This window comes from Caretta caretta, chromosome 1, assembly GCF_965140235.1.
Source record: "Caretta caretta isolate rCarCar2 chromosome 1, rCarCar1.hap1, whole genome shotgun sequence".
In the NCBI taxonomy this organism is placed as follows: Eukaryota; Metazoa; Chordata; order Testudines; family Cheloniidae; genus Caretta; species Caretta caretta.
In genome coordinates, this window is record NC_134206.1 from 132082704 (window position 1) to 132371061 (window position 288358).

The window sequence follows — 288358 nt, forward strand, 5'->3', positions numbered from 1 at the left end:
ATAATGATGCTGCCTCATGTGTTGTTCACTCTGGAAACAATCAGTCACACACGTGCCAGGAACAACAGTCAATCTCAAGGTGCACATTCTCAGTAGAAACTTATTAGAGTTTGGCAAATAAATTCTCTGAAGAATCCATCTGCTCAAAACATGCTCCAGCCCCTCAGAGCTCTTACATGTGTCCAGATTCCGCATGTGCCATCTCCATTGAGCATACTCCAGTCCAGAGCTTCAGGGACTGAGGAAGACTTTCCCTGCAATTGCTCCTTGCATTTGCCAAAGGCCACTGTGACGGCTCTGGGCACTGGAACTGAGAGCAGGGAGACTTTCTCTTGTGATCATGTAATAAAAGACTGTATCATTATGCATACACACAGGGGGCTGAATTAAGTGTACACGGAAAACCTTAATTCTGAGTTCAATGACTTCTGAGAGCTTGACTTTTAAATTTGATGTTGTTTGAATATAATATTTGGGATGTCATTTCAGATACATATATAGATATACAAAATATTAGGAGACAAATGCCTTCTTCAGTGATAGATAACTCATTTATCTTAAGTGATACGATCTTGTACTGCTCAATTAATATTTCAGCTTTTGTATTCACCTAACAGAACCAGATACATCAATCAATCAATAAGAAGAGGTGTGCTGTCATAATGGACCCACATGTATATTTGGAGGGAGTGTCATAATGGACCCACATGTATATTTGGAGGGAGTGTCATACTGGACCCACATGTATACAGTTGGAGGGAGTGCATATCAGTATGTACTATCAATGATACTCTTCAGTGGTTGTAAGACATATATGTTTGTCCAAATTTGCTCCTCGGTCACATACTAACAACTGCATATGATACAATAATTTGCACTAATGTAACTCTGGAGAATTAGTCCTTGGATTGTTATTGCATAGCATACAAAATAACAAAGCATTTGAATTGTTTTTATTCTTTAATCGACATAATGTCTACATTATTCTGTAAGTGAAAAGTAAAAGAACGTTTATAAAAATATCTGGTATGAACATGGGATTTTGTTTTCATTTTATGTACATAACTGGTGGAATTTGATTAAACCTAATGGGTAGGTTTAAATTCACTGATGAGCAGAAGAGACCTGGGAGAATTTCTGACCTAGGTCAAACTGACTCTGCAAAATTGATAGGACAGAAAGGTCAAACCCTCTGTTAATTAACCCCAAACCATGTGACCATTATTAGATAATTACAGTAATAGCTCTCTCCAAGTTGATTTATTATGTATGTTACTATTCAGACATTAAAGAAAGTAGTTATCCATACAATTTATAGTAGATTGCTATGGTCCATTTACCAGTTAGATGCTAAATTATGATACTTTAAAAAAATGCTTTTGACCATATAGGTTTTAGTTGATAAGACACAAGTCATATTTAGGGCCAGAAATACTGTCATTAATCAGACAAAACTACCACTGAGGTCTTAGAATAAGCAGAGATGGAGACTGTTATCTTATTATTGACAGGAAACCGCAATAGGACCTGCTCTAGAGCCTAATAAAGTCAATGGGAGATAAGCAGTCTGCATGATGAGAAAAACAGAAGCTTGTGTGAAAATATGAAATGTCTTGAATTTTGTTGACTGATAATTAAACATTCCAAGAAATGTATTTATATGTATTATTGCTACAGGAATGATAAAATCTGGAGTCTGATCTGGTTTTATATTGTTAATCCTCATATCCTTCTGTCATTTATCAAAACTTTATTTATGGCTATGAAAACATGAATGTATTGTGTTTATTCATCATTTTAAATGAGTAAGGTTCTGAATAATATTTTATTTAGTATGATAGGGTGTTTCATAAAAACAGACACTATTGTAGGAAGAGGGAAATATTTTGAAGAACTTGGCTCCTTTACAACTCATCCTTCAATATGGAGGTCATCTGGCCTTGTTAAATCAAGGTCTGTGGCCTTGGGGTATGTTTAGATTCATCTGCAGCCTCATGCTATTGTATGCTCAAAGCACCGTGAAAAATAAAACATCCAGTTCCACCTGGGACTGGGCAGAAGATTGGTGGACACAACTGTTATTAGTGGACACAATTTGGCCACCACAGTACACACTATATCATATTGTCTTAGGACGGAAGAATCCCATGCACTGCTACAGACTAGGGACCGAATGGCTAGGCAGCAGTTTGGCAGAAAAGGACCTAGGGGTGACAGTGGACGAGAAGCTGGATATGAGTCAACAGTGTGCCATTGTTGCCAAGAAGGCCAATGGCATTTTGGGATGTACATGTAGGGGCATTGCCAGCAGATTGAGGGACGTGATCGTTCCCCTCTATTCGACATTGGTGAGGCCTCATCTGGAGTACTGTGTCCAGTTTTGGGCCCCACACTACAAGAAGGATGTGGAAAAATTGGAAAGAGTCCAGCGGAGGGCAACAAAAATGATTAGGGGACTGGAACACATGACTTATGAGGAGAGGCTGAGGGAACTGGGATTGTTTAGTCTGTGGAAGAGAAGAATGAGGGGGGATTTGATAGCTACTTTCAACTACCTGAAAGGGGGTTACAAAGAGGATGGATCTAGACTGTTCTCAGTGGTAGCTGATGACAGAACAAGTAGTAATGGTCTCAAGTTGCAGTGGGGGAGGTTTAGGTTGGATATTAGGAAAAACTTTTTCACTAGGAGGGTGGTGAAACACTGGAATGCGTTCCCTAGGGAGGTGGTGGAATCTCCTTCCTTAGATATTTTTAAGGTCAGGCTTGAGAAAGCCCTGACTGGGATGATTTAGTTGGGGATCGGTCCTGCTTTGAGCAGGGGGTTGGACTAGATGACCTCCAGAGGTCCCTTCCAACCCTGATATTCTATGATTCTATGATCTCCAATGTTGTTCTACATGAAGTCACATACACTGAAAAAGTTCCAACAAGGACAAAATTCAGCAGCCCATCTGCTTAGCAACACTAGTTGCCATGAACACATCACCTTGGTGCTCTACTCTGGGTCCCTGTAACAAAGCGTATGCTAGCCCTTTCAGAACAAACCCCAGAGTCAGCAGTCCTGTTTCTGTTCTAGCTCATGACCAAGGCAGTATGCATATTGTAGTATCTAGTCAGTTGCTGAAAGCAAGTTCTGCTGGGAAGGTGGAAACAGCACATAAATAAGTTCCCTTCCTTCACAAGGAGAAGATATATGGAGGAGAGCACTGGTTGTTTGTACATCTCTCCACTGAGGGGGCCTGGAAGGACCTGCAGTGGTGGCAGAAGTGGCAGCAGCAGCAACAGCATATTGGAGTAACTGTGAGAAGAGTCACATGGCTGAAAAAGTGAAACTCAGGAAGGGAACTGAGTAAACCTGTTTGTTTGGGAATCTTTGGGATGGGGAAGAACACTAGAGCCAGAAAAAGTAGTTCCCCTCCATCAAGGAAAAAAAAAAACAACTGAAGAGAGCATGGCCACTTGGAAGATAGTTGGCACCACTGTGAAGTTTTGGAGAAGCTTTATCCTACCATGAAGAGATAAGGCAAAACAATGGCTGCACCTGATGCTGGAGGGCAGACTCCAGTTTAAGGTCACTGTTCTGATACTCAAAGTCCTCCATGCATTTGGTCCTAACTACTTAAGAGATTGCCACTTCTTCCACAATGGTAACCTCTTGTCATCTTTATACAACACATCTTTATACAACAACGCCTGCTCCCTTCGTTCCAGGACCCCACCTTCCAATCTAGATGATGACCCCTTTGACCTCTGCAACCACACACCACATCTTTATACAACAACGCCTGCTCCACAAAAGACTTTTTCAATCATAATTTCTTTGCCTGGCCATTGTTGTCTCTGGAGGATCAGCTCAGGTGTAGGTGGAAATGATGGAATTATAACTGTAGCTTTATATATTGCCAAGGATGCCTAGTGCTATGGGGAGGTAATTTTGCACTCAGTGTAAACTGAAATAGGTAATCAAATAAATTAAAATATTTCTCCTACAGGCGGGCAAGGAAGAAAGAGATTGTTCTTCAATGTTTAAATCATTGGGAGGTGCTCTGATACTCTGAGAGTGGGGGGCCATAGAACTGTCCAGACAGACTACTCTTGTTTCTCATTGTTAATTTAAAATGGAAGTGGTGCACATGCAGTTATTAGTGGTGAATCTTCAAAGACACAGTCCCTCCCTTTATCGTCTATCACTCCTTCTTGTTTTCAATATTAGCTGTGTTGACAACATAATCTTCATGCTTGAAATGGCACATTAAAATCTAGGAGCACATTCTTATTAATTACTACCTTAAGGAAGTTTGTTATTTCCCTTCTGTAGAACCTGATCCTGCATCACTGAAATTAACAAGAGCGTGCTATTGACTTCAGTGGCATCAGATTTCAGCACCTTACATCTCTAACTTCTTTACTTTTGGAAAATACAACAAATTCCAACAAGGTACTGAAAATCCCTTTTTATTTAAAAGGGCATCATAGGGAAATGCTTTTATAAAATCTCATCTTTAGGGTAAAGCATCAGTCAGTGAGAGACTGATGCTTTACACTAAAGGTGAGATTTTATACACATGTTCAATGAGTAAGGTTTATGGTTGGTTCCAGTCCAAAGACAGAGATGGTACACCCAGAGATTGTACGATGCTGCCTGTTGATTTTGCAGGTAGCTAGACTCCCGATGAGACAGGGTGGCAATAACAGTTAAAAATGTGATGTTCTAAAAAGTATCAGTTCTGTTGTACCACCGCTTCATGGATATTTGCTTCTTTTGGGCGTTACAGAGAATAAATTTCAGTTTGTAAAGCTAGACAACCTTATAGGCTGAATCTCACTATGCACAGGACTATGCTTCCCCTTTCTCATCCTACTGATCTACCCAAATCCTGACCTTTTCAAATATTAAATGAGAAGTTTGCCCATTTCCTGTAGGAATTACAGGAGTGAGCACTGTGTAGTCCTGATTCCAAGGTTTCAGTCAGATGCCAGAAGAGAATCAATTAAACATAATTTTCCCTTCTAAAATTCAGAGAATGCTCATATCAGGCCAAATATGAAGTAAACAATAGTTTACAAAAGAATTACAGAAGTCAATAAATACATTCAGCCAATGCTCAGCAAAGTCAGACAGACACCAGTGTTAGAACTAGGGGCAAATGGCTTCATTTGACTTCCTAGATTTTTACATCTGAATTAATAAATTCAAATGAATTATAGTCTTTTACTTGGAAGCTAGATGAAAATGGATTTTTCCAAACCAGCTTCACTGTCCTAATTATACTGGATACTAGCAGATAGATATCAGGTTGAGATGTGCTACGTAAAAGCCTAAAATAAATTGATAAATTTGGTAGATACAATAATCTCAGCCAGTCAGGAACACAGGTGATATAGAACAAATCACATGGTATTTCTCCTATCTCTGTGAACCAGAGACAAACTGGAAATAGAGAGCAAAGATATTATCAATTTACAGCCACAAAAAGACTTTTAATGACCCATTGCTTGTTTGCGGTTCTATTTCTGATATAAACAAAGGCTCAATTTGGATACTCTTATGCTTCTAGTAGAAGATGTTGTACAACATTTATATGTGTGAATTTATATGTCCATTTCAAATTAAAGATATGAGGTGAAATCCTGGCAAAACTCCCATTGACTTCATTGGGGCCATGATTTCTTGACTTTTTTCTATTAGCTCTCAGTATGGCTCTATTTGAGCTATATGAATAAATGCAGAAAGTATTCCTCAAATATGAATTTATTTTTTAAAAATAACTGACAATGTTTACCTTCCTGTTATACATGCTTTCTATGGCTATTTCAATAATCCAATTTCCTGGGATAAATGGTCACAGAAAGCAGAAATTTTATGTTCACATCAGAAATGCTTTCATGCTCATTCAGTCAGAAACAATGTCATGTGATTTACCTGACCAATCACAACTAAACAACATAGCTTGATATATAAATATTTGCAATCAATCCATGGAATAAACAATTCAAACTGATGCAGTGTCTAAATTCAAATAGGTATGAGGAAATTGTAATTTCATTGTGGATATTCCACCAGCAGAAAAAAAGAGGCTAAATTAAACAAATTAACTATTTTCTGCAAATTATTCATTCCACTTTGGTTCCTGCTAACTACATTAGCTCCTCTGGATCCACTATTTAGTACCCACTTAATCAGTGATATTTTGTACCTGCACAAAGATATTCAGTTGGATATTGAACAAAGCATTAACAATAAGTCTGTTTCTGCCATGTTTATTCATATAGAGTACCTTACTACATACATGTGGGGTATGGTACTACTCAGGGTTAGATTCTGCTATGGATTCTTCATTGTGAATGAAGCTGCATAGACATTTGGTAATTCCAGTGACATCACACACCACACATACTCTGCTGTCATGGTTACCATGATGTCATCAGAACAACCTGGTGTTTGAACAGGAATATAGCTCATAGTTACACCTCTAATATATCCTTTTTATTAGTGGTAAATGACATATGACACACCAATCAACTTTAATATTTTCCAAACATATGCAAAATACAAATATTCAGCAAATGCTTTCTAATGTGAGACACAAAAATGTACTAAAACATTTTGTAGCTCAAAGTCTAGTGTGCTTTCACAGCAGCCCTGGGAACTACAAGTTGTGGACTACAAACTGGTATGTTAGGAGAACTTCCCAGTACCTGCCGGGATGTACCCTACCCCTTCAAGCAGGAGGTCTCCGCACTGACTGAGCTGGGAGCGTGTAGCTGGCAAGCAAAGAGGAGGCTGCTGGACTGTAATCCTGTTCTATGTTCTTTACAGGTAGGACCACAAAGGGCTTGAACACCCTGAGAGGAGTTTAAATGACACAAAACGAGAGCATGGGCTTATTTGTTTGGTGGTTTAGTTATTGTGGGAGTTAGAACATGTTTGTAAGGGGGGTTGTGTTCTACAATGTACCCTCTACTCTCCAGCAGGAGGTCTCAGCACTGATTGATCTGGGAGCACAAGGCAGGCAAACAGAGAGGAGGCGACTGGACTGTAATCCTGTTCTATGTTCTTTACAGAATAAGGCCTTATTCCTGGTGGTTTGTTTGAGTAGCTGTGATCTAAAGTGAACACACCCTGACACACACCACAGAGCACATAAAGGAGTCTCAGGCCCAGTTTCCCAAAGTTGTGTAAAAAGTCACAAGACAGGCTTCCCCTATCTTGAACAACTTCATACTGGCCAGTGAACAGGAAGGGGGCTACAATTTTATGAAATGTTCTGTCAATTACTTCAAACCTAGATGATAAGTAAACAGAGATAATTACTCCTAACTGGAAGTTACAAACTAATCTGTTTAATTTATGTGGGGAAACTTTACTCCCACTGCAACTTGCATGACCTCCCGTCAGAAAGCATGAAGAGCATGACAGAAAATATTGTATACTATTGTACAATGAGAACAAATGGGCCAAGATTTTAAAAAAGCAACTAGTAATTTTGTGTTTACATTTTGAATTTTCATTTCTTGGGCACACAACTTCAAGCGTGCTCAGCGCTTTCTGTAGATTAGGCCCCTTTTAGGAATATCAGATTAATGCAGCCAAAAATCACAAGTTAGCTTCTAGATCTTGGCTTCCATTTGTAAATGGGGATTAAGTCACTTTTTATTTCCGTTTCAATTTAGCACAATCTGCAGGTATGAATGGATTGCCCATTATTATTATTAATATTATCTTGCATTTATATAACATCATTCAGAAATATCCTGAAGCACAGTATGGGGTTTGAGTGAAATCCTGGCCTTGGGTGGAGACAAAAGGGCACAAAAAGAGAGGGTGGGGGGAAGGGAAAGGTGCACACCTGATAAATTGAACAGACTGGCTTAACACATATTAAAGTCTACATGCCATGTCTGTATTAAATGTATAGAAAGTATTAGCTAACACCTTCTAGCTGTACACATTAAAGTGCTAGTCAATACAAACGCATTGTCACCAGACACACAGAGGGGAATTAACAGGTATTTTGGGGTCTCTTTTGCCTTGTTAAGACAGCCTGAAGTGACACGATGTCTCCTGCATCTGACATAGCTGGCCACTACCACCTCTGATCAGGCTTTTGAGTGAAAAGCAAGAGCTCGCTCATCTGCCACTGAAACACAAACAACTGTGGGGTGGAACATAGCAGCAGCATTGTGCCAAGAATGTTACTGATATCTAATAAGTAAAAATTCTATACATGGAAATGGATTTTCTAACATGAGCTTCCAACAGTTCCATACTCATATTATAAAGCATTTGCATGCTAATGTATTTTGAATCCAGGTGTTGCCTATAGTGTAGCTTAGGTCTCTATGGATTTTTATTTTATTACCATCTAAATTGGCGATTAATCTTTTTGTGATAGTAATTGGCTCCTCTCAAGTGGACAAATTAGGAAAGATTAAAAACAAAAATAAATGAATATCTAATATTCAATAATGAAGTTTAAAAATTGCATTTAGGTAATTTCAGCCTAAAGAATCCCAGAGTTCTCTATGGAGACTGAGGAAAATATAGAAGTTTTTGCTCAGGGTCCCATCAACCCTTCATGGGGAACAACATATGGGAACAGGAAACTCTATGTGTGGATTCCTTTGTACTATGTCCCAGGCCTCTTTGCCTCAGGAACTGAAGACTTCCCTCTTCCACCACAGAACAAGCAGAAGAGTCACCCTACCCGTTCCTTCCCCACTCTGAACTCTAGGGTACAGATACGGGGACCTGCATGAAAACCCCCTAAGCTTATTTTTACCAGCTTAGGTTACAACTTCCCCAAGGTACAAACTATTTTACCTTTTGCCCTTGGACTTTATTACTGCCACCACCAAAACAAATATATAACAGGGAAAGAGCCCACTTGGAAACGTCTTTCCCCCCAAAAATCCTCCCCAAACCCTACATCCCCTTTCCTGGGGAAGGCTTGATAAAAATCCTCACCAATTTGCATAGGTGAACACAGACCCAAACCCTTGGATCTTAAGAACAATGAAAAAGCAATCAGGTTCTTAAAAGAAGAATTTTAATTGAAGAAAAAGTAAAAGAATCACCTCTGTAAAATCAGGATGGTAAATACCTTACAGGGCAATCAGATTCAAAACATAGAGAATCCCTCCAGGCAAAACCTTAAGTTACAAAAAGACACAAAAACAGGAATATACATGCCATTCAGCACAGCTTATTTTCTCAGCCATTTAAACAAAACAGAATCTAACGCATATCTAGCTCGATTACTTACTAAGTTCTAAGACTCCATTCCTGTTCTGTTCCTGGCAAAAGCATCACCCAGACAGAGAGAACCTTTGTTTCTCCCCCCCTCCAGCTTTGAAAGTATCTTGTCTCCTCATTGGTCATTTTAGTCAGGTGCCAGCGAAGTTATCCTAGCTTCTTAACCCTTTACAGGTGAAAGGGTTTTTCCTCTGGCCAGGAGGGCTTTTAAAGGTGTTTATCCTTCCCTTTATATTTATGACATGCCCCCCAGATCACAGATAGGGTGAAACGCTGGCTGTGATTTCTTCCTGTATATCTCAGAAGATTGGCTGGACAGCAGCGTAATCTATGTAGAGGCCCATTGTTTCAGCCTTAACTCAAAGTCCATGGAAGCCTTCTCGCAGCTCTACAACATCTTTTCTCTTGTAGTCTTTCTCAAAGGGGGTTTCCCCAGATCCCCCTGCTCTAAAAGGGGGTTGCACATCACAAAGGGACAGTTTGTAAATTATGGACAGATCCGTCCTCCTCCTCAGACGTGTATTTGGATCCCAGTAAGGAGTTTTCTGCTGGAAGGGTGGGAGTGCATGTGAAATGCTGCAGAAGTGGCACACCGCCACCCTGGTTTCCATGGAATGTGTTCTCATACTCTCCACAATTTGCTCATCAGTTTTCATTCTGTCCTTACTCTGTCAAAACTCCTATTTGGCCCTATGTATTTTTTTAAAGGTATGCATACAGATAATTTTGGACTTAAGCCCCTTATCTAGGAGCTTAATTTTAGGCTTAAAATCAACAACAAAAATCTTGACGTTAGGTCAGTTCCCCCAAAACTGAAATGCAACCACCTTTGTGTTAGAGCTGTTCTGCACCTGCGAATTAGACAGTGAGTCAGATCCTAACCTCTGCGTTAGCCCATTTGATTCATTTTGATGTGCAAAAGAGCCAGAAGGTGGCCTTAATAAATCAGCTGAGGATTCTCCCAGCAGGCATAGAGTTCACATAGCCTGTTCTGTGCTGCCCTTCCCAGTGTAGAGGGCATGTCACGGAGGTACTGTGGGGGTGCAACTGGTTATGGTTGGAGTACGGTTTGCTCTAAAAAACCCCACTCACATAACAGCCCATTGGTGCCAATATAAGCTGGTATCATTTAACAGTGTTGAGGCTGCTCTAAGTTATCCATAGTGACTAACTGGTCCCGGGAGAGGAGCATAAAGATTAATTAATCCACTTTTTTGCCCCTTCCTCAGCTGCACTGAGCAGAATTTTTGTGCATCAGAGGATCTTAATCAATAGATTTTAAAAACAGAAGCAAAGAATTACAGGATGAAAGATATTAACCTGTGTTGGAATTTAGCCAAGACCCCAGGTTTAATAGCATCTTTTAATGACCATAGATGGTATGTCCTCAGTTATGTATTTTACCCCAAATAGTAGTGTTAATATATATAAATGCTTAATTATATGATTAATAGATTAATCGATTGAGGATCAGATGTTACTGTACATCCTTTAGTAGGATCCCGTAAAGCAGGTTATAAAGTATAGTAATAACATGTAGACATGCTTAACTAATGATGCCATAACATTTCACCACACATTATACAATAGAATGAATATTGTGATTTGCTCTAAATGCATCCCCTTGAAAATTTACTGTAGAGAATACAGTAGTATGAAGGGTGACTACACAGTGCCCAAGGATGATATCCACAGTCTTCTGGGTTTATCAACCTGTCTTTGTGGACCCAATTTTGAAAATTTTGTCCCTCATTTCCAATATTCCCCACACTATTGTGCATACTAAACTCCCAAAATTAAGGCAGTCATCCACCTGCATCTCTTTTATATATTCCTTGAATATGCTGCAAGAATTTAATCGTGTTTACTTGGTTCTGCTCTGACTACACAATGCTAACTCACCACACCTACAGTTAATTTTTTCCCATGGAGCCAAGCATCTCACTGTTCATGAAGAACATGGCAATTTTTTTATTCAGTTTCACATATTTTTAAGATAACCAACTGGCAAGTTTAGAAGACAAGTTATATTTTTCATATGCTAAAGAAATTGAGTATGCAGGCATAGAGAGCTTTGTCTGGGAGCTTAATTTAAACAGGAGCAGTTCAAAGCACTTACATCAAAGACCTCATTATTTCCCATTAAGGACTGTAGAGGTGGATTGGCCAGGCTTTGAGTTGTACATTCAAAGCCTGAAGCAAATTTGTATATCTCCAGGCTTGTTCAGCTCATGTTTTCACTAACTGCAAAGGACGCATCATTTTAGGCTTACTGTACATTGTAGATACCACTAATATTTCAGCTGTCCGATAGTTAAGATCTCTTTAATTCAATCACAAAGTGATCCCGGACCACAAAAGTAAAGAACTGAGTTATGATTGCTCTCTACAAATATTTCAGAGGGATAAATACCAGGGAGGGAGAGGAATTATTTAAGCTCAGTACCAATGTGGACACAAGAACAAATGGATATAAACTGGCCACCAGGAAGTTTAGACTTGAAATTAGATGAAGGTTGCTAACCATCAGAGGAGTGAAGTTCTGGAACAGCCTTCTAAGGGGAGTAGTCGGGGCAAAAGACATATCTGGTTTCAAGACTAAGCTTGATAAGTTTATGGAGGAGATGGTATGACCCAATTTTGGCAATTAATTGATCTTTGACTATTAGCGGTAAATATGCCCAATGGCCTGTGATGAGATGTTAGATGGGGTGGAATCTGAGTTACTACAGAGAATTCTTTCCTGGGTGTCTGGCTGGTGAGTCTTGCCCACATGCTCAGCGTTTAGCTGATCACCATATTTGGGGTCGGGAAGGAATTTTCCTCCAGAGAAGATTGGCAGAGGCCCTGGGTTTTTTTTGCCTTCCTCTGCAGTGTGGGGCACTGGTCACTTGCTGGAGGATTCGCTGCACCCTGAAGTCTTTAAAACACAATTTGAAGACTTCAGTAGCTCAGACATAGGTTAGGGGTTTGTTACAGGAGTGGGTGGGTGAGATTCTGTGGCCTGCATTGTGCAGGAGGTCATACTAGATGCTCATAATGGTCCCTTCTAACCTTAAAGTCTATGATTCTATGAATTCTTTGGCCCCATTCTTGCTGCTTGCTCGTTACAAAATAGTTCAGACTTCCAGGCAATTTATGCAAGAGAACCCATGCCTCCAGCAGCACTGGGTGATGGTGCATCAGGAATGCTGATGATATCAGCAATTCTAGACTCTCTGGGCTCTTTTGAGTGGTTGTGGGATTAACTCTTGGATAGGAGAGTTATGGGGAAGGGGGAATTGATGGGAGTTATTTCTGGGCAGGCCCTACTGGCACATTCAGAATCCTGGATTGTAGTGACAATGGAGAACATGGAGACAATGGAGAACACGTTTAATAAGTTGTCCTTTTGTGCCCTATACACCCGCAGTGACCCATTTCTGCCTCCTTAACAGCAACAGAGACACCCAGAGCCTCTGTTGCCCTCCCAGGCGTATGAAAATCACATTAGATAGAGGGAGGCTATGATTCGGGGGGCGGGGGAGAATTCTCTATTTTTTTTTAATAAAAGGAACTAGTGATGGGAGATAGAGGGATGGTGGGAAATAATTTATAGATAAGCCTATAGTCAGAAACTTCAGAATGGAAGAAGCTCTCTGCTCCTGTTGTTGGTGGAAATGGAAAAGAATGTCTAAAGAGAGTCTCATTTACATATGTTACATGCCCACAGATCCACCAAGCACACTTGGAAATCACCTGAACTATGCCACACTTGGCATGGGCTTGAGCCAATTTTGTTATTCTTTAAGAGGGACTCTAGACTTACTGAATGTGACCCTTATTGTTAACTGGCTAGCAGATGGGAGAAAAACAAATCAGTACAATTATATAAACATATGTTGTGACTCTGGAATCATTTTTAAAAGAAAAGGAAGAAGCAAATCTTAAGGGACTCCACTGAAAGTCTCACAATAGTTGAGCCCTCCCCCCAGTTTCTCATGATTGCATCAAACTTGTGAATTTCCCATATTCAAAATGGCCACCAGTGTCCATTATAGAATTGAAGCCAAGCTGCCCTATGTCACATTGGCAGTAATTCCCTGTAGTCTTGGCATGTGGCAGTGAGGAAGCCTGTAGCAGAGCTGGCCCCCGCCTCCCATGGTTTTGCAATGAACCTGAACCCAGGCTGCTTTCAGGGAAGATAGCAGCTGCTCTAACGTGAGGGACTAGACAGGAAACTGTAAGAAGCCTTGTAGGCCTAGCAGAAGAGATCAGGGAATAGGGGGTGTGGACAATGATTCCAGCAGTAAAATCATGCACTTTGTTTAAGCATGTGCACATATCTGGTTACTTTTTGAAGGACACTGATAATTGGTTAATTTGTTTTCCTAGTCACCTTTCTAAGAGAAGAGTTTATCTGAAGTGGGGATTAAATTCTCCATCTTTCAGTTCTTTCCCATTCCCTTCTCCTTACTAACCCACCATCTCCCCAACCCATATCCTCTTTACTCATAACTTCTGGCAGGCTCCTCCCATCACTGTGTCTGGTGCTTATCTGCTCCTATCTTTCACCATTTTTTGTTGATTCTAAAAAGCATGGGGCAGTAACAACATACCTGGTGTTCTTTTCATAATAGCATCAAGAACACCAAGAACATTATTTTCCCACCAAAGGGATAATGGCATCAGACAAGGTTTTTGTGGTATTTTTTTTAAACTTTGTGTCAAGTGGAAGGCAAACATTTTCTTTCATATTATTGACATATTGAACAAGTAGATATTCAGTTTCTTGATGATCAAAGTAAAAGAAACCTATTCACCAGGCAAGCCTTTGTTATTTTGCTGTGCAAGATAAAAGTTGACTTTTTCCAGCGTTGAGTCATTTTTCCTCAAGGTCCTAGCAAAGAGGAAAGAGGTTCTGTTTTATTTGCTCCCTGACATCTATTTCCAAATCTGATTACTTTTGTATTATGGGGGAAGAATTAAACAAAGATACTGAACCTACCTCATCTTTTTGTCTCCCTTCCAGATCATCCAAAATGGACTTCCTTGTCTAGGCAGACAATACCACTTCCCTCTGTGAATTACTTAAGAAGCTTCCTCTAGCTCGTGGCATGAAGTTTACCCCTTTTGTCTTAAATGTTGGGCCCTGGAATCACTCTGCTGTATAACTTGGAGCTTTTCACCCCTTTGCTGAGTCAGTAATGGCAGCCTCCACATGTCTGTTTCTTTCCTTCTCCTACTCTCATTTTTCCAGCTCATACACAGCCCACTGTGTCTGAAGGAACCTCCCAAACTACCTGCTCCTCATGTAAATCTCCCCTAAAGAACTATGTCTTTCCATAAGGCCCACAAATGTGTGGTTGGTGGTTTTAAAATAACAGATTAAGAAAAAAAAAGTTAAATGATCTGAAACGATTCTTTCCTCTGGGTCTTCTAGATTGCAAATTCCTTGGAGCAGGGGCTGTACTGACATCTGCATCTTGTACAGCACCTTGCATACTATTGCTGCTAGACATATAAAAACATTTATTAATAATTCACAAAGCAGCACCAGGGCCATAAAAAAGCCCTCAAATCTCTCCTCCTCCATCTTCCCCCCAAAAATGTAGGGAAGGCCTGCTTTAGAGGAAGTATACAGGCAAGACTCCACAACATAGAATTGGGCTTGTAAAGCCCAGCATAAAAATTTACGTTTGAGCTGGAGTACGGGCAATGTTATGGCCCTGCTGATAGTGCCTTGACAGCTATGAAGCCCTACATCAAGGCCATGCTGGCATCTAGTGAATATTCTAGTCCAAGGGATGGAACAATGTGACTGTGGATAGACTTTGGAGCTGCTGCACACCCTGGCCATGGTTAGGAGGTAGGTTTTGAATCTCTGCTTGTTTCTAATACTCAAAGCCTCTTTACTGGGGCTTAGTTCAAGGAGCAGGGCTTTAATTTCAGTCAGGGGTGATGAGGATTGACTGGAAACAGAACACAGAATTAAAATAAGTTAGGTCTTTATTTTATTCATTATTTCCTCTATGTGTAAAGAGGAATGTTTGCATTCAGGTTTTTTTTTTAAACCACCCCATCTATCCTATGTTCTAGAGCACTCACTGGTCAATCTCCTCTTACATCCCTTCTGGTCATGTACAAATAGATCGAGCTACTGGGCTGGTACTTAAAGTTGTTAGACTTTAATAGGTCTTTATAGTAAAGATAGTGTATTTCAGGAGACACAATGATAGATCATGACATTACAAATGCATTTAGTGCTGCCAGCAGTGCCTTCAGAAAACTTCAGTCATCTCTGGAATGAACATGGTATCAGACTGCAAGCAAAAATTGATGATTTCTGTGCTGTCATCACCACACTCCTCCATGGCTGTGGTATGTGGACTAGTTAGCAATGCCACAGAAACACTTGGACAATTCCACCTTACAAAGTTTCCAGCAGATAACAGGAATGAAATGGCAAAATCTGTTTCCAAACACCACGGTCCTGCAGTGTTGCAATATCCCAAGCACTGAATATTTTATAGTGAGAGTGCCTCTGAGATCATGTGGTCATTTGGTCTGAATGTAGACTAGCAAAGTCTGTTGTCTACAGAGAATTGCAGACTGGAACTCATTTTAGGGACAGACCAAGGAAGTGTTACAAAGACACTCTCCAGTCTCGGCCGCAATATCTTGGAGCTCTTGGCGCAGGACTAGATCCAATGGTGGCAACTTTGTCACCTTGGACTGAAAGGCTTTGAGAGTTTGTGAGTTGCAGCAATCAAGGAGAGACATTGAGGCATACAGCTAAAAGCAGCACACATTCATCTACAGTTGTCCTCACTTGTGGCACTTGTGGACGGGGCTGCAGGTCCAAAAGTGGTCTTTGGTCCCATCTAAGGACTCATAATAAGTGACTGTAGTTCATCTGTTGAACTCAATGGGAGGCCCCATCATCAACATCAATTGTTCTTAACACAGAATCGGACTCATGAGCTGCAACAGATGAAGCTCTTATTCACATGAAAGTTCAAAAGTACAGTCCAAGTGTCCTGTTACTTCCCTATAGTGCCCCCTGATGGCTGAGTGTAGCACTGCAGTCACTCTCTGCCTCAGTTTCCTCCTCTCCAGAGTTATTGACTATCCAAAGATTCATGTGTCCAAGTCCTCTGGCTGGTCACTCTGAGTTCAATCCCTTGGGTAACAAGTCTGAATAAAAGTTTCTCTGGCCTTCAGGGCTTCTCCAAACCCTGCCCTCTAGGTTACCTTTCAGTCTCCACCTTTCCTTAAAGAGGATCCCCAGCCCTCCTGCTGTAGCTGGGTAAGTCAAGGAGTTATTAATCTTTCTTTAGGTCAGAGTCCCCAGCTCTCCCGGGTGTAATTTAGCCAGCTATAAAATGTTAGTCTGCTTCTCCTTCAGCTGGCCTGTTTTTCCTCAATTAGCCCTCAAACTTCCACTGTTGGTGTCCATCCTGCTGGGAGGGAGGAGACAGCACATATGGTGGTCCCTTCTCCCAGTTGGTTGGAAGAGAAGGGAGACTTGCCTGTCCACTCTGCAAGGCTCCTGTCCACAGACCTTTAGAGACACAGTGACATTTCCTCCCAAGCACCACTTATTCTCAAGCTTCTTCCTCTCCATCAGTATCTCCTAGGTCCCTGTATGTATATTGGACTTTTCAAAACCTTAAAGAGCCCATGCCACATGAGAGGGTTGGACTGACCACTAGGAACCACTACCCTTAAGGAAGCAGAACAACCTGTCACATCATGATTGCATGGACTGGTTTGATTCCATTTCAATAAATGGAATCGCTAATGAATTAATCCTCATCAAGCTGGTCATCTGCATGACAGATTTCAGAGCTTCTTCACCCCATTCCTTCTATGGATATAGTACAGCCAGATTGCTACAAATGCCACTATTCTATGGCATAAATATTATGAGGAGGTAAAATAGGCAGATGTAAATAGAAATGATTAAGTACTTGCTTTCTATAAATGACAGAGATGGAAGCCAAATACAGGCAGGACACTAGAGTTTGAAAAAAGTGAAAAAATGAGGCCAAACTGTTTATTAAAACTCTTAATACAGATGGGACCACGCCACTAAGTTTGGATCTGAACTGAGGTTTGAACTTTCAAGCCTGAATATGTTACCTAATATTTGCATTTGTGTCACTTTCTCATGTAGACTGGCCTCTCAAGCTCACTTGGGACATAGACATGTTTGTACAATCATTCTCCCACTCCTTCCAATACTTAAGAAACACAAACTCAATTTTACATTGGGCAATATCCCTTCTGTTAATCACACCCTATATTCAAGCTTTATCATTCAGAAACTATTAAAATATTATCTTGGATCATTTCAGTGATGTGTACCAACATGAGGGCTGTGTTTGTACAACAGAAGAGCAGTGAAAATTTACCTATTAATACAAAACTGCAGAAGGGGGGCACGTTTCCCTACTGAGTTCTAATGTTGAAAGAGTTCATATTCTTGTTCAAGATAGGAAAGGCAAGAAAAAGAGAAATCCTAAGCTATTTAAGGACAGTGTCTTTCATGACACTTAACTCTCTTTCATTCCATAGGGCAAAAGCTCTGAAGGTGAAATTCTGAAAGCTGAGGTCACAGTGTGAAAAAGTATAATGCAACTTTCTTTGGGTCAGTGGCATCAAAGATGAAATTAGTAAACTCATTCCTTATGATAATATCCCTATCTTGAGAGATTGTCTTGGGGGACAATTTAAAATTTCTCTGAAGTGAGACTTATTTTTGAAAATAATAGGACAGATCCTCAGCTGATGTAAATCACAGATCCATTAAGAACTATACTGATTGACAGCTGAAGATCTTCCCCAGTGTTTACAATTATACTTAAAGTACGCTCAGTAGTGTGACTTGGTATGGTATTGAACATCTAAAATGATTGTTTACATTACAGAAGCACCTCCAGGCTGAAAACAAAATGAATTATTTGTATAACCCTGGTGCCTAGGAGCCCTAATCATGGACCAGGACCCTGTTATGCTAGGTGCTTTACAAACAGAATCAAAAGATGGTCCTAACTTCAAAGGGGTTGTAAGACAAGAGACAGCAGATGGATACCAACTGATGGGGGAACACAAGCAAACGATATTGGTCAGTATGATAGGCAGTGGTCTTTGCACTCTAGTAGCCTCATTGTGCTAGGCATTGTGTATATAGACAAAGAATGAGCCAGTCACTGGCCTAAAGACTTTACAATCTAAACACACAAAAGAAGGATTCTGATCAACATTTCACCAATGGGGAACTGAGGGACAGAGTATAGCGATTTGCCCAAGGTAACTGAGCAAGTCTGTGGAAGTCTGGAATCCAGTCCAGATCTTCTGAATCTGAGTCCAGTACCTTAACCTGATGATTACTCTTCCTCACCGAGAGAAGGTCTAAGATACAATGCAGTGCACAAAAAGGAACGTGTTGATTTTCTGGCATAGGGATGAAAAAAGACCCATGTGCTAATGCATTATTTGCTCATGGCAGTGCCTATGAAGCTCCACTACATTCCTTTTTCACTATTCTCTACATCTGGTGCATCTGCACCCTTCTGGGAAATAGGGAAGGGAAATACATTCATTCCTTAGAACGGAGCAAATAAATGTCAATGACCAAAAATGGAATGACCAAAATAGAAAGTTACTGTTAGTGTAAAATGAAAATGTTGTCATAATATTTCACATAATTTTGCTCAAGATATCAACACTTTACAGGATATTTGTCAATTCGGTGTGTGTATAAATATCAATCATGCAAGGAGAAATATTGAGTGATGACAGAAAACCCAAGCTGAAATTGGCCTTACTCACACAAGTGATAATATTTCATTTCGACTAGATGAACAATGTTACAGTGTTCCCCAGAAACATACATGGATATCCTTCAGTATTTGACATCCATGTCTCTCTTTAGCTCTTTGTCTATTTAGCAAATATTTACTCTTCCCATATCACATTTCTCTATTAGGAAAGTGCATCACTGCCTTGGTATAACATATTTTTCTAACCCTGTGCTTGTGTTACTAGGACACCATTTAAGACATGCCTTTTAAGAGAAAATGGTAATGTATGACCTTCTGCACAGGTGTTTTGAAGACAGAAATAGATATTTGCATTGTACCAGTTGCACACATCATCCACGAGTGTGCTGAAACAGCAGAGAATATTCCATCAACAGCTGTGATGGGACTAGTTATAGAGTAAGGTACAACTAAATGTCAGTAAGGGCAGTAGACTAGGGTTCTTATTGGGTGACTGTCCTATTTCACATTAATATAAATGACATTTTTTTTCCATAGCTAACCAGTGAATCATAAGATGTTCTTGCACTGATCACAAAGTTCTCAGTGTGGCAATCCATGTCTCAGGAATCCATATCCTTCCTATGCTACTCTTGAATTAATGAAGCAGTCTTCCTTAGCAGTAAGTCTCCTATTGTGCAATGAACATGAAATTTCATTTTTACAGAATCCAAGTATATTGTTCCTAGAGAAATAATAAAGTACATTAATTCCACTTTTGACCAGGGGAAAAATATTTCCAAAAAGACATCTTGAGACTGGAAAAGAGGGCAGCAATGCGTGCAGATTTAATACAGTAATACAGAGATAAAAAGTCATAACTGAGTTTTCCACTCCTGTGCAACAGAAATAGCATTAGAAGCAATATTTTAGGCAGGGGATAGATGTCCTCTATTACAATGGGTCCTCTAAACTTAAAAACATAAGGGGCAGATTTTCTTCTATCTTCACAAGTGGAGAAGAGCAAGAACTGAGAATGTAGCCAGGGGAACTAGTCATGCAGTAAGGAAATAATCAGTGTGTGTAAGGGGAGCAGTATCTGGCCTAAAGGATCCAATCCTTTACTCGTATAAATAATCATTTCAGTGATACTAGTGCAGAGTAGTTCATGGGAATACTCATGTATGTAAGGCCCATGCCTGTGAATAAGGGCTTGCAGGACTTTTGGGCCCCTGACAAATTGCCAAATAGACCCCTTCCATCACAAAGTGGGGAATTTGTGACATGTAGTTACTTGTAATGCAGAAGAAAGTTAAAAAAAAAGATTTGACAGATTTAAGATTTTCATTTTAGACACTGGACTCAATCCTGCCACTCTTTTTTATGCAAACAATCCATCTCACAAGTATAATCCCATTAAAGACAACAGGACTACTTCCCCAAATAATACAACATCTGAGCCCTTTTTGAGTGAAATAATGGCCCTGTCGCTAAAAATTGCTCATTCTCAAAGCAATTAGAAGTGTTCCTGTAATGACAGTGTAGCACTCTAGTACTAAAATACAGTACTTTATATAAAGCAATATCATTTTTCACGATTGTTACTTGAAGTTCTGTGTCAGATTTATATTTTTCCTGGTTGTGTGGAAAGACAGATGTATTTACCAAATGATATCAGCTATTATGTCTTAAATTTGACACTATTAAAAGTAACTCATAATAGTGCTGAAATGTTTAAGATAAGACCATATTTGTTCTTTTCTTTCTTTAAAGTAGGGCAATTTTCTGTATAATCTTGTGTCAGTTTCTAAATATACTTAGGCTACATTTTGTTTTAGTGTCAATAGCTATGCTACTATGTTAATGGTACTCTGTTTGTAGATGTGTCTGTGCCATTATGGTCTGATACTGGCCACATTAAAGTCAATGTAAAACTCACACTGATTTAGATTTGTATACATGTAGGGCTGGAAGGGACCTTGAGAAGTCATCTTGTCCATCCCTCCATGAGGGAGCAGGATTAAGTACTTACACCAGCCCAAAGAGGAACAGTTTAGACAAACACCTAAAAGCCTCCAATGACAGGAATTCCACAGCCTCCGTAGATAGCCTGTTTCAGATCTTAACTATCCTTATAGTTAGAAAGCTTTTTCTAGTATCTAACCTAAATCTCCCTTGCTGACAATTACTTCTTGTCCTGTCCTTGGTAGGGCTTCAATAGAAGCAGGATGATAGTATGATGGGGTCCCCAGGGTGTAACCTGGACTATGGGACTGCTGAGACCTCCAAACCCACCAACCTGGGTGACCTCTCACACTGTGATGCTGATCTCAAGCTACAAACCTCTGACAGGCACTGCACTTACACAGACATCCACATGCAGGGACACATCCAACTGAGTTAAATGAATGATCTCCCAGCCACCCATGAACCATCAATAGGGAGGCCTCAGCCAATTCCCCCTAGTTCCCCAGCCTTCCACCCAAGAACTGTACTGTCTTGTACTGGTCAGAAGCCATGCCTGTGTAAACTCATTACTCACCACTTTTTCATAGGAAATTGGACAGGCACCAGCCTTTGTAACCTGAACTGAGATTCCTTTAGCTCTTTAACAAAAAAATTTAGGTAAAATATAAAACAGATTGACTACAAAAAGATAGGTTTTAAAGGATTATAAATAGCAGGCATAGCTAAGGATCAAAAAGAAAAATATAGCCTATTCTAATTTAAACAGACTAAGCAAGATTTGAATCAAGTAATGTCTCACCTGACCAGATGGTACAAGCAGGTTATAGTTCCTCAATACACAGACTGGACCACTTTCCAGCCTGGGACCAAAATTCCCCAATTCAAAGTCTTTTTCTTGCAGACATTCTTCCAGGTGTTGAGATGGGTGGGAGAGGGGAGAGTCCAAGTGATGATGTTCCTGTCTCTCATTTATACTTTCTTTCAGCTTGCTGGAAAGATCTTTGCTGTGATATGGGTTAGTCCACCCCATCGCTCATGTGCCTTTTCCAAGAAATATCTGGGATAGTAGATGGGGTATTGATGAGCCATTAATGCCCATCTGGCTGGTGATAGCTATTCCTTTGTTGTAACTGAAAGGCTGGTTGTGGGTGTTCCCAACCTCACAACATATTTCAGCAATACTTAACCTCACATGTAGGGATAGCATATACAGTCCAACAGGATATTACTCTTCAACAGATTAAGACTTTTAAAACAATAACCTCACAAGGCATACTTTGTGCAAATCATATCATAATTATCTGACAGAGGTGAATATGGGTTTCCAGGGTGCTACTTTGAGATACAGAGTGTCACTGATGCCCTTTACCTGTCTGTGTTTCTAGCAAAAATGCTAGAGTTTCCTTCCTTCCCTCCTACTTCTTCTTCCGAGAATCATCGTAATCTGTATGAGCAGCGAGGTGACAGAGGGTGATTTGGTACTAAAATATCTATAGTAATACTCAGGGGAGAGCTTGTGGTGCCTCACTAAGTCTCCTACTATATGGCCTTTTGGGTGGGTAAAAGTAAATTTGGGAATTTGGCAGGGTCCAAAAAAATTATCCCAGGCAGGCCACCAATAGGCCAAATTTTCCTCTTGGTTACACCTATATAATGCCATTCTTGAAGCTCTCAGATAATGCAAACTCATTTAAGGCAAGAAAAGCAAGCCATGCTGTTTAATCATTTCAGCAAAATTTTAAAGCTGCTTAAAGAAAACACAAAAGGAACTGTTAAAATTTAATGTGCAGTGCTTTAGCTTAAAGGGTAGGAGAGGGAGAGAATGAGATGCTTATTCTACAAAAATTGAAGAACTTATCTCTTGTGCCAGAAGAGAACCTTCTAGAAACTCCTGCCAACATTTTATATAAAAAAAATCATCAAATATAGCTATCATTTTCTTCATTTCATTTTCCCCCTATATTTTTCATGTTTCTGAACACTTTTTCCAGAAGAACCTAATGGAGTTTGGAGCAGGTCCCAAATGACTTGAAAATCCCACTCTAAGTTCTGAGAGAAAGAAAGGCAAAAATATTGATTTTTTAAATCATACAGTGTCTCAGACAAAGTCTTAAAATTAGTGGGAATTGGGTATCCAAGTCTCTTAGGCATCTGAAAATCTCAGTTTTATTATTTCCTTGGGTGCTAGGAACAGATTTGTGTAATCAGGGATTCTAGTGTTCCGTGATAAAAAAACATAATTATCCTATAGAAAACCATAAAAATCCTTTGTTTTCCCGCAATTAAAATTAAATCCAGATCTTTAGTTTCCCTAGCTGCAATATATATAGGCACCAATTGAACACAATGTCTTACTGATGTACAATAGAACCCACTTTAAGTGAGTCTCCATTATTCAGCTCTCTGTATTAACTGAACTGGGGCTGACAGTCTCAGCCCTGGGTGGTGGGGCTCAGGCTGTCTGTCCTGGCAGCAGATCTCCCACCGTCAGCCCCAGGTGTTGAGGTTCAGGCTTCAGCTGAAGCCCCACTGCCCAGGGGTGACAGCCTGAGCCCCGGTTTGGTTTGTATAGAGCTCTGGATAATGGATAAATCTGGAGACTCAGATAAATAGGGTCCTACTGTATATATTTTTATTTTTTCACAAAATGTAAAAACTAAAAATACTATGTAAAAATGCAAATTCCATGTTTTCCCACATTTTTCCATGGCAAAGGGATTTCTAGGATCCCTCGTAGTCCTAGAATTGTATGGCTTTCCCTGGGCCCTGTTATTTGGCTGGGAGAATGGCCATCCTCCTGGTATCTTCACATACATTCTGGCAACAGCAGCAGCAACAGCAACTAGCTGGGAGAAGATATTGCCCTTTTTGGACAAACAATAAGGAGCACTACAAAGTACATTGCTTCCCTGAGCTGACGTGCCTGGCAGCATTGCTCAGTGACATTGCACTATCCCTCTTCCCACCCACCCAGCACACCTAACTCATAAGTTACATAGTAGGGATCAAGTGTTGCCAACTGTCTCAATTTTGTCACAAGTATTGTGATATTTAGCAGTTTTTTCTGCAGTCCCAGCTCTTGAAATCAGTTGACTGCCTGAGAATCGCAGCTTGCTTTCTTTTTCTAAAGTAACTTTCTAGTGCTCATGGTTGTAGAGAAACTTCAAAATGTGAATCTTACAAAGGCTCATAAACCAGAAAGCAAATATAAAGCACCCAGCATGTATATATGTTTTTTTAATCTCTTGATATGTTTTAGCCAGTCCTAGGATTTTCAGAGTTGGGGCAGTCTGAACCATGATTGTGAATGCTTGTGGTTAGGAATACCAGGGATCACTTGGCTAACCACAGCTAAAACACTGATGGAACATAAAAAAACCCAACAATTTTGGCCACCCTTGGGTAAAGTGGTTATTAAAAAAGAATACATATCTTTGGTAATAAGGTTTTGCTTAACTAAAGCTCTACATACATTCTTGAAACATTTCCTGAAACTATATTTTTGTAAACAGTGCATTTGCACATTGGGTTGAGTCAATATACACTAAATGCAGAAAGTGATCCAAAGGACAGAGTCCTGTTACAACACATTTCAAACAATACGTCTTATATTATTGATTCAATCTTTTGTCTGATTTACTGTACAAAGATTGCAAGAATATATACACGGTTTCTTTGGATCTGTCGCTGGCAGGCAGGCAGTAGGGGATGGGAAGATTCTAAGGAGAAGCTCTACAATGAGACAGAAAGTCTCAGAAAGTGTAGTTGAAGGGCTAATATTGTCTTCCATTATCTAAAAGTGTGTGCTCAGTGTTCGAAGATAAAGACTCTTTGTGATTCTTTACCATTTTTCACATGACATGGTGTCAGAAATTGAATAATTTTCAACTGGCATAAATAAGAGGTGAAAAATAAGCTGATGTTCAACCTTCCATGAGACATGAATTTATTAAATTCCCAGAATCATCGGAGGGGAAGGAGCATTTCATCAGGAACTGAAGAAACAAAAAATGATGAAGAACACAGAATGATGAAGAACAAATCACCTCATTAAGTTATTCAATGGGGAGTGAAGATAATATTTATAGATCAAGCACCTTTGCTGAGGAAGAAAATAAGAGGAACTATGGTATCAGTCTTTAAAAACCTTATTAGTGTTCCATTCTAAACAGGTATGTAATACACAAACAAGTATGCTTTGACCAGAGAATACAAAAAGCCAGAGAAAGAGTAGAAGCATTTATAAGAGCCATAATCAAAGAAGTGCAATGTGGCTTTGGTATCAGTAAGTAAGGAACATTAAACATTGTTTAGTAGTTGGGATCTTATACAAGGAATCTTTATATATATATATATAATTAATGGCTGAGCTAACTCTGAAACTATTGGTATAGATGCGTGACTGTCTGACCTACTAAAAATGCAGATCATCCAGAAAGAGAGTAGGAGGGAAGTGGCTCAAAAATGAGCAAAGAAAGAATTCCTATGGGCCACAAAGAATCACCTTAAAGATCCTTCTTAGGGGATATTACTTCCCAGGGTAGAAATACGGTTGGCATAAGCAAAGGAGAACACAGGAAACTTGGTCGGTTGAGCTAGTGGAAGCATTTACAGGAATGTAAAGTAAAAATAAAAGGACACTGAGATTCTGTCAAAGCAGAGAAATTGGTGAGATAACCCACCCAAGAATGAGTGATGGCTGTTTACTGGGATCTGTTTCCAAAAAACAGCATCCATGGACAAGTTGGGGTGCTAATCTCAAGATTGCAAAACTGCTTTTAAGTTTAAAATTGATTCAAGGCTAGCGGTGATGGATTTGTAAGGAGACTTTACTAAAGATGATCCATCGTCCCAAAGTAGATCAGTTTGTAGACCGGAGGAAAGATCAGTTGCCTGGTTCAGTTCAAAGCCTGTACTAGTTACAAAGGGAAGGTGAGTGTATCTGACACAGTATTTGTGAGTATCTGACTGGCAGTTTCCTCCCAATTTCATGTAATCTTTGAATCTTATCACTGTTCTGTTTAATCCCTCCTCTAGATCATTAATGTTAATGCTAAACAATGCTGGGCCTAACACAGATACTTGCAGTACAAACCTAACTACTTTCTGCTAATTCATTACTCTGCCATTTGTCACAACTCTATGGTGTATACACCATTTTCCAGTCCAAATATCTATGCCCATATCTAACCCAATTTGGCCTAATTTTGAGTGTAATATTTTATGAGATACTGTGTCAAATGATGGGTAAAATCCTGCTATTTGCCACCTATTACTTTCCTTTATCAATTTTTTATTTCTAATTCTGTCAAAAAAAAAACAAACACTTACACCTGGCAAGGCCTGTTCTTTGGAGATTGTAGCTGCATATTGTTCAGTTACATTACCAACCTGACATTTAGAACTTTTTCCCCCGTCAATATTTGTTTCATTAGTTCACTGGGGATAGTGGCTACGCTAAGTAGATTGTTTATTTTTATTTTCATTACTTTTAAATTTTCCATGTTTTTTCAAAAATAATTATCAGTGGTAAAGTATTGGCTAATTCCTTAGGCTGCATCTGATCTGGACTAGCCAACTTGTAAGAGTATTTTTGTGACTGCTTGTCATCAATAGCTAAACCTCCTTTTAATTTCCTTTGCTCGTTGGTCACTCATGCAGCATTTTTTTGCTGCCCTAATATTTTTCCAGAAAGTCCTAAGTGACTCAATGCAGTCTTGGTTGGACGATCATCAGCTGGTGCCTAGAAAAATAAATCCCTACTTATAGTACTGCACAGTTAAGTCCAATGTGTTTGGGATTGTATGGGAGAGGGTAGTTCACTTTCCTTTCCTGGCATTGATTAGATAACCATTGGCCATACCAGTACCTATGTGGATGTGCTCACCACAATTATTGAACAATTTTATAGCCCTTTAGTGAGTGGTGATCAGTGGGGAGAGATTTTAAAGTATCCTTCAGAAATGTTAATAATATTTATTGTAAGCAAAATGGAACAGCAAACCTGCTTCCGACTGATGCCCCATCTCACAAGCCTACCGTACGAGGTTGGGTTCCTTTAGAAACTTGGCTGCATAGCTCGCCATGCTGTTTTAGTCTAGGCTTACTGTGCATTGCAAGCCCAGAGAAAAATATGGGTAAAGTCTGCAAGTTTTATTTTCTGTGAGATCAGTACAGCCTGAATTTCACTCTTGAAGACATTGGAACCATAATTTCAGCCCAGTCTCTGGTAAATTTATTGAAGTTCTAGTTAACACTAGGAATAAAAGAGTCCATAATACTTTTGCTTCAAAGGCAGTTGCTTTGTTGTCTGGTTTGTCCCTAATGACAACACAATTATTCATGGTGTGCTATACTATTTTCCTTATGCAATTCTGTTGGTAGTGTGAGCATGGATGTTTGGTTACATTGAAACCCATACTTGCACTTCTAAATTAACCATTTGACTTTTCAGTTACTTTTGTTCAATTGTTTCACAATTAACTGGTTCAAGGTTTTGAGCAAAAAATTATGTTACTGCTTTAGAATTGAGCTAAGATATGAAAACAAACTTCCTTAATGAATATTGACAGTTATTACTACAAATATACAGACTTAATCTAATAAAGGCTTCAAAAGAAAAAGGCTGGAAAAAAATGCTAGTGGTTTTTAGAACTGAAATTTGCTATTTTTCTGCAGTCAGAGCTTGAATTGCAGGACGTAAAAATGTCCCAAGGTGAAGTTAATAAAGTGTCTACACTTTTAGAATTACACTGCTACAATTGCTGTTGTCTGATTCCCAAGGTGAGTTTGGATAACTTATCAGAAATCCATCAAACAAAAGTCTCCTTTCTTGTTATGGATTCAATGTATGGAACAAACATGCAAATGATCAGCGTGACACCTCCGGAATAGGCACGAAAGGACTGAGTATGCATTAGTAGTTAGTGGGAAACCAAACATATAAAGATGATTTAAGAAATGTCAGCCTTGTGCTTTTTGATATTGTCCAGGCATGAGAGCTTATATTGCTCCTTCTGCATATCTGTCCATCTAGCTGCCTCTGTTATTCATCCCTGTCTCCTGTTCTGCAGATGAACAGGAAACAGTTTGCTCTGCAGTCGAGGTCATGTATTAAACTAACCTGAGCATAATTTATGGTACTTGCCATGTTTGCCAATCTACAGGCATTGTTGACACCTCCCAGTTCAATATGCTTCAATGTATTTTCAACTATTTACTGTAGCTTGCATGCCTACCATTAAAATGGATAGCAAATACATTAGCCAGGATAACAAAATAAGACTATATTCTGTAAGTGCTAGTACGCTATATGAAATTTACAAGTAAAAATAAAATGGCTGTGCTAAGAGGACAGTTTCTTTAAATCACTTATTAAATACATTCGATGAATGAGGATTTATTATTTCAATGGTTTTATTTTCTTTATTGGAAATATACTGCAAGTCTAAAGCTGAAGTAACATACAGTGCAGAGAGGAGAAATATAAAAGAATTAAATTGGAGCACATTACAGCTGTCCTATCAATTTATCTTAGGCAAGTCCTTACATTTCAAACCCAGCAACAACAGAATGGTCATGCTGATCCACAACAGAAAACACTAATGGGAAGTTCAGCTAAAACAATTGTGGCATGTTAGCACAAACTTCACAAAATGAGAATCCAAAAAGACAGTGGAGTTTAAAGGATTATGGGGCTGGTTCACCACTGTAAAACTGCAGGTTTCAGAGTAGCAGCCGTGTTAGTCTGTATCCGTAAAAAGAAAAGGAGTACTTGTGGTCCCTTAGAGACTAACAAATTTATTTGAGCATAAGCTTTTGTGAGCTACAGCTCACTTCATCAGATGCATTCAGTGGAAAATACAGTGGGGAGATTTATATACATAGAGAACATGAAACAATGGGTGTTACCATACACACTGTAACGAGAGTGATCACTTAAGGTGAGCTATTACCAGCAGGAGAGTGGGGGGAGGAAAAAACTTTTTGTAGTGATAATCAAGGTGGGCCAATTCCAGGAGTTGGCTTTGTAGACTCCCTCTTCAGGCCCTACGCTACCAGCACTCCCAGCTATCTTCGAGACACCACTGACTTCCTGAGGAAACTACAATCCATCGATGATCTTCCTGAAAACACCATCCTGGCCACTATGGATGTAGAAGCCCTCTACACCAACATTCTACACAAAGATGGACTACAAGCCGTCAGGAACAGTATCCCCAATAATGTCATGGCAAACGTGGTGGCTGAGCTTTGTGACTTTGTCCTCACCCATAACTATTTCACATTTGGGGACAATGTATACCTTCAAATCAGCGGCACTGCCATGGGTACCCGCATGGCCCCACAGTATGCCAACATTTTTATGGCTGACTTAGAACAACTCTTCCTCAGCTCTCGTCCCCTAATGCCCCTATTCTACTTGCGCTACATTGATGACATCTTCATCATCTGGACCCATGCAAAAGAAGCCCTTGAGGAATTCCACCATGATTTCAACAATTTCCGTCCCACCATCAACCTCAGCCTGGACCAGTCCACACAAGAGAGCCACTTCCTGGACACTACGGTGCTGATAAGCGATGGTCACATAAACACCACCCTATACTGGAAACCTACTGACCGCTATGCCTACCTACATGCCTCCAGCTTTCATCCTGACCACACCACACGATCCATCATCTACAGCCAAGCTCTACGATACAACCGCATTTGCTCCAACCCCTCAGACAGAGACAAACACCTACAGGATCTCTATCAAGCATTCTTACAACTACAATACCCACCTGCTGAAGTGAAGAAACAGATTGACAGAGCCAGAAGAGTACCCAGAAGTCACCTACTGCAGGACAGGCCCAAGAAAGAAAATAACAGAACGCCACTAGCCGTCACCTTCAGCCCCCAACTAAAACCTCTCCAACGCATCATCAAGGATCTACAACCTATCCTGAAGGACAACCCATCACTCTCACAGATCTTGGGAGACAGGCGAGTCCTTGCTTACAGACAGCCCCCCAACTTGAAGCAAATACTCACCAGCAACCACACACCACACAACAGAACCACTAACCCAGGAACCTAGACTTGCAACAAAGCCCATTGCCAACTGTGTCCACATATCTATTCAGGAGACACTATCATAGGGCCTAATCACATCAGCCACACTATCAGAGGCTCGTTCACCTGCACATCTACCAATGTGATATTTGCCACCACTGTGCCAGTAGTGCCCCTCTGCCATGTACATCAGTCAAACTGGACAGTCTCTATGTAAAAGAATAAATGGACACAAATCAGATGTCAAGAACTATAACATTCAAAAACCAGTGGGAGAACATTTCAATCTCTTTGGTCACTCGATTACAGACCTAAAAGTTGCAATTCTTCAACAAAAGAACTTCAAAAACAGACTCCAAGGAGAGACTGCTGAATTGGAATTAATTTGCAAACTGGATACAATTAACTTAGGCTTGAATAAAGACTGGGAGTGGATGGGTCATTACACAAAGTAAAACTATTTCCCCATATTTATTCCCCCCACGCCCCACTGTTACTCAGACGTTCTTGTCAACTGCTGGAAATGCCCCACCTTGATCATCACTACAAAAAGTCCTGCTGGTAATAGCTCACCTTAAGTGATTACTCTGGTTACAGTGTGTATGGTAACACCCGTTGTTTCATGTTCTCTATGTATATAAATCTCCCCACTGTATTTTTCACTGAATGCATCCGATGAACTGAGCTGTAGCTCACAAAAGCTTATGCTCAAATAAATCGGTTAGTCTCTAAGGTGCCACAAGTACTCCTTTTCTTTTTTTGTAAAACTGCAGTAACTCAGTGGTGGATTAGGCCCTTCAATAAAGTAGGTTATGTCAGTTAGCCAAATACTATGCAGTAAGCCAAATACAAGAAACCTACACAAGAATTCTGCTCCAGGAAGGAAAACTGCACATGGTTCTCTAAGGTTCAGTGAACATTGTGCTGTAAGGACACTATAAAAGGGGCTTCACAAGAATTAACATTAGCTTCCCACAGCAAGCTTCCAATGCAAACTCTAAAAGAAAGAAAGCCGATGCACAACGTAGACTAGAAGTGTGGGCCATAGTGCTAAGTGAATACTGCAGTTTCCCAGAAATGTTATTGCAAATAGAGGAATTCTGCTGCTATTGTTTTTGCTCACTTTCCCTGTCTTTCTGTGCTCATCTTCTGAGTTTTCTAGCTAAGAAGTTATGTAATACTTGCAGACATATTCACAGAGATTCTGTGATGTTTAAATTGAAAGCAAATGTTACAGAATATGTTTGAAAAGAGATTTTAAACCTGACTTTGAATGTTTGTGGGCAGAGACTTATCAGTGAGTATTCACATTGGAAACCTGACCCTCTATCACAAGCTTCAGTACTCACTGTTGGGGTATCTCCTTGTGGCTCATCGGGGATTAGCTAAGAACCAGTCCGATACCCCTCCTTTGGTTTCTCATCCCATGGCCTTGCTCTCTCGCTCTCTCTGGAGTCAGGTAGCTCCCTCTTCATCACTCAGCCCTGGTCTATACTAGGACTTTAGGTCGAATTTAGCAGCGTTAAATTGATGTAAACCTGCACCCGTCCACACGATGAAGCCCTTTTTTTCGACGTAAAGGGCTCTTAAAATCGATTTCCTTACTCCACCCCTGACAAGTGGATTAGCGCTTAAATCGGCCTTGCCGGGTCGAATTTGGGGTACTGTGGACACAATTTGACGGTATTGGCCTCCGGGAGCTATCCCAGAGTGCTCCATTGTGACCGCTCTGGACAGCACTCTCAGCTCAGATGTACTGGCCAGGTAGACAGGAAAAGAACCGCAAACTTTTGAATCTCATTTCCGGAGACTGTGGGAACTGTGGGATAGCTACCCACAGTGCAACACTCCGGAAGTTGACGCTTGCCTCGGTACTGTGGAAGCACTCCGCCGAGTTAATGCACTTAATGCACTTAGAGCATTTTCTGTGGGGACACACACACTCCAATATATAAATCCGATTTCTAATAAACCGACTTCTATAAATTCGACCTAATTTCGTAGTGTAGACATACCCTCAGGGTGCTCCCTCTTCAGGGTTTGGCCCTCCAGCCCGCTCACCAGAGGTCTCCCATTCCAGGGTATCACAGCTGGATGACTGTGTTAGGCAGTCTTCCTATCCACTGCCTACTCCTGTGCCACAGCCCCAGGGGCTGGCAGGGGATACCTGGGCGCACCCACGACTCCAGCTTCCAGCCCGGGGATCCTACATCCAGCAGCCAAGGTCTGCATACTGTCCCAAACCATGCTGCTGTCCCCCCAGACTACTTCTTACTTCACCTCTATCAGGTGCCTTCTCTACCCACATCTGGGTACACCCTTCCCTGGATCCCAGGGCTTCTATTTCCCCCTGGTTTCCTCCTTTCCCTCCCTCAGCCCAGAGTGTGGCTTCAGGCCTTCTGTACTGCAGCCCCCTTCTTACACATGACTTTCTGATTTTACAGCAGCTCAGACTGCCCCTGCCCAGCTGGGCTTCATTATCACTTAAAGCTTATCAACCCTGACTCTTTTCCAGGTGTAGCCTGTCACAGGGTTAACTGGTCCTTTTTACCCACTCAGGCCTTGTGTGGGGTAGGCACCCATCACATACCCCACCCCCATAAGGAAACAAACATACTGTGTGATCTCTAAACCATGTTTTCTACTCTTGTAAAGGGGCACAGCTCTATTGACTTCAGTGCGGTTTGACCATGTATATTAGCCAACAACTTGACCCTATATGTCTAAACAAAATTTCTCAATGATTCAGTTAGAATATTGGCTACTTGCAATGAACTATTTTGTCATGGCCATCAACAAAACAAGAATCGTTTGTAGAAATTATCTGACAAATAATTTTGAATCAATAAATTTTGAGAAAAATCAGACTCTTTTCCTAGACAACTTGCGAATAGAAAAATAGAGTTTAATCCACCAAATATATGATTCATTACAAATTATTCCCTTAGGTGGAGTTGGAATATCTCAATATTGTTCCCAAAAGTTGACCTGAATTTGAGGTGGAGAAAATGTCTTGGGAGAAAGCATAGGATTTGAAGAACTGAGAAGAGAATGATTCAACAGGAATATACCATTGAGGCATCCGTTAATCAAAAACTTGGCTGCTGAAAAAGCTAGAATTGTCCATGTAATGGTCTCCGTTCGTGAAGGAGTCATCATAGGTGAAAAATTCTTAAAGCATGTAATCAGAAATTGTTCAGAGCTGGAAGCATGTTGCACTCTCAATCAAATAGTTGCATCAAGTTTCAGTCTGCACCTCCAAATCTTTTATTATTTATTTTATTGTAGGCTGTTAGCATGGCCAATATTCAAATCTTCAAACAAGGGAGGCCATTGCAAATAGTGCAAATAGGGGTCATCCTATTATGAGACACTGAACCACACTTCCATCAAGTCAACTGGCATTTTACGCTTTGACTGCACTTCATAGTGTATTTCTTTTACTGGTATTGCATTGTTGGTGAGTGGATAAAGGCCAGTATTTTGGCTTAAGGCCTTCCTCAGGGAGGCTGGCATTTATCTAGGTGATGATAATACAACACTTGTGAAAAGAAGAAAAGAGAAGTAAAAATTTCTTTTCTTCATGAGGTAGTGCAATGCAATGAAAATACTTTGAAGATCAGCTGCAATTAAGCTTTTATCTTTACTGAGAGAGGAGCTTTCTGGGATTTGAATGGATTCTAATTTGTTATCCTTTATGTAGTCTGTGTATAATAGCTGCAGAAAAACCTGATAAATGATGACAGCTCATTGCTTTCTCCTCTATGTAAGTATTTATTTCCCTCCCCAACCCCCATTACCATACTATCCAAGCACCTTTACTGACAAGTATCATTGATATACCCTTAGTTGGAAACAATAGCATCATCTCTCCTAAGTGAATGTGGAGCAGAACATGTATTAGTGCAGGGATCGGCAACCTTTGGCACGCAGCTCATCAGGGAGATCCGCTGGTGAGCCGGGACGGTTTGTTTACCTGCAGCGTCCGCAGGTTTGGCCAATTGCAGATCCCACTGGCCGCAGTTCACCATTCTAAGCCAATGGGGACTGAGGGAAGTGATGGCCAGCACATCCCTTGGCCCACACTGCTTCCCGCAGCCCCACTGGCCTGGAATGGCGAACCACAGCCAGTAGGAGCTGCGATTGGCTGGACCTGCGGACGCTGCAGGTAAACAAACTGTCCCGGCCCATCAGCGGATTTCTCTGATGGGCCACGTGCCAAAGGTTGTAGATCCCTGATCGATAGTATTGCAGATGAAGGAGAGACTCCTTCACTTTTAATGGTCTAACCCTGATATTGAAGCAAGCTAGATGTTTGCTTTAATTAAAATAATATAATTTTAACAATGGGAAAATGGGATCAAATTCAGAAGCCCATCATTCATGGAGTTCCAATTGATTTCACTGGAAGTTTCATATATGGAAAGTTCGCAGGGTCAAGCCATTGGTTTATAATGGGTAACATTTTCATTTCTTCCCCCTCTATCCACTTGTAAAAAGCAAAGGTGAATGAATTGTGTCACTGTGTTCTCTTATATTAAACAGCAACACTGTTGAATTTTTCTACTGAAGGATTGTAGCCAGAAAGTAACTGTTTCAGAATATAAAGCCCTCATGTGAAATCCCAATGTAGTGTGAGATTTTTGAGACCACTTCCAAAAGTAAAAAACCACGATACTGCAGAAGTTGGTGTTAACGGTTTCTGCTTTGACACTATAAAAAATGATTCCAAATGTGATGAAAGCCTTGTGAGGTGATGACTGTCAAGCTCTGAAATACTTAATTAAAATAGGATGCTCTCTCATGAACATTCTCCAGAACCTGATATGAGACACATGGACACAGAAAAGATATGCAGTTTGAAGCCGACTTATGGAAGAAGAGGATAAGACTAGGAATTAATAGAAGCAAAAGCATAAGCTCTGTCTGCAGGAGATAATAAAGCTACATTTCCACATAGCAGGATAGTTTATTACTTAAACAGTATGTACAAATTCTAAACATGAAAATACCGAGTAACAGAATATCATACTCTATTTACAATTACATTTGTTTTTTACAAAATGTTTTTACAAGAAGCATTTTTGCTCTAAATAACATGACAGACACACACATACACAAAAATCAACCTTTCTGTATTACATACATAAATAAATATTGACTTTAAATGACAGTTATAGGAACATAATTTCTACAGCCAATTTGGGCAACAGATAAGTAGTTCTGTCATCTCTGCATTACAATATCATTAAGTAAAAAGGAAAAATTATTTCACATATAGACCTCTGTTAATTACTTTGTAAATTGTACCTTACTAATATATTCAGTAGAGCTAAGACAGTCATTACACTTCATGCCTATAACTGAACAATGAGTTTGGGCATGCAAAACCATATATAACCACCATCCACATCTGCAGGTATTCATTTACATTTTTAAATAAAGTTTTTAGTTATTTATTTAAACTACATGCAACAGCTTATTAGCATCAGATTCCAGGTTACAATGCACAAGTTTGCATAACAGTATTTATACTAATTGATGTTCACAGGTACTGATAAAAATGTCAGAATATACTTGGCATACAGGGAAAGAAAAGGAATTAATAAATATGTCACTATCACAGCTACCTTTACAGATACATAGGGCAAAAATAAATTTTCTAAGAGTGTTGTACAAGGGATTTAAAACAGTCTGGACCTTATCCTTTGTTCTTTAAGGCGCTGATTTAGGACAGCACTTAAGGGAGTGCTTAAATCCATTCCTATTCAAGACAGAAATTAAGCACATGTTTAATTTAAACATGTGCTTATGTTCTATTAACATCAATGCAGTTAAACATGTGCTTAAGTTCTGTCCTAAATAGCAATGCTTTCCTGAAGCAGGACCTCTATATCCAGAACTCTGATTTATTTCAGTGAGAGTCTTGGGTAGGAAAGGAATTCAGATTAGGCCCATGGAGTATGTCAGCCTCAATCCTGCTTCCACTGAAGGCAATAGTAAAATTTCCATTTGCATTAATGGCGCAAGACCAGACCAGTTGCTTCTTTGATTTTGTGCGTGATCTTGCAAGGTACTAGTGCCACCCATGAGTTGCTGCATTGTGCCCTCAACTCCAGATGAATGCTATGAAAGTTGAGGGTGTTTAGTATCTTGCAATGCAGCCCTTTTATTTGTAAGAAGTTCTTGTCTCCTTCCGCCATATTCCCAGTGAACACCACCTGGCACCCTATTAGTATGGTTCTACCTTTCTCCTTTTAAGTTTTAAGACAGAAATATTTTCTAGTTCTTGATCTGCTCTATCAAAAATTAACTGCCATAAGAAAAAAAATTCTCATTCTTAAACAGTATTCAATGTAAAAACTAGTTTCAAATGCATAAAAAAATGTTAGAGCAAAAATGGAATAATCCTATAATTTTCCATTAGCAAACAAAATATATGACATCCAGGATTTAACTGATAAATCAATCAGAATAGTATGCTAAGTAAGTTAGTAATATATGGGTGTAAAAGTGCAGCGTACCTAGAAATATCCCACTATCCATATTTGATCTTTATTACTGAGAAACTGAGAAAAACTGAGAAAAAAATCTTTAACTAAAAATCTCAAGTAGTGATTTCAAACTCCATTGCTGAATGCAATGTTAGCATGATTTAGGCTAGTCAAATAGGTGAACTGTAATATACCCTGTGCAATTCAGTAAATGAGGATTTATGAATTAGACACTAAGACCCACATCCTCAAGGTACTGAGGTGCCTAACTCCAACTGGATCTAGGCATAAAAGTCTTCAAATATATGATGTTAAATTCAAATAATTATATGAAAATGGCTGATATTTAAGAACAAAGAAGATATAATCTAATGTCCCATTTGTTGATGGTTTGGTTGACTCTTATAATTTCAGGATCATTTATTCCCATGAAATTTCTATAGCTGAATGTTGAGTTGAGGAACTGATTATTAAAGAGCAAGATTAAAGTCTTAATCTGTTTAAATAATCTGTTCATTCCACTCCCATGCCCTTCACCTTTATCTCCAAGATATAAAGAGTCAAATCCTACTGGCCTTACTCAGGCAAAATTCAATAGCAGTTCTTCAATGACAGTTTTGCCTGAGTTCGGCTGATTGATCCTATAATAAATAATTTATCTTTATATAAATATATAAAAACCTCCAGACTATTTTATAAATATTTGAATGAACTTTAGTCTCCTCCTGAAACATCCAATTAAGAAAAAATAACAAATCTAGCAAGCAGCTCAAACCATTTTGAGAAATATGGCATTCCACTCAATAATCAAGACCTTTCATATAATAATCAAGAGCTGTTAATTTGCCAATTTCTATCTTCTTGAATCCAAGGTTTGTCATAGACGTTGGCTTAAAAAAGACAGAGACACAAATTCTGCACTCAGTTGCATCAATGTGAATTCAGCATAACTTCGTTAACATCAGTCAATTTATTCTAGATTTATTCCAGCATTACTGAGAAGAGAGTCTGGCCAAAAAGTTTAGGCTGAATGTTTCAGAGAAACCTAGGGGAATTAGGTGCCACAATCTAACTCCCATAGCACTTTCCTAGCCTTACTTATGTCCTATGTAATTTAAATATATAAGTGGTGCCAGGCATTGGTCCTATTCAAATTGCATAGACTTAGTAATTTATGTCTGAAGACCTGTGTACCTAGATGCATGTCAGATTTCAGCTGGGTGAAAATAGTTGACCTTCTGTCTACTGTCAGTTCCAGTTCCCTTCAAAGCTTGCTCACATTATGTGATAGGGAAGAGAAGTTGTGGTATGTGGGGTGGGTTTCTTTTTTTCGTTTTTTTGTAGTTCCAAAGTATGAACAGCTCTTAATACCTCGTAAAGTAACTATCCAAGGCCCAAGACTTGTACCCTAAAGACAGCTTTGTGAAGTTATTTGCTCCATGGGTGCATAAATCAAAAAGGTACCAGGAAAAATAGAAAGAAAATGGTAGAATTAATGCAGTAATCTGAGTTGTCTTTTTTTTTAAAAAAAATATTCGAATGCTGGAAAAACTGAAGGAAAAAAATAGTCAGAAATTGCAATGGGGCTCTTGACTCTTGGTATCGTCAGCCTGGTTAAACCTTTTCTATATAGATGATCTGTATTTGAATTTCTTCTGTGCTATGCTATACTGAGCATAACCATGCTCTTTCAGTTTCAAGCACAGATATGTTTATCTTTTTATTTGGTGTTCTTCAGAATATTTATTGTTGTTGTGACAAAGAGTATTTCCCCTTCTTGGGGTATCTCAGGAAGAAGTCAAGTACAGAAACTTTATCTTTAGTCAGATTTGGGTTCATTTTTGTGGTGCTTGTAGTTGGGGGATTCCATGAAGGTATTTGTGAATTTCAAGTTACAGAAAGCTTGAGATGTATTATCCTCATTTAAAGATGGGTAATAGAATTTGCACATGAGAATGCACAGACAGCAATTTTTTGGACAAGAGGTTGCGTCATCAGGATTATTTGTAGAGAGAAATTTCCCATCATTCTGATTATAAATCCAAGCAGTTTCTCTTTACTATTAAAGACTGTCTCTCTGTGTGGCAAATTACTCTGTTTACATTGCACAATAAGGTCATCTGCATTCCCTTATGGTTAAAAAACAGGGTAACCTTCATGCTTGAATTTGAAAAATGCATTCAAATAAATTACAAGCCAATGACTTCCAGACATCAATGTATTGTCACTTAATTCTATGAGCGGAGTACCATGTAGCCGGCACATCCATTCTGCTGTTCAAAAGATCCTCGGGGAAAATAGATATGCAGATCAAAAAGCCAAAGAAACCCCAAAGTAACATAACATGTGCCTTGAAATGTTCATGTCTAAAATGTGAACATTCACTATTTAGTTCTCTAACAGGGAAAATACAGGGTTCCCTTCAAAATATTAAAAATAAAAATGGGGGAGATTTTCAAAGGCATGTGTCCAGCTACTGCAGAACATCAATGGAAGTCAGGCACCAACTGCCATTTGTGCCTTTGAAAATCTCCCTTGTTAACACATTTTGTTAAGGAGAGAACTTCATGGTACCATTTCCACACAAAATATAGATATATTACTAAAGAAATACATCAGCTAGTATGATCTACTTTTTTTGTTGCTAAGTTAATAGTAGTTTCCATTGCAGACTGAACTGTGTGCATCTATTATTGCTACTTATTTGGTTGTGCACTTATTTTAGGTAAATGGAGATCTCCTTTAATGGCAAACTGCATTTACTGTATAGGTTTAGCTGACATAAATTGGCTCAGCTCCACTGAGTTCAAGTGACAGATGCTAATTTACCCCAGCTGAAGATCTGGCCTCTGGCTTTCAAAGCTATGTATATATAAAAGAACAATGTCTCAGATATTGTTATAAAGATTAGCAAAACAAAACCCTCTGCTATTCACTGCACCCTTTCAATCTACTTTAAACCTAGGAAATAAAATGTTATTACAACAAACATACATTTGATTTTTCTCAGATGTGTTGAATTGGATGCAATCTTCACTTAGCAGAATAGGGGTGGTACTGTCAGGATAGTTGCTGTACATTTCATCCTGGCATTGGTACAAATACTATTCTTCATGCTTAAACTATGTAGAAGTAGTTACAAATCATACAGGATGATAACTTCCACTGGAAAAAAACGATTTATTGTTCCTACAGATGTGAATTTTTCTGGTCTTCTTGTGAGAGCTCAGTTTTTCTCTCAGTGATTTGTTTAATTATGTGAAGCAGTCTAGTATTTTTCTGGGGGTGGCTTGTAGTGATGTGGATGGTGCTGTTTCAGATGAGGCCCTAAGTAAAGAAGAAAGGGAATTCACCTTTGCTGTATAGACGATAAAATAATTAGGCCTTCATCACCGTACTATTTGAGAACCTCCCAATCTTTGACGCTTTTATCCCCACAACCCCTCTATAAGGCAGGGCCGTGCTGTTAGCCCCCTTTTACAGGCAGAGAACTGAAAGACCAGGTGACTTACACAGAATGTCTGCAGCAGAGCAAGACTAGAAGCGGAGTTTCTTACAGCCCAGTTTGCCACTGGACCATCCATCCTTTCAGTGGAGTAATTGCATACAAGGCCCTGAACCTGCAAAACACTCTGCCTGTGCTGACACACGCCCACGCACTGTTCATATGACTTCAGTGGAATTCTGCAAGGGTGGAAGGATCCAAGCAGGTCAATTATTTTGTCGGATCAGGACGAATTTCTTTGATATTTCTTGGGTTCCCATAAAATTAAACTGCCTTATTCTAAATGCTCAGAAAATAGTATTTTGTTGTAAGCAGCTTCTTAAAATCTAACTGCATTAAAATGTGGGCAAAAATAAATGTAGGTAGCATTTATTGTCTAATGAGTAATATAATTTGCCTTTTTTGTTTATATTGTGCAATCAATTTACAATATTAACTGAAATAATGTGCAATGGCTTGGGGGCATAGTCTTTGTGGGGGAGAAGAAAATAACCACAGTTCATATATTACTATGTAAACTTCAGTTGAAATCAGTGGCAAATACTCTACAACTCAGGGCGTTGACTGGAAACATTGATAAGAACTAATTGTGCACCTCTTAAGTGTTGCATATAGGTCATCAGAAAGTCAGGACACGGTACAGGCTTTGGATCACTTCTAATCTAGTCTGGATTTCAAGATAACCAAGAAGTCAGATACTCTGTATTCTAAACCTTTGATTGCTGTAGAACCCTTCATTCCTAAATTCAGCCAGTGATTTACTACTTGCATTTCTCTCTACAGCACCTCTGTATCCCAGATTTCTTATCCACAGATTTCTCACAAAGCAATGCACTGGCTGTGCACACGTGTAGTTTCTTCGCTACAATACTTTGCAATGGCCTCGACATGACCCTGAGGTAATATCACCAGATCACTTAAACTACCTTTTTGCAGTTTCCCTCCTCCCCCCGAAAGAAAGAAAGAAAGAAAGAAAGAAAGAAAGAAAGAAAGAAAGAACCTGGATTTAACAGGTTTTGGAGACTGATAATCTGAGCTACCATTTTAGCCTATAATACCAAATAGGCAGATTGTTTGTTTTTAACCTGAACCAATATTTGTGTAACTGAGCATTAGATATCATAACAGAGTATTTACCAATGTCCCTCGGTTAGCAGTTTGTGGCTCTGAATTTTTTTTAAGCCATTGTTTGTAGTAAACCTTGTGCAAATTTGCAGTGTTACATTAGAGGGAAGAAAGTGATTATGAGAAACACTAGCATTATTTACGCGCTAAATATTCTAAAATTATTGGGTTCACTTTCCTTTTATACGTATTTATATATGGGGGAAATACAACAAAAACTGTGCAGTAAATATACAGTGGATGCAATTAAGAAGTTCATTCTGGTTTCAGAGCCATTAAATGTTCCAGCAGGATTCTCCATTTTAGTTATAGGGAATATCCCTGGAATCCATAATATCTCTAAAAACAGAACAGTTTAAGACTACTCACTGTATAAAGGGTTAGAGCAGTAGAACCCCAGGACTTTGTTTTAATTGTTGCGGTAGACAATGTTTTAAGTGCCTTTCTCTGCATATACACTAGTCCAAATACTTTTATGTCAGGTCACAACACTTACTGTGGGATGAAGATGGCAGCAGATCAGGTGTTCGGAAAGATTTTATTGTAGCTGGCCCCTCCCCGCCTGTTGTCAGCACTTGCACTTCTAATCGGTAAAGCGTTGATGGCCTCAGGTTGGGGACAGTCAGCACATAATGATCCTAAAAATGTATGAATGGAATAAATTCTTATGTCTACCAGAAATAATAGACAATTGCTCCATCCGGAAATTGTACATTAAGTGGATACTTTTTTTCTCCTCACATACATACTTTTTTAAAAACCGTGTTGCAATTCCCACAGCTTGTTTTCTTAAGGTTTTATATTAAAGATTTTGTACATTTATTATTTAGTTCACTACTCTTTTGGTTTGGTTATCATATACCTAAAGAGTTGGTATCAAAAAATACTTGGCAGAGCAAGAATTGGAAATAAAGCCAGTTCTCTGGTCTGGTCTACACTTAGATCTTAGGTCAACCTAGCTACATTCATACCAATGAGAGAGGTAGTTAAGCCAACCGTGACCCTAGTGTAGACTCAGCTAGGTCAACGGAAGAACCCTTTGTCACTGTAGTAAGAGTCAGTGCTACCGTGGCACAGCTGCAGCCCTGAAGCTGTAATGTTTCTAGTGTAAACATATCTGTTGAGTTCACCTATAGGATATTCCCCCCCTTTCCCTTAAAATACAGCTTTCCCTACAGTTAAGATTTCACTTGTACATTTTGTGATTCCACTTCCAGATACTTCCAACTTCAATTTTCTAGTCGGTTTCCTGAAATTAAAGTGTCAGTGCCATGAATGGAGTTTATTTCTAGGTTTTATGGGTTTTTTTTCAGTGAACAAGTACATTGTACATCTCATAAAATATTTTATAGAAGCCAATGTCTGACTTTGGTTGCCATTGATTTGTAAACTCATGCCCTTTTTGAGTCAAGGGCAAGAGCCTCAGCTGGTGAAAATTAGTATAGATCCACTCAGCTACCCAGACTAATGATCTGGCCCCTAATTTTTAATCCCATTTTTGAAGTGGTGAGAGATGGAATATTAATTAACCCTGGGCCAGACTTTTTATTGCTTTGCAGCTTGTACGATCATTTACAGCCAGACAAATAAGTGCAGATTAGGTGTAAAATGAGAATGCACACTTGTAAATGACTCAAGGAAATACAATGGAGAATCAGACCTTCAATTCAACTTCTTCCCAAGTTAGTTTGGCTGCTGAATCACCAGACAGCCATCCATCGGACTAGTCCTAGGATTGGACTAGTGGCATTAAACTAAGATCTGTGGAACCAAACACTGCACAAACACAAAGTAAGCTCCACCTGATAGCTACACCTAGCATTCCAGGAACTGGCACAGAAATTTCTTCTGGCAGGCAACAGACAGAGCATTTAAAGTGTACTCAGATACTTGTCCTGATCTAGCTCACTGAAGTCAATGTAAAGACCACTGTCTTTCTTGGGCTTTGGATGAGGCCCTAGTTGCTTAGAAGCAATCTCTGCCTCTGGTGGAGTTGGCAACGCCTCTTGAATATCCTCCCTCCTGCTGCTGCTGCCATGGGAGGAACTGAAGCCAGCAAAGGAGCCCTTGCAAAGAAAAGGGGGAATAGTGCAAGTTAAGTCTTCTCCCACTTTATATGAGGAGAGATCTAGTTCTATTTTGAATTGCCATTATTTAACTGTTCCTATAAGGGGGGCAGGAATCCCCTCAAGTCCCCGCCAGACCCTGCTTCAGGTCCTTGCAATGCCTTTCTCTCACCTCCTGAGAGATGTCCAAGGGGCTTCTTGGAGCAAACAAACTAAAGAAAAGTTCCCTCCCTTCTTTCTTCCCTTCTGGGAGAGGGGAGTCTGTGGGAAATTAAAGAGAAGGGAGGGTGACCTTGATCTCAGTCAGTCTTCCAGAGTCAGCCCTTTCAGCTTAGTCTAAACAGGGTCTACCTCCAGCCCCTCCATGGGACATGCTGCTCTGAGGCTGGGTTGCATAGCTTCAGGAGCAATGAGGCTTGTTGATATCTCCCTCTCAGCTGGGCAGCCTTTTCCTCTTCCCCCAGCCCTTCCTGAGGCAGCTTTTCCCTTTTAAGCTCCTCCCTCCCTTTCCCCGCCCACTCCAGCAGAACAAGTCTCACAGCTGCATCTTGTTAGTGTTGAACAGGCCCTGAGAAACTTGTTAGTCCCCTCTCTGTTAGTGTGAGGATGTGTCCCTTTATACCTTGGTACACATTTGCAGAAAAGGGAGATGAGCTTTATTTTCCATGAAGCATATATCCAGATGGAGCAGAGAGAAGGTTAATACAAAGGAGAGAGAAATTATCTTGCATTCAGGGTAACTCCACTAATTTTCTCATCCTGGAGAACAAAGAATTAACAAATCCTTACTATCCTGTGAACAGAGCAGCCTGATCATCAAAAGAAAAATATCTTCTGCTGCCTAGACGATCTTTGCCTTCATTAAGGCATATCTCAAATTTGGTTGCTAATTTGACAATCACACACATTACAATGTTTGATGTGTCATCAAGATGAGCAGTTGTACTGGACATGTATCCCAAACAAGGGGGAAAAGTGAACCCATTTCCTGCTCAGACACATATGCGGAACCAGAGAAAGCAATGGTGCCTGGCAGCTAAATCATGACTAAAAATACAAAATTAGCCATGCACACAAACATGCAATGCCCCCAGCAATGAAAAGAAAACAAACTTACTGCTGGCAGTATCTGTGATTGGGAAATGATGCTGTTGGGTAAGCTGTTTTGTCTGCTCTCTGTAGTAACCTCTGCCCAGGTGACTTGAAACCCTGTCATGGGCTGATGAAGATTTGCCTTTAATATCTTCCATGAAAAGTGACCAGTAATATTTACTTCCTGAACAATGAAAGAGGCAGATAGATTCTCGGGTTTGGCCAGCACTTTAGGGAGAACTGATGCTGCAAAAATTTGAGGCAAGAGGATGAGTTAAATTTTGAGGAACAGCTGAAATATTTCAGAGTAACAGCCGTGTTAGTTTGTATTCGCAAAAAGAAAAGGAGTACTTGTGGCACCTTAGAGACTAACCAATTTATTTGAGCATGAGCTTTCGTGAGCTACAGCTCACTTCATCGGATGCATACCATGGAAACTGCAGCAGACTTTATATACACACAGAGATCATAAAACAATACCTCCTCCCACCCTACTGTCCTGCTGGTAATATTGTTAATATAGCTTGAGATCCCAGGGTCACAATCTGCTTCTTGATGTGTCTATTGCATTTCTTTATCTAGTTTACTCAGGACTCTGCCAACTTGTTGCAACCTCTTTTCTTAAAGGTAAAGATACTTCTGAAGAGGGAACAGCATAAACTCTAATTTAGGAGAGTTTTAAGGTAACTTCTCATTATTGCATCTGGTAAAAAGTATAGTATAGTCCCATGGCTTGATTATTAACTGACTTGTATTTTGTCTGGTCACTTACCTGTGCAAAGTGAATGCAAAGTAGTATACAATATGCCAATTCAAAATGGGAGCATTTTACACTCACTTTGGAAAGGTGTAAATAACTACATAAGGTGCAAAGCACTGGCAATTAAAACATACAGCCTTAGGCCTTGTCAGCACAGGAAAATAGTTTTGGATACAACCTAGGGTTTGAATTTAAACTGATACAGTTATTCCAGTATAACTCTCTGTGTGGACATTTATACCAGTATAAAAGTGCTTTGTTAATTTTAATTTTATTTTATTTTTATATAGCTTATTTGGGAAAGGGGTTAAGTTAAACCAAAAACAGCCACTCTTACACTGGAATAAGAGTATTCACAAGGTGGATTATAAAGGTATAACTAACATTTGTATAATTCTATCTGTATAACTGATAAAACTTTCCAGCACAAACAAGTCCTTAAAAAAAGAATAGCAATGTAAATCATAATACTGCTACAATATATACTTGAATAATCCCCTGAAATTCTTATCTAAGTGATCAACCAATACTATGATAACCTTGTCATGTTGGTAAAACTACACCCCTGTGTATTTAATTTGATTGCATTTGTAACAAGGAAAATTTTTGAAAGTGTTTGTTAGACAAATTTCCTACTAAAAGAATTCAATGACTCTTTAATGTTGAAAAACATTACTTACCAGGATATCCTGGTAATTACCTGGACATCCAGAGACACAAAAATAAGTCTCCCCTACTTATTCTGAGTCTTTCAAAACACATTTGAGAATTGCTTTACAAAACTTGTTTTTGAGTGCCTAGAAGTGCACTTGAAATCTACTCTGCAAGTGCTTCAGACCGTGACTTACCTCCTTCAGCAGGACAACTAATGTGCTTGTGGTTTTTTCCTTTAAGAGCAGAGCAAGGTGGGGTGGTAAAGAAAATACTTTCAGCCTTCAAACGACCTTTAGATCTTGCTGGCTGAATGGTCACTTTATATTTACATGAAAATGACAGGTCCTGAAGAATTATGTAGTTTTCCTAGACCAAGAAAAACAGTATATGCTGCGAATAAACCTTTTCTTAAAACCATAATGTTGGCATAAGATTAAATGTTTTTTTTCCTAGTCAAGTGTATGTTTCTCTACATGATTAGCACATGCAAATGTGGTTTTTATTCAGAGAACAAAGCAAATATTGCCTATATTATTATTAAATTATAATCAGAAAACATTATTATGGTGGTTGGATACTTTCTTCAATCCTATACAATACCTTAGTCATGCTGCATCAAAGTAGCTAACTTCTAACACAAGGAACACTCCCTTGACACGATGGCAGTGGGGAATGGCAGTGTGAGGATGAAAAATGCTAATCCAATTAAATAAATGTAAGGAAGATTATTTAAGCTGAGATGAAAGACAGGTTTAGTCTACATTTAAGAACTCCTTTTAATGTGCATACAAATCCCAAGAAGGCCTTATACGTCTTTCCTTGAGGACATCCTATTTCCACCCTTTGATATAGCACGTTATTCCTCTAAGCAGAGAAGGATCCACAACTGAGCAATAAAACACCGTTATATGTAGAATGATATCTTTAAGGTAACAACTAAACAAGAGCCCTGATACTTTTGAAAATCCCCGCCTACATGTTTTGTTCAAAGCAAGTTTAATAAGAGAAATTCTAGCCTCTGGTAAAATTTCCAAAAGTCACCTAAGTGACTTAGGATCTCCAAGTCTCATTGATTTTCAGTTCTTTACAGTACTTATTTCAGAGTAACAGCCGTGTTAGTCTGTATTCGCAAAAAGAAAAGGAGTACTTGTGGCACCTTAGAGACTAACCAATTTATTTGAGCATGAGCTTTTGTGAGCTACAGCTCACTTCATCGGATGCATACCGTGGAAACTGCAGCAGACTTTATATATACACAGAGAATATGAAACAATACCTCCTCCCACCCCACTGTCCTGCTGGTAATAGCTTATCTAAAGTGATCATCAGGTGGGCCATTTCCAGCACAAATCCAGGTTTTCTCACCCTCCACCCCCCCACACAAATTCACTCTCCTGCTGGTGCTAGCCCATCCAAAGTGACAACTCTTTACATAATCAAGTCGGGCTATTTCCTGCACAAATCCAGGTTTTCTCACATCCCCCCCACCCCCATACACACACAAACTCACTCTCCTGCTGGTAATAGCTCATCCAAACTGACCACTCTCCAAGTTTAAATCCAAGTTAAACCAGAACATCTGGGGGGGGGGGTAGGAAAAAACAAGAGGAAACAGGCTACCTTGCATAATGACTTAGCCACTCCCAGTCTCTATTTAAGCCTAAATTAATAGTATCCAATTTGCAAATGAATTCCAATTCAGCAGTTTCTCCCTGGAGTCTGGATTTGAAGTCATCCCCCCCCCAGATGTTCTGGTTTAACTTGGATTTAAACTTGGAGAGTGGTCAGTTTGGATGAGCTATTACCAGCAGGAGAGTGAGTTTGTGTGTGTATGGGGGTGGGGGGGATGTGAGAAAACCTGGATTTGTGCAGGAAATAGCCCGACTTGATTATGTAAAGAGTTGTCACTTTGGATGGGCTAGCACCAGCAGGAGAGTGAATTTGTGTGGGGGGGTGGAGGGTGAGAAAACCTGGATTTGTGCTGGAAATGGCCCACCTGATGATCACTTTAGATAAGCTATTACCAGCAGGACAGTGGGGTGGGAGGAGGTATTGTTTCATATTCTCTGTGTATATATAAAGTCTGCTGCAGTTTCCACGGTATGCATCCGATGAAGTGAGCTGTAGCTCACGAAAGCTCATGCTCAAATAAATTGGTTAGTCTCTAAGGTGCCACAAGTACTCCTTTTCTTTTTACAGTACTTAGGTGTTTCTAAAATTTTTGTACTCTGTGTTTGAAAACAGCTGAAGAGTGTTAGAGCTAAGCTAAGTAAATTTTCTCATAACTGACATGGAAAGTGCATTAGAGAGACAAGGTGGTGAGGTAATATCATTTATTGGACCAACTTCTGTTGGTGAGAGAGACAAGCTTATGCGCTTACACAAAGCTCTTCTTCAGGTCTGGGAAACTATCTCAAAGTGTCATAGCTAAATACAAGCTTTGAACAGATTGTTTAGCATAAGTAGTTAACACATATTTCAACATATTTTAACAGGCCACTTCACCTTGAATGATCCCTTAAAATATGCGTTAGCTACTTATGCTAAACAATCTGTTCAAACCTTGTATTTAGCTGTGACACTGTGAGTTCCTTTCCCAGACCTGAAGAAGAGCTCTGTGTAAGCTCGAACACTTGTCTCTCTCATCAACAGAAGTTGGGCCAATAAAAGATATTTCCTCACCCACCTTGTCTCTCTAATATCCTGGGACCAGCACGGCTACAGGAGCACTGCATACATGAAAAGTGCATGAATAATGGATTACTCAAACATTCCAGTGCAGTCCTTTTAGAACAGCACTTGTAAACAAATCTCCACTTTGATGCTGAGGTAACTATTGGCATGAGTAAGTACTGTAGGACTAGGCCCCTTATTTATCACATCAGATTGCTCAGGATATATCGGAAGTAGAATATTACAGTATTAGAAGCTGATCCTGCAAACCTGACTCCTGTATTTCCTACTTAAGATTATTCAAGAGCCAGATTGTACATCTAGTAAAGTCTATGGGAGTTTTGCCATTGACATCACCGGAAGCAGGATCAGACCCAAAGGAAGTATGGTTTTCAGCATCAGGCCCTTTGCAACCATGTGTTTATTGAAGGTAGTTTCTTAACTATTTTAGAATAATATTCAATATCTCAATGTATTGATTGGAACTTACAAATAAACACAGGGTTTGCCAAATCAGACTAGACTAATCACTGTAAAATAATTTACAGGAAAACCAAAAAACCATAATGCACCTGGCCAGTTGTACAATGCTATTCATGGAGAAAAAAAAATCTTTCCTGACCTCTAGTGGCAATAAACTTATTTAATTATATTAGCTTTCCCTTACCTTAGCATGCATAGCTCCAAATGTTGTTACTGATTACAAAATTATCTATCCTCTTTTTAAATCCATGTACAGTATTTGACTCTCTGACAGCAGTAAATTACAACTATTCCCTTTGATTTAGTCTCACTTTACTTGCCATTAACTTCAGTGAGTTGACTTCTTATTATAGCACAGGGTAAAAAAGAAAGGCTGATCACGTTTTCTTATATTGAGTTTCCTTCATTATTCACTGACTTGACATTTCAGTAATGTAATATTTGTATAACATATTACTTGAGTAGAGTGGTACCAGATTGGATAATACATTCAGTAGGAAGAAATGCCATTGCTAAAATATAATTGGGATATAATATTTAATTATACAGAACTATAGTAATTTAGAATCTTTCTCTCTTCTATTCAGGTTCTTATACTGCACCACTCATCGACTGTAAGGCCAGACGGGACCACTGTGATCATCTAGTGTGACTTACTGCATAATACAGGCCATAAGACTTCCCCTAATTTAATTCCTGTTTGAACTAAAGCATATATTTTAAAAAAAATCCAATCTTCATTTTAAAATTGCTAATGATGGAGAATCACTGTGATATCTTTACATCTTCCAGCGTTAATGTCTAGCATCTATAATGTGAGGCTCTTTTCTTCATCTCTTACTCTTCTCAGGGGGAGCCTTGCATATGGATCCTCTCTATGTCTGAAAACAAGCCTAGCTGCTTATTTAGATTAATATTCAGTAATTGTATAGTAGTGGTTCCCGGGGTGCTAATCATGGATCAGGTCCCTGTTGACCTAGATACTGTATAAGCATATATGCATTGTACAAACAGGTTTGCCTTGTAGTGTAATATGAACACTTCAGATACCCACGTAAAGCATTTGAATGCAGTACATTCATTTAGATTACCTTTCATGTTGGTTAAATCAACAAAGCCAAATATATCACTACTCTGCAGTGAAGTAAAAAAACCCCACTCCTACTGTACCAATGACAGGTATAAAACATTCTGCATGCTATTACATATCACTTCCCTCTTCCTTTCCCACCATACCCAATGACTGAAAACCACTTCAAGTTAAGCAAGGGACTGAATTTCAACTTACATAGGTCAGGCCAGTTGCTTTTTCAGGCCCTTTAGTTTCATTGTGCACACAGGATTCTGGGAACCACTGGACGTGATATCGACTCATACTAGTGTCTAAATGAACAAAACAGCAATACAAAAAGGAAAATATACATTACAGTTATGCTTTAGCCATCTGCAGCTTTCCTGGCTTTTCTGGATATAAAACGAAGGGATTTTAAGAACTTTGGAAGTGTCAGTTCCTTGCTGCTCAAAAGCACTTAAAGTGCCCATGAACAAAAAGAAGAGAATATTAAACATGTCAATAACTTAATCCATGTGTGAGCACAGTAAGGATGAACTAAAAAAAAAAGGGGGGGGGGGATTTAGCAGAAATTTAAGTGTTGATGAGAGGGAGAAAAAATCCCCATGGTATATGCTGCCAAATATCTTGGGAATGATGGGAATGACTCAGTGCCAACCATCTGTAACTGTTTACATTGTCATAACATTGCAACGCTGCTGCATGGCACCATTCGGTAAAGCTGAGTTTGGACATGTGTGAAAATTTCCCTGAACCTTATACTTTCAGAATGTATCATGAAACCACCTCCACATGTAGCCAACTGAAAATCTAATCACAGCTCTTAGGAACAATACTAAAGGCTTGATCTTGCTCTCACTGAAACCAGTGGCAAAACTTCCGTGACTTCAATGGTGCAGACTTTACAACAGAAATTCCCTAATTATCAGAGTGATTTCTAGTAAAAATTCTTTGAGAGCTCCATACAGAATTGTAGTGGCAGGCATAAAATTTATAACCAATCCTCTCAATGCAGACTGTATGATAAAGCAGACTGGGGCAAAACAAAGAAAAATGAAGAACTGAGAAAGAAAACGCAACATGGTGGTACAAATGCATCTTGTTGTTTTCCTGGAGTATTCATATTTCTATGTATAGTGGATATAAACATTAAATGTCTATTATAGTAATTAACTTGTTATGCCAGAGTTACTCATGTCAAGTGCATGATTATGGTTTTCTGGAAGGGAAAAGAAATACCTTTGATGGTGTTAGGGTTGATCTGGCAATAGACTGCTATGAGCAATTTGGAAGCAGAAGAGAGGAATTACAAATTAAAGACAAAATAAGTGATCTCTGAAGCTAGCACAAATGGAGTTTGGTAAGAAAGACTGATTGGAAGTTTGCTCAAAATGGATTTTTGTAGCTGTTGTCTTCATAACAACATATATGCTAATTATTTTCATGACTGCTCTCGAAGCCCAAAAAGTTTTCAATAAGAAATGAATGAAGAAATAATCAACTGTGTTCTAATTATTTTCTTGCATATTTTTTTAAAAGGTAGGTGTTCTCACTTGAATCTGACCATTGTGGCTTTGCCATTAGACGTACCTGTCAGAGGGAGATACACACTCACAATGCATCGGCAAGTAGGTCTCATCTGATTTCATCTGTTCTGAGTTATTCAATTATTTCCTATTCTCTGTTTGCTCCCTCTCCTGAGACAAACACATAGGACATGCAGTCCATCATCTGGCATCTAGAGACCTGAAAACTCAGTGCTATTCTATTAACCATCTGAAGTCTCTGCTGAATGACTGTATAGTGAATCTTCTTATTGATCTACTTTCTGATCATCAAAAATTTACTCTTTTAAAGTATACTTACACAAGGCAGACCACTTATAGAGCCATTCAAACTTTAAATTCAATACACTCTCTAGTCATTAGATAAAAGTATTGCTGTAGGCTTTGTCACAGATTGAGGGAGGACTGGTCACCTGTCCACCAAGAACCAGAGAAGACCACTAATATTTCAAATAGACCATTGAACACCTCCATATGAACAACCAGTGAAAGATGGAGCTGGACTTGGTGACCTCTCAAAGTCCCTGTCAGTCCTACATTTCTCTGATTCTATGAACCTTGAGGTTTCAAAAGTTTGCTTTGGTTAAGTATCCTAACTGACCAGTCTCGAGTTTAGCTAATCCTCAGACTGGAAATCTCATGAAATTAGGCTTTCAACACAATATTTAAATATCTTTCCAGGTTTTGGCCAGATAGGAAATTCTATGGGAACTGTGGGACTCTGTCCAGCTCCCCACCTGTTATCTGATCTTTCCACCTGGGCATACATGTACCCTGCTCACACCTCATTCCTTCCTTCCTTCCTGCCTATCCATTCAGGCAGTGGCAACCTCTTTGTCTCTCTACATGGGTGGGGAAGCTAAGAAGTGAACTCAAAACACAACTTTCCAAGAGGCTTCCTGCTGCTGGATTCAAATGAGATTGTTGCTGGGCTGGTGTGAAGAAAGTCTGTAATATCTCTAATTACTACTCATGTTTTCTGTTGTTTTTTTATCATTCACATTTCATATTCCAGTAACAACCTGATCACCTAGACATAACTGCCACACCAAAACCATATTCCTTTATTTTTTTTTTAGTTTTATAAACAGTTATAATTACTTCAAAAACTTATCTCAACATATATATAACCAGTCATGGCTGGAATGCATGAATAGTAATAGATACAGTTAAGGTTACTCACTGTATTTCCATTCTAAAGGGCCTTTTTCATTGAGCTGATTTTCCTAAACTTGTTCGTTTGGGGATAAAACTTTCCAGGTCTTGTTTCTGGACATTTTTAGAGAGTTTGAGCAAAAAAAGAGTTCAGGCATTTTGGCTAGCAAGAAGATTGAAAGGAAATAGAAAATAATAACCCCCAAACCCACCAACACAAACCACAACTCTATAGCACATCCATGATTTCGGATAGAAAACTGAAATGTGGGAGGGAAAAACAGTCTCTAGGTTAGCAATGCACTTTTTCAATGGTTGGAGGGATGTTTTTGCTTTGGCAGAGTAATAGATATAAAAAAAAATCATGCTTTGTTTATGCAGGATACACGTTTTGTAACAACATCACCTTTAAAAATAACTACATCCTAATATATTTGAAAACAAATAGATCTAGCATAGCTGAGATATGAAAGCCAAAGTTTCTAGTGAGAAACTTTTCTAAACCTCTGAAAATACATTTCCTTTTTCTTTATTAGGGTGCTAACTGTGAGTGTAAATTGTATGACTCTAGGGTTTTTATCTATGGGTAGTATAAATCTGTGAGATTTAAACAATGCAAAAGAAAAACCTACTGTAGCTTTTCCCATCAGCAATGTGGATTGGTCCCTACTGAGATCACTACTGTACTTTTCTTTGGATTTTTTTGTTCATCTATCAGCTATAAACATGGAAGTAGTAATTCTAGCTGATAATGCAATGGGCAACCAATTCAAGCTGCTTTTTAGTCTAATGGCAGAGTCACCAAGGCTCATGATTATAGACAGTTGAAGTTAATTCACTATAATCTATAGGCATGCCTGGAAGTCACATATGAAAAGTTGTTTGTGAAGTTAAAATTAGTAAGAATATCCAATATGCAGTAGGATTATTTCATTATCATAGCTAGTTTTAGCAGAAAGCCTTGCTATTCCTTGTAACTATAACTTCTGAAATTAAAGAGACTAACAAAAAGACTGCTGCCTTGCTACCTTGAATTGGGATGGATTTAAGCATGTGCTTAAAAGCTTTCCTAAATAGGTGCCCTATATCCATACCTAGATGCCTGAATAGAAGTGAGTTGATTTTCAGAGGTGCCACTGAAAAGTTTTAGATGAAAAGTCATTTAGATTTTTGCAAAAAGGCAAAAAACAAACCAACCAACCAAAGACATAACTTTCTGGGGGTTTTTTACATAAAACAAACAGAAAACAATTTTTTAACATTTTTAAATCCAAAAATGTCAGGGGTTTTTTCATTAAAAAAACTGAGTAATCAATGGGAAATTGTGACAAAAATGAAAAGAAGATTTTTTTATTTAAATTCCCAATGCCAAATAATTGGCATTTTTCAAACATCTTTACCAAGTACCCTTAACTCCTACTGAAGTCCTGGAGAGCTCCAGGAGCTCAGCAACTTTCAGACTCAGGTCATTTTTATTCAGGAGCATAAATATGGATTTAGAATCCCAACTTTAGGCACCCAGGTTGGAATGCTTTGCCTAAACCATTAAAACCTTATTTAAATAAGGCTAGATATGGGTAACTCCAGACCTGTAGGCATATATCCTATATCTGCTAAATCTTGTAATCTCAAAACAGTGTTTGAAGCTCTTAGTTTTACTTTGAATACCAAAAGCAATTTTAGTTGATATTGTTACTACTCCTCAGCTGGGATTTTTGGTTAAAATGATTCTAAAGTTTATTGTAAAATAAACAAAATAATAGTAAAAAAAAAAAACATACTAAAATAGTAAAACCTTAGTAAAATAGTAAAAAACCTTAACAAAATAAGTAACCTCTACTCATTTTCTCTGCCAACATATTCCATGTTTCTGTTCTGATGTGTTTTCCTCCTGACACTGGCTATGTGAATAATTTATCAAATGTGGTTTATTTTTTCTATCATGTTACTACAGACAACTTCTTTCTTTGCCTCAAATGCTTTTTTCCCTATGGTACAGTGTATGTTTTGCTGCTGAAGGGTGTCAGGTCAACAATCTAGGAAACTGAAGTCTTTTGCATAGCTAGAATAGGTATTGGGGTATAGCTTGGGCAGTAGCAGTATGACAGTCCCACCCCACCAAGTGGCCTCACTATTGTGCTGAGAGATGGCCTATAGAGTTAAAAGGGTATTTATCTCCTTGTATTTGAGCTCATGTGACCTCGTGGATACAGCACTGGACTGGGACTTGGAAATGCTGTGTTCTACTACCAGTGGTGACACTGGACTGCTGGGAGATCTTGGGCATGTCAGTTCATCTATGTGCCCTCTAGTTTACCCATCTGTAAAATGGGGTTAATGATAATGACCTCCTAGGTAAGGAACTTGGAGCTGTGTGGCTGAAAAGCATTATATATGAGGTGGGGCTTAGTATTATTATTATTTAGTTCTGTGCATGTTTGTTGACACATGTTGGTGCAAGAGTACTAATGAGTGCCAACCAGGATACTGTTGCTCTCCATGTGAGGATATTTGTTTATGAGCAAATGGACTGTGAAAACTTATTTGAAAGAGTCCATCAGACAAGGCTTGCTTGAACACAATGAACTTAGTGACAGGCTACGGCTTGTATGGCTAGCACCTCCAAAACTTTCACCTTAAGTTTTCAGAGTTTCACCAAAGCCAGTTGTAGTTTTCTGCAGACTTTCCTTTGAATTCCAATTGTCCCTGCATACCAAACTTAAATTGCCAAGTTTGCACACATTTAATGTAAATCTGTACAAAAGATTTACATAAAATTTGTTCAAATTTGGCAATTGAAGTTTGGTGCACAGGGAGAATTTGGCCCATTATATAGTTCAAAGCAGATTTCAACAAGAATAGCATAGTCTAGGATTTAAATCCAATGAAAACTCAAGCTTCAGCTACAGATCCCCCTTGTACACTAACACTGAACTGATCTTTGTGTTTGCCAGAGAATTTGGAACAATGTGGTTTGGGTGATAATTCACAGTGGAAAGAAATGTGCCTACATGTAGTTTAAAAAAAAGAAAGATCAAATGAAGACTATGAAACTAGAAATAAAGCAGTTTTTATTGGGGTAGCATGAAAAAATCTAATTTGGAATGTTTCAAGTACAAGTAACAAATTTAAGCCAAATTAGTGTTTTAGTATATGATAATACTGTGTATTTATATGTTGTGTCTTTCATCACAAAGGACCCCAACAAATTAGACAAATGTAACTAGCTAAATATACAGACTGTGTTGCTAAAGGGATATTTATCAGAGCTGAGCAAATTATTTACATTGAATAATGTAAAAATAAATTCAGTCTACTTTTGGAAAGAGGCAGACTGTAATTTCCTTTAATTTATTCCGTATTCAAAATTACTCAAGTCATTTGTTGTGTGTGTACCTTACTCTATAGATAGATGACAAATAGTTTGCTTCAAGTATTCCATATTATTTGAAAGGTGTTGATTGGTTGTGATTAGCCACATAAGTGATGTGGTTTGGTTTTTGTTCCCTTATTAGGGGTTTTATCCTACAAGATTCTGAGCACTTTGGCCCTGATTCAATAAAGCACTTAAGTATGTGAGCAGTCCTGTTGACTTCAATAGTTAAGCATGTGCTTAAGTGGATCATGGCCAAAATGCTTGGCCTCTGGCAGGATCACGTCATGGAGGAGTATGCATCTTATTAACAGGAGAAGGGCTTGAACATGTCTCTAGGGCTTTGAATCTCTTAGAAAGAGGTAGAAGATAAACAGGATGAGGGAAGTTAAACAATTTCCTTTCTGGATCATGCAGACCTATGCCAAGGCATTATTTCTACACAAATTAGATGACTGCAAGATTTATTGACTGGCTAAAGTTTTTAAATTTAACTGCACATCACAAAATTACATTCACACCAAGCTGGTGAAGTCTTAGTTGAAAGGGGCTTGTCTAAAGACTTCTCTGGCTTATTTAACTGTCTCTGTGGCAAGTGCTATAGCAAGAGATTTGGGGAGCTGCATACATATGCTGTGATGAGCAGTATTCCACCATCCTATATAGAATGTACTATTTTCACAGGGCTGATGGTAACATGATGATCTGCCCAGCATCAAGAGCAACACAGTGTTATGCTGCCCTTGGAGCAGCCTAGGAGGGTGATTCTGAATCTCCAAGTCATAGACTCTCTTCTTGACTTTCTGCCACTTGAGGGAGGGAGAAAACTGTGCCAGGTCCATTCCCTCGCAGTATACAACCCTTGGTAAGCCAAGGCAGCTACATTGCTGAGTGGGCTGGAGGGAATAGAGCCAAGGTTCTTCTCACTGCCCAACCCCTCCTGCACAGGGAGGAGGCATAGTGGCACCGTGGAACCTGCTTCCACACCCACATCACTACCCATGATATCAGTAGCTGGTGCATAGGCGAAAGGAGACATCTTTTACCTTTGTGACACCATGGTAGCTGGGCCATGCTTCAGCCCTGGGTGAATACTGAAACATGCAAGCTTAAAATTTACTTTTCATGAGCATTTGTATAAGTAAAACTCAACTGCTGTAATGCGCCTGGAAAGCAAATGTAAAGAAGAGGCATGAACATGGATAAAGTTCAAGTAAATACATGTGATTTTATGTATTTATTTATTCATTTATGTTGTTCCTCTTATCTACTTTTCTCTCCACTGCTAATAGCAGCTAAATCTATGGTGACCCACACAGTCGCAACTACTTGACAGAACATAGAAATGCTATAAAATGGCTTAAGAAAGAGAGTGAAGAAACTGAAGACAGGCAGAATGTGATTACTGGTATCTAATCTGGAATTTGACTACTGTCCTACTAAAGTTTACAACACTCTTCTTGCCAAAAGTGCTGTGGGTTTTTTAGAGACTGCAAGCAAACAGGCCTTTTTATGTCTCCTGTGAAATGGTGTATTTTGCAAACATTATAAACTCTATTCCACAGCTAGGGAACTGAAACTCAGAGGGAAAAATGAATCTATTCACTGGCTGAATTCTCAATGGCATTTCTGGTAATATTCAGGACATCCCCCTGTGGAACATATCTCAGGATGAGATCCTAATCTTAATATTCAAGTAACAAAAACTCTTTTCCTTTAGGTGTGTCCTATACTGTCCTAATGGTTTAGAGTGTGTGTGGGGGGGGAGGGGGGGAGATCCCCATAAAAGTCCTTTACATTCCTGCAAAAATTTTGCTGCTCCTCTCCTCTTTTTTCACCTCCTATGTAGTCCTAGGTATGTTTTCTCCTGCAATTGCATTTACATGACAGTTTATCTGTTTGTTCCTTTACCCATCCAATGGCATAAGAAGAAAAGATTCCAAAATGCCAAGCAGTGGATTTTATTGTTACGTAGTTATGGTTCTCATGACAGCTCTGAAAAAAACACTCCACCTTTAATGATCACTTATTCATACAGCACAATTAAAATAAACACCAAAAGAACCCTTGGCTGGCATTTAAACTTCATTCAAATAAACAGTTCTTTCAAAAGGTAATCTATAGTTTCCTGCTCTAATATGGAATATTAGTGTTTGTGTTTAAATTGTTAAGAATTTGGTTCTGAACTCTCTGCCATTTAAAACACTCTCTCTCACACACATATCATTTGGATAATAAAATGGTAATTCCCTTCAAAGAATGACATTAATGGAAAGTGTGTAATTTAAAGATGGGCCCAAGCTACAATGTGTGTATCCACATCTGGACACATACTGCACTGATGATTAACAGTATTTGTATTCAGGAATTTGGTGTGAGCCCGGTAGAGTACACAAAACAATATATTTTACTGAGAGTTCTGTTTGCCAGCAATGTCCACAGGCACCCCACATTTTTAAAGGGAAATTTTGCCGATTGTAGAAACTATAATGCCACACTTTTCCATGTCTGGTACCATATGAAGCTAAGATTCAGGCTAACTACTCAGGGCCAAATTTTCAAAGGTATTTAGGTGCCTAAAGATACAGATGGATACTTTTGAAAATCTCACTAGGCACATAACTCTCATTGCTTAGGTGCTTTTGAAAATCCCACTAGGGAACTATCTGTATTTTTAAGTGCCTAAACACCTTTGAAAATCTGCCCTTTAGTCAAGGTGGTTAGTTAACTGCTACTGATAGGCCAAGTCTCCAAATGAGTGAAATGTTAATATCTTCATATGTGGCTTAACAGTGATTAGAAGAATTCACTTTATAGAGAGACCTGATCATGGTTAACTAGACAAGAACGAATCTGAAAAAGTGAAAAATGTAAACTGTATAAACAGATGTTACTGCGGCAAAAGAAAGATGATGTTTTTGGAAACATACCCATCTTTCTTGAACAGTAGAAAAAACTAACTAATTTGGGCAAACAGTTTGTTCAATGGTTAGCCAATACATAGGTTTTTTTTTTTTTTAATTCCTTGTTAAAATGAGTCTTCTCTGGAAATTTCCCAGCTAATGTTACATTGCATGTCTTGTCAGCAATCTTATAAAATTCCACAGTATGGTAAGCACACCCTGGACTACACTCATGGCATGTTTTGTTTTGTTTTTAATTTGCCCTCTGTTTTCTATTTGATCTTTTAATGTAAACTTGAAAGAAATTGTGCTGTTCAAACTTCTACTCAAAACAAATTATATTCTTGAAGTTGGTAGCAATAGAGATCCTTGGAAATATGTAAAAGAAATCAACAGGACTACTACACTCGGGAGCATAGGTGCCAACTCCATGGGTTTTCCAAGGCTGGAGCACCCATGGAAAAGAAATAGTGGGTGCTCAGCACCCACCAGCCACTGCTGTTTGCCACCCCTGCTTATCAGCTGATAGGAGGCAGTGCTGTTGCCAAACAGCTGTTTGGCAGCTTAGGGAGGGGCTTGAGGGAGGGTGGAGGAAGGCCTCCGGGAGGGGGCAGAGTGGGGTCGTGAAGAGGCGGAGTGAGGGTGGGGTCTTGGAGAAATGGGCAGAACAGGGGCAGGAAGAGGCAGCATGAAGGCGGGGCTTTAGGGAATGGGTAGAATGGGGACGGGGCCTCGGGGTGGAAGGGGGGTGGAGCACCCCCAGGGAAAAGGAAAAGTTGGTGCTCAGGAGTGAAGTTAAATATGGGCAAAGGGTTGAAGGATTGACGCCTATGGTCTTTCACAACTACTTATAGTTTGGGGTGAGGTTCAGTCTCATGGAGGACTGGAGAAGAGTCATTATACAAGGAAGCCACAGTTGAAACAGACATGCACAGAGCATCTATATCCATGCTGGATATGCAGGCAGGGATGAGAGGTGTGCTATGTAGGTATGGACGGGAGGTTTGGGATTGAATCATGGGCAAGGGGCACTGTTTCCATGTAGGGGGTATCGAAATCTGAAGACACTATTCCAGCCCACTGTGGCCATGAAGAGATTTTGCTGCAGTCCTGGGGACTGTCTGTTTGGTGGGTGTATTGCATTCAGTGTTTCCCACCTGGGAAGCATGAATTTCACCATTATTGTTCATCTCATCCATCAATTACACATCCAACTTATATACTATATGTTTTACTATTAATTCTCTTATATGTTATTGTTTCATGGCTTTCACCAGGTGGATCTTAAGTTTTGCCAGCACTTAAAGTTTAGGGATAGGCACCCAGAATTTAAGCATATAGGAAATAAATACTTTAAGTGTTGTTTAGCTTATAAAAGTATAACCAATATAACCAGAGTTGGCTGAATGCTCCCCTTTCCTTCCTCCGAATGGAGGGCAGCAAAAGGCCAGCGAGGAGAGGGTCGCTGTGCGAGTGCCGCATATGCCTCATATACCCACACTCAAAGAAGTCCCTCAACACCAGTAACATACAGGAGGGGCTCTGCACTTGTTCTGGAACTATGCAACACCAATGCACCCAGAGCTAGGCAGAAGCTGCTCAATGCCGAATACCCCTCTGGCCCAGGTTGTTTAAATGCCCTAGCAATTTCCCACTGAGATTAATGCTGGTAAATGAGCATTGATTTCCCCATCATCACATTAGCTCCTTCTGGAAAAGGTAGGATTGCTCAGCAGTGATGAGGAAGCCAAAAGCACCATGTAAGCCAACTGGGAAACAAATTATTCAATGTGGACGGGAAATTTCTACACAGCTGGTCTCAGTGATCCCTGTAGTTGGGGCAACCTCCCCTTCCCCCCCATTTAGTGGTGCTGGAGGTTCCTCACACAGACACACACACACTTATTCCATAGGATCACTGTCCCCATGCTCTCATGGGGATGATGTGAGGGAAATGTGCTGCCCTAAACTTTGCTGTTATTTCACAGGGATATTTTCCTGTTGGAGGGAAGTATCTGGACCAATGTGATACTTTAAAGTGAAACTGTGTAATTGTTTGAGGAAGTATAATAAAGTATCATGATAAATTAGTAAATAGCCATGTACTCAAACACTGATCTCCCTCCTGTATTAATTATTACTAACTGAAATAATTCCTCGATGCATGGGCAACACTGCTGATTTCTCCACACTAACAAATGTATTGTCCAGTGGGTCAGATCCGGCAATCCTTACTCACTTTGCATAGTCCCATTAATTTAATGGAACTGCTTGCATATAGAAGGGTTGCAGGACTGGACCCAATGCCTGGTAGAGATCATTCTGGGAAGCATTCACATTATTTTTAACCCTACAGGATGAAAATGACCTGTTACAAACAAACCGTCTAAGCAAACAGACACTTCATTTATCTTCCTGCACTAAGAAAGAGCTAGTTTTGTTTTCCAGTGATCTAGTTATAAAATCTTTTGTGGCAGCTTTCTATCTGCTTTTCCTTGCCCTGTGTTTTATTCTTCCCTGTAATTTAATTGATTATTCCTGTTCAGTTGATTTATCAGACAGTGCAGGAGAGATTTTTTGCCCCTCCCTGCTTCAATCCCTCTTAAGACATGCTTTGCTTTGCATTTCTGGTAAGTATTAAAGCAAAGAATCAAATCTGAAGCCAAGTACAAATATTTTTTAAACATCTATACTTTCAAGCAAAAGTAAGAGGTAAAAAATTAAACACTAAGTGGAAACACTGATGAACTCAATAAAATGATGTTTAATATGGGGCAAATGCTATAGTCATGACTCAGGCAGAATACTGATAGAATGGGAGTTTGCCTAAGTAAAAATAGCTGTATTATCCCTAAATAAGAGTCACTAAAACATCAATTGTGTTGCAGCAATGGGTTTAGGACACAGTACTGCGACATTTTGCATTGGAAGGAAATCATTGCACTAAATTACAGTATGTTATTCTCACTGATGAGAATTACTGCAGTAAGCGATGAGACTTATGAAGTACATCTATAGCAGGGGTTCTCCAACTGGGGCTCATGACCCTTCAGGGGGTCACAAGGTGGTTACATGGGGGTTGGGAGCTGTCAACTCCCTGCCCCCATTAAATTAAATTACCCCCCCCGACACACACCATTTTTAATGTATAAGGGTAGGGTCCCACTCAGAGGCTTGCTGTGTGAAAGGGGTCACAAATACAAAAAGTTTGAAAACCACTGATCTATAGAGAATAAAGTTCCTCTTTTTTGATTCCATGGGAGTTATTCCCATTAACACACATCCTGAAGTGCGTGTATAATTGCCATCATAAAACGGCATTCAGCCTGAATATTATTGCAAAAAGTGATCTATTTTAACACAGAAGGACAGATCCTACATTGCTTGCATGCCCCAAGTTCAGTGATATTAATGGAACATTCAGAATGAGGCCCATAAAGAGGAGAAGATCGAGTCCAGAGAAGTCAATCTGGCCTTCCAATCTCTGGCATTCACTGGCATGCATATATATATATATATATATATATATATATATATATATATATATACACACACACACATATATATATATATATATAATTAGATGCTCTGAAATCATAAATAGAAATATGTACTGGAGGGTGTAGTAAAGCCATCAATAAATGTGTTGTAAAATAATATATTATCCCCTACACTTCCTGGAATGGACAGAACAGAAGTCAAGTTATGGAAGGAGGCTGTCTAGTCTTCATTGCATCTTTCCTCTCTTCCCTTGGCCCACAAAGACTCTTTTGAAAGTGCCACAGAGGGATATAGGTTTTCTGTGTGGGGTTATGGTGGGCTAGTTTGGGGCTGCAGGGACAGCTGCAACAACATCACCAGAAAGTTAGAGGGTCTCTGCGTCGACAGCCTGTGCCTCCAGAAAACCACAGGACTAGTGTTGAAAACCCCTGCCATTCATAAAAACAATTTTCTCAACACCGGCACTCCCATCTAGCACTTCCCCCCGTGGGAACAACAACAACAACAACAAATCCAAAATTCAAAAACAAAACAAAAAGACCTGAAACAAACAAATCAACAAAAAAAAAACAATCCTAAGAAAGGAGAAGAGCCAGAGACACTATAAAAACCACTAGGGACTCTACTGTTGCTAAGCTATTTCACATAGAAAATATTCAGATACTACAGTCATGGGCAGCAGTAGCAATTCTTAGATAGATCGATCCATGGTTGAAGAATAAACCTGGTTTCCAGACAGAAATCCAAGGAAACTTCACAAGTCCAAAGCTGTGGTTGCCCCGCATCTACACATCAGTAACCTGCCCCGCAGAATGGTCTAGCTCATTGTAACCACGTATACAAAAACAATTTCTTAACGATTATTAATATACTGCATGAACAACATTTCATTGTTTTAAGTTTTATTGAGAGACGATTTAATGTAATTATTTATTTAAAATAAAAGGGTTTCTTACAGATAAAAATAGTCTTTATACCAATATTTTACTTCAGTTTAACTGTCTTTCAATTCAAAGGATCCACAAAGCACCCTATATAGTAGGCACTTCATCCATCATTAAAACACAATCATCACAAACATAAAACACATTAAACACAATCATCTCTGATTTGGAGCATGAGAGCTGTTTAATATAGGTCACTGCAACACTTCACAACTTCATGATAATAAGTGAAGAATACCACAGCCACTTGCACCTGCAGCGGTAAATTTCTTCTCTTATTTGTTATCTGGCCAAGACATCAGTACTAAGATCAAAATTCTTGTTAAAGTCATGAGACCTCTATTTTTACTGAATTTGTTATGCTCCTTGAATACATTAAAATGTTAGATTTAGAATATTTAAAAAAAAACCATGCACCCAAAAACAATACAGAGTTTTGAGGGGGAGTAGAAAACTTCTGATCTATACTTACTTTAACGTTTCATTCCACCGTGTGTTCCATTTCATGTCTTTTAGGGATAGACATGAGCATGATTTCTACAACTCTTTTCATTGTTATTTGTATTAAAGTAGCAGAGGCCATTCAGGAGTAAGGCACTATCATAGTGGGACCTGTGCAACTGCAAAACAAGATCGAATCCCTGCCCCCAAAGAACTTTCAGTTTAATTTTAAAAACAATGAGTGATTATAATCATCAGAGCGAGGACAACAGTAACAGTGATAAGCATATACAGTTACATAATCTTGCTGTGGGTGAAATAGGTCATTTAAAGCCATTATTTATTTATTTTAAAAACTAAGATATAAATTCATAGGCATCCCTGACAGACAAGATGCTAGAATCTGCTGTGGTGAACAAGAGGGAGCCATGATCACACTCACAGGTCAGGAAGATGATTTTAACCATCGCATTTTGAATTAATCTGAATGGGGGGCAAGGTGGATATTGTACAGCCAAAGAAGAGTAGGTTGACATGATCAAGTCAGGAGATGATGAACAGTTTAATTGTGGGCATAGAGTGGAACAGCCAGATCTTTTAAATGTCGTGCAGAAATAAGCACCAAGATTTGAAAGCGCCTGGATGTGAGGAGCTAAGATAAGGGTAATTTCAATGATGAATTGAAGAATCTTCAGGGTTCCTAAAAATCACTTGCAAAAGTCAAGAGGAAAAGGGATCATTCCTTTGGTAGGATGTGACTTCAGACCTGGTATTTATTTTTATGTGGACATTAATTTGAGATGCACATTTATAGATAGCTACAAGGCAAAACCACTATCATTGTTAGCATATATTCAAGTAACTGAACGTGGGGATATTGATCATCGTACTAAACCAGAGGTGGGCAAACTACGGCCCTCGAGCTCCTGCTGGGGAGCAGGGTTAAGGGCTTGCCCCACTCTGGTGCTCCAGCCGGGGAGCAGGGTCGGGGGCTGCCCCCCCCGGTGCATACTGTGACTCCGAACAGCTCCTGGAAGCAGCGTCATATCCCACCTCTGGCTCCTACATGTAGGGGCAGCCAGGGGGCTCCACACGTTGCCCCCGCCCCAAGTTCTGCCTCCAGACTCCTGTGGACTGGGCAGCACGCAGAGCCACCTGGCCGCACCTCCATGTAGGAGCCGGAGGGGGGACATGCTGCTGCTTCTGGGAACTGCTTGAGGTAAGTGCCATCCGGAGCCTGCGCCCCAACCCCCTGCCCAAGTCCAGAGCCCCCTCCTGTGCTCCAACCCGCTGCCCCAGCCCAGAGCCCCCTCCCGCCCTGAACTCCTCATTTCTGGGCCCACCCCAGAGCCCTCACCATCAGCCGGAGCACTCACCCCCTCCCACACCCCAACCTCCAATTTTGTGAGCATTCATGGCTCGCCATACAATTTCTGTACCCAGAGGTGACCCTCGGACCAAAAGGTTTGCCTACCCCTGTACTAAACTGATACACTGTGTAACAATCCCTACTTGATTCTGGAAGGCAGTGAAAGCTAAGCCCTTTTTGGCTTCCAAACCTAATTAGACACTTACATTTTATGGCATTTGTCTTTTAGGAAAGATGAAAACATAAAAGAAGTTGTTAGGCGCTATATTTACTGAGAAGCAGGGGATCATAAAACACATGAAGCCAGTAAAGATTTTTCCTGCTATCAGAATGTATTGCTCACCCACATTTACTCCCGTGCATATGCTGGCAGATATTATGTTGAATCCTGGTGCATGACCTCTGTTGACAATCAGCACAGTCCCAAACTTAGGTGGAGGCAGGCCAGCAAATGGGCATATGCAGGACAGCCAGGAAGCCCTATTCTCTCTCCATTTACATTCATTTTCTGGTTTTACTTTCTTATAATCCTGATATTAGGCCCAGTCCTACAGAGAGGTCCCACTGGCTTCAATGGGAATGCCACATGCAGACTGAGGCCTTTTGGCCTCACTCAACCAAACCACTATCTACTTCAATGGGAGTTTTGCATAAGGCCAAATTCTACCCCCCGGCAGAAAATCTTACAAAGGGCACTTTAAGGGGGTGTGGAATCCTCTCCGCACCCTCAGGATGTGGAGTACAAGCAGGAGTGCCAGAACCTCGGTAGAATTGGAGGGAGGGAGGGCACAAGGCCCCACCCATCTTGGTGGCCCTTCCCCCTGCTCCTCTTCTCCCCCCCAAGACCCTGCCCCCTGGCCAGGCCGGAAGTCAGAGCCGGGCAGTGGTAAGAGCCACCTGGGGAGTCCTGGACCCTCCACCTGCCCTGGGTGGGGGGCTGGGGTGTCCCTGGCTTGTGTTCCCACCCTCTGGGGCATGCCACACAGAGCAGGTGGAGGGTCCAGTGCTTCCCACAGCAGCCTGAGTTCTCTGGGCAGCTCTTACCACTGCCCAGATCCAGCTTCCGGCTTGGCCATGGGGCAAGAGGAGGAACAGGGATGGGGCCATGGAGAGGGGCCAGGACTCATGTCGAGGGGGGACTAAGGCCCACCTCCCTCCTCCTCCTCATCACTTTTCTTCTCACAATACATTGCATCCCTGAAACCTGTGCCCTAAAGCCCTTCCTTATATACCACCACATAGCACTGCTCTGGAGATGTGCATTCTCTCTGTGTATCCTTTCACCATCCAGGAAGAATGATCAGCAGTGGTTTCTCTGTATTTGGGCTTGCCAAGCAAATAGGATATTTTGAGGGCAGAACTGCTTGATGGGGTTCACTGTAAATATATCAGTGTTAGAGCTTCTCCACCTTTGACATAGATGGGTTCATTGTAGTCCCTGCTTAAAGACAGAACTTTCAACAAACCTTCTGTCTTCTTCCAGTAGACTTTGATCTGAAGGTGATTGTCTTGATAGAAAGGAGCTCCAATTTCAAGACGACGAGCCGGTCTTCTTCTTTGAAAGGGTGGAAGAGGATCAGCTAGTCCTTTCCGGGTTTTCCCAATTGGAGAGGTCTGTTCTTCTGCAACATACAACACCATCAGGAAATATCTTGGTTTAATACAGTGCAACCTAAACATTGAAGCATTGTGCTAATAGTGTTTGAGAGTCAGAAAATGAAACTGACAGAAACTAACCATTCTTGTTTCATTGCCCAAACTGAGTGAAATAAATGCAAAAAATAAACAAAACATCAAGGATAAAGAAGCAAATTAGTTCTTTAATATTCTTTCAGTTTTAAGAGTATTTTAAATCTATTTTAATGTAAGAATGTTCCATAGTTCTATATTCCCTTCCTTCAAAGTTCTACTGTATTTATACTTAGATTTAATTTAATTTAATAAAAGTATTTACTACTTAGTCCTGCCACGAGTGCAGAGGATTGGCCTAGATGACCACTAAAGGTCCTTTCCAGTCCTACAATTCTATAATCCTAGGAGCAAGAAATGTTGATATTTGATACTTTGAGATTCTAATGGGCATTATATGTAGTTGTAGTTTTGTATAACATTTTGGGTGCTATATTTTCAAACAGTAGTTAAATACACACAAACACAGTATACAATACACAAGTACAGTATAGAATATAACCTACAGGGTGTAGGTGCTACGTTAAAATAAATATGCCTTTTTATATTGAAACATCTTACTAACATACGTCAGTATTTAGGAACAGAATTTAAAAATACCCCAGGCATCTGCAGTTTAAAAACAGTAGTATTGTATCCAAGCTTTGAATCAACACTTTCACTACCTGAAAGTTGCAAATTCGAATTTAGGGGACAATATTTACATCTGATTATGAAACATGATGTATTTAATTAATTACAGGTTTCAGAGGAACAGCCGTGTTAGTCTGTATTCGCAAAAAGAAAAGGAGTACTTGTGGCACCTTAGAGACTAACCAATTTATTTGAGCATGAGCTTTCGTGAGCTACAGCTCACTTCATCGGATGCAGTACTTAAATGGAAAGTAAAGATGCAAACAACCAAAAAGCTGCTGAGGAATCAACAATATATTGCAAAGAAAGGAGAGGAGACTCAGGTTTGATTTATGAACGAAAATAATTGGATAAAATGTAAATTTGAAGGTTCTGCCTTATTTACAACTAGTTCTTCCTTTTCGTCTATCCATTCTTGGGAACAATCAGGGGCTTGAATAAGACTATCCCTACATATCTATCACTTCAGAAAGAGGTGTTCATGTTGTATGTTTCACAAGAATGAAGCAGACAAGCAGAGTGGAATGATAAAATAATATGTTCCTGAGCACGGAAAAACCCCTTAGGGTCTGATCCAAAGCCCACTGAAGTCAATGATAATCTTTCCATTAACTTCAATTACCTTACTGGGCTTTGGATCAAGTCCTTTGTTTTCTGTAGTTGGTGGAACCAAAAAGATTTTCAAGATTATGAGGCTGTGGTGGGGTATCTGCCCCATACTGCCAGAAGAGGGGTTATAGCAGGCCTGGGAGGCTATACAGGAGGCAGCCAATTAGGCAAAGGCTTGTAGAGACAGCCAATCGGGAGAAGGTTTAGAGAGACAGCCAATCAGGGCCAGGCTGGGCCATATAAGAAGGGCTGCTGAACAGACCAGCTTGAGTCACTCCCTGGAGTTTGAAGAGGGAGGACAGCACCATGGTCAGAGCAGTGCTGGACAGGTCAGGGGAGCATAAGTGAGCTCCTGGCCAACCCCTGCCAGACTGAGGCCCTGATACAAGGGTGGAGAAGGTGCTAGAGCAGTGGGGAAAATGGCCCAGGGAAAAAGATGGTGGGGGTTGGAGGTGTTGCAGAGCGTGACTGCCGCCCGCCCCCCACCTTTGGCCCCAGTTGCCACTGACACAGGTGGATAGACCCTGGACTGCAGCCTGCCACTGAGGCAAGTGGCTGGTCAGAGAACTGCCGGCCCTCCTGGAAGATGGGGGGGGGGGAACTGAGTGGGGCACAGCTGGACGGCTGTGTCCAGAAGAGGACACCGCAGTCCTGAGGGTGACATAGGTCCTGACAACAGAAACGACAGCAGCAAGATGCCACTAGATGAAAGCGCACTGGCAAACCAGAGCTAATTGCCAGGATGGCCAACAGGAGGTGCTGTGGTGTTGAGTGATGCGCTCCATTACAGAGGCATGCTCTAATGTGTCATAAATAGGTAAAATTTGGCTTGTCATCCTTGAAAAGTTATTTGCAGCGTTGGTCCCGTGATGTTAGAAAGCCAAGGTGAGTGAGGTAATATCTACTGGACCAACTTCTGTCAGTGAAAGAGACAAGTTTTAGAGCTACAGTGCTGTGTAGCTCAAAAGCTTGTCTCTTTCACCAACAAAAGTTGGACCAGTAAAAGATATTATCTCAGCCACCCTATCTCTCTAAATATCCTTGAAAAGTGTCTCTCTGGCAATGAGCAATTATAATATTTATTTAGCAAAAATACTCTGTAAATTAATGATATCTCCTTTAGAATCAGGCACTAGTGATATACCCTATAATGGGCACAGGCTGAATTTAAGGGAATGAAGCGCCAAATTCCCGCTGAAATTCAGCTCTGCTTTCTTAGTTTCATCGATTCCAAGGCTAGAAAGGACCATTGTGATCATCTAGTCTTACCTGCTGTATAACACAGACCATAGAACTTCTCCAAAATAATTCCTAGAGAATATATTTTAGAAAAAAGCATCCAATCTTGACATTTCATCCAATCTTCATTTACCTCTTCTCAGTGAATTTAGAGTAGAATACTAACAAACAACAGGCTCAGTGCAACACAAACTCTAGAAGCATTTTTGGGCACTGGTGATGTGGCAACAGTGCCCAAAACAGTGAGCCAGATTCTGACGTTAGTGAAATCAGTCTGAATCCAGAAGAGGATCCACTAAACAAAAAGGAGATACTCCAGATTTACACCAATGGAAGAGAGATCACAATCTGCCCAGTGACTGTGCTGAAAACTATCTAACAACATTAAATACTAATTCATAGCATTGATATACCAACTTTCATCAAAGAACCTCAAAGTTCTTATGAAACATAACTGACTAACAAGATGCCTCTGAAGTAGACAAGTAGATGTTATTATCCCCATTTTATAGATGGGGAAAGAAGTTTCTTGTGCAAAGTCACTCGGTGAGCAAGTATCCGAGGACAGGACTTTAAGTCCCTGATCTCAGTTCAATATTCTAACTACTTGATCATGTATCATTGTGTCTATAGTTTACATGGTTAACACTGTTCTATGAAGTTTTTACTTTAATTCAAGCTCACTTGATTAGTTTTATTATCAAAATCTACTTATTATCTGCAACAGATCTGCTAAGTTTTACATAGTTGGGGTTAATTTTAAAAGCATTTTTAACCAGAATTTCACTATGATGATAATGAATTGTGAAATGTGTTTCAATTACACATTGCCAGTCCCATATTTTCTTAGAATCTTGCTCATATCAAATATTGCCACTATGAGCCTTGCTTCAGGGGACAGATAGCACAATAACTCAGAGCATTTGGCTTTTGCAGTTCTGCATTCATGCCTTTGCTATAAGACAAGCAATATTCTGCTTACATTTGAACTACCCAGTTTTGTGATCTGTTACTACAATCTGAATAACAGGTAAAGAGATTTTGCTAACAAATTCTGGGCTGATTCTGTTCCCATGAAAATAAATAGTAAAAGTTCTACTGAATTCAATGGGAGAAAGACTAAGCCCTTAATTTGCTGTGCTTTGCTAACTTCATCCAGAGTTAGCCTAAGCATTTTCATATGTTTCAGTGTTGCCTGTTCTCATGATTTTATGGCAAGTCTCACAATATTTGTTGATTTTCTTTAAAAAGCCTTAGAATCATAATATTGTGTGAGAATCTCTGCTTTCATTTTTTAAAAAAGTAAGGCCCAGATCCTCAAAGGCCGTGATTTCAATGGGAGTTAGGCACCCAAATGCCTTTGAGGATCTGGGTGTAAGTTTCTAACCCTCATGGTTGCGGAGAAAAGCTTAAAAACATGAACTCTAACAGCTCAAAAACCGGAATGGAAAAAAAACAATCCCCCCACCCCCAAATAATTACTATTAATCTCATGATTTTTTAAGATAATCTTTAGAGTCTGGCATATACTTTTTGAAAGCTTGGGGCTGGCAGTTCTGGGGCCTGCTGAACAATTTTTCAACCCTTCCCCGTACCCACCCACATACACACACCAAGCACAACTTACTGGTACTCACAGCAATGACACTTGTATAACCAGATTTAGCCTGAGGGCTTGAAGAAAGATAGCAAAACAATCTTTTGGGGTATATCCAAATGTAACTGACTCATTTCATATAAAAATAATGTGTGTGTGTTGCAGGCAGAAGGGGAAGGAAACTCAGTTCTGTCTCTCCCTCCTGTTTCAGGAAAAGGAAAGCACCATTGCTTATAATGGGAGTTCTTGCGTAGTTGTCAACCTTTATATCTCAGTATACATAGAATATATCTTATTTGCATCCAAAATGGACTGAACATGCTTGCAGAGCGGTCCACCTACATTAGCAATCAGAATATTCAGTACTGGAATACAGAATGATATAAGAGTTAGAAAAACTGTTGCAATTAATTTTCATTTTGCTTATAACATAAAAGGGAAACTAATGCAAAAGGAATGAAAAGATGGGGAAAGCAAAGATGGGTAAAATGGCAAACTTTGGAAACTGTTTGTGGTCTAATCCTGAAAACTATTACTGTCATAAGCATCAGTGGTTGTATTTGGTTAATCAGATGACACATCGGCAGTTGGAAGGGCAGATCAATCTTGACCTTGACCTTAGACAAATTATTATTCAAAGAGTATTTAACTAAGATTGAGTGTCACAGTATAGGCCCCTTGGGATTTGAAGAATTTTTCCACTGTATTGTTTAGCACGTGAGTTTAGTTTTAGAAAGAACTTAATACCTCAAGACTTCATCTTGAAGGTAAGTGCTGTGCATGTGATACAAGTTTGGGATTAACTTCTTGCCAACCAGGACACTGTTTTATATTTTAAGATCCTAGTAGGAGAATCAATTCTTTGTCCGAATCCACAGGATATATAAATTTGCGCTAAGATCTGAATTTATGGGCTACTTGAAGTTGCCAACATTTTAAAAACTTTTGCAAGGGAAAATTGTACAGTTAAGCCAGTGGTCTGGGATTTGCTTCTGCTCTGTTTATTGGGAAGTTTAATGTGTATTTCGGGGAATTTTAGCACGAATATAACACTATGACCCTGATCTTGCAAATATGCACATGCTTAACACGTTTATTTTTTTAAGTAATTTTCAAAACAGGCAAGGTAGATAAAACTTATTATCCCCAATTTACAGATGAGGAAACGAAGACAGAAAACTTAAGTGACTTGACCAAGACCACAGAGGCATGCTATAATACAGCCACCTATAATGGGTGATTTATTTATTTTTTGAAATCTGAGAAATCATCAGTTAAAACAGAGCGTAAGAGGACTTTGGATGCAGTTACTTACTATTAATAGTTGTTTGAGTTGAGCTGAAATAGAGAGACACCTTGGCGCTTTTTAGTCGTACTTGTCCCCAGTATGTTACTGCCTGCAGTTCCACCATGTAGTTGCTGTTGGGTTGCAGTCCCTCCAGGACCACATAATTTTGGGACTATAGTGAAAGAGAATATACACGCAGAATAGTTATGGGATTGCTGGCTCTTATTAAATTAAAAGCAGGTCTGTTGTCTTAGGCACACAAAATTCTTCTTGGAATGAGAATTTATAAATTTCACCAGAACTCAACTTGCTTTCTTCTTTGATTTTTATTTCATACTCTCTTTCATTTGGACTCTGTTCTGTGTGTAGTTTTTAAAATGCTAAACTTAGTGATGTCTACAGAACTTGCCTGTCTTTAGTAAATATAGGCATCTGCTGTTTTAAGCCAAGACTAAATTTCTTTTTATATGTATAACCAGTTTTTCTGATGCCAAAAAGATTTTGGCCAGTGAAATCTAAACTTTGTGTTTCCCAGCTCCTGGACAGACTCAATTAGCTAAGCAACAGGAAGCTTTGTCTAGAGACAGCTAGTCTGAGGACAGATAGAACATACTGTGCAGTATATTGAACAATATTTTTCTATTTGCTTCTGTTGTTGCTAAAATACCAACAAGAGTGCTTTTCATCTTTGTTAGAGAAAGAAAAGAAACAAACAAACAACCCACAACAACTCAGTTCTCCAATGTCACCGCATGGAGAGGCTCATGAACTGGATTTTCATTCTCTAGTTAACAATCCACAAAGTAAAACAAATCCCATAAGACTGCAAACAAGAGACATAGCCTTTCTGAATTCTTTGCATTTATTTATAGATTTATTCCTAAAAATGCACCATTGTATATTTCGTCAAGCACAAATTTGACTCTGCTTTTTTACTCTGAATTCCTTTCAGAGTAACAGGTTTCAGAGTGGTAGCCGTGTTAATCTGTATCAGCAAAAATAATGAGGAGTCCTTGTGGCACCTTAGAGACTAACAAATTTATTTGGGCATAAGCTTTCGTGGGCTAAAACCCACTTCATCAGATGCATGAAGTGGAAAATACAGTAGAGAGGTATAAATACACAGCATATGAAAAGATGGGAGTTGCCTTAGCAAGTGGGTGGTCAGTGTTAACGAGCCAATTCTCAACAGTTGACAAGAAGGGAGGAAAAATAACTTTTGTAGTGCTAATGAGTTCAATGTAATCAAGGTGGCCCATTTCAAACAGATGACAAGAAGGTGTGAGTATCAGCAGGGGAAAATTAGTTTTTGTAGTGACCCACCCACAAGGTGCCACAAGGACTCCTCTGAATTCCTTGTTACTTGTCTAGCTTTCTTGTGTCAACTAGGAGTGGCGTGTCAACCATGCAGTGTCATATTTAACACCAAATAGTATGTTAGTACATCTAAAAATATTGCAAATTAACAATCATTACTTGGTTTGTTCTGAGAGCGATTTATAAAATTGATTAAGCCTCTTGATTTCCCCAGTTCATGTAGTGGCATTGTTCATTGTAAAATATTGTAGGCCAAATTCTCTGCTGGCAATTCCACTGACTTCATATAGATTTAGTCATAAAAGCATGGACTGGGTTACTTCTAAAAGCAAAATTGGTTAAAAAGTTTGAGTGATCTTATCAAATCAGGGGAATACATCTCTCCATGTCTAGAAATGTGCAATTTTGGTTTTTGGAAAAGTTGTTCTAATATTTAATGGATCATTGATTGGAACTGACTTCAGTGGAGTTCCATCAGGGAATTTCCCCCTTTACTACTATCATTTTATAGCTTTCACAGTATGCTGTAAAAGAACAAAGCACAATGAGATACTTCTCCTCAGAGTAAAAGTAAAAAGAAAAGGAGTACTTGTAGCACCTTAGAGACTAACCAATTTATTTGAGCATGAGCTTTCGTGAGCTACAGCTCACTTCATCAGATGCATACCGTGGAAACTGCAGCAGACTTTATATATACACAGAGAATATGAAACAATACCTCCTCCCACCCCACTGTCCTGCTGGTAATAGCTTATCTAAAGTGATCATCAGGTGGGCCATTTCTTGTGCTGGAAATGGCCCACCTGATGATCACTTTAGATAAGCTATTACCAGCAGGACAGTGGGGTGGGAGGAGGTATTGTTTCATATTCTCTGTGTATATATAAAGTCTGCTGCAGTTTCCACGGTATGCATCTGATGAAGTGAGCTGTAGCTCACGAAAGCTCATGCTCAAATAAATTGGTTAGTCTCTAAGGTGCCACAAGTACTCCTTTTCTTTTTGCGAATACAGACTAACACGGCTGTTCCTCTGAAACCAGTAAAAGTAAAGTTATTCTAGGGGCTAATCTCTGCTTTTGGATGTATGTGCTTGGTTGTCATAAGACATGTTCACAGCTCTCATTGAAGCCTAAGGCCAGAACTTGGACCTACTAACATAAAAACGTGTCATCTTGTATGATGGAAAACTGAGATAATGATACTTAATCCTTTGTAAAGTTCTTTTGGATATAAGAGCAAGGTTTTATTTATTATCTGTTTTTAAAACATCTTGATGTAATACACTTTCTACTCATACATCTAAAGTGGTTTTAATTCAAACTAAGGATCCATTTCTATTTCGAATTTCCTTCCTTTTGTGATTTAAAGGACAGCCTTACTACATACCTGGGTAGGGATCCCTGGGATTGGGGCCTCTTTGGTTGAAGATCTCTGACCTATAGTACTTTACCTGGGAACTTCAGACTTCACTACCTGCCTTTTATATGCCAGCTCTACTCCTGTGTCACCCAGTGGAATACACAGTGGTTATAAGAAAGCAGAGATACCCTGGAATGCTACCCTCATTTTCAATGTGTTTTTAACATGGGGCTTTGAAAGTGAATTTTTAATTGAAGAACACCACATAAAACCAGAGTCTCTGGTCCACTAAGTCCACTTTATGTCATGTAAAACATGGCTGGAAATAGCTAGTGAACTGCCCTTGCATAGGGGAACTCTCTGCTGGTGGAACTCTGGTGCCCCCCAATCTGCAGTGTGAGGGGAATGGGGCATGTGTCAATGGTGTTCCAGGGAGTGATTCCAGGGAAAAGAGCTCCATTATGCGTGATCCTCTGTCATAGCGGAAATTAGAGTAGGCCCCCTGCTGCTTTCACTTCCACTAGGGCCAGGTGGCTGAGGATCAGAGAGCTGAAATCACCTCCTTGTGGCCCAACACCCTGCACTACGTTCTCAGATGTAGTGAAGAATCAGGAATGTAATATATTGCTAGTATGTTGCTCTTAATGTAACTAAGACAAGAGTCTGTCCCATGGCCTTTAGTGGTTTCTATTTCTATTACCTATAAAGCTATTTATAAAAAGAAAATGCAATGTGCCTAAGGGGATTACGGCAGCTAGTTTTTCGTTAAACCAATGCGTTACATATCAATTCAGAAGCTGACATTAATCTTTTCCTATGGAAATATTTCAGCATATTGGTACAGTAGAATTATTTAAGAAGGATTTTGTTATTATCTTAGACCTACATGGTAACTAACCCATCATAAATTTCTCTGATATGAGCAAACATCACTTCCAGAGTTCCCTTGATATAATGAAAACTATGCTATAGATGACATTTTATTGAATGAGCATTCCATCATTCAGAGGCTTCCAGTAAAATAAGCCTTATGTTAGAGAAATAATTAGTGTTATATATTAATTGTACATCTACAATAGATTCCAGTTTATCTGGATTTAGACACTTAAAATATTTCCATCTGTATATATGGTTCAATTCTGCTGTCAATCAACACTTGCTCCTCCCTTTGACTTCTACAGAACAATAGCAATGCTTATTTCTAAAGAAAACTGGCTATAAAACTATCAGAGTGATCTTCTTGTAAATTAAAAAGGAATACACCTTTCCATCCTATTTATTTATGTGACTTCACATTTATTTGGTACAGCACAATTTTGTTTTTTAAACCAGAAATATGTTTTCATATGCCATGACTGAGTAGGAGCATTTGTGCCTCATTTTCCAGTTTGCTCCTTACCCCATCAGTAGTCTTTCTTCTTTTCTTCTTAGCTGGGATGACAGACTTGCTGCTGACTGTCCAGCTCCAGAAGACTTTGTAGTGATGCACTGGGATATCAGGTTCTTCCGGGAGATCCCAAACAATCCTCACAGTTACACTTCCATCACTATTTGTAGTGGAGTTGGCAATTCTGAGATTAGCTGGGGCTGGTGGAGCAGATGGGTCTGGAGTAAACAAAAACAAAAACACCCCCCCCAAGAATATGAAGTAATATGGATTAAGTAAAGATGACCTTTCTCAGTAACTATTCTACAGATTTAACTGCTGAACTCATAACACCAGCTATCATCACAGTTTGCTTCATTCTTAAAAAACAACTGAATATGTTTCATCAACTTTTGTAAATTATACCACTTGGAATCCAAACTCTTTTCAAATGTACATTCTGGGATTAGGTTTAGTTGTGCCATTATTCTGCAAGTCTTGTTGAACATTTATTATGATGTTCAATAAAAAAAATATATTACAGATTTTACTTCTGGCTGAGATGAAAAACACATGTAAGGAACTGTATAAGACAAAAATGTTTTATAGATGGTCCAAGAGAAAAATTAACTTCCTTCCAGGAATGAAGAGTAGAATACTGAATTTTTCTCTTCAGTATCCTAAGGGAATTCTCAGGAGATAAGATCTATGTATGCCCCTATCTGTCCATCCTTCCAGGTTCTCATATCAGTGCCCAGCACCATAGTATTTGAGCATTTCCTTAGAGTAAAAACAACAAAGATACATCTCTCTTCCTTTCCTGCCAGCCAGAGGGAGTCCAAACCCAGAAAGCTAATAATACTCTATATGCTCATCATTATAATCTATGCATTCTATTTCAAATAAATAAGACCAATGAACAAATCCTTGCATCTTACAAGGCCTACTATTTTAATTTCTGGTAAGTAATGTGGATCCTGCAACTGCCTCTGTATTTGTGGAACCAAGAACCATCTCAATGATTTATATAGCCAACACGATTCTAATGTGCCTATCACCTTAAAATCTAGGCAGCAATAGCATCTTCATTCAAGGATCTCAAAGAGCTTTATGAATATAAATTAAGTCTCACAATACTTTGAGGTAGGGAAGTGCTATTCTAGCCATTTTATAGATTTGGATTTGTAATACAAATAATTTAAATAATTTAAAACAAAAAGACAATTTTAAAAATACAGCCAAAAAACAGCCTCCCCAAAACCCGAAAATAACCACAGAAATAACTATAACAATCCTTCCAATATTGTCACATTCCTTTCTCTCCAAAAACATCCTGAGTAAAGAGGGCATGCCTCAAGATTTACCTCAAGGTCAATATATGGACTATTCCTCACCACGCAGGAGAGTGAATTCAAAAGCTGAATTCAAAAGCTCAAAGCATGTCCTACCAAAACCACCCACAATTTCATGCAGAGGAGGCGTCCAGCATTGGCAGTTCTGCTGTCTGCAACTAGGATAGTATGGCACGGAGAGAGTGGCAAACTATGGCCTAGGCCAGGAAGTCAGTGACAGATCCTGGAAGAGAATTAGGAGGAGGTCCTGATTAGGAGGACCCTATACTACAGGTTGGGCTGATAGCACAGCTTATTATTAAGCTTGCCTGACACTTCCCATTATAAGCAATTAAAAAGTAGGATCTTATAACTTTCCCAAACTAAGTGTTTGGGCTGAAATTTTCCATGTGAAGTGTCTGCCTCAGCCTGAATAGTTTTGCGAAATTTCAGCCCAAATGGTCCAGATGTTTCCAAGATTGAGACTAGGGGAAAATACATTGTTTAACCCTGGTTAAACAATTCTGGTAATCTTTTCTTTGAAATTATTTCTTTGAACTCCCAAAGAGCAAGTGATCATGTTTGTGCTTAGGGTGGCAGTGGCTCAGAAGTACATTCCCTATAAGGTGTGCCCTAGCTGCTCAGGGGCAGTGTAAGGCCTAGCACTGAAAATGATAGGAGGGAACCGGTCTCTCCTGTACATCCAGTGACACTCCTATTGGCACCCAGGCAACAAGAATAGTGAAGTCATATGATTTGAATTCAAAAGATAACCTTAATTCTGACATTTCCTATCTGTGCAACCTTAATTTGGCTCCCTTGTGTGTATGCATTACAAGATAGCTTTTTAATTACATGATCATATACTGTTGTTTCCACAGGACTCCTGCCTCAGTCAGTGTACAGGATGGTTCTAGACTCATAAAACCCTTGGTATTATCTCCCTTTATTCTCTGAGGCACAGAGAGATTAAAGTCAAAAGTATCCATTAATTTTGGACGCCCTATTTGAGATACCTATGAACTATTTTTCACAGTACTTAGCATCACATAGTACCTTATAACTTCAAAGCACAACTCCCATTGACTTCAGTTGCAGCTGTGAATGCTCAGCACTTCTGTAAACCAGACCCCAGAGTCTCAAGTCAGGCAGCCAGAAAATGAGGAACACACAATTAGTGACCACCTGTGAAAAGTTTGGTTGAAGTGATTTGTCCAGCATCACATAGGAACTCTGAGCCACAAGGTGGGATAAAATCCAATTCACCAGGGCAGCAATCAGCTCCCTTAACCAGAAGGCCCTCCTTTTTCTTCCTGCAATCCCATCTCATTCACTACACACTTCCCAACTTCTGCAAGGGTTAGGGCAACCATATTTCCCTATACTGAATACAGGACACGAGGTAACTTACTCGTATTCAAACAACTTCAACGGCAATCAGAACTATGCAGTACAAGCATTCAAATTAACATCGAGTTGACAGAGCACCTGTTAAAAAGAAACACTGCATAGTTGGATTCTTTTTATTTACCTTCCTTAAGGCTTTAGGGTTCACACAGGGAGGGGTCATACACACACACTCTCCCAAAACCCTCTCTCACACAGGGGGGTGACTGACCGATGCAACTCTTCCTGACCAGTGCTCTCTTCCCTACATGCCTGGCTGGGCCCCTGGGACGGACCTGGCTCTCTGGGTACCTGGCACCGCATCTTCCTAAGACAACACGTGTGTGTGTGGCGGGGAGGCACGCAGGGTTCTATGATAAGAATGTGGCCAGCAGCAGCCTTTCGGCACCGTGCGGGAGGGAAGGGATAGAAGCGGTTTCCAGCTGCAAGAGGGGGGAGGGGGAGAACGAATGACCTGGCCCATGTCTTTCCAGAGTTCATCTCTTCTCTCCACATCCCCTTGGCTGGAAGCAGCTTGTCCCTTCCTGCCCGCAGTGTCAAAAGGCAGCTAACACCTCCAGGCTGCTGCTGGCCACTGACATAATCCAGCCGCCTCCTGTCCCCCGGCTACAGTGTGGGCAGAAAGGGGTTAATGCCCTAAGGATGCATTGTGCACCAGGGCCCAGGGAACTTGACTGCAGGGGCTTCAGTAAACCCAGTCAGAAGTGGCTCAGCAGATGAAGGTACCTAGGGGATGGAGCAGCCCCGTGCTCCCTGAGGTCAGGACCCAGTGTGTGTGTGGTGGGGGGAAAAATGGGTGAAGAGGGTGCTAAGTCCCTGCCCCAGGGGTTGTTGTGGAGCCTGCAGGTTCAGGGCGGGAACAGGCTGGAAATCGCTTCCCCCCACCACTCCAGAGCTTAGCTGAGGGTGGAGAGGCTCACCCGTGCCAGCGCTGTGCGTGGCTTTGGCACATGCAGGGCTCAGCTCCTCCTGGCCAGCGCCCCGGGCAGAGGGTCTTGGGCTTTCCCGGGGCACTGGGCCAGCTGGAAATGGGACGGGGGCAGGGCCCTGCAGGCCAAGAGCCGGCACACAGTGGGGGCTGCACTGACGGACCAGCCGGGGGAGTGGCCGGCCCTGCGTACTACGTCTTCGCCACACCACAAGCCTTGCATATCCACCCCCTTGTCAGCCACTGCACCCCCACACACACCGCTGGTGGGCGGGCGGCTGGTGAGCAGGGATCAGGCTAGCAACAGGACCCGCCAGTACTGATGGGGGGAGGAGGGAACTGAAAATATGGGACAATTTGCCCATTTTTAAGAAAAAGTAGGCTACCTGCAGGAGGGCTTAAATATGGGACTGTCCCATTAAAAACGGGACATCTGATCACCCTAGCTGGGGTCCTACACAAAACAACTTCCTTTACTACACACCCCAATTCATCTCCAGAGCAGGTCCATCCTGTGCACTGAATGAGGCAGAGATCCTGTGGAAAAAAAAGTGTGTGACCATGGAATTAAAGACTGTATCATAATGCATGGGCACAAGGGGACTGAATTAAGGGAAACGACATCATAATGAAGATAATCGACTTATACAAGGAGTGAATTTGGCCAATATTTTAAATGGCAAACTCTAGTAAAACAAGACAATTTTTCCTTCGTTTTTTATGCTTGTTCTAGCCCAACATCATCAGCATCAAAACACTATGGAACTGTAAAAAGAGAAGTTCTTGATCCAGAGTAAAGCAGTGAAACAAGAAAGATTTACACAAATTTAAAAGCATATCAGCTAGAATAACACAGTTTGCCAAACGTCAAGGTATATTATTAGCTTATAACAAACAAAGTAATATGTTTGAAAAGACTCATTTTGCACGTGAACTGTAGGTCTAATGAACCATCCCTTATTAGCAGAAATAAAGCTGGAGGTGTGTAAAAGGGACACCAGACATTCATTTACTGCATGATTCACCTGAGTGTTTTTATAATGGTAAATGAGCTGTTAAATGAACTTTCCAGGCACAGAAAGTTCATCAGATAATCCCCAGGATAAATGGTTTTACTGAAAAATTCCATCACTTAGGGGATGCAAACTGACATGATCACAATTAATAAGGACAGCATTTCCTATTTAAAGACTAGCAGATGTGAAATAATGAATGGCTTATTAATGTCACTAAAAAGGAATTTCAAATAATAATGGCTGCTCCTGTTCCTCACATATTTCACTCAACCACATTTTTGGTTATAAAAATTACCAAGCATACTTGAGTTATTGGACTTGGGCAATTCAAGCTGACTTTCCCCAGTAATGAGGATTCCTCATTTCTTCAGCTTGCTCAAAATCTTTCAGCTCTCTTGGAAACCAGTTTCCTTTTTTCCCTCAGGTGAAGTGTTGCCCTTATAGTCACTTCCTTAACTGTGAAGAATCCACTGCCTCAGTCTTAAGTACATAATTAATCTAGCTATGTATATTGGAAGAACAACTATGAGTGATGTATTTCAGTAGTTAATCTTAAACTAATGTCGGGGACTGTGCTCTAATATAGTTTATTGTCTACTTTCTACATATGTTAAAACAATCTGTACATGACAACTGTCATATCACAAGGAAATTTATTGAAATCAATTAAAATATATGGTTCACAAATATACGTTTCATGATTTGAGTGCTATGGGCCAAATTCTGAATTTGTTACTAAGGACAAATATTTGATTGACTTAAAGTTTTCGCTATTTATTTGTAACTACATATTTTGTAGATTGTATGGTGGTGTGAGAAACAAATGTTTTATCAGCATGAATGCTGGATGCCCTCCAAGGCACTATGATAATACCAATAAATCAACATCATCATCATCATATTGCCCATGATGGCAAAGCCATAGGTGAATTATACAGGTCATCTCATGTGAGTGTCAAGTAAACCACATGACACCATTATGTATATGTTACAGAAGAATTATTTTAAGAGTATTTTAAACAGTATATCTTTGCAGGTGGAAGGATACAAAAAAGTTATTGAGGCTATTTTTTCATCCCTTTACCTATAAAGACTGGTGGCTTCGTTTTTATAGTGCAATTGTAGAGGGCTCAGGGAGCTCATAAAAAAATTCTAAAAATGAACTGAAATAGCTTCTCTAGATGTATAACTCTGACAACTTTAAAATCTGTCATCTCGGGCTTATTAAGGGCTAGAAACAAGTGCTGTGTGTCCCTTTGGGAAGCTGGGACTCTCCCCTTCCCAATTGGATAAAGCTTCTGCTTTTAGCCTGGCAGGACTGCTGGTAATGGATATTTTTATGTATAGAAAAATGCCCGGTACCCCAAACTGAATCTGGTCAATCCTGTAAAGTGACTATGTTGTTTTTTCATATACCACCTCCTGGGAACTTTCAGGAAACCTGAAATGTCCCTATTTTTTTTCATTTCATCAGTGAAAACATATGGGGTGAAATCCAGGCCCACTGAAGCCAAAGGCAAAACTCCCATTGAATCACAGGGTCGGGATTTCACCCAGAGTATTTTTTATAACTACAAAACCCTGGTGGAAGACATTGCTATACCAAGTAACATTTGCTCTGGCTTTACCGAAACCAACACTCCAGCTGGACAAACATGCACTGTGATGAAAAGCATTTGGTAAGAAGTGAAGAGTTGAATGGGAATTGATGCTACCAGAGCTGTTCTTTTGCTGAAATGGAATGTTAACACCATTCTTCAGAGTTCCATGAAAAACTCATTCAGAACGCTAAGTCCTAGATCCTAACTCCATTTAGGTGCCTAAATTCCTTTGAGGATCTGATCCTACGTTCCTTGAAAAAATTCTTCTTTTCTAAGGGATTTATATGTCACCCTTCTGAGTCACATGCCAGCAGTAGTGACAACACCACATATTTTCAGAGTATTCTCTTTTGTGTACCTATTTGTGGTCCTAAAAAAAAATAAACGGAGGTGACATTTTTAATTTTTATCATCCTGGACCTTGGACTTTTGGTTGGAGAAATTTCACATTTGAGGGAGAAAGAGGTAAAAATTCTCTAGACTGGTGATTTTTTAAAAAATCTAGCACTGTTTGAAGTTACTTAAAAATTTGGACTATTAGAATAAATCCTGTGAAGACAGATTAGCAGGCGGAAGGCAATATGAATACTGTTTGTTTGGACAGTAGCAATAAAATATTGCCTGGAGGTGGGGAATATTTCCTGAGATTGTGATGTAGGTACAGAACTCCAGCTGGTATAAATTGTCATACCTCCATTTAAGTCAATGGAGTCCACTGAAATTAATGGAACTATGACAATTTACACCAGCAGAGGATCTGTTCCATTTTATCTAAAGCTAACGTATCATTACTTTCTCTAATGTCTTTACATGCAAATACTGGTACCTAATTTTATTTATAGACATTTCTATGACACTCATCGCCACGACAACTGACAAAACTACCTCCATAAAAGTCTAAATATTTTGGAATCTCCCGTTTTTCTGTGATTTAAAAGATTTTTATTTCAGACAAAAGTCACAAGTGAGAACCAATAGAGGATAAGCCAGACATAGTGTACTGTGGACACAAAGAAAGTGTCATGTGAAATTTCTTAAATATCAAATACAGAACATTGTAATTAACCAACCAGAGTGTTCTTCCCTAATAATGTGTTCCCCAATTATCTGATAACACTTTTTTTCATATTCTTGCTTTTACTATTGCATTATTGAATGAAAAAGTTGTTTCTACCGGACACTGACAAGTCATATCATGGTTTGTACATCAAGGCAAATGCTAGTGGCAAAGAAATTTTGTATCAAAATAATGCAAAAAGCTTATAGAGTTCTACAGAAACAAAATACTGATTAATGTGACTACGGTGATAACCTGTTATCATATTTTACCCAAAGGGTAAAAAAGCCCCTCTCTCCTCCCCACGTGCTGGACTGACCCGACCCCCCTCCCACCCCGCCCCGTTATCTGCCTGTGCGGGGCTGGCCTGGCCCAGCCCAGCCGCTCTCCCGAGCCCTCCCTCTCACACAGGGCTGGCATTGCTGCTTGCCCCCTCTCTCTCCTGAAGGTTCCTCTGCGCCCTGCTAGGGGTCACACCCCACTTTTTTGCCAAAACTGTGGGTTTGTCCAGTTTGCTCTTGCCAACTGATCATCAGTTGGCAAGAGCAAGTGGGACAAACGCCCAGTTTTGCCAAAAAAGTTGGGATGGCCAGGACAGGGCTTAAAAAAGGGAATGTCCCGGCCAAAATGGGACATATGGTCACCCTACATGTTACCTTATAGTTACAGTTCATTAACCCCTTTTACTGATCACCTTAAAATATAAATTAGTTAGGTGCACTTTGTCTTGATACCTTTTTCGAAGATGACACTATTTTATAATTCCAGTTCTGGAGTTTCTCAAATGCTTATTTTTGTTACTGTTGTTGTTGCAGAGCCATGTGCTTACCTGAGGGTACAATCATATCTTTTGGTTGCAGAAAAATTGATATCAGTGTTTGCAACGCTTTCCTTTGTGGTTAGTACTGTAGTTCAAGTAAAAAAAAATCATCATATATACTTCAATTTGGCACACAGACCTGTCCTCGATCTGGAAATAATTCTGGGCTAAGCAACATGACAAGTAAATCACTTCTCACCTCAAGAAATGATAGCTTCATTAGGTCAAGGTTGAGGTCACCGTCACAGCACATTGGGCAAATACTGCATTTGTCTGCACCATATCTGGCCTGTGTATCCCCAAAGAAGTTAAATTCCTGTGTTGCTGGTTACTCTGCCATCACATGCAAAACTTTGTCCCCATATCCCCCAAAAGAGGAATTCTTGCTGTTTAACTACCTCCTCCCCCATATCCTCGACAATTTAAAAAAAAATTAATATATTGCTATATTAATTATCTTTACTATATTGAAAACCACCTTACATCCAAAAGCACTTTGCAACCTTAACAAACCAATACATACAAACCATGCAGCGGGATCATTTAATCCATTACCAAAATGCAACCATTTCTTGGTCAAAACTTGGAAACTGCTTAATGTGTAATGAGCATAACGAATAAATGAATTCTACTGTCTGCCATAATGTAAAAAGGACACTAGAACTTGGAATTCTCCTTCTGACTTGTAATAATCAGAGCAAGTTTGGTTCTAATTTAGGATCTTTTTTCACTTCACATATTATATAAAATGGATCACCAAACACTGTCTTTTAAACATTTTACCTTATAAGTCTTTACAAAACTGTTGAAGCTGCATCACAGACAAGTTTCTAGCTATTAAACAGTTCCAAGGCATATGCCGAGGGATCCGTTTTGCCCATTGGAAATGGCACACATAAACCAGCTGTGCAACAGTATAAAAAAATCATTGGTCTCATAGGAGCAACAGAAGGAGTTTTATTGCTGGGAGTGGGTGTCTGTTCTGGTTTTACTAACACTCAGTAATGTATGCATGAAATCACATCCAGTATGGTACTAATGTGCTGTGAAAACAATGTTGTCTGCTTCCTTTTTTTTGGTAATTTATACTGTGTATGCTAGTAACTGCCTTCATGCTGAAGACAAAAGCCTCTAGCAGAGGGAGAGTGTTTTGGCTGTTTGTGTGTGTTTGATGACTTATATAGCCTCTTTTTGCTTAGGAAAATGGCACATTAATCTAGGAATAGGCTTGAAAAATAAATGCATTACATGACAATGTTTAATGTTGATCCCTCCAGTTAACTGCAGACCCTGTTCTTGAGAGACCTAATCCAGCTTTGTATATAATGGAGGTTTAGTCTCTCAAGAACAGGGTCTGCAGTTAACTGGAGGGATCAACATTAAACATTGTCATGTAACCCAAATGCACTTTTGTTACTTCTGAATAAGTGAATTTCATACTGTGTCATACTAACAAGTCATATCATTGGCATCAAGCACCTTTCAGGCAGGTAACTGAACATCCACACGAGTTGGGGTTGGGCACAAGTAGCTTTCTGCAATCTTCTGCACCCAGACAGACACAGTAATGGAGCACAGGGATTGCTGCCTCCCAAGGAGCCCTCCTCCTTCCCATTCCAGAGCCCATTGGCACAGATTGGGGAATAGAACCAGTCAACGTGTGAGGGGAAAAAAATATTGTTTTTTTGTTTATGATTTTGTTTATTTGTGAAAATCTTTTGTTTTGGAAAATATTAGCCGCTCAAATGAGCAAAAGATTGCAAAAAAAGTAAGTCAAAAATTCAAGATCTCTAAATCAGCTCTCTTGGGGAGCATCATTCTGATTGTTATTATTTGTATTGCAGCACCCCAGTCATGGACCGGGACCCCACAGTGCTAAGTGCTGTACAAAATGACAGTCCTTGTCCCAAAGAGCTGGGCATTCTCTCACGCGGACAAGTACCTCAGGGAGGGATTTTTTTTTCTTTCTGTGGCACAGTCCCTTAAGGAGTTCCCCCTGGGGCAGTGCAGCTTGACTCCACTCCCAATGCAACGCCATGCATATTGGCCACACTTGAACCCTTTATCTGAAAAAAAAAAAAACAAGCACACAAAAAACAGCTGCTCCTTTGTAACATTCTGAATATTTTATGATTGTTGTTCTCTCCAATGAGGTCACTGATTATCTGAGTGTAATAAGAAGTATTTATTTATATAGTGTTATAAACAAATAAGTGAGCTCGTGCCAAACTACCAAGTTTCTGTCCTCAAATCCTTACAATATAAAGGCAGCAGGGACTACACTGTGTTAAAAAAAATCAAACCAAATAGACTCAGAATGGTCTAGAGCAGGGGTTCCCAAACTTGGTTCGCAACTTGATTAGGGTAAGCCCCTGGCGGGCTGTGAGACACTTTGCTTACCTGAGCATGAGCAGGTATGACCGCTCACAGCTCCCATTGGCCGGGAACGGTGAACCGCGGCCACTGGAAGCGGCCTACCTGCAGACACTCAGGTAAACAAAGTGTCTCGCAGCCCACCGGAGCTTACCCTGAACAATCTGCAAGCCAAGTTTGGGAACTCCTGGTCTAGGGTCATTATCATTGGAATGCTTCATGAAATAAGCAGTTTGTTGTTGTTTGGTTTGGTTTTTTAAGAACAAGAAGATGGAGAACACCAGGGTGGATGCGACTCAGGTGGATGCAGTTTGCTTGAACTCTGAAGTGTCCCCCGGGGAATCCCCAAACATGGTCCCCTAAAGCCCCTAAGAAATATTGCACCCAACTATTGTGACCCCCAAGGTGCCCTCTAGCACCACATTATCTTCTCCAAATCCAAAAGCACCAAAGAAAGAAAGAAAGAAAGAAAGAAAGAAAGAAAGAAAGAAAGAAAGAAAGAAAGAAAGAAAAGATCCGCCTGCCTTCCTTCTACAAACAAGATGGTGCCTGAGCCCGATGGAACACAGGTGATAACTATACTGCAACAGGTGACCATGGATACTGTTGAAATTAAATCTAAATTTTCCACCCTACAGGCCACCATGACTGAAATTGAGAGTGCACTACAGCTGTAACCAGAAGGATGAGTGAAGCAGAACACAGAATTTCTGAAGGGAAAGATGATTTCAGAGAGAACAAATTACAGATTATGAAGAACTGTTATGGTATCAGGACCATTAAGACCAAGCTATTGGATCTAGAAAGCCACTCACAATGATGTAACATCAGGATTGTAGGTGTCCCTGGGGGAATAGACAAGTAAACCCTCCATATTTGTCCCTAAACTACTAAATTGTTGTATCTGCCAGTAGAGTTTTGGTTTGATATACAAGGGGCACACCAGACCCTTGCCCCCAAGCCAGCTCCAGGAAGTCAGTCTGGAGCATTGATTGTGAAGTTCATGAAGTTTACCACTAAGGGACTTATCTTGCAGAAATCCAGAGAAAAAAGAAGCTGTTATAGGGAGAACCAGCAATTAAAATACTGCTCTTTCATGATTATGCCTGTGATGTGGTTGCAATGATGTCAGCTTTTAACCAAAAAAAACCATTGGCCAGGAAGATGGACTTGAAGTATTTTGTTAATTACATGAAAACACTCCATATTAACAGTGGTGAGAAGACAGTATCATTCAGTTCCCCTCAGGAGGCAGAAAAATGCAAGCTCTTTTCTTGCAAGAGGAGACATCTACGGAATGATCTGATTATACAGAATTTATGTTTTGCTCTCTGAGATCTTATATGGCTGCTCTAAAAATGTTGATGGACAGTGGTTGATATTGATGTTAGTTCTTGTTTTTTCTTTCTCTCTGGAGTTGAAGAGTTAAAGGGTTATTATCAATTTACTACCTATTGCCTTAACTCATGGGAAAGGAACTTCAATGTAAAATTTATCATTTCATTAGTTTATATATATAAAATCATTGTTTTATTAGATGGTGCTTCTTTATGGACTAATGTATCAAGATTCTATTGGTAATAAGGGATTACTATATTAATGTTTGGGGCCCCAGGGGCTGTGAAGATCTCCAAGTTTCACCTGATCCAGCAGCCCCCTCTGGGTGTTAAGTGTGTGTTTTTGGGCTGTTTACACAGATTCTTCTTTTTTGATTGTATAGTACTAATGTGTATTTCTCTCTCCACTATCTTTTCCATGTTATTTTACTTATTTAATTTCTCTGCCACCACCCTGTTACTGTCCCATGCTAGGAATTTCATTCCTACTCTTGTAGAATAGGTACTGGGAAGTGACAACCTACCCCTAGATTATATAACTTTTGCTGCCCAGCTATGCAAGAACTATATGGCACTCAGGAAATGTTGCTATTTCATTTATTCACAAAGTGACCTTATATTTTACCCAGTATATTTTAAACAATGATGGCTCTGATAATTAAATGTGTCTCCTGGAATTTAAAGGATTTTAATAACCCCGTTCAAAGAGGGGAAAAAAATACTCAATGCTTAAAAAAAGAGAATGTTGCCTTTGTTATGCTCCAGGAGACACATCTGACAGAACATGAAGCTTGTAAACTGAATAAAGCTTGGTTTCAGAGGAACAGCCGTGTTAGTCTGTATTCGCAAAAAGAAAAGGAGTACTTGTGGCACCTTAGAGACTAACCAATTTATTTGAGCATGAGCTTTAGTGAGCTACAGCTCACTTCATCAGATGTTTACCGTGGAAACTGCAGCAGACTTTATATACACACAGAGAATATGAAACAATACCTCCTCCCACCCCACTGTCCTGCTGGTAATAGCTTATCTAAAGTGATCAACAGGTGGGCCATTTCCAGCACAAATCCAGGTTTTCTCACCCTCCACCCCCCCACACAAATTCACTCTCCTGCTGGTGCTAGCCCATCCAAAGTGACAACTCTTTACATAGTCAAGTCGGGCTATTTCCTGCATAGATCCAGGTTTTCTCACATCCCCCCCACCCCCATACACACACACATATACAGTTTAGACATGTTTCATCTTACTGGACTTGTGAATGTGGCACAGATGTTGTCACAGCCACAAAAAGTGCCAGCAGCCCTGAAAAATTATATAAATTCCTGAAGAGAGGTAAATTTGACTATGGAGTTGATCAGCTAACTATTCTCTACTGCTTGCATGACAATTCACATTTCTTTGTTGAGGGCTGCAGTTTAGCCTTGAAAACAGTTACTTGTGAGGGTTACAGTAACCTTTTGAACAAGGTTGATTATACTTTTTGCTGCTATAAAGATGCAAATTATTTTAGTTTCTTCTGCAACAGAATGTAAAAAGTAGTCCAGGCTTTCGCTGTCCTTGTCATAGAATTCTTAGGGCTTTTTCTGCCAACAAACCAACCAGGATGGTTGGTTATACATGCAAGCGCCGGGGAGGGGCAGAAGGGTAGGCTGCAGAAAATAGGAGGCTCCAAATATCTAAAATGTGGTCATTTTCCATGTGGGTATTTAGAGCCATATGTTCCTGGGGGTAGCACACTATGGAGTGAAGAAACATGATAGAACTTACTACAAGTCCTGCCTGAAAATGCCATGCAAAAGCCAAAACTTCATGGTTAATATGTTACATCTCTACACAATTACAGTTTCAAATTGCATCCAGACAGAATATTTGTCTCAGACTAACAAAATCCAAACAAATAATTGAGGTGTGGTGTAAAGCAGCATGAATGTAGCCAGAGAAAAGTCAACATGTTACATTTGCTACCCCAGGGGGAAAAAAAAAACATTTACTTCAGAACACAGAACAAGTTACTGCTGTTCTGGCCACTAGTAGTTTGCTCCTGACAGACATCTGCACCTTGATGAGATGGCATGACTTTTAGACGTAGTCTACACTGAAAAAGATTTGTTGGTACAACTATAGCCACACAGAAAAATCCTAATGTAGATGCAGTTATACCAGCAAAAAAGTGCCCATGCCAGTATAATTTATACCAGTTCAGCAAGTAAATTAAGCTAGACCAGCACTTTCATGCCCGTATAACTACATCTGCATGAAGAAAATTTGCTGGTATAGAAATGTTGCAAAAAAACCAAAAGCAAACACACACACACACACACACACACACACCCCAAACAACACTGTAATACTGGCAAAAGTTTCTAGTGTATACCTTGGCCTTAGTCTCATGTTAGTGGATGTTCAATCACACAAGGGACACCTCCAAAGCATCAAGACCTTCGGATAGTTATAATGAACAACATCACTTCTCCAGTAGTTAAATTAATTGAGAACTTTTGACTATTGTCTGTTTATCCATCTGTCTAGGTATACATAGCCCTCATTACAATAGACTCTGTGCACATCTATAAATCCAAGGTATCCAACACAACAGCATATCTCCTCTTATAGTACACATAGCAGTTTGTGCTAAAAGAAAAACAGAAAAAGTCGTCTTCTCGTTATTTTTTTAATTTAAACTTTCTTATGGGTGAACTCAAAAGGTGTCAGAACTAGAAAATGAACACTTATTTATTCACAGAATGGTGAGGATGGGCAGTGGCTTTGAAAACTATCAATATGCCTCAACCCTGACAGGCAGTAATAACGTATTCATTCAGTCCTCATACCCTTTCACTCTGATTTATTTACCAAAATTGCCAGCAATAGTACATGCCCTTGTTAACTGTGACCATGTTGGTCGCTGCTGGGCTTTATTAAGCTATACTTATTCCAGACCAGAGTCCAAAAATTAAAAGCTCCATTAGCAATGGCCCATATCAGCTATTTCTTTTATACAACTACCTTTACGTTATATAGAACACTCCAGAGTCCATTGGTAAAACACTGCATAAGTTACACATGCAAAAGCCCCATTTACTCTAAAGGGAGTCAGAAAAGAACATTAATTAACATGCCCCTTTTCATAGCATTTTATTAAACTTCCTAATGTGTTTTGTAAAATTACAATTAAAGTTAAGGAGGACTTGTGGCACCTTAGAGACAAACAAATTTATTTGAGCATAAGTTTTCGTGAGCTACAGCTCTCTTCATCGGATGCATGCATAATTAAACTTAATTCATCTTCAGAAAATAGTATAACAATTGAGAGTTTGTAGTAGGTTGTGTTGGGATAAGCTGATACTTATTGACTTTGGACCAGGGGCCAAATTCCAGCTTGGGGGACATCGCCAAGAGCCACACTAGTCAATGGGGGTAAATGGAAGCATGACATCCTCTCTCTCGTTTTCTCAATTGACCCTCATTCTTCCATCTATCTTTCATTCCAATTTTTAAATTCCATTTCTCCTCCTCCTGGAGGCTTTTTCTCCTATTCCTCAGAGCATGTCTGTATTTCCATTATTCCTACCAAAGTTACCATCACAGATGAGACATCTTCCTTTTCCCTGTCCCCATTCCTCAATGTTCTCACACCTCTTCCCTTCATTTCTCTAATCAGGTTTAGCCCACCATATGCAGAAGAGAGGTGAACCCTGAAACTAAACCTGTTCAGGAACTCTTCATGCATTTAACATGTTAGCTCTACATTTACTCTTTTAGCTCACGGGGGAAAGGGATGCCATTTCTGTTGTCTGCTGAAAGCTGCTGAGCTGTGGCTAGGAAGGATCTGGACTGAGCAGTTTACCTGTGTGGTATACAATGAGTGTCAAAGTGGCAAGTAATAAAAAAGTACACACTGAGACATTGAGTAATAGCCAATTACTGTGACCATAATTGCTTGATTATGTCTCCATGTAACATGCTGAATATTTGCCCCACCTTCTTCATTGGAGTTCTGATGCCTTCAGAATGTTGACGCTCAGAGGACATACAGAAATAGAAAAGTATATGGTTCTTGAAGTGTGCTGCATCAAACATCACTAAAGATTTGTGTCACCTATTTCCAAAATGAACAAAAAGTCTGTCTATCTTAGGGATTTATACTGCCATGCATCACCACGTGAGTGCCTTCTATATAAAAGCAAATAGAAACCACAAAGTCTCTAGTTGAGTTCATGAAATTTCTAGCACTTCTTCCTCTTCAGAGTAAAAAGTTTGCTTGATTTATGTTTTTGATGGTGCCAGAGACCTTGTGATCCCTGCTAGCAGGTGGAAAGGCATGCACAGAGAAGCAGAACTAAGTCAAATTACTGGTGCTATAATTGCTTGAACACAACCAACAAAATTATGTGATACCGTCTGTCCAGCAAATGGCAGGAATATATTCCCTATGAAAATAACAAATATTGAGACTACTTGCAACAGCATATGTTAGATCTCAGTTCTTTCATATTTGACTTTCAGTATCATGTGGTCAGGAGAACTTCAGTTCTCTTACTAGCAGTGTTGAAAGAACCCAAAAGGATGTTCATTAATTCTGAGACCCCCTTGCAGATAAAAGAATAATGGCATCATTAACCTTTAATCTATGTAATAACTTCAGTCAAACCTGGGCCATTCCTTCAGCTAATGACTAAATGCAGACAACCCACCCATTGAAAATCTACAACAAAAACATTAAGAAGATTGGGTTGCATTCCATGTGTAGCCAAGATGAGGGTGAGATGGAGGAAATGAATACTAACCTTTAGAGGAGCGGAAGTGCTTACTGGGTGCTGTGAAGCCTCTTGTCCCATGCACATTCACGGCAGCCACTCGGAACTGGTACCACCTGCTGGGTCTTATGTCAGACAGTTGTACTCTTTCCTCTGTAGTCTGGTGGGAAAAATGTCATAAGACACTGACTCCTTTTATTCTGAAATGTTAATCTTACTGTCTCACATCTTCTGACATACACTAGCTTATTCAGTAGGGTTTTTGAGGTTGGGGACACTGGAGAAATTGTTTTAAGTACACATAAAATTGTGAAATCATAAGTGCCGGCAGATTCCAACTACTGGACATTACTCTGGCAGCCCACCTTAGTCGTGAACTGCAACACATCTACAATTCTTAGCAAAGGCTTCTGACCATGCTAAACTGTACAAAACAGTGTGGATTTTTATTATTATTTTTTTAAAATATCCCTCAAAAAATCAGCTTAAGTGACAAAGCTTACTTTCACTTGTGACTTAAGTGGGCAAGATTCTGGTCTCCCCTACACCTGTATACATTCAGGAGAACTGGATGGAAACGTTTTCCAATTATAATTACTGTGAAAATCAATTCAGGGGGAGGAAATCTCTATAAGGATCTCCTTGCAGAGACAGAGCAAGGATTTGTTTCCAGCAGAATACACTTTAAGGCCTATCCAAAAACACTACAGATCCTTAGGAATGCATAGGAGGCAGAGCCTTCTCTCTGTGTGGAAATGTGGCCATCCACCTGGTTCCTGAAAGTGAGGCTCCACTGTAACCATCCTGGATATGGCTGCATCCTGGACCCATTTTTAAAGAGGATCTTCACAGAATCACATAAAGTCAGAAGGGACCACTGCAATTATCTAGTCTGACCTCCTGCATAACACAAACCATAGAAATTCCTTGGATTAATTCTTGTTTAAATAGACCATATCCTTTAGAAAAACATCCAATCTTGATTTAAAAATTTCCAGTGATGGAGTACTCACCACAACCCTTGATAAGTTGTTCAAATGATTAATTACCCTTAAAATATACCTTTACTCTTAAAAAGCTTGCACCTTATTTCAAGTCTAGCTTCAACGTCCAGTCATTGGATCTTGTTATATCTTTGTCTGTTAGAGTGAAGAGACCAGAAGTGGACACAGTATTCCAGCAGCGGTCACACCAGTGCCAAATACATGGGTAAAATAACCTCTCTATTCCTACTAAAGATTCCCCTATTTATTCATCCAAGGATTGCATTAGTCCTTTTGGCCACAGTATAGCATGGGAAGCTCATGTTCAGCTGATCACAAACCATGACTCCCAAGTCTCTTTCAGAGTCACCCTTTCCCTGGATTGAGTACCCCACCATGTAAGTATGGCCTGCATTCTCTATGCCTAGATCTATAAGTTTCCATTGGACCGTACTGAAACACATATTGTTTGCTTGTACCCAACTTACCAAACAGTATGTATTGCTCTGTGTCAGTGACCTCTCCTCTTCATTATTTACCACTCGGCTCCCCCAGTCTTTGTGTTATCTGCAAACTCTGTTATGGGTTTTTTTTCCAGGTCATTGATAAAAATGTTAAAGAGTGTAGGGCCAAGAAGTGATCCCTATGAGATTCACCTAGAAACACACCCATTCAATGATGATTCCTTGTTTACATTCACATTTTGAGACCTATCATTTGGCCAGTTTTTAATCCACTTAATGCATGCTGTTTTGAATTTGTATCATTCTAGTTTCTTAATCAAAACGTGCGGTGTCAAATAAAATACCTTGTAGAAATCTTACATCAACACTGTTGCCTTTGTCAATCAAACTCGTAATCTAATTTAAAAAAAGGGGTATAAAATTAGTTTGACAAGATCTATTTCCCATTAATCTATCTTCCCAGTATCAGATCCATTGCTGAGTTGCTGTGAAACCTGGGATACCAAGTGCCCCAGAGGAGGTAAAGTCTGTGTGTGTTTGCTCCATGTCTCCTCAAGCTTCATAGAGTCCGAGGCCAGAGGGGAACATTGTGATCATCTGGTCTGGGCTCCTGTGTAACACAGGCCAAATAACTTCCTCCAAAATAACTACTAGAGTAGCGGTTTTCAAACTTTTTGAGGCGAGCTCCCCCTCCCCACTTTGAGTTAAAATTTTTAGTTGCATCCCTCTCCGCCGCCGCTCCCCCCCCCCCCCAACCCAGACAAAAATAGACACAATACCTTCCCTTCCCAACTCGGGTTTTCAGAGTGTAAGAAGGTGCGTGTGACGGTCTCTGGGGATGGAGCCAGAGCTGCGTGTGGACGCTGCCAGAGCAGAAATAGGTGCGGCCACAGCAGATGTTGACACCCACAGGCTGGGTGGCCCGCTGAGTAAGTCAGGGGGTGCAGATGGTGCTCCCGTCCCACCGTGCAGGGCTTGTCCCAGTCCTGCCTGGGATTGCCACATGCCCCACAGTTTGAAAACCTGTGTCCTAGAGCAGATCTTTTAGAAAAACTTTCAGTCTTGATTTAAAAATTGTCAGTGATAGAGAATCCACCACGACTCTTGGTAAATTGTCCTAGTGGTTAACTACACTCACTGTTTAAAATGAATGCTTTATTTCCAGTCTGAATTTGTCTAGCTTCAAATTGCAGCCATTAGATGGTATTATACCTTTTTCTGTTCAAATGAAGGGACCATTATTACATATTTATTCCTCATGTCAATACTATATAAGGAATAAATGAACGAGTTGTGCTGCACACTGCCTCATATAGATACTCCTGATACCTGTGAATGTCCCAGGCCTAGTGAGCCAGTCTGAACTTTTGAGAGATGCTCTGTCTATCCAGCAAAATTATTTTTAGATCACTGATCACTTAAGTTTTCAGGTGGTGCCTGCACTTAAGGTGTCCACCTGTAACCAGACCTGGTAAGAGGCTACGGTCAGAGAAATTGAGATATTTGATGTTGTGGATGTGGAGCGGGCTGTCTTCTCTCCTCTCTTGCCTTATTGTTTGCCTCTCCAGTCTCTGTTTTAAGCTATTGTGGCTGTGGTACACTCCAGGCCCAGCCAGCTGCTGCTGCTGCCAGCTTTTTCCTCCATCTGCACAAATCTAGGACTCCCTTATTAACTACTGCAGCCTATGAGGGGGCTACAGACCTTTCCCTTCATAGTCTTCCTCTGCATCTTCGTCCCTCCATGATCTGCTTCTTTATTATGTAGAGAGGGACTGAATTATTCAATCAAATGAGCACCTTGAGGGCTTGAACATAGTTGAACCAGCCTTTAATGTTATCTTAATTTTATAGAGCTCAAAGGTGTGCCATTATTTCACAGGAGACAGAAAGACAGTTACTGACCCAAAAAGCTTAGAATCTAAATAGTGGCACAGGGAATGGCAGCAACAGTAGGAAAGAAATGAGGATTACAATCAATGGAAATCAGTGGGTTATTCAAGATTTACACTGGTGTAACTGGGATCAGAGATTGGACCAGTGTCTCTAGAGGTAATACATTAGTGGCAATACTGTTGAGTATTAATACCGTAATAAATACCGTTTATTTTTTAAACGTTCTGGTGAATTGAGTGGTCATAATAAGACAGTCATAGTACAGGCAGACATAACACAAAATTTCTCAGTTTCTCAGCCAAGACTTCCTGGCTCTTATCAGTAACAGTCCTGCTATTCCAACCTAGGAATGTTGGAAACAAAGACTACACAGTGATGGCACAATTAGTATTAATTATGAGAAAGAGAGAAACTGTGTCTAGGCTGAGACTGCCAACCTCATTTTAATTTGTGACTTGATCGCAGACCTACTCCTCTTCCCATTGGTTTCAGTGGCAAAACTCCTATTAGGTGCATATACAGTGCATGTAACTGGAGCTTGAGAGGTGTGATGTTGGAGCACTAAACCACTGAACCACTCAGCAACCATTCACCATTTCAACAAACTTTAACAAAATGTTAAATGCTTATGGGATATTTTATAGTAAGTTGCATTTAAAAAAAAAAAAAATCATGTTAACTGTGTTTGGAGCCCAGATCATAATATTCAGCATCATTTTACCAGATGTCCTATATATTAGGTAAATAAAATAGTGTGCTGTACAATATTAAATACTGTTTGGCTGAACTTCATTACACACCTGCAACACTGCCAGTGTATATGAGAGACCAACAAACAACAATGATCCTAACGCTATTATATTATATTGGACCTGTCACCCCTTAACATTCTCTTTGTGAAACTAACTAGACTGATCTCCTTGAGTCTATCCTATAAAGCATGTTTGCTACTCAGATGGTATTATTCTGCAATACCTAAGTGCAGGTGGTTAAGTTGTGAAAATGAGTAGTATAAGGTACTTTAACACATTTATGTATAATTATTTTATATGGTAATTGATCCCTGAGCATCACTTTGGTGCATTGTGTCAATCTTCTACACATCTGAAATATATTTTTCCAAAAAATATGTCCTATTATACTGTGGCAGTTTTAGAATGGTACTAGGGAAAAGATATTAAAAATATTAAAGAAAATAAAGCTCCTACATTAGTGCAATGACCAATTTGCATATGTTAAATAATGTAATTCAGCTTTGGTTTTTTGTTTGTTTGTTACGCACATTGTATGCTAATGGTTTGCAAAATGTCTTTTTTTTTTTTGAAGAGCAGTTTTAAAAAAATTAGTATCACACAAAACCATATGCAAAAGCAGACAACCTACATTTACAAAATTATCTTTTGCACAATTAAACTAAGAATACACACAAGGGAACAAGATACAATATATACAAATTGACTGTCATGCTGAGTCTTTCTACAACAGGCTAGAGCAAATGTTGGGGAACCCAAAACCTAGAGAAACATAGCTCAAAACTGATAGACCCTCCATTACCCTTGCTCCGCTAGTAATAAACATGAAAAGAGATTTTTAATTAGCCAGAAGAAATATTGTAAAACTGTTTGTAATAATGTGGAAGCAGTTATCCAATACATTTTACTGCCACAAGCACACACAGGTCCAGATCCTTGGCTATGGCCTCAGTGACCTTCCATGTGCATTGAGCATATCTTCCTCACCCCATCAAGCCTGAGCTCCAAAAAGGATACCTCAACAAGCAGCAGCACCCACAACTTTCGACTAGAGGAAGACGTGCTGGGCTGGGAGCCAGGAAAAACCATGAATTCTGAGCTTTTCCACTGACTCGTGTAAATAACTCTGTTCAGGTTTCAGAGTAGCAGCCATGTTAGTCTGTATTTGCAAAAAGAAAAGGAGGACTTGTGGCACCTTAGAGACTAACCAATTTATTTGAGCACGAGCTTTCGTGAGCTACATCCGATGAAGTGAACTGTAGCTCACGAAAGCTCATGCTCAAATAAATTGGTTAGTCTCTAAAGTGCCACAAGTACTCCTTTTCTTTTAACTCTGTTCACTTCGTCACCCAAATTATTGATCAAGGCCTCACACCCCAAATTTAGGAGGCAGACAAATATAATTCCTTCATTTTATAGCTAGAGTGAGACTAGGGCTGCATATAATCACTTCAGGTAGGATTAGGAATCCAACCCTATCTCTAATATGACAAACCAAACTCTCATCTACTCAGCCACATTGCCTTTCAGAACAAACGGGTCAAATTTGCGTACTTGGCTATGCTCTCTATAACTACTAGCCCATGTTCACCTCCAGAGCCAGGCATTCTGACTCTCAATATTCCACTGTGACCTGGCAAACAGTTGCACAAGCTACGTACAGTGTGGTCCACATAGTGATGATAGGCTGTGATCCTCTATCAGTTACTCTTCTAGTTCAAGTAGTAAAATTCTACTTTGTGTGTATGTGGAAGCGCTAGGATCTATACGTTTCCACATCATGGAATTTCTGTCTTTTGAGACTGTTAAGAGAAGCCACATACACACACATACCTAGGACATTACATATCACAAACTACATTAAAAGAGCATTAATGGTATAAAGTCAAGCACTCAAAAATTAGGAAATGCCAGAATTAATGTTGCCCAGTCAACCTTAATTCCATCCCCTCGTTCATACGCAATATGATACAGTCTTTAGTGACAAGTTCACACACTGTTTGTTCTACCGGACCCCTCTGTCATTCATTTTACAAGATAACAGTAAATGAAGCTGAGAGCTGTAAGAAGAGAAAGGAAGTTGCTTTGTTAAGGTACTATACTGGGATTGAGACAATCTGGGTTCTGTTCTCTGCCCTAGACGTCTCCTGGGATACGGGGCAAGGCTCTGTGATCGTGGCATGTGCACAGGCAGTGTTCATTCTGGCACTTACTAATTTTTTGGTGCTTGACTTTACAGGCCCAATGTTCTTTTAACGTCGCTTATTTGTATGTAACCTCAATGGAGAATGAACTCAGGTCATTACAGAACTTAAACTCCTGGCTCTACTTTGTGGACTTTATTTTTTCTCCCCTCCTTGCTACCTGCTGCAAGGACATTTCACAGCTCTTTTTAACATCCACGTTTGGCTTTCCTTGTCAGCAAGGATGTGGCTGCAGCGGTTAAGATAAACTGCTGGAGTTCTGCCATACAGGAGGGCTGTCACCATGTTAAGAAACTGACTGAAACTGGGAAGGAACTAAGTGAAAATTTCTTCTCTGTTGGCTGCTTCTCATTAAAAAGCACTTGTATATGAATTTTACATATACAGTATGGATTGCTATAAGAAATAAGAGCATGACAGCATAGAGTTTGCTGAACTGGTAGGGTAAATGCCAGAGAAACTACAATTTAAAATAAGCAGACCAACAAATGTATTTTATTCTTTCTTCCACTTTGTTTTTTATTTTATTTTTAAAGACAATTGGCTTTTATACCAACTAATTTTCTACTGTTTTGATTAGACCCAAACTCTATCATTGTATGTTATGTATGGGCCCTGCTGATTTCAGAACAGGCTGGGTCTGTCATATGCATTCAGTGGCAAAATTTGGTACCTAAGCCTGAATTTTCAAAAGTGACTCATGAGATTGGATACCTTTGTTTTTAAATGCCAAACTTGACACATCTTAAAAGAATTGGATTTCTAGACAATGCTGACCATAGACCCCCTGAAAATTAGGAGCCTGTTGGGCATCTCAAGATGAACACTTAAATATTGAGCAACCCAAAATTACTCATCATTTTTGAAAATATAGATTGAAAAGTGTTTTTTAGGAGAAGTTTTTACATCTTTGCTGGTATACTCATACTAACAGCTTTTTCACTATCTTGTCACCTTTCACTAGTATAAAGTGCTAAAACTGTAGCATTTGGTATTATTATATTAATACTACAAGTAATATGGCTGAGGAAAATGAAGTTACTCTCCCATGAAAAAAATTGACAGAAAACCATGACTTACGGTGCATAGAGAATTACAATGGGACTCAGGAAACCTGGCTTCTATTCCCAGTTTCCCTCAAGTATGCTAGGTGACCGTGGGCAAGTCACTTAAACTCTCTGTGCCGCCATCTCCCCACCAGTAAAATGGGACTAATGGTATTGATCTCTTTTGTAAAAGCACTTTGAGGTCTACTCATAAAATTGCTATACAAGAGCTAGGGATTATTATACAAATGACTGACCTGTGCCACCATTTGCCAGCTGGTGGCATCATCCTCACTGGGATGGATTCCATAATTCCATCTCCTCTGCACCACATAAATCACAGGCTCAATTGAAATATTGAATTTTGAAGACCACTTAACCTCCAGTTGTCCAGACTGAAGTTCTGTGAATTTTAATTCTTTCCTGGGTTTCAATGGAACACCTGAAATAGGAGCGTACAGACAGAATGTTAAGACGTTTACAAAATAGGGTGTGTATGTGGAAGCAAATGTAGGGGGTGTTGTGGGACAATTAAGAGGGAAATGGCTGGACAGACTGAAAAAAAGTTAAGGGATTTAACATGCATGAAGAGTGGAATTTTCCAAAGTGTTCAGAGTTAGCTTAACTCCGTTCCCACTAAACTCAATGGTAAAACTGATATTGAAGTTAGTAAAGTTAATGCCGAGTGCATTTGAAAAATCTCACCCTACTTCATTATTTCCTTTATCAACCACTACACTACAATCTACTGAAATTGCCTTTTAAAAGTTTACAGCAATCACTCATTATTATGGAGTATTATGTTCTCTCTGCAGTTTTGTCATCATGACTACAACACCTCTTTGCAACATTTATAACAGACTGGGGGAAGGAATTACTTTCTAGAGCTGGTCTCTTTTGATTCAATCAGCAAATCAAGTTGTTAGTTGCATTTCTATGGATACTCTTTTGGAACTCATCTATTTCAGTACCTAGCACACTTACCTCAGATCATGACAAATAAAACTGCTGCGTTGACATTTAAACCCTCCTATCAATTTTGTCCTATGTATTTTAATTATGTTGTGACTTTAATAAGGCTCTGCACAGGTGCCAGGGTTCAGTGTGTGGATTGGTGCCATACATTGTAATTTAAATATGCTTCTACCCTAACTATCCATACACAGATGACTCCAAGAAATTACAAATAGTTTTAATATTAAGAGTTCAATACTTTTACATTAGAAATGTATCAAATGAGGGGTGTAAAAACAGCCAAACATTAGTCCCATTGTAGTCAGAGTTTTGCCACTGCCATCAATGGGGGAAGAATTTGGTTCAAAGAGCATATATAAATCAGGTCTCGGATGTTTTTTTCTCTTCATATCCATAACTGATATTACTGTATAATGGGAGCATCTGTGTTTTCTTAGCAAATCCAAAACTGCCAGTGTGTAAACATAAATTATCAGAATTTTGATCCACTTGTCTCTATTTACCAAAGATTTAAATGAGGAATATCTGAGGTTTAATTGTTCCAACTCCTTCACTTCCTTAGATCAACAAACTGCCTTTTGCAGAGCTTTATAAACAGACCTTTCCCAATTACATAATCTGCTACAGTAAATAAAGACAAATATTGTAGTGTTGAAGAAACCTAAAAGCATCATGAGGAAAATTCAGCATTCAAATCCTGTTACCACATAGGTTTAAATCCTGGATATCATTCAACAGCCAGAAGTCATAATCTAATGTAATGAGCATCATGAACTATGTCAGTTCATATGTCTACATTTTCAAATCCCTCTTTAATTATGATGTACAATAATCCTACTATTTGCATGTTAAAAAATCTTCCACCTGCTTTGCATTAGGATCAGTTGGATTCACTTGATTGGAAGTAACTCAACCTCTCTGGTGTATGTAATTGTGTGCAGATGGATCTTAGCAGCACAAACAACTAACGCATAGCACAAGTGCATTTTAAAATCCTTTTGTGGAATCAGCATCATCAGTTTCATATCCAGATGTGTGAATGCAATCACTACTCAATGTGCTTTTTATTATGTAAATGCTCAGTCCCTTTAACCATTCTTGAACAAATTAGTCTTCCGAAATACAGTGTTCCAGTGAGGAATTCAGCCCATGTCTTGTTTTATATGTGGAATACCAGAGTCCAGAAAATGTGTTACCAAAGGTGTTTTTCAACTAATACGTATGTATCCGTGCCATAAAAAGTAAATATATAAACATCAGACATAAGAAAGCATACTTTTAACTCAAATGTAAGAGTAACCCAATACCTGGGGGCTGGGGAGGAGGGGTTCAAAATATATGGATATTAAGTTTATGTATCATTGTAGGCCAGGGATTGTATGTAATTTCATGTGGGAGAATGACCACAGCCCTGCAGGAACTAAGAATAATGGGGGGGTGATTAAGCAAATTAACTCACCTCCAACACCTGGAGATGCTTCCATATACCAGTTCAGACTGGATTCTCCAGAGACCAACAGACAAAAAAATGGACCTTTGGATAAACAGTCTGAGTTTAAACTAACTCAGTGCCTTCTTTCTAATCCAGCAAATGGACAAGACCTTCTGTCCAAAGTGGGGGAGGGTCAATCTTCAGGGAAGTGTTGGAAGGACTGGCACCTACCAGAGCCAAAGTTGGGGTGATCCCTTTTAAGTTTTTTAGCATGAGTGAGGGTTCTTCTATTGTTTTTAATGTTCTCTCTAATGCTTTCATCTTAAGAACAAATGTTCTTGCTTAGAGAGGGCAGTGTGGTAACTTACAACTGCTGGCCATTATGCTGCTCAGAAGCCTTAGAAGACTAAGCAAAGTACAGATGCTGGCCCATGCAGGCAGTCTTGCTTGCTTGGAATAACATAGTGTGGGCAGTAAAATATACGGCTTGGAAATACCCTGGTCAGGAGGGAGAGAGACGTGAGTCTCTGCCTAAGACAGGTAACAGCTGGGATCTAGAAGCCTAAAAGTGGGTGCCCTTGCTGGACCATGGAGGGGAAATACAGCTGCAGTTGCCCTGAACTGTCAGCATATTACATTAATTAAAAGTTGTCATTAGATTTTTCTATGTATTTCTGTGTATTACCAATCTCCAAAACTTGATCAACGGTGAAATTATAGAAACTTGCAGAGAGCTAGTCTACACTAGAAGTGCTACAGCAGCACAGTTGCACGGATGCAGCTATGCCGTTGTGGCACGACTGGAGAAAGCTCTCCCATTGGCATAGAGTGTCCTCTCCCATTGGCATAATAAATCCACCTCCATGAGAGGTGGTAGCTATGTCAGCAGAAGCTCTCCTGCCGACACAGCACCATCCACTCTGGTGCTTAGGTCGATGTAACTTACGTTGCTCAGGGAGGGTGGTTTATTCACACCCCTGAGCAACATAAGTTATACTGACATAACCTATAATGAAGACAAGCCCATCGACTATTTTAGTTTCAATCTGAGTTCATTTTCTGGCTATGAGTGCTGTCAAAAAGATTAGCATGAGTATTGGATTTGTTCACTAGATCTTAGTCATGCTTGCCAATTTTGCTCTTCCTAGTGGCAGGGAGGTCATTTGCCCTTGGAGAAAATGAAAAGCAAGACTGCCCAGCTCCATCTTGTTCTTTGTTGTAGGAAGACAATTTCAAGGGCTAATGATCTGAATTCGTCAGCTGAGAAAGCAGAAGAGCATTGGTTCTGCCCTTCCTGTGTAACACATCTGTGTGCTTCCAAGCAAATACCTACTGAAGATAACTGATAAGATGTTGGAGCAGAATGTTAGTGCTACAAGTATATAATTAGACCAGACTTCTCCTTTTGCATTCATTCACCATATCATATCCTATGTATGCTTCCCTACATACAGCTCTTTAATTTCACCCCCCCCGCGCTCCACACACGCACCAATTATGAAATACATTTGAATGTCCTCAATGAAACTTACTATATAACGTCACATTTGAGGTTTGATCCTGTAAACTTCTGCTCCCATGCAATACAGATACTGTATTACTTTAGCACCAATTTTGGGTCATTTGCATCAAAAAGAATACGAATGAGTTAATGAAATCATTCATTTTTAATAATCTTTTGCACATTAATATGTGATGTTATAATAATGTATTAAAGTCTTATAATTATATAAGACCTGATTCACAGACCATTGAAACCAGTGGAAGTCTTTCCATTGACTTCAATGAGCTTTGGATTAAGCTCTTATTGGAGGTCATCCCAAAACACTTTACATACAGTGCCTTTGTGGGTTCCAGGTTTACTGTGCTTCGGTAACTTTCAGATCAAATTTGTTTTATTTATGTTAAGTAAATCAAAAGATTTTCTAACTGCTAACGCTGTCTGGGTTTAGAAAGTCAAGCTAGAGAGACTTGGGTAGTGTGGACTTGATTTGGTCCAGTTCTGTTGATAAAGTCCTTGACAGGAGGCGGTAGAAGTATACACTGCTAGAATCTTATTTTCTCACTAAAGTAAGGAGAATTTACTTTTAATATACACACAAACCAAGTCTGTGGAGTGAGAAAGTGCCTTTTATACAGTCACTTTTCAGTGTTAGATTCACACTTTAAGAATATTTAAGTGAACAAAAGTTATTGTTAACAAATCAAACTCTGGAATCACTCTTAGAGCCAATCATTCCATAAGTTATAATACCTTATTGTTGCATGATGAGGAAAACTTTCTTCTCCGAATTTCAATACTCCAATCAAAGCAAGTAAAAACATTTTAATAGAACTTCTTTCCTCAGCCTCTTCAAGCATTGAAATACTGCCTATATGTATTTTTTAGTATTTTCTAACTGCTTTATCTGCAAGATATCAATGCCATTGATTCAGAATATAGCACTCATTTGCTCTCCAATTGGATTATCTCTCACTATGTACTTGGTAGTGCTACCCACTTGATTCTTATTAACAAAGATTATCTCTGATTTAAGTGATTTAAACTGTTTATCTTTAAATACTTTCATTGTTGAAATTGTTCTTCTCATCTGTGTAAAATTAAGTGACACTCTACACAGACGGGCCAATTTGTTCTGCTTATGATTCAGATTCACTGTGGCCTCCTCTCTGTGATTCACTGACACCTTGTTAGGGATTCCACGAGGGAATTATTGAAGCGTAGGAGCGGAAGGGACCTCAGTAGATCATCTAGTCCAGTCCCCTCCACTCAAGGCAGGACTACCTAATAACTAGCCCAGTGACTCTCAATCTTTCCAGGCTACTGAACCCCTTTCAGGAGTCTGATTTGTCTTGCGTACCCCAAGTTTCACCTCACTTAAAAACTACTTGCTTATAAAATCAGACATAAAAATACAAAAAAAAATGTCACAGCACACTATTACTGAAAAATGGCTCTCTTTCTCATTGTTACCATAGAATTATAAAATAAATCAACTGGAATATAAATACTGTACTTACATTTCAGTGTCTAGCATATAGAGCAATTATAAACAAGTCATTGTCTGTATGAAATTTTAGTTTGTCCTGACTTCGCCAGTGCTTTTTATGTAGCCTGTTGTAAAACAACGCAAATATCTAGACGACTTGTACACCTGGTTGAGAACTAGACCATTCCTGACAGGTGTTTGTCTAACCTGTTCTTAAAAACCTCCAGTGATAGAACAATTTACAGTTACAATTATATCCTCACCATCACCTCTCACACACACACTTACTTCCCTATAAACTTAAAGGTCTTGTTTTTCAGGCAGCTTTATTACAGGCTAAAACACTTAGCACACTAACAGTGCCTCCTAATGATCTCTACCTTTGTACAGATTTTTTGGTACTTGACATGTATGTCCACATCCATTGGAGCAGCACTTCTTCACCCCAGAACATTCACTGTCAGCCTCACAGCTTTCAACACAGGCAGCCGCAAAACCGCTGGCCTTCTCAGGTGCTGGGCAGTCTCCTTGCTTCACTGACAGGATGTATTTGAGGAATTCACAGCTAGTTAGGCATTCATAGTTCTTCTTGGGGAAAAGAGGCTAAAGGGAACATGAAACAATTGTACACGTCTTCAGTGGAAAAAAAATAATGCTGAAAGATTTCCAGAGATTTCTTTGGAAAGAAAAGTCAAATGCTCAGCTATTGCAAGACTATCCCTGAGGGTTTACATATCCATGTAGCTTTTAAACAAAGCTTGCAGAGTACAGAATGGTGAAATCCCTCAAACAAGACCACTGTCTTTTATGGAATTAAATTGTTTTTATATGCCAGCTTTTCCCATTTTCTTCATATTAGCTGACTATGAAGTTGCTTCATGACAGATTGAAACCATTCACAAACCAGTCCTTTTTGGAACCATTCTGTATTTTTCCCTTTGTATTTCATGGCACTTTACCCATAGTATACTGCATAGCAGTGGTGCAGGAACAAGGGATGCTGGGAATGCTACCACACCTCTCCGCCTTGAAGTAGTAATAACAAATACCAAATACATGGTTCCCATCATCAGCACCCCTACTATAAAAATAATTCCAGCACCCCCGCTGCATAGTGCCACCCCAAATTACACAGACAAAATTTAGTAGTAATATTTTCATTTGGTTGTTGAATCACATTGACGTGAGGGGACTTACCAACATCTTTATGTTAATGTCATTTTTTTTTAAAGGAGAGATATTTTTCAATGATCTGTTAATTCTACTTATGTGAAAAATTAGGTTCCAGTTCTACGGAAAGCTACAAAATTTTAAAAGGCATGTGCCATCTTTGTTCCAATAATGGGCTTACAGAGTTCATTTAAAGTTGCTTCTAAAAGTATTATGAATTTTCTCAGAGAATGATTTTGGAGCCCTATTCTACAAACCCCAACTCTTGTGAGTAACTCTTCCTCACACAGCTAGTCCCACTGTCTCAGTGGATTCCTCACATAAGTAAGAAATGTTGAATCAGGCCCTTATTTCCCAGTAGAGACTTTGCAAACTTTGAAACTAAATTTTTGCTTCCAAATGTTATCCTGAATAAAGAGAAATTGACAGATTTCCACCGCAAATGAGAATGGCCTGGGTTAATTCAATCAAAATGGCATCTTCTGCAGTGAGGTTGCGGGTGACAGTGAGTGTGTGTGTGAGAGAGAAGGAGGGAGAGGCTAATTTTAATCCTAAAACATCACAAATTTGCAGCTAGTTAATTAAAAAACTTTATAGCCCCTGGGAGGCATAATATGTCTTCAAGGCTTCTCTTCCGCACTCTGTTTCACAGCTCATTTTTCTGCTAGCTGCTAAATGTGCTGCTCTTCATTACTGGCCTTTGAGGTTCTAAATTTAGCTTCAATCATAAAATCACTAATCAAAAAGAGATGCTAGCACATTTTAAATACAATAGAGCAGTGTTCTACTAATGTTTTTCTTTTAAACGAAAATGTGTGAATTCAGATTTGGAGATATAAAGCCACAGTGAAGAGGGATGTATGAGATGTAAGTTATACCCACTTTATACTACTTTAGGTTTTGTCTACATGAGAAAGCTGCATGAGTTTAAACCATTTAAAGCTATGTCTACATTACAGACCTTATAATGGCACAGATGTACCGTTGCAGCTGCCCCACTCTAAGGTCTCCCGTGTAGCTGCTCTATGTAGCTGGGAGAGAGCTCTCCTGCCAGCATAATTAAACCCCCAATGAGTAATGGTAGCTATATCATCAGGAAAGCATTGCTCACCAACACAGCACTGTCCATACCAGCACTTTTGGTGGTGAAACTTATGTTGGTCAGGACTCAGAGGTGTGGTTTTTGACACCCCTGACCAACAAAAGTTTCACCGACAAAAGTAGTAGGGTAGAGTAGACAAAGCCTTAGTTTATGGAAATCTAAGGACTTGTTTACACAGGGAAGTTTTACCAGTTATGCTAATATTATATATGCATAGTTACACAGGGATAACCTGTGCCCATACAGACAAACTTATTCTGGTATAAAAATGCCTTTTTGAATTCAGTTTAAACCCCTTCCCAAGGGACATAAACTAAGCCCAAAAAAGGCATTCTTATTCCAGAATAAGAGTGGGAAGACAAGGAGAAGAAGGTTAAAGCGGTATAACTTTATCAGTTAAATTAACACATTAGATTAAACCAAAAACACTTCCCCATGAGACAAAACCAAAAGTCTTATCTATGCACATATTTTTATTAATTTAATGGAAGGATGTTTTCAAACGGATTTAGTTAAATCAGTGCAAAGCCCTGTGTAAACATTCTTATTTTGGGTTAAATTCAGTTTAGTTTAAATCTGTAAGAAACTAATAAATAAATTGATATGAACTACTCTCAAACCAAGTACGATTATCTATACAACAGTTTGCACTGGTTTAACTAGTCTATGCTAGAAAGAAAGACTTTGCTGATTCAGCTATATGGGTATAGTTATAGTGGCAGAGCCCCCTCGTGGATACACACCTTATATTTGCCTAAGGTGCAAGCCAGTATAGCTAAACCAGTTCCCCAAACAATATGCACTATACTGGTAAAAGGACTCTTGACAGCATAGCTATGTTATTTGGAGGTGTGGATTTTTTCATTCCGTTGAACCAACATGGCTATTCAAGCAAAACTTTGTATCGTAGACTTGACCTGAGGGTTTGTCTACATACAGAGTTATTCCAGAATAGCAATTCCCAAAGAACTCTTCCTGATTCAGACATTCTGGTTCTGGAATAAGACCAACTTTCTCCAGTTTCACTTAATCCACTTTGGAAGGGGATTAACAAACCAGAAAAAAGGCTTTCTTATTCTAGAATAAAAGTGTCCACACATGGAGTTAATCAGGAATAGTTTATGTGTATTCCGTTCTCACTCTACCTTATTCCAGAATAATTTTCATGTGCAGATAAATCTTCAGTCTTGCTTCATCAACCCTAGAATTGTAAAGACTTCTAGGTTTCAGAGGAACAGCCGTGTTAGTCTGTATTCGCAAAAAGAAAAGGAGTACTTGTGGCACCTTAGAGACTAACCAATTTATTTGAGCATGAGCTAGCTCACAAAAGCTCATGCTCAAATAAATTGGTTAGTCTCTAAGGTGCCACAAGTACTCCTTTTCTTTTTGCGAAAGACTTCTAGCTTATATATTAGCTCATGTGTGTTTCAAACACACTTTTTCCTATGTGTTTCAAACACACATGTGGCCTGAAGGGATAGAAGGGAGTGTAGCAGTAATAGCAACTAGCTAGAGGGATTTAACAGAACTTCTCATATTTGTAAAGTTAACTAAGCTTGTTCTAGATGGGAGACTCAAGTTTCAACTTGAGGAAAATGGTTGGTACAAAAAATTCAGTAACAAATTGTGAAAATAGTGTTTTTACTCAGATTTAATACTAAATTGTTACACTCATCCTCCCAAAATACAGGAGAATGTGCATATGTAGATTGTGTGTGTTAGCTGTCACCTTAAAGTGCAAACCTCCATAGTAGTACGAATGAAAGAGACAGCCAGAACAAAGTGAGAAAGAATGCCTCAGGGCTGACCTACCTCACAGAAACTTTGGCAATGGTTTTTCTTCAAGTCCCAAGATTCTTTGCAGGGCTCCAGGCACTGAGGGAAATCATGAAAAAGAGAAAAGGGACTAGTCAGTAAGAGGAAAAAGTAACATTCATAGCAGACCTTACGCCTTTATTGATTGTTTGACCCATAGGAAGTTAATACGTTTCTTTAAACCACTTCTGAGGATAAGACTGTGTCATAGTCTCAGATCAAGGTCATTTTGAACCACTGTTAGATTATAGGAAATGTTTCCAATATTTCTCATTGTACTAGGCAGTATCCTTGGCTGTGTATGTGCCATCCCCTTAATTGCTGTGTTGAATCTGGATATATAACAGTTAACATCATGCCACCAGATTGCTCCATGGAGCCTAGAGACAACAGTTATTGTCTGACGTGCTCTTGAAAACTAACCCATGTCTTCTGTGCTAAACATAGCAAGTAGGCTGGCATATGGGCTCTGCCAGGCTGGGAGGAGAAGGAATCCTGCCTCCTGAGACCATGGAGTTGCGGTAGCAGAGGTTTCACCTCTGTTCTTATGCATTTGTGAGAGACAAAGCCTAAAGGTTATGTAGTAGCAGATTCATCAATCCCAAACCACTGCTTCTTCACCTTCAAACTCCACTATACAGGTATATACAGTGAGCTTAGTACCATGGCATGCAGGATGCACAGATCCACAGCACAGAATCCCCAAACCTGACCCACACGCACACCAGAGCAAAACTAGTGCCAGGCTGTCTGGGGCCCTCTATTGCCATGGAGAAGGGAAAAGATTTGCCACTTCCTAAAATCTAGACTTCCTTATTTTGGGGGTGGGTTTTATTATTAATTATTATTATTATTATTAAGGCAGAAGATCTTGGAAAATACTAATAGAGCTGAAATTAAATTCCATATTTTGTCCCTGGCCACAGGGGAAAGCTGCTTATCTACACTGGAGAATAAGGCCCTTGTGTACAGTTTAGCATTAAAATCACATGTATTCCTTAAACACATATTGCATTTTGTTTTAGAATCAAGAATTTATCATAAGAACATGAGAATGGCCACAGTGGGTCAGACCAATGATCCATTAGCCCCAGTATCCTGTCCCAGTGCCAGATGTTTCCCAGGGACTGAATAGAGTGGCTTTCATAGGACCATGTGCATCTACACAGTTTAGAAATGAACATAAACATATAACCTATATCTAAGCATAACTGTACGTTTGTGCCATGGTAAAAAACTAAATGCACTGAAACAAGATTTGTCTTTTTTCCCTACTAGTGAAAGAGAGCTGTGAATTCGGTAGGGAAAAAGAAAATCATAAAAGTATTAGTCACAGGGGCTACAATAATGAAATATAGCTATCCCCCATTTCCTATTTTGGAGTTTTAATCCCAGCTTCTGGCAGTTTAATAACCACAAGATACACTTTAGCATAATTAGACTGCTACTTTTTAAAGCTTTCACTAAACTCTGTCAGTTTAATGAACTCCAGAGTTTTCTTGCTTCTGTGCTATAAGTGCCATACATCTGAGCCTGATTCTGCTCTCGCACCAATTTTACAACCCTCAACTGGCTTTGATCGAGTTAGTTTTGATTTACTATGGTATATGAGGGAAGACACTATGGGTGAAATCCTGACTCTATAGGAGTTCTGCCATTGACTTCAATGACCCTATACCTTTTCCTAATTCTTGCTTGGTTACTGCAGAGCCACATAAAGCTTTTATTAGTAAACAACACCAGACCTGACTGGATCCCCTATCTACATACGAAAGGGATCTTCCACATATGCCTCTCACTCCTCCCACGTGAAAGGAAGGCACTGCTCCTCCACTTAGCCAGGGGAGATGGGACAGTGGCAAGGAGTAGATTGGGAGGCCTGACTCAGGTCCTCTCCAACATGGGGATCAGCCTATGAGGGGAGTAGCTGATGGCACAAGAAGCCATGGCTCTCCAGCTTCAACTGAGTTGTATTGCTTGGGTACTGGGGAAGGAGTCGTCAGGAGCAGAGAGACAAAGTGCAGATGGGCCTGGCCTACTGCTGATAACCCAGGATTTAGGACACTCTTTGTATAGGCAGTTATGTAGCCCCCATCACCATAGCAAAGGAGTGTCTCACTCACATTAATGAATGTGTATTTAGCCTCATAACAACACCAAGAGGTAAGTAAGTGTTGATATTGCCATTTTACAAGTGAGAAACTGAAGCACCAAAGTCACATGGGAAGTCCATGGCAAAGCTAGGATTTGAACCCAGCTCTCTTGTATTTCAGTCCAGGTCATTAACCAGAGAGACCATCCCTGAGATCTCATGTGCTGTTTGTAGGGAGGGCAAACCTTACCCCTTTAATGGCAATGTTCAGGGGCAAATCTCAGGGAGGAGAACAGTACAGCTATTTCTCTCTGTTTATCTCTCTCCTGTGAATTTTCTCATGACAGGAATCGATATGTCTCATAGTGGCCAACCTGTGTTAGTTTCTATTAAAAAGAAAAGGAGGACTTGTGGCACCTTAGAGACTAACCAATTTATTTGCGCATGAGCTTTCGTGAGCTACAGCTCACTTCATTGCATCCGATGAAGCGAGCTGTAGCTCACGAAAGCTCATGCTCAAATAAATTGGTTAGTCTCTAAGGTGCCACAAGTCCTCCTTTTCTTTTTGCAAATACAGACTAACACGGCTGCTACTCTGAAACCAGTTTCTATTAAGGCATTCTATTTCAGTTTAAATTACAAATACGCTTCTGAACTGCATTTTATTTATTATATTTAAATAGGGGTCCCCCTTTTCTCCTCCCTGTGGCAACAGCAGTGCTCTGCAGAACACTACAAAAATAGGCTGTTTATCTGTGTATGTTCTGCAACAGAGTGATCCTGATCCCCATGTGCTGAAGTGCCTAAAGTGGGGCTTAAATTATGAATATAAATGAAAGCACGAAAATTTCTCCTCCCACACACATCTTCTCCATGACTAGCCCATCCAATCAGGCTAGGCACTCAGCTGAGGATTCGCCCCTAAAAACAGGAATTTGGCAAATGAAAGTCTTGTAAGATCAAGCCCTCAATTAATAATGCCTAGGCAGGAAGATACTGTTAAGATATGAAATATGTCACGTTGAATATTTAAATAAAGTCAACCCATTGCCACTAGCAGTGGTAGGCAATATTTGCTTTTTATGTCCAACTCTTCAGAAAATATCTGAACAAAGTATGTGTGCCTTGAAATTAAAAGTCCGGATGACACATTTCAAAGATTTTGCTGAAAGTCACCAAGGGCCCGATCCAAAGTGCACTGACGTCATTTGGAGTCTTTCCGTTGATTTCAGTGGACTTCAGACCAGAGTTCATGCTGGGGAGGAGAACATACAATTCTCCTGGCCAATAAAAAGAGTTTCAAAGAAAGGCCTACAACACTCATGGGGAAAGTATTCTATCCAGCAGATAAACACTTCCTGGTTTTCCAGATTATTGTAAATGTGTGTCTGTAAAACGATTCTGAAAATTCTTCCAGGATAAGGCAAAATTTATGCCAGGAAACAGTTTTCTGCTGATTTTAACTATTTTACTTATAAAGGAGAAAAAAGTCACCTGTAACAATACCACCAGCTCTCAGCTAAGTGCAGTACTTGGAGGACAGACCACCAACACATACCAAGCTGCTGCAGGAAGTGGTTCTGATGATTCAGTCAGTAGATGGCACTGTTCCCTCCGAGTTACTACTGAACCAATTCTAGCATGATGTTGGGCACATTGTGCTGCTGGAGAGGGCTATGTTTTGGATAAGAGAAAAAACTGAGGCCCGAACCCCCTGTGGTCATTAGAGGCCCACTAGTATTCTTCATAAGAGGAAAGGTGTTAACCTGCTGGCCTTGCCAAATTCCATTTTGGGTAACTGCACTATGCCTATGTTAAAATCTGCTGTAGTTTAATTTGGCCTTTCCTTTCCTGTTCTAGTCTATTTTACAGTGTTGCTGTGCACTGTTAAACAATTGCCATGTTTCAACACAGTACCTGCTTTAAATGATAACTGAAATGATCTCAGTATCTTGTATCATTCAAAACCAATGTAGGTATAAACTATGTCAATGATGACTACGTATAATCAGAAATAATGTTAAGCACTGGCTGGCACCGGTTGAGTTGTATAAATTACTGCTGCTTTCTTCAGTTTTGTTTTGCTATCCTTTTATTAAAAAGAAAAGGAGTACTTGTGGCACCTTAGAGACTAACCAATTTATTTGAGCATGAGCTTTCGTGAGCTACAGCTCACTTCACAAAAGCTTATGCTCAAATAAATTGGTTAGTCTCTAAGGTGCCACAAGTACTCCTTTTCTTTTTGCGAATACAGACTAACACGGCTGTTACTCTGAAACTTAGGAAATTCGGTGTGACAGCCAGGGTCCAGACACCTCAAGGAAAGAATCGAAGGTTTAACTCCCCCAAAATAAGCAGTTAAACTAATTGCACACTGTTATTTTACTGTAAGGAACATCGAGTAAGATCATTTATGACAGCTTTTCATGCACTGAACTTAATAGTTATTATGAGATATGTATACAGGTTATGGTACACAGACATGAATGTATATACACGGAAAACTGGAATTCTAACTGTGGTGCATCTTCAGCATGGCTTCACAAGAGGGTGGTGAAACAATCAGGGAGGGAGAGGCTATCTCCTCAGCCAGACAAGACTGGATTCAAGCACCTAGCCATTGTCCAGCCTGGGGGGGAAACAATGCAGAATTATCAAAGCAAACGGGAACAGTTTGAAATGGAAAAGAAAACTGCAGTCGTCGAAAACTAAGGGTACTTCTGCAGTGCAATGTAAGCCCAGGGTTAGGAGAACTTGAGTTAGCAGACTCTGGGTTTGTTAACCTAGGGCTTGAGTGTGTACATGCATTTGTATCCCCAGGTTAGGAACTGTTGAATTCTGGGTCCCAACCTGGGGTTCCAGCAGCTACACTGCATTATGTGAACCTGAGTCCAACCATCCCTACCCCAGACTTACTAGTCCGCTGCCAAAATGTGGCCACTGTAACCCATTGTTCATGGTGCAGTGTGGGAAAACTTGACTATCCAACAAACTTGACTGACCAGAGAACAAAGAAAGTCAGCCCATGGGATTGTGAAATACTTTTGGTACACTCCTGGAGAATTAATCCAGTGGAGCCATGTCTACACTGCAAAGCAGTTTGAACTCTGGCTCCCAGCTTAACGCTGGCTCAGACCCTCTACCTTCATATAGTCCTGGCACCCTGGGCTAGAGCCTTGTGTTACCACCGTTTGTGTGTAGAAGGGGGTTAGGCTTGAGCCTGAGTTCAAACACTGGACTTTCGTTGAAGTGTAGACATATCCAAAGAAAGGAGGGAGCTTTTTCCCACTTGGAATAACTATAGTGACTGAAGAAAAAAAAACTGCAAACCCTTTCAAAATAAAAGGGGTTTGAATTGAAGAACATATAGAACTTGGGGGGCCAGTTTCCAGGTGGCAGGCTGTCCGTGAACACTGGATCCTTTCTATATTCTGGGTACACTGTTTTAATGCCATAGGTACTCTTATTAGAAACAGAATTTTCTCTATTATAAAAGTGTGAAGCCTGAGGTTGTGCGTTTATATTTATTTTCTGTGTAATTTGGATGTGTTTGCTTTCCCCTTATTGTTTCATCTGTGAATCTGTTTTTTTTCTATTTAATAAAATTTTTGTTTAGTTTTATCCCAAGCAGGTCTCTGGTGTGCAAACTGGAGTGTGTACACCAAAGTGACAGTCGTACTTGGGGGGCTGGTTTCACACCCTGGGGGTGACAAGCTAGAGGGGAACAATTGAAGTTCTGGTAGTTAAGACCTCGGGAAGGACAGATTTGGGGAGACCCAGAGCTAGAAGGGCTGCTGATGTCACCCTCCAAAGAGTAACTGGGCTGGTGGCAGCCAGGGTGAAACCTTGGGCTGGCTACTGGTGTTAGGGAATTCAACCATGACTGTATAGCACAAAGGACCCCAAAGTTACAGGGCAGCTGGTGACGGAATCTCATACTGGTCTGGGTGGATCCAAAAATGTCACTCACAGGTTTAAATTCTAAGACTTATACCTATCAAGAAATGGATTAATATATTATCTGGCTATAGCCATGAACTAAGAAGAAGCAACAATCATCCCTTTCTACCAGCCTTCAATACGAGTATCATCCCTCCTTTAACTGTTAACACCATCCCACACGAACACCTGGCTTGAGCTGTATACGTTACAAGGAAAAAATGTTTGCTCATCAAATTGAGGTTACAGACAATGGCACAGTATTCCCACATTGTTTAAAAGATCTTTGTGTTATTTTTTCATGTTCTCCTTACTTTGGTTTTTGTCCAATATTAATGCAAGAGACCAGATCCTTAGCTGGTGTACACTGGTGTAATAATCCACTGTGTTAAACTAGTATAATGAAATGGAAAACTCAGGCACACATTGTTTCTGAACATGCAACAAATAAAACACTAGAGATGGAGATGTACTAATGAACTGTTCACCTCCTTAATTCCAAGATCTCACAAGACCCAGTGAGGAATACTAAACTGTGGAAGCAGCAGCTGTCAGGCCAACTTATATCAATACACTGCCTGGGAGACCAGTGAGCATTTTGTGTGATCCATCCTAAACTGAAACATGCTTGCTCTCTGATTTTCTTCTCCCTCCCACCCCACCCCCTTAGGCTGATGAGCCAGTAGCATCAGTGATTATCTCCCTACAAAATAATCTGAAATTTTAGCTCCCAAACCAAACTGCTGCCACTCTAATTGAGAGGGATTATTAAATATCTTTAATACTTAATACATTTAATGATTAAGTATCTTTAAAATACTGAATACATCTGTTCATGATGACAGATATAAAGCCTGCTATTAGGTACAAAGCATCAGCTCCACATGGCTGCCCTCAAGTTCTTCCTGTGTCCACATTAAAGAGCTTCTCAAGGCAGACATAAAACGGGTAACATTTCCCCTGGAAACAACAGGGTTAAATGACATAGAAGTGTTCCCAGTCTATATTGTTTGTGTTCTCACTACTGTAGGTCAGTGAGCACTACCATTTGGTAAAGAGGGCAGTTTTGTGTTTGAGTCTTAATTAAATTAGTTACAGTTAGGGTCATTCTGTGACACTATCATGCTATCTGGGAACCCAGCTGATACTGCCTGAAAGTACTTGCTAATTGAAGGGCTGGTTTTGAATGAAAGCCAGGTCTCAGATTTTGAATGGTCACTACGTTTGTAGAGGAGATGCATGAATAGATTGTTTTGGAACTTTAAAAATACTTTAGGGTCATTAGTTGGATCCTGACTGAAATGATCCCCCACCATATTTATTATCTTTGTTCTCTAATGATGCACTGCCTTGTGTGTAAGGATGGTGCTGCTGAAGCTGGAATCCATTTTATTCCAAGAGGTTATGTCTTAGAAATTCAGCCTCTTCTATAGTCACTCACTGTAACTTTATGCTTAGAAACAGAAATCCTGATATACATCATGGTGAGAAGAAAAATCCTGCCGATGCAATCAATATTCAAACATCACATTTTTTACAAAATGAAGACTGTTAATAATGCTATTCCTCACATTCCAGGGGTTAACCACTCGGGGGGTGAGGGGAGGGAGAAGGGGAACAGCACATGAAAATACACTGTCCCTCTATATGATAGATAACAAGTCCTGGTTTTTGTTCAAATAGTCAGGACCAGCTTCTGCCCCCCTTACTAATATTGAATTGTGCCCTCCTTCACGAAAAAGGTGCAAGGAATTTAATAGGATTGCTCATGGAGTAAGGTGCTATTTAGTGTGTATAACAGTATTGGATTCTGGCCACAAGACATAACAGGAATAGTACTCTGTTTCAGGCCCTTTTCAAGCTTTAATTTCTGAAGCCCCAGAAGACCCCAGGGAGAGACAGAAGTATTTATTTAAACTGTGAAAAAGAAAGGTTAAAGGGGTACATTAGCAGTGATGGACACCGCCTTGTGCAAAACTCCAGTTCAAGGGGCCTGGGTCAGTCATTAGTCAGTCATCAGTCCTTGACCCAGGCAACAGTGGCTTAAATCAAATCAGCTTAAAAAAAATCTAGAGCTGATTAATAAATGGAGAAAGGGAAGGTACATTGAAAATGTAGATGAAAGCAAATGAGGAAAACCTGAAAGCTAAGGCTGTCAGTTAACTCACGCAATTACTCGAAAAAAAATTAACTTTAAAAAAATCATGATTAATTGCAGTTCTAATTAAATTGTTAAACAATAAGAATACCAATTGAGATGTATTATAAATATTTTGGGTGTTTTTCTACATTTTCAATATATTGATTTCAATTATAACACAGAATACAAAGTGTACTGTGCTCACTTTATATTTTTATTGCAAATATTTGCACTGTAAAAAAGAAATAGCATTTTAGTTCACCTCATACACGTACCGTAGTGCAATCTCTTTATCGTGAAAGTGCAACTTATACAGGTAGCTCTTTTTGTTACATAACTGCACTAAAACAAAACAATGTAAAACGTTAATGTCTACAAGTCCACTCAGTCCTACTTCTTATTCAGCCAATCACTAAGACAAATAAGTTTGTTTACATTATGGGAGATAATACTACCCACTTCTTAAATACAATGTCACCTGAAAGTGAGAGCAGGCATTCATGTGGCACTTTTGTAGCCAGCGTTGCAAGGTATTTACGTGCCAGATAAGCTAAACATTCATATGCCCCTTCATATTTTGACCACCATTCTAGAGGTCATGCTTCCAAGCTGATGATGCTCATTTAAAAAAAGAATGCATTAGTTACATTTGTGACTTAACTCCTGCGGGGAGAATTGTATGTCTTCTGCTCCGTGGTTTTACCCACATTCTGCCATATATGTTGTGTTATGACACTCTTGGATAACGACACAGCATATGTTGTTTGAATTGAGAACACTTTTACAGCAGATCTGACAAAACACAAAGAAGGTTCCAATATCAGATTTCTAAAGATAGCTATAGCACTTGACCCAAGGTTTAAGAATCTGAAGTAATGTTCAAAATCTGAAAGGGATAAGGTGAGGAGCATGCTTTTGGAAGTCTTAAAAGAGCAACACTCCAATTAAGAAACTACAGAACCTGAACCACCAAAAAATAAAATCAGCCTTCTACTGATGGCATCTGACTCAAATGATGAAAATGAATGTGCATCAATCCACACTGCTTTTGATCGTTGTCAAGCAGAACCCATCATCAGCATGTCCTCTGGAATGGTGGTTGAAGCATGAAGGGGCATACAAATGTTTAGCATATCTGGCACATAAATACCTTGTAATGCCGGCTACAACAGTGCCATGTGAACGCCTGTTCTCACTTTCAGGTAACACTGAATAAGAAGTGGACAGCATTATCTCTTGTAAATGTAAATAAGCTTGTTTGTCTTAGCGATTGGCTGACCAAGTAGTAGGACTGAGAGGACTTGTAGGCTCTAAAGTTTTAAATTTTTGTTACATAACTGCACTCAAACAAAACAAAAGATTCTACATTTGTAAGTAGTGGCCAAAAGTTTTCAGGTTTTTGGTTTTCCAAAACAAAACAAAAGTTTGACAAAAGACGACACTTTCCACAAAACTTTCTCTTTACTCAAAAAAAATTGTTTTTGAAAACCAGTTTTGATGGATTTTTCTTCATTTTAGATGTTTCTTAAAAATCTCCCCCAATCAAAAGAGTAGGCCTGAAAAGAGAAAGACCCAGGGTGCTGGCAAAGTTCTCATATCTCCTCTCTCTTTCAAGTCCAGAAATAGGGAGCTGATATCAGCTCTGCTGCAAAGAGTGGGAAGCCAAGGTCACACTAAGCATCCTCTCCTGCTCCCCTGCAGTGTTTCCCCCCACATCCCTACTCCATCTTGTTTGGAATTTTCAGGGGGGTGGAGGGAGGGGACAGGAAGGAATGCTTCTCCCCCTAAGACAGGCTGTATCACCTTATTACAGGGAGTAAGAAGTGCTCCTTTCCAGTTTCCTCACATCTGTCTCCCCGCTTACTAGGTTAGGTGGTGGGTGTTTCTTTCTCTACTTTTTAAACCAATGCAACACACTGCTATAGGATCCTATGGGCAACACAGGTGCTACTGCCCAGGTACTTGTTGTCTCCTTTTGTTTTGGGAGAGAGCGATGTTATGTGTTCCAGATTCTTTCCCCCCCCCCCTTTCATCTTTTGAGGTCAGCTGACATTGCGCCTTTCTCTACCCTCACAGAACAGTTTGGAGAAAGGGAGGAGAGTAGTAGGTGAGCACTATGTTCCCTAGAGCTTGAGTCTGAGAAGCTGCACAGGATTATTATTAGGGTGACCACATGTCTCATTTTGGCCGGGACAGTCCCCTTTTTAAGCACTGTCCTGTACATCCTGACTTTGACAAAAGTGGGCAGTTAGCAAGAGCAAATGAACAAGTGCCTGGTTTGCCAAAAAAGTCAGATGTGCCCCGCTAGAGGGGCACGGAGGACTGTTGGGGAGGGTGGTGACGCGAGGTGCTTGGGCAGCAGGACTTGGGGCGGGGGTCAGCTCTAGCCCCAGGCAACGCGGAGCTCGGGAGGTCATCCCCAGCCCCAAGCCCAGCCGTGGGCAGTGCAGAACTTGGGGGCAGGGAAAGGTCAGTCCCAGCTGTGGACGGGAAGGAGCTCTGGGAGATGGTCAGCCTCTATCACAGGTGGCGGGGGAAAGGGGACAGCTCCGGCAAGCCCCGGGCCATCCCATTTTTACTTTAGGAAAAATGGTCACCCTAATTATAATTAAACATGACAGGGAAATCTAAGTTCTTTAGAGTCAAATGGGAACAACTCTGTAATTAAAAAAAGCTGACCAGCCCAAAAGCTGAAATGGCTTGAAAATATTACCTTTTCACTCACATTGTCCTTCTGAGCCTTGGAAGTCCCTCTGTTTACTGATTAGTACCACAGTAAAGTTTGAAAGAACTTTGCTGAGTGACTGTACAATACTGTTTTGAGCTGGGTCAGACCTTGTTATGGGTTGAGTTAAAACAGAGTTGGCAGACTTTGGCATGCAGCCAGCTAAGGTAAGCCCCCTGGTAGGCCGGGCCGGTTTGTTTACCTCACGTGTCCGCAGGTTCGGCTGATCGCAGCTGCCACTGGCTGTGGTTCACCGTCCCAGGCCAATGGGGGCTGCTGGAAGTGGCGTGGGCCAACGCATGTGCTGGCTGCTGCTTCTGCAGCCCCCATTGGCCTGGAGTGGCGAACCGTGGCCAGTGGGAGCTGCGATCAGCCGAACCTGTGAACACGGCAGGTAAACAAACCGGCCCGGCCCACCAGGGGGCTTACGCTAGCAGGCCAGGTGCCAAAGGTTGCCGATCCCTGAGTTAAAACCTCATTCAAACTTGTGTGACTGTGCCCTGCTTTTAAGATTGCTATAAGGAATACTTTAAGGGGCCACGCCTAAAGCAAGGCGTGATGAAGTTTGTCCAGAAACTAGCACATATGGGTGGAAGGTTCCACTGGGAATTGTTCTGGTCAGGTGAATGGGCTTCTAAGGGTGTGAAAAAAGTCCAGCTGGAGGGTGGGCCACATATGAAACTGGCAGACACTAAGAGGAAGAGAAAGAAACTAAAGCAAAGCATGAGCCTCTAAGCACAGTGGCCCCAATCCTTAGGCACCCAAGTACAAGTTTTAACCTCCACTTCAATCCAGAAAACTCCTGCTGAATGCTGTAGTGCATTCAACTCACTTAGTACCTAAATTTTCAGGGTAAAAGTTCCCTAGGCACCTATATTTCTGCCTCTGGACATGTGCACTGCTGCCTTCCTCTAGGTGTCCTGGCTCCCGTCTCCTGCCTAAGCCCCAGTGTGGTCCATGAACCAGGGGAAGATAGGAAGTCCTCTGCCTAACTCACATGTGGGGCCTGGTCCAGTGAGTGAACTCAGAGGACCCTTACTGGATCAAATACCATTCAAAGTCTGGCTGGAAGAGGCGGTGATAGTGGTCCAAGTTATTCCACTGTGTATAAATTAAATAGTAATTGGAGCAGTGAGACTGGACCTCCCAGGTGGGTGTGCTAAGTACTGGGCTCATGGAGTCATTTTCTCTCTGCTCCAGTGGCTCCAAGTGTACACAGTGGAACAGCTCCAACAAGCACAATAGAGCGAGACCCCCAGCTCGGTGGTTACAGCACTTGCCTGAGCAGTGAGAGACCCCTGTTCAAATCCTTTCTTCCCATCAGGTAGAGCAGGGGACTTGAACCTGGTGCTCCTACAGCCCAGGTGAATGTTCTAACCCCAGGGCTAAGAGTTAGAATGTGGGTGCTGCTGCCTGAAATAGATGCTCTAGCAATTATTTTGGAGATGTTCTATGGGTTGTGTTATGTAGGAGGTCAGACTAGATGAGCACCATGGTTCCTTCCTGGCCTCAGATTTTATGAAGCCTCTAGTGAGTGAAGCAGACACCTTACTTAATTCTCACAAGAAATTACAAGAAGAGGGGCTCCTGTTTATGGATTGCTAGCAGAAATAGGCACCTATCTCCATGAGAGGGGTGGGGCTTAAAGACACACCCCTCTCATTGCAAAGCCTAATTCCCTTTGTGGACCTGTGTTGATCTGACCCTAGGAGAAACCTAGAGAAAACTTTGGTGTCTGGTGCTGGCTAATGAGGCTTAGGGCTAGATTCAAAGAAGCTATCCCGTTTCTTGTTCCTGCTACAGTGGGAGAAGTAGGACTTTGTACCACCAAGATTGCATCAAAGAAAATATCAGACCCCATCATCAATTTCTGCTCCCAACTCGAACATCCCAAGGGCCCCAGTCTTTGACTAGCTGCTTGGATTTAAAAGGGGCAACAACAACAAACCTATGCACCTTTCTTGTGAGACAGCAGGATCTTTGTTTAAGCATGCCAGAATCCTATTTAGTACCCTACCAGTTCAAAAGGGACTGAGTGAACAAGCAGACTGTACCGACAAATACAGACTCAGATCTGTGCTGCCCATAAGCAGTGAGTTAACAATAATATTATTTGTTTTAAATCTTAGTAATTCCCTTTTCCCTTCCCAATGAACTGTCTATTTTACATCTATCTTATTTAGACTGTAAGCTCTTTGGGTCAGAGACGGTGTATATTTTGTTTTTATTGATTTGGCAATATTTAATCTTTGAGAAAAAGATTAGCGACCCAATAATAGTACTCTCCTCTAAGATCATTCCCATCTGGTTTATTTAGATCTAATAAAGTGTGCTTTTCTTTAACAGGATTAATATGAAACTTGAAATATTAATGCTAAGTGGAATCTAGCTAATTTTCATTTTGCTAATCTCTAAGTTCTACTAGGCACAACAGCCTCACCCCACTTCTCAGCCAAAATTTAATAGTCATGTAGTGAGGCTTTAGATAACTGAGGATTAAGTTATGACTCTTATGACAGTGCAGCATTATGAGATGAGGGTGGGTATACAACCAAGCAGCGGCTGCTGAAGGCATTAAGTCTGTGTAGGCAAAAGCAGGTGTAATGAAAAGCATACTTCCTGGCAGCATTTGCTATACCCCTAAAAGAAAGGTTGTAAAGACCTCCCTATGAGAACTCTTGAAGATTTACTTTGACTCCATATGCAACAGTGGCTGTTTGCTCAACCGATTCTCAGTTGGTTATAAGCCAGGATTCGCATGCACTCCAATTCTGCACATGAACAATTTGATTGATGATCCCTTCTTGCTACAATTTCTGCACACAAAAAACAAGTCTTCCTCTGAAAAAAGATTTCAAAAACAATCTCCCAAATGTGAACTGAGCATAAACCAATGAAGTAATGTCTTCCTTTATCTTGTGAGAATCTGAAACAGTAGTTTTGAGAGGCGTGAACTTCCCCATTCATCTCAGTGTGGTGCTAACTCTGATAATGCACATTTTATTTGAATATGGTAGTATCTATTTCACTAGTTAACATCCAGTTTGATCATTCCACAAATGCAATCTGCTTTCTACACCCAGAAATCAAAACTCCCAAGTGTCTCACACCAAATCATGAAAGCCTCCAGCTTTGCTAACACTTTCTATAACAGTTATAAAAATTTTCAATAAAAAGTTCTGCAACATATTGAAAATTTAAATTATACTAGCAACATAACATAATTTGAATATAATACCAACTTAAAAAGAGGAATACTGTACTGTACTGTTTCCTTAAGAGTTCATTAATCTTCCCTGAGGAAGAAATTAGCTGAAGCACATGGGCATACCACTGAACTTGTGTCCAGATTCTTTGCTTTCTTTCTTTAAGTGTTTTGCTAGTGATTTTTTTTCTCAAAAACTAACTACTGAATATATCTAATGCAAAGAAGTCCAAGTTTCCAATGGAGTCTTAACCATTAGCTCTGAGGTCTGAACTGCCCCATTCATTTGAATGAGTGCTAACTTGGATGCCAATGATGATAGTTAAAATGCCAACATTTTCAACTATTTCACTGCTCAAAGCATGTAAAAAAAGGAGAGAACGTACAATGACCTGAAGATCTACACTAGAATATAAAATGGAGGGGGTCGGGGGGGGCAGAGTGTCATAAAATGAATCACAGAAGATGCACAGGTTTTTAAGAACACAAGGTAGTTTTTCAGAGGGAGGCTTTGGATTGGTTTTGTTTAACTAAAGGAGCGATGGGGGGGTCTCTGCTTCAAAGGTTTGGGAAGTTGACTGTTCGGATTATATTAATCCCCTAAAACCCGACATTTTAAAAATGTATCTGAAGTTGCCACAGCATGTCTGCCTGCTTTACTGGAGAGATGCAAAGCCCAAGAGCCATGATGCAACATTTAGGTCAAGCTTGCTGTGAAGTACACAGACTTTGTGGTAAAGAGCCAACCATATCCCACACTGCACCCAAAATTAAACAAAAGATTACATGGAGCAGAAAGTCTGCACAGGCACATGTTTTGATTTACTGATGATGAGTGTCATCAATATGGTTGTCAACGAAGGAATTCTTTGAACAGAAAATATTTAGAAAGATTACTATTTCAGTGGGAGAACGAGAAGGAACCACATCATCATATTACAGCAGCCACAACTGCTTAATACCATATCTGTTTGGAGTGACAATAAGGGTATGTCTACACTACAAAATTAGGTCGAATTTATAGAAGTCAGTTTTTTAGAAATCGTTTTTAAATAGTCGATTGTGTGTCCCCCCCACACAAAATGCTCTAAGTGCATTAATTCGGTGGAGTGCTTCCACAGTACCGAGGCTAGTGTCGACTTCCGGAGTGTTGCACTGTGGGTAGCTATTCCACAGTTTCCGCAGTCTCCGCTACCCATTGGAATTCTGGGTTGAGATCCCAATGCCTGATGGGGCAAAAAACATTGTCGCAAGTTGTTTTGGGTACATGTCATCAGGCCCTCCTTCCCTCTGTGAAAGCAACGGCAGACAATCGTTTCACACCTTTTTTCCTGAGTTACCTGTGCAGACGCCATACCACAGCAAGCATGGAGCCCTCTCAGATCACTTTGGCAATTAGAAGCACATTAAACACCACACGCATTATCCAGCAGTATATGCAGCACCAGAACCTGGCAAAACGATACCGGGCGAGTAGGCGACGTCAGCGTGGTGACGAGAGTGATGAGGACATGGGCACAGACTCCTCTCAAAGCATGGGCCCTGGAAATGCAGGCATCATGGTGCTAATGGGGCAGGTTCATGCCATGGAACATCGATTCTGGGCTCGGGAAACAAGCAAAGACTGGTGGGACCGCATAGTGTTGCAGGTCTGGGACGATTCTCAGTGGCTGCGAAACTTTCGCATGCGTAAGGGCACTTTCATGGAACTTTGTGACTTGCTTTCCCTTGCCCTGAAGTGCATGAATACCAAGATGAGAGCAGCCCTCACAGTTGAGAAGCGAGTGGCAATAGCCCTATGGAAGCTTGCAAATCCAGACAACTACCGGTCAGTTGGGAATCAATTTGGAGTGGGCAAATCTACTGTGGGGGCTGATGTGATGCAAGTAGCCAACGCAATCAAAGATCTGCTGATAACAAGGGTAGTGACCCTGGGAAATGTGCAGGTCATAGTGGATGGCTTTGCTGCAATGGGATTCCCTAACTGTGGTGGGGCCATAGACGGAACCCATATCCCTATCTTGGCACCGGAGCACCAAGCCACCGAGTACATAAACCGCAAGTGGTACTTTTCAATAGTGCTGCAAGCTCTGGTGGATCACAAGGGACGTTTCACCAACATCAACGTGGGATGGCCGGGAAAGGTACATGACGCTCGCATCTTCAGGAACTCTGGTCTGTTTCAAAAAGCTGCAGGAAGGGACTTTATTCCCAGACCAGAAAATAACCGTTGGGGATGTTGAAATGCCTATAGTTATCCTTGGGGACCCAGCCTACCCCTTAATGCCATGGCTCATGAAGCCGTACACAGGCAGCCTGGACAGTAGTCAGGAGCTGTTCAACTACAGGCTGAGCAAGTGCAGAATGGTGGTAGAATGTGCATTTGGACGTTTAAAAGTGCACTGGTGCAGTTTACTGACTCGGTTTGACCTCAGTGAAACCAATATTCCCACTGTTATTACTGCTTGCTGTGTGCTCCACAATATCTGTGAGAGTAAGGGGGAGACGTTTATGGCGGGGTGGGAGGTTGAGGCAAATCGCCTGGCCGCTAGTTACATGCAGCCCGACACCAGGGCGGTTAGAAGAGCACAGGAGGGTACAGTGTGCATCAGAGAAGCTTTGAAGACCAGTTTCATGACTGGCCAGGCTATGGTGTGAAAGTTCTGTTTGTTTCTCCTTGATGAAACCCCCTGCCCCTTGGTTCACTCTACTTCCCTGTAAGCTAAGCACCCTCCCCTCCTCCCTTCGATCACCACTTGCAGAGGCAATAAAGTCATTGTTGCTTCACATTCATGCATTCTTTATTAATCCATCACACAAAAAGGGGGATAACTGCCAAGGTAGCCTGGGAGGGGTGGTGAAGGAGAGAAGCACCGGGAGAGGTGGAGGAGAGAAGGACAAGAACACACAGCACTTTAAAAGTTTAAAACTTTAAAACTTATTGAATGCCAGCCTTTTGTTGCTTGGGCAATCCTCTGGGGGTGGAGTTGCTGGGTGGCCGGAGGCCCCCCACTGCTTTCTTGGGCGTCTGGGTGTGGAGGCTATGGAACTTGGGGAGGAGAGCGGTTGGTTACACAGGAGCTGTAGCGGCGGTCTGTGCTCCTGCTGCCTTTCCTGCAGCTCAGCCATATGCTGGAGTGCATTAGTTTGCTCCTCCAGCAGCCTCAGCATTGAATCCTGCCTCCTCTCATCACGCTGCCACCACCTTTCAGCTTCAGCCCTCTCTTCAGCCCGCCACTTACTCTCTTCAGCCTGACACCTCTCCTCCCGGTCATTTTGTGCTTTCCTGCACTCTGACATTGTCTGCCTCCACGCATTCGTCTGTGCTCTGTCAGTGTGGGAGGACAGCGTGAGCTCAGAGAACATTTCATCACGACTGCGTTTTTTTCGCCTTCTAATCTTGACTAGCCTCTGGGAAGGAGAAGATCTTGTGATCCTTGAAACACATGCAGCTGGTGGAGAAAAAAAAGAGACAGTGGTATTTAAAAAGACACATTTTATAGAACAATGGGTACACTCTTTCATTGTAAATTCTTGCTGTTAACATTACATACACAGCACATGTGCTTTCATTCCAAGGTCGCATTTTGCCTCCCCCCACCACGTGGCTAGCCCCTCACCCCTCCCCCTGGCTAACAGCGGGGAACATTTCTGTTCAGCCCAGGCAAACAGCCCAGCAGGAACGGGCACCTCTGAATGTCCCCTTAAGAAAAGCACCCTATTTCAACCAGGTGACCATGAATGATATCACTCTCCTGGGGATAACACAGGGAGATAAAGAATGGATGTTGTTTGAATGCCAGCAAACATACACTGCAATGCTTTGTTCTACAATGATTCCTGAGTACGTGCTACTGGCCTGGTGTGGTAAAGTGTCCTACCATGGTGGACGGAATAAGGCTGCCCTCCCCAGAAACCTTTTGCAAAGGCTTTGGTAGTACATCCAGCAGAGCCGCAAATGCCAGGGCAAATTAATCATTAAACATGCTTGCTTTTAAACCATGTATATAGTATTTTAAAAGGTACACTCACCAGAGGTCCCTTCTCCGCCTGGCGGGTCCAGGAGGCAGCCTTGGGTGGGTTCCGGAGGTACTGGCTCCAGGTCCAGGGTGGGAAACAATTCCTGGCTGTCGGGAAAACCGGTAGCTCACAGCAAGCAAGCGGAGAAATCTACAACTTCATCATCATCATCTTCCTCGTCCCCAAAACCTGCTTCTGTGTTTCCTCCATCTCCATTGAAAGAGTCAAACAACATAGCTGGGGTAATGGTGGCTGAACCCCCTAAAATGGCATGCAGCTCATCATAGAAGCAGCATGTTTGGGGCTCTGACCCAGAGTGGCCGTTTGCCTCTCTGGTTTTCTGGTAGGCTTGCCTCAGCTCCTTAAGTTTCACGTGGCACTGCTTTGGGTCCCTGTTATGGTCTCTGTCCTTCATGCCCTGAGAGATTTTGACAAATGTTTTGGCATTTTGAAAACTGAACGGAGTTCTCATAACACAGATTCCTCTCCCCATACAGCGATCAGATCCCGTACCTCCCATTCGGTACATGCTGGAGCTCTTTTGCGATTCTGGGACTCCATCATGGTCACCTCTGCTGATGAGCTCTGGCCAGCGTGGCAAGCTGCAGGTGACCATGCAAACAGGAAACTGAAATTCAAAAGTTTACGGGCCTTTTCCTGTCTACCTGGCCAGTGCATCTGAGTTGAGAGTGCTGTCCAGAGCGGTCACAATAGAGCTGTATAGCTCCCGGAAGCCAATATCGCCTAATTGCGTCCACAGTACCTCAAATTCGACCCGGCAAGGCCGATTTAAGTACTAATCCCCTTGTCGGGGGTGGCGTAAGGAAATCGATTTTACGAGCCCTTTAAGTAGAAAAAAAGGGCTTCATCGTGTGGACGGGTGCAGGGTTAAATCGATTTAATGCTGCTAAATTCAACCTCAACTCCTAGTGTAGACCAGGGCTAACTTAACACTGACATCTCGACATCTGTGTAGGTTAGTTGTCTCTTATGTCAAACTTTCCCAGTAGCACTACATCTCTGAAAGGACAGTAGAATAAATTTGAGGAGTGTTTCCATGTTTCCAGTCTTTGTTGCCAAATCAAATCATGCTCAGCTATGTCAGCATAAAATTGGCTCCAAAAATACTAATGCAGACCTGAAAAATACCAATCAATCAATTTGTGGATAGTGTGGTAGGCTTGTTGACAAATGAGTGAACTGAAGCTAATACTCTTATAACTTCTTCCAGTTCAAAAGATAAGTGATAGTTTGAGCTGCCCTTGCATACAGTTCTGTTGATCTACCATTCTGGGGGATACACACACAGTGTGTTTGTGGTATAGATTTATTTCAGTCTTGTTCTTTATAGCATCTTAAAATTGGCAAGTTGATCCTCAGAAATACTTAACAGTTTATAGGTGTAGCTGCTGCAAAAAGAGTCTTGAACGGTAAGTGTACTATATACCAAGCCAAATTGTCTTGAGGAAGATTTTAAGGTTGTGGTGTTTTTTGCTTGTTTTATAATTCTGAAATAATAAAACTTGTAAGTTTGGTGATTTTGTTACATGACATGTTATAGTTCTGAAGTTTCTGAAAGATTTTAAAGAGCTTGAGTATAAATACCACTATCAAGCTATGATGCCATGGTCTCAAACACCTGCAATACAGAGATTATACCTAGTTCTACCTTTTGTTTACCTCGGACACAAATAGCACTCTCTACCAACTATCCTCCTGATTGGGTGAAATAAGCACTTGGATGAAAAGAGGCTGGTTGATGTTCAATTTGGGCAAGAGGTAGGTGATGCGGATGAGTAGAGGGGAAACAACTTGAAGTCCTAGCAACCACCATCACCTTTCCCTCCATTGAAGGGGTCTGTCCCCAGATGGTCTAACCAGTCTGCAGCCTCAGTATCTTCCTGCTGGACACAAAGATAGTGACATATGCTACAAACACTTTTGTCCATGTATGATTAGCCAACAGATATAGTCCCAACTCAAACATGGACCTAGCCACAGTGCTCTATGTCTTTGTGACCTCCAGGCTGAAGTACTGCAAGTTACTAAACCTAGATATGAGCACTCCAACTTCAAAATAACTTCTGTTAGTCACGAATACAGCAATCTTCTTCCCCAGCGACACTAGCTACTGAGAGCATATCCTGGTGCTCCACTGGCTTCACACATAACAGAGGTTCAAATTCAAGTTCTCAGTGTCAGTCCTCAAGAATCGCCACTGAATTGGTCCAAGATACCTCAGAGTGCACCTCATGATGACTTTCCCCCAACAGCTATATTCCTTATGAAATATGAAGAAGTCAGTCATCCTCAAGTATGCAACTTGTCAGACTGGGAAGTAGAGCTTTCTCCGCAATAGGGCCAAATCTCTGGAATCCACTATTGGAAGAAATCAGAATGACCACAAAACTCACTGTCTTCAGGATGACAGATAAATCTCACTTCTTTGATTTAGCTTTTCCACAGTTGCATTAGAAACAAAGGAGAGAGAAGGAGGAATTGGAGGAAAAAAAGTGATGGCAAAAAAAACCGAGAGCAAAGAAATGGAGTAAAAAGAGAAGGAAAGAAAAAAGAAGCGATTAAATTAAAAACACACTAGTATAATCTTGATAGCCTCAGTAGGATCTCAGATGCTACTGTGATCACTGCCATTACAAGATCCTACTTTAATTAGGATTTACTTGTGCAAGATGAATCAAGCTTCACTGATTTTTGTAAGAGATTTAAAACCAAACAATATCTTGAAGATCTCAACATGGCCAAACCTCTTAATCTTCCCCTCCTAATTCACCAGCCTTCGTACTTTCTCAGTTACTGTGGACAACCCCTCCCCTATCACCAAGACCCATAATATGGGCATTATCTTTAATAATGATGCCTTTTTATCTGCCTTTTTATCTAGATCCTCACATCCAGACAGAGTCTAAATCTTTCAGCATAATGACATATGGTTTTCCCTATCCATTTACACAGCTAAAACTCTTGGCCAGGCTCTCATCATCTCATATCTTGTGCAATCTTGCCCCACTCATATCCACTGAAAATACTGCTGTAAAAATATTTTTTTCCACTGCATCAAGCACAAGTGAGTTCTTTCCTTCTAAAAAGATTCACAGATTATTCCTGCTGTATCTATAATCTCTACATGGTATGAATGACTCCTTCAAGTCAATGATGTTGGCCTTCATTGTCCATTTAAGTTAAGTTTTCAAACAAGCACTTTTGTGCTCTCTCATGTCACTCTTAAGGTATGGAAGGAGCTCCAGTACATATCCGCAAAGCCACCTCATTGTCATTTTTCAAACCCCTCCTTAAAGCTCTGCTTTGCTGTCATGCTTGCAAAGAACTTGACAGTGGGTAGGCGGCCAGTGTACTCTGTTTTTTTCTCATGCTGACAAGTATTGTTTCATTTTTTTCCTTGTAGTTCTCTCATCTATTTTCTGTACACGTGTGGTGTCTCAGATTGTGAGATCTGCAGGGCAGGGACCATCTTTCCGTTAGTGTATAGGTAATTTTCCTCTGTTCTAGTCCAACCTTTGCCTACCATGTCTATTTATACTGTAAACTCCTCCAGTCAGGGACGGTCTCTAATTAGAAGTTTGTCCAGTCTTTAGAACAATGGGACCTCTAGGAACTACTATAATAAAAATAACCTTTACTGTTAACTGTATAAAGAAAAGGAGTACTTATAGCACCTTAGAGACTAACAAATTTGAGATAAGCTTTCATGAGCTACAGCTCACTTTATCGGATGCATGCAGTGGAAAATACAGTGGGGAGATTTTATATACACAGATTATTTTATTTATATATATACATAAAATATACACACACACACACACACACACCATTATGTAATGGTTTCCAGTCTGCAAAGTAATTCCAATTCAGCAGTCTCTCGTTGGAGTCTGTTTTTGAAGTTTTTTTGTTGAAGAATTGCCACTTTTAGGTCTGTAATTGAGTGACCAGGGAGACTGAAGTGTTCTCCGACTGGTTTTTGAATGTTAAACTTTCAGACCTAAAAGTGGCAATTCTTCAGCAAAAAAACTTCAAAAAACAGACTCCAACGAGAGACTGCTGAATTGGAATTAATTTGCAAAGTGGACACCATTACATTAGGCTTGAATAAAGACTGGGAGTGGATGTGTCACTACACAAAGTAAAACTATTTCCCCATGTTTGTTTCCCCCACACACATCCCCCCACTGTTCCTCACACTTTCTTGTGAACTGCTGGAAATGGCCCACCTTGATCATCACTACAAAAGGTTCCCCCCCCCCCCCCGTTGGTAATAGCTCATCTTACCATACACACTAACGAGAGAGTGATCAGGTAACACCCATTGTTTCATGTTCTCTGTGTAGATAAAATCTCCCCACCATATTTTACATTGCATGCATCCAATGAAGTGAGCTGTAGCTCACGAAAGTTTATGCTCAAATATATTTGTTAGAAAAGGAGTACTTGTGGCACCTTAGACTTTTTGCGGGTACAGAGTAACACAGCTGCTACTCTAACTGTATGAATCTGTATAACATAAGGTTTCAGGTGTGGTTTTACACAGTTTAAAATTTATAGTAATTATTATTAGCTCCCAGTAGTGCCAACATGTAGGTTCTGGACAAACATAAAAGACACCGAGCCTAATCTGATCAGTCTTACACTCTAAGACACTGTCTTTTTCATCTGCTGTTTTCTCAGTTTGTATTGGTTTACTATTTGCCTTCGTATTCAAAGACCACTTAAAATCAAAATCAATCTTAAATATTTTGACACTTATATCTACATGTAATTTTCATCTCCAAAACATTGTTCTTTTAATCTCAAAAGAAGGCAAGGAAGAAAAAATTCCACAAGCTGGCACTTTCTCCATCCAATCTGTTACAAGACAGCTTCAGATAACCAGGCACAGCCTTGTTGTAAGCACCATCTTGCTACGGTACTCAAAAAAGTGTCTGTCAGATTAGTCCTGCTCTCTCAAAGAGAAGTCAAGTTTTTTGTTGTTCTTTTATAAATGAGCTAAACTAGTGAACTCTTCAGATAATAGATGATTCTCCTTATACATCCTTTTTCAAATTCACACATACATGTCTGAATGCTGGAGCCACAACAAAATGCTCTTTTGCCTCGTATCCACCTCAGTGCTATGGTTTTATAGACCACCAAACAATCAGAGATGGGGTTGGGGGAGAAGGCCTTCTTTGTCTAAACTGCTACTTTGTTTCTCTTCTCTGGCTTTCCACTTCCCTCCCAGCTCTACCATTGCCATCAGAAACGACATATTCCGCATTACTAAATAGCAAGAGCCATAGGGCTTTTCACTTCTAATTTCACGCCATAATAAAATGCAGTGGTTGTTTCAGTGGGGGATCTGAAAAGCCTTTCTTTGTGAGGCTTGTTTGTGGTACTTAACCTGACCATCATTCTGGCAGCAGGCATCTGAGCTTCTTCATGCAATTGTAGCAAAGGGGGAGGAAAATATACTACACTGTCCTAAAGAAAACTACCCACTAAATGTTCTACACTTAATTAAATCTCTCACAGTTATAGTCCATCAGCACTAATGATGTTTCTCATTTGAGTCCTGATCCTGCAAAGCATCCCTGTATGTAGAATTCCCATTGAGTCCAACAGATGTTTGTGTGCCAAAGGCTTATAGGCCTTTGAGACCTGGGTCCATCTTAACCCGTATCCTATTCTCCGCATGCACACTAAATGTTTTAAATACCAAATGATAAATAATAGATTTAGTTAAATAACAGGTCTATAAATAAAGGGCATTGAATAATATTTTAAGATTGTCTCTATGATATTTGTTACTTGCCATTTGGAAGGCAGGAGGCCTCTGTATTACCAGAAAATTAAGAGGTTAAGGGACACAAAATAGCTTTCTTTTTTTCCTTTTGTTTATCATCTTGCAACACATGCTACATACCAGCAAGCATGTACATTCATACTAATCTTTTCTGAGGGGGTGTGGGGACATCAAGTCTAAAGGTATGGTTTCTAAAAACCACATATTGGTCCAATCTCTCACAAAGCCAGTAACAAGGCTTTGCACAAGTTAGGGCTGTGGTGGTGGTGGTGAATGAATACATACACGGATGGATAGTAGTCCTTCTTACAAACTGGCAGCTTCTTGCAGTTGCACAGCCACTTGTATACTACATTATAGGATGTAATTGCAGCTGGGTCATCTCATGCCCCTCCCCCTCATATTGGGAGCTTTGGGCCTGTGGACCTGTACAGAATCATAGAATCATATCAGGGTTGGAAGGAACCTCAGGAGGTCATCTAGTCCAACCTCCTGCTCAAAGCAGGACCAATCCCCAATTTTTGCCCCAGATCCCTAAATGGCCCCCTCAAGGATTGAACTCACAACCCTGGGTTTAGCAGGCCAATGCTCAAACCACTGAGCTATCCCTCCCCCCAAATCTACAGCATTAGATTCATTGGCTATTTGTCTGCCTTCCCCACCACAGTATCCTCTCTTTGCTGCCATGGAGGGAGACACTTGATAAAACAGTTCCATGGCACACCAGGGGGTGATGTCCTCCTACCCAGACTCTAAAGAGACTCCATCAGAAACAGAATCCATTGCAATTTCACTGTGTGTAGGATTCTCCACACCAAAAGACAAGAGCAATGTTTGGTTTCAAAATAGCAAGTAGACAACAATATGGACTAATGGCCCACCACACAGACTCTCAAACCCACACCCGTACCATTTTATTTCAATAATGAAAATAAATGAATACATTTGCTCCTGGGCTGAGATCTCGTAGGCCAAGTAAATCAGCATAATATTTCATGGCAGAGTTAGGAACTCCTGAAAACACATAAGAAAATGATAAGCTCATGATTACAACGGTGTAAACCTTAATTTTATCTGAATGAATCTATTATTCTAGAGTTAGGCCCTGTCTCATAGGCACACTCCTGCATGGAGGGTAGCACGGAGCTGCCCATCCCTACAGGGAACTTCAGGAGTCAGTTCTGCCTCCCAGAATGCTCATGTGTACAGACTGCAGGTGCACTGCACATGACTTTATAGGCCATTTGAATGGCCTTAGGGTTTGCTCCAGAAAAACAGCTTGATCTTTCCTGATGTCCAGGTGAGACAGTGTTCTCTGAAGAGAAAAAGACTGAACAGGCTAGAGGACAGATATTCACAGCTGCACATGTGCAGACACCATTCAGTGGCCTATAGTAGATTTATCGATTCCAAGGCCAGCAGGTAACATTGTGATCACCTTCTCTATAACACAGGCCATAGAACTTCCTATAATACATAATTACTATTATACATAGTAATATATCTCTAACAGTGCACAGACCAGTGTGAATACTGTACATGTGACTTCTATCAATAAATTAATGACGAGCTAGTCAAAGACCATGTCACCTAGTCATTAGACAATGGTATTTAATATAAGTAATGAATTTCCCCTATTTCCCCCATGATATTATGCCACAGTTGTGATCAGCAAAGGCATGGGTACTAGATCCCCATAAATATAAGAGATGGAGTAACTGGCAGACTGCGTAAGGCCCCTGGATTGCCTTCCTGCTCTGAAAGAGTCCAGATTTGATTACTTCCATGGAACATGCAGGGCCTGTTTGATTCCCCTGGCCTTCAAAAGAGGGTCTGTAGATTTAGTGGCCAAATGTATTTTGAATATGTGCTGCGGCTTGGTAAGAGGAGCAAGATGTTTCTAATTTTAAATAACTGAATGGGTGCACAGGGCCTGGATAATGGGCTCTTTTATTTATTCTACATCACAATAAATAAAAGAATAGAGGTAAGGGGCACGACTTGCTCACCCATATTAGTCAGGAGTTTCTTTTCTTCCTGAGGAAAATTTCAGTGAAGACAAAAAACAAATGTCATTTTTCTACAAAAATAGAAAACCAAAAATTTCAGTTTTCAGCCAAAACCCAGAAGTTTAGGGTTTCTAGCCAAAACATTTTCGGGCTTTCATTGTTTCAATGAAAACTTGACATTTTCCATGGAAAGTTGATTTTTTTTGCAAAAAAATTGTTTGATCAAAAACCCAGGCTTTGTTTCTTTCTCCCCCCCCCCCCATGGAAATTTTTTGATTAGCCTTCCATATCACTTCCAGCAAAAGTAAGGAGTGAAGAAATGTAGCTAAGTAAAAGATAAATTACTATTTTTTTCTCCAGAGTAGCAGCCGTGTTAGTCTGTATCCGCAAAAAGAAAAGGAGTACTTGTGGCACCTTAGAGACTAACAAATTTATTTGAGCATAAGCTTTCCTGAGCTCCAATGAAGTGAGCTGTAGCTCATGAAAGCTTATGCTCAAATAAATTTGGTAGTCCCTAAGGTGCCACAAGTCCTATTTTTTTTATAATCTTTATTTGCTGTTTTAGAAAATATGTTTAGAATGCTTCGCACAAGTAGCAGCTCAGCCTTGCTGCCCATATTGGTGCCTTAATGTATTCTTTTACAATGTTAATTGGCCAATCAAAAAGCATTCTTACACATTTCACTGAATTGGAAGATATTACATCTAAAAAAAAACCAGAGGGTTATGGTAGAATATGAAGAATCGTTGTACTTTACCCAGTGAGATTAGCCCGGGAGTCGAGTACTTTGACTTGTCCACTGATTTCTAATATTATTAAAATTAATTGATCCCTCCAGTCATAAAGCACATCCCATAAAGAGAAAGACAGAGTAACATTTTTATATTCATCGTTATATGAACTGGCACAATGTGTATATGGCAGCGTGATGAAATAGGGTATAATTGAATATGCTGTGGTAACGGTGCTGCTGAGGCACAGCAAAAGGGTGAAGTGGGAGTTTGGGAAATGTAATGCTTCATCTCGCTTTCTGCCACTCATCTTAATGGGACTCCCTAGTGAGCCCTCAAAAGGAATCAAATATGGTAAAAGTGAGGCGGTGCATTGGTTTTAAAACCCTGAGGGGACAATTGTCAGAAAATGCAGTTCCTTGGAAGGCTTTTTTGCCCAGCACTCCATAGACTGACAGATGAGACTGGTAACTTTCCTTTATATGTAAATGTGTGCAAGGAAACACTAGTTAATGAAAGGTTTCGGAGTAGCAGCCATGTTAGTCTATATCCGCAAAAAGAAGAGGAGTACTTGTGGCACCTTAGAGACTAACCAATTTATTTGAGCTTAAGCTTTCGTGAGCTACAGCTCACTTCATCGGATGCATTCAGTGGAAAATTTCGTGAGCTGTAGCTCACGAAAGCTTATGCTCAAATAAATTGGTTAGTCTCTAAGGTGCCACAAGTACTCCTTTTCTTTTTACTAGTTAATGAAGCATAGCCAAAGGGCCACATCCAGAAGTTCTAACTCAAGGCTAAATCCTCAGAGATACTAAGCACCTGCAAATGCTGTTGCCCTGGATGTGAGGGGTGTGTATACCCCAGAATGTGATCAAGTTAATTACAACCATATTATGTGTATTCAGCCACCCTGAATTAATGAAATAGAACACCACATAGGCAAGGGTTAATTTGAAGACAGGTTTTCAGAAGCAAGGTCAAAACTAGCTATAGTTTCTGCTAATCAGAACGAGAAGAGGGGACACACAAGTAAACAACTGAGACTGAAAACTTGGTGGTCAGAAAACCTTGAATCTAGATGCCTCTGATACTCAGTTTATTGAAAGTAGGAAAAGTGATGATCCAGTAGAGGTCATTATGACCTATGTGTTTTGTAGAAGTTAGTTATAAAAGATTAGATAACAGAGTGTACTTTGGAGCTGTCCTCTGAAGAGGCATCTTGAGACATTTTTCCTGATACTCTTTCTCTCCGGCAGATGAGCAACTGGCCACTGCAAACCTGCTGTTACTTACTCTATACCAGGGGTTCTCAAACTGGGGATTGGGACCCCTCAGGGGGTCATGAAGTTATTACATGGGGGCAGTGGTGAGCTGGAGCCGGTTTGCACAGGTTCGCGCGAACCGGTTGTTAAATTTTGAAGCCGGTTTAGAACCGGTTGTTAAAGGGGTGGGCAAACTCCGGCCCGCACGCCACATCCTGCCCGCAGGACTGTCCTGTCAGGCCCGCCTGAGTTCCCGGCTGGGGAGGCTCCTCTGGCTGAGAATCCCTTTTTAATTTTCACTCACCTGGTGGCGCTCCGGCTCTTCGGAGGCGGGTCCTTCAGTGCCTCTGAAGACCCAGAGTGAGTGAAGGGCCCACCGCCGAGAAGACCCGGAGCGAGTGAAGGAACTGGTTCTTCAGATTTTGGCAGCTCATCACTGCATGGGGTGGGGTGGGGGGTTCACGAGCTGTCAGCCTCTACCCCAAATCCCACTTTGCCTCCAGCATTTATAATGGTGTTAAATATATAAAAAGAGTGTTTTTAATGTATGGGGGGCGGGGTTGCACTCAGAGGTTTGCTGTGTGAAAGGGGTCACCAGTACAAAAGTCTGAGAACCCCTGCTCAATACCATTCCAGATGTTAGGTAAATATCTGGGATGTTCTACACCTATTGCTTTTGTCTGTGTGTGCTTAAATCTAACAAACTGCAGTGTTAGACAAGAGCATGCTTTTGTGCATTTAATCCTTGATCAGACAGAATTTCTGTGTTCCTGTTAATTCCTGACACAACCTGGAGTGAAATAGTTACGCTGCCCCTGCTGTGGCTTCTGAAAACCCCAGGTAACACTAGCATCGACAGAAACAGAAGCTGCAGGTGCCCAACACATCTCAGAATTCATGTTTGCTCAGTTTTTACTCAAGACTAAGTAGGAAGTTAACCTATTAACTAAACCCACAGCCCACAAAGTATGTTCTGTGTTGCTGTGGGTATCATGAGGCACAGTGCAGACTTACAGCACTATATAAAGAAAAAATAACTGTGCATTTATCTATCATTAAAATCCTACATAAATATATACAAACTAGCCACAGACCTCAGGCTCCTGGCAAATTGCCACTGAGGGCCTTGGCATTAAACAAGTTGCGCTCTGAGGACCTGATCTTGCTCCCACTGACATCAGTTTTGCCGCTGACCTCAACATGAGCAGGACTAGGCTTTAAGAGGCCACATGGAGGTGGCAGGAATACATGGGGGATAAGAAAGGAGGGAAAGAGCACAAGACAATGTGTTACAAGGAGGAAGAAAACAATGCTGTGTAGGGGGAAAAAGAGAAGGGGGGGGAAGAGGAGCAATCTATGGTGACTTTCAATTGCTCCTAAATTTTAAAATGTGTTCCAACAAATCCATCAGTCACATAAATCCACTGAATGAATATATTTTTGCTTCCTTAAAAGAAATTTTCCTCTTACTTTGGACTTGCCACAACAGTTCACTGGGTAAGAGACTAATGAAAAAATGAATACGCACGGTCTTTCTGAAGATACCACTGGTGCTATATAAATATTCATAGATAATTCTTTTGGAGACCTCCTCAGGTGTCCCCACACCATGCAAACCTTTCATTGCCCATAGGCAGAACTGTTAATCTAATAAAGATGTTTGCAGAATGACACAATGTAAAACAGACATGTAATTTTTGTTGTAAATGTCAGTTTTATTAAGCTGATTATGAGAAACATCTTGATTTTTCTATCATTGCAAACAATGTTGATTATTAAGAACAGGAAGAGGAGTCTTTGGTATTTCATCAACCATAAAAAAATATCTTAAGACATAATTATGAAGAAATCCACTACATTCCCTTTGCATTCTGCTGTTTCCTGAGACCCTTGCTGATGGAATTGACTTACAATCTTCATGCATTATCCAGTTATGCTAAAATGTGCTTATACATACAAAGTAATCACATGTTTTTTGTTTTTGACATCAGTGACTTGGAAATATTGGGCCAAATTCTGCCCTTGGATGAGAATATCCAACTTTCATTGAAGTCAATGGGAGCCACAAATGCAAGGAGGGCAGGGCCGGTGGTGCCTTCACAAAAATTTCTGTCTTTGGCACAAGTGCTAGACCAACATTTTTGCCAAGCTATTTACATAAATGGTACTCCTACTCACATTATTAAAAAAGGCAGCAACAGCAGCAGCATCCCATTGTCCCAATATTTATTTAGGCTAAGCTAACTGGGTTCATAAGAATGAATAATTTGTCTCCAACTTAATACAATTGAGCTCTTCTTCCCCTGTGTCTGAATGGAATTTGCCCTTGATATGTGCATTTCAAAAATGAACCTAGTTAGTATACATTTAAATTTTGGCCATTACAGTTAGCTTTGGGCTTGTCTACATTTACAGTGCCGCTGTAGCACTTAGTGAAGATGCTACCACACCGATGGGAGAGCTTCTCCCATTGGCACAGGTACTCCACCTTCCCGAGAGGCGGTAAAACAATTTCTGGAATAAACCTTGCCTAATTTTATATTTTTCTTACTACTTGAAGTTGACACCAACATGACAAAACCGTGGCACAGCATCATTAAAATTAAGCAAAAAGAAAAGGAGTACTTGTGGCACCTTAGGGTCTACATTACGGAATAAGGTCGAATTTATAGAAGTCATTTTTTTAGAAATAGGTTTTATATATTCGAGTGTGTGTGTCCCCACAGAAAATGCTCTAAGTGCATTAAGTGCATTAACTTGGCGGAGTGCTTCCACAGTACCGAGGCTAGAGTCGACTTCCGGAGCATTGCACTGTGGATAGCTATCCCACAGTTCCCGCAGTCTCCACTGCCCATTGGAATTCTGGGTTGAGATCCCAATGCCTGATGGGGCTAAAACATTGTCGCGGGTGGTTCTGGGTACATATCGTCAGGCCCCCGTTCCCTCCCTCCCTCCGTGAAAGCAAGGGCAGACAATCGTTTCGCGCCTTTTTTCCTGAGTTACCTGTGCAGACGCCATACCACGGCAAGCATGGAGCCCGCTCAGGTAACCGTCACCCTATGTCTCCTGGGTGCTGGCAGACGCGGTACGGCATTGCTACACCGTAGCAGCAACCCATTGCCTTCTGGCAGCAGACAGTGCAGTACGACTGGTAGCCGTGCTCGTCGTGTCCAAGGTCCTCCTGGCCACGTCGGCTGGGAGCACCTGGGCAGACATGGGCTCAGGGACTAAATTTGGAGTGACTTTCGACCAGGTCATTCTCTTTAGTCCTGCAGTCAGTCCTATTGAACCGTCTTATGGTAAGCAGGCAGGCGATACGGATTGCTAGCAGTCGTACTGTACCATCTTCTGCCGGGCAGGCAAGAGATGAGGATGGCTAGCAGTCGTACTGTACCATCTTCTGCCGAGCAGCCATGAGATGTGGATGGCATGCAGTCCTTCTGCACTGTCTGCTGCCAGCCAAAGATGTAAAAGATAGATGGAGTGGATCAAAAGAAGAAATAGACCAGATTTGTTTTGTACTCATTTGCCTCCTCCCCTGTCTAGGGGACTCATTCCTCTAGGTCACACTGCAGTCACTCACAGAGAAGGTGCAGCGAGGTAAATCTAGCCATGTATCAACCAGAGGCCAGGCTAACCTCCTTGTTCCAATAAGAACAATAACTTAGGTGCACCATTTCTTATTGGAACCCTCCGTGAAGTCCTGCCTGAAATACTCCTTGATGTAAAGACACCCCCTTTCTTGATTTTAGCTCCCTGAAGCGAACCCTGTAAGCCGTGTCATCAGTCGCCCCTCCCTCCGTCAGAGCAATGGCAGACAATCGTTCCGCGCCTTTTTTCTGTGCGGACGCCATACCAAGGCAAGCATGGAGGCCGCTCAGCTCACTTTCGCAATTAGGAGCACATTAAACACCACACGCATTATCCAGCAGTATATGCAGCACCAGAACCTGGCAAAGCGATACCAGGCGAGGAGGCGACATCAGCACGGTCACGTGAGTGATCAGGACATGGACACAGATTTCTCTGAAAGCATGGGCCCTGCCAATGCATGCATCATGGTGCTAATGGGGCAGGTTCATGCTGTGGAATGCCGATTCTGGGCTCGGGAAACAAGCACAGACTGGTGGGACCGCATAGTGTTGCAGGTCTGGGACGATTCCCAGTGGCTGCAAAACTTTCGCATGCGTAAGGGCACTTTCATGGAACTTTGTGACTTGCTTTCCCCTGCCCTGAGGTGCATGAATACCAAGATGAGAGCAGCCCTCACATTTGAGAAGCGAGTGGCGATAGCCCTGTGGAAGCTTGCAACGCCAGACAGCAACCGGTCAGTTGGGAATCAATTTGGAGTGGGCAAATCTACTGTTGGGGCTGGTGTGATGCAAGTAGCCAACGCAATCAAAGATCTGCTGATATCAAGGGTAGTGACCCTGGGAAATGTGCAGGTCATAGTGGATGGCTTTGCTGCAATGGGATTCCCTAACTGTGGTGGGGCCATAGACGGAACCCATATCCCTATTTTGGCACCGGAGCACCAAGCCGCCGAGTACATAAACCGCAAGCGGTACTTTTCAATAGTGCTGCAAGCTCTGGTGGATCACAAGGGACATTTCACAAACATCAACGTGGGATGGCCGGGAAAACTACATGACGCTCGCATCTTCAGAAACTCTGGTCTGTTTCAAAAGCTGTAGGAAGAGACTTTATTCCCAGACCAGAAAATAACTGTTGGGGATGTTGAAATGCCTATATGTATCCTTGGGGACCCAGCCTACCCCTTAATGCCATGGCTCATGAAGCCGTACACAGGCAGCCTGGACAGTAGTCAGGAGCTGTTCAACTACAGGCTGAGCAAGTGCAGAATGGTGGTAGAATGTGCATTTGGACGTTTAAAGGCGCGCTGGCGCAGTTTACTGACTCGCTTAGACCTCAGCAAAACCAATATTCCCACTGTTATTACTGCTTGCTGTGTGCTCCACAATATCTGTGAGAATAAGGGGGAGACGTTTATGGCGGGGTGGGAGGTTGAGGCAAATCGCCTGGCTTCTGGTTACGCTCAGCCAGACACCAGGGCGGTTAGAAGAGCACAGGAGGGCGCAGTACGCATCAGAGAAGCTTTGAAAACCAGTTTCATGTCTGGCCAGGCTACGGTGTGAAAGTTCTGTTTGTTTCTCCTTGATGAAACCCCCCGCCCCTTGGTTCACTCTACTTCCCTGTAAGCTAACCACCCTCCGTTCCTCCCTTCAATCACCGCTTGCAGAGGCAATAAAGTCATTGTTGCTTCAGATTCATGCATTCTTTATTCATTCATCACACAAATAGGGGGATGACTACCAAGGTAGCCCAGGAGGGGTGGTGGAGGAGGGAAGGAAAATGCCACACAGCACTTTAAAAGTTTACAACTTTACAATTTATTGAATGACAGCCTTCTTTTTTTTGGGCAATCCTCTGTGGTGGAGTGGCTGGTTGGCCGGAGGCCCCCCCACCACGTTCTTGGGCGTCTGGGTGTGGAGGCTATGGGGACTTGGGGAGGAGGGACTTGGGGAGGAGGGTGGTTGGTTACACAGGGGCTGTAGTGGCAGTCTGTGCTCCAGCTGCCTTTGCTGCAGCTCAACCATACACTGGAGCATACTGGTTTGGTCCTCCAGCAGCCTCAGCATTGAATCCTGCCTCCTCTCATCACGCTGCCGCCACATTTGAGCTTCAGCCCTATTTGTCTTCAGCCCGCCACTTACTCTCTTCAGCCCGCCACTTACTCTCTTCAGCCCGCCACCTCTCCTCCCAGTCATTTTGTGCTTTCCTGCACTCTGATGTTATTTGCCTCCACGCATTCGTCTGTGCTCTGTCAGTGTGGGAGGACAGCATGAGCTCAGAGAACATTTCACCGCGAGTGCGGTTTTTTTTCTTTATAAGCTTCACTAGCCTCTGGGAAGGAGAAGATCCTGTGATCATTGAAACACATGAAGCTGGTGGAGAAAAAAAAAGGGACAGCGGTATTTAAAAAGACATATTTTATAAAACAGTGGCTACACTCTTTCAGGGTAAACCTTGCTGTTAACGTTACATACATAGCACATGTGCTTTCATTACAAGGTCGCATTTTGCCTCCCCCCACCGCGTGGCTACCCCCTCAACCTTCCCCCCTCCCTGTGGCTAACAGCGGGGAACATTTCTGTTTAGCCACAGGCAAACAGCCCAGCAGGAATGGGCTCCTCTGAGTGTCCCCTGAAGAAAAGCACTCTATTTCAACCAGGTGACCATGAATTATATCTCACTCTCCTGAGGATAACACAGAGAGATAAAGAACGGATGTTGTTTGAACCCCAGCAAACATACACTGCAATGCTTTGTTGTACAATGATTCCCGAGTACGTGTTACTGGCCTGGAGTGGTAAAGTGTCCTACCATGAAGGACGCAATAAGGCTGCCCTCCCCAGAAACCTTTTGCAAAGGCTTTGGGAGTACATCCAGGAGAACCGCGAATGCCAGGGCAAAGTAATCCTTTCACATGCTTGCTTTTAAACCATGTATAGTATTTTAAAAGGTACACTCACCAGAGGTCCCTTCTCCGCCTGCTGGGTCCAGGAGGCAGCCTTGGGTGGGTTCGGGGGGTACTGGCTCCAGGTCCAGGGTGAGAAACAGTTCCTGGCTGTCGGGAAAACCGGTTTCTCCGGTTGCTTGCTGTGAGCTATCTACAACCTCATCATCATCATCATCTTCTTCGTCCCCAAAACCTGCTTCCGTATTGCCTCCATCTCCATTGAAGGAGTCAAACAACACGGCTGGGGTAATGGTGGCTGAACCCCCTAAAATGGCATGCAGCTCATCATAGAAGCGGCATGTTTGGGGCTCTGAACCGGAGCGGCCGTTCGCCTCTCTGGTTTTCTGGTAGGCTTGCCTCAGCTACTTCAGTTTCATGCGGCACTGTTTCGGGTCCCTGTTATGGCCTCTGTCTTTCATACTCTGGGAAATTTTGACAAAGGTTTTGGCATTTCGAAAACTGGAACGGAGTTCTGATAGCACGGATTCCTCTCCCCAAACAGCGATCAGATCCCGTACCTCCTGTTCGGTCCACGCTGGAGCTCTTTTGCGATTCTGGGACTCCATCATGGTCACCTCTGCTGATGAGCTCTGCATGGTCACCTGCAGCTTGCCACACTGGCCAAACAGGAAATGAGATTCAAAAGTTCGCGGTTCTTTTCCTGCCTACCTGGCCAGTGCATCTGAGTTGAGAGTGCTGTCCACAGCGGTCACAATGGAGCACTCTGGGATAGCTCCCGGAGGCCAATACCATCGAATTGTGTCCACAGTACCCCAAATTCGAGCCGGCAAGGCCGATTTAAGCGCTAATCCACTTGTCAGGGGTGGAGTAAGGAAATCTATTTTAAGAGCCCTTTAAGTCGAAATAAAGGGCTTCATCGTGTGGGTAGGTGCAGGTTTACATCGATTTAATGCTGCTAAATTCGACCTAAAGTCCTAGTGTAGACCAGGGCCTAGAGACTAACCAATTTATTTGAGCATAAGCTTTTGTGAGCTACAGCTCACTTCATGGGAAAAAAAAAAAAAGGAATGCATCCGATGAAGTGAGCTGTAGCTAACGAAAAGCTTATGCTCAAATAAATTGGTTAGTCTCTAAGGTGCCACAAGTCCTCCTTTTCTTTTTGCAAATACAGACTAACATGGCTGCTACTCTGAATCCTGTCATTATGCAAGGCACTGCATTTAGCCGTATGGAGTGAAAATCTATCAACTTCATCGGATGCATTCCTTTTTTTTTTTTTCATGAAGTTGATAGATTTCCACTCCATACGGCTAAATGCAGTGCCTTGCCTAATGACAGGTTTCAGAGTAGCAGCCGTGTTAGTCTGTATTCGCAAAAAGAAAAGGAGTACTTGTGGCACCTTAGAGACTAACCAATTTATTTGAGCATAAGTTTTCGTGAGCTACAGCTCGCTTCATCGGATGCATCAAGTACTCCTTTTCTTTTTGCGAATACAGATTAACACGGCTGCTACTCTGAAACCCATTAAAATTAAAGTATTTAAGAAAAGAAGGGACAAGTTCTAGCTAATAGCAGATAACTGCTTTCCTGAAGAAAAGTCACCAGCCCTCTAAGGCAGAAATCTGAACCAAGAACAATAAAGAAAATATTTTGCCCTTAATCTGTAATACAGAACAGTTCATTCACTGCCCCTACCATTTTCCAAACCAGTAAATAGTCTTACAAAATGTTGTGACAAGGAACTCTTTGAGTTCTTTGCTTTTATTTGTTTCATGGGTTGTTTTGGTGCATTCTGTGATTTTCCACTGCTTAAACAGGACAAAATTTCAAGTAGTCCAAAAACCTCCATGTAGCATCACAGAGGAAAAAAAAAAAAACAAGCAAACGTTTACCATAAAGTTTACTAACAGTAATAGCTGAAACCTTCCCCACTCACCCCCCAAAAAGCAACTAAATATACAATTTGTCATGTGTATGTCAGGAATTTGGGGCATTTGTTTTGTTTTCCTCTTTGGAAAATCCGTTGTTAATTTTTGTAAAAGACATGATCTTAGCATCAGAATTGCTTTAAGGCAAAAGAAAGACAGCTTTAAAAACAACATTGATTTAATTAACTACTTCAAAGCCACATGCCAATTCAAGCCCAGCACAGGACTTGCCATGTACCTAGTATAGTCATTTACAAGTGGATGTAAAATGCTGCCAAATTAGAAAGATTGTGTTTTACAACCACTTTGGACTCGCTGTTGTAGCTCACGAAAGCTCATGCTCAAATAAATTGGTTAGTCTCTAAGGTGCCACAAGTACTCCTTTTCTTTTTGTTCCCTGATAGACATTAATACACGAGAGGCAGGGCACCAGAGAACCAGGGTCTCTACAATTCAGGCAATGAAATTGAAGCATGAATCACATGACTGAAAGAGGTTAACACATTTGAAGAATGACACTCTAAAATATCAAATAAAGTGGCATTTCATTTATCTTGATTAAAATTTGAGGTCTGATTCTCCTCTCCACTTACATCACTGTAAATCAGGAGTAATTCCAATGAAGTCAGTGAAGTTAACCCTAGTGTAAAAGTCAGTTAAGTGAGAAGAGAAGCAGAACCCAGGACTCTTTTTAACGTGAAATAGCTCTCAGGTGAGCCACAAAGTGTATCCTCTTGGTTGTTTCACACAAGAATTGAATTTTGACTTCTTTACATCCAGCCTCCACCATATGGTTATTCACTCTCCCACAAGACAGAAAAAAAACCAACAACTGTCTTTAGACTGTCAGAGAAAAACAAAAGTGGGGGAAAAGGTGGTTAGTGTTTTGGGTTTGGGTTTTTTTTGCTTTTGTATTTAAAGGCCTGGTAGCTTCCCCCACTCACTAAAAAAGATTCCTTTACTTTACAATATCAGATATGTCAAACCTCTTCCCTATTTCTGCTGGAGGTCTCAGTTAGAGGAGCCCAGAATGTAAATGAGGAGCGATCTGAGAGTTCAGTTGTGGGGTTACCACAAGTTCTGCACCAGGGATTGCAGGTAGCTGTGCTGCCCTTGGAGCAGAGACCAGACTACGACTCTGACAATCTCTGTTCAGTCCCTAATTCCTCCTTTGATTCGGTGGGAAGTAATCTGCTACTGATTTGTCAGAGAGACAAAGGAGGATGAGGTAATAGCTATTATTGGACCAACTCCTTGGAGTTCAAGAAGATCATCCAATAAAAGGTATGACCTCACCCACCTTGTCTCTCTAATATCCTGGGGCCAACCTGGCTACAACTACACTGCATACTGATTTGTCAGTCACACACTTTCAAGCCAGAAGATGCCATTGTGGTAACCTATTATGACCTTACTTCTCCCGCTGCACTGGCAGGCACATTTTAAGCAGAATCAAGGCTGAGCCCACTCCCTGCCTCTGATTGCCATCCCCTCAGCCTCCTCTGGAGAGTAGTGGGTGGGGAGACAGGGGAGTAGCCCCTGCTAAGATATGGTAGCCTGTCCCCATGGCTGGCAGCACTGCCAACAATCTCCACAGCACTGCACACTATGGCCTCACTGTCTTCCACATATCCCTCCTGCCCCCACCCTGCCACCATACAACCCGACTAACTCTGGAGGTTTCAAAGGGCCTTGTGTGAAGCTGCAATAGCAGCTCTACCCAGTGTCTGTATCAGAGGAATTCTCCCCTGGCCAGCTAAGAGGCTTTCTCCCTCTCCCTCACAGCATGCCGGAGCCAGGGGGGGAAAAAAAGAGAGAGAGGAGATGGAATCCCTCCTGTTGTTCCTGAAGCTGCTATTATTACTAACTTCAGCCAGACAAGTAAACAAAGGGACATATACTGACGCCAACAAAACTAAATATATAGCAAGATATAATACTGGCCAAATTGAGAGCAATGACAAAATGTTTGCGGGTGGGGGAGGAATTGTATTCTCAAGTTTCTATTATAAGAAAGAAGAGTTAAAAATTAAAACTCTAGTCAATAGTTTTCTCTTAAGTCTCAAACCAAAGCCTGCTTGAGTCAATGGGATCCTTGCACTTACTTCAGTGGGCTTCAAATTGGGCCATAATTGCTTTAATCCAATCTTGAAAGATAACCAGTGCTCAAGTGCACTGTAGTAACTACAGATGGTTGAGAAATTGGGACATTATTCACAAACGTTTTCTTTTTTCAATAAAAAATGAAATTCAGTTTTGTTTTACCAGTTCCATAACTAGTTGGAAAAGGGGATGAATTCTTTGCAAATATTTTGCAAAAAAAAAATGTTCTTTAAGCAAAAACTTTCATAATCTGAACAATTTTGACCAGCTCTAGTTTTAATTGCTTGAAATACGTAAGGATGAAATATGCACACAGCCAGCAGTCCACAGCATGTGATGGAAGGCTCCCAATACAGCAGAACCGCTGTGGGTCCACAATGGAGAGGGAAAGTTGCTACAGAACAGGCATACACACTATGCCTGGCAGAGGATAGTTCAGTGCCAACTTTTTGTATACCTGAGCAATAGTACAAAGCTGTGGGCAGCTGGTGCAAGATCCCACAGGAAGGTATACAAGCGATGAAGTGCTTCTGCAGGTCTGGGATGGGGGCCTGCCCCCCAATCCCTGAATTTCTCTCACATGCAAAACCCATTTATTGCTAGTTTTCTGAATTTCACCCTCAGTACGTTTCGCGTTTATCCAAGAATTAAATGTGAGCTGCCTTCTTTTACGGCAATTTTAAGATAAAAGTTACACTTCTGGTTAAGTATCAGAGGGGTAGCTGTGTTAGTAAGAGATTATTCCAATGTAAGTAATGAAAAATGACAGACTACTGTTTCCAATTCTGGGCATGTTTACAATGTAGTGCCAAAACAAAGAGGCATCTGCAGTTTACATTTAGAAAATGTCAGAAATTTTACTTCAATAATTTGTGCCTGTTTTAACATTTTTTGATAAACCAGTAACTGCATTGTGGTGAATGTATGAGCATACCCTAACAGTTACTTAATGCTGCTATGAATTCACAGCTAAGTTATTTGAATTAAAGGATAAATAGCAAAACTCCTCTCTCCTAAATCTCTTCTAATACAAAAATGATTTAATTTAGCTCCTATACAAAGATAGCATTGTGCCATTTTGTTCGCCATTGTTTCAGCTTCAAGAATATTGTATTTAATTATTAAATGGGACTATTAAGTTTTATAACTTCAATAGTCTAATATATAGGTGATTATATATATATGTTAATCAGAGTTGTTCAAAGAAAATGCGAGTTGCTCCATCTACATTTCTTGATTGGTCAAGCCAAAGCAAATTAGCATTCACAGCCTGTATTTCTCTAACAGGCTTTCAAGTTACAAATAATTTGTAATTCAAAAAAGACTTTCGGTCAATAGATTCTGAGCATGCAAAACATGTTTGGCACTTAAAAATTCCAAGACCTGTTGAACACAACTTATTAGTTCACATTTTCTTTATTCCTGTTATGTTCCAGTGTAAAATAAGAAGGCTGTGTGATTTGATAGAAGTGGGAATTTTTATTAGCAATTCAGTTCAGAATAGGTTTATTGCTAATATATGAGGAAATCTTAACCTAAGTTGACCATAAATCCTTACTTTGGCTCCAAATGATGTAATGTCCTTATGGTTTAACAAAGGGGAAAGATCTTGCAAAAATTTCGTATGCAGATTTGAAAAATACCAGTCACCACTGAAGACTTGATGTCTGTCTTTACAGCTAACCATAGGTACAGCTATTGTAATATTCTTACTTCAGTAATTGATGCTACAAGTTTCAAGCTGATTTACTCATTTACATTCTATATTTCATTGTTAGATAACACTGAATTACTACACTTGACTGCATTCCTTAAAATTATGTTTTATGGGCATTCCTTAGCAAATACCAAACTATTAGTTTATAACTAGTTAAATATATAATAGTTTGTCATTTAAAAAGAGCAAAGGTTCACTAAAATGATACTCCCCCCCCTTTGTTATATATCAAAGTAATTTAGTTATTTTTACTATTCTGGTATTTTTAGGATGTAAGAATTTTCTGTACATGTTTTGATGAGGGGTAAAATAAGTGTTTCATTGTTGGTTTGCCTGCACTTACTCTACTTTTCTATAAGAAAGTTTTGAAGAAACTTCAAAGAAACTTCCAGTAAAAAGGAAAATCCACTCTCCCCCGCCCTCCGCCCCCCCAACACCTGCTTTTCAGTTCAAGATAGAGAAAGGAATAGGGAAAGAAGATAGGAGGATAGGACTGGAAACAGGGGAGATGGGAGGGGAGAGAAGGAGGGGATATATGGAAAAGAAATAAGTGAACTTTTCAAAGAGGACTAGATAAGAGTTCATCATCAAACTGCTAATACATGTCAGAAAGAGCCACATGGATCGTTAGTTCAGCAGGCAAGCACAGTGTAAATTTACATCCAATTTACCACAAACTAAATGTTCATGTAGACAAGCCCCTAAACTGACCCATTCCTTTACTTCTCCAGAATATCATTTACAGCTTTAAGAAAAGGAGTACTTGCGGCACCTAAGAGACTAACCAATTTATTTGAGCATAAGCTTTCGTGAGCTACAGCTCACTTATGCTCAAATAAATTGGTTAGTCTCTAAGGTGCCACAAGCACTCCTTTTCTTTTTGCGAATACAGACTAACATGGCTGCTACTCTGAAACCTGTCATTTACAGCCTTGTAATTCCACTGATTCAATTAAGTTATTTCTGATTTTCAAGGGTATAACTAAGATCACAACCAGACTCTAATCTGGGCTTCTAATTTAGGGTCTGATTCTGCTACCACTCAGCTAGGTAGGATGTAGGGTTGCCATATGTCCTTGAAAACCAGGAGTGTCTCCATTTTCAGGGCCCTTTCCATTGTCCCCCATCAGTGTTTTGTCTCAGCTTTTTTAAACCCCCACAGCTCCCATGAACCCTTATGTGCAACAAGACAGCACAACGAATAAATAGTTAAAATTTTCCATGGAAAGGAGACACTGTTTGTGAAAAATATTGTGTTGAAAACTCCAATTTTCATCAAAAAAAGTGTTTGACCAGCCCTAGTGGACAATCTCTTCCCCTCAAGCCTCCACTGAGCAAACCTCCCTAACAATCACAGAATCAGAAAAGTGTAGGACTGGAAGGGACCTTGACAGGTCATCTAGTCCAGTTGCCTGCACTAAGGCAGGACTAAGTATCGTCTAGACAATCCCTGACAAGTTTCTTGTCCACTGTTCTTAAAAAACTTCCAATGATTGAGATTCCACAACCTCCCCAAACCATCCTCTGTGTGCGCACCATGACAGATGCCATGATTCTTCCACTTAGAAAAGTTGGTCATCTTAAGTCAATACCAAAACCCTAATTGACTTCAACAAGAGCAGGACGAGGACCTTCATTCTTTCAACAGAAACTGACACTTGAAAGTGGGGGGACAAGGGAACCTATGCAGCAGGGATGAACCTTTTCATTGTGAAATGTACCTGGCCTTTCGGACTGGAAGGGTTTTTCCTGAATCTAATACATTCTGCCGTTTGTGTTCATAAAAGGGGCAAAAAGTCTTCGTATTAAGTTACAAATGTCCACATCTCATTGATCTTCTATTCCACCCCCATCCCCCCACCACACAGCTACTCTGTCTTCTTTCCCCCAACTTCCGAGGCACAAGTAACACCTCTTGTTAGCACATCTCAATATGCACCGTGGATGTGGGGAAAATACTTTGAGGCAAGATTTACAATGATGTACAGACAGAAAGAAAATTAGTGTGGATGTGGGGTAAAGTTATAACCAACCTGCACCTGAAACTGCCTGGCTATTCTGGACTCACTGCACTCCTAATACTTAGAATACTGCTATCCCATTGTTTCTACTACTAATGGTTCAGTTATCTAGCATACACAAGGCCAGCTATTCCATACAGGTTTCAGAGTAGCAGCCGTGTTAGTCTGAATCCATAAAAAGAAAAGGAGTACTTGTGGCACCTTAGAGACTAACAAATTTATTTGAGCATAAGTGACCTGTAGCTCACGAAAGCTTATGCTCAAATAAATTTGTTAGTCTCTAAGGTGCCACAAGTACTCCTTTCCTTTCTACTCCATACAGTATGTTATATGATGCTTCTAAGAGTACTCAGGGTTGTGAGGCACCTCGCTACCACCTGCCCTTAGAGTGAGGGAGTCTGTCTGTGCCTGCTGTGGATCACTTCCCTGAATCCACCAGCCTCTGGCAACACAAGCACTCCCTTGTGGCCTTCGCAGGCCTCACTCTCTCTGTACAGGCTAACGATACACACTCACCAACCCCTAAGTCCTTCAAGAATGCCTCTGAAGTAGTCTGTAGTTCCACTGAACACTTCCAAAACTTTCAGATTTTCTAATCCTAAAGCAAGAGTACATACCAGCTTGTACAATTCAACTCAGGATCACCACTCTACTTAACACACAGCACTTTAGATAGATCAAGAATAAGTTTATTATCTCAGAACAGGTTTCAGAGTAACAGCCGTGTTAGTCTGTATTCGCAAAAAGAAAAGGAGTACTTGTGGCACCTTAGAGACTAACCAATTTATTTGAGCATGAGCTTTCGTGAGCTACAGCTCACTTCATCGGATGCATACCGTGGAAACTGCAGCAGACTTTATATACACACAGAGATCATAAAACAATACCTCCTCCCACCCCACTGTCCTGCTGGTAATAGCTTATCTAAAGTGATCATCAAGTTGGGCCATTTCCAGCACAAATCCAGGTTTTCTCACCCTCCACCCCCCCACACACACAAACTGGAGAGTGAGTTTGTGTGTGGGGGGGTGGAGGGTGAGAAAACCTGGATTTGTGCTGGAAATGGCCCAACCTGATGATCACTTTAGATAAGCTATTACCAGCAGGACAGTGGGGTGGGAGGAGGTATTGTTTTATGATCTCTGTGTGTATATAAAGTCTGCTGCAGTTTCCACGGTATGCATCCGATGAAGTGAGCTGTAGCTCACGAAAGCTCATGCTCAAATATATTGGTTAGTCTCTAAGGTGCCACAAGTACTCCTTTTCTTTTTATCTCAGAACAGAGATTCAAGTAATAGAAAGGAAGAATATTGGAAACAGATACATATAAAACAAAATTGTAACATGCTTTCTAGTGCCTAAACTGAACTCACAAGGCATTCCTCTATCTCTTGCAAAGTATCTTACCACAAATCCTTTTCCCAGCATTTTCAGCCAGGTTGGCTGAGATTCCTAATTTCATAAAATCAAGCCCGCTGGCAGCTTGTCCTCATTGGTTGAAGGATAATTGAGTGTTCATCCACACCCAGATATAGTTCCAAAAAGTTGTATTCCTAAAGAGGATCCCCCTGCTGTTTGTGTTTCCTCCTGCAACCCCCAGGATCTATTGATTAGCATTTTGATCAGGCTATAAATGGGTGTCCATTGTGAACCATACAATACCCAATTTGCACATGACCAGCCATAGATAAGCGTCTTTTCCTCCGTGCCTGATAGTAGTATGTGGATCACCTTTTGGTGACCTGTCTTAATTCGTAGACCTAGAGAACATATTTTTAGTATATATACACATAACTCTTCACATTTTCCAGACACATTTTGCAATGATCATGACAACCAATGTGATAGGCTTTCAGTAGAGATCTCACATGTCATTCTTTGGTGGACTAGTATGTAGATACCAGACCCAGGGGATCCTGAAACCCTTATGTGCCCCTGTGTCCTCTGCCAGTTGGTATCAAGAGATCCTTGGGTCACATATTATTACAGCACAAAGAGCTTTCATTTAACTAAAATTATTTTTTATTTAAATGTTACATAACAGCAACAAGAGCATGCTGTAAGCAACAGCTAGCCATGCTTTGTTCTGTACCCTGTAGTTTAGGCCCTGCCTTCCAAAACAGAGGATAACTTTTACTGTCTGCTGCCATCTCCCGCAATCTTACATACCAATTGCAACACAGGGCAGAACTGTGTGGGTATAGGAGACTGGTGGGAGATTCTGTTTTGAAATTAGTTAATTTTCCATGTAAAATATTTTCTGATTAATAGGAAGACTTCAATCAGTTGCAAATCAGGTAATGGTAGGCTGTTTTATGAATCTGTAGGATTTTGAAAAGCCAACAGCAAACATATGAAATATCCTAACACATTTGGATCTTTGGATATATTCCTATTGAAGTACTTATTTTACAGCTGTAATTTACTTTGTGCACTAATGAACTGAACAGTTTTATTGCTATTCTTATTTAATTTTTTTTCCCTTACTTACTGTATTTTGTCCTCTAGGCCACAGATGTTGAGGTTGTTCGCCCATCTTGTGTGATGAGAAAAAATGTCATAGAAGTGGGAAACAACAACAAGAATTTTTAGAATATTTATAGGTATTGAATGTTATTCTACAGAAGTAATGTATTTTTAAAAACAATCTTTTTAAAGAAACTTTAGAAGTAAATCAGATTTGTTACGCTTCCAGATCAGTTAATTGTTTTTTTCATGTCTATTATCTGTTTTAATCATATAAACTCATTATGCTTGTATAAGAAATAAAGTTTGATTTGAAAATTAAAGGCTCATTTAAAATCTATATTTCAGTGCAATTCAATATTTAAATGAATTATATTACTAATTTTCTGATCCACACAATGTGTTTTATCAACTGTCATGATTTCATCAGACATAGCATCTACTGATAAGTAAATCCATCAGTCAATGAGTTGGTAGCCAACATTACACACTATTTCATGTATTTCATGTTTCATATATTTCCTTTATATGCTAATTACAAAAGCACAATGGCCTCTACAGATGGCTTTTGATGATAATTGTTTCCTCATTGCAACTGTCATAAGAAGTATTAGAATTAAGCTGGCAGCTGATGGAACACCCAGCCAGAGCAGTATTAATTTCAGACAGATTTATAAACAAAGTCATGATGAGTTAAGAACAAAACCCCAAAGTGCAATCATTGTTTTCAGTCACAACATGAAATCAAGTTTATTCCAACTTGCTGGATGACACTCATACTGTGGTTTATTTGTCTCTTGCATGTCATTTAACAGGTACATGAGCGACATATTGCTATGGAAGACCAACGTAATACGATATAATATTTACAGGTGTCATCCAATATAATAAGAGTAAAGTATTTGCATAACTATGAACCAGTTCTTGTATCTTTTGTACATTCTACGTCCCAAAATAGCAAATACTATACAGTTGACTGCAGAAATTTTCTGAAGGTAATGCCCACCATTAGAAAGTCAACATCTGCTATCAGTTACCACACAGAGGTTTAGGAGATAAAGGTGGCGTCCCAGATACTGCCATGTGGTATCTGTCGGCAAGAGCTCACTTTTTACTGTCAGTCACTGTAGGTGTTTGATATGATCACCACAAGGAATGTCTATAGAAGATCAGTATGAACTAGTAATTAAATTTAAAATACCACAATGGCAATTATTAGTAATTGGGCAAACTGCTTCTGATCTAATAACTTTGTTTGACATTGTTTTAACTGTATTTACTCCAGTGGATAGATTTCTTGGTGTGAGAGGAGAATCAAGCCCTTTATCTTTACCTAACTAAAGTGCTGCAAGAGCTAAATATGACAAACTTATTTCACACCTGTATTCTATACCAGCATAATTTATCTCCGAAAGGAAAGAAACAAGATCTGTCTCCATGCTCATTTAATCCAGGGCCTAATTTTAGCCAAGTGAACAGATACAATATATTGTGAAGAACTAATTATTCCACAATTAATCATCGTTATATCAGCTATTACTTTATATAAAACCTTTTATGATATTTCAACTAGGACATCATCCTTTTTTCCATATAGTAGAAAGAAATATAATTGACATTACATATAAATATGTATGTGTTTGTGTTAGGATAACTTGCTATATAGAATTGTGGTTCCTCCAACACTGCATATAGTGGGCTGTCACGGGGCCCAGACTCAGCCGGCACTGCCTGCTGCTGGTCATCAGGAATTAGCATCCAGCCTCCAGAGCGCCTCCTTCAGGCCAGTGTCTTGCCTTGCTGCTGGCTCCCGTGTCCCTCCCAGGACCCCAGTGCCCCTTTCGCTGGGTGCTTCCCCCTGGCAGTACCCCACAGTTCTGGATCTCCCCCTCCCAAGAGAACGCCCTACCCACTATCCCTACCTCACCTCAGTCAGAGGCTCCTGCCAGTCACCAGCTAGCCCCCGCACCCTGGGGCAGACTACAGTATGAGCCACTCATCACAGGCAAGGTTGGGTTTGGACCTGCTGCCTCTGTCTATCCGTGGCTGCCCCTGCAACCCCCATACCTAATAGACCTTACCAGGCCCGCAGCCTGGGGCCTTCCTAGGCCGGAGCTCCCAGGCTCCCTTGGCCTTTCCTCAGTCCTACTCCAAACTAGGTCCTCTATTCTGGTCTCTGCAGCCAGGTCCCTCCCTCTCAGAGCTAGAGAGAGAGTGCTTATCTGTTCCTGGCTTCCCTGGCTTTGATAAGGCCCCATGGGTCTGTTTGGGGTGTGGCCCCCAGCTGCGGCTGCTCTGCCAATCAGCCCACATCTTCCCCTGCCCCAGCCCTCTCCCAGGGCTATCTTAAACCCCTCTGGGCCCGAGCGGGTGTCCACCCCGCTACATGAGCCAGATTCACTATTGCATTACTCTAGTTTATAATGGCATAATTCCACTAAAATGCGATATGATTTTGAATGAAAAATGCAGATTTCAATGGTAATTCATAAGTGTAAAACTGGAATAACAGAATGGTGAATTAGGCCCATTATATGTAATGTTAGAGGAACCCAGATCTATATAGCAAGTTTTTCCAATTGTTTGTGGTACAAATCAAGAATATAAACCATATTTTTCCAGATAGTCTTCTATTGCCTTACCATCTGCCCTGATACATAATATATTTTCTTAAACCATAATTCCCCTGCCCCACCTCACATACAGCTCATGTGTGCCGTCAAACCTCTGCTGTTTAGTCCACTATATAATTTGCACTATCATCAAACTGGAAATTTTAAAGGGATATGGTCAGTCCAAGAAATAACTACAAGCTTTTTTCATCCTGACCACAATAAAGCAATCAACCCATTAAAATCAGGACTGCAACTTCATAGCTGAGCAGCCCTTTAACCAGGACTGAATTTTGTTACTATTATGATCCTACCCATGACATTTGTGCACACTCATTTCATCCCTCTCTCCTTTCCCCAATGTGCACAGGACCCTAAGAGGCAGTCTTGCATTGACAGGGACACTTAGCAGTGATACTGGACAGCAGGCTTTGTCTATATCCACTGGATAGTTTATCCTACAATGACAGTGATTGCACCTAGATTACATTTGTCTCTTTAAATCACATCTACAGCTCTCTTTTCCAAGTGGACAGCTACTGACAAGTATAACCTTTTCGTTCCAAGCATCAGCGCTTAGAAACTCACTGACCCAAGGATGCCCCCAGGAATGCAATGCCTGTCTCACTGAACACAAATACTTTGCAATTCTATAGCACAACCAGGGATCTCAATGTGTTTTACAAACTTTAAGGAACCAACCCTATGAGGTCAGTATGATTCCCATTTTACAGATGGGGAAACTAAAGAACAGGGAGGATAAGCGGCTTGCACTAACAATCAATGGCAGAGCAAGAAATAGAACCCAGATCTCCTAATCCTATATAAGATCATTATTATTCCCTCAGGGTGAAAGTCACCCCTGTATGGTGAGATAGCACAAGGAACTATATGGCACTTAAATCCACATATGTATCTAAAACGCTGCTTAAGTTGGACTTAAATTATGTATAGATATTGTGCTGTCTCTCTGGCCAACAGTGAATTTCATCCTTGCTGCATACAGATTTTTATTAGCTGCCATATCCTCCATAATTATGATACATAAAATAGAAATAAATCTTTCAAGATGTATCTATAATCAAGTATTTCATTCATTTCTTACAAGGATCGTAATCATGAGCTTCTTATCTGTCTTTTCCTCCAGATACACAGGACTACTTTAAACCATATATGTCTGTATTATTAAGCCACTCCTTCAAAATGGACTAAGAAGACTATAGATACATATTTTTGGTCGACTAGTGGTAATTAGCTAGAAAAGTTTCATGAGTAGGTTTTCCTCAAGTTGAATTGAACTCTAGTCAATGATTAAATGAGTGTGATCTGCAGTAAAGCCCAGCTAACTGACCTCTGCCTACAAAGCTATGCTCTGCCTACAAGCAGTCCTTGTGAAGACAGGCTTCCACTTCCAGTTAGAGGATAAAGGTTAAATGGCAGTCTCCAGTGCAGAGAAGTGAACTGTGATAGGTCTAATCTGATTCTCTACATCAGCATTGGTTCCCTGATCTTTCCAGTACTGGGGCTAATGCAACTAAGAAAAAACAAGCAAACTGGCCTAGCCGAATGGAGAGAGTCTCCCAAATTAACCCCCGGTGGAACTCCACTGAAGTCAATAGGATCATGTCATGACAGAAAGAGGCCCAATGTTATTTTTAAAATTAATAAATTTCAGGAAATGCACAAGCATTTCCCTGATGATTGATCAAAACTCCCTTGTCAGTCACTGCTACAGAGGCCACTTGACTCATCAATCCTATCTGCAAAACTCTTGACGGATGAAGACTACTTTAAAAAAACAAAACAAAACTGATATTTCCTTGTAGTTCCAGAAATAACCTGTGCAGAGTTATTAAAATTAACACAATCTTCTTCCTCAAAACCCCATTTTATCTATTCCAACCCCCCCTAATCTAAATTAAGTTCCTCTTCCCTGTTGTTTTTTTTTTATTTTTCTTAAAAACATTTGCATTTCAAAGGAAACAGAAAATCTTGTGTCAGATAAAGAAGACAATAGCTGACAGATTTTTGCTCATGTTTCACATTTCCTTACCCTTTCAGCACTCAATATTAAGATATGTACCTTAATTCATTTTTGCTGATAAAAGCATATCACCCAATCAATATAATGCACAGCAAAAAGAGATGTCTAATCTTTAAGCCATGTTTGGCAGGGCTAAGGATTCCTTTGAGTATGCCTGGTTGATTATTTTTGTGTATGTGTGTGTGGAAAATTGTTATTATTATGCATTTATTTATATTACCAAAACATCCAGTGGACTTGGCCACATCAGGGTCCCATTTTACTAGGTGTATAAGCACACATAAGAGACAGCCCCTGACCTGAAAAATTTACAGTATAATTTAAAACAAAGATGCAAGAGATTAGTGTAAAATGCAAACAGAGGATGAGGGTAACAGTGACAAAGCAGACTGAAGTGAAGCTGTAGCTCACGAAAGCTCATGCTCAAATAAATTGGTTAGTCTCTAAGGTGCCACAAGTACTCCTTTTCTTTTTGCGAATACAGACTAACACGGCTGTTCCTCTAAAAGCAGACTCTCTACCTTGCCGCAGAAAGTAGGGCAATTTGCCAGGCTGAAATCACCTTTCAGTATAGAGGAAATGGTTAAAAGATTAGGAGGAGCACTTGAAAGGTTTGACCTTTGTTTTTTTTTATTTTCTGTATTATGCATTTCACTCATACCCTTTTTAGTTTATTTTTAAATATACATGAGATTATATTCTATCTGATAAATGACTAAGAGATGAGTTAAAAGATCAGGTTCAGGATGTAGAAAGCATTAAAATAATAATAAGATATTTCAACACTTTCTGTACAATGAACTGGTAATTTCAACACTTTCTAACTTACCACCCCTCAGCCTCTGGCTGAACATTATTAACCATATAAATCCATCCAAGTTTATAATATATTTTAGGAAACAACCTCTTTTGACAGATCTGACTACAGGCTGCAGAGTCCTGCATTAAGAGGGCCCTGAAGGGAGTAGAGATCATGTTGAATTTCCCACTTTTTTGGAGGGGTGGAGGGGAGTTAATAAAGCATATGTTTTTCCTTAAATAAGTTTTAGGGACTGATCTTCCCTCTTTCTCTCTCTCTCTCTCTCTGTTTTTGGGTTTTTTTCCTCCCTTTTGTGAGAACCCTTCATTCTTAGAACGAATTCCTCTTTGCAATAATTTGTCATTTCCTTCAAAACCATTCTTTGCAACGTGGTCCTTTGTTAAAGTCAGACAGAAGAATGCATTTGTTTTTGCAATGAGACACAAATTAAATTTCTCTTTGGCATTCTCTGTGTCGACCACTTCTTGTGCTAAACTGCAGTTTCTGAATACTAATGTGTCTGGGAAATGAAATTATTTGACACCCTTTGATGTTATATTTGGGCTAGAACAATTAAGCTGTTGTTTATACTCACATTCAACTTCTGGAGTTAAGCTTAGTTTCTGATGGTACTAAACTTGATAACAGAGTAGCTTTGGCACATGCTAATTTTCTTCTGCAAATTCACTCATCCTCCTCTTGCTCTGTGTGTGTGTGTATGAGACCGAGAGAGAGATGTAGGTGTATTTACATATGTATTTATTCAGAATCTGAATTTTTTTTTCCAACAAATTGTAACCTCAGATATAAGATTGCAAACGGTGACCTTCCTTACTCCTGAACCTCTCTTATTAAACCAATGGGAGTTTTGTCTGAGTAGGCCCTACTGAACTGGATCCAAAGGACTATCCTACAGATTTCAGTCAAGCTGATCGGAGTTTACCAAGCCAGTTTTATAACAGAAAAATGTCCTGTTCTTAGTGGTCAGACCATTTGAACTGCTTCTTGTGTCCTAAAGTGAAGAAACCTTGCTGCTAATGCCCATATTTGTGCATATAAATCTCTAATCTGTCAGTCTAGTTCCCCATGAATAGTCTATTTAGGCTGGGTTTAAAGCAGTGGGAAGTTGACCTACGTGAGAGAGTTCTCTTGTAAAATGACCGGAGGTCAGTGTTATTATCTCTGTAGGCTACCAATGGTGCATTTGTTCCACCCTATGTATGAGTCATTCATTTATAACAAGCTCCACTGCACTTTGAAAGTGCTGGGAGGGATGGGTAGGGAAGCTTATCTCCTGTCAATTGGCTAAAGCATAAGAAGACTCATAAAGAGATGTTCTCAGTATTTAACTGATCAACTAGAAGATGATTAACTTTGGTATAAATAAATTAAAGACAGCCCTTAAACCTGAATACTGGTAATGCTATACTATAGACAACCACCGTTTCTATTTTGACTGCCACTTTGCTATAGTCCGGTTGCAGAGTATCAGCCATGTTAGTCTGTATCCGCAAAAAGAAAAGGAGGACTTGTGGCACCTTGGAGACTAACACATTTATTTGAGCATAAGCTTTCGTGAGCTGCAGCTAGTGAGCTTCCTGAGTCTTCTTATGCTTCAGCCAATTGACAGGAGCTAGTGAGCTGTAGCTCACGAAAGCTTTTGCTCAAATAAATGTGTTAGTCTCTAAGGTGCCACAAGTCCTCCTGTTCTTTTTGCTATAGTCCTTTATCTTTTCTATTTGTCATTCTCCTTTAATGCAGTAAGATTTTTCCTGTCAATAATTCTATTTATCTTTAATATTTTAAAAACTTATTAAAACAAAACCACGTATTAGCCATTAGGTCATAACCCAGCTACAGTATCAAGACGTGTTTTTTGTACCTCAGTCTTTTATCCACTCAATGCATGAAACTCTATAATAAAGCAAGGTTTATCATCAGACAATGAAATAACAATTCAAAGCAAATTCAATTATTTTCTATTGATTTAAGCTACACCTTTCAAAGGGGGTGCATAAATCCAACAGGAGCTGAGCATCCAGCTTCCTTCGGCTTCTTTGAAAATCCCAGTCTTAGCCATTTCAGTGGTTTACCACAGTCACTAATTAGTTGCATTAACTGACGCTTGCAAGTGGGTACCAGGACCATAAGCAAACATGTCCTACACCAGTCAACATATTTCAACAATACATCTACCTAGTAGATTCATACACAATTATTTATAAATTATAATACTAATACACTCTTTCAATGTTTGCATGTGCGACACTGTTTAAATGACAATTTTATCTATCTCAGATAATATCCTAGAGTTGCCTTTCTCTCCTTCCTAACTTATTCCAACTTGCTGAGTTCTCTTCTATATAGCCCTTTTGACCTGTTCTCTTTATAGTATGTGGCATTTTTAGATGATATACTATAAAACAAAAGAGAATTTAGTTAAGAATTTCTTAATACAAGAGAAAAAGATGTCAAGAGAGATAAAATTATGTGGCATTGCCCTGAAAAGATACAGAACAATGCAACTTGGCGGCTTGACAGCTCTCCCAGGCTCTGTTTACTGTTCTTGCAACATTCACAGTAAATGAGATTCCCAATCAGACAAGGTCAGAGTGTTACATTATCCAAATGCTGGATAAAATATAATGCGGAGTGTGCAAAGTGAATTTGGTACAGCACTACGGTAGAGCTCAAGTTACTGCAGGTAAGCTATCACCAGCAGGACAGTGGGGTGGGAGGAGGTATTGTTTCATATTCTCTGTGTGTATATAAAGTCTGCTGCAGTTTCCACGGTATACATCTGATGAAGTGAGCTGTAGCTCACGAAAGCTCATGCTCAAATAAATTGGTTAGTCTCTAAGGTGCCACAAGTACTCCTTTTCTTTTTGCGAATACAGACTAACACGGCTGTTCCTCTGAAACCTGCAGGTACACAGAATGCCAAATATCAATGGTATTAGGCTCTTATGTGAGCATTCACTACTTAGGGCACATCTTCACTGGCAACCTGTCTCCCAGTGCTCTAAAAAACCCACCTCCAGGAGGGGTGTAGCTCCCAGTGCTGGTGCACTGTCTATACTGACACGTTACAGCACTGAAACTTGCAGCACTCAGGGCGGTGTTTTTTCACACCGCTGAGCAAGAAAGTTGCAGCGCTGTAAAGTGCCAGTGTAGACAAACCCTTAGAAAGACCACCAGCCTCAATTTTACATTAAATGAATATGTGTAAGACAACTGTTAGACTAGGTTTAATATTTAGAGGCCATTTATGGAAAATGTGGTCTGTTTTCTTGAGCTATAATACAGGAATATGCAATTGCAAAGACTTTTAAAATAAATAAAAAGAATAAATTGTTGTGGATGATAAACGCTACAAGCAGACACATTTATTTACTTTCCTGGTTGTGTGATGTTTACTTTCAAGTCAGATTAACGTGCCAAATGTGAAGTCACTTGCAAAACTGAAACAGTGCGATATAAAAAGGGGCAAAATAGGTCACAATGGTTTTGACGCCTTAACAGACTTGTCTTCTAAATGACAGATTTCCCAAACACACTGAGCTTCTTGTTGAGCAAGTGTCACAAGTTCCTTCATTGTCTCTGCCTAAGGTGTTAAACAGCTCAATGTTGTTTGATAACCTAACATCAGGCACCAAATGTGAGCAATAAAGAAAACTTCACAAGCTTTCTATAATGGTAGGATAAAACATATTTAAAAGCTTTTGAATAAATTTGCAATTTCATAAAACTACATTAATATAAGTAAGAATTTTGTAAAGGAATTTTAGATTGACTTGGGAGAAAATAGGAAGCACACATAACAGGCCATTTTGTAACCCAGCCCAACAAAGCTTCTTAATAAAAATGAAGTACTCGTAAAAGGACTCGTCAGGAGTTTAAATTGTACTGATCTATTCTGATGATCACCATGGTGACTCATGATCAGAAAAACTCTTGTATTACAATTAATTGACAAATAAGCCCTTTTGCATGTTCTTAGTTCTGCTGTGAATATCTTCATTTTCTGTGGTAAACAGCACATATATAGTCTTTAATGCACCAACTCAAAATGCAAAATAGTTTCACTAGTGAAGCTTTTTTCAGAGTAACAGCCGTGTTAGTCTGTATTTGCAAAAAGAAAAGGAGTACTTGTGGCACCTTAGAGACTAACCAATTTATTTGAGCATAAGCTTTCGTGAGCTACAGCTCACTTCATTGGATGCATACTGTGGAAACATCCGATGAAGTGAGCTGTAGCTCACGAAAGCTCATGCTCAAATAAATTGGTTAGTCTCTAAGGTGCCACAAGTACTCCTTTTCTTTTCACTAGTGAAACTGTAATTTGTGTTCTAAAATCAGCTACATTCCACAATGGATCAGCAATCTATGCTACTTTTTGATTTGCTCCTCCATATCTTGACAAAAGCACACGTACTTATACAGTCATAAAATATAAACAATATACCTTTTTTACTAAACAAAACCCACCTCCCAGCTGGCAGTCATTTGGCAAACTCGGTGAGGCAGCCAAGGTTTTAAAGCAGTGGTGGGCAACCTGCGGCCTGCGGGCCACATGCACCCATCAGGGTAATCCACTGGTTGGCTGCAAGACAGTTTGTTTACACTCACCGTCTGGAGGTACAGCAGCCTGCAGCTCTCAGTGGCCAGGGTTCACCATTCCCGGGCTGACCGCCGCTTCCCACAACTCCCTTTGGCCAGGAATGGAGAACTGTGGCCACTGGGAGCTGTGGGCGGCCATGCCTGCGGATGGTCAATGTAAACAAACTGTCTCACGGCTCGCCAGTGGATTACCCTGATAGGCTGCATGCGACCCACAGGCCACAAGTTGCCCACCACTGATTTAAAGGGAATTACAGACTGCACTGTCTGTTCACCCCTAGAAGTTGTCCCTCCTGATTAGCTGAAGGACATCAGTGGACCAGTATGGGGAAGCTTGTATAGCAGATCCACACTGTGTACCTCTTTGGTAAATTAAAGTTCCAAACATCCTCAGTTCCCACATCTTTCAGTTGTGGCCAGAGTAGGACATAACAGCCAATATCAGTTCCCAACCTGTTAATATGGGAGCTTTCACCAACAATACAGGCCCAATCCCAAAAGCTCACTGCATGCAACTAGCCTCTTCTCACATGAATAAGGACCACTCACTTGAGTAAGGTTTTCAGGATCAGGTTTTAAATTACTTTAAAAATGGAAAGACAAATCGAGAAGACTTTAATATATGAAGAATGATTTCTAAATTCTGATACACTATATTGTGATGTGGACCTGGTCTGACAATTCTAACTCAATGGGCCATATCTCCAGGCTTCCTGCCACTCCCTCCACTCTAAACCGGAAGGCTGCTGGGACACAAGCTAGCTCAGATGCAAATTAGAGCAGCCTGAAACTGCTCTTACTTGCATCAGCAGACAATAGTTTCCAAGGAGCTGTTCTGCCAGTCATGATTGTACACCATACTTCAACACCACCCACTCTCGCCACTGAAAAATCAGAAACTGACCCTGGAATATGATCTATTCTTGAGAGGGTCCATGAGCCAGCCCTATGTTACTTCAGGGTTTTTCTGTGCTAAGACAATCCTCAGACACTGTCTCAAGGCAGCTTTGAGTTCCTTTTTGCCACAGATGCAGCACAAAGGGGACTAAGGAGAGCTGAATATCTGAACCAGTGAGTCTACTTGAGTGATGTCCTTTACGATGCCAAAACATTAATACACATGAATAGTTGTTGGAAATGTGTTTTATTATCAACAGTTGTCCAAAAGGAAAATGCTTCATGGATTTCTTCAAAGTACTGTATTTACTTTAACCACTTTCAAATCTATTATATAGCAACCTGTGTAATGCTGGACCCAAGAAATAATGAGTAAATATATCAGAGTCTTTCCCTGAAGATGATGATGACCTACTTATTTTAACCACATAAGGGATTAAATCTTTTCTACCTAATACTTTCAAACTGCCATTAACACTAGCAAACATATAAGTCAGATGACTTCTCCAGCCAATAGTTACCAAAAACAATGTTATTGAAGGTTTTTCCTATGGGACCAGCTGTTCTTTAAAAAAATATTTGGTGAATCTATGATTTTCTGAGGTAACTATGATGGACTGGGTGTTGTTTTCATTGACATAAAGAGTTATTTGTCAGTTCTCTTTGTGTCAATGCATCTTTTCCAGCTGCAACTTCTGACCCTGTCTAAAATCTAAAAAAAAAAAAGACTCTTACCTGCCACCCAGTGAGTGAATAATGAGACATACAGATATCAGTCAGAAGAATGGTCCAGAACCAAACAAAAATTAACAACCGTAACCAGGCTGAGCCCTTCCTGCTGGGTCTACCCAAACCTTCCCTCAGTGCTCTTGCCACCCAGAAGCAAGTATGGTTAGTTTTTATATGAATAGTGACGGAGTGAACTAGTTTTGTTTTTTAGAAATAATGACACAAGGATATGTTTTATACTCCATGGTGTTTTCTCAGGCTCTATGGAGACAGTTCTAGCAGTCCTGACATTGGTAAGTGTGCAGCAGCACATACATACGTGTCAGTAGGGCCTTGCTTCAGTCATTTGCAAGTAGACAAATAAGTTGCATGCAGTGAACATACCAACACTGGTACAAGTGGCAGCCATTATCTAATTATTATCACAGTTATTATTGATTATTAGTTAGGCTCTAATAATGTGTTTGCAGATACGTAAGATAGAAAGAAAATTCAGTTCCCTCCTTCAGCAGTTTATAGTCAAAACATCGAAGAGACAATGGAAAGCTTTAAACAACCTTCAGATTTGTGGAATTCTCAGTCATGCAGTGCCTGCCTTTCTGAACTTCTTTTAGGGACTGATCCTGCAATCCTAGTTCTGGATAAACTCCTCTTACTTTTAAAGGGTGTAATCTGTCCCCAGTTTGTTTTTTAATTTCAGTTGTTATTTCTGGGGTTATATCTACACTATAGAACCTATGCTGGCATAGCCCCCCTAGTGTAGATGCAGCCTACACCAACAGAAGGAGTTTTTTGTTAGAGTAAGGACACTCTCTCCCCGAACAACATTAGCTACATAGAACAAAAGCTCTCTCTTCCATTGATATAGCTGCATCTACACTGGGGGTTTTGTTGGGATAGATCTGTTGGTCAGGTGTGTGGTTTTTTTCACATTCCTGACTGACACCATTATGCCACATCACTTTTAAGTGTAGACCAAGCCTTTGTCTTCTATTGGTGGTAGCCATTTAATTTCCTGATTTATTGTATAAGACATAGTAAACAAACTACTGTATGGTAGCTTGAGCCAGACACTTGAATGCAGAAACAACAAGCAGAGCAGAAGATGGGAAGTACCTATGTCCACTACTATCCACACCTTGCAGTTGTAGGAAGTTATACTCTTGGGTTCACAACATCCTCTAGCAAGGAGTTCCATAGGTTGACTGTGTGAAAAAATACTTCCTTTTGTTTGTTTTAAACCTGCTGCCTATTAATTTCATTTGGTGACCCCTAGTTCTTGTGTTATGAGAAGGAGTAAATAACACTTCCTTATTTACTTTCTCCACAGCAGTCATGATTTCATAGACCTCTATCATATCCCCCCTTAGTCATCTCTTTTCTTCCCAGCCCCAAGTGTGGCAATATGTTCAGCCCTAAGCATATGATTAAGTCACATGACAGTTAAGTGGCCAATCTCATTTATGATCAGAGGCACCAGTGGTGTAGCAGTATTGATATATAGATATCAGGCAGTTGTCACTTGTTTTCTTTTAGGTGGATCTTGCCAGCCCCTCCTAGAACTGAAGATTCCATAAGTTGAGAATGTCCAAAAAGCAATGTATTTAGTCTAAACATTAAATAAATACATAGATAAAAATCCAATAAATGTCAATGGGTCAGATTCTCCACTGAATTGCACCTTGTGTGATAATTTACTCTGTGCAAAGTGGGCACAGTGCAATAGCAAATCAGAACTCTCATTTGGAATTCAGGGATAGCATTTCACATCCATTTTGCACAAGTTTAAATGGCTATGCAATGCGGAAGACAGTGGACAAACAGACCTAAAATGTTCTCTTGTTATTGTTTTAGCTCCATATCTATGTCTTTATGATCCATTTTTGGTTACTTATACACTGCAGGGAGATTATCCAGTGACTACCTTTTTCCTGCCTCTATAGGTTTAAGCTCTTCAGGCTGCTGCGATAGGTAAAATCTTATGATCAGATTAAGAACAAAAAATGCCTGTTCGTAATGCATATGGTGAAAATCTTAGTAAGGGAGAACTGTTAAGGAAGATCAGCTTTCAGATCTAATAACCTTGGTCTATATCATGCTGCTGATTTTAAGCAGAACTCTTCCATGAAGCCCAATGAGCAGATCTGCTTAGAATCAGTGGTGTGATATGTGCCTTTGATGGTGCATCTCTCAGAATCATCTCTTTTTTTGGTGGTGCTCAGTGATCTACTTAAATTACTTATGTGTGTGCAAATGCAGTTAACTTTTTAATGCCTTACTAAATTAATGTGGTAATAGTCATTATGGACAAAATCCTGCGTTTCTTACTTAGAGATGGACTTTGCTTCACATCTGTGCAGGTGTGTAGGGGGAGGGACAAGGAGTGTCCCTGTTCTTTGCCCCCAGAATTGAGCAGAATCACAACTTCCACACTCAGTTGAGCACAAAGACAGAGTAGGGTTAGTTGAACTAGGCACCTGAAAAAGGAGAGAGAGGCTATTGGGCAACTGTCCCCCAAACCCTACATCAGCCAGCTGTGCTGGTTAGCTGGAGTGAGGAGCCCAACTTCACTCTCATAAGCTGTGGCCCCAGTCCTCTGTGTGCCTGAGAAGTCCTAAAGACACTGTGCTTCGTCTTTGCACAATAATAATATTTAATCTCTCCAGGTTTTTATACCTCACCTATTACTGTGGTATAAGAGCACTTCTGTGGTGAACCACCTGAAGTTCACTAAAAAACACAATCCTACCTTGAAGTCAATGGGCTTTTATTCAGGAAAAACATGCATGAAAGCCAAAGCTGAGATACAGGCAGGTATGTATTTCAGGTTCTGTCCCTATACAATGTCTTCAACATGCTTTACTAAACTATTACAAACAAGGTCAATTCAGTTATATTTCAACTTTGTCACTTAATGGCAGAGGTGAAAGTAAGCCGTTATGCCCTGGTATGGCGTACCAGCAAGAGCCGGTGCACCGTACTGGGGCAGCCCAGCTTCTGGGCTGGGAGCCCCAGGCCCCTTAAATTGCCTCTAGAGCCCTGCTGCTGGAGCCCTGGGGTAGCGGCTGCGGGGCTCTGGCAGCTGTTTAAAGGGCCCGGGGCTCCCCTGCTTTTACCGCCCCGGTCCTTTAAATAGCCCCCGGAGCCCCACTGCCTCTACTCCAGGGCTCCGGGAGCTATTTAAAGGACCAGGGCAGTAGAAGCAGGGGAGCCCTGGGCCTTTTAAATAGCCCCCGGAGCCCTGGGCTGCTGCTGCTACCCCGGTGGGGGGGGGGAGGAGAACAAAGAGGGGGGCACTTACCTTACAGGGTGGGCTGAGGATGTCTCTGACCCCTCAGCCCCGCCCCTTCTGCCCTAGGTCCCAGCGTATTGGTAAGACGCTCGACTTACTTTCACCCCTGCTTAAAGGTGGATATGTGCAACCTAATCCTGCAGTACTTTTCTAAAAGAGGAAAGCAGGATCAGGCACTTCAACCAGAATACTCTATCCTGTTTTGGATCAAGTGATTATTTAGTTTAAAACATACACCTAAGTTTAATAAGATAAATGCAAGACTCTGATCTGAATTGCAAAGATGTAACTGTAGGATAGTTTTACTGACTTCAATGGAGTTATTAATATTCACATCAGTGTTAACTGAGTTTGCTGAACTAAAAATATTGTTGGAAAAGTAAAGTCCAAAGGACAGCTCACTTTTTTCATTTTTTCCAATTATGGAGCGAAATTTTTTTGAAAAATGAGTACTACATACTAAGTTAGAGAGACCTAGATAATCAGAGACATGGGAAGATTGTCTAAAGATTTAAAGTGATAAATTTGTTACTTACTTTGAAGCAGACTTATTGCTAATTTGCCTTAGGTCTCAGAGGCACTGTCTGTCTTGAAAGCATCTGATCAACTCTGCTTCACTGATGATTGGGCTACTGTTAGATGCTACTTAATCAACTGCTTTCTAGATGGCAAAGATTTACAGTTGATTAGTCTGCATAGTTCAGTTGTTTTTTCAAAAGGTTCTAGGAAGGGATTATTTTTGTGCCCAAATAGCTCTAAAGAAAGGGCTTGCTCAGGGTCTGCAGTGTGAATATCCTGGATTCTGAACACAATGTTCACTGAAGCAGACAAAGCTAAGTTAAAGAAGCATTTAGTGTTTCAGAATGCCAGACTTAATAAGTATCTTTGGGGGGGGGAGCGGGAGGGGCTTTTTTTTTTTTTACTTTAGTGCACACATTTTTTTCCACTGATCAGGGACATGCAGATAAAGTTGGATATATAAGGCAAGATTCAAATGTTTCCTAAGGAAAGTTCCTCATTCTACTTGAAGCCATACAGTGGAATAATTCCGCTGCTAGTTACAATACTGTGTCCTTTCCTTGGGAAAGAGGTCTAATTCATCTTTGGCAGGCCAAGTTCAACAATTCAACTGTCCAAAATTAGAACAACACAGTAATCAAACTCACTCCTCTTCATTAGCAAGTGGAACTGATACAAATGTCGAGGAAGAGAGCAGATCTGATGGGGATCCAAGCCATTTCTCTAAACAGGCTGATCCAGGCCCATGAGAAACTCTGCAGAAGTCTGAATCAGGAAATCTGGGGAGGGGGCAAGCCCTCAATGTGATTCTTACTTACCCATAAAAAGGGTTTTTCTTTTTCTCCATAGGCATTAGCCATTTACAGGAAGAAAAATGTTAAATAAGTGCAAGAGGCAGTATATGTAACTGACTCGACTATAATCAATTGCCACACAGTAGATACAAATTATTTAATAAGACAATTTAGTGTTATTCCCAAGGGAAAATACCTGTCTCTCCAAAGTTTATTCTGTGCTTGAAATTGAGTAGTATTTTAATTTAGGCATTTATAATCATAAAAGGAACACACCGAGTTATAGTATTAAGGATTTTTTAAAAATTTGAAACCAGGAGTTGGGAAGGGATATAAGCCTGCATGCCTCAGGCTTAAACCAAGCTCTGCCTAATGGGGTTTAGGAAGAAATTTTTCCTGGTGACAGATTTTTCCCAAACTGCAGGGTTTCCCATATTTGCCTCTGAAGAGTCTAGACCTGGCCCCTGTTAGAAACAGGATACTAGATTAGAAGGACCACTGGTCTGATCCAATATGGCAGTTTCCATGTTCCTAATCCAATCATTCTTGCCAGTCTTTGCTTTCTGATACCAGAAATATTGACATTTACAAATCTAATAGAGTGATCAACTGTAAATATCTCCCACATTTAAGCCTTCTTTTCAAGAGTTCACTGAAGCAGTGACTTCTTTGCTCTATTGCTGTCTTGATGGCTGGCATCACTGCACCATTATATACTAATGTCTGCATGGAAACAAAAGCTAAAAAACAAAACCATTTCATTACAAAGCACTTTCGGTTATTTCCAAATCAAAACCACCCCAGAAACTTCAGTCAACCTATTTCTTTTAACCAATTTAGCTCTAATCTTCAAACCATTAATGCTCTACCAGCCCTATCTATATTATTGTGGATAAACCCATTACATCTGTCAGGACGTAATCACTATATAATGCATCTACCTCCAGATTTTTTCATGTGGTCAGGATTACTTCATATATTTTCCATATCATAGTCCACTCAAATGCCATCAACTCTGACTATACTGAACGGCTTTTCTTAATCTTTCACAAGATGAAAGAAAACTCCTTGTTTAGGAAAGCAAAAGCAGACATGTTCACACTTTCCTCCTAATTCCTCCTCCTTCCCCCCCCCCCCGCACACACACACCTTTTAAAAGCCTAATATCAAATGCACATTATCTCAACTTCTTATGGGTGGTACTTAAATCATGATAGATTTACCCCATGAATACACACTATTTCTCTTAAATCTTACAAAACAACACATCTGTGTTGTAAGTTTATAGTGCACATAACAGTGGCTCAGCATACTTTCCAGCAGAGAGATGAGTTTCCAGGCTAAGAACCCTGGAATGTTCCCGCTACTGCAGGCTAATGATCCTTCAAATGCACACTAATATGTCTGATAAAAGTCTCCCAGCATGAGTGCACAGAACGCTTACCATAAGAATGACAGTACTGTGGGCAGGGCAAATCACTGACATCATTTCAGGCTGAATTGGATGCTGGAGGCACAAATTAAAACAGTGAGATTTCATGTCAGTGGGCTTTGACAGATGGAAGAGTGCATCAAATCTCTAACTGTTTAAACCATTAACTCATCTTTCCACCTGCATTATCTCTGGCAAGAACTCTGTTGGAAGCCTGGAAAAAGTGCTCACAGAGAGAATTCAGAAGTGTGTGTTATCCTAAAGAGAAATCAGCCTTCTCTTTTGAGACAGAATGTTTATTTTGCTGCTGCATTTGTAAACTTATTTATCTTGTCTTTCACACATCCTCTCTATTCTGAAAACTCAAAATGGCCTTTCAGCTTCACAGTTGGATCAGTCAATCAAGGGCTACTGTCTGAGCCTTGGCTGCAGTGAACAAGAAAGTCAGATTGAGATTCACAGTGCATTATGATGATTCCCATTTATTTCCACTCCTTGTAAATGCCACTGCACACACAGTACTAAATTAAGCCTGCTGGTCTTTTGAACTTCAACTGCTCACGAATTCTGAAACTTGCTGAAGGATCTGTAACAAAAATGACCTGTACTTAAAGAATCCTTTTGAAATGGTTTTCCCTGTTGTATAAGATGCTCATCAGGGATAAATTCTGCTTTCCATTAAACCAGTATAGATCTGCAACACTTCACCATTTCCGCGAGTCACTCTTGATTTGCATTGGTGTCATTTATTTTTAGGGTTTGTTTGTTTGTTTGTTTGTTTTAATGTATGGGAACATCCACCATTAAATGTTCAGCACTTTCCAAACACATGAGAAAGTTGGTCTCTGCTTTGAGGACCTCACAATCTAAGAACAGACATGTAGACAGAGGTTATGGGAAAGGGAACAGTAAAAGGCAAATTATATACGATGTATATACAATTCAATTTGATTTGTTGTAAGCAGCACAGCAGAAGTGGCCTGTTAACAGGGTTTATATAGGGGTTTATGTGGATGAGTACAAGGAGGCCATACTGTTCATAAGGAGCATTTATAAGTAGAAGGCAGGGATGTGATTGGGTGAGCAACAGACAAATGAACTGGGAGCACTGGCAGAGCAAAGGGGACAGGGAACAATGTGAGGAACCTGAAAGGAGAATAAGGAGGGAAAGGTAGAGTTACGTAGAGCTTCTAAGTTTAAATTTGATGTGATAGCAGATGGGGAATCAGTGCAGGTATTCCAAGCAAAATTAAAGCAGAATCTTGTCCTGTGTGCAAATAAAGCCACTTCAGGCCTGACACTGTCACCCTTATTCATGTTGACTAGTTCTTCCTTCACAACTAGCCTCATTTGGTCAGATTCTGACAACCATGACTCACACTGAATGACACAAATAGTTCAATTTACTTCAACAGGACTATTTGTTCAGGAAGGTACTAGGCAACAAAAGTAAGGTATAAGAATCTGGCCCTTTGTGTTCAGTGGGAGTACAGATGGAGTAAGGTACTAATCAACATAAATAAACATGGCAGAATTGGGTACTTAATTTGTGTGCAATAGATAGAGGTGGCATTTGCAAGAAAAATTACGCCTCACTTCCAGGCAACGGGTTAACATGTATCATAAAAGATTTCAGTCATGAAATGGAGGAGAATATTTTCTCTTTTCCTCCCACACCCGTTAAGAAACCTGTATTTCCTCTTGAGGATGTGTATAATGAAATTACCAGATGAGAGCAGCTATTCAAAGAATAAATCAAGCATGTTATTTTCCACTGTCAAAAACACTGGGGAATTACAAGTGAAGATGGAGAAGAATAACCTAAGAAAAACATGCATACAGTGATTACTGTAACGGGGCAACATCCTTCTCTCTGTGTTGCAGACTTCTACTGGGGATGTCAGTGGGAATTCTGCTGACAAAAGGACTGCAGAATCCACAACTGAGATCAACACTTCAAGTAACAGATCCTGAGCATGGGACTTTTGTCCCTGAAGTCTAATTTTAGAAATATGAAAAGCAACTCACAGAACACTGATAGCTAGAAGGTGTTGCCTTTAAGCCAGTCTTCCCCTTGATGCTTTGAGGGTCATGCTAAGAGGGGGAAAATATAAGATTGCTAAACTTTTTAAGAAAGATATAATAACCTTTAACACAGTGCCCTGTTGTTTTCTTTAGCCAGCAATGTCTAAACCATAGTAGACAAAACTATACAAACATCAGGTACCACCACCAACAACAAAAATGAGTAAACAGCAGACATTAAATATGCAGTTAATAAATATATGAAATATGGCAGAAAGTCTCAAAATGTACTAAAATGGGGGAGAAAAGAGGCACTGCTAGGAGCTAAAACTGTAAACATCCCCCATCCCCCTAACCCCAGCAATCTATAATTGTGACAGGCAGAATGCAGGGAGGCAGAACTGGAAAGGCTGAAATCGCTGAGATCAGATGTACCACTGCTCCAATACTAAATAGTACAAATGTCTGACCTGACAGTGTTAGGTATTCTTTCTGTCTAGTCATCTGTACATTGCAATTCATGGGTTTTTAAACAGGAAGATTTTTTTTTGCCACTGCCATCATAAGAATAGATAAAAAATGAATTATTTTTTGTATGTAGAATGTAGATTATAATTCTTAGAATGCTAATAAGGGTTATAACCACACTCAAAGATGAATAAACCTTAGTGTTGGGCATGAGTTGAAACTTGTAGAATCACGTATTCTTTATTTTAAGCTACAGTGCAGCTACATAAACTAATTGTAATTCAAAACTTATATGTCTTGCTTTGGCCATATCCAACATGCATAATTGCATTTTGCCAATCTAAATCTCCCCTTCAATTTCATTTGAATATTATATTATCCTTTATTTCCTGTCCTAAAATGCATATTTAAAATTTTGTGATAGTTACTAGAGGCTAACTATGTCAGGACCCTGCTGTATAAATATGTATCAAGTGACAGTCCCTGCCCCAGTAATGTCTATGCCCAGTATACATGTATTTATTACACACAAAATAAGGAAGTTAATAGAACATTTATTTAGACTGAAAAGTTAAGCATTCAAAAGTCAGAAGTGCTAGTCTTAATTCTGCCTATATGAACTCTAATCTGGGCACTGAATGAGGGTGGCAGGTGATGATAGCCTTCTCATGATCTGTCCTGTTACATGCTAAGGCACAGCTAACGCCATCAAATCAACATCCAAACATCATTCAGTAAAGTCCTGGATTGAACAGCAATGGAAACGTAGGCCCCCACTCCATGCATTTGCCAACTGAACATCAAAGTTATGTCCTGATCTAAAAGCTACGACCTAGCTTGTGACATTCAAGACATGATTGATATTACCCTGCAAGAAGCCCATATCAAAGATGATGCCCAAGAATCACACTGCCATATTGCTGGCTACAATCTCATTGCCTCCCTCCATCACCTAAAACACAGCCTTGCCACATACATCAAGCAGGTCATCCTGGTAGATGCCAGGAGCAACCTCAGAACCATCTCAATAAGAAAAGGAGTACTTGTGGCACCTTAGAGACTAACCAATTTATTTGAGCATAAGCTTTCGTGAGCTCCAGCTCACTTCATCGGATGTATACTGTGGAAAGTGTAGAAGATCTTTTTATACACACAAAGCATGAAAAAATACCTCCTCCCACCCCACTCTCCTGCTGGTAATAGCTTATCTAAAGTGATCACTCCCCTTACAATGGGTATGATAATCAAGGTGGGCCATTTCCAGCACAAATCCAGGGTTTAACAAGAACATCTGAGGAGGAGGGGAGGGGGGTAGGAAAAAACAAGGGGAAATAGGTTACCTTGCATAATGACTTAGCCACTCCCAGTCTCTATTCAAGCCTAAGTTCATTGTATCCAATTTGCAAATGAATTCCAATTCAACAGTTTCTTGCTGGAGTCTGGATTTGAAGTTTTTTTGTTGTAATATCGCAACTTTCATGTCTGTAATCACGTGACCAGAGAGATTGAAGTGTTCTCCGACTGGTTTATGAATGTTATAATTCTTGACATCTGATCTGTGTCCATTTATTCTTTTACGTAGAGACTGTCCAGTTTGACCAATGTACATGGCAGAGGGGCATTGCTGGCACATGATGGCATATATCACATTGGTAGATGTGCAGGTGAACGAGCCTCTGATAGTGTGGCTGATGTTATTAGGCCCTGTTATGGTGTCCCCTGAATTGATATGTGGGCACAGTTGGCAACGGGCTTTGTTGCAAGGATAGGTTCCTGGGTTAGTGGTTCTGTTGTGTGGTATGTGGTTGCTGGTGAGTATTTGCTTCAGGTTGGGGGGCTGTCTGTAGGCAAGGACTGGCCTGTCTCCCAAGATTTGTGAGAGTGTTGGGTCATCCTTCAGGATAGGTTGTAGATCCTTAATAATGCGTTGGAGGGGTTTTAGTTGGGGGCTGAAGGTGACCGCTAGTGGCGTTCTGTTATTTTCTTTGTTAGGCCTGTCCTGTAGTAGGTGACTTCTGGGAACTCTTCTGGCTCTATCAATCTGTTTCTTCACTTCCGCAGGTGGGTATTGTAGTTGTAAGAATGCTTGATAGAGATCTTGTAGGTGTTTGTCTCTGTCTGAGGGGTTGGAGCAAATGCGGTTGTATCGCAGAGCTTGGCTGTAGATGATGGATCGTGTGGTGTGGTCAGGATGAAAGCTGGAGGCATGTAGGTAGGAATAGCGGTCAGTAGGTTTCTGGTATAGGGTGGTGTTTATGTGACCATCGTTTATTAGCACTGTAGTGTCCAGGAAGTGGATCTCTTGTGTGGACTGGACCAGGCTGAGGTTGATGGTGGGATGGAAATTGTTGAAATCATGGTTGAATTCCTCAAGGGCTTCTTTTCCATGGGTCCAGATGATGAAGATGTCATCAATATAGCGCAAGTAGAGTAGGGGCGTTAGGGGACAAGAGCTGAGGAAGCATTGTTCTAAGTCAGCCATAAAAATGTTAGCATACTGTGGGGCCATGCGGGTACCCATAGCAGTGCCGCTGATCTGAAGGTATACATTGTCCCCAAATGTAAAATAGTTATGGGTAAGGACAAAGTCACAAAGTTCAGCCACCAGGTTAGCCGTGACATTATCGGGGATAGTGTTCTTGACGGCTTGTAGTCCATCTTTGTGTGGAATGCTGGTGTAGAGGGTTTCTACATCCATAGTGGCCAGGATGGTGTTATCAGGAAGATCACCGATGGATTGTAGTTTCCTCAGGAAGTCAGTGGTGTCTCGAAGGTAGCTGGGAGTGCTGGTAGCGTAGGGCCTGAGGAGGGAGTCTACATAGCCAGACAATCCTGCTGTCAGGGTGCCAATGCCTGAGATGATGGGGCGCCCAGGATTTCCAGGTTTATGGATCTTGGGTAGTAGATAGAATATCCCAGGTCGGGGTTCCAGGGGTGTGTCTGTGTGGATTTGATCTTGTGGTTTTTCAGGGAGTTTCTTGAGCAAATGCTGTAGTTTCTTTTGGTAACTCTCAGTGGGATCAGAGGGTAATGGCTTGTAGAAAGTGGTGTTGGAGAGCTGCCGAGCAGCCTCTTGTTCATAATCCGACCTATTCATGATGACAACAGCACCTCCTTTGTCAGCCTTTTTGATTATGATGTCAGAGTTGTTTCTGAGGCTGTGGATGGCATTGTGTTCCGCACGGCTGAGGTTATGGGGCAAGTGATGCTGCTTTTCCACAATTTCAGCCCGTGCACGTCAGCGGAAGCACTCTATGTAGAAGTCCAGTCTGCTGTTTCGACCTTCAGGAGGAGTCATTATGCAAGGTAACCTATTTCCCCTTGTTTTTTCCTACCCCCCACTCCCCCAGTCATTCTGGTTAAACCCTGGATTTGTGCTGGAAATGGCCCACCTTGATTATCATACACATTGTAAGGAGAGTGGTCACTTTAGATAAGCTATTACCAGCAGGAGAGTGGGTTTGGGGGGGAGGGGCGAGGGGGGAGGTGAGAAAACCTGGATTTGTGCTGGAAATGGCCCAACTTAATTATCATACACATTGTAAGGAGAGTGATCACTTTAGATAAGCTATTACCAGCACGAGAGTGGGGTGGGGGGAGGTATTTTTTCATGCTTTGTGTGTATAAAAAGATTTTCTACACTTTACACAGTATGCATCCGATGAAGTGAGCTGTAGCTCACGAAAGTTTATGCTCAAATAAATTGGTTAGTCTCTAAGGTGCCACAAGTACTCCTTTTCTTTTTGCGAATACAGACTAACACGGCTGTTACTCTGAAACCCATCTCAATAGGAATTGGCAAGATAATGGTGGTTAAGGTGTATAAACCATCAAATACAGACTGGCTTTCTCCCCCATTACCAACAGCCTATCACTCAGCTAAAAGAAAAGGAGTACTTGTGGCACCTTAGAGACTAACCAATTTCTTTGAGCATAAGCTTTCGTGAGCTACAGCTCACTTCATCAGATGCATTCAGTGGAAAATACTGTATTTTCCACTGAATACATCCGTATTTCCACAGTATGCATCCGATGAAGTGAGCTGTAGCTCACGAAAGCTTATGCTCAAAGAAATTGGTTTGTCTAAGGTGCCACAAGTACTCCTTTTCTTTTTGCGAATACAGACTAACACGGCTGCTACTCTGTCACCCAACTAAATGAGTGATCATTTCTATAGCCACCACACAACACGGGCTATAATAGTAATGATACTGCAGAATGTCCATCAGACAAAGACACACACCTTCTTTCCAATGCAAAGGACAGAGGCACTTTTCATTCGGCCTGTTGGAACAGAGATTGGTTTCGGGCACACAGCTCTGTTTCCTCACCAAAGACTAGTTTGGAACCCCTCAGAATGCCTCCAGAACTATTCTTAGCAACTTCCCCCCCAGACAGCATTAACTGGTGATCATCTACATTGATTGGCCCTGAACTCCCAGCAATCCTAGCTAGGATTAACTGTGACCAGTGAGGCCACCATACACGCAATCCCAACAACGTTTTGATCATATTACCCAGTTTGTCTGAAGACCTGCAAGAAAAGTATGTGTCATGGGTATTAAAAAGGATAATCCCCATACTGGAAACCAGAAACAGAAAGGCTATTAAAGGAATACCAAACGTCTGGTGACCCAAACACTGCAACACGCCTATTCGAGTCACTGAATACAGCGTACCATCAAAGATGGATCGAGCTCTGGACTTTACTCACTCCAACCACAAAGCTTGGCTCTTGCTGCCTCAGCTTCAGGCTGCAAACCCAGTGAAACATCAAAACCCTGAATGCTCCTTATGAATTCAAGCCCACCAGGGGACAAGTCTATTAAGAGCAAAGTGCGCAGAGACCGCACTGCCTGCCTCGTCCCCTCAATCACTGCCCTACATTGTTGAGGAGGTAAATAAGGCCCTCACTCACGAAAGCCAGGAAAGCTGCAGTGCCTGAAGGTGTCTTCGTGGAGTTTCTGAAAAACCTCAGAGCCAAGGGACAGGAATGGCTCGCAGCACGATTCTCTGATATCCATTCCTTAGAGCTTGTCCTGAGGATCTGGCATAAGGCTATGGTCACTGACATTGCCAATCCCTCATTGTACTGGCCTGTATTACTCCTCTGCACATTATATAAGCTCATGGAGAAAATATTACTAGCAAGAATTAGGCTGCTTGTCAAAATGTTACCAAATGAACAAGTGGGTTTCTGACCAAGTATTAGCCTTAACAAGTGGGATTCCAAGGAATTGAAGTGGGATTCCAAGGAAAACTCAAGTCAGGGGCAGTTTTCTTACACTTATCTGCTGTATGGAGCAATGGCCTCCTCTTGAAAGCCAGCAAAATTATCCTATGCAATGCAAGAATAACATTATTCTGATACATTCTGACCAATCATAGGTTTCATGTTGTCCTTGATGACCCGGTCAGCAGGCCATATGCTATTAATGATGACCTACCATAGGGATCAGTCTTAGCATGATTTTGTTTCATATTTTCACCAGCCGCCTTCCCCAAAATCATTATGGAAATTTGCCTATGCAGTTGATGATGCTTTGACCACACTGGCATGGTATTTACCTACCACAGAGAAAATCCCAACTGAGGATCTTAAAATCATGGAAGAATATTTCTTATATTGGGAGCTAAAACCAAACCTCACTAAAAGTGTCATGTCATCATCTCATCTAAACAGCTGAAAAAGGCCAAAACTACACAGGAATTTCTGTCACCAGCAGATAAGACACAATCACACCCTGACATATCCTGGATTGACATTAGATGAAAACCTCACATACCACTAGCACCTGAAAAATATTCAAGACAAAATAAAGATGTGTGTAAATCTCATACAGAAGTCGACAAGGACAGCCTGGGGAGCTGATGCAAATGCTCTACTACCTCTTCACTGGCCCTTGTCCACTCTTGTGCAGAATCATCCATTCAGGCACATAGCTCACACACATCACTTGTCAAATCTCAATTTAACACCTTCACGCAGATTATTATGGGCACAATAAAATCAGTGTTACAACCATGTCTTCCCAACCCAAGTTCACTGTGACATGATAATTCTTCCGGAGTTCTATTATATTTTAGGGAACAAGGATCTTCCAATACGCAAAGACCTAAATAACATATCAAGATTCCAGCTCAATCCAGAGAACCTTTTTTGGTTTTAGTGCAAGAGCTCAAACACTCAGCGTTTTTCCCCCCAGAGATTAATGGTGAGCAAGGTAGAAGGTTGCCAGTGTCCCAAATAAACACCCCATCAAGGAACCAACCAAAGACTTTCCATGGAAAATATGGTCCACTTTGAACTATATCCACATATTACATGGCAAATGCTTCTATCTTCTCCATAAATGGGGACTGAGACACAATCCTATTTGTGACTGCAGAAATGGACTTCAAACTATCATAGAATCATAGAATATTAGGGTTTGAAGAGACCGCAGGAGGTCATCTAGTCCAATCCCCTGCTCAAAGCAGGACCAACACAAACTAAATCATCCCAGCCAGGGATTTAGCGAGTCGGGCCTTAAAAACCTCTAAGGATGGAGATCCCACCACCTCCCTAGGTAACCCATTCCAGGGCTTCACCACCCTTCTAGTGACATAGTATTTCCTAATATCCAACCTAGACCTCCCGCACTGCAACTTGAGATCATTGCTTGTGGTTCTGTCATCTTCCACCACTGAGAACAGCCTAGCTCCATCCTCTTTGGAATCCCCCTTCAGGTAGTTGAAGGCTGCTATCAAATCCCCCCTCACTCTTCTCTTCTGCAGACTAAATAACCCCAGTTCCCTCAGCCTCTCCTCATTAGTCATGTGCCCCAGCCCCCTAATCATTTTCGTTGCCCTCCACTGGTCTCGCTCCAATTTGTCCATATCCCTTCTGTAGCAGGGGGACAAAACTGGACATAGTATTCCAGATGAGGCCTCACCAATGCCGAATAGAGGGGAATAATCACTTCCCTCAATCTGCTGGCAGTGCTTCTACTAATACAGCCCAATATGCCATTGGACTTCTTGGCAACAAGGGCACACTGTTAACTCATATCCAGCTTCTCATCCACTGTAATCCCCAGGTCCTTTTCTGCAGAACTGCTGCTTAGCCGGTTAGTCCCCAGCTTGTAGCGGTGCATGGGATTCTTCCTTCCTAAGTTCAGGACTCTGCACTTGCCTCTGTTGAACCTCATCAGATTTCTTTTGGCCAAATCCTCCAATTTGTCTATGTGACTCTGGACCCTATCCCTACCCTCAGCGTATCTACCTCTCCCCCCAGCTTAGTGTCATCTGAAAACTTGCTGAGTGTGCAATTAATCCCATCATCCAGATCATTAATAAAGATGTTGAACAAAACCAGCCCCAAGACCAACCCCTGGGGCACTCTGCTTGATACCGGCTGCCAGCTAGATATCGAGCCATTGATCACTACCCATTTAGCCCAACAATCTAGCCAGCTTTCTATCCACCTTATAGTACATTCATCCCATCCACACTTCTTTAACTTGCTAGCAAGAATACTGTGGGAGATCGTATCAAAAGCTTTGCTAAAGTCAAGATATATCACATCCACCACTTTCCCCATATCCACAGAGCCAGTTATCTCATCATAGAAGGCAATCAGGTTGATCAGGCACGACTTGCCCTTGGTGAATCCGTGCTGACTGTTCTTCATCACTTTCCTCTCCTCCAAGTGCGTCAACATGGACTCCTTGAAGACCTGCTCCATGATTTTGCTGAGGACTGAAGTGAGGCTGACCGGTCTGTAGTTCCCCGGGTTCTCTTTCTTCCCTTTTTTAAATATAGGCACTATATTTGCCTTTTTCCAATCATCCTGGACCTCCCCCAATTGCCATGAGTTTTCCAAGATAATGGCCAATGGCTCTGCAATCACATCAGCCAACTCCCTCAGCACCATTGGATGCATTAGATCTGGACCCATGGACTTGTGCATGTCCATCTTTTCTAAATAGTCCTTAATGTGTTCTTTCACCACTGAGGGCTGTTCACCTCCTCCCCATACTGTGCTGTGCTAACAGTTTTTAAATTGCCCATCTATTAATATCCAAGTGGGAGAGAGTCTTCAAATAGTGCTCTTCAGTTTTATCTTGTGAAATAGGTCACTGGAGATATCGTATTAGATGAAATCATACATACAAAACCAGTGCTACATATCTTGCCATTCATAGTCATGCTTTTGTGACCTGTTCCATTAAAATAACAAAAAATAAATGGTCATTTGAGACTGGGATAACTGGTCCATAGTTGGTCCTGTGAGAACTGTAATCACTTCTGTTCATTACCTTTGCATCTCTTTGAAAAAAAGAATGGTTCTTCGATATATTCAATTTACATTTCCTGTTTTCAAGCCACCAAGACTGTCCCACACATTGGTATTAGCGGTTATTGGTATAATATCATTCTGTAACTTCAGAGTTATGAGATAAACGACATGAATTTCCATTGTATTTTAATTACTATGTTGACCTTATAAAGAGCTTCCTTAAAAAGAAAAACAGCAGCATTAAAGGTGTACACAATATTTCCTTAGAATGGCAATAAGCTGAATTTTTGTTTAGATACTATATATACACAAAATGATGTAGAATGTTTATGGACTCAATTTTCAGCTGTGCCACACTACTACTAGGAGGAATTCAGAAGAGGAATGGAGGCCAATCCTAGGCCAACCAGAGGCCAAAACAGGGATCCATGGCCTTTTCAATGAGAAAACTTAAGTTCCCCACTTGATAGAATGATTTGGGGAGGGGCATTTTCTTCCCCAAAGCTCCCACATGTACATTTTACCACAAGAGAGAATGATCTGTCCCTACAATGGAGAAAATTCTAGAAAAATATAAGATAAGGGAACAATCCTGATGGGGAGACAAAGTGGAATATTTAACTGTTCTCTTCTATCTCTTATTTTTTGCATCCTACGTAATAGATTTTAAATAGTTAGGAAATTGTAAGTTAAATATTTGATGTAAAACATCTAGGCGGTAAGGAATGCACAGGTACAAAACACAATGGACATGTCTGATCATGCCAAGGCCTTTCAAATCTCTTGTTTTTACACCCAATTTCCTTTTTCTCTAAAATTGTCTACAGATTTGATGAAAAAAAACTTCACTAATTTAAATAATGGAATGTAAAAATAAATCAATGAATTAACCACACAGTCTCTCAGAGAGATGCCATGTGCTACTGACATGATTTCTTGACAAATTTCTCTGTCATATATTAGTTGCAAATAGTTGTGGTGGCCAATGATGTCATTTTAATGTTCAACTATCTGAACGCACATGCTTATGAGGTAAAAGGTAACATCTATTGCCATCGCTTGTGCCTATAGTTATTTGCCCCACAAAACTGTGCCCGTAAGGACTGTGCGAACAAAACTAAAGGTGCACTGTGAAAGTTGGGTGGTGCCCTTTTAAAAATGTGTTCTGAAATGTTAAAAAATTGTCTTCACTTTACACCCTTTGGTTGAGATGACCAGAGCAGTGGAGGAAATATGGATAGAAGATGTCTGGCAAAATCCCCTGCACTGCTTTGAAATCTCAGCTTTTATGTAACCCACCTATTTAATTATAAATTGCAAAATATGATGGGGTAAATCCTGCTGTAAAAACCTTCTGGGAAATCACATTTCCCATGGACTCAGAACCACAAAGAATACAGTCTAATACATATTTATTTATTTTCCTTATAAATGGCAAACCTATTATTGTTATGCAAAATATTTATGTTACCCTCCTACCTATTAGGGAATGATAAGACAAGCTATTATGAGCACTCTAAGCATTCAGCAATCCAAGATGTGAATAATAGCCATGTTTTCAGTTTAAAAAAAAAATCTTAACTTGGAACATTCGGTCTTTCATCCTTTCAAGACAGTAATTCAATCTAAAGGTTGCCCTCAAATTCATGCTAGATAAGACATATGTTGTACGGCTGCTATGCACTTGGCACTGACTCAAATGGATGTTCATTTAACCTCTGCCCTGCTTTAGAAGTTGGACCACATTTTTATTTGTTTCCTTCTTTTTTCATGCAGACAAAAGCCATTCAGTGAGTTTCTTTCAGAGATTAGCGGAGGTACAGTATCAGCCTCAATAATAAAAAGGGAAAGCTACATCAAGATCATTGAAAGGATGTGAAAGTCCCTGCATATTCTTAAGGAGGTGATTTAATTATGATGTATCACATACTCTGAATGAACCTCTTTTATGGGTGGTGAGGTTTCTCTGTAACAGTGTAACAAGTAGAACCTGTTTCCCTGAGAATTCAGGATGGCTGAGTATTGAAACTGAGAAGAGCTAGTAGGAATATTTTTCACTCTTTCTTCTGATACCAACATGCTACTGTTCATGTGCAGGCAATGTAACTTACAAATATAGCTTTTTTATCATTGATAAGACTGATAATCATTCTGTGGTGTATTTTGATTTTCATGCAATAGCATACTCAATAAGGGACTGATCCTCCAGTGTCATCAATTAGAAAAATGTCACTGTCTTCAAAGGGAGCTGGATTAGCTCCTACATGATCTAAAATAATAAACAGTGAATATAGATCACTACATGATACAATGCCTAAATTATTGTAGGCCTACATCATCATGGAGATTTAGGGTCTGTGGCCTTTTTTCCACCGTTCCTCATTGCCCATTCTTCACAGTTTTCAGGTGAATTACTAATGCAGGAACTGGATGCATCTAACATTGTGAGTTTATGAAAAGAGCAGTCAGTGACTAGACCCTGTAGTTCCACTTTAACCCTCTAATGCTGCTGAAGCATTGTTGCTTCTCTCCAGGCAATCTAGCAAAATTCTTGTCCAGCAAAATCAGTTGGTTATCAGCTCACTTACCCCCTAAGCTTCTGGGGTCAAAGAGTCAGCTTGAGAAAGGGTAACACTGGAATTTGTGAAATAATTTTGTCCAAGAAATTCAGTCCTATGCTGTATATTAAGCATCCAACTAAATGAAATGTCTAATGTTGGAGTATCTGAGAGTTATTGAATGTACACTTTAACAAGATTGGCTGCTTCACTCGCTTCTCTAAAACATTGTGTCAAACAGAAATTATGGGTAAGATTTTCAGTCGGTGTACACTGGGATAATTCGACTGACTGCTGCTATAGGCTTATTCCCATTTCCACCAGCAGAGGATATGGCTCTCTGGGTGCTTTATCTTCCTATAAAGATCACAGGACTATGTTTTACCATAACGAGTGTTTTTTAGAAGAAATCTTTATCAGCTCCTTCGGAAGACAAGTTTCTTAAAGTCAAAGACAAGTTTCATTTCCAAAAACCAAAGTGTAAGCTCCCGGGTAGTTAAAGAAGCACTTACCTTTGAACACTGTTTGTGATTCTGGCACCAAACAAGGGAACCATTGTTCTGTAAAAGAAAAAAAATGATATATTAATATTAAATATGTCATTAAAAATTGCCCAGATTATGCCATCAGTTTTTAGACTGAACTTCTCTTCTAATTCTGTTTGGAAACTGATGTTACAATATAAGCCCAGTATGAGTAACAATCCCGACAATTGTTTAGTTGTTATTGGGTGAGGTCCTCATCCCTGCCTTGGCCCCTTTACATTGGGTAAAAGGCCTAGTATGGCATAAAGATCCCTTAAAAGTCCTGGTTACAACTGGGAGAAAGTTCCCCCAGCATAGGCACAGAGGAACCCAACCATAAGGCTGCCTTCTGAAGACCCCTTCACCCAGCACTGATCGTAGAGGCATGCTGAGGAACAGAACTGAGAACAGAAGGAATGTGTCAGAGCATATCAGGCAGGCAGCACTGTGGAGATTCTAGGCAATGCTCCAGTTCACAGGGCAGCTTGGGGAGGCTGATGTAATTTTGACAAGCTTGTAGGGCAATCTAAGTTATGACAGGGGTCTCTACAGCCTCCAAAGTTGCTCAGGATTGATAAAATGCAAAGGTGGATTAAAACCACTATTGTCCTTCCTCCCCCTGGGGTGCAAGTTTACCCAAATTTCCAAAATCTCATCTATTATTTTCACTTACTCTGTATAGTGGGGTCTGTGGATAAAAGCAGAGGAAAGAAAATTATTTTGTCCATTTTTTCCCTTAAAGCAGACACAAAGGCCTTGATACAGCAAAAGCACTTAAAACACGTGGTTAACTTTAAACACATGAATAGTCCCAGACATCAACAGAACAACTTGCATGTTTAAAGTTAAGCACATGCTTAAGCGCTTTGCTGGGCTAGGACTTGAATTACAAGCATTGATTTCCAACTTTCTGTGATCATAATAGAGAGCTGAAGGTGGTAGGATGCAGTACATGCCCTTTCTGAATTTGGACCTGCATACTTCTGGTGACCACATAGCAAATGTGAAAAATTGGGATGGGGGTGGGGGGGTAATAGGTCTCTATATAAGAAAAAGCCCCAAATATCGGGACTGTCCCTATAAAATCGGGACATCTGGTCACCCTATGTATACTAACAGGTTTCAGAGTAGGAGCCATGTTAGTCTGTATTCGCAAAAAGAAAAGGACGACTTGTGGCACCTTAGAGACTAACCAATTTATTTGACATCTACCAATGTGGTATATGCCATCATGTGCCAGCAATGTCCCTCTGCCATGTACATTGGCCAAATTGGACAGTCTCTACGTAAAAGAATAAATGGACACAAATCAGACGTCAAGAACTATAACATTCAAAAACCAGTTGGAGAACACTTCAGTCTCTCTGGTCACTCGATTACAGACCTAAAAGTGGCAATACTTCAACAAAAAAACTTCAAAAACAGACTCCAACGAGAGACTGCTGAATTGGAATTCATTTGCAAACTGGATACAATTAACTTAGGCTTGAATAGAGACTGGGAGTGGAAGGGTCATTACACAAAGTAAAACTATTTCCCCATGTTTATTCCCGCCCCCACCTGTTCCTCAGACGTTCTTGTCAACTGCTGGAAATGGCCCACCTTGATTATCACTACAAAAGGTTCCCCCCTCCCCCCGCTCTCTTGCTGGTAATAGCTCACCTTAAGTGATCACTCTGGTTACAGTGTGTACGGTGACACCCATTGTTTCATGTTCTCTATGTATATAAATCTCCCCACTGTATTTTCCACTGAATGCATCTGATGAAGTGAGCCGTAGCTCACGAAAGCTTATGCTCAAATAAATTTGTTAGTCTCTAAGGTGCCACAAGTACTCCTTTCCTATGTATACTGGACCTGATCCAAAGCCCACTGAAGTCAGTTTAAGTGTGTCCATTGATTTCTAGGGGCTTTGGATCAGGCCCATTCTGAAGTACAGGGACAGACGTTAAAAACACTGAATTAACAAGAATTACACTTCTACTTTACAAGCTCAATTAATGCAATTAAAATTATGTACATGCTTGTTGGAGATGAATATGGTAGAAGAGAGTACCTGCACCTGTAGGTCAGGAAATCCCACTTAGTTCCAGTAATGAATTTTAGTTTTGTTTATTTTTATATGGCAGAGTAGATGTTTTTAGCATCACAGCTATTTGCTGGAATAACTGAGAAGATGATATATATAAAGATGAGCAACCAGTACCCCACTTATCCAAAGCTCATTTTAATAGCAGTCTTAACAGGCTCTTGACTCATATAATTTGATTTCAATATTTTATGTGTATTTGCCTTTCCATCTTCCCAATTATCTACTATAAAGCCACTCCTTCATACATACAATCTCATACTTAGCTGTGATTATTTTAGAATTTTACTAGCTACAATGTTTATAGACACAAGAATAATTAAATATGAAAAGAGAAGTCATGCACAACCCCTTAAAAAGACATAAATAGTTGAAATAAAACTTTAGGATCTCTATAAAGAACACACACGAGTGGGAATGCTTTAGTGTTATCCTCAATGTCAGTCTAGAATGTAATGGTTCCCTTTACAAATCTAGCCAGGGGCAATATTAAAGCAATATTTTACATGCTACTTTCATTTTCTTACTTCTTCATGTAAAAAAGTAACAGAAATAGCAATGATTGCAATAACAGATTAGTAGCAACTTATTGTTTTACATCCTAGTGAGGCAGCCCCTTCTACTGAAACAAAAAAAACATTCTTGCTTTTTAATTATATCTGGTACTTGGAACAATCCCTCAACAAATATCCAGATGGATGCCTTTCCTTCTTTTTAATGTTTTACATCTACAAACATTTGCTTTTTCCTACTGTATACTAGTATGTGCTCAATTAAAAAACAATTCTAAGTTCAGAGCCACATAAAACCATCACTTAGCAGAGTCAGCTGCATACAAACTAACATGTACTGAATGCTATACTTTATAAGGTGAAAGAGAAAATTTTCAGTGCTTTATTTGAACAATATGGAAACTAGAATTCTGAACCCTGATTCCTCTCCTTTTGCAAATGACTAATACAAATATCATTTACATTCAAGAAGTGATTTTTTTAAATGCAAACCCATCTGGATAGAACTTTATGTTTCAAAGTATTTGAATTCCTGAATTGGACATTTTACCTGCTAAGTTCCCTTGCATTATCTGTATTTCTATAGAGTCAAATCCAGGTCCCACTTAATTCTGTGGGAGTTTTACCATTGATTGTAATGGGACCATGATCTGACCATTGTACTTGATGTGTAAATTTAAAGCCAGATTGCCTTTGAAAATTTTCTTCTGAATTTTACAACAAATGAACCGCAAATGCAAGTGATTAGAAAGTGAAAGATGACAAAGCCATTTGCCCTGGAAACATTACAAGTATATAATTCAAGCTTATGAGATAAAGATATTTAGATGCATTGTTTCTGACAGGTGTGCATGCACACTGCACTATCGAGTTGCCCAGCCAGTAACGTCACTGGGCATGATCCTTCAAGATGAAAAGCACAGGTGTTCTGTGCCTTCCACTCCATAGTTTAAATGGACACAAAGGGAATCCAGCAGTGTACAGAAAGTTCTCAGCACCCTGCCGGATCAGAAGATTTGTAAGCGTGCAAAGCGCTGAAAAGTTCAAGAACCTTGTTTATATCCATGGCCTGGAACAGGGAAGTACTTTTAACAAGTATTATCACAATGCCCCTCCAAAGCAACTGGAAACTGTCAGCTATGGATGCAAGCCATGACAAAAATAACTTCCCTCATTGTCATCTTATTCCATAATTTTCCATTATGAGGTTTCTTGAACCTTCTTTTGAAGTATCTGATACCTGACACTGCTAGAGATAAGAGGCTGGGCTAAATGAACCACTTGTGTGATCTGTTATGACAATCCCTTTGTCCCTATTATCGTTTTTGAAAGTCTGTTCCTTTCTGCAACCTTTGATTCACTTTTGATTGAAACGCCTATTCTTCAAAAGCTTCTTCTGTCAAAAATGAAAACCCCACAAATGAAGTGTAGAAATAAGTCCTTCATATGACAGCCTGTCACCTGCATGAAACAGAGCTACTGAGTAGACAGACCTATAGCTGCTGCTAAGGAACACAGTAAGGGGATGACATGAGTTAACAACACTACAAATGCAGCTCATACAGGCATCTTATTCCCAACATTTTTCATTAACCTGTCAGCAGTCTCTGCAGCCTGAACATTATAGGCTGTGAAACAGCACTTTCTCCTAAATCTCTCTCTCTCTCTCTCTCTCTCCTGATACCACACTCTCCCAGTTACTAATTAACCATATTTTTGGTGTTTGCATGTATATCTATATGCACAGCACAGATCAAGTAATGATAATTTCTTACAGGGTCTTGGGGATTCCTTTTTACCTAACCAGAAATGACAGGCAATCCATTTTCAGGAATATGGAAATGAATCCATTTGAACAGGAAATAACATTCTCTGCATCCATTTAACTTCCTGTAATTTGCAGAAGCTGGGATTCAAATTGCATAGGGAAGGAGTTAGCTATCCGTGTTTAATACAGGCCTGGGGTAAGTTTCCCTTTTTAGGCTTCTCCTCCTCCAGGTTCAACAAGCCTTGCAGATGCACCTTGTTAGCACATCACAGGCTCAGGATAGCTCATTAGCCTCCTCTAACCCAGTGTGAGGGTGTGTCCCTTCACATACCTCTTCCCTCAAGATGGGATGGCCATTCACAGAGGCAGGGGGGTTGACTCCATCCCCGATCTCTTGTGACAAGAAATCAGTGTTAGTGTGGTCTGTTGTTCTACTCAGAAATTATAGGAATGTAATGCAAGATACCATCTCATTAAAAGAGGGTTCTTGTCCCTCATGGTTTGAATCCAGCGTAAGGGTGGATTCAGATCAGCAACTAGGGAGAAGTAGCTACACAACAGGTAATACCTGAAGGCATCTACCGCCCATTTGATCATTAATGCCTCCTTTTCAATAACGAAGTATGACTTTTCTCTAGGGAATAGCTTCCTACTTAGGTATAGGATTGGATGTTCTTCTCCTCCAAAGTCCTGTGAGAGGACAGTGCCGAGACCGATGTTCAAAGCATCTGTATGTAGTATGAATTCCCAGGAAAAATCAGGGTTGAAGAGCATGGGTGCACGCCATAGTCATGTTTTCAGTTCCCTGAACACTTCCTTGAACTTCCCATCCCAGTAGATCTTCTTAGGGTTGCTGCATTCCTCAGATTCTCCCTGGTGAACATCCCTATGTTTCTAATTTTCTCTCTAAACTCAGATATATTGGGTCATACGTAAGGCCCCCACATCTTGCTCTTCCCACCCTCCTCATAGCAAGTCCAAGATGCCTCGTGGTTGGCAAACATACAGCAACTTGAATAGGAAGAGCCCTGGAGAGGTTTGTGGGATCTCCCCAATGGCAAAAAGGACTGCTGGAAGTAGCCAGTCCCACTGCTTAGGGTTGTCATTGACAAAGCGTTTTAACTTTCCCTTCAGGGTGTTATTAAACCACTCTACTAGACCATCAATCTGTGGTTGGTCTACCATAGTTTTCAGCGACCTGACCTTCAGAAGGAAGCATAATTCCTTCATCAGTTGGGAGCTGAAGTTAGTCCCTTGGTCAGTTAATATCTCTTGGTATTTCTGCCACCCACTTATACCACCACTCTGATTCCATCTTGAGCAGAGCAGCTGGACTCTATCCTCTCTAAGGCTTTTTTAAAAAAAACCCTTTGTAACAGACATAGTTTGCCCACATTCTCCACCATTTGTGGGGAAGGGCAGGGCTCCCTAGGCCCCTCCAGGTCCCACTGTCTGTTGTTTACCCTCTCTTCTACCCTTGCAGGTGTGCCTTGTTAGTGCAACACAAGCCCAGAAGAGCTCTTTATCCTCCTCCCACCCAGTGTAAGGGCATGTTCTTGTCTGTACAGTGTCTAGTTTCTCCACTAAGGACACATATCCTTCCTGGACACTGATGACCAGTGAGCAACTAGCGGACCTGCCTTTTGTTGAGGTTCTCAGTGTTTCTCTGTGGGGAGTCACAGAATGCCAGATTAAAGAAGCTTCTGCAAGATCTGTGTTCAAGAAACTCTCTCTTGACACTAAGAGAATGTCTTCAAAGCAATTAAACACCCTGGGCTGGCCTGTGTCAGCTGACTCAGGCTCACTGGACTCGAGCTATGAGGCTGAAAAATTGCAGTGTGGATGTTCGAGCTGAGACAAAGGCTGGGCTTTGGGACCCTCCTCCCTCACAGGGTCCCAGTTCGGGCTCCAGCCCAAGCCTGAACATCTACACCATAATTTTGCAGGCTCACAAGCCCAAGTCAGTTGACAAGGACCAGCCATGAGTGTTTTATTGCTGTGTAGACATAGCCTAACAGATCTGCTAACTACTGATCCGTATCAAACTCCCATTTTCACAAAATGTTCTTGGGCCAGTCATGTGGCGGCAATCGAGTAGGTTTTTAAGTTAAGTGGGGCAAAATACAGTAAAACATGATTGTACTTACTACTAGGCTGAAAATCAATGAGGAGCTGCATGTTGTTGATGATCCATAACACTTTCCTCTTTGGAAGTGAAAATCACTTCATCTTTTAAATTGATACAATGCCATGGATGAAATAAATGATGACAAGAGCTGCCTTTGAATTAAATAAGTCATGTAATAGACCGAAACCCACAAGGCCAGATCCTGGAGTCCTGCTTAGGGCTCCACGTTCCCTTCCACATACGTATGTGCATGGAAGGGGGTCTGTCACTGCAGAGGAAGACAGTTTTGCCTCTGTGGTATGCCTCCCCTACAGACGCCAATCCTGCAAGAACTTCTTGACTGGAGAGAAAGGGATGGGGTAGGATCCAGCACTGCACATTTGGAGATGGCAAGGAGGGAGTGGGTGAACAACCTGGGCTTCTCTCCTAACTGAACCCAGTGATATAGGCTGTGTTAGCTTCTACTTGCTTGTCCCTCTTGAGGGTAATTCTCAGGGCAGCATTTAGAAGAGCCAGCACAGAGGCACAAGACTTGCATACGGTGGTCTGCCAGAATACAGAGCCATCTAAGATACACTCAGATCCCAGGGATCTGATGGTTTTGGGGGCTGGTCCCCTGCCGTCTGCCATGGGGAGGACGGAGAACCCAGAAGAACTGCTAGGAAACTCCACAGATTGATACCCACAGACTTTTCTCTTTTCTACATAGGTTGTTCTTTTACTGTGAGTTTTGCCTCAAATAACAACTGATTAACTATGGAGTAAAGGCTCTGTATTTGGCCTATTGAAATTTGGTCTAATAAGCAAAAGAAATAACAAATGTAATTATCAAGGTTCAGTGACCTGGTAAGTTGTAGTGTGAGAGGGCAAATAATAATGAGCATTAGTTTTAGGTATTATTTGTGAAAGGAAATAGGAATGATTGTGACTGATATTTAGGCAAACAGGAATGAGGTTTGTAAAATAAAATCATCACGGCCTCCTTTACCTGGCATTTCTTCTAGAATCCTTTAAGTAAATAAAAAGGGGGGATTAGTTGTTTGTCTATTGCAGGCAACTTGGGGCTGAGATTCCCTGGGAAGAAATCCAAAATGGTAGTCCGTATTTTGGAATACATATTTGGAGTGCAGCTATTGCTTTGAGTAGGAGAACTCTGTATACCATGTAGCCCTTCATAGCAAAATGAAATACATATTTCTGAACAAAACCCATAGCTATGTCACAATTACCTAGGCTGCAGAAAAGTAAACCTGGATTTTCAGCTAACCCAGTAGACTGAAGCTATAAGGATCATTGCTTGTCAGAAGTTATGAAGCTTTGACATGTCTAATGATCTGTTTTGAAGACTTAATTGCATCCCTGTAAACACAAACCAAAATTCAATTGCCATGGATAACATAGAGCCTAACAATATATATGGAATTTAATTATCTAGATTAGCCACCAATACTATTTTAGGAAAAACTACATCCCAAATTATTAATCAATGTCAAATTACGAACAGTGTTGTTATGTGCAGAAAGTATGAGCCTAATTTCCCTATCATTTACATTGGTTTTACACCAATGCAACTCTGTGGACTTCAGTGCAACACTGGTATCTATGTTTCACTTTTATAGACAGGTAGGAAAGAAAATGACAGTAAAATAGCCTCTCCATGACATTTTACTGATCCTATGTAATTCCTGTGAATGATTTCAAAGATTATTCTTACTTTACCTAACAGACTGTGTTTATTTAAGTTTATAGTGAAATCTGTAAAGCTACAACCCATAATGCATCAAAAAGATATGATCCAGCAAAATAAAATTGATAAATATTTTCTGAGTGATTTTAAAAAAAAATAAAGTCAAGATCTAGTGCTACAGAAACTCCAGAGACTTCAGTGTTTCTTGACTGGCCATCATAGCTAATAATCTCCTGGAGAGGCAGCTGTCAAAATCTAAACCACATTAACAGAAGAATGAACAGGAGATCTGTAGTCTTAAAATTATATACCACACATTGTTATGGTTTAATTTAGGCCTTTAATGGAGATTACATTTCTTCTTTCTACCACAGTGTCTACTAAAAATGGACACAAAAACTACTAGATAAACAAAGCTGTATAAACAAATGAGCACAAACAATCTTTTTCATTTCCGCAGCACTTGTGAGTTATGACTGCCTTCTTGTGGTTTTACAAACTACTCCATGACACTTTCTAGAAGTCATCCCCTACCAATGAAGTTTTACTTTATTCAGCAGCAATTTCAGTCACATTATGAAAGAAAATTTTAAATTTAAAATAAAGTTCAACAAGGAGTATGGGACAAAGAACCAGGAGCAAATAATGATAACTTGAAGGTAGAATATGGAATCTCATATTCAAAAGCATTTAATATGCATTGGGACAAATCCTGCTTGCTTTACTCAGGTGCATAGTCCCACTGAAGTCAATGGATCTACTTGCATGAATAAGACAACCAAGATTTGTCTTACTGTGCACTTGTCTGTAAACTATGTTTCCTCAGGATACATAATGCTTCCACTTTAGCTTTTCCGTCAAGGTGCACAATAGAGTTTACTGGAGCTGAACAAATAAACTAGCAAAGTAACGTTCATCTAGAATCTACCAGGATGTAACCTCCTGGAAATATTTTTTGTACCAGAAGTAAAAACAACTACATACATTTCACAAAATATAGCAGTCATATTTGGACTGTATTAGGAATCACATTAAAGTCTGACTGAGCCACAAACTAGATATGTTTAAAAGTTCAGCAGTGTTCCAGGTCTGGGCAACATTTGTGTGCAACCTATATTGCAAATTAATTTGATTTTGTAAAGGAAAACATGATAATATATTCTTTGATTGTACAGCTTCAATATATAATATACATAATATCATTAATTATGGATCTCGTGATACATTGCAAAGATACTTGGAATAATATGTATTTATCATGTACTGCACTAGCCTGCACTTTGCCCACTAATCCATTTCTCCCAGAGCTACTTCCAACACTCCAAACAGCTGAGTAACGTCTAACATCTGCCATACATATATCAACATGCAAGAGAAATTTCCCATCATTCCTCCAGGCTCTGACATTTTCCTCTGAAAATTACAATGGCCTGAGGCTCTGCTTGGGCAGCATTCATTCCTGGATCAATGACAGGTTTAAGGTTCCAGTACCTTGTGCCCCTGCGGAGCTAAGGATACAAGAAACAGTGGTGATCAAATATTTTGAAACATTTCTAAAACAGTTTATCTGTAAAATATAGAGCATGTAAGAGCACATGATAGTGTTGTATAGCAGAAAGGTTCTATTACCATGTGTTTGGGTTGCTCATGTTACTGATTCCAGGACTGAGCCTGCTGGCGCAGCCTAGCTGTTAGTGTTGTAATTTAATTCCAAGCCTCTGTAAACCTCAGCAAGTTTTCACCTTTGGTCTATTCCATTATACTTCATCAATTAGCATGCTAAATACAATGTACTACATGGTGGCCATATAAATGACTTTCATGGACTCTGTTTAACTAGCATATACAGAAAATTACTCAGTACTACAGGGTGCTTCACTTGTCTCTCAGGTTGCTGTGAAAAGAGTCTGATGTTATATTGTGTTAAATATAGAAATGAATTTAGGGAACTACATACATACACATATAATCTTCCCTAAACAAACACTATGCTAAGAGAATATTATTAAAGTTGCAAAACAAAGCTCTCAAAAGTTGGGAAATGCCAGTATTAAAGTAGCCCATGTAACTTTAATATGGCTCTCTTTTGCATATGTATTACAATGCCTGCTTTAATTATATGATCACAGGCTTTCTTTTCCACAGGAACCCTGCTTCATTCACACAGGATGAGGATGAGAAGCATCCCATCAACCAGGTCTACCAGTTTCCCAGAAATGTTTGGAAATGAATCCTAACCAATTTGTGGTAATTCAGGAACCAAAGAATTGGGTATGAATCTGCAGCATAGCCCATCTTCACTCTGAATATTTGGAAAAGTTCTAAGAGTAAACCCAGAACTGCATTGTGCATGAAGTGCTATTTACAAAGGCTCAAAGGCTTAGTCAATTCCAAACCAGTTTTCACCAGAACACTGAAAGACACTTTTCCTCACTGAGGGCTTTCTCCAGGACAAATTTCAATTGTTAAACTCTTTCTCCCTACCCCGCCATTTTATTGCCTTAGCTGTTTTTAAAAGGTCATGTCATTTTCTGATCATTAGAAAGGTGTTTCTTTTCTCTTTTTCCTGCTCTTCTCATGCCAATACAGCTGAAACATTTTGCTGAAACCATACAGGAAAAAAAATCATCTCTCCTGGAAATAAAACCAGAGGGCAATTCTGGAAAAAAAAAATCAACCTGAAATGTGAAAGTTTCAGAAAGCTATGAGCTATTAAAACAATGGAACAGAATGGTAACTATTATGCAAGCCTGAAGTACAGGGGAGCTCCCAAATCCCTCTATAATAATGATTTTCAGTGGCAGAAATCAGAGGAAGAATTAAGTTAGTATTTCTCTCTATCATATTCTGATAAAGCTTTCTAGAAATCAGAATTTACCAGTGGCTCAGAGGACAGTCTAGCAACTGGTAAATGAGGATGTACTATAAAAAGAAAATATCTATCCCTTCAGGACAAGACTGAAATATTTGACACTGACACATCCCCGGTCATCAGTGGTGTAACTGGTATATAAAGGAATCATTTACTGACAAGTCATGTTTCAAATGTTTTTGGCATCAGGTAAAGGAAGGGAAAAATAAACAAGCTCTTTTGTGCTCCAAATGTTGGAAGCTTTGTAATGTTTTAGATCTCAAAGCCACCTTTCAGTTTAGACCTTTGCATGATCCACAGCATTTTAATGGCTTCTGAAAAATGCAGAGTTGGATATAGAATTCTTTGAACCAACTCTCAAGTCTGCAAATGTATTATATATTCTTTCAAACTTCCCAATACACACACACACACACACAATATAACTTGTGTTCAAATGCAGAAAATTCAAATCAACTCAAATTCCCTTTTTCCAACATACTGCAGCTCTTGCTATCAGCAGCACTTGATACCACAGACCAGTACTTTTTCCTTAAATCATCCAACCCTGTAGCATTATATAATGCTACAATGGCTCCATCTTTGGAAGGTCCCAGGTATTGCTGTTAGGCAACTTCTTATCTGCCCAAGAACCCTCATCCCATTCTATTCTATTCAGATTCTTATACCATGCTCATCACTGTAGTATCTGAATATCTTCCAGTAGCCCATTAAGCAATATGACTAACATCAGTCATGTGTTATTCCCCATTTTCTCCCATTTTGTCAATCTTCCCACATGTATGAGGCTGGTAAGACAGATAATGAGGTGTGTTGGGTTGCAGCACTATCACTATGTCGATGACTTTTAAATCTATCTATCCGTTTCACTGGACCTAGACAGTGTGGTCTGTTTGCTTTCTTCACGTCTGGCACTGAGAGAGGCTTGGATGAGAATGATTTGGCTGAGGCTTCATCCTGACAAGATGTATGCCAGAGGTATGGGCAAGCATCTTAAGGGCATGAAGGGTTGACATCCACCCTCAGGGATTTGCATTTGTTGATGAGGTTTACAATTTTGGAATGTTTCTGAATCTGAAGGCATCTGGATGCACATGTTATAGTAATAATCATAAACCAGTTCCTATTTCACTTGTGCATTAAATTTAAAGTGTTGATCTTGATTTAAAAGTCCTGAATGGTGGCTCCTGGCTATCTTAGAGGCAACTATTCCCCCAGTCTACCTAACTTGTGGGAGATAAGACCATCTGGAATTATTTCTTCTAACGCCCTGTCCCTTGATTCAAATTTTGGTGCTATTTTCAGAGAATGGCCCTGCCTTGACTATGAAATTCACTCTCTCTGTTGGCCCAACAAAACCATCTTTGATTTTATCTTCATGACATGTCTTATGTTCATCTATTTATTCTGGCCTTGAACTGTGGAGGATGATGTGAGGATGATGCATTAAGATGGCATTGAAGGAATTCATTTTACACGTCATTAATCAATATATTGTTTCTTGTTGTATTTATATGTACACTTGGGCCTACAAAGTGTACTCTAAGATCAACTGTGAAATGATGCAAAAGTTAATTAGATGTCACAATAGCCTGTGACTTTTTGCCTGCCTGAGAATTAACCATGTACATCAGAAGCAGGAAGCCTGCTAAACAACCAGTGGGGCCACTGGATGATTGAGATGCTAAAGGAGCAATCAAGGATGATAAGGCCATTGTGGAGAAACTAAATTAATTCTTTGCATCAGTCTTCACGGTTGAGGATGTGAGGGAGATTCCCAAACCTGAGCCATTCTTTTTAGGTGACCAATCTGATGAACTGTCCCAGACTGAGGTGTTGTTAGAGGAGGTTTTGGAAGAAATTGATAAATTAAACAGTAATAAGTCACCAGGACCAGATGGTATTCACCCAAGAGTTCTAAAGGAACTCAAATGTGAAATTTCAGAACTACTAACTGTAGTCTGTAACCTATCATTTAAATCAGCACCTGTACCAAATGACTGGAAGATAGCTAATGTGATGCCAATTTTTAAAAAGGGCTCCAGAGGTGTTCCCAGCAATTACAGGCTGGTAAGCCTGACTTCAGTTCTGGGCAAACTGGTTGAAACTATAGTAAAGAACAATACTGTCAGACATATAGATGAACATAATTTGTTGGGGAAGAGTCAACATGGTTTTTGTAAAGGGAAATCATGCCCCACTTATCTACTAGAATTCTTTGAGGGGGTAAACAAGCACTTGGACAAGGGGGATCCAGTGGATATAGTGTATTTAGATTTTCAGAATGCCTTTAACAAGGTCCCTCACCAAAGGCTCTTAAGCAAAGTAAGCTGTCATGGGATAAGAGGGAAGGTCCTCTCATGAAATGGTAACTGGTTAAAAGATAGGAAACAAAAGTTAGGAATAAATGGTCAGTTTTCAGAATGGAGCAAGATAAATAGTGGTGTCCCCCAAGGGTCTGTACTGAGACCAGTACTATTCGACATATTCATAAATGATCTGGAAAAAGGGGTAAACAGTGAGATGGCAAAATTTGCAGATGATACAAAACTACTCAAGATAGTTAAGTCCCAGGCAGACTGCGAAGAGCTACAAAAGGATCTCTCAAAACTGGGTGACTGGGCAACAAAATGGCAGATGAAATTTAATGTTAATAAATGCAAAGTATGCACATTGGAAAACATAATCCCAACTATACATAAAAAATGATGGAGTCTAAATTAACTGTTACCACTCAAGAAAGAGATCTTGGAGTCATTGTGAATAGTTCGCTGAAAACATCCACTCAATATGAAGCAGTAGTCAAAAAAGTGAACAGAATGTTGGGAATCATTAAGAAAGGGATAGATAATAAGACAGAAAATATCATATAGGCTCTAAATCCATGGTACGCCCACATCTTGAATACTGTGTGCAGATGTGGTCACCCCATCTAAAAAGATATACTGGAATTGGAAAAGGTTCAGAAAAGGGCAAAAAAATGATTAGGGGTATGGAACGGCTTCTGTATGAGGAGAGATTAATAGGACTGGGACTTTTCACCTTGGAAAAGAGACAACAAAGGGGGGATATGATATTAAAATCATGACTGGTGTAGAGAAAGTAAATAAGGAAGTACTATTTACTCCTTCTCATAACACAAGACCTAGGGGTCACCAAATGAAATTAATAGGCAGCAGGTTTAAAACAAACAAAAGGTAGTATTTCTTCACACAACACACAGTCAACATGTGGAACTCCTTGCCAGAGGATATTGTGAAGGCCAAGACTATAACAGGGTTTAAAAAAGAACTAGATACGTTCATGGAGAGTAGGTCCATCAATGGCTATTAGCCAGGATGGGCAGGGATGGTGTCCCTAGCCTCTGTTTGCTAGAAGCTGGGAATAGGTGACGGCTATCATCACTTGATGATTACCTGTTCTGGTCATTCCCTCTGGGGCACCTGGCATTGGCCACTGTCAGAAAACAAGATACTGGGCTAGATGGACCCTTGGTCTGACCTAGTATGGCCGTTCTTATGTTCTTATGTTCATGGAAAACAGGTGAAGTTGTTTGTAATAAATGAATGTTATGAACTGGTGCAAGAAAACCAGACAGAATAGCTAGATTAGTCCAAACAAAAATGTCATATTTATATAAGTCTCAAGGACTGTAATGAGCTCATACTTAGTAATCAAGAAGATGTGGAAGCAAAGTTACCTATGCCAAGTTGGCCTTACTGAAATGTATTTAATTGGTAGGCAAAATAATAAGGATACAATATGCCACCCACTTTTACTCCTTTTCAGGGTTCTTAAAAAGAGACTTTGGGGAAAAGAAAAAAAAATCATCTCCCCGCCAGCTCATCCCCGAACCTGCCAGCATTGCATCTCATCTCGACTAATCTCAGCTTCCTGCATCTCAAGTCAGAAAGAACAGACCTGGCTAAGGGGCTTTCTTCCCAAGAGGAAGGCTGCCTGGCCTTTCTCTTGTTTAAGGAACTTTGTTTTCACCTGCAAGTGCTGAAAGTCATCACATTATCATGACATCCAGTCCTCAGTCCATCAGTGGGGATATCTAACTGTCCACACCACAAAGGTGACAGAAGATCCTGTACTGGTTTTCCCTTCCCTTGTTGGGTTGCTTTCTGCCCCCAACGGTTCTTTCCTCCTATGCGATCTCTCAGTCTCCTGGCTTTTCACTGAATCCTGAAATCAACTATACTCTATTCATCCAAGCCTGCCTTGCCTGTGGAGATAGGATCCAATGAGATGACATCCATGACCAGAATGTGAACCAGGGTCCAAGCAGCAGATATCATGGTTGACTTGCCAGCCAAAGCATCCAGTCGTAATTAATCAGCAACACAGTGTTCCAAAAACATCAACAAAGCCATGTTTCACGCATCTTTTCGATGCTATCTCTCTTCCACCTTGTGGCTGTGTGTTTGTTAAAAACAAGATATATGAATGTCCTTCACACATCAGGACTGAGAATAAAATTAATGTGTTTCATCAAAGAAAGGTTATTAATCAAAATAAGAGACTGATATTTTAATGCCAAAAGGAGAGAGAATTTGATAGGGTCTGACTAAGTTTGGTTTACATAGTCACTCAATTTCAGTTTCAGTATACATGCTTGTTTTCTTTCTTGCTCTTTTTGTATTTGACCAATAAACTTTCAATTTTAGAATGGGTGCTTTCTGGTGTTTTCCAAGAAACCAAGTAAATCAAGGTCTCCATAGTAAAAACCCAGACTCCTCACTGTTTTATGTTGGTTTTATAACACCTTTAACTCTTTTGACCCTTGAAATTAATATAACACTCATAATGTATTTTTCAAAAGCAGTCATCATTGGTCTAAGTCAGTGGTCTCCAACCTTTTTACGCACAAGATCACTTTTTGAATTTAAGGTCAACCCAGGATCTACCCTGCCCCTTCCCCAAGGCCCACTCCCCTTCCCTGAAGCCACGCACCACTCACTCCATTCCCCTCTCCCTCCGTCGCTTGCTCTCCCCTCACCCCCACTCACTTTCACCGGGCTGGGGCAGGGGGTTCAGATGCAGGAGGGGGTGCAGGCTCTGGGCTTGGGCCGAGGGGTTCGGAGTGTGGGAGGGGGCTCCAGGCTGAGCCTGGGGCAGGGGGTTGGGGTGCAGGAGTGAGGGGTGCAAGCTCTGGGAGGGAGTTTGGGTGGAGGAGGGGGCTCCGGGCTGGGGCAGGGAGTTGGGGTGTGGGAGGGGGTGCAAGATGCAGGCTCTGTTCAGGAGGCACTTACCACAGGCAGTGCCCAGCCGGAAGTACAGTGGGGCTCAGGCAGGCTGCCTGTCTGCCATGGCCCCATACCACTCCCAGAAGCATCTGGCTGGCGGCACATCTCTGGGGGCCCTGCAGGGGAGGGGGCCAGTGGCTCTCCATGCGCTGCTTGTGCCTGCAAGTGCCGCCCCCAGTTCCTGGCCAATGGGAGCTGTGGGGACAGTGGTGGGGGCAGGGGCAGCACGCAGAGCCGCCTCCCCCACAGGGGCTGCAGAGATGTGCCAGTAGCCAGACACCTCCAGGAGCTGTGTGAGGCCACGGCAGGCAGGCAGCCTCCCTGAGCCACACTGTGCCGCCAGACTTTTAACGGCCTGGAGATCACGATCGACTGGCAGAGGCTCCAGGATCGACCAGTCGATCACGATCAACGGGTTGGTGACCACTGGTCTAAGTCTACTCCAATTAAAATCAATTAAAGTTTTTCCATTGACTTCAAAAGGACCAGAGTTCATAGAATCATAGAAGATTAGGGTTGGAAGATACCTCAGGAGGTCATCTAGTCCAACCCCCTGCTCAAAGCAGGACCAACAGAGTTGGCCAACATTAAACTCTTCTGAAAATCCCACTATCAGAATCTTAAAGATGGGGGGCATTTTATAAACTGAAAATGAATAAATAAAAATCAGAAGAAAAACTGAAAGACCAGAAACTGTAAAAGAGTAACTGGCTGTCAGTACCCAGCAGTCTACAGTTTGTTAGAGTTTTTACATAGGTACACGTTAATTTATCTAAAAGTAATGGTTTTCATCCCTTGAACGAAGACAGCTGGCATGAATTTCACGAACTACAAATACTTCCTCCTTTTGTGGTTTAGCAAATGGCTGAAGTTTATTGTTTTAGCTTGCAGGTCTGGACCAGGTTGCTGCCTTTTTGCCTAGAAGAAACTAGAGAGCAGTAAGATTTCCAAAATGATGGAAAACAGTTAAACTATTTTCTAATTATAAATAACTGGCCAGGGTTTGATCACCAGTAAGAAAATTTTTCCAGGGCTTTTCAGTACTAAAGATTTGAGTGTGTGTGTGTGGTGATTAAATGAAACTTTATGATATGATAAGCTAATATGGTAGGTATATATCATCCAATACCATTCACATGCTCCTTGCTCATTAAGAATTCATTGGTTATTGGATGGAAGATGTGTTTACACAGCTGACTTGCAAATAGCCTGTTGTGTTTCCTGCGGTTTTAAAATTCAAAAAAATATGAATTATGAAGATCCAACGGCAGGCTGCCACCTGCCACTAGGATGCAACAAAAACATTCCCTTTCCTTAACTACTCTGTAAAATGTGTCCTGTAGCTGATATTCAGCACTGTGTAAAGAGACAGAGGGATACAATCTCTTTATCAAAAGAGTTCTTCAACCTGTTTCTGTCAATTTACCCAACCCCACACGCTTCTTTCACCAGCTGCAGATCTACAGTGATCAAAGGACTGCTGGTTAGTTCATGATCTATTAGCTCATAGCGGCATAGAAATAAATCACTAAATTGAAAAGAAAATGGGACAGCTCAAGGTTCCTATGTGCAGTTCTCTTGACAGAGCTGCTATGTATGGATCAAAAGTAAACATATTATATATACACTTTGTGACTAAGAAAAATGGGGAAAAACAGATTATGGTGTGATTCACTACCGTGTTACTCCAGTTTTACACCAGTATAACTTTTTTTTGCAGGGATGAATCAAGCTGTACATCGGATCTTAAATTCTAAAAAAGCCATGACTGAAGCTCATTGTGCTAGGTACTGTTTTTACTGTTACCTCATCCTCCCCCTCCCCAGCTTTCTTCCCATCCCTATCTTGCTTGTTTCATTCCCGTGGTGTGGTCTATTGTAATCTAAATTACAAGATCTTGGGGCAGGGACTTTTCAATAAGTGACTGTATAGGTTCTAGAACAATGAGGTCTTGATCTTAGGAGCCCCAGTACTACAAATAAACAATAACAAAAATAATAACAGATTAGTGTGAATTACAGGGCTCTGTCTCAGGAAGGCAGTGGCAATGCCATATCACAGCAGTGTGTCTCAAGTGTAATTACTTGTGAAAGCACAGCCTTAAAGTGAAAAGATGTTATTTTGGGGGTTGTTCTGTAATAAAACTGAGGGGTAGGGATCCAGGAAAAAAGAAATAGAGACAGAGATCTGTATATTGAGAAAAAAATAAGCAAGGAGAGAGGAGTCAGTTGTTGCACTAGCTAGAGGTAAGATGCTATTGCCATCCTGTTCTCGCTACCAAGCTCACTCTTTGTTTCACTTGTGAATGTGAGCAGCAGAAGTCTCATCACAGAAATTCAGACATCTGTTCCTTCATCCATGCTATACTATTATTGGATCCACCTGAAAACTTGGCAGCTGGATTGTAACATCAGCTGCCTAAAGAAGCACTGGTGGAAAGCATGTGAAAGGATGAGGTCTTTGCTTTCAAGTAGACTTTCCTAAGTTGGTGGTGTGACATCACTTCACTACATTACAAGGGCCAGAGGATGTCACACCTGTAACTGTTTGTACTGTACAACAATATGGTTAATAATACTCTCAATAGATTTTAGCATATTAAGGTAGTACCATATCTGGTACCCCCACAACTACCTCTTTTCCTGGAAGACTTATGAATAATTTTCTCTATTACAATGCTTTCATAAGCTGCAAACACATCTTATACTGCTACTGCAATCCAAACATTCCATGGGCCCAATGAAGTCAATGGGGGGGTTTCTACTGAAGTCAATAGGGCCAGGATTTTGCCCCATATCTAGAGATATTTGGGGGGAGGAAGTGGTGGTCAATATATTAATCATTGCCAAAAAAAATACTGTGGTTTTTTTTCTGTTTTTTTGTTTTTTTTAATTGGGGAAGAAAGGGATGATACTTTCAAGTCTCAGATACCTGAAATGTAACATTCAAATTTCTAGACCTCTTTCCTTGTCCTCTGATCTCTGGGGCATTAAAAGACTGGAACAGGGACAGAAGGTTCACAGTGCTCTTCTTCTTGCTTGACAAAACAAGAATCAGTGGTTCTGTCTGATCTGACCCAACTGAAATCAGTGGTAATCTTTCCATTGACTACAGAAGGCTTTGTACTAGGACCATAAGGCCCAGCAGTGGGAAACATAAAATCATAGACTCATAGTTTGTTTATGAGAAGGTCATGCAAGACAGTATCAAAAGCCTTATTAAAATCAAGATATACCATATCTACCGCTTCCCCGCCCCCCATATCTACCAGGTTTGTTGCCCTGTCAAAAAAAGCTATTAGGTTGGTTTGACATGATTTGTTCTTGACAAATCCATGCTGAATGTTACTTATCACCCTGTTATCTTCTAGTTATTTGCAAATTGATTGCTTAATTATTTGCTCCATTCCCTTTCCAGGTACTGAAGTTAAGCTGACTGGTCTGTAATTCCCTGGGTTGTCCTTATTTCCCTTTTTATAGATTGGAACTATATTTGCCCTTTTCTAGTCCTCTGGAATCTCTCTTCCATGACTTTTCTATGATAATCGCTAATGGCTCAGATATCTCCTCAGTCAGCTCCTTGAGTATGGACATATATCATCCAGTATTGGTGACTTGAAGACATTTGACTTGTCTAAGTAATTTTTAACTTCTTCTTTCCCTATTTCCCACTGATCCTACCTCATTTTCACTGTTATTCACTATGTTAGATGTCCAATTGCTACTAACCTTTTTGATTAAAACAAAAATAAAAAAGTCATTTAGCACTTCTGCCATTTCCATATTTTCTGTTATTGTTTCCTCCCGCCCCATTGAGTAATGGGCCTACAATGTCCTTGGTCTTTCTCTTGCTGCTAATGTATTTGTAGAATGTTTTCTTGTTAACCTTCATGTCTCTACCTAGTTTAATCTCATTTTTGTGCTTTTGCCTTTTTAATTTTGCCCCTACATACTTGGATTATTTGTTTCTATTCATTCTTTGTAATTTGACCTAGTTTCTACTTTTTGTAGGACTCTTTTTTGAGTTTCAGATCATTGAAGATCTCCTGGTTAAGCCAGGATGGTCTCTTGGCATACTTCCTGTCTTTCCTACTCCTTGGGATAGTTTACTCTTGTGCCCTTTCAAAAACTGCCAACTCTCTTGAACTGTTTGTCCCCTTAGATTGCTTCCCATGGGATCTTACCTACCAATTCCCTGAGTTTGCTACAGTCTGCCTTCTTGTAATCCGTTATCTTTATTGTGCTGTTTTCCCTTCTACCATTTCTTAGAATCATGAACTCTACTATTTCATGATCACATCGCAGAATGCAGCTCCACAGTATTATCTCCTATTCTGAGTTCTGTTTTGCCAGAAGATTTACACCTGTTCAGAGAACCCACTAACTTATTCATTGCTAAGTATTGAATAATTAAGTCAATATAAACAATGTTTCCTCTCTTTCATTATACCCTGTCTCCTAGGCTACACCCATTAGTCATCATTTTGCCTTTAAAAATATGAATTCTAAAAGATTATCCTGTCTGTTTACAGAGTTGGATCTCTACTAATTCCAGATAACAGTGGAAGCAAAAAATTAACATGATTTTTATGTCACAAGAGAGGAAGACCAGCTTGTAAATAATAATCTCCTTTCACAGGCCCACAAAGTTGACATTCACTCCTAGGAAATTTGCCCTCTGCAAAATTACAAATGTTCAACATACAGGAAAACCATTCTGGTTTTTAAGCAATCATAGATGCTTATTGACTTTTTCTTCATAGGAAGCTTATTAAACCAAATACATTTTAAATGCATTTCAGAACACAAGTTAATCACAGAAATAGTCCTTATCCAGATAGTGAATGATGATTTAATAAGTTAAATTTAAAATAAGCACTTCATAGATTAAGCCCTCCTTAACCTTTAGCACGCTGCTACAGACTGCAAGAAAAAAATGTATCTGTTTACTTTTTAAAAGTTGAATATTTCTTTCTCTGAATTACATTTCCAGATTTAAAAATAACATCAATACTGGGCCTGATGCAAGCTCTGCTAATGTCAACAATACTCCTATTGACAATGTATTTTTGCATCATGTCTGTAGATCAGACTCTCTAAAATAAAATGAAAATGGTTTTTGAAGGGCATGACAGTAAAAGTATTATTTTAAGAATGTTTAGGCAGCCACAAGCAAAATGTAGCAGGATGGAAGTACCTTGCCAACTTTTATTCCTCAATAAATCCACTATTTCCTTATCTTTCTGCATAGTTAAGTTACACTTAAGACATGATCAGACAAAAGTACTTCAAATTTAAAGGGACACTATCCAAACTTAAAGGTCCCAAATTTGATCAGTCAAAATTGCAGGATTATAAGGAGCAGATTCAGCCCTGTGGAAAGTGGGCAAACCTCCCATTGAATTCCATTGACCCATATCACAGAGCTAGATTCTGCCTTAAAGCTTTAATTCTGTCTCAGATCCATAATTTGGTTTTCCAACATTTTAAATGATTTGTGCTTTTGATGTGCTACCATCAGCCTCCAATCTAAACAGTTGATCCACTCAGATTCTGTCCTCCAAAAGGATCATATTAGCATATCTGTACGACTCCTGAGTCTATGATCATGGATCTCAACAAGGGGATTAGACCAGATATAAGACTAGATAGCCAAACCAACACTGAATTCTATATGATACAAACAATCTAGTGAAAAGAGGATTTGGATTTTCAAAAAGCCTTTGAGAAAGTTCCTCTAGAAAGGGGGAAACTAGGTAGTCATGGGGTGAGAGGTAACATTCTATCTGGAATTAGAAACTGGTGAAGAAACAGGAGACAAACAGTCTGGATAAATGGTAAGGTTGTATACATGGAAGAAAGTTACCACTGGGGTGCCCCAAAGATACCTGCTAGGATCAGCATTATTTAACATAATTAATTATCTTGAAGGGGATTTAAATATTAAAATGGCTAAACTGGCAGTTAACACACATTTACTTGGTAGTCTAAAGAAGACTGAGAAAGCTAAGGAAGACCTAACAAAGCTAGATGAGTAGACAGTCTGTGCAGATTAAATTGAATGTGGACAAGTGTGAGTGCATATTTACAGCAACAATTTGAGCTTTTCAGAGAGATCATTGAGTTTGAAGTTAACTGTAATCATTCAAGTAAAAGATCTAGATGTCACAAACTAGTCAGAAAAGAATACAAGATGTAAGACCATATTAAGAAGCAGTTAAAGAATGAACAAAAAACATCATAATGCTATTATCTATATCAGTGGTTCTTAAACTATGGAGCAGGCCTCCTAAGGGAGGCACGGGAATGTGTCAAGGGAGGCGCAAATTGTGTGGATTTTTTTTAAGAGCTCTGGTTGTCAGCCCCAGGTGGCTGGGGCTCATGCAGAAGGGGCACGCACACCCAGGAGGCAGGAATAAAGGGGACACCCGGAGTCCCGTCGCACTGGGGCAAAAAAGCCGAAGCCCCGCTGCCAGGCCTCTCCTTCCCTGCCCCCCCAGTCCTTCACTGGGAGGCAGCCCAGGTTCAGGCTCTCCTTCCCTCCCCACAATCCCTCACCTGCAGGTGGCAGGGCTCTGGCTGTCAGCCCTGGGGTAGCAGCAGCAGCGCAGAAGTAAGGGTGGCAATGAGGCTATAAGTCTGCTGTGAAAAGTGATGACAAATATCATTTTTCACACTGCCACCCTTACTTCTGCGCTGCTGCTGGTGCAGTGCTGCCTTCAGAGCCGGACACCGAGCCAGCACTCTGCCTTCAGAGCTGGGTGCCCAGGCAGCAGCCGCTGCTCTCTACTCTGCCTTCAGAGCTGGGTGGTGGTGGTGGTGGTGTGTGTGTGTGTAAACTATTACAGACACAAAGAAGGGGGTCCCGATCAAATAAGTTGGAGAACCACTGACCTATATAAATGAATGTATTCTCATGCACAATACTATGCTAAGTTTTGGTCACCACACCATATGAAGCATGGAGCGGAAACTGGAAATACCCTGAGAAGTGCAGTAACAATTGTTACATTATACTGGCAGTTAACATTTGCTCTCCCTTACCTCTGCAACAGAGCACTGTGGGCCAAATTTGTTAAGGGGCCTCAACCTGGCCCTACAACTTTTGCACCTACAATCAATTAAAGTTGAAATGTGTCAAGAGCTATCAATTTTGGGGTGGTGATCATTTTTAGGCAGAGGTGGTGGCATTTAGATAACTAGCTACCTGATTAGCGCGTGCAATCTGGTAGCAAGATATCTAAATCATATCACTTGCACACATAATTATTTGTACCCACAAGTGACTGAGCATGCAAAATGGGAGACTTTTTTTTTTAATGTGCCTTATTTGGTCTGCCAAAACTCTAGCTCTCCTAAATTCATTTGTTGATAGGAGAATGGTACATTTGAAATGATGAGAACATTCTCTCACCACAATGTAATTATTGTTTACTGAATATAACAAATGTTTAGACTAAGTGACTTAATTATTCCTGATTAGAACTTTACAAGATTATACATCCTCCTCCTTGAAAATACAAATCTTCTCAGCTATTATATTTAAGGTAAACTGCAGAAGCAAGTAAGCCAGGAATCTGGCCTAACATATTTATGTGGCTTGCAGAAGCATGTAGACATATAAGAAGTACATACATGTGTGGAACCGTCTTCTCTGCTACGTGCCTTTAATTTTCAGTACACCGCCTAAGTACAAGGATCCCAGTTTCTTAGCCCTTAGAAGAACAGGATTCTTTCAAGTTTTGGTAGAAGAGAACAGAGCAAGACATTGTTGATAGGAGAATGGTACATTTGAAATGATGAGAACATTCTCTCACCACAATATAATTATTGTTTACTGAATATAACAAATGTTTAGACTAAGTGACTTAATTATTCCTGATTAGAACTATACAAGATTATACATCCTCCTCCTTGAAAATACAAATCTTCTCAGCTATTATATTTAAGGTAAACTGCAGAAGCAAGTAAGCCAGGAATCTGGCCTAACATATTTATGTGGCTTGCAGAAGCATGTGGACATATAAGAAGTACATACATGTGTGGAACCGTCTTCTCTGCTACGTGCCTTTAATTTTCAGTACACCGCCTAAGTACAAGGATCCCAGTTTCTTAGCCTTTAGAAGAACAGGATTCTTTCAAGTTTTGGTAGAAGAGAACAGAGCAAGACATCTGGAGAAACTCACGAAAGCTCATGCTCAAAAAAATTGGTTAGTCTCTAAGGTGCCACAAGTACTCCTTTTCCTTTTGCGAATACAGACTAACACGGCTGTTACTCTGAAACCTGCAGTGGTTTGTGTAAAACTAACTCTTTACCAAGTCAACTCCTTAGCTCTGGTAGATCATATCAGCCAAGAAGCTATTTATAATAATCACAGGCTCGGATCCACACAAGGATTTAGGCATTGGAATGCTGAACATTGCAACACCTAACTTTTAGGCACCCAGAAAATCACAGGAACAACGTGATTCACAAAGACTGAGTTAGAGCCCTAGGTTCCCTATACAATGAATGGGGGGAGAGAGTCACCTAAAGAATGCAATCCACAAAAGCCAGCCCACTAGGCAGGGAAAATGTGTATACTCGCCAATGGTAGATGCTGACAAAAAAGAGTATAAAACAGGTGTAAAAATTTTAAGGCTCCTTTACATTTCCAGAGTGGTGTAAAGGAGCCTTATTGTAAAGTGCAGTATGGCCTTATAAATGCTTATGGTGCTTTAGTGTTTAGAACTGGTCTACATATTTGGACTGAAAAAATACCTATCAAAATGTGCTCCATGAACTGTTTGCGACTGACCTTTTTGGAGATGGTCAGTAGCCAGTATAAATTGTGAGTTTGAGTCCCCAGCCCTCACTTGCTCTTCAGTTGCCTATGTTGTAACAATGAGCATATGGCTGCATATATTTGTTGACTAATAATTAGAAGTAAGGGTCAATACTAGCTATATTACTATTAGACAGAGGGGGGTTGGTGATTTCCTCCAATGCTTCCCACTTCCATTCTCCATCCATTGTATTGTAGTTTAAAGAAATTACCAAAATAATTGAAACTAGCTGGATTATATTGCATTATTTTGACAAAAAAATGCAGAATTTTAAAATATTGTGTGCAGAATTTTTATTTTTTTGGTGCAGAATTCCTCCAGGAGTAATTTATGAAGACTATTATCAGGTCCGCCCTCAGTCTTTTTTTCTCAAGACTAAACAAGTTTTAAACTTTTCTGCATAGGTCAAGTTTTCTAAACCTTTTATCTGTTTTGTTGCTCTCCTCTGGACTCTCTCCAAATTGTCCACATCCTTCTTAAAGTGCGGTGCCCAAAACTGGACATAGTACTCTAGCTGAGGCCCTACCAGTGCTGAGTAGATTGAGACAAAAATCCCATGTCTTAGATAATGCATCCTGTTAATAAACTCCAGAATGACATTAGCCTTTTTCACAACAGTATCACACTGTTGACTCATATTCACTCTGAGATCCATTATAACTCCCGCATCTTTTACAGCAGCTCTACTTTTAGCCAATTATTCTGCATTTTGTAGTTGTACATTTTTTTCCTTCCTAACTGACGTACTTTGCACTTCTTTTTATTGAATATTGTGTTGATCTGACCGATTCTCCAATTTGTCAAAGTTGTTTTGAATTCTAATCCTGTCCTCCACAGTGCTTGCAACCCCTCCCAGTTTGGTGTCATCTGAAAATTGTATATGCATACTCTCCGTTCCATTATCCAAGTCATTAATGAAAATATTGACTAGTACCACATCCAGGATTGACCCCCTGTGGGATCCTACTAAATACAGTCTCACAGTTTGACGGTGAACCATTGATAACTACTCTTTAAGTACAGCCTTCCAACCAGTTTTGCACCCACCTTATAGTACTTTTGTCAAAACCATATTTCCCTAGTTTGCTTGATTTCCCTAATTTGCTCACTGAAGATTGTGAGGTGCTCATACACATCATAAGTATGGGGGACACATGATAGAACTTGCTAATGTGTTTGAAAACTACAAATTGCCTTTTCTTACCAAGGGTTTTACCACACATTAGCTAAAACATGGTTAGAACACACTTTCTTCCTAGTGAAGGTGCTTCATCGGGGTATCTGAGATGTCAGACACCGCTCAGAGGTAGTTAAATATTATTTCCATAGAGAAGTGAGGCAGTGAAGTTAAAGAAAACAGAGCATTTCAACTGCCCATCAGAACCTGAGGTGATTTAAAGAATGATGAAAACAGTGATAACAATTCCATTTTCTTCACGAAAAATATAGTCAAAAAATATCGACTAGCTCTGGGCAGGACAATGGGGAAAATAAGAGCCTGGAATTATAGAAATAATCCTTACCCTTCACTGATTTCTTCATTGTTCAGATGACTTGATATTTCTGCTATCAGACCCTAAATGATGTGTTTTTAGAACCCTCCACCTCTACAACACAAGGCAGCCCCCAGGAATCATGTGTCATCCAGAAGCAGCACCGCTCACCCCCGTGCTCCAGAGCTATCTGGCTGACCCCCAGCTACTGCGTGACTGCAACTGAGGGGATGAGGAAAAGCAGAGAGTCTTCTCAAGACAGGCACTGCACAGTACTTAATTTGTCCCAGGCCTCTGGCCCAGCAGTTCATAGCCCTGGCCCTTCTGCCTTGCTGCAGCAGTTATGAAAGTAAAACAATTGCTTGAGGCCCAGCACCTCTTTCATCACAAATTAAGCATTGGCACTACCTGTTCTTCATGTGGTCTTTAGTGAGACAATCTAGAACCTTACTCTTGCTGTTGGGCTGAGTTAATGTTTGGGTCACTTCAAAGGCTGAGTCCGATAATGAGATAATGTGGCATCCTCTGCAGTGAAATAACTTCAGCAACTGCTACTTTAGAGATGGTAGTTGAGGGTAGTTCTCATCATTGAATAATGTCGCCTAGGTATGACCTTGTGGTCTATTATGCATATCAAACAGTGAATGCACCCTATGAAACAGTCCTTCCTTTTTTCATTAAAAGACAATGGGAAGCTTAACTTTTATAAGCGAGATCGTTTTCTTCTAAACATTACAGTCCTTTACAACCCAGGGTTAAAACTCTGAGATTTGCAATTGATTACAAAAAAAAAAAAAAAAAAAGCGGCCCATTATTAAGCCCTAACTGAGTAATTTGCAGTTTATTTCACCCTAGCTAATTAAAATGTAATCAGTATTGTTTGGCAATGTGCATTCTGTCAGCAGTTTTACTTCGGAAAAGAAATCACGCCAAGAAAAAAACAAAAAAAGCCTTTCACTAGGAATTGGCTTGATCTAAACTGGCGCCTTAGCCACTGAAACTCTACAACAAATAAGTTACAACCGGCTGACAGTGCAAGCCCATTCCAAGATAAAGAACTGTTTTACATGTTTTTCCTGCTTTCGAGACATTTTCTGAGACGAAGACATTTTCATAGCAAGCACTTTGCAGTTTCAAAATCCAGGACACCTTCAGGTAAAACCTTGGGACTGCACGTGCTCTTTGCCCCACACGCGAATGTGCAGGTTCAAATACTTTCCCCTTGCCCTTTCTGTCTGATATGGACAGTCAGTAGCGTACCCCAAGCTCTCCACTCCCCTCCCCCCTGCCCCCGTTTAAGAGGGGCTCTTTTGCATTCCCAGGCTTTTTATTCTTAAATTCAGCTACAGATACGAGAAAGCTCTTGTTGCAGTCGAGACATCAAAACATTTGGGTTTTATTTTCCCATTGAATTTAAAATATGTACCGGTGATCCGGTTTTTAAAAAGCCCAACATTTCAGGTGAACTCCTTTGCTTTGGATGAACAAAGCGGCTTTAGGTAACTATTTCCCTCGCAGTTTGTGTTTGTTTCAATGCACTCTAAAAGCACAGAGAGGAGAGAAACACAATCACTTCCCTCTCACCTTTTCCCCACCCGTGTTTTGGGACATATCTCTACAGTGCTAATGGCTCCCTCTGTCCAAATAGGTGGGAGGCCAGTTTATTAAGGGGAGAGAGGGCTGTTGTTATGTGCAATTTAAAGTGTTTTCACCATTTCCTTCTGGCCGATGCAGTTCAGTCTTTACATCACCACCGAACAGGTGTGGGGGGGGGGGGGGTCGGAAGAGATAGTCTAGAGGGAAGGTGTGGACATACCGAGTTGGAGACACGATTTCCTAAAAAGATCTCGTCCGCGATGTCCTAAATATGCTTTTTGACCCACCAATTTAGGTGTGGTTCATTTTACTCCAGACAGGTCTCGAGCTCATGCACCTCGACCTATTTCCCAATGTCTTGTCCCATTTCTGCCCCACCCCCATCATCATCATCATCATCTCCGCCACCACATAGACATTTGTCCCGCATAGCTTGTCGCCTAGTTTGTAGTTCTATTATAACCACCAACTCCCCATCCGCTTTTATTCTGGCAGATCGGAACAGAGGCTACAAACTCTTGACCATCGCCCTTAAGAAAACATCCCGAATTTTCAAGCAGAACGTAAGAGAAATCCAACTCCAATGATGAACTGTAATAAACACTTGCTTCTTAACATCAGAGCAACCAAAACTCAGATCATTTGCCCCTCAGACTTTCTTCAGCATTTAAACCCCCCTCCACACACACACACAAAGCACCAGTGTCTTGTCCTACTTAGTTTTCACACCGCTCTTAAATCTCCTAAAAACCAGAGACGTGCGCGCTTAGCCAACCATGCCAGGACATCGCCTGCCGCCCGGGCATGAAATCAGGAGCCCTCGGAGGCTCTGGGCTGCAGGTCCTCTGTAACTATCAAAGTAACTATCAGAGACAGGTTTCAGAGTAACAGCCGTGTTAGTCTGGATTCGCAAAAAGAAAAGGAGTCCTTGTGGCACCTTAGAGACTAACCAAACTGGGCACCTGTGAGGGGGAAGAGAGCTGCCTTGCCTGCATAAGTCACCTTCCCCGGCACAAACTGCCCGCTTCAGTGAAAAACCCTGCCAACAAATCCCTGCACAAACAACCCCAGTTCTAGCCGCGCTAGGACATTTAAGAAATGCAATTAACAGTCAATGGGAGCATTTAGCTAAACACGCAGCAAGCACAGCGATCTGCCCCGGTAAGACCCGGTGCCGGGATAAAAGTCTGGTTTGCACAGCGTGAGGACGGGTCCGAAATACCACTCATTCTCGTTCTGGTCGCCCCGGGTGTTCCTTGTGTTGGCGTTAAGGGTTTCCACCTGCCTAAGCTCTGGGGCGATCGCAGGGGCCGGGGGGGGGGGGGAAGATGTACACCCTGCGACATAAGCAGCCCCTTTTGGGAACTCCCGCCCGGGAAGTTTGCAAAGAAGCGATGAAGACCAAGCCGTCCCATGTACACCCACTAGCACCCCACCCCCCACCTCACAGCACCCCCCACCCCACCCTGAACGTGCACTCCCCCAGACCTGGGCAACACTGCCCAGCGGCGTCACCGGGCCGAGGGCTTGCACGCGTGGAGAGCGCGTGGCGAGGGGCGAGGGGCGGGTGCGGGGTCTCTCTTTCCCTATTGCGCTGCGACCGTACCTGGAAATGCTTGAAGAAGGCAGATATGCGAGTGATCTGCAGGCTCAGGCACCTGGAGGTGCATCTGGCTCTGTAGACACTGACAGTGGAGAAAGACTCGTCCTGCTTGCGAGCAGCAGCAACCCCGGCAGCTGCAGCCAGGCAGCCCCAGGAAGCCGTAATCCAAAGGAAAAGGGTCAGAGACCCGGCGGGATCCTTTAGCACCATCGCTGTGCGGTGGGTGGGTGCTGAGGAGAGGAAGGGGTGCCGCAGAGAGCAAGGGACGCCCGAATAAGCCCCCCTGCACCGATCTGGTGCTAGACTGGACTGGGGGCGGGGGGGGACCTCAGCGCTGCAGAAACTAAACAAGAAAGTTCAATCATTCAACTCTCTTCACCCCCCTTCCTCCCCTCCCCAGCACACACCCCTCCCCTTACTCCCAGGAGGGGGTGGGGTGAGGGTGACAGGAGGCTGTGCCATTGGCTGCAAGAAATGGGAGTGACAGCAGAGCCCGGCTGCCTGACCGCAGGCAGGGGACAGAGAATGCGAGGGAGCTGGTGAACTTCTCCGAGGTCCCCTGGACACATGCTGTGTACACCCTGGGCTGCTGCAACACACCGGCACACAGACCCTGCACAGTAACTCCCCCACCCCCTTACATGACTAGCACTCAGCCCAGCCTACACGGACCCTCAGCTGTTCCTAAATAGACACCCCAAACACAGACACCCCTAGCACACATGCAGACTCGGGCATTCCTAAACACACACACACACGGCTTGCGGTGCGAAGTGCTGAGCCCTGTTAGCTCCCACGGACATCACAGGGAATTGAAGACACGCAGCAACCTGCCGGATCTGGCCCTTAAACAAGTACACCTACTTATCCTCGGATACAAACATGCCTAATGCACCCAGGCAAACACAAACACAGGCATCCACAGACCGACTAAGGCATATAGACCTAAATAGACACACCCAGTATACACAGAGACATGCACACCCTGGGGTCTGTTGATTTTTCACAGTCAAAACTCATATTTACTTTGTTCTGTTAATAGTATTGCTGTGTTCATATGCCTTATTTTGACTTATGAACTCAGATATATTCATTCATAAATGTAAATAAAGCTGAGAAATTCAACTAATGGACAATTCCTCTAAGTCTCTTTGTTAAGGTCTAAAAAAGTGTAGTGAAATTGCAGCTTGGGGTTTACTGAAGACAGGGAGTTTTCCCATATTAAAATCCCAAGTCAGTACTAACCATTTGTTCCAGGCTGGAGCTTGCATAAAATTTCATCCCATAAAATTTCATCCTAGTGTGTTATTTAAAAATTAATTTTTATAAATCATTAGTCCAGTGCCTTTAGGTAATAACTACAAAATTAAAATGATTAACATCTTGCCCTGTTTTAAACAAAATAGCTAAAATACACATACAAGAACTATTCTCTCTCTGTTTTCTTTTTAGTTTGCATATTTACAGTGCATGTACGCAGTACAAAACACATACATTACATTATGCATTAATTTTAAAACACTGTATGTAAACTCCTATTGCTGCAATAAACCATATGAATAGAAGGAGTAAATGTTCTTTTCTAACAGTAGTCTGTGGATTAAATCTCCCAAACTAGGTGATCCCAAGCTTGTATCACTTGTCAGAACTGAGATTTGGGGCCATTACAGGAGGTGTCAATATCTCTGCTGTCGAAATAATTTATAAATTATTATGTCAATGGTCTAGAGGCTGTTGGAGTCTCTTTTGCTGAATATATTTTAAAATGCAGCTAAATACACAAATTGGAAAAATCTCCTTCAATGAAATTAATATATAACAAGGGCTGTGAATAATCTCACTTATACTAGTTTTACACCAGTGTAACACCGCTCTCCTCACCCCTAGATTGACACCAGCATAATGTAAGCAAGAAGCCCAAGGAGATTTTTTTTCCCCTGAACACATGCAGGCAACTTCCATTGTCCACAGCAGGCAATACACAAGTATATCAAGGGAGAATCAAACCCTAAAGACTGTTGTTAAGCCTATGAACCAAGGACATTGTTAAGCCTGAAGTAAGGACATTCATATCTAATGTTATAATTCTATTCAATTTGGTGCTGAGCATGATATAAGAAATTGAATAGAAGAAAACAGAGCTTGGACTAGGTGTTACAATCCACAGGAATTTGGTAACATCAGACACTAGTTTCAGTCAGCCACTTGCAATATGTAGCTATAATAGGGGTGGAGGAGAGTCTTCACTTTTAATTTTTTTTTTGTGGCCTGAAGTACTTCTGGATCAAATTCTGCCCTCGGGTCACTGGCAGAAATCTGGGGTAACTCGATAGACGTCACCCTGTGAGTGGCTAGGGAACAGCAGTTACAAATTTCCTCCTGTGCCTGAGGGAGCTGCGGTGGCAGAGGGGAACTGGTCTGATGGCAGTGCTATCACAGCCTACCGAAAGGGGTTCGGCAAGGGAGGCACGTTTAAAAGCAAATCGGTGCAGGGTGCCACTGGGGTACGTCTACGCAGCAATAAAAAACCTGTGGCACCAAGTCTCAGTGCCAGGGTCAATTGATTCAGTCTCCCGGGGCTTTGGCTGTGGGGTTAAAAATTGAAATGAAGGCTTTCGGGCTCAGGTAGAGGCCCAGGCTCTGGGACCCTCCACCCCACAGAGTCCCAGATCTCAGGGTCCAGCTGGAGCCCAAACCTCTACACAGCAATTTTTCAGGCCAACAGCCCGAGACTGAGTCAGCTGACCCGGGCCAGCCACAGGTTTTTTATCCCCATATAGATGTAACCTGCCACCCACCCTGCCTCACCGGGTTTCAGAGCCTGAGCTCCAGCCTGAGCCCAAATGTCTACAATGCAACTGTTAGCCCAGCAGCTCAAGGCTTGCAAGCCCAACGCAGCTCACCCAGGACAGCCATGGCAGTGTCAATATACCCTAGAAAGAAGTCCAGAAATGGAGGCTACTTTGGAGATGCACCAAGTAAGCTCTGGAGCTGTCCCAACTACCTCTCCAGAAGACTCCACACACTTTGTGAGCTGTGATGGCCAGCCCTGATCCCCTCAGCTGAGTGAAGGCTGGTGGTGGCTTGTAAACTGTGCCCCACTTCTAGTAGACTTCCTATCACTGGAGGACAACATCCTGGGATCTACTAATAACAGTTGGTGGAATCCACTGAGTCAACATGCACAATGGAATCTGGCCTGTCTGGCACCCCAATAGTAGTAAAAAAATCACCCTCATTATGGAAATTATGGTGTAGACCTAGCAAGGCTGCTAAAGGCTGGAGCTACAGCCTTACTAGTCAGAGGTGGCCTGGTTCTGCCTATCCAATTCAGAAAATGTCTGTTTCTGACCCATTTAGTCTGTTTTAGGCTTGACTAACAATTCTGCAATTCCTCAGTGACACCCCAGTCTAGAAGGGAACAGACAACTGACAAAACCCATTACCCTTGACTGATTAATTATGTTTACAAGCATACCAAATGCTTTCAACTTTTGCCACAATTTTATTAAATAAGTATGGCGGTCTGAAAAAATCTGCAGCCATCTTTAATAGTGGTATTTGGTGCTCAGATATGACAGGTATGGAAGACAGACAGATTTATTCCCAGTGTTAGTGCTATTGTACTACTAACCAATCAATGCTGCATATTAAAACTAAAATAACTACATTAAAGTCCATGAATCCTGCTGTTTTGTTGTTTTTTTGAAGATTGGTAGCAAAAGGCACAGAGCCCTTAATCATTAAAAAAGTTTGTGAATACAGTTTATTCAGTTGCTTGTGTTGGAAAGGTCACAGTTACAGAGATCATCAGGGTAGTCTCTGAATTCCTTTTAAGTGAGGCTGAGTTGGTTAGCACACAAAAGAATGGCTGTTCAATGCCACTAAAACCAAATTCGCACAGGACATGTTTCCCTTACAAGGAGATTAAGAAACTAAAGAAACCCAGGGACTATAATTCAAATACTTGGTAAACAAGGTTGGCAGTCAAAAACCTGTAAGGACTAAATATATACCTGACTGTTAGAAAAAAATTACATACACATATAAATGTAAATATATGAATGTGCGTGTCTGTATGTTATAGGGAGAAAGTTTACTAAGTTTCTTCATGGAACATGAGATTTGGAAACAAGTAGGATGCACAAAGTAACATGTTTTTTGCAAACTTCTGAAGTAAACAAGAGATTGTTTTAGTTTATTAAACACACACAACTTATAGACATCCATGGAATAAAATTAGTAATTTGTTAAAGCAAACACGATTTTCCTTTTGGGTGATTTTTTCTGCTGACTACCGCTAACCACTCTTAAATTTCTGCTTTTAAAAATCCTTTTTCTTGTGAATTGTGTTACTTTGATGCAGTACATGTCTTTTTCTTTTCCACAATCTAAAATATATTGATCTGTTTTTGTTTACTTGGTTTTTGGTTTTGGTCCTCACCCCCCAATAAACTAAAAAAAAGTAATCTCTCAGCATTAAAAACGTTAAAAACTCAAGCAAAAATAATCTTTAAACGCATAAAGCATTGACCTCATGCTACTATGAAAACACAATTAGTCCTTCTTCAGTGTTGTGCTGTGACATTTACAGCTGGCAATGTAAACACTAGCTCCCCTGAAGACCAGCTTTGTGAAAGTCAGGGCTGTTTTTTGACAGGAGACAGCGCCACATACTGGTTATGTGAAGTGAGATCTGCAAGTGACTAATAGAATGTTACATTGCACAGAATTAATCTGATTTTATGAGTCACTTTTCATCAATTTTAAATAAACCTGAATGCCTCTTAAATAATTACCTCTTACTATCTAGTAATACTGACATTAAAAACCATGCCCAGTTGGGCAAATAAAGATGATATTGTTTACTTTAACAGTATTTGCTGTTTAAATATGGGGTACCAGAATTCACTGATTTGATTTATTATATTAAAAGGCCTTGTTCCTGCAGTCTATACTCAAGCATAATTCCCATTAGCTTCAATGATGTTGCAAACAGAAGATTATGAAGGTCAAATAAACAAAACACACATAGAAGTTCTTAAAACAGCCCATTTACAACCATATTTCCCATATAATAAAAAACAGAGAGAAAGCAAAATAGAAAATATAATACATATAGTCAGTATCATCTCCAAACCAAATGTGTGCCATAGTTTTCTCTATAGTTGTCAAAAGATCTTTCTCAGATAAAAAATATTTATTTAATGTAATAACACAACTATCTATTTAATCGCCTTTTCAAAAGTGGCAAGCTGCTTATAATTGTTCATAAGGAACTGATAATGAGTCAGACCTTTTTTTTCCCTTTTCCTTTACCCCTTTTACCTCCAATAGTTGTTTGGAGTCCATCTGTCCTGAATCTCATTAACCAAATATTTCCTTTACTGGGATGTCAGCATATTCATGTGGCATTTATGGTACATTAAAAACACAACAGCAAGAGGTCCAATAATTTAAAATCAATGGTAAACTAGGCAGTTTTGTGTTTTGAAGAGTTAGGAAGAGAAAATCCCAGGCCACCAAAAAGGATAGAACTGTTTAAAAATACACTGCAGGACAGAGCAAGATGAAAATTTATTTGGGAAATATTTGTGAGTTTTGTAAGAGGCCTCACTTATCTGGGATATTGTCTCTCTTCTGTTCTTGATTGTGATTTCCTACTAGCACCAATGGTGCCAAAGGCAAAAAAAAAAAAAAGTAAACAAAAAAGCAATAGATGTTGGTCCTTAATTTACAATCTGAGTTCTGGGTAGAAAGTAGTGTCTATTTGGAGTTTATCATTCCCCAAGGGAAGTTCAAAGCAGTTACAATGGAAAATGAAGTCACTTGGAAGGACAGGTCTATGAAATCAATTCTTTTTGCAATTCAAATTATGGGGTGCACAACTGAAGTTAAATTTCATAATGCAGAATCTTGACTGGACAAAATGGAAGGCATCATGAATTTATGACAAGAAATTATGCAAGCTATAGGTCAGACTGTCCCTGCCCTAGTAAATGTGGCAGGAAGGATAGCATCAGAAGCCATGCCTCTACTTTGCACATTCCACCCATGGACCAACCACAATCATAGTTCCTATACTACTGGTATCACAGCAATTCATGTTCTTCAAAGGTGGCCAAAAGCAGGGACATAGCACTCCACTTGCATATGCAAGACTGGTGGAGGCAAAATACCTCCTGGAGTTCCTTTGGAAGTTGTGTGGCTCTGTATACTCCCAACTCAGGCCTGTGGCTAGATGCCAAAAGCTAACCCTATGTCTAATAAATGTGATACTTTCTAAGCTTAGCTTTTGGGCAGAAGACAAGACTGAGGGAGGACATGATAACAGTCTTCAAGAATATAAAAAGTTATTCTAAAGAGAACATAGGTAAATTGTTCTCCTAAACCACTTGTCACGCTGTCTGGAGTGGCTCATGAGCATGAGTGCCTACCTCAAGGAAGACTGTCAAAGCAGGGCAGACACCCCAAACTGGTGGTGTGTTCTATAATTAAATTTCACCAACCCAGTAGCAAATGTGAACTCCTGCATCACTGTAACAGTCTTACCATGGAGTCACAGACAGTCCTCTTAGACTCCCCAGTCTATCTTGGTACCCAGGGGAGCTGGACTTAGTACCAAAGATCACAAAGTATTCAGGTTATTTCCAGTCATGTACCTCAGACCAATTTGTATCTCAGAACTCGCACCAAAGATAATGCTTGTAGCCAATTCTGTAATAAACTAACTGAGGGTTTATTAACTAGGAAAAAGAAATGAGAGTTATTTACAGGATAAAGCAAACAAACATATACACACAAATGAGTTACCATCTATGGTTCCTAAAGATGACAGAGATGTAGTAATCTGTCAATTCAAAATGTCTTTCATGGCAGACCCAGGGTTAACCCCTGAGGATCTCAGCCTTAATTTAGTGTCTCTGTTCTCTGTTAATTTAGAATTAGAGTTCAAACAGCAAAGAGATGAAAAAATTTCTTGTGACCCTGTTTTATCTTTTACTTTTAGCCTTCCAGTCCATGAGACAAACACCCTGTCATATAGCATTTCCAAGGTGTGATAAGGCCATTCACCAATTCTTTGCATTGTCATGTTCCTTATAGCCCGTTTAATCTTGATAGACCTCCTGAATGGGCGGGGGAGATGAGTCCCATGCCTGGGGCCACAAGTTCAGAGAAAATCTTTTCAAAGTTATACAACAAAACTTACATATTTCCTTATAGCATGGAATACAGACATTACAAGGGAGATTAATGCATGCAACACCTTACAAGCATTTCATAGAATCTAAATATATTTTTATTAGACTACTATCTATTTTGATCAAAACTAACATACAGGTGAGCTGGTTTGGTTTCCAACTATGAGTTTGTCAGTTCTTAGCTAATGCCCATGACTGTGGCAAGAGCTGGCATTTCATTTACTAGCATCACACCATAGAAAATAGAGCAAGAGATAATGGGTTTAAATTGCAGCAAGGGAGATTTATGTTAGACTTTAAGAAAAACTTCCTAAGTGAAGGGTAGTTAAGCACTGGAATAAATTGACTCGGGAAGTTGTGGAATCTCCATCACTGGGGATTTTTAAAAACAGATTAGACAAACACCTGTCAGGGATGGTCTGGATAATACTTAGTCCTACCTAGGTGCAGGGGACTGGACTAGATGACCTCTTGAGGTCCCTTCCAATCCTACCTTTCTATGATGCTATGATAACTGCTGCACCCCAGGAGCAGCCCGGGGAAGGGGATCTCAGAGTCAAAGTTCCTTCCCTGTTGCCCCTATCTTGCTTCAGGGCAAGGGAGAATACTTCAGCCTTTGAATGAATGCAAGTGCCTGGGACTCTACTCTGTCCTTTATGTCGGGGGTGGAGTCAAGACTCCACTCACTCCACACCCCTCTCTGCCACTTGCTCATAGGTAGGGCATAGGTGAGAGCAGGGGCTATCCTCCAAACCAGATCGTGACCCAAGATCCACATTATTGCCCTTCTCGGTCAAGGAAGACAAGGGCACAGTCTGGTCCTTCATTATTTAGGGCCTGATTCTGCCACTCATGTTAATCTGTATCTGATCCTGCAAGCAGTCCGTTTGAAATCAATGGGAACATTTATGAAACAATAAGAGTGGCAGAATATCTTATTTGTTTTAATTTATAAAATGTGTCTATCCCAGGTGTGTGTGTGTTGGGGGGGGGTGTTATTTACAAATACATTTATACAAAATTGCATTCCAAAAATATCTATTTAGACTGAATCTCTTAACGAGCCATTCTGCTCGGAAAAGTGACTAAAAATGGTATTTTGAGCTTACTTGTTATTTTGTCTCTTAGGGCTAGATTGTGACCTTAGTCACAGCCTTAAGAAAGGGATGCTGCATAAACTGCACTCCCCCAGGATTTGTCCCAGGAGACACTGTGACTAAGAGACACTCTTCTGAGTCTAAATTTCCCTCCTGCTTGCCCCTTGCCTTGGAGAGGCTCATAGATTCATAGATTTTAAAACCAAAAAGAACCATTATCATCATGTACTCTGATCTCCTGCATAACACAGGCCATAGAATCTCGCCCAGTAATTCCTGCATCAAGCCCATATCATCTGGCTGATCTCGAGCATAGTCTATAGAGCCCTTATCACTGGGCAATCAAGTCAATTTCACTCTCTCTCTCTCTAGCCCAATAACTATTTAAGCACTTAATACAAAGTGGAACAGCTTTAACAGGAAAGACTGAGAACACAACCCCAAAATGCACTCCTTTAGCCCAATAGTGTGAGCATTCAGGTGGGAAACCTGGGTTCAAGGCCTTGCTCTGAAACAGACAGAGGAGAGATTTAAACTGCTGCATCCCACATTCTCACTGAGTGCTCTAACCACTGAGTTATTAGTTTTAAGGGGGTTACCTCCACCACCTCCTCTGGCTGTGTTTTGTATGAGGCCCAGTCTGATAGTGGTCTAAGATCATGCATGCTGGACTGGATCCTGCAGCTGAAATAGGTGGGGAATACTAGTTTATTAATCCTATTGGGGTTTAGGAGTGAAATAGGTGCTGAGCTTCTTTGTGCTGTCAGGTCTCAGGAAGCTTTGTGCGCACCCACCTGCAGAAATGTAGGTGCCTAGGGGACTTTGCTAATGGAAATTCACCACATATAGAATTAGGCAGTAGCTAAACCAGTGGTGGGCAACCTGCGGCCCGGGGGTCACACGCGGCCCGTCAGGGTAATCCGCTGGCAGTCCTCCAGACAGTTTGTGTACATTTGCACGGCCACCCGCAGCTCCCAGTGGCCATGGTTCACCATTCGTGGCCAATGGGAGCTTTGGGAAGCGGTGTAGGCCACAGGGACGTGCTGGCTGCCACTTTCTGCAGCTCCCATTGGCCGGGAATGGTGAATTGCGGCCACTGGGGACTGCAGGCTGCCATGCAAATGTAAACCGACTGTCTGGGGGCCCACCAGCGGATTACCCTGATGGGCTGTGTGCAGCCCGCAGGCTTCAGGTTGCCCACCCCTGCACTAAATGGTGGTTTCATGAATGCCAGTGGTCCTAAATGTTGGACTTAGGTACCTAAAGTGATGGTTAGGTTCTTAAGTCCCCGTTGTGAATCTGTCCCCTCTTAATTTTCTCTTCAATAAATTAAATAGACTGAGCTGCCTATGTGTTTTGCTGTCAGCATGTTTTCCAAACCTGAGAACATTCATATAGCTTTCACCATTTTTTGGAGTGTGGTCATCAGAATTGGACACCGTATTCTAGCAATGGTCTCACTAATGATGTAAACAGAGGAAATACCAACTCCCTACTCCTGCTCAATGTCCTTTGCTTGGACCTTCAAGAATTGCATTAGCCCTCACAGGATCACACTGGCAGTTTATGTTCAGTTGGTAACCCCCAGACCCCAAAGGCTTATACAGAGTCACTGCTTTCCAGGATATGCTCTCCAAGACCTACTTTCTTTGTTCCTAAATGTGCAATGTAGCATATGGCTATATTAAAATGTGTGCTGCTTAAGTGAGCCCATATTATGAAATGATTCAGATTTCTCTGTATAACTGACCTGTTCTTATGATTGTTTACCACTCTACCAATATTTGTGTCTTCTGCAAGATTTATCAGCGATGATTTTCTTTCAGATCATTGATAAATAAATCATTGAATAGCATAGGGCCAACAACAGATTCCTGGGGGACCATACGAGGAACGGCCCTGTGGATGATGATTCTCCCTTTATAATTATTTTACATCTATGAGTTACCCAGTTTTTAATTCATTTAATATGTGCTACTGTGAGTCCATGGAAAGTAATTTTTTAAATAAAAATGTTATATGGCACTAAGTCAAATGTCCAACAGAAGCTTAAGTCTCTTATATCAACATAGTCATCTTTCTCAACCAGACTTGTAATCTCATCAAAAGATTAGATCAGGCTTGTTGGACAAGACCTCTTTTCCATAAAACCACGTTTGACTGGTATTAATTATGCTACCATCCTTTAATTCTTTACTGATTGTATCTTGTATCAGCCTTTCTATAATTTTGCCTGGGATCAAGTAGAACAGACTGTAGTAGTTGTTGTTAAAAATAACAATAATACTCTTAGAGAATCCAAACAAGGAGTGGTCTCCATTGTGCTAGGCACTGCACAAAGACATATTAAGAGACGGTCTAAATAGAAAAGTCAGACAAAGGGAGAGAGAGGTGAAATGACTAGTTCAAGATCATGCAGTGGCTCAGGGAAAGAGGGAGAAATAGAACCCAAGTCTACTGAATCCCTGTCCAGTGCAAAATTTCTTCTAATTTTCTTCACTATTTTCGGACCAGTTCTCCCAATTATGTGAAGTACTCAGCTCCTGATGAAAAGTACGGCGTGTCCTTAGTTCCTACTGAAGTCAATGAAAGTTGAGAGTAACTGGCATCAGTGAACATGCACTCAGTAGCTCATAGGCTTGGGCCATAAGTGCTGGAATGAGGAGTGCTGGGGGTGCTCCTGCAGCCCCAGGCTTGAAGTGGTAATAACCCATATACATGGTGTACGCCTTCAACACCCTCAGTATAAAAATTGTTCTGGCACCACTGGCCCAGGCCCACAATACGCAGAAGGTCTCACACCAAATTTGAAGTTTATTGAGGAATAATATAACAGTGTTTCCTAATTCACTTAAAAAACCCAATAAATGAATCTTAAAATCAAGCAGAATGTTTCAAAATATACTAATATGCCAATGAGAGTCTAATATGTGTGTGTGTGTGCGTGTGTGTAGGCACCATAACAGTGAAATTCACTTCTGTTGAGAGGACCGTCACAAGGTCTACACTTTAGCCCCCATTATGCCCAATGTGAATTTAAAAAGAAACCAAAATGGTCTCAAGACCATCTATTGCAGTATTTTGTCACCATTTGTTACCACTGTGGGGTTTGAATGTGGGCATTGGATGAGAGAAACTAGTGCCACATTTGTAATAATTCTGCTTTGTTAGTCTTAAATTTAAGATCCAGCCTGTTACATGATAAAAGTAAATTAACCTGGACCCAAATCAACGTGAAATTTTAACACCAAGTACATTTTAAGACTTATTAGCAGTACATTTAGAAATGAGGATTTCAGAATGATCAAAGTCCTATAATACCATGAAATGTTCATTATGAATATATCAGTATTATATCTATATATTCATAATATTCTTATTGAATATCTCCATGCACATCATGTTCATTTAAAAAAAAACCAAGCCTATTTTATACTGCCTTCTGCCACTAAGGATAAAGACATAGTGTATGAAACCATTGTGGGGCTTCCCTTGAATTAAGTTGAAATATTTTGATACACCCTTGAGAGGTTGTTGTTTGTACAGTGTGTCCTTCAACCTCAAATAAAACAGAACATGCTTGAATGAAAAATGATGACAATTAAGGAGAAGCAAAACCTGAAATTTTATTTTTATGGATTTTTCTGCTGTCATACTAAAATGTACCTTGTAAATGTTAACATTTAAAATAGAGAATCATTCAGGTTTTTATTCATAGCTCTTTCTTCCTGGTTAATTAATTATGAAAATTCAGTTAAGGAATGATACTATGACATTTGCCTTTGTATATGATCCACTATTAATAATACTGAAAATTTATTTATATATATATATATATATATATATATATATATATATATATATATATATATATATATAACAGCCCATTTCAGTAACCTTGTTTTTCTTTTTCCCCACAATTGATTGGGCTAATAATTTTCAGTCTATCACTGATTCTCTGTGTCACTCCGAAGGCCAGAGATCAGGCACAACTGTACCATTTCCAGCAATGCCCAGACCATAGACTCATGTACCTAATTCAATATTAATCTTCAGCCATAGTACTTGACTGAAGTTTAACACAAATACAGATATCAGTACTTCATTATCTAATCTAATAAACAGAATTATAATTTAATATCTCAATTTCCCCTCTTCTTGGTAATTTCCTTGTCTCAGTATCTTCCTGTCAACACCTTTTCCCCACTGTCTTCAGTCATACTTAACTGTAAGGGTAAGCAGGAACTTTTCTAGTTATTAGTGACCTGCAAGCATTCTGATCCTTTTGTGCCTCCCTAAGTATAGTTTTAAAACAACATGATTTTCTCCTACTTTTAGCATCTGGTGATTTGTTGTTTGTACATTTCTTCAGCAATCTCTGATATTGCAGACCCTCTATCCATTTTGTTTCCATATTCAGACCATTTGTATTTATTTTAACTCAGATTGGAATATTTGAGTCCCAGTTATTCCACATTACCTACACTTCTATCAAATGGTATAGTTCACGAGATATCCTTATACGAGGGCACAGTTTCTGAGACAGGTGCCTCCGTAACCAAATAGTTTGTTCAAATGTTTGTATTTGTAGGCATTAGTATTATTATTATTCTCTGTGCCTTCTTGTCTATGCCACTGTGTCATGGGACAGGCCAAAGCAGAATGTCTCCTCTTATCACAGCTTCCGTGCTGCCGCTTGTTGAAGAAATAATGCTCTGATTAATAAAATAGAATAGAAGCATAGAGCTATGTGATTTGCTGATGTAATCTCTCAAGGTTTGAAGTCAGTAAGATTCCTAAGTGAGTGGACAAAGATAAATGAATCCATCACCACGTGGACCACCTCTAGCGCCTGAGGTTATATGCAATAAACTCTTGTTTTTCTCCCGATTCCCTTCCATGCTTATGTTGAACTGAGGGTCTTGAACAACCATTGCCCTGGACTCCTGAGAAAAGCCTTTAAATGAGACCAAGTGCTCAGATAATACAAGACAATTTTCTTTTTAAGTTTTTAGTTCCTCAGAAATATACATTCAATTGTGTGCCTAAATTTGTGTGCAGAGTTGTCACCAGTTTGTATGTAAATCAGACAATTGTGCACCCAAGTTGTTAAGAACTAGATACTCAGCCCCATTAAGACTGTTTTGGGGCATATCTGGGGGCAGGCGTGAGTGACTGGAGTGCCCATGGATTTTAGCAAACCCCAGCCTGAGAAATGGCCCTTGGAGGCTGTTGGCATTTGATACAATTTAGGGGCAACCCTGAGGCTGCTGTAAATTATTCTGGGGATTGGGCTGGCACTACACTGCTGTCTAATATTGAATGGTGCTTTTGGACCCCCTCTTCCCAGCTGCCCCCAGTACTAACAAGGTACAGCTGAGACCCTGGTCCTAAATACACACACACACAAATATTTCAGTGTTTGTTATTGTAAGGGCAAATGTCTACATTCCCCATCATGGTCTTCACTGGGAATAGTCATTTTCCTAAACAGCTTCAAATTACTTGCATAACTCTCTTGTCTATTAGCTGTTCAGCAATAATATGAGTTGCTAGAGAATCATTGAAAGTAAAAGAGATACATTTGCTTTTAAGTTTCAGAGTAACAGCCGTGTTAGTCTGTATTCGCAAAAAGAAAAGGAGTACTTGTGGCACCTTAGAGACTAACAAATTTATTTGAGCATGAGCTTTCGTGAGCTACAGCTCACTTCATCGGATGCATACCGTGGAAACTGCAGAAGACATTATATACACACAGAGACCATGAAACAATACCTTCTCCCACCCCACTGTCCTGCTGATAATAGCTTATCTAAAGTGATCATCAAGTTGGGCCATTTCCAGCACAAATCCAGGTTTTCTCACCCTCCGCGCCCCCCCCCCCCCCCCGCCCACAAACTCACTCTCCTGCTGGTAATAGCCCATCCAAAGTGACCACTCTCTTCACAATGTGTATGATAATCAAGGTGGGCCATTTCCTGCACAAATCCAGGTTCTCTCACTCCCTCACCCCCCTCCAAAAACCACACACACAAACTCACTCTCCTTTTAAGTGTTTCCCAAGTCATGTCTTTGAACCATATGCATTGAACCCCTACTGAAATCCTAATGATAACTTAGAAATCCTAATGATTTCAGTGGCAGTAATGTGCAAAATCAATGGCAGGATGTGGCCTTTTAATTTAAGATAGTATTTTATGATGATTATAATTAAAAATAATGAAAAAATTTCTCTATTGCTCTCTAAGGTGTAATACACCAAAAGCCTCTACAAATCTACAGTGAGATAAAGTTAATGGTTTTCTTTTCCATTTGCCAGTTCTTCAAACCTGATCAATGCAGCACCCATCTCAGGATAGAGTGTATTTTGGACTACACATCAAAACTAAAAGCAACATTTATGCTCTAATACGTTGTACCACTGAGTATGTAAATATTCAGTGGTTGTACTCTGATAGATAACTTCAGGCTAAACTTTCAAGATCCCCTCTAATCCTTAGTTAAAAGATACCTTGCTCTTAGCCTTTAAAAGCCCCAGTGATTCTTTGACTGAAATGCTATTAATTTTTAAAAGGCTATCATTCTCAAAGGATTGTTTCTCTAATGGATTTAGTCACCTTGTTTCTTTGTTTCCCTTTTGATCACCACCAGCAAGCTAAGCTAACAGACTGTTCAGGCTCTTAAAAGAAAAGTTGGTGACTTTGATGAAGCAAGGTCATTTCTAATGAGCGAATACATTGTGACAGTGTGCTGCATGAAGTTTGAAATACTTCCTCACGCAAAGAATCATCTCACCAATCAACTAACAGCAGCCTGAAGGCTCTTTTCTCATGGTTGTACCAAACTTGCACACTGAAAATAACAGTGGAGCCACAATGATGCAGGTGGCAGGATAGACTAGTCACCCAACCATATACCTAGGGTGTCTAACAGGATTGTGCATATGGCAGCTAACCTTATGGCAGCTAACGATGATCCTGCTACACTGCTATTATTAGTGCACTGGCTCAATGAAAACCAGCATGCATATGTCTCTCTGAACTGGATATTACAGCTCCAGCTCCAGGGTAGACATACTGAAAAGGTTTAGTTGAAAGGAATCAAATCTAGAGAGTTTATTCCTTAGCATGCTTAATCAGGGCATGTTGTCACCTAACCTATCTATGCATCAGTTTTCCCATTTCTGAAATGTGCTTTGAGGTCTATGGACGAAAAGTTGTATACAAGTGCTAAGTAATGTTATTATTCTTGCTGCAAGAGAAGGATGTCAAGTCTCGAGTTCCAGCCTATTATTACGTATTTAATTGTTAAGTAAAGAGGAGTGCAATGGGAATGCTCTAAGTTCAAACCTGGGCTCTGTCAGCCTTAGGCCGTGTCTACACTACAAACTTTGGTTGATGCAAATTACGTCGGCATAAAGCCGACATAAAGCCGACGTCGGCATAAAGCCACCATTAGTTAGCATACTGCTTGTGCACATGCATAGTCGGCTCTTTGCGTTGGCGCTGCACGTACTCACCAGGAGTGCTTGGGTCAATGCACAGTACGGTGCACCACAGATAGGTATCCCAGGCCACAATCTGTCACCATCCAGCGTACTGTCTTTTGGGAAGTTTTGGCAATGAATGGTGGGACCAAAACAACTTGCACAGGGTCTGTTTGTTTGCCTCAGGGAAGCCTGGCTGTTTAAAAATAGCCAGAGCTTCGCGAACCAGCTGAGTAGTGGCGAACCAGCTGAGCAGCAGGGGACAGCAGAGCAGCTCACAGCAGGAGTTTGCCTGGGACTGGTAAGTATCCGAGTGTGTGTTTGTTAGCTTGCTGAGGAAGTATCCGAGCGTGTGTGTGCTGGGAGGGCAGTGTGAGAGCCTGAGTGAGTGTCTGATTGGCTGCTAGCCTGCAGGGGGCGGGCAGTAGGGTGTCTGTTTGTTTGCCTCAGGGAAGCCTGGCTGTTTAAAAATAGCCAGAGCTTCGCGAACCAGCTGAGCAGCAGGGGACAGCAGAGCAGCTCACAGCAGGAGTTTGCCTGGGAGTTCGCCTGGAGTGAGCCCAGTGAGGCTTACGTCTTGCAAACTGCTCTGAGGAAGCTCATAGTAGGAAGGTGATATGGAAGGGGGGGGTTCAGCTGTTGTGACCTGCACTGGATGTGCCATGTTTGTCTTTCTTCCACAGGACAGAAGCGACTTTGTCTGTACAAAGTGCAAGCTGGTCTCCATATTGGAAGAGAAGATTGAAGGTCTGGAGCAACAGATAACAACCCAGCATTGCATACGAGAAACTGAGGATTTTCTGGACAAAACTCAGGATAGGCTTCTAGGGGCACAAAGCTCTAAAGATATACAGCAGGTTGCACAGAGAAGCCAAGAGGCCAGTGAAGAAGCTTGGCAACATGTGACCTCCAGAAGAGGTAAGCGGAATGTCCGGGTTCCAGTAACACAGACACAGGTAACTAAACGCTTTCATGTTCTCTCCACAGGTACCGTTGCGGAGAGTGGACCAGATGATATGTCTGGGGCGAGAAAGCAGAAGGAGACTCCGCTGGTTGGAAGGCATGAGATGCGCTGTCCTGAGGTTGGGGGTTCCACGACCACCACTCCCAAGAGGAGAAGGCGGGTGGTGGTGGTCGGGAACTCTCTCCTCCGGGGGACTGAGTCATCTATCTGCCGCCCTGACCGGGAAAACCGAGAAGTCTGTTGCTTGCCAGGGGCTAAGATTCGCGATGTGACGGAGAGACTGCCGAGACTCATCAAGCCCTCGGATCGCTACCCCTTCCTGCTTCTCCACGTGGGCACCAATGATACTGCCAAGAATGACCTTGAGCGGATCACTGCGGACTATGTGGCTCTAGGAAGAAGGATAAAGGAGTTGGAGGCGCAAGTGGTGTTCTCGTCCATCCTCCCCGTGGAAGGAAAAGGCCTAGGTAGGGACCGTCGAATCGTGGAAGTCAACGAATGGCTACGCAGGTGGTGTCGGAGAGAAGGCTTTGGATTCTTTGACCATGTGATGGTGTTCCATGAAGGAGGAGTGCTGGGCAGAGACGGGCTCCATCTCACGAAGAGAGGGAAGAGCATCTTTGCCAGCAGGCTGGCTAACCTAGTGAGGAGGGCTTTAAACTAGGTTCACCGGGGGAAGGAGACCAAAGCCCTGAGGTAAGTGGGAAAGCGGGATACCGGGAGGAAGCACAGGCAGGAATGTCTGTGAGGGGAGGGCTCCTGCCTCATACTGGGAATGAGGGGCGATCAACAGGTTATCTCAAGTGCTTATATACAAATGCACAAAGCCTTGGAAACGAGCAGGGAGAACTGGAGGTCCTGGTGATGTCAAGGAACTATGACGTGATCGGAATAACAGAGACTTGGTGGGATAACTCACATGACTGGAGTACTGTCATGGATGGTTATAAACTGTTCAGGAAGGACAGGCAGGGCAGAAAAGGTGGGGGAGTAGCACTGTATGTAAGGGAGCAGTATGACTGCTCAGAGCTCCGGTACGAAACTGCAGAAAAACCTGAGTGTCTCTGGATTAAGTTTAGAAGTGTATGCAACAAGAGTGATGTAGTGGTGGGAGTCTGCTATAGACCACCGGACTAGGGGGATGAGGTGGATGAGGCTTTCTTCCGGCAGCTCACGGAAGCTACTAGATTGCATGCCCTGATTCTCATGGGTGACTTTAATTTTCCTGATATCTGCTGGGAGAGCAATACAGCGGTGCATAGACAATCCAGGAAGTTTTTGGAAAGCGTAGGGGACAATTTCCTGGCGCAAGTGCTAGAGGAGCCAACTAGGGGGGGCGCTTTTCTTGACCTGCTGCTCACAAACCGGGTAGAATTAGTGGGGGAAGCAAAAGTGGATGGGAATCTGGGAGGCAGTGACCATGAGTTGGTTGAGTTCAGGATCCTGACGCAGGGAAGAAAGGTAAGCAGCAGGATACGGACCCTGGACTTCAGGAAAGCAGACTTCGACTCCCTCAGGGAACGGATGGCCAGGATCCCCTGGGGGACTAACATGAAGGGGACAGGAGTCCAGGAGAGCTGGCTGTATTTCAAGGAATCCCTGTTGAGGTTACAGGGACAAACCATCCCAATGAGTCGAAAGAATAGTAAATATGGCAGGCGACCAGCTTGGCTTAATGGTGAAATCCTAGCGGATCTTAAACATAAAAAAGAGGCTTACAAGAAGTGGAAGGTTGGACATATGACCAGGGAAGAGTTTAAAAATATTGCTCGGGCATGTAGGAATGATATCAGGAGGGCCAAATCGCACCTGGAGCTGCAGCTAGCCAGAGATGTTAAGAGTAACAAGAAGGGTTTCTTCAGGTATGTTGGCAACAAGAAGAAAGCCAAGGAAAGTGTGGGCCCCTTACTGAATGAGGGAGGCAACCTAGTGACAGAGGATGTGGAAAAAGCTAATGTGCTCAATGCTTTTTTTGCCTCTGTTTTCACGAACAAGGTCAGCTCCCAGACTGCTGCGCTGGGCATCACAAAATGGGGAAGAGATGGCCAGCCCTCTGTGGAGATAGAGGTGGTTAAGGACTATTTAGAAAAGCTGGATGTGCACAAGTCCATGGGGCCGGACGAGTTGCATCCAAGAGTGCTGAAGGAATTGGCGGCTGTGATTGCAGAGCCATTGGCCATTATCTTTGAAAACTCGTGGCGAACCGGGGAAGTCCCGGATGACTGGAAAAAGGCTAATGTAGTGCCAGTCTTTAAAAAAGGGAAGAAGGAGGATCCTGGGAACTACAGGCCAGTCAGCCTCACCTCAGTCCCTAGAAAAATCATGGAGCAGGTCCTCAAAGAATCAATCCTGAAGCACTTGCATGAGAGGAAAGTGATCAGGAACAGCCAGCATGGATTCACCAAGGGAAGGTCATGCCTGACTAATCTAATCGCCTTTTATAATGAGATTACTGGTTCTGTGGATGAAGGGAAAGCAGTGGATGTATTGTTTCTTGACTTTAGCAAAGCTTTTGACACGGTCTCCCACAGTATTCTTGTCAGCAAGTTAAGGAAGTATGGGCTGGATGAATGCACTATAAGGTGGGTAGAAAGCTGGCTAGATTGTCGGGCTCAACGGGTAGTGATCAATGGCTCCATGTCTAGTTGGCAGCCGGTATCAAGTGGAGTGCCCCAAGGGTCGGTCCTGGGGCCGGTTTTGTTCAATATCTTCATAAATGATCTGGAGGATGGTGTGGATTGCACTCTCAGCAAATTTGCGGATGATACTAAACTGGGAGGAGTGGTAGATACGCTGGAGGGGAGGGATAGGATACAGAAGGACCTAGACAAATTGGAGGATTGGGCCAAAAGAAATCTGATGAGGTTCAATAAGGATAAGTGCAGGGTCCTGCACTTAGGACGGAAGAACCCAATGCACAGCTACAGACTAGGGACCGAATGGCTAGGCAGCAGTTCTGCGGAAAAGGACCTAGGGGTGACAGTGGACGAGAAGCTGGATATGAGTCAGCAGTGTGCCCTTGTTGCCAAGAAGGCCAATGGCATTTTGGGATGTATAAGTAGGGGCATAGCGAGCAGATCGAGGGACGTGATCGTTCCCCTCTATTCGACATTGGTGAGGCCTCATCTGGAGTACTGTGTCCAGTTTTGAGCCCCACACTACAAGAAGGATGTGGATAAATTGGAGAGAGTCCAGCGAAGGGCAACAAAAATGATTAGGGGTCTGGAACACATGACTTATGAGGAGAGGCTGAGGGAGCTGGGATTGTTTAGCCTGCAGAAGAGAAGAATGAGGGGGGATTTGATAGCTGCTTTCAACTACCTGAAAGGGGGTTCCAAAGAGGATGGCTCTAGACTGTTCTCAATGGTAGCAGATGACAGAACGAGGAGTAATGGTCTCAAGTTGCAGTGGGGGAGGTTTAGATTGGATATTAGGAAAAACTTTTTCACTAAGAGGGTGGTGAAACACTGGAATGCGTTACCTAGGGAGGTGGTAGACAAAGCCGTGGCTGGGATGATTTAACTGGGAATTGGTCCTGCTTCGAGCAGGGGGTTGGACTAGATGACCTTCTGGGGTCCCTTCCAACCCTGATATTCTATGATTCTATGATTCTATGACTGGGTGCAAGGGGTCAACTTCCCAGTGTTCAACTGTCTCCATCTCACAATGTCATCTGTATCCCATAATTTTTGCACCTTTTTAAAAAAATCCCACAAAGCTGAATGGACCTCCTCAGTATCCACCGTATCTGACAGAAGCTCTGCCCTATTGTCATAAGCATTGCAAGCACAGGACGCACAATCCTCTAGCCACAAGAATAACCGAATCAGCAGGGAACATGACAATTTCTTGGAGAACAGATTGCTGTGGTGCATAGAGTGAACCAATTCAAGGTTGTTGGTGCTGTTCATGGAGCAGCTACAGAGAGTGTAGTGCAGCTTCTGGGCCGGAGAAACGAGCCCTATCTGGTGGGATTGCATCATAATGCTGGTTTGGGATGATGAGCAGTAGCTGCAGAACTTTCAGATGCACAAGGCCACATTCTTGGATCTCTGTACCAAGCTTAACCCAGACTTCCAACTTACAGATGCCAGAATAAGAGCTGCTTTGACAGTGGAGAAGTATGAGGCAATCACACTGTGGAAACTTGCAACGTCAGATTGCTACCAGTCAGTGGGAAATCATTTTGGAGTTGGAAAATCCACTGTGTCATGCAAGTGTGTAGAGCAATTAATTGCCACCTGCTATGCAGGACTATGACCTTCGGCAATGTGCAGGACATACTGGATGGATTCGCAGAAATTGGGTTCCTGAACTGTGGTGAAGCAATAGAATGCACACGTATCCCTATTTTGGCACCAGACCACCTTGTCACAGAGTACATCAGCAGAAAGGGATATTTTGTATGGTTATGCAAGCACTGGTGCATCATCTGGGCCACTTCACTGACACGTAAACAAACTGCTCTGTATGGGGCCCCATACCTAGAGGAATGCAAAGCAGATCACAATGTTACCTCTCTTTGTTGTACCACTCTCCAGCGCTGGGTTTACAATGGCTCCTCTCAGCCCCCTGGCCAGACTCCAGTGCACCTCCGGCTCCAGGCAGTCTCTGCTTCCCACCACCTGTGGGGACCCACCTGTCTCCCCGGAGCTGAGCCGCCTGGGACTGGTGCAGAAGCCTGGTCAGTCTCATCCAAGGGTGTGTGTGGCGGGGGGACAGTGTGGGGGGCTTGGCTGGGCCCCTCCAGGCAAGTGCGTCTTGTGGGAGTCTGGCCAGGGCAGGCACTCACCTGGCTGATTGCGCCACTCCTGAGTGGCCAGAGTGATTCCTGGCCCTGGGAACAGCCTTGGCTGCTCTGCTGGCTCAGCCCGGTAGACACGGTCACCTCCCAGCAGGGCCGGTGAGTGCAGCCGGGAGGCAGGGCTTGGGGGAGTGGGTCTCGGGGGAGTCTGTGCGGGGGTGGGGGTGCTGGGCTGTGAAGGGGTGGGGAGGATCTGTGTGTGTGTTGGGGCACTAGGAACTGGGGGTTCTGTAGGGGGTGCTGGGCAGTTGTGATGGGGCTGTGGGCAGGGGTGGTGTTGTGCAGGGTGCTGGGCATAGTGGGTCTGGGGGGAGGCTCTGACCAAAGGGAGTCTGGGGGTGTTGGGTGGGGGGGGGCTGTGTGGCATGGAATGGGCCCATCCCCAAGGGGATGCTGGCAGCACAGGGCTGGGCAGGCAACTGTGCGTCTGGCAACTGCCGTTTTGTAAATAGTGCCCTCGCAGTGGGCGGAGCTGGGCTGCCCCTGCCATGCCATGCCCTATTGCCTCTGGCTGGCCCCTTGCTCCAGGGACTGACCTCCCTGCACCATGCTCCATTGCCTTCATGGAAGCCCACAAATATGTTTGCTGCTAGGCCCACAAAAAGTTAATCCAGCTCTGCCACTATCTCTTCTAGTAGGAGTAAATTTTTAATGCAAAGTTGATAGCTGCGTCCTGTTAAGTTGGGGGTGCCATCACTGTAATGGGAAATACATTTGCACACTTAGCTGAGGATCCTTCCCTTGCATCAGGCTTGTCTGTGCTCAACTGCTGGGACTGACTGGACTGCGGAGGAGTCTCAAACTGGTCATGACTAGTGGTATGACTGGACCCCATCCTTCTCTTCTTTCTCCTCCTCCTCCTTGCTGTTCAGGCCAGGGGCCCATGGCTTGGGATCCTCAGATGTATCCCTGGTGATCTGTGAGGTGGGGGTGGTGTGTTCCCAAACTATGGCACACAGCTCTTTGTACAAGCAGCAGATCTGTGGCAGCAGATCGACTGTTGGCCTCCCTGGGCTTCTGGTATGTCTGCCACACCTCCTTAGCTTTCACATGGCACTGCTGCTGGTCCCTGTCATATCCCTTCTCCTGCATCCCCCATGCTATCTGCTCATAGCTGTTGACGTTTCTACAGCTGGTCCATAGCTATGCTTGCACAGCCTCTTCTCCCCACACAACCAGGAGATACAACATCTCCAGTCTACTCCCAGCCGGAGTGCATATGGAACATGTAGCTGGCATGATCAGCTGGGCAGTTGTGCCCAACACTGGAGAGCTGCTAGGTGTGTTCCCCTAGCTCGACAATCAGGAAAAGGCATTTCAAAAATTCACACGGTTTTAAAGGGGTGGGGGCCCTTCTGGTATACGTAACCCCTGGGCAGTGGAGTTCACAACTGAGACCAGAGCGGTCAGTGTTTTTTTCATTGTGAAACAGCTGCTGGAGGACTGTTAGGATCAACCAAAGTGATGCAGTGTTTACACTCACATTGCTTCGAGCTCGGTACATTGATCATGGCTCAATGCTTCTGAGGGAGGTGGTGTTACTTTGTCGGCAGAACGGGGTACTTTTACATCGTGGGTGACAAATTTAAATGAAAACACATGCACTACTAGGTCGACACAAGGCAACTGATGTTGACCTAACTGTGTGCTGTAGACCAAGCCTTACAGTCCCCATCAGAAGTAGCTACCACTGGTATGTATGGAGCAAGAGGCAGTCTCTCAGATAGCTGAGTCTGGGTTTCGACAGACAACCAGTGTTAGCATGCAAAATATTGGAATAAGGTTTTCATATCTTTCTGCCCCACCAAGCAGTGAGTGTGCAACCAATTGTCATTTCCATGTCATCTTCAAGGTAAGTCCAAGAGAGCTTTGCAATAACCAAGTCTTGATGTGACAAAGGCATGTATTCCTGTGGTTGGGTCTGCATTTGAGAGGTATGACAGAAGCCTCCTGGAATAAAGCATTTCTGCCAATGTTCTTCTATTTGGATGTGTTTGAGCAGTGATGAGCCAAAAAGGATCCTGCACCACCTCGACCACTGGAGGGAAGGCACTCTCCAGTGAATGAGGCAGGGATCTTGTGGAAAAACACACAAGGGGCAGGATTAAAGTTTCCTGGGCAACTTTAATTCTGACATTTCCTAACTTTAGAGTACTTGAATATATCACCTTTTAAAGCAGGGTTTTTGAATGTAATATGCACACACAAAAATAACCACAGCCAACAGTTGTCTTGTACCTTTCACAACCACATTTTGATTAATGTTACGAAGCACAGCTGTTGCATGAAGTACATGGCAATAAATGGGACAGATGTGGATTTGTTTACTAACATAATAATTCCACCAGGAAAAGACTTGCTTTAATATTATGAGGAAATCAATTCTCTGTCCATGACTTATATGTGGGCATTTTTTCTCTGAAAGGACAATAATTCCATGAGTCCCAGCTGGACAGTTAGAACATTTGGAGTATTCTATCACAGTAATGACCTGGATACAAGCTTTTTCCCCAAAAACGTTCGAAAAATAAATTTTCAGAAATGAGCACTGTGGTCTTTTATAAATCATTTTGATATGGTTATACTGAGCTCACACCAGACAATTAAATATAATAGTATATACTCACACCTGTGCAGTACAGAGCAGTGCATACTAAACAAATCCAGGAGATCTGAGTACAGTAAAAGTTCAGCTGTTCTGAAGGAAAGATGGAAGCTTTTGAGGAATTTATTTGAAAACTCAGTGCTCTGTGCAGTTTAAGCTTCATTTATTTTTAATACCATTTATTAGGTCAATACATTGCGCAATAATACATTTTAGCAGTCGGATTCCCATTTGTAAAATATTTAATGGCAACTCTTTTTGCTTGGTGAAGATTTATTATATGATTAATAAATGCAGCTAAGCACTTTGGCATATTATATTTTGCAGCAGTAGTTTGTGTACAAGGAGTATGCTCTTTTACATTTACAGGGTAACCCTGTACATAGCAGTAAACCAAAGTGCCACTTCAGCACATGATTTTCAATTCTTTTAACGCTGTGTTTATAAAGCTGGCTGTTGTTCTGGAGTTGAAAAAAAATGCCAGGACCATATATTAGAAATTCAATGAAAATATTCCTTCCAGGGTGTAATCATTCTCATATGCACATAAATTTATGAACAGCGTATTTAGGCCCTGGTCCTGCAACCATTTAGACCTTTGTTTATCCACAGTAAGTAATGCCATTTCCTTCAGTGAGGCTACTCGTGTGTCTAGCTTAACATCCACTTAAACGTTTGAAGGATCGGAAACTTAGTAAAGGGGGAAAAACACAAAGCGCCAACAAAAGAGGGGAATTCTCAGCTGAACATGTAATTTTTTTTTATCATCATAGCGCCTTGGTGCTCCAGTCATGAACCCAGACCCCATTGTGTTGGGTGCTGTATAAATACAGAACAAAGACAGTTCCCGCCCTTAAGAGTTTATAATGAATTTTTTGCACCTCTTCAGCATCCAGGAAGGCTCAGCAGAAAGAATTAAACCCAGCATTTCCATTGATATCCATTGGCTTCTTGGTCAGACCCTAACAGTCTGAAGGAGATCACAGATTTAATTGCACTGTTAAACAATAGAATGTCAATTGAAATGTATTAAATATTTTTGGATGTTTTTCTATATTTTCAAATATATTTACTTCAATTACAACACAGAATACAAAGTGTATAGTGCTCACTTTATATTATTCTCTTTGGAGATCTCTACTTTTACCTATTACTTCTACTCGTATGGCACCTTGCACCTTCAAGACCTCTTTGGAGATCTCTACTTTTACCTATTACTTCTACTCATATGGCACCTTGTACCTTCAAGGTGCTGTACAAACACAACTCCTGACAAGAGCAGTCCCACTGAAGTCAGTGAGGTTACTCATACACATGGGGTATTTGTGTGAGAACTGTTTGCAGGTACTGGCTCCAATTAAATTCCATAGCTGAGATTAAAACACATCTGCCCTTGTTTTGAAAGCTCATGATAAACAATATGGTCATGAACCAACTGATTCTGAAATTACTACAAACCACCTGATCAAATAAACAAACAAATTAATAAAAAGAGTAAAACATTAAACTAAATAACTAGGCCTTACACTATGACATGAAGTGCAGATCCTAGTTCAAAGGTCAATAGGAGCAAGTTGATGTGAGAAATACATGACTGGGTTGGGTCTGCATTCAAAAGGTAGGACTGAAGGCTTCTGATATAAAAGCATTTCTGTGAGAAAGTTCTTCTTTTAGTCTCAGGAAATACATCTACAGGCATGCACCTCTCCACCCCATATCAATTATTAAAATTAGGACTGTCAATTAACCTCAGTTAACTCATGTGATTAACTAAAAAAGTTATTTGTGATTAAAAAAATTAATCACAGATTTAATTGCACTGTTAAACAATAGAATGTCAATTGAAATGTATTAAATATTTTTGGATGTTTTTCTATATTTTCAAATATATTTACTTCAATTACAACACAGAATACAAAGTGTACAGTGCTCACTTTATATTATTATTTTTATTACAAATATTTGCACTGTAAAAATGATAAAAGAAATTGTATTTTTCAATTCACCTCATACAAATACTAAAGTGCGATCTTTTTATTGTGAAAGTTTAACTTACAAATGTAGATTTTTTTGTTACATAACTACACTCAAAAACAAAACAATGTAAAACTTTGGAGCCTACAAGTCCACTCAGTCCTACCTTTTGTTTGGCCAACCACTAAGGGCTTGTCTACACTACGAAATTAGGTTGAATTTATTAAAGTTGACCTGTAGCCTCTGATTTTACAAAATCGGTGGTGTATGTCCCCACTATGCACATTCCGTCGATGGAGTGCATCCCCACTACCATGAGTAGCATGACTTACGGAGCGATGCACTGTGGTCAGCTATCCCACAGTTCCTGCTGCCTATTGGAATTCTGGGTTAGTCTCCCAAAGCCTGATGGGACAAAAACATTTTTGTGAGGTGTTTTGGGTACATATCATCAGCCTCCCATGATGCACTTGTCTCCTCCCTCCCTCCATCCCTCAAAGCAATGTCAAACAATCATTTTCGTGCCTAAGTCTGGGTTACTCTTGCAAACGCCATAGCACAGCAAGCATGGACCCCACCCACAAACACCTCACACATCGTCCTGCAATATTTGCAGAGCCTAGCCAGGACCAGCTGCGCAGAAGAATGTGATGCCATGCAAATAGCTGTGCTGGAAGCCATGGAACGGAGAAATTTGCACATACTGGCAGTGGCAGCCGGACTTGTTGACACAGTGGAACACCACTTCTGGGCCAGGAAAACAAGCACTAACTGGTGGGATCACATCGTGATGCAGGTATGGGATGAGGAACAGTGGCTGCATAACTTTTGAATCTGTAATGACACTTTCATGGAACTTTGCTAATTTCTTTCCCCAGCCCTGAATCGCAGAAATACCAAAGTGAGACCTGCTCTGACAGTTGAGAAGTGAACAGTGATAGCCCTGTGGAAGCTTGCGATTCCAGATTGTTACCGGTCAGTCGGGAATCAGTTTGGAGTGGGTAAATCTACCGTGGGGGCTGCTGTGATCCAATTAGCCAGGAAAATCAATTCACTTTTGCTAAGAAGGGTAGTGACTCTAGGAAACGTGGAGGATATAGTGGATGGCTTTGCCGTGATGGGGTTCCCTAACTGTGGTGGGGCGATAGATGGAACATACATCCCTATCTTGGCACCAGATCACCTTGCTAAAGATAACATAGACCGGAAGGGCTACTTTTCAATGGTGTTGCAAGCACTAGTGGATCACAGGGGCCGTTTCACTGACATCAACGTGGGATGGTCGGGAAAGGTACATGACGAGCGCATCTTTAGGAACTCCAGTCTCTTCAGAAAGCCACAAGAAGGAACTTACTTCCCAGACCAGAAAATTACCTTTGGTGATGTTGAACTGCCAATAGTTACCCTTGGACACCCAGCCTACCCCTTGCTCCCATGGCTCATGAAGCTGTACACAGGTAGCCTGCAGAGCAGTAAGGAGCAGTTAAACCAGAGGCTGAGCAAGTGCAGAATGGTGGTAGAATGTGCCTTTGGATGTCTAAAGGGGCGCTGGCGCAGTTTACTCACTAGGTTAGACCTCAGCAAAAGCAATATTCCTATTGTTGTTGCTGCTTGCTGTGTTCTACATAAGATCTGTGAAAGTAAGGGGGAAAAGTTTCTGGCGGGGTGTGGGGGTTGAGGCAGATTGCCTGGCTGCTAATTATGAGCAGCCAGACACCAGGGCAATAAGAAGAGCACTTCAAGGTACACTGCATCTCCGAGAGGCTTTGAAAACCTGTTTCATGAATGATGCAACACTGATGTGACAGTTCTGTGTGTTGTTCCTTACCAACCTGCTCCCTTTTTCGCATGTACTGCTCTGTCAACTAGACCTCCACCAACCACAGTGAGCACAGTGAATAAAGAGTCTCTTGTCCTCAATTCATGCATTTTATTATGCTAACAAACATTGAACAGAGACAGCCATGGTCAGCTGTGGTGGTGAGCTCTCCACGCTGATCAAACAGCAAATGAAATTGAAAACTTCCCAGGGCTTTTCCTGTTTACTTGACTGAAGTGCAGTGGAATTGAAAGTGCTGTCCAGAGCGGACACATTGGAGCACTCTGGGACACCTCCCAGAGGCCAAACAAATTGAAATACACTGTGCTGTGTCTACACTACCCCTAATTCAACCTGGGATGATTGAATCTAGTGCTACTCCTCTCGTTGAGGTGGAGTACGGACATTGATTTTAAAAGGCCTTTAGGTCAGCGGGAAGGGCTCGGTAGTGTAGACACACACATTATAAATTTGTCCTAATGCGGGGAATGTCAATCTAATGATGTAGTGTAGACCAGCCCTAAGACAAACAAGTTTGTTTACATTTATGGGAGATAATGCTGTTTGCTTCTTATTTGCAATGTCACCTGAAAGTGAGAACAAGCGTTTGCATAGCGCTTTTGTAGCTGGCATTGCAAGGTATTTAAGTGCCAGATATGCTAAATATTCCTATGCCCCTTCATACTTCGGCCACCATTCCAGAGGACATGCTTCCATGCTGATGATGCTGATGATGCTCGTTAAAATAATAATGCATTAATTAGATTTGTATTCTGTGTTGTAATTAAAATCAATATATTTGAAAATGTAGAAAACGTCCAAAAATATTGAAATAAATGATATTCTATTAATGCTTAACAGCGCGATTAATCATGTGATTAACTGTGATTATTTTTTTTAATTGCTTGATAGTCCTAATTAAAATATATATGGAAGATCCAAGCAAATTCAACTGATATAGCATATAATCATCCACTTGCTCTTTGACTAAAACTAAAATTTGCTCTTTAAAGATGTGCTAGTGACCCAAAATAAGGGCTACAACAAAAGAACAGTAAAGGAGAAAAAGTAAAGGTGGTCTGGAAAGGATTTTTTTATATAAATATATATAGCATGGAAAATATTAGGAATCTGAAAGCTGGTCTTCCCAGTTTCTTTCTTTCTTTATGGGATGTTTATTATGAACTCCCCCACATTAGAGGAGTTGCCTCTGTAACAAAGATATCCTTTTACCAAAGAGCTCATTAGTCATTAGAATTTAAAAGGTGATAACAAAAAAATAGAGTGAGTTATACAACCAAATTCCATGTCCCTTTCCCTCTTCATTGCTCTGTTTTCGGTCTCTTGTGATGTCATAATTTCAACAGGTCTCCCAACTTCACAGAGCTTTCCAGGGTAGACATGACCTGACTTCTTAATGTAAAAAAAACAAGCAGAAAAATACTTTAAAAACATAAAAACCTTCCAAGTTTTCTTTATAGAAGAACAACACCATTTTTAATCACTTGCAGGTCAATTTTAAAATTATAAATATTATTTTCATTAGCATGTATAAAGTGTAAATTTTCCTATAATCACATAATCAGGAGGCAACCTGTCAACTATTTACATTGTTGATAAAACCAGATTTGTATAAGCTAGAGGTGAATTTGAGTCTGAAATAAACAAAATATGAATGTGGAACAGCTGTGAATTGTGATGCAAGAACCTTATATTTCAAAGCAAGGCACAGCTCGGTATTCTTAGTTACAATTTCTGTCAAAATATTCCTGTATCATAGAAAAGTCTAAGGAAATGAAACACAGAAACAGTAAGGATTTTAGCTGCTTCATTCACTGAAATCTGTTTTTTGTTCCATATTGATTTAATTGCATTACAACAGAATGAAAACAAAATACTTATCCATGAGAAATTTTGACTGCATTTTAATGCAGATTAGTGATTATTTGTTTACAATTCCATATTTTCCTACTTTAAAAATGTTTACAGATTTCACTAGTTTGATTTCAACCTGTGCATGTGTGTTTGTGGAAAGTTTGCATTACATTCTATTTTAGGAATTGTGTATACTACATTTGTGGGGTAAGATTATTTTTCCTAGATAAAAAAACCTTATTTTGCAGTAAGTTTTTTGTTCCTGTATTCAATGGAGTCAGTTCCCTCCTGCCCAGATGTATAGCGTTGCATCTGAAAATAATTTTGGCTATGGCTACTGAGAAAATATGGAGGATTTAAATTCATTGTATCAGAAGAGAAACTCTGTATTATGTGTTGCAGAGTAATTCACATAATGGCCATGGCAGCTGGGGCTCAATTTTAGATAGAGCTGAGAACTGACCCAGCCTGTGCTGAGGGCCAAATTTTTTCCCAGCAGTGTTATACAACACAATATTGGAAACCTAACTCCTGTCCCCAGTCCCTTGCACTGGGCTCGGCTCTGGTGCAGTGGATGAATCAGGGCCCCCAACTCAGAGGCACTCAGCACCCCCTCAGATGACTGTGTGTGTTCACTGGTTAGGATTCTGTGGTACGAGCACAGTGTTGCTGCTGTTGATTTGATTCCCCGACCACCATATGGTTACCATGTGTTTTTATTGCTATCAACATGGAAGAACAGTCAGCATTGGAACGGTCAGGAAATAGCTGGGGCATTTGCCCCTGACAGAGTACACTTGCCACCAGTACACTCCATATGCTGAGGGCTCCTGTGATGGGTAGGGCTAACGAGCTGTCTAGGGCACACTGAGTAAAGAAGCACTACACAAGCGATATTTTCCTGATAGCTTTGGAGCTGCTTGGCAGTCACTTTGAGTTGGCACAAAGGGGCTGATGAGCAATGAGGAATCCAGCCCTAGAATCCTGATTATCACGGCTTTGTATCTTGTGTGGTCGTTTAAACCTGCTCAAAATGAGTGTGAAATGATACCCAATCCAAATTATCCAGTCACCTGCACCAGTGGTGCTGTGCTGTACCCACTTTGTGTGGCACACACAGTGGAGTGAATACTTCCAAAAGTGGTTGGTCAAAATTATGCAGATTTCAGTGGGAGCAGCGTGCAGCTAATGCTGAGTGCATTTGAAAATCCCTCCCTAAATGATCATACTTCATGCCAGGCAACAGAGAATCAGGACCATTGTATGCAACATAGCTAGTCTACTCAAGGCGAATATGAAGTCTTTAATTCCAGGACATAAAACTGGGGAAAGTTTTATGAAGGAGTTTTAATGAGGAAAGGCTCTTTCCAGATGTGTAGCACAAAATATCTATAAAGATGAAATATTCAAGGAGGTGATTTGAGCATGAATAGGGTTTTCCAATGTTTTATAACCAGTTTTTACAGATTTTTCATTATATGCTTTTCTTTTTGCTGTTATTTCTTTTAACCTTTTTCTTCTACCTCCCCATGATGACTGCATGTGGATTATAGACATTCTCCAAAATTCCTGTTAGCTGACCAAGCATGAAATCCTAGCCCCACTGAAGTCAATAGGAGTTTTGCCATTGGCTTCAGATTTTACCCCAAGTGTTCTTGGCAAACCTTCAGGCACCTAATTCATAGAAATATTGTCACCTTTCCTACCACCTAGCAGGAGATAGAGTGTGCTTTCTACCAGTGGGAATAAGATTTTATCACGTTGCAATGGGGCACTCCTAATGGCTGGATGTGGTATTGCAGTTCTTTTCTCATCCTTGGTGCTTCCTGGAGGCTGTCGGCTGACCTGGATGGTCTTCACTGCTTGGCCCTCCAGCCAAGTCACAAAGTCCAAATGAATCCCTTCTGTGGTAATAAAGAGACCAATAAATGAACAGTCCCAGTTGCCCTCACTAGGGTCTTCAGTCCCAGCTTTGGGCCCTTTAAATTCAGCCTTTTGTTCAGGCTTGCAAATAAGCCCTGTCCCCGTCTTGGGGTTTATGTCACTGTGGCCAGTGGGGGAACCCAAGCCCACCCACTACTTTGGGTTCCAACCCAAGGACCATATAAACAGCAGCTACGCATTGCTCAATTTCAGTTTATTGCTGCTGCTTCCCTGGTCCTCTTCCTACCTGGCCCCTTTTAGCTCCTCCCTTCTATCAGGGTTAAAGCTCTTATGTCCTCTCTCCCTCTGCCCCCTGCAAACCCTTCTTAAGTAAATGCAGCCAGACCCAAACTCTGCCAATCCCTTAAGCTACTTTGGCCAGAGAAGAGCTCCCTGCCCTGCCCTGCCCTGCCCTGCCCTGCCCTGCCCTGCCCTGCCCTGCCTTGCCTTGCCTTGCCTTGCCCCGCCCCTCTGGTCCCAGCCAGGAACTGATGTGTTAAGGCCCTGCAGCTCCTTTTATCTAAGCCTACTGGGCTCTGATTGGCTGCTTCTGTAAGGCCTCTTTAGACAGACCCGGAGGATCCACCTTCTCTGCTCCTTTCCATCACTTCAATACTTCCTGTGTGGGGTATAGTGGGGCCCAGGGTCCTCATGTAGGGATCCACAAAGTCCAGGTGTACCCCTTCACATACCTCCTACAGAATAACAAGTATCTGAAGCATTTAATATTTCTAATCTTTATTACTGCTGCCACACTGCTGTTGCATTGACTGAGCTATAGTCCCATCAGTGGATCAGCCTAATAAAGGCTTCTCCCCCTTCCCCCACACAGGGAAAGAAATGTGTTAATTCTGAAAGTCAGAAAACTTTCCTTTACAATATGGATGTTTTTCAAGATTGCCCTCATATTTACAGATATGCCTATGATAGTACTTTCACAAATCTGTTGTCCCTCTGTCTCCAGATACTTTTCAGTTACAGTATTCCTAAGAATGTTTTGCAACATTGTAATTAGCAAAATCTCTCTCTCCCACTGACACACACTAATTTTTCTCTCTCTCTCATTTAATAAACTGCCTGAGAAAATTAAAGCTTATTATAGGGACAAAGCCAAGATTGACAGGCACCTAATGAACATATATTTCTAAAATATATAGAAACATATATTTCTAAAAATTGCTTCTGAGGTACTGGCAGGGAAAGGAAGAACTTGAGTGCCCTGGGTTCAAGTCCTTGATCCACCACAGGCTTCCTGCGTGACCTTGGGCAAATCACTCAGCCTCTCTGTGCCTCATTGCCCCATCTGTTAAATGGGGATGATAGCACTTCCCTACCTCACAGGGGTGTTGTGAGGATAAATACATTCCAGACTGTGAGGTGCTCAGATGCTACAATAATATCGACCATGTAAGTACCTAAGATAGACAGAGAATTAACTTCCTTGCAGCTATGCTAAAGATGAAGTGTGGGGCAATTAGGCAAGGTGGACTCCTGAAGGTTAGTGAAGTGCCTGGGGTTAAAGCAAGTAGCTCTAAAGATGACAGCCTCCCTCAGGTTTGAAGGTGAGAAGCTGCTGAGGAGGAATTATAGAAAGGGAAAAAGGGTTGTTAAAGAGCTGGGTTTCTATTAAATCTTTTTTTGTTTATTATAACATGTGAATCTTTAAATCTGAGACCAAAGCCCTGGACTAAACATCTTGCATGGTAAAGGCCTTCAGTGCTGTTACACCCGGTTGACCCCTTCTAGCAGCTTACACTTACTTCCATTTTGATCCTAATAAATCTATCAGCTCTCCAAGGTGAGGACTGCATTGCTGATAAAACTCCATCTCTCTCCCGCATGTCCCAAATATCATGCAGGCAGGGCCTATGCTTATTTTGTTTATTTTGATCAGAAGCCTTTGATTACCTAGTGCTCTCTTTGTTCTGTTCTGGTAACCATGCAAGGTGTGAAGGTTACAAAAAGCTTACTGTCTATGGTACTTGTGAAGAACGGTACTTATATATTTCAATATCTTGCTTGCATACAAGGAGAGAGGGTGAGGAGAGAAATGTAGCTTTGTGCACACACCAGCCTGCAACCCAAACACAGCTGTTAGGTCTAATTTTAATGTAGCCTTGAGATTGCCCATTTAAAGTGTGATTTTTGGTCAGAAGAAGAGTCTCTATAAATATGACACTATCAGTCAGCTGATCAGCTCCCTGGTACACAGCTGCTTACTCTGGGCCAACTTCTGATAACCTTATACATGTTTTGTTGAATAGCACCTTACTCCATAAATAGCCCTCACTGAAGTCACTGGAAATATTTATGGAACAAAATGCTACCTAACATGAATAGGGATAACTGAGTCTGGCCTTTTTCTTTCAAAAAATAAGTTTCTATTACTTTTTACTGCTTTTAGGACTTCACTGTCAGTATAGCTATGGGAGGGTGAGTACCAACCTACTTTGACTAAAGTAGAAGTGCTTGTATCACCTCTAACTTGGTATGGCTTGAGGTTTTATGGTCCCCATTTTAAGTCCTACTTCTGCTGAAGCCCCTGAGAGCCAGGGCCCCCAGGAAGTTGGAGTATCTGCAGGTGCCTAGGATCAGTTCTTTATAAGCACAAGCTGCTGAAAGTGCGGATTTGACCATTTTCAGCTAGTTAGGTCTTGAGCTAGTTAACTTTAAATATATCGTCAGCAGAGCAGTGAACAAAACATTCCTGTCCTATCAAAGAATCAGAGTTTTGTCAGTTTTGACTTTTTTTTTAACATTTTGCAGTTTCATTTAAAAAAAAAACCTGCTCCTCTGCTTTCTCCTACCCTCTCCCCCCCCCCCCCCCCAAGGCAATTTTGTATGTGAGAAAGATAGTTTCAGACAGTTCTAATCTTGAGACTAGATGTGGGTTTCAGCTGAGTAAAATGGCATAGGCCTAATTTTCAAAAGAGCTGAGCACCCATAACTTGAACTGAAGTCAAAGGGAATGGCAGAAGTTCAGTCAGAAAATCAAGCCTTGTATACAGTTAAGTGGGTTTGATACCTTGAAAACACTCTGACAATGTAATTTCCTCATAGGTTTCAGGTGTTACATGCACATTGCAGTTTAATAAGTCAGCTCTTCATGGCACTTTGTGTCTCCAATATATTACTGAACCAATATGAACTAAGAATATTATGTCTTCCTCAGTCCTGGTGTACAGAAGTGGGGGAAATGCAATTCAAAATCACTACACTTTATTTTAAGATAAAGTGCACAAATCTGTGAAGCTAATGTGGGCTCCAAATCAGTTCAAGAGCAATAAATAGTAGTATTCAGCCCTTAGATTTTGTTTTACTAAATTCTGTTAATTGATATGTTGAGTGTGTGTGTGTGTGTGTGCATGTGTGTATGCATACCTCCTACACACACATGCACAGTCACAGAAACAGTGTTACAGGGGAGAAACATTTGTTTACCACATAGTGAAGGGTGCGTCCACTGCAGCGGTATGGAAAATAAACTCCATGACATGGAATATATCTGGCATCCTCATTGTTGCCCCAGAAGACATATCATGTAACTATTATTTTGTGGGAGGAGAGGTAGATAGGCAGAATGTGCAGCATATATTTACACTACATTTAAATCATTTCTTTAGTAATACTGAGTGGCAATCCACTGATAAAATGCCATTCTAAAATGACCCAGATCTTCTCATCTTTGGAGCTAATGGGCAGAGAAGTACCACATACCCAAGGGAAATTCTATGCCACTCACTGTATCCCTGTACCTTCCCAGGTACTAAACCCTGAGGACAAACTGCATACCATTCTCAGACACTCAAACAACTTCAATCTAAACTAAGTCCATACATTTTGGGTACTATCACACTTATTCCATTCTGACGAGATTCACTTTTCCCATTCAGGTCCAGATCATGGCCACCACTCTGGCCCCTTTGGATAAGTCTCTACTGCAATTCAACACCCACAGCTGGCCTCTGCCAGCTGACTTGTGCTTGCATGGATCAGGCTGCAGGACTATAAAACCACAATGGAAATGGCTGGGCTCAGGCTGGAGCCCAAGTACTGGGGCCCCGTGTAGGGGAAGGGTCCCAGAGCCTGAGCCCAAATGTCTACACTGAAGTTTTATAGCCTCATAGCCTGAGCCCTACAAGCCCAAATCAGCTGACACAGGCCAGCTATGGGGGGGTTGATTGCAGTGTAGACATAACTTTGTGTGCTCCTGTGGCACTAAGAGGCTGGCAAACTGGTGTAAATAGCCAACAAGGAGAAATCTGTGTACAGCTGGCTGTTAGAGCTGAACAAAAATCTTCAGCAAACAGCATGTTCATCAAAAATATGCATTTTGGGATAAGCCCTAAAACTATTCACAAATTCAGTTTGTATTTGGCAAACAGTTTCACTCAAAAAAATCTGAAAACACAAATTTCCAACTCCCCCAACCCCCACAAACCAAGCATTTTGAAAGTGTTTAATCAAAATGACAACATTCAGCTTTTTATTTTGAAAACATCATTTTTGATTTGACATTTCATTTCAAAGAACTACTTTGAATCAATATTCAAAATGTTTTGTTGTGACCTGAACAATCCCCCCTCCCAACCCCATTTTTCATTTTGCCAAGAAATTGAGAAAAATCTGTTTCAGTTCAAACTTAACCACATTATTTTCAGTTTGGCCAGTAAACCTAGAAATCAATTTGTTCAGTGGCTGTAAACCACTCCCCTCCTGACTCCCTGGTGCAAAATGGCACCTTCCAAACAGACCTCTGGTCCAACTGAAGATCTGAGCCTCTGATCCTGAATTTAGATGTGTAGATAGGTACAGGGATATAAAAATGTTATTTACACATTTTATTGTACTTCCTTGCTACAAAAGGCGGCGGGGGGCGGGGGAAGAAGTAAGTTGGGTAAAGTATGGGGGAGAACAGCTGTGATGACTGAGGACTCGATGAGAGAGGGAGCGTACCCAGACTTTTAGTTCCCCAGTTTGAATGCTGCTTAAAATGCAAATTTATCATAGGATTCTCAAGACTTATATTACTGGAAACATGTTAGCTTCCAGTTTCTGGGAAAAGACAATAGCCTGAGACTTATCCTCAATTTTCCCCCTGTTTAGTATTTCTCTCTTGGTTCTTTGTCCCAGTGTAACGTCCACTAAAACACAAGCAAGCAATCTGGTGAGTTAAAACAGAAAGGTGATGTCTACGCTTAAACTGCTACACTGCTGCAGCTGCTCTGCTATATTTCAGAGTAACAGCCGTGTTAGTCTGTATTTGCAAAAAGAAAAGGAGTACTTGTGGCACCTTAGAGACTAACCAATTTATTTGCGCATAAGCTTTCGTGAGCTACAGCTCACTTCATCGGATGCATACTGTGGAAAATAGAGAAGACGTCTTTATACACACAAACCATGAAAAAAATGGGTGATTATCACTACAAAAGGTTTTCTCTCCCCCCACCCCACTCTTCTGTTGGTAATAGCTTATCTAAAGTGATCACTCTCCTTACAATGGGTATGATAATCAAGGTGGGCCATTTCCAGCACAAATCCAGGGTTTAACAAGAACATCTGAGGAGGAGGGGAGGGGGGTAGGAAAAAACAAGGGGAAATAGAAAAGGAGTACTTGTGGCACCTTAGAGACTAACCAATTTATTTGAGCATGAGCTTTCGTGAGCTACAGCTCACTTCATCGGATGCATACCGTGGAAACTGCAGCAGACTTTATATACACACAGAGAATATGAAACAATACCTCCTCCCACCCCACTGTCCTGCTGGTAATAGGTTACCTTGCATAATGACTTAGCCACTCCCAGTCTCTATTCAAGCCTAAGTTAATTGTATCCAATTTGCAAATGACTCTCGCTGGAGTCTGGATTTGAAGTTTTTCTGTTGTAATATGGCAACTTTCATGTCTGTAATCGTGTGACCAGAGAGATTGAAGTGTTCTCCGACGGGTTTATGAATGTTATAATTCTTGACATTTGATTTGTGTCCATTTATTCTTTTACGTAGAGACTGTCCAGTTTGACCAATGTATATGGCAGAGGGGCATTGCTGGCACATGATGGCATATATCACATTGGTAGATGTGCAGGTGAACGAGCCTCTGATAGTGTGGCTTATGTTATTAGGCCCTGTGATGGTGTCCCCTGAATTGATATGTGGGCACAGTTGGCAACGGGCTTTGTTGCAAGGATAGGTTCCTGGGTTAGTGGTTCTGTTGTGTGGTATGTGGTTGCTGGTGAGTATTCACTTCAGGTTGAGGGGCTGTCTGTAGGCAAGGACTGGCCTGTCTCCCAAGATTTGTGAGAGTGCTGAGTCATCCTTCAGGTAGGTTGTAGATCCTTGATAATGCGTTGGAGAGGTTTTAGTTGGGGGCTGAAGGTGACGGCTCGTGGCGTTCTGTTATTTTCTTTGTTAGGCCTGTCCTGTAGTAGGTGACTTCTGGGAACTCTTCTGGCTCTATCAATCTGTTTCTTCACTTCCGCAGGTGGGTACTGTAGTTGTAAGAATGCTTGATAGAGATCTTGTAGGTGTTTGTCTCTGTCTGAGGGGTTGGAGCAAATGCGGTTGTATCGCAGAGCTTGGCTGTAGACAATAGATCGTGTGGTGTGGTCAGGGTGAAAGCTGGAGGCATGTAGGTAGGAATAGCGCTTCAGGTGTAGACACTGGGAGAGGTTCTACCATCACTGTAGTTAACCCACCTCCCTGAGAGGCAATAGGTAGGACTTCTTCCATTGACCTAGCACTGTCTACACTGGGGGTTATATCAGCTTAACTACATTGTTCAGGGGTGTAGATTTTTCACATCCCCAAGTGACATATCTGGATTGATGTAACTTTTTAGTGTAGAGCTGGCCAAAGAAATACCCTCTTTCAAATCTAAGGATCTGATCATCCTTACCCTGAAATTCTTCCATTTACTTCTTTGGGAGCAAGATTGTGCCTTTCATCATGGAAAGGATCAGCTGACTTATCTTGGTGTTAGTTGATGACAGGCAAAAGAAAAAAGTACTAATCCTTCAATGTAAGGGACACTGTAATTGCAGAACGATGATAATGACACATCTGTCTCACAGAATTATTTTTAGTTTTGTAAAACCTCTGAGGATGAAGAGAGCCATAGAAGTGTTAAGTATTAATCATTTATTTATTATTCATATTGTTAAATCTTCAGCAGAAAAGAGACACATTAGAAAGCATTTGACTCACATGAGGTCTCAGTTAAGTTTGAAAACCAGAGCCTTTCAACATGATAAAGTTTCGATAGCTCAAGAAGGAATCTTAGTTTAATATATGGGATGTCGGACTAAATAAAAATGGCTCTTCCTAGTTCTGGTAACTGATTCCCAATACTGAATAACCCTTTACATAAATGCACTTTGCTTAGGCTTTTCTATTGGGTTTTAAGGATTTAAAATGAAGAATATGAACCAACAAATACATTGCAATATCTGTCACACAAGTTCCTTCACAACCCTTACAATTATTTTATAATCTCACAACCTGTTAACTGCAGAGCTAGAATGAGGGCATCTTAAATAGCTAAACTCACTGAGTTTCTTACCTAGAATATAAACACATGATATGATATTCTAAACCCCCCAAATGTTCTAATTGTCATCTGTACAAGTCTACAAAATAATGCAATTTACTTTATCATACAAATGAACTTTAACTGAAAAAACTATATTAAAAATAATCCAGCCTACACACCTTCTGTTTCTGTTTCCAGTGACTGATGTTCATACGCAAGTGTCAGATAATGAATATGTTGTTTGGTCTTAGTAATGAGCTGAGAATGTGCAAAACAGCAGGAGTTTAATTTATAAAATGCTTTTCTAATGTTAAAGCCAACATTTATTTATTTACTTTGGTTGCTTATAATAGTAATGTAGTTAAGCAAATAGCAATCAGCCTTCATTCACATGTCATTCAATGTGACTACAGATTCTGAGATGATGGCTTAAGTATTAAGGTTGTTTTAAGCATTTTCTCTAGGAAATACAGTGAGATCATATACCACAAATAGCGTATCAAGTCAACTGTCAGCTTTCAAAAGTTGTATTCTTCATAGGAAATTACTGCCTTATTTATTATGGGCAAGATTCTGCCACAATCCCTCACAATGAACAGTGCCTCACTCCATGACTAGCCCCTTTGGTTTCCATGTGCGTACTTGCAAAGTAAAGTACTCATTGGTAAAGTCTTGGCCCCATTGAAGTCAATGGCTAAATGCCCACTGACTTCAGTTTAGCATGATGAGTATACGTAGGGTTGCCAACCCTCCCAGATTGTCCTGGAGTCTCCAGGAATTAAAGATTAATCTATAATTAAAGATTGTCATGTGATGAAATCTCCAGGAGTTTGTCCAACCAAAGTTGGCAATGCTAGTAAATGGGGTAGACTTGGGTCCCAAGAGAGAAAATGGAGCATTGTGTCTTTTTATAAGGTATTTATGGCATTCTGATTAGGGCTAAGGGTTAGATTCTGTCCTTTGGAAGACCAGTGTGATTAAGCCAGGAAATATAGCAGATGGGGGCAGCAGGACTTCTGCAAGACTAGGAGTTGCACAGTAGTAGGTGGAGGACCTGTGTGACGCACACTGGGATATAAGTTGTCTTGATCCAGAATATCTTTGACATTTTAAGGCAATGAAATCAGTGAGGCCTGTTGAAATTACACCAAAATAAGGGGCTGGATGGCCCAAGCATTCTCTGAAAATGATGAAGATTATAGAATCATAGAAATGTAGGACTAGAAGGGCCCTTGATAGGTGATCTACCCCAGTCCCCTGCACTGAGGCAGGACTAAGTATTATCTAGATCATCTTTGACAGGTGTTTTTTAAGAACAGGTTAAACAACCTCCAATGATGGAGATTCCACAATCTACCTAGGTAATTTGTTCCAGGGTTTAACTACCATTACAGTTAAGAAGTTTTTCCTAATGTCTAACCTAAATTTTCCTTGCTGCAATTTAAGCCTATTATTTATTGTCCTGTCCTCAGTGGATAAGAACAATTTAACACCCTCCTCTTTATAAGAACCTTTTATGTACTTGAAGACTTATGTCCCCCCTCAGTTTTCTCCTCTCCAGATTAAACAAACCAGTTTTTTATAATTTTTCCCTCATAGGTCATGTTTTCTAGACCTTTAATCATTTTTGTGGTTCTCCTCTGGAGAAATTTCTCCAATTTGTACACATCTTTCCTGAAGAGTGGTGCCCAGACTTCGACCCAGTATTCCAGCTGAGCCTTTATCAGTGCTGAGTGGGTTGGAAGAATTACTTCTTGTGTCTTGCTTACAACACTCCTGCTAATACATCCCATAATGATTTTCAGTTTTGTTTGTTTGTTTTTTTCCAACAGTATTATATTGGTGACTCGTATTTAGTTTGTGTTCCAGTATAAGCCCCAGATCCTTTTCTGCAGTACTCCTTCCTAGGCAGTCATTTCCCATCTTCTATTTATACTATTGATTCCTTCCTAAGTGTAGTACTTTGCATTTGTCCTTATTGAATGTCATCTTATTTATTTCATACCATTTCTCTAGTTTATCAAGATCATTTGGAATTCTAATCCTGTCCTCCAAAGTGCTTTCAACCCCTCCCAATTTGGTATTATCCTCAAATGTAATAAGTGTACTCTCTAGGCCATAATCCAAATCCTTTATGAAGATATTGAATAGAATCAGATCCAGGACAGATCCTTGCAGACCTCACTCAATATGCTCTTCCAGCTTGACTATGAACCATTGATAACTCTGAGTAGTTTTCGAACCAGTTGTGCATCCACCTTACAATAGGTCTGTCTAGAATATATTTCCCTGATTTGCTTGTGAGAAGTTCATGTGAGATGTTATCAAAAGCCTTACTAAAGTTGAGATATATAGTATCTACTGCTTTCCCCCAGCCACGAGGCTTGTTACACTGTCAAAGAAGGATGTAAGGTTGGCTTGACATGATTTGTTTTTGACAAATCCATGTTGACTATTACTTGTCACCTTATTATCTTCTACATGCTTACAAATTGATTATTTACTCCATTATCTTTCTGGGTGCCATGACTTGATGGAATCACCATTTGATGGAAGTGAGTATGGCATTGCCTGGATGCAAGTGTATGGCATAGCAGTCAACTTTTTCCCATCACACTGCAAGTGAGAGCTGGTGATCTATGGGTACATAATTGGAAGTTTCTGTTTGAATTGAGTGGTGGGTGAAGATCTGAGCTCTTTTCTTTTATTCAAGCTACTGTGATCACCCTGAATATACATATAAAAAAAGTATGGCAGTTGCACAAAGTGTTATAAAAAGGGAAAAAATTGAAAGCTGAATGAAATACTGAGGGAAAGTGAACAATACCAGTACAATAATGATATGGAGGTATACAAGCAACTTCAGAAAATGAATTGTTCATTTTATCATTTAATTGTATCATCCTGTTGTCATGGTTAACTCATATGCTATTTCATATGTAATCAATGTGTGGTAAATTATAGGTATAGGAATAGATAAGTGGGATAGGATTATAAGAGTATAAGGATGACAAGTATTTAGGAGTGATGAGTGTGTATTAGATATATAAGTAAAGCAAAGCTGTAATGCAAGACCTACAGGCTAAGGCCTGTAAGATTTCAGATTAGCTACACTAGGCCTCAGACTTAAGGAGGCTTGACATAGGTAGATGACCGAGGAATGACTCTATGCCAGTAAAGTTACCAGAATACTGTAAAGGATGTGCCAATAGGTGATGCTCTGGAAAAATATACCAAAAGGTACCCATCTAGACTGCAAGACACCTGACTATAACATCACAGAAAGTTCTGTTCAGATTGCAGGTCACCATGGAAGCATGTTCAGCATGTTATTAACATTTACATAATGAGAATAAGAAAACAACCTATGAAAAGTGGAGCACCCCAACATTTATGGGATGTGGAAGTACAGATAAGGACAAGGAGGTTGGAACCCACATATATACGCATAAGGTTCTTTTAACCATGCCTAACACAAGATAAAAAGTGACAGGTTTCAGAGGAACAGCCATGTTAGTCTGTATTCGCAAAAAGAAAAGGAGTACTTGTGGCACCTTAGAGACTAACCAATTTATTTGAGCATGAGCTTTCGTGAGCTACAGCTCACTTCATCAGATGTTTACCGTGGAAACTGCAGCACACAGTACACACAGAGAATATGAAACAATATATACACACAGAGAATATGAAACAATACCTCCTCCCACCCCACTGTCCTGCTGGTAATAGCTTATCTAAAGTGATCAACAGGTGGGCCATTTCCAGCACAAATCCAGGTTTTCTCACCCTCCACGCCCCCACACAAATTCACTCTCCTGCTGGTGCTAGCCCATCCAAAGTGACAACTCTTTACATAGTCAAGTCGGGCTATTTCCTGCATAGATCCAGGTTTTCTCACATCCCCCCCACCCCCATACACACACAAACTCACTCTCCTGCTAGTAATAGCTCATCTAAACTGACCACTCTCCAAGTTTAAATCCAAGTTAAACCAGAACATCTGGGGGGGGGGGCTAGGAAAAAACAAGAGGAAACAGGCTACCTTGCATAATGACTTAGCCACTCCCAGTCTCTATTTAAGCCTAAATTAATAGTATCCAATTTGCAAATGAATTCCAATTCAGCAGTTTCTCGCTGGAGTCTGGATTTGAAGTTTTTTTGTTTTAAGATAGTGACCTTCATGTCTGTGATTGCGTGACCAGAGAGATTGAAGTGTTCTCCGACTGGTTTATGAATGTTATAATTCTTGACGTCTGATTTGTGTCCATTTATTCTTTTACGTAGAGACTGTCCAGTTTGACCAATGTACATGGCAGAGGGGCATTGCTGGCACATGATGGCATATATCACATTGGTGGATGTACAGGTGAACAAGCCTCTGATAGTGTGGCTGATGTTATTAGGCCCTGTGATGGTGTCCCCTGAATAGATATGTGGGCACAATTGGCAACGGGCTTTGTTGCAAGGATAAGTTCCTGGGTTAGTGGTTCTGTTGTGTGGTATGTGGTTGTTGGTGAGTATTTGCTTCAGGTTGCGGGGCTGTCTGTAGGCAAGGACTGGCCTGTCTCCCAAGACTTGTGAGAGTGTTGGGTCATCCTTTAGGATAGGTTGTAGATCCTTAATAATGCGTTGGAGGGGTTTTAGTTGGGGGCTGAAGGTGACCGCTAGTGGCGTTCTGTTATTTTCTTTGTTAGGTCTGTCCTGTAGTAGGTAACTTCTGGGAACTCTTCTGGCTCTATAAATCTGTTTCTTTACTTCTGCAGGTGGGTATTGTAGTTGTAAGAAAGCTTGACAGAGATCTTGTAGGTGTTTGTCTCTGTCTGAGGGGTTGGAGCAAATGCGGTTGTATCGCAGAGCTTGGCTGTAGACGATGGATCGTGTGGTGTGGTCAGGGTGAAAGCTGGAGGCATGCAGGTAGGAATAGCGGTCAGTAGGTTTCCGGTATAGGGTGGTGTTTATGTGGCCATTGTTTATTAGCACTGTAGTGTCCAGGAAGTGGATCTCTTGTGTGGACTGGACCAGGCTGAGGTTGGTGGTGGGATGGAAATTGTTGAAATCATGGTGGAATTCCTCAAGGGCTTCTTTTCCATGGGTCCAGATGATGAAGATGTCATCAATATAGCGCAAGTAGAGTAGGGGCTTTAGGGGATGAGAGCTGAGGAAGCGTTGTTCTAAATCAGCCATAAAAATGTTGGCATAATGTGGGGCCATGCGGGTAACCATAGCAGTGCCGCTGATCTGAAGGTATACATTGTCCCCAAATGTGAAATAGTTATGGGTAAGGACAAAGTCACAAAGTTCAGCCACCAGGTTAGCCGTGACATTATCGGGGATAGTGTTCTTGACGGCTTGTAGTCCATCTTTGTGTGGAATGTTGGTGTAGAGGGCTTCTACATCCATAGTGGCCAGGATGGTGTTATCAGGAAGATCACCGATGGATTGAAGTTTCCTCAGGAAGTCAGTGGTGTCTCGAAGGTAGCTGGGAGTGCTGGTAGCGTAGGGCCTGAGGAGGGAGTCTACATAGCCAGACAATCCTGCTGTCAGGGTGCCAATGCCTGAGATGATGGGGCACCCAGGATTTCCAGGTTTATGGATCTTGGGTAGTAGATAGAATATCCCAGGTCGGGGTTCCAGGGGTGTGTCTGTGCGGATTTGATCTTGTGCTTTTTCAGGAAGTTTCTTGAGCAAATGCTGTAGTTGCTTTTGGTAACTCTCAGTGGGATCATAGGGTAATGGCTTGTAGAAACTCGTGTTGGAGAGCTGCCGAGCAGCCTCTTGTTCATATTCCGACCTATTCATGATGACAACAGCACCTCCTTTGTCAGCCTTTTTGATTATGATGTCAGAGTTGTTTCTGAGGCTGTGGATGGCATTGCGTTCCGCATGGCTGAGGTTATGGGGCAAGTGATGCTGCTTTTCCACAATTTCAGCCCGTGCACGTCGGCGGAAGCACTCTATGTAGAAGTCCAGTCTGCTGTTTCGACCTTCAGGAGGAGTCCATCTAGAATCCCTCTTTCTGTAGTGTTGGCAGGGAGACCTCTGTGGATTAGTATGTTGTTCAGAGGTATTTTGGAAATATTCCTTGAGACGGAGACGTCGAAAATAGGATTCTAGGTCACCACAGAACTGTATCATGTTCGTGGGGGTGGAGGGGCAGAAGAAGAGGCCCCGAGATAGCAATATTGTTAACCTATCCAACTATACTCTCAGCCCAGCAGACGCAGCTGTTCTATCTCGGGGCCTCTCCTTCTGCCCCTCCACCCCCACGAACATGATACAGTTCTGTGGTGACCTAGAATCCTATTTTCGACGTCATTATGAAGACCCCAACAGGAACCACCCTTCTATTAATGACCAGCTGTTGAAAGAGCCACCAGACTCTACAACATCTTTGAGTATGTGAACATGAATATAGCAGCAGCTATTGCATGGGCTCCCTCAAGTTTTGTATACGCATGTGTGATTGTAACCTTTATCATCTGCTTAGTAAAACTTTTTACTTGTGAGTCTGTGTGTGTGTGTATGGTCACTGTCTTCATTCTTTGTGTGTTCCTAGAGTTTCCAAATCTAAGAGTGATTTCCGCCCTGTTGATCTTAAAACTGTGGCAACACAGGAGCTGGACTCCCTATGATTTAACACAATACTATCAATTCAAATTAAATAAAGGCTACAGAATGGAATAAAGACTTGCAATCACTCAATACCAAGTGGAAGGCCATAGAGCAATAAGTTCCAAAAGAAAAAAAAGAGAAAACTCTGGCTGCCATGTTTCAAAAAGTCAGTAATGACTAAGATCAGAGGATAGAAATTAGGGAAAGGAAAAGAACATTCCCCTTAATGATAATGATGAGATGAAGAGAATGTGGATCTTATCTTAAATGAAAACTTCTGCATGAGGGAACTCCAAAAAATGATAATCAGTAGCAACAGCACCGCACCAAGCAGCGATGAAATAAGCTTTGAAATGCTCAAACACCTAAGTGATAAAAGCTGGAGGTAAATACAAAAATTATACAAAAGAATATGGAGGAAAGAGAAAATATCTAGGGACTGGAAACATGTTTGTTGTACCAGTGAGGAAACCATGCAAGATGTGCTGTAGGCCTGAGGCATACGGACCAATTGCCAGCATGGCATGTTTAGGTAAAACTATGGAAAAACTGGTGACAAAGAGATTAATAGCACACTTAGAAAGAAATAGGCTCAGAGATTGAACACAAAGTGGATTCTGAAGAGTAGGCATGTGACAGACCACACCATATGGATAGAGACAGAAGCACAAAGCTTGAGAACCAAAGAACACATTATAGTAATCTTTCTGTATATAGAAAAAAGCCTACAATGTGTTAGGGGGAGGACTATTGCATAAAAGTGGCAACCCTAGATACTGCAGGAAGAATGTACACATGGACAAGGAATTTTCTAAGCACAAAAGCTATACAAATCCAGGTAGAGAAAGCCTTTTCCATCAAGTATTCCATTACAAATGGAACCCCACGGGGGAATGTCATTACCCCAACCCTCTTTAACATCATGATAAATGATCTTCCAAAGGAATTGTGTGCAGGGTGGGCATCAGATTTGCTGATGACTGTGCCGTATAGACCAAAAGTAGAAACCTTGAAAGTTCCTATAACAGGGTGTACACTGCACCCCTCTGGATTCGGGCCCTTAGTCCCTCTCTTCTGTGAATCGGGGACACTTAAGTCTGGTTCAACACCTGTGTTCTTTATTTGTGATCCATTTCCCAATACCAATTTCCAACTATATACAGGCTTTGCAACTGCTTGGCCTACCACTGGCCTGGCCAGCAACAGACTAAGAGGCTCCTATTCCCTCGGAGCCTACCCTCCTGCTCTTAGGCAGGTTCGTTCGTGGTGTTGTGTTTTGTTTTGTTTTGTTTTGTTTTGTTTTCCCCTCTACCTCACGTTACCTCACACCACATTTCCTTCCTTCCTTCCTTCCTTCCAGCCTTATAGCTCCTGCTAATGAGGCTGGCAGGTGTGGTCAGTTACCAGGCAAACATAGGGTGGTTCACCTAGCCCCAATCCATTCTCCCTGATTGGGGCTGGGGAGTGTCAGGAGCTGATTAAGGGCTTCTCCAGCAGCACAGTGCCACCAAAAAAATCAAACAGGTGGGGCTTCAAGTTCTCCATTAACAAAATTAAGGGAAAGAGCTTCATACAAGAAGTGGAAGGTTGGACATATGACCAGGGAAGAGTATAAAAATATTGCTCGGGCATGTAGGAATGATATCAGGAGGGCCAAATCGCACCTGGAGCTGCAGCTAGCCAGAGATGTCAAGAGTAACAAGAAGGGTTTCTTCAGGTATGTTGGCAACAAGAAGAAAGCCAAGGAAAGTGTGGGCCCCTTACTGAATGAGGGAGGCAACCTAGTGACAGAGGATGTGGAAAAAGCTAATGTACTCAATGCTTTTTTTGCCTCTCTTTTCACTAACAAGGTCAGCTCCCAGACTGCTGCGCTGGGCATCCCAAAATGGGGAAGAGATGGCCAGCCCTCTGTGGAGATAGAGGTGGTTAGGGACTATTTAGAAAAGCTGGACGTGCACAAGTCCATGGGGCCGGACGAGTTGCATCCGAGAGTGCTGAAGGAATTGGCGGCTGTGATTGCAGAGCCATTGGCCATTATCTTTGAAAACTCGTGGCGAACCGGGGAAGTCCCGGATGACTGGAAAAAGGCTAATGTAGTGCCAATCTTTAAAAAAGGGAAGAAGGAGGATCCTGGGAACTACAGGCCAGTCAGCCTCACCTCAGTCCCTAGAAAAATCATGGAGCAGGTCCTCAAAGAATCAATCCTGAAGCACTTGCATGAGAGGAAAGTGATCAGGAACAGCCAGCATGGATTCACCAAGGGAAGGTCATGCCTGACTAATCTAATCGCCTTTTATGATGAGATTACTGGTTCTGTGGATGAAGGGAAAGTAGTGGATGTATTGTTTCTTGACTTTAGCAAAGCTTTTGACACGGTCTCCCACAGTATTCTTGTCAGCAAGTTAAGGAAGTATGGGCTGGATGAATGCACTACAAGGTGGGTAGAAAGCTGGCTAGATTGTCGGGCTCAACGGGTAGTGATCAATGGTTCCATGTCTAGTTGGCAGCCGGTATCAAGTGGAGTGCCCCAAGGGTCGGTCCTGGGGCCGGTTTTGTTCAATATCTTCATAAATGATCTGGAGGATGGTGTGGATTGCACTCTCAGCAAATTTGCGGATGATACTAAACTGGGAGGAGTGGTAGATACGCTGGAGGGGAGGGATAGGATACAGAAGGACCTAGACAAATTGGAGGATTGGGCCAAAAGAAATCTGATGAGGTTCAATAAGGATAAGTGCAGGGTCCTGCACTTAGGACGGAAGAACCCAATGCACAGCTACAGACTAGGGACCGAATGGCTAGGCAGCAGTTCTGCGGAAAAGGACCTAGGGGTGACAGTGGACGAGAAGCTGGATATGAGTCAGCAGTGTGCCCTTGTTGCCAAGAAGGCCAATGGCATTTTGGGATGTATAAGTAGGGGCATAGCGAGCAGATCGAGGGACGTGATCGTTCCCCTCTATTCGACATTGGTGAGGCCTCATCTGGAGTACTGTGTCCAGTTTTGGGCCCCACACTTCAAGAAGGATGTGGATAAATTGGAGACAGTCCAGCGAAGGGCAACAAAAGTGATTAGGGTCTGGAACACATGAGTTATGAGGAGAGGCTGAGGGAGCTGGGATTGTTTAGCCTGCAGAAGAGAAGAATGAGGGGGGATTTGATAGCTGCTTTCAACTACCTGAAAGGGGGTTCCAAAGAGGATGGCTCTAGACTGTTCTCAATGGTAGCAGATGACAGAACGAGGAGTAATGGTCTCAAGTTGCAGTGGGGGAGGTTTAGATTGGATATTAGGAAAAACTTTTTCACGACGAGGGTGGTGAAACACTGGAATGCATTACCTAGGGAGGTGGTAGAATCTCCTTCCTTAGAGGTTTTTAAGGTCAGGCTTGACAAAGCCCTGGCTGGGATGATTTAACTGGGATTTGGTCCTGCTTCGAGCAGGGGGTTGGACTAGATGACCTTCTGGGGTCCCTTCCAACCCTGATATTCTATGATTCTATGATAACATGGAAGATTCAAAAAGAGATAAAATAATGTTTTTATTACCATGAATAGGCATAGTGAAAGCACAAATTCTATGATATTTGATAACAAGCTCACCTGAGGTACTGTACTGAAAATGTTATAGCAAAGGAAAAATAAACTTACATAAAAGTACATTTGGAGCCTCCTGGGGAGCAGATAAAAAAACTGTGATAATGCTATACAGAGCACTAATCAAGTATGGCTGCCAGGCCGTTAGGCCAGCATCAAAAACAAATCTGAGAAAACAGGACTGTATTGAAGCATGAGCATTGCATAGCATGTGCTGGCTTCATTACTATGCCTCTGTGTGTAATACAGATAACAGGTAGAGAAATGCCTGTCACTCTTAGAATGAAGCACCTAGACCTAATCTTTTGGGCCAAGCACTAGATTATAGTGAAGATGATAACACTAAACTAATATTGTTTAGTTGGGATTTATTATTACTAATATTGATTGTTGGGAGTTAAGTGGAAGACAAAAATATCAAATTTCCTCATGCAAGTAGGATAAAGAATCTCAATGAGAAGAGAGGGTTAAAAGAGGTCAAAGTCTATAGCTACAGGAAAATATCTCTGGAAACCCCTACCCTCCCTCCATCCTCCAAGATAGACATGAAATGATATAATAAAATAAACAAAAGGAGAAGAATGATGAAAATACGAGATATAGCAAATGAAGATATTTGTGATAAGTGGGGACACTATTTTGTCCAATGTATACTGATGGCTTTAAAGAGAAAGGAATGGGTAGAGTGGGAATTGATTTCTGAGTGCCTACATTTGGACTCAAGAAAGCCATAAGGCTAACTACTTTTATCTTTGTCTTGACTGCTAACAACCGAATTGGTACAGCTGGATGTGACCATAGTAATAGCATGGATCCCAACACATGTAGGGACAGCTGGCAAGGACTTGGAAGACAAAGAGGCAAAAAATGCCATTAATCACGAACAAGTTGACCTAGAGATCCCCATAAGCAAACTGGAATTTAAACACTTAGTCAAAAGTAAGCTATGAGAGGAATGGCAAGAACTGTGGTACATGAAATGAAAGGGAAAAAATTCCATGACTTACGCCCAGCAGTTGAAAATGTTGATATAATTTTACTCTGAGTGGAAGAGCGAAGTGACTCTATTCAGAATTGTAACAGGTCAGTAGATTAAATAGTAATCTATTTCTAATAAATAAACATAAGGGCCAGGAAAAAATAGATAGTCTTTACAATTCCATAAGAGTTTATCAGTGAAAGGAGATATTTGGATGGAGAACTCAGAAGCCTTAGACTAACAAAATTTTCTTTGCAACACCTATCCAGAATACAAGGAAAATGGGGCCCTATTGAAAAAGTTATTGTACAATTCTTTAATTATACTGGGAAAGGTGACAGACTTTAAGTCATAATCTATCTACGAAGTCAGTCATAGACTCAGGAAGTTAGGCTGCTGCACCACAAAACACAAGAAGAAGGGAACTGCAAGGAAAGAGGGAAAGAACTCTGTAGTTCCTCTCCACTTACTAGAGAGTGAAGGAAGGGCCTAGAGAGAGGCAGATGTATAGTAAGCCCAGGGAAGACTGTGGGAAAGGGCCTGAAGAAAGACCAAGGTAAAAAAAAATAGCCCAGGGAAGCAGCAAAGAGTGTGAGGGAGCAGACCTCAGCTGCTTGCGACGAGGTCACTTGCCTGGAACCCAGAGGAGAGGGAGGGCCTGGGATCTCTTACTGACCACTAGAAAAGGTAGTAAAGAAACATCTTGATACAAGTGGGAGAAGGACTATTGAGTCTGGAACTAAAGCTCTAGGGAGAAAGTCCTGGAGGTGTCATTTTGCACAAGAGCGGCAGGACAGCTCTGCAAAGCTGAGGAAGGGGTAAGACAGAGCCTGGGTAGGGGTGAAGAATTTTTTTTAGTTTATAGTTTAGTTGAACTGGACTTCTTGTTTACCCTGGAAGAGGAGAGACTTCAAAGTGTGATCTGGCTGGAGGACTGAGTCACAAAAAGGGGGACTACTGCAGAGCTGTTATGGCATGAGGAGAGAGCTGCCATTCCTGGTGACAAGGGGGCATGCCAGCAATGAGTCCACTTTCCTACAGTTCCCATACTGCTGAATCTCCGATACCACTGTATTTCCTTGTACTACAAATAGAGTACAGTTGCAATATATCTGATATAGCTTCATGGTAACTGGGAATAAATGTGGACTTTTAAATGCTGACTGCTGTAGTAATGCATTCCCTAAATGTCTAGTGCACTCAAGCCCAAAAGAACCTCAGAATTGTATAGGGTGGTGATCAAGTTTATTCACCCTTTTCAGATATGTAAGAGCTATTATATATATTAGATAGCTTCCTGTAAGTTTATTTGAAAGAGGAAAAGAAAGAAAAGACATTTTTATAACACAGGGTGCATATTCTCAGCATCTAGGTGGCACATTACCAGTAAGTCTTCTGCACATTATGGGGCAAATCCTTTCCCCCAGAAACCTGTTTGGAGTGGCCTAGACCAGTAGAACATGTGAAGAGGAAAGATGTCAGGAGCACTTATAAGCTCATCCCATGTGAATCCCATGGCTGGGCTCTAAAATTTGCTTCCTGCATCACTGAGTGCAGCAGTTCTTTAAGGACTAAATAAAGACAGTAAGGGAGTGGGGCATGAGCCAGACTGGTAAATCCAACACTGCACCCATCAGGGATAGTAGGACCATGGAGCAGGTGAAGCAGGTCCATGGCCTTGAAACAAGAAATTTTGCTTTTAGTTGCTTTAAAAAACGCTTGCAGCACCTAGGACAGAGATATTCAGAGGAAAGCAGTTAGAGGGATTTAAAAACATAAGAGAAATTATCTCTCCAAATTAACATAACAGTGGTGGTGGCAATATCATAATGCTTTAGCTTGTGTGAAACAGTAGTTAGTTTTAGAATTAAGCCTTTAGACAAGGAATACATAGTGATAGTTGAGAGCTAAAAATCCAAAATGGTGGTCACAATGATTCTCTATTAAAAAACATCAAAATGAAGGACACAGATTGAATTGATCAACAGCAGATAAGAGATAGGGTTGAAACAGAGTTCAACAGGCATGACTCAGCTTCCTCTCCAAAATGCCTGAAGGGTGGAGCTAGGAGTAGGATTTATGCTAATAGCTAGAAGGAGGATCTAGACAGGATTAGCGTGTATGATACTACATTTAAGATGATTGGCTGAGCTGGTACAATTAGGCAGGGAGGATCTATACTAATTGCTGAGCTTAGAAAAGCAACCAATCAGAGGAGGCTAGGGACTGTCTATAAGGCTGACAACCAGCAGGCTAGTGTGTATGTAAAACCAAGCAGAGAAGATCAACCAGCAAAGGAGAAGTGAAGCAGCTACCTGAAGCAGCAGCAGCAACAACCACCACCAAATCTTTATTAACAATCTGGAGGATGGTGTGGATTGCACCCTCAGCAAGTTTGCAGATGACACTAAACTGGGAGGAGACGTAGATACGCTGGAGGTCAGGGATAGGATACAGAGGGACCTAGACAAATTAGGGGATTGGGCCAAATGAAATCTGATGAGGTTCAACAAGGACAAGTGCAGAGTCCTGCACTTAGGACGGAAGAACCCAATGCACCGCTACAGACTAGGGACCGAATGGCTAGGCAGCAGTTCTGAAGAAAAGGACCTAGGGGTTACAGTGGACGAGAAGCTGGATATGAGTCAGCAGTGTGCCCTTGTTGCCAAGAAGGCCAATGGCATTTTGGGCTGTATAAATAGGGGCATTGCCAGCAGATCGAGGGACGTGATCGTTCCCCTCTATTCGACATTGGTGAGGCCTCATCTGGAGTACTGTGTCCAGTTTTGGGCCCCACACTACAAGAAGGATGTGGATAAATTGGAGAGAGTCCAGTGAAGGGCAACAAAAATGATTAGCAGGCTGGAGCACATGACTTATGAGGAGAGGCTGAGGAAACTGGGATTATTTAGTCTGCAGAAGGGAGTAATGAGGGGGGAATTTGATAGCTGCTTTCAACTACCTGAAAGGGGGTTCCAAAGAGGATGGAGCTAGGCTGTTCTCAGTGGTGGCAGATGACAGAACAAGGGGCAATGGTCTCGAGTTGCAGTGGGGGAGGTTTAGTTGGATATTAGGAAAAACTTTTTCATTAGGAGGGTGGTGAAGCACTGGAATGGGTTACCTACAGAGGTGGCAGAATCTCCTTCCTTAGAGGTTTTTAAGGCCTGGCTTGACAAAGCCCTGGCTGGGATGAATTAGGTGAGTGTTGGTCCTGCTTTGAGCAGGGGGTTGGACGAGATGACCTCCGGAGGTCCCTTCCAACCCTGACAGTCTATGATTCTATGAAGACAGCAGCCACAGAAGCGGCAGACAGCACTCTGAGGCAGCGGTTGGAGGCAGCAACTGAAATGACATAGCCTGATCAATCATGGACCTTTTGTGTTCAGACAGAGTAGAAGGACCAAAAGACAGTTCAGAGGAAGTGTGAAGGCATGTAAGTCTGATTTTTTTTCCCTGTCTAATTTAAAAGACTGTCTGGGTGTGCTTGTAAATAAAGCTGGATGTTTGCATCTGAGTGCTATTCACCCCACCCCATCCTATGACCATTTGATCATCTCTCACAGAATGGTAATGTTAAATTGTAACAAGCGTATAATGCTTTCCTATATGTATGTATAGAGGCGCCATCTGCTACACTGTAATAAGTATAGTATTTGAATCAGCATTGTAGTAGGGCTTGTATACATATGTATGCAGGGTCTTTGTGTATCACATTGTAACTGTTATATGATTTGTGTATGCTATGTATTCTGTGGAGTCTGTGTCTTTTCTTTATTGCACCCCTTTAATGTATAATTTCTAAACAAGAGTTAATAATGTTTTACTATATTTGGTGTATTATAATGTTCTCCCTCTTGCTTTCTTGAATGTATTGTAACTGCTTATTTCCTTTAAATAAATGATACTTTGTTTTCAAAAAATTACTGCTTGGATGTCCAGTCTGTTGAGTGGAGGGTTGTATCCGTGTCCTCCCACAGGTTAGCAGGATTAGGCTGCTCTGGGGAGTCCTCTGCAAGTTAAAGACAAACCCCCTGGTAACCCCGGCATTTCCTTTAGGATGGGCTACAACCTTATTACCCATTTGGGCAGAATAAATTGATCAATTTATGGTTATAGGCAAGCCAGTATTGGGGTCCAAATTTTGGAGTAACAGCCTTGCAGGAGGATTTTTTCCACTCTGCTCAGGTTATTTGTTCTGAGTGATGAGCACAAGTTTTTTTCCTAAGAGCTGATATACAGTAGTTCCAGCCAAAGGTCAGGATGAGTCATTGCTGGATGTCCACACTATGAAGTTGTCTGTGCAAAAGGTCTGTGACTGTACTGCATACATTTTTTTTCCTCTTAGAATCTGTCCTCCAAACTAAATTAAGTACTGTTAAAGTTATTACTCTAGCCATTTTAAAAGATTCCACAGTAATGGAGGAAAAAGTTGATGCAGCACCTGATCTGCAGTCTGAAGAGCATATCACTGTGTAGTGAATTAAGGATTATTCTAGTGCCTCTTGCGATGCATGAAGGTACTTTTACAGTCATTTTGAAAATACAACCAAGGCTACTAGTGACAGGAAATTCTGACCTTTTGATGGATATTCAGTGGCCTAGAAAGTAAAATGATTTCTTCAGTGAACAAACGTCTAAATTCCAAAAAATTGCCACTTCTGAGCAGCCTTGGGCCAAATACTTGAATGGTATAAATCAACATAGCTGTATGGACTTCAGGTGAGTTATGGCAACACAGTCCAGCTGAAGCTCTAGGGTGAAGTCCTGGTCTCACTGAAGTCTATGACAAAACTCATATTGGTTTCAAAGAGACAGGATTTCACCCCTTGGATTTAACTGACATGGAGTCAAATTCTTAGTATTATTGGAACAGGTTTCTATATAGGTTACGTAGGGACACAGGGCCCACTCACTGCTAGGACACCTCCACCGGGCCACTCTGGGATTAGCTCTTTTCAGGTCTGACACCCACTTCTGCGCACGCACGCATGCTCGCTCTCTCTCTCTCTGTCTGTGTGACTCAGGGTGCTGTCTTTTTGTGGCTTGGCCCTCTGGCTAGGTTACTGTAGTTCTCCCCTTTCAGGGTATCAAAGTCCCTTGCTACATACTGTCTTTGGCAGTCTTCCCATCCACTGCCCAAACTGTGCCACTTCCCCTGTGGCTGGTAAGGGAACCCAGGCCATCCTCTGACAGGTTCCAGCTCAGGAACCCTCTAATCAACAGCTAAGTCTCCATCCTGCTTAACCTTACTGCTGTTTTCCTGAGCCTTTTCCTACACCCTCTTCCTTAGATTTCCTTCCCTAATGTCTAGAGGTGGGCTACAGGCTCCCCCTGCTACAGCCCTTCCTAGTGCCAGCATCCTGGCTTTATACAAGCCTCCTCTGTTCTGTCTCATCCAGGAGTTACTTAGGCCACCTAATTCTTATCCAATTAATTGACCTGTACTCAGCCTCATTAAGCCCTTCGAGGCTAGTGTGGAGCGAACACCCCATCACACATAGTAATATATGTGTTATACTATATTATCTGTTTAGAGTTGAAGCCCTTCTTTCAGTCAGTAATACAAGCCCGATGCAGATGTTACTGAGTTCTATTCCCTCAGCTATGTGTGTGTGGTATTCACCTGTTGACTCTGCTGAATTGGTTTGTGGCTGGATGATTTGTTAGATTGGCATCTTCTGTTAGATTTGAACTTCTGTGAATCCCTTATGTTTTGAATAACTTAATTTCCAGATGAGTAAGAAACTATTCTTTGTTTAGAGATCCTATTGGAACAAACTGAACAAGTGATGCTAGACTGAGTGCAAATGGAAGTGGTACTTTGCAGTGGAAATTCTACCAGTATGCAGCTATTAATTTTGCACTGAGGAATTTAAAAAGACTTCAGTTTTAAACTATGTATTGCCCCCTATTGATCGTTAAAGATTTAACAGCCCAAATCTCATAAAAATCATTCTCTCAAAGTTAAATATATTGATCAGTTAAGTCTATAATATACCATACTTCATAAATTATACACCACCTGTTCATCTACTGTATATGAACTTCCCCTCTTTTATGACTATGTTGTGAATTTGTCTAGAAATAGAAATGCTTTCAGGTACAAAACATTGGGGGTCAGAAGTTATGCCTATTCATTTTTTCACAGTACCTAAAAACCACTTGCTTTAAATGTTACCCTGTCATTTGTTTTCAGTCATGACCTTTGTTAGTTTGACATTCTAAGGGAACCAAAAATCATTTGCAATTAGAATAACTTCTAAAAAATCTTTGCAAAGCGTAATTCAGCTGTGATACATTTAAAATATAACTGTTTTGAGTTAGATGTCCTCATAACATAAATATTCTGATAGGTCGTATCAGATCATGTATGGTCTGGATTCACATAGCTGTTTGTTTTAGTTAATCTATTTACATTAAATAGACTGTCCAGAGATCTCATCTTCTAATAAGTTCCCTTTCTGACATGTTTGAGGAGTCTCAGCCCAGCTAAGTAGACAAATATGCAGCATGCTTAAAGAGTTGTCCCTATCTGTATGTAGCAGAGAGAGAGAAACTTCCAAGAAGAACTGTTGCAGAAATTATTTTCTGCAAATGTTTACATTAGTATGAACATTAATATCAGTGGTACTAAAGGAGCAATGTCTATTGAAAAGTGAGCCTCACTGGCTTTCTGGCTGGTGTAATTCAAGAATATATTAAGTGAAGAAAAAAGTGACTGTCTCCTCACAGCTATAATTTGTACAACAGTGGAGCCTCACCAAAATGCTAGTCCCTGGTTAGAGCACTGCTTTCCCCAGCATACACGTTTGTTTACCTATAAAGGATATAAAACACCTGGACAAATATGCAGTGACACTTACACACTTACAAGCCCATGCAGATGCACCAAATTTTGTCACTCTATATATGCAGGGAATGATGTAAATTATTATTGATGATTAACCAGATATTCTATTTATTCCAAGACAAAAAAGCCATTAAGTTGTATTAAAGATTGTAAATATGTATCAAAATCAAAAGAGAACCTGACCAGTTCTTCTGAGTCCTAAATTAGAGCAGGTTCTATGAAGGTGCCATATTCACAGTGGTCCTGCTAAGGAATTTAAGCTGTAAACATGCATTGCCATCTCAGTCTGTAGAACTGTGCTAGACTATTTTGCTTTGCAGGGATCCTACAAGCACTTTCTTCTCTTTTGATCATTCAGCTCTGTTCTGAGTTTGGGGTTCCAACACTTCAAGGCCCAGTTATGGAATGCTTAAGCACTTTACTACTGGCTATAGCTCCCATTAAAATCAGTGATGTCATGCTGACAGTTGTAAAGTTAAGCATATGTTTAAGTGTTTGCAGGATTGAGGCCTAAAAATGTCAAAGTGGAACTGAGTAAGAAATAACTGAGTTTCACATTTTTGTTTCCAAAACATATAAAATCACAAATTTTCCATGTCTGCTGCAAAACCATACAGCAGCTAGATTCAGTTGGGATTGGTCCTGCTCTGGGCAGGGGGTTGGACTAGATGGCCTCCAGAGGTCCCTTCCAACATGATAGTCTATGATTCTATGATTCACATTCAAAACTATGCTTGGCTTTACTTGAACCTTAGCCAGTCATTTGACAACCCTCGTCTGAGCTTTCAGTTTTTAGCTAAACTCTAAACCAGGAGAGTTTCATGTGATTTGGGGTTTTATCACAAAAACTGCACATAGCTCCTCCTGTTGGATAATAGAGCTGAAAGAAAAATGGAAAAATAATTACATAATAAATGAAATTTTCAACATGGTTTCCATTTTGAAGGATTGAAACTGAGAACCTAAAAATGTTCCAATTTTTTCAAACTTTTGAAACCTTGAAGTATAAATCCCCCCCCTTTTTTTCTTTTTTTTTTTTACCACTCTGCAAAAAAATTAATAATGTCCAATGGGCTTTCTCTCTCTTTTTTTTTTCTTTTCTCTTTTTTTCCTTTGCCATTCTACCTTTTCCAAATTGAGGAAGTTTTAAAAAGTTAGAGTGGAAAAAGGAAAGGGGAGAGGAAGAAAAAGGTGGGGAACTAGACATTATTCATTCTCTGGCATTCTGTGATGAAAAAGGAAAAAGGGTGAATGGGCAGGAGAGAGAAAACAAAATGTTAATTTTTTTTTTGTTTTCAAAATGAAAATTTTTCATTTTGCTTTAATTAAAATCTTCATTTCATTTGTTTTATTTGTTCAGAAATTCCCCCTCAAGATTTTGAAAAGCTTTGTCAAAAATGACATTTTCCTGTTCATAATCTCATTTTTCTTTGAAACCCCATTTTTAGCAGAAAAAAATGTCAGTCAAAAAATGCTGACCTGCTCTATCAGATATGAGTTCACAAAAGGAATGACAGGAATATAATCTTTTTCAGTAAAAACTGACAAATTAGATTCCTAATTATCTATTTTCTTGAGAATTTTAAAGTGATTTTCTTCAGATGATTTCACTAAATAGCAAGCCTACTGTACAAATGTACTTGAACTCCGTGGAACTGATTGCATGCTTCAAATTAAACATGTGTCTAAAATGTTTTATTGATCAGAGCCAGTCTGTGGGGTCAGTTTGCCAGAAGTTTTTATTTTTATATTTTATTTTTGAAATGCAAATTTTAAAATGGACAGTGCAATGGTTTTGCATTTGAAATGCAGTGGTTTAATTTGTGCAATATCTACCAGCCATCAACAGTTTCAACTTTAGTACATTTGAATGCCTTTCTGTATATCAGAAGATATCAATATCTTCATTAATGATATGGAGGATGGTGTGGATTGCACCCTCAGCAAGTTTGTGGATGACACTAAACTGGGAGGAGTGGTAGATACACTGGAGGGTAGGGATAGGATACAGAGGGACCTAGACAAATTGGAGGATTGGGCCAAAAGAAATCTGATGAGGTTCAACAAGGACAAGTGCAGAATCCTGCACTTAGGACGGAAGAATCCAATGCACCGCTACAGACTAGGGACCGAATGGCTAGGCAGCAGTTCTGCAAAGAAGGACCTAGGGGTGACAGTGGACGAGAAGCTGGATATGAGTCAACAGTGTGCCCTTGTTGCCAAGAAGGCCAATGGCATTTTGGGCTGTATAAGTAGGGACATTGCCAGCAGATCATGGGACTTGATCGTCCCCCTCTATTCAACATTGGTGAGGCCTCATCTGGAGTACTGTGTCCAGTTTTGGGCCCTACACTACAAGAAGGATGTGGAAAAATTGGAGCGAGTCCAGTGAAGGGCAGCAAAAATGATTAGGGGACTGGAACACATGAGTTATGAGGAGAGGCTGAGGGAACTGGGATTGTTTAGTCTACGGAAGAGAAGAATGAGGGGGGATTTGATAGCTGCTTTTAACTACCTGAAAGGTGGATCCAAAGAGGATGGATCTAGACTATTCTCAGTGATAGCAGATGACAGGAGTAATGGTCTCAAGTTGCAGTGGGGGAGGTTTAGGTTGGATATTAGGAAAAACTTTTTCACCAGGAGGGTGGTGAAACACTGGAATGCATTACCTAGGGAGGTGGTGGAATCCCCTTCCTTAGAAGTTTTTAAGGTCAGGCTTGACAAAGCCCTGGCTGGGATGATATAGTTGGGATTGGTCCTGCTCTGGGCAGGCGGTTGGACTAGATGGCCTCCAGAGGTCCCTTCCAACTCTGTTATTCTATGATTCTATGATCAGATCTTTAATTCAACTCTAAACAAGATATTTGTGGTTTAATATGCAACTCAGGCATTTTTGCTTATACATAATTAGATCTACAGATGCTCGTGATGATCAAATTGCTGTTAAGGCCTGAACTGTCTTCCAATATGTAATTTATTCCACACGTATAGAGCGGCCAGGCTTGTGGCATGTGACCAAAAGATATGATTTAGAAAGGTAGAATAGCATATGCTTGGAAATAAGTAACTGTCAGATAAAGGGAAAATGACTACTTTATGTTTTAATGGCAACATGTGAAATCTGTAGATGGTACCACTCCACCAATAATTCATCTCCTCCCGCCCACCCCGCAAGCTTGGTTTATCTAATAGGACATGAGTGTTTTCTTATTACAATGTATTGATTCATGTATCACTGACTCCTCTTTAGTGTCTCAATGGAACATGCTCTTTTGTCTTCACTTATTTCAATTTCATCTTCATGTTAAAGCTAATAATGGATTTTAGACATGCATGCGAACTATTAAATTGTCTGCATTTGCTGTTTGGGTAATGATCTGTGACATGACATGTATTAATGGATCATTGATGCAAGCCCAGTGTAAGCTGTGAGGCATCAGGCCAAAGGCTGAGTAACTTTTAGGCTCTCAAGACGTACATATGCTTTTGTCCTTTAATGCATAATGATGACCTTTAGGGTCATATCTGCCATCGAGCTTTTATTTGTGCCTGCACAACTCTGAGTGCCCAAATTATCTGTATGTGCAGCTTGTGGCCATTATCGTATGTGTTCATCCATAATTTTGCCTGAAGTAGCATCTTGTATTTAGGGGTAGGAAGGATACATATCTTTTGTGGTAGCTTTGGGGGCATCTTCCTCTCAGTTGACTTTCTGCCAGTTTTAACCAGTCTGTTCACCTCAAGGTTGCAACAGGCATGTTTTAGAATTTGCAAGTTGAATAATATTGATCCTTTCATGAAAAAAAAATCATTTATATTTCTGATTTGAAAGACATGAAAGAGTAAATATCACCTATACGGTAAGTATCCATTAGTTTTTGTACATTAAGGCCTTCTCTTCATGGCAAGACTACAGGATGGATGTAAGATAAACTTTTCTTCACTCTTGCTGTTTGCTTTCTATTATTTTTAAAGTATTTTTATATTGAAGGGTCACATGGAACACAAACAAAAATGACTGCTTGGATCACTCACATGCACTCTCGAGTCCTCCTGAAATTGCCAAGTTTGGCAAATGTCTGGAAGTGCTGACCCGCAACATTAATTTGTGCCTGACCAAAATCAATAACTGGGAAATCAGAGGGTAATTAAAGGTTTGAGACACACTCGCCTAACAAGAGCCCCAGGTCAGATTTAGCAGCACAGCAACCAGCTCACTCTCAGGAAATCTCAGTACTTAAAGATTTCCTGTCAGGTAAATTGGACAAAATCTCAGAAGACATATAAACCTTATCCAAGGATCTGTGTGCTGTAAAATCTAGATTAGAAACACTTGAAAATGTAATACAGATGATAACAATGGAAAATAACGACAAGTCTGAAACTGCTTTACTGAAGCAGAAAATAGAAAATGTTGAGGGAAAACTACATGACCAAGCTAACTGTTCATGGGGAAATACACAGCATGATTAGATTCTCAAGATAATTAAAGTAAGGAAGTACATGACACGGAATGTGGCTAAATTTACTTTAACTGGACCTGAATCTCTCCAAGTTGGACGTACATGCTGGACAGTGGGATTCAGAGAAGATGAGGCCATTTATCAACAGGCTTTTTAGATTTACTAATGCATTCCTGAGCTGAGTAATATGGACGTTTCCAAGGTGTTGAGCGAAATTTCCTATTGACTTCAGTGGAACAAATCGGGCTCTCCATGCTAGAGGATTTCAGTCTTCCCTAATTTGTCAGCGGAGTTAAGCAACCTTTCAATGCTACTAAAAACTAAAAATGAAAAAAAATGTTAATAATAAAGCCTATAATTCTCCAAACAATGCCCTGCAAGTGTCTTAGCTGGTATGACCAATTATTACTAAGAATGATGGAGGGATATGAGCTGAGTACTAAAATATCTCGCCATCTATTCTTTCATCTTTTCCCCTATCTAGATTAACTGATCATCCTTTCTGTGACAAGAATTTACTCGTTTCTAGCAGCTGTCATCCAGAAAGAAAAGAGAATAGAGAAGAATGCATGCACTGAGAACATTCTCAGCACACAAAAAAGGATATTGATACCATTTCCTCTTCAATCATTACCTTTCCAGTCTAGTTTCATTCCTTTTGATGTGTTTTGTCCTTTTAATTATTTCTACATTCTCCGAATGCCTAAATCTATTCAATCATGTCTTTCCCTTCTCTAAAATTAATTGCATCATTACTAATCAATGAAATTGAGGAGGAACTAGCATCAGTAGCACTCCTAATGGCTCTCAAGAAATTTTAGTAATGGTTACATGAGAAAATGATGCTATATGAGAAATAACCCCTTTTGGCTAAATCCTGGAACACAGAGCAAAGTCCCAATTAAAAGGATTTGCTCCATGCATAAACCCAGTACAGTGCTACTAAGTAGAAGGGAAAGCCCAAGATGCCAACTCTTCTCTACAGAAGCAGGACCAAGGCTATTACTGCAGGTTAGTGGTGGAGTAATGAATTCAACCCACTTCTCCTTGGAATACGGAAGTCTGGACAGAGAACACTTTTGATAAAATCAAGTGGCTTTACTGGATGCCAATCTTATGAAAATTTAGCTTTGGTCCAGTATTTCTGAATTACATTCTCATTCTGTCATCTCTCCTGGGGTTTCATTAGTGACCAATGGCCCATCTCTAATTCATGTACTCTTTCAACTTCCCCAGTCACTGGTTCAGTGTTGTCATGTATGTATTGCTTAGTATCTATAAGCACTTCACAATTACATTTGACTACGCATTGAAGTCTGATTTATCAGCACAGTCTGGATCTGCACTGGCTTCAGCTTTCTAAAAGGCTTAATATCAGATTTATTCTAAGAAGTGCATACATTTTGTGGTTTGTCACTTCTTCCACAATTCAATTAAAATGTTTTTTTGTCTGGCTGGCTGGGGGGTTTTTGAGTGGAGGCTAACTGTTAAAAGAGCTGCAATGTATAAGTATGTCATGGTATGTTTGGATCCTTCCCTGACGTACTCTGATAAGCATGTTGTGCTGACCCAACTCTCATTGAAGTCAATGGGGGGAAATTCTGTTGCTTTTTTTAAGGGGTAGTGGGGGGAGCTGGATCAGGCCAATAGAGTGTACAGTTATTACAAAGCTTAATGCTGCCTTTTGACTTAAGCATTGTGTATAGGCAAACAATATCCAGTAGTTCTGTCTCCCTGTTATTGATTTCAGAGAAGTAATAGGCAATGCAACAACAACTGATTTCTGCTGGCTGCATATGATCTCTAAAATGTAGGCATCTATTCCCCCGTTGTGTGTGTTGAAACAAATAATTATTTTATTTTTTGCCTTTATCCCATTTTTAATGTCAGCCCTTCATTGCTGCAGTTCTGTCATATTCTTCTGTTTTACTTTGTTACTTAATTGCTCGTGAAAAGTTCTGGACTGACAACCATGATTTTCTGCATTGTATCATAGAAAAGGTGCAGTACAGGCTGTTTTCTCATCAGTGTACCTGTACCACGCCCTCAGTAAGAGTGTAGTCTCTATTGTCCACATAGTCCTTGGTCTCCCTGCTGAATTTGTCTTCAAAAGAAACATTTGTGATGGTGACTTCTGTTATGTAGACACTTATTCACTGAAATGAAGCCATCAACTTATCCACATTGACCTCGGAACATCTATCAAATGGCAACAACATTCAGTCATGACTGATCTGAACTGAATGTGAACCAGTTAACTACAGATTGAAATCCTCTTCTAATTTCTCAGCCAATGCCCATTAGAGATCTCCTGGGTCATCCAGTACCTTATAGGTACCTTATAGATAGTATAAAACACTAACTGTTTTGAAAAGGTTCCTGCTACTCTGGGGCTTTTCCCAGTTACATTAACACTGTTTTGTTTTGTTTTGTTTTGTGTTTGCTTGTTTTTTTTTACATGTAAAATTTAAAATGGGGGACTAAAGGGAGAAAATAAGTATAACTGAAGTGATGCATTTTTACAGAGGATTACATAATACAGTATTTTTTTTCTTCTGCTTCTATCACATGGCAGATTAAAACAGGAGACATGAATTTCATTCCTCAGAATTAGATAATTGTGACATGATGGATGAATGAATAGGAAATAGAAACCTTAATGGAAGCATAATCCCAAAGTTGAAATCTATTTGTTTACGAAACTTTTTTGGCTGAAACCTTAAACTCCAAGACATATTGACTCAAAAGCCCACAAGCCTCAATTCATAAAGATTTTCAGGTTTTGGAGGGAGGGGTTAGAGAATTCATAAGGGAAATATCTTCAAATGACTGTTTCTTGTTTTATGCCATGTTGTAGACATGTTGGTTCCAGGATATTAGAGAGACAAAGTATGTGAGGTGATATCTTTTGTTGGACCAACTTCTGTTGGGAAAGAGACAAGCTTTTACACAAAGCTCTCCCTTAGGTCTGGGAAAGGTACTCTTCATCTTGAATGGTCTTGTACAATATGTGTTTACTTATGCTAAACAATCTGTTCCACCTTGTATTTAGCTGTGACACTCTGCGTATGTTTCCCAAACCTGAAGAAGAGCTCTAGATAAGCCTCAAAGCTTGTCTCTTGCACCAACAGAAGTTGGTCCAATAAAATATATTACCTCACCCACCTTATATTGCTTGTTTTATTAAGACCAGAAGCCATGGTATTCTGTGGTGACAGTATCAGCTTCTGCAGCAAAGGGAAGAGTGTTTTCAGGTGTAGTTTAATATTTTCTGTAACAGGAATAAATTTGTCCTAGCAGAATTCATTGCAGTTTTCTGGATTCTGAGGAAGCTAACACTTACCTCATCTGTTGTTGTTTATATCCTACAACTAATAAATATGTGCAAACCCTACACAAAGCAAAAGTAAAACCCTCTCATTTCATGGATCTGTTGTTCTAAGAAAGTCTTCTTTCACTACCTAACTTGACTCCTAGGAAATATAACTTTTAAAAATTGGTTTAAATAGTGAAAATAAAGACAATGAGTTCCAATAGCATTTACCTGTCAATTTTATCCTGTACTCTTTTCATTTAAAAAACATTTTTTCCATATTTCAAATGTAAGTGAAGCCTATTTAAAATAAGAGTCCTGGTGTGAAACCAATTCAGAAGTTTAACACATGGTTATCTGTGTTATCCGTTCACTATCTGTAGTTCACAAGAAAAAGATTGTTTTATGACATGTATCTTAAACATGTGTAGTTATGCTTTGCTTTATCATTCAATAATATCTTTCATTTAATGGTCTCCAAGCGCTGTACGCACATTAATGAAACCTCACAATTTCCTTGCAAGTTAGGAAAGTTTTTGTACACCCTTTTTTGTTGGATAATCAAACTAGGGTGCAGTGAGTTAGCTTCCTCATCCAAGTCCCACAGCAGTTCAGTGGCAGGACTGACCACAGAACTAGAAATCCAGATTCCCCTTAGCCTGGATCTTGGATTTTGAAAATTAAATTTGGTTTTGAAAAGAACTGAGGAGGAATATGCAAAATAACAAACAAGCAATCCACCACTTTATGCCTCATCTCTGAATATGTCCTGTCCCTGTCCCTTTCCTTTTTATTATACCCTGGTAATTGAGACCCAGTTGGCAAGTCTGAGCTGCTGGTTCTTCAGATCTTATATATTTTTGTCTAGGTATTGGAAGCAGGACATTTTCATAGGAAGGCTCTCAGTTTAAGAACTTACTCCCCCTTTGATATGATACAGCCTTAGTCTCTCGATTTCAAAATGTGCTGCACAAACCTGCCTGTTCTTCCCAGCTTTTACTGAGGCATTGGGTTGAGAGAGGATGAGTCGGTAACCTTTAAAGGACTCATAACTTTCTTCTTTAACTCTAGGTCCATGTGGATTTTTTATATATATTTTAAAATATTAATATACATAGTGTAATGTCCAAGCACCAGAGCCTAGGATTGGTGCCTATCATAAATAAAAGTAAAATAAATGCCCTTAAAAATAGCACTGTCTGCCCAGACATGGAGAGGGGCTTGCCCACAGTGAGCATTGCTGGGTTTCCAAGAGGCCATCATAGGGTCATAATCCTTTGTAGGTCATGCTGTCAGAAGAAGCATAGTGACTCTCAAAGGATGGGGCCCAAGGCATAGGCTATCTAAGGCAGCTGTTCAGTTTACAGGCCAGATTCTCCGCTCTCTTACTCCCGCTTATACTGTTGTAACTCCAATTCAAAGGAATTACACAGGTGTAATGCAATGGGGAACCAGGCCCTGTGTCTATATAATAAAATAATTGCTGATAAGTGGGTGGTAAAAATATTTTATGAAAGGAACGAAAAGTTTAGGATATTTTTGGATTTTCTATTATGAGGTGTTTGCTCCCAGAAAAGAACATTCCTGGTATCTCTTCCAGGATCGGCCTTATGTTGAGAGAACCGTTTCTGGGTGATAGTGCTGGTGATGTTTGGTTTGTTTGTTTGTCTGTTTTGGGGAGAATAACAAAATACACACAAAAAAGTCATAGAGAAAAGCAAGGTACTGGACTTAGGGCTTAGCCTTATAAGCACAGGCAGGAAAGAGCCAGAAGCTTATATGACAACATTTTAGAGGTCAGTGGTTTTTATGTATTAAAGGGAGAGTACGCAGGGGGTGCCAATCTACATATTATTTTCAATACGTTTGTCAGAAAACTTCCAGATTTTGTTAAATATTTTCCTGCTTTTTCCCACTGCTTTGGGAACTGAACCAACTGTTCTGCTAAACTGTACTTTTCCACTTTCTTAGTATAACCCCGTTAGCCACAGTTAGTGTAGCAGAGACCAACTTCAAAGCAAATGAGGAGAAAGGCCAAAACTGCTACTCTGAGAGAAGAGGAAATTCTTTTCCAGATGCTGATCCAAAAATTTTTAACTTTAGGAGTCCAGACAAGAGAATGTTATGTGAGACAGATTATCAGGTTGTTTTTTTCAAGTGACATGCCCTGAAACTGTTGTTCAGGTCAAATGTGCCTTATAGATTCTCTCAGGTGTCCACTAAAACTTATTAAGAATCTTCTTTTGAAATATCTGAGGAGTAAGCACCCCTGGTTTTGATGTAAAATGATCTCAGTGCTACACTTTGGCACTGATGCATTATTGCCTCAGGGATTCCCTTGTCAGCTTCTGCAAAAACTTTAACAAACTGCTTAACTCACCTGAATTCCCAATGGGATGAGTTCAGTTTCTCAGGACTGTAACAAGAGGAATGCACCTGACTTGCATCCTACTTGTAAATGTAGAAAGTAAGGTAGCTGACAAGCAAAAATATAGAGATTTATATAGATAAGGCTTGTATTTTTTCTCAAGTCTTTTTCCACATAATGCTTCCTACTATGTATCTGTGCAAGCATGTGAACTACACACACACACAAACACAAAGGATTTGCACATTAATAACTAGTATTAGCAAAGTAAATGGGGCACTCTATTTGGAATCAGGAGTTTGGAGATGTATATCTGACTCTATCAGTGACTCACTGGGTGACCTAGGGTAAGTCATTCAACTTCCTTGCATTTCAATTGTTCAATTAATACAGTTGGATAATGATACTTATCCTCCTATGTTAAGTGCTTTGAGCTCTATGTGCAATGCCAAGTATATGACTATATCTCTAGATTTTGTGGGAAATAGATCTTGTCCAACCAACCTGATTTAATTTTTTGATGAGATTACAAGTGTGATCTATCAAGGTCACTGTGTAGATGTAATACAGTTAAACTTTTGTAGGGTATTTGACTTAGTACCACAATTCTGATTAAAGAATTAGCAGCATGCAATATCAATAAAGTACACTTGGAATGGATGAAGAACTGGCTAACTAATAGATCTCAAAAGGTAATCAGCAATGGGGAGTCATCACTGAACAGGGCTATTTTTAGTGGGATTCCACAGGGATTAGTACTAGGCCCAACACTACTCAATATTTTCATCAGTGAAATTTGTGGATGGCAAAAGATTGGCAGAGTAGCAAATAAAGATGAGAACAAGGCAATCATAGAAAGTCATCGGGATGGCTTGGTAAGTTGGGCTCAAACAAACACAATGTGTTTTAATAGAGCCAAATGCTAATGAATACATCTAGGAACAGGGAATGCAGGACATATCTACAGAGTAGAGGGGCAGTATCCTGGACAGTAATGACTCTGAAAAGGATCTAGGCAGCTTAGATCATGTCTACATGGGGAATCAACAAAGCTGCAAAGTCAATGCATATAAGTTAAAGTGTATTAAACATCAGGTGGATGCTCTCACTAAGGAGTAAAGTTGCCTTAATTTGCTGGAGCTTTTTCTTCCTGGTCAAAACCACCACTATCATTATAAGGCAATTATTGGCATGGGGTTTAATAGATACCCAGAGTAATAACTGCAGCAAAGTTAAAGAAATTCTATACCACTGGGGAACTGGTTTGCTCTTTTAACAGTTTGTTTCTACACTTTTTACAGGGAGGGTGGTGATGTCAGGTATCAGGGCCTGCAGTAGAGGTTGTCTCCTGGCAACCCCATAAGCACAGCTGGTTTGCATCAGCAGTATTGCCCGCACAACCTGACTGGTCAGAAGGGGAAGCTGGCTGGGTTTTAGCCCAGCAACAGCAGCACTCTGGCTTCGCGGTGTGTTCTCACCGGCAGCCATGAGTCTCCCTGTGCTTGTTGCTCCTTGTCCTGTTCCTGCCTTGTTCCCCAACCTTGCTCCTGCTCAATTCTTGCTCACTGTATTCAGCACTGGTGGGGCCACACCTGAAGTACTGCATCCAGTTTTGGTCCCCCCCACTATAGAAGGGATGTGGACAAATTGGAGAGAGTCCAGCGGAGGGCAACAAAAATGATCAGGGGCCTGGGGCACATGACTTATGAGGAGAGGCTGAGGGGACTGGGCTTATTTACTCTGCAGAAGAGAAGAATGACAGGAGTTCTGATAGCAGCCTTCAACTACCTGAAAGGGGGTTCCAAAGAGGATGGAGCTCAGCTGTTCTCAATGGTGGCAGATGACAGAACAAGAAGCAATGGTCTCAGGTTGCAGTGGGAGAGGTCTAGGTTGGATATTAGGAAACACCATTTCACTAGGAGGGTGATGAAGCACTGTAATGGGTTACGTAGGGTGGTGGTGGAATCTCCATCCTTAGAGGTTTTTAAGTCCCGGCTTGACAAAGCCCTGGCTGGAATGATTTAGTTGGGGTTGGTCCTGCTTTGAGCAGGGGATTGGACTAGATGACCTCCTGAGGTCTCTTCCAACCCTAATCTTCTATGATTCTATTATTCTAACTCAACTTGCTCCTGGCTCTGGCTTCCTTGTCCTGACCCTGGATCTTGACTCCAGTTCTGATCCTTGGTGTGGCTATTAGATTCTGGTTCTGGCTCTGACTCCTGGCATGACTACCGGTTCTTTTCCAGGTGATTGCACATGTCCATTCCACTGTAGGTGTGTGTGTGTGCCTCGTACACAGCTGTTAGAGATTTTTCCCTCAGCAGTACCTGTCAGGGTGATACAAGTGCCTCGGGCCACAGAGCACAAGTATAAAGGGAAGAGCCCCACCCTGAACCCGCACTCAGTCCTTCCTACCACCCATGACAGTTGTTGGAACTACTATCCTTGCATTTGCAAGTCCTATACTCTTTAACGTACATAATACCTGTTGTGTTAGTTTTAGGCTAGTTTAGAGCTTTTGTACATAGTTTTAGATATAAGATTAAGTTCAGGTTAGTAGTTAGTAACTTGGTTTCACCGGTTCCCATTTGGGTTCCTGTACTGGACTCATGCTCCATTCTCCTGGCTTCAAGTCCTGTCACTCAAGTAACTGGTCTTTTGGCAGTGAATGACCCACACCACCGCTGCCTTAAGTGTCTGGGGGAAGAGCATATGAGTGACAAATGTCACATTTGTCACGGGTTCAAACCCTGCACAAAGAAAGACAAGACAGCCAGACTCAAGTGTAGCTTGTGCCTTATTAGCTGCCTCTCCAGGTGACGGGCTTTGAGGCAGATTAAAGGGACCCTCTTCAGTTCAGTTGGGAGACTGAGTGCCTGACTGCAGGGACTAAAAAGGCTTACCTACAGTAAAGGTAGGTGGGTAGCAGAAAGTGCTTAGAGGCTACCTTCAGTGGGACCAGGGATGAAACCTAGGCACAGAGACTCCAGGAAGGGCTGTGGGAAAGGACTACAGGCAAGCTTTTGTAGGAAGTGTCCAGGAAAGTGAAGCAAGGATTAAGGAGATTGACATTTTCTGCTTATTATAGGGTCCCTGGGCTGGAACCCAAAGTAGAGGGAGGGCCTATGTTCCCCTACAAGGCTTCTAGGAAGGCAATGAGGAGCAGGACTTGAGCCTGGAGTTGGACTGAAGACCCAGCGTAAGGTTGCTGTATGTCTGTTTTGTTGTGTTTGACTCTTATTTGTTAATTCTGGAAAGGGTGGCCTCAGCTGGAAATCTAAGTCATATCAGAGGTCCAAAAGTGCTAGCAGCTAGAGGACCACCTGGGGAGACTGAGTTGATCAGTGTGGGTAAATTGAGGCAGACATATGGCCAGAAGCAAAGATAGGTAAGATGCTCTTGTCACAGTGCCAATGTCATACTTGTTCATATATGGGTATATATAGATAGATATGCAAGTCCAACATATAAAATGTGCTGCATATATAACATTCACAAATACTTTTCTTCCATGATGAAATCTGGATCCCATTTTATGAGACTGGAGATGAGTATGGAAATGTGAAATGTGCAAAGAATATTACCAACCCTGACTGATAATAGGAGTTTGTGTTTCTGATTCTATGTCTAGTGAATGGATTAGTCATTTGACTTGAAGTGCTATAAAGAAGAGAATTACAATTGCCAAGGTGAGAGATGGCATGGGATATGAATAAGAATTGAGGCAAAGAAGTCTTATGTGGGTAATGTTTTGGAAGTGACAGTTGGTAGATGTATAGAGCTGGATGAATTGAGAAGTAGGAAAAAGTACAAGGTCAAACTGAGGTCAAGGTTGCTGACTCTAGAATCAAGGAGAGAGATGGTGAGGTGAGTACTTTGTGGCTGTTTTGTGACAACGTTTTATATACAACAGTGCTGGTATAGGCTGCAAAGTTGCCCCTTCATGTTATGCTGTCGGTGAAAGGAAAAGTATAAATAATATTGCAACAAAGCAGATGAATGAATAGAAAGGAGAGAAAACAAAATATAAATACAAAGTGAAAACAAGTTTGAGAACTTTAAAAAGAGTTATTGTGATAGGAAAACAGTAGAAAATAGTCTTTCATAAAGGTAATTTAGTTTTAATCTTAAATCAGGAAAAAAAGTGGGGTGGAGGTGAAGGAGAATGGTATTCATACCATTTTCAGCCAGACTTCACCAAAGAGCAGACTAATAGAGCATAAATTTTCACATTCTAACTACAAAATAGAACTTGAAATACTGTACACTTCTACTGGATATTGACACCCAGGGAAAAATCAAAACCTGATGCAACGCCATTAAGGTTGATGGAATTACATCCGGTCTGTACGGCCCCCACGCACTAGCACAATGCAGAACCTTGAAAGGGTGAGATGAAGGAAAATACTCCTTTCTGTGCAGGGTGGTTATGACATAGCTGATGAGGCACAGCACTGTGTGCCAGGAGACCTGGTTCTGATGCTTCATACTGTAGCTAACTTGCTTTGTTACTTTGGGCAAGTCACTTGGAACCTTTCTCATAGTCTATTTGGAGTTTTTCTGTTGACTTCAATGGGGGTTGGGTTGGCTCCTTTTCCTATCTCTGCTTCCTCTCCCCCCATCTGTAAAATAGAAAGGATAATGCTTATCAATATTTTTGTAAAGTGCTTTGAGATTTTCAGTGAAAACTGCCATATGCAAGTGCAAAGTATTATACATCATCTTCTCGCTCCGTTCTCACAGGCTTATGACAGTAGTTTGCCACCAACAGGGTACTATATTTGGTCACTTGCCCTTTTGGGTGTTGGCTTCATTAAATAGGAAAATCTATGGCATAGTAGTTCTCAGTGTGTGGGGAAAGGTGACTTTACATAAACTTGTAAATGTAAAATTCTGGCATGAATAAAGGTGCCCCCGTGGGAGAGTTTGAATCATTGCATGTGTTAGCTTCTGAGAACCAGGCTGCACCTGCCAGCACACACCATTTACATTAGAACAAAAACTACTCTTAAAAAGTAGCTCTTCTCCCACTCATTTTTCCAAATAAGGATCATG

General features: G+C 40.9%; 1 protein-coding gene across 4 annotated transcripts; it reads right to left on the bottom strand.

Annotated features, from left to right (window-relative positions):
* Nucleotides 1-34976: 34976 nt before the first annotated feature.
* ANOS1 (anosmin 1) lies at nucleotides 34977-216227 on the bottom strand. 4 transcript variants are annotated; one of them, XM_048860374.2, is made up of 15 exons: nucleotides 215851-216227; nucleotides 186014-186061; nucleotides 172182-172244; nucleotides 109753-109815; nucleotides 106049-106271; nucleotides 100529-100713; nucleotides 92960-93089; nucleotides 76333-76538; nucleotides 72285-72429; nucleotides 66669-66821; nucleotides 50168-50262; nucleotides 45918-46089; nucleotides 44335-44555; nucleotides 41648-41789; nucleotides 34977-39848 (listed from the first exon to the last, which is right to left on the bottom strand). In XM_048860374.2, exons 1-15 carry the CDS (start codon nucleotides 216055-216057, stop codon nucleotides 39790-39792), a joined length of 2112 nt encoding a protein of 703 aa, XP_048716331.1. In that variant the 5' UTR covers nucleotides 216058-216227; the 3' UTR covers nucleotides 34977-39789. The 4 variants fall into 4 exon arrangements, with proteins under 4 accessions (XP_048716331.1, XP_048716340.1, XP_048716322.1 ...); XM_048860383.2 differs by lacking the exon at nucleotides 172182-172244 and adding an exon at nucleotides 154457-154501 and having other exon boundaries at nucleotides 37842-39848; nucleotides 66669-66824; nucleotides 215851-216226; XM_048860365.2 differs by having other exon boundaries at nucleotides 37842-39848; nucleotides 66669-66824; nucleotides 215851-216226.
* Between the last annotated feature and the right edge of the window lie 72131 nt (nucleotides 216228-288358).

What these genes read in the sequence shown, in the direction of transcription:
- ANOS1 (XM_048860365.2), bottom strand. Translation starts at nt 216,057, where the DNA reads ATGGTGCTAAAGGATCCCGCCGGGTCTCTGACCCTTTTCCTTTGGATT. An exon ending in GCTGGCAAATGGTGGCACAG is followed by an intron (nt 93,090 to 100,528) that starts GTCAGTCATTTG and finishes TTTTCCCACCAG; the next exon opens with ACTACAGAGGAAAGAGTACA. An exon ending in GCACTTCCGCTCCTCTAAAG is followed by an intron (nt 76,539 to 92,959) that starts GTTAGTATTCAT and finishes TGTTTACTCCAG; the next exon opens with ACCCATCTGCTCCACCAGCC.